Below are 252,123 nucleotides of genomic sequence, written 5' to 3'. Positions count from 1 at the left end.
TTTTCAAATAATAGTCATATCAATGTAACACATTTCCCCACATAATGCCACAATTCCTCCCCAGGGACAGCAATGTACACTCGGATATTCCTTATGGTTCAACTGTGCAAGGCGCAGGGATGCCAAGTGGGGCTCCCTCCCCACTTCCCCTCCTCCTCCAACCTCCAATATTAATAATCCATTTACCTATTTGTTCATTTCACTGTTTTCTTTAATTAATATGTACCAAAGGTTCTCTCTACAGCTTTTAATATTATTTATTTATGTTATATTAAAGTAGACCATACATGCGCTTCTCCCAGACGGTTCTGTCAGGGACTGAATTACACATACCTTGGTTCTAATGGTATGCCCCCAACTAAAAGTATAGTATTTACTTTTTTTTGTAGCCATAAAATTTGGTTTAAATATTTAAATAATTCCTGCTGTCGTGGTGACATAGGTAGGTGATCCGCTAGGCAGATAAATGACAAAGTAAGCTTCTTGCATAGATTTACTCTGGGTTCCTCACATTGAGTCTATAAAGTAATGATAGTTTAGATTTAATTTCCAATCCTTGCATTGCCTCTATAGAGGGGACAATAATAATAATATTATAAAAATAATTACACTAACAATACTATTAATGATGATGTTAAGGTTAATTATGCAAGGTAACATTCCTCTACAAGACTATATTGCCCTTATATGAAAGACATGTTAATACTAACCTATCACGGAGACAGGGAGGAAGAAAGTAATGCTGGTTATGATTATTTCAAACCCAGCAAATTCCAAAGATTACAGCCATATATTGTCTCACTTGAGCAGAGACCAGCACCATCTGCAGAGTGGACAGAGACATGAATACACTGTCAATTATTTAAAGGCTTTTTTGCTTGAAAAATTTGTTTTTCAAAAAGGTATCATACCTGCATTGATTCAGCACTGCCAAACATATCACTAGGCTGCTTACAGGCTTTAGAGTGGGGGAGAGAGAGAAACTCCAAGGTTCCACCCACCCCAGCGCGTCAATACAGACCCAGGGAAACCCTGGGCGTGAGGGCGGGGGACATCCACATCCGCCAATATCGCCGCTCGCCATGTTAAGGAGGGGGATTGCCCATATCTGAGTTACACTGCTGCAGTAGCCTGTAGGGAGGGATTTTACATGTAAGGCGTGATACAGAAATTGCTTGGAATAAAGTACAACCTATAAATTGTTAGATATTGTCACAATTTGACAATTGAGAGGGTCCCCCATATGAACCCATATATACATAACAACAGGATGGATTGTAACAGCTAAAGACACACTATATACTGAAGGAAGTCGGATCATATGATGACAGTCAAGGTAATTAGAGAAAAGATGCTAAACTAATTTCTTCATTTAGCCCTGGAGGAGTAAGGGCTTTTAGGCGATGTATCCATCTAGTTTCATGTTGTAGAACAAATTTGTCAAAGTCACCCCCTCTAGGATCCTCCCGTTCATGATCTAATGCCATAAAGCTCAAAGCTAGAGTATTGTAGTTGTGTTTTAGGCCTATATGACATCCAATTGGGGTATTTAACTTTGGTACATAATAAACATGGTCATGGACATGGATACGGAAAGGGGCATTTAGTTTTTCTCACGTAAAATGCACCACAAATGCAAGTCATGAGATAGACCACCCCAGTTGTGGAGCAATTCATGTGGTATAAGGGCTTAAATCTTTCCCCATTAGGTAATATGCATGTTTCGCATTCCCTAATGTAGGGACACTTAGGGCAATCTCCACATTTATAGGTACTCAAGGGGCCCTCCTGCGTTGATGAAAGTTGTGTGCAGTTGCTATGGACTAGTTTGCCTCTCAAGGATCTACTACGTCTGAACACTATTTCCGGATTTGGTTTGACATATTTCCCTATGATATCGTCATTACTAAGCAGATACCAGAATTTTTGAACTGTTTGCCTAATAATACTATGATGGTAGGTGTAAGTAGTAATGAATTTAACAGATTCGTTTGTTGATGAATCCTGTATTTTTCATTTAAAAAGAGGTTACGAATGTGGACGACCACATGCTTTTAGGTAGGCTTTTAAAAAATTTTTTTTTTACTGTATCCACGTGTGATCAATCTATTTCTAAGGGCCTAGGCCTCCCTCTCAAAGTCTTTTGGATTTGAGCAGTTGAGCTTGATGCGCAGATATTGTCTGTAGGGGAAACTTTTGATTAGGGTAGCGGGATGTGAGCTATTAGCTCTCAGAATGGTATTTCCCGCTGTTTCCTTCCTGAATAGTGATGAAACCACTTGGCCATCCAGTTGGATGGAAACATTAAGATCCAGAAAGGTAACGCTGTTTGGACATAACTTGTCCAAAAATGCTTGAAGTACCGGAAGTGAACCTGTCCATACCATGAGGATGTCGTTGATGCATCTGTGCATCGACAAGTCCTCCCTGGCAAAAAGGTGTCGCTCCCACCCCCAAGGTACAGGCAGGCATTGGAGGGGGCACATGAGGTCCCCATAGCCACACCCTGGACCTGGAGGTAGTGGGAGCCCTCATAAGTAAATACATTACTGTAAAGAATGTGTTCCAATAATTGCAATATAAACTGGTTCAAGGGTCACTGGTACTTGTCTATTGTCTGTAGAAATAAACAAATTATTTGTAACCCACAGTTGTGTGGGATACTGAAGTATAACGGCTCCACATCGATTGCTACAAGTATGGCTCCCTCTGGGAGAGTCGGTGTAATTCCTATTTGCCTGTGCACCCCTCCTCCGGGGTCTATTTCTCATTTTGTTGTTCCACCTGTAAGCTGACCCCTCACCAAAAGTCACTGAGTCTCTTAAAAAATGTACGTTCCTTAGCATCTATAGTTTCTGCTATTACCTTTTGCACGTATTCCTTGAGTTCTCTTATCTTTGTAAGCCATTGTTGCCCAGTAAGTCCATTGCTTGGTTGGTCCAAAATTTCCTTAATTTGTCTATCTAGTGTTTTTAATTCTTTTTGATGGTGTTCAATCATGAACCTCATCATTTCCAGTGAGCAATCTGAGAGTATTTGCTCCTATCTTTGTTTCAGAGGATCTGTAATTTGAGATATATTGGGAAAAATGTGTAATCTTAAACCTCTAGGGTAAATTTTCTCCTGGATATATCTTTCAAAGTATTGTATATGCCAAAACGTACGGACCTTTTTGACCAACAACTTACGAATTCTACCCACTGATTGGTTTAATTGTATATTTGGCAGCTCTCTGGTTTTATATGTATCCTTAGCCTGGGTCATAAGACCCGCCCATGCTGTACCACAAAATTCCATCATGCCGCCGGAACCAGGTATATCATATAATGGGTTGTCTCCAATTCAATTGTGACCAGAGAAAATGCTTACTCAATAGAATAAACAATTAGGTCAATGGGTGTCTTCCACCCCAACATAGATAATTAGAACAAAGATAAATCAATTTGTATGCCACATCCCTAAATCTGATGTACCAGGACTACAATTGTAGCAAAAAAAAAAAATGGTGGGACTTTTGAGGCACAGCGTATTTGTAAAAAAATATAACATTTTATTTCATTTCTTAACATTTTTTAGACATGTAATAACAGACTCTTCCAATCTTAATGAAACAGAAGGCTGTGGAACAGGTCACAAAGGCTGTGGAACAACTTCATTTTCCCCTTTACATGAAGGAAACTTCAACCAAAAACAACTTTAGGGGTTAAACCAATTATGCAACAATCCATCATTAGTAATTAAACCAGCCGATAAGGGTGGCAATGTAGTAGTGTTAGATAAAAATCGATATGACGAGATGTGCAAAAAATTTTTCAACAACAAGATATGGTACAAAAATAGTACCCGAGGATAGCTTTGATACGTTTCAATCAAAGTTTGCCAAACTGATTGCACAAGCTTTCAACTCGGGTATGATCGACAAGGAGACTTATGAATTCATTGCAGTAAAATATCCAAAGATACCGGTTTTTTATTCATTACCGAAAATCCACAAAAATGCTATTGACCCCCCCCCCCGGGATGCCAAATAATGTCAAGCATTGGGGTCTATTCTGAAACTGGTAGTAAACTTATAGATATTTTCTTGATGTCACATGTGACTAGCCTTCCCTCTTATGTTAAGGACACCCTGGATCTTCTGCGCACCCTAGAGGGAGTGACTCTCCCAGAGGGAGCCACACTTGTAGCAATCGATGTGGAGGCGTTATACTCCATTATCCCACACAACTGTGGGTTACAAATAATTAGTTTATTTCTACAGACAATAGAAAAGTACCAGCGACCCTTGAACCAGTTTATATTGCAATTATTGAAACACATTCTTTACAGTAAATACATGACATAAAATGTTATTTTTTTTACGAATACGCTTTGCCTTAAAAGTCCCACCATTTTTTTTGCTACAATTGTAGTCCTGGTACATCATATTTAGGGATGTGGCATACAAATAGAGACCCCTACACTTTACATCAGGGTCACGTGACTGTGACGTAACGCGTATGGGGTGAGTGGAGGATTACCAGAAGTGACGCCGCATAGGAACAAGTTTGGCACTCATGGATTTTCGCCGGTCAACGGCTTTTAAATGTGAGTTTATGCTTTTTGCAGTATTTTAAAATAAATCTTTTAAGACGTTTTCACACTACGAGTGTTCCTCTTTCTTCACCAATATCTAGGAGGCCACTGGAAAGGATCGTCCCTGTAGGAATAATAGAGACCCAGCTCCCATAACAATACACAGAGCATTGAAAAACAACTAACAGAGGACCCCTAGAGGCGAGCCCATGCCAATACACCATCTCTGGGAGATAAGTTCATATGCTGATTTAAAGCATATACAAGTTGAGAGGCCAGAGAGCACAGAGGTGACATGGAAAGAAAGGGACTAAGTCACCTAACTACATGATTTTTCATATAATGGTGAAGGGATAGATCACGCCCACCCATCCAGATCACCAAAAGACTTTTCTCAGATTAATTATACTTGTCAAGATTTGTTTACACTTCATGACTGTATGATCTCAATGTGTATAAGATACAGTGTCCAGCTTTGAGACACATGTTTACAGTCATTTATACATGCAATATTAGCACCTTATTTATTGTATAGGATTTATTGTATTGGAATTGATTAGTCAGTGACCTGTGACGTATACACACCATTAATTGTGTAGCACTACTATGACTTTTGTGTGAAGCAACTTATGTATCACGATTACAAATTTTGTTTACACCCATATGTGGATCACTTTGGAATACATGCTATATCTATAGGAGACACTTTATTTATATCTACAATCTTATGGACAGTGCAACACTACCCTTTTCTCTTTTAATATGTAAAGGTTTACAACCCCTTTAAAGCACACTGTGCACAGATGCCTGTGTCAGATTGGATTGCTGCAGCCTGAGCCTCTCTATGAGTCCCCTCACACACGGGCGCTATGTTCAGCAAGGCATCCATAAGCAGATCCCCTGATGAATTAGAGACAGTCAGTTTTGTGACATTTTTGCCCAATTCAGTTTTTATCTGTATTTTCACAGTGGACCGTGGCAGTCCCGTGATGGCTTTATGGGTGGCCAGATATAAATGGACTGGTCTGCTTGCATCAGGTTACCTCCAATTCGCCACATTTAGGTCTAGAATAACGGAAATGGAAACAATCCTTTTCCATTTTTTTCCAGACCTGAGCAGACTCAGAGGTAGGCAGATGCAAATAGACACAACTTTGTTTACATCCGCCTACCCATAAACGTGTATGAAGCCTTATATCTGGTCCACCTGAAAGACTGATAGATGGACCTGATTGGAAAGCCCTTGAGAAAGGGGTCTATCTTATTATCCCCCCCAGTTCACACTCAATCAGATTTTTATTAATATAATATTAGCCCAACATTTGTTATTCTGGATTAGCCCAACATTTGTTATTCTGGATCAGTATTCTTTAATATGTCCACATGTAAAAATATATTTTATTTATATAGTTGTCTGCAGCAGGCTTTTCACATACAGACTTGCTCTGTGAAAAGGTGATGGTAGGTAGAGGGGTAAAGGTGAGGGTAGAAGGGTGTCAATGACATTTTAATACCCCATGCAAAATGTATCCCAAATCACATTGATCATAGAGAGCTGCTGCCTATGCCACCTCTCTTATTACAAATTGTGCAGCTGTTTATATAACCTGAGTGAGTTTGTTCTGCAATACCCAGAACATATTGCTTAAGGCATAGTTCATGCCTTAACTTGATTAATGTGAGCATGTTCTGCCATCAAAACTGCCTGAAAATAACCATCGCTTTTGCGTAACAAAACAAAAACAGTTAAACAAGTTTGAAGAGTACAGACGCATGGCCGCATGATTATGTAATCACAATCTAAGGAAACTGGCCAATGAAACAACAGGCTGCTCAAGTTCATAAGTTCCCTAGTTAAAATTAATTTATTCAGAATCAATCCCATGCATATAAAAGTTGTGTAGTGATCCCATTAGCATTTTGCAATAACAGCCGTTCACTATGGCTGTTCTCTCCTACGTCCTGACAAGGATTGACTTGCTATTGTATTTTACAGTCTGCACTGTATTTTTTCTCCACTGGATTATTGGATCTAAGAAGAGCAAAGAAAAGATGCCTCCGGGCCCTAAACCTCTTCCTATTATTGGGAACCTCAATCTGGTGGACCTGAAAAAGCCACATGAATCACTAATGGAGGTAGATCTTGTTAATATTAATACATGAAAATATATTTACAATAAGGCTACTTAAGTCTCTGTCTGTCTGTCTGGCATATAGTATAAAAAGCAGATGAAGCATCCCTTTAAATTCTTTTAACCACTTCCAGATCTTGGGCATGGAGACACACCCTGTAAAACCTTGTCCCTTCTGGTTGCAGCCACTGTTTAAATAACTCTCGCAGATAGTGTCTGGCAGTGTCATTGAGAGGTGCAAATTAACAACATTATTGGTATGTTTTATTTACTGTTTCATTCATATGTAGATTAAAGTAATGACCTTTGATTTACATATGACAGTTCTACAAGTTAAAAATTGTTTTTAAATAAAGAAACATGCAGTGGCTAAGTGGTTATCACTTCTGCCTGCCAGCTCTAGGATCATCAGTTCCAATCTCAAGCATGGCACTACCTGACTGGAGTTTGCATGTTCACCCTGTGCCTGTGTGGGTTCCCTCACACACTCCAAAAACATACTGATAGGTTAATTAACTTCTGTCTAAATTAACCCTACCATATGCATGTATGTGAGTTAGGGACCTTAGATTGTAAGCTCCTTGAGGGCAGGGATCGGTGTGAATGTGTATGTAAAGCATTACATAAATTGTAGGTGTTATATACACAAGTACCTGTAATAAATAAAATATTACCAAAAGAAAGCATTGCTTGTCGCCCCCCCCCCCCAAAAAAAAAAAAATTATGCATTCATGTTTCATCTTAGAGTGATATTAAATTAAAAAGCAAACATTTAATTTGCAGCTTACCAATCCTTAAATGTGGTGGCTGCATTAATTTTTAAAATTTTTTTTTTAATTTTAGGCTTTTTTCATTATTTTTACCAGGTGACCTGTCCCGCAACACACTTCATATTTTATGGCGGCTCCTCTATCTATGGAAGAGAGGGTAGTATTAGATAGACTAGTAGACTTAGATGGACTTTACATAAGTGACTAACAAATGAAAGCCCAACTTCAGCTAACAGTTTTTAGGTAGTTACAAAACGTTTTTTTTTTCTTTTGGGATCATTTTTCTAATAAAATAAATAAAAGCTTAGCATTGTCAGCACCTATGTCAATGTTAAATGGTTTGTGTTACTGTCTCCCTTTTATATTGTAAAGCGCTGCATAAACTGATGGTGCTATATAAATCCTGTATAATAATAATAATAATAACAAGCAAATAAACTAAGGAATATTGATAAGGAAACTAAATATGGAACTAAATAATGGGACAGAAAACAAAGAGTGCTATGTTAATGCTAGTGACAGACTGCATCATGCTGTATATGTCATTTTTTATTTTAGTTATTGCCAAATAAACAGGCTCTAGTCCATAAGGGATTTGAACTCAATTGGTTAACTTCAAATGGTATTTTGTACTGTTGGCAAGCACGTAGTCACCTCGCTTGAACTCTGTTAAAATGTTATACAGCCAAATTGTAGGAAGTTCGCTTAAAGAAACATCATAATTTTTATCACCGCTATTTAGCAAAATAGTTTCTACTATAAAAAGTACACATTTATAACATTGATATTTTAATGCTTTATATTTCTTGAGGCAGCTATTTTACTTCTTTTTAGGGATTTCTTACAATCTGATATACTGTATTAAACCTGTATGTAAGTGCTTCAGATATGGGGAAATTATTGGAGAGATCTTTCAGAGATTACCAAAAACTGGAAAAAATTATATGGTTGAATTGGTAAGAATTATATTGTTTTCTGGCTAGAACAATGTTTAAAGAGAACCTTCATGCATTAAAATATGGGAACTGTTACTAATGACTTTCTCTTGAAAGTGCAAGCTTTAGTTCTGTCATTTTCATTCTTGTCTCTCTGTTATAAGTCACTGACACAGCATGTACTGTATATATGTAGCACCCTCTAGCTAGTGTGCTAGATGTAAATACTTTAGATTTGTTCATGTAGCAAAATTGGTTTGGCTGAGAGCCCGGCCTGGGTTGAATCTAGGTCAGGGTTGAGAGGCTGGATGATTCAGCAAGCAGCATCTCTGGTGCCTCTCCCTGTTTCTGGAACCTTGGAGAAGCTTCCAGATGTAGTGGGGGGAGGCTAGGAGGAGCTGCTTGGCATAATAATGAGGACCTCAACGTAATGAGGACCTCAAGTCCAAGCAAATGGGCTAGAAGGGGGCAGGCCACCTCATAAATAGGCACAAGTCATGCCAGCAGGGGCAGTCAGGTGAAATATGGTGATGGAGTGCTGAGGAGGCTGTCGGTGGCCTTTTGCGGGGTGACCTTGAGCCTGAGGCTCGGGTGCTAGAGAGACCCTCTACAACACACAGAGGAATCCTATCCTGGAGGCATGGGAGCAAGTGAGAGGACAGTAGGAGCAGGTCAGAACGTCAGGGAGATCTCCTGAGAGGGCTGGTGAGTGTTCAGTTGGGGAGGTCTGTGGAGAAGTTAGCCAGAAGAGCTAGTGAAAGGGGCAGCTGCAGCCAGGTGGGTTGGCAGTGCCTGAAGACGTGGTGCTGGGCTTAGTGACCATGGGAGGAAGTGCTTGAAATGTTAGCTGTGTTACTCCATTGTTCTACAAGTATAGGGGCTGCGAGTCCATGCCTCTAATGGACCATTGCTACAAATACTTTTTTGAGTGACACAGCTGGGAACCAAACAAGTGTGTGCTGGAGGAAGAAGCTGGAGCTGTATAGACTGTATATAGTAGAAGTGTCCCTGAAGTTCGCTCTAAAGTCAAGTGGACATCCCATAATACCCATACAGTGCCTTGCAAAATTATTCACCCACCTTGGCTTTTTACCTATTTTGTTACATTACAGCCTTTGGTTCAATGTTTTTTTTAAATCTGAATTATATGTGATGGATCAGAACACAATAGTCTAAGTTGGTGAAGTAAAATTAGAAAAATATATACATAAAACTATTTTTCAGAAATAAAAAACTGATAATTGGCATATACATATGTATTCACCCCCTTTGTTATGAAGCCCATAAAAAGCTCTGGCGCAACCAATTACCTTCAGAAGTCACATAACTAGTGAAATGATGTCCACCTGTGTGCAATCTAAGTGTGACATGATCTATCATTACATATACACACCTTTTTGAAAGGCCCCAGAGGCTGCAAAACCTAGGCAAGAGGCACCACTAACCAAACACTGCCATGAAGACCAAGGAACTCTCCAAACAAGTAAGGAACAATGTTGTTGAGAAGTGCAAGTCAGGGTTAGGTTATAAAAAAATATCCAAATCTTTGATGATCCCTAGGAGCACCATCAAATCTATCATAACCAAATAGAAAGAAAGTGGCACAACAGCAAACCTGCCAAGAGATGGTCACACACCAAAACTCACGGACGGGGCAAGGAGGGCATTAACCAGAGAGGCAGCACAGGGACCTAAGGTAACCCTGGAGGAGCTGCAGAGTTCCACAGCAGAGACTGGAGTATCTGTACATAGAAAAACAATAAGCCGTACGCTCCACAGAGTTGGGCTTTATGGCAGAGTGGCCAGAAGAAAGCCATTACTTTTAGCGAAAAACAAAATGGCACGTTTTGAGTTTGCGAAAAGGCATGTGGGAGACTCCCAGAATGTATGGAGGAAGGTGCTCTGGTCTGATGAGAAAAAAAATTGAACCTTTTGGCCATCAAAGAAACGCTATATCTGGCGCAAACCCAACACATCACCCAAAGAACACCATCCCCACAGTGAAACATGGTGGTGGCAGCATCATGCTGTGGGGATGTTTTTCAGCAGCTGGGACTGGGAAACTGGTCAGAGTTGAGGGAAAGATGGATGGTACTAAATACAGGGATATTCTTGAGCAAAACCTGTACCACTCTGTGTGTGATTTGAGGCTAGGATGGAGGTTCACCTTCCAGCAGGACAATGAACCTAAAACCCAGCTAAAGCAACACTTGAGTGGTTTAAGGGGAAACATGTAAATGTGTTGGAATGGCTTAGTCAAAGCCCAGACCTCAATCCAATAGAAAATCTGTGGTCAGACTAAAAGATTGCTGTTCACAAGCACAAACCATAGCAGCTTTTCTGATTAACAGGAAAGTGACATTGTTTAGCTAGGAAGATAGCTGGGTCAGAGCAACTCCAAAATTGCAGCCCTTGTGTGATGTTTCCAGTCTGCAGTGTTCAGGACCTAACTGGTGATAAGGCCAAGACTAATTGATGCAGGTGGGGAGCAAAGGCTGGCCCATATAGTCTAATCCAATAGAACAGCTACTGTCGCTCAAATTGCTGAAAAAGTTAAAGTGGATGTAAACCCTCACATACACCCAGTGAAGTGAACAGCCTCAGATGATAAACGGGGATGAAACAAATCTCCCTACACAAGTATTACATGCATATCTGCTGTCTTCAGATTTATATATTCTTTCGAAAGTTTAGATCGTGTTAGGAGATTTTCTCTTTCTGTTCAGCACTGCAGTGAAGCCTGGACATACAGCCAAGACAGCTGATTGGCGGGAAGGCACACATCCCCTCTCCTCATAGGTAGACTTTCAGAACTGTTTGTTGAATAGTTCAGCACTTTGCTAATCTATTTATAGCATCCTCCCTAACACAAAACTCTGGCTACTTTTTTCTCAGTTGACAGAGAACTTGTCAGAAGTCATCAGGCTGATAACAGAAGAACGTAGTAGGAGAAAGCCACGGGACTGCAGATATATGTGCCAAGTTCAATTCATTCATTCATGAATCGGGTTTACATCCACTTTAATGATTGTTCTGATAGAGAGGTGTCAGACCACACAGTACATAACAGTTTGTTGTGTATGGGGCTGTATGGTTGCAGACTGGTCAGGGTGCCCATGCTGACCCGTGTTCACAGCCAAAAATGCCTACAGTGGACACGTGAGCATCATAACTGGACCACAGGACAATGGAAGAAGGTGGCCTGGTCTGATGCACTACATTTTCTTTTGCATTATGTGGATGGCTGGTTGCATGTCTGTTGCTAACCTAGGTGAAGAGATGGGACCAGGATGCTCTATGGGAAAAAGACAAGCCGATGGAGGCAGTGTTATGCTTTGACTAGTGGAGTTCATGTCTTGATGGGTCAGGTTTGTTTAGACATGTTTTATGTATGATCAGTGTAAATGTCTATGGTAGAAGCAGGCACCCGCTGTAAATTCTTTTTATTTGGAAGAAATCTTCAAATAAAGGTTTTAAAATGTTGTCCAAACACTACTGTCTCAAAACCACCACCCTTGATAAGCAGTGCTAGGAGCATCAGTCAGTTCCCCTTATCTCCTTTGGCATTATATTATTATATTTGGCATCTACTTTGGTATTGGTATTATATTTATTATATGTGTCATCAAACAAGAGAGTGGTGCCCAGGCCATACACCTGCTATATCTATAGGCATCTCAAGCCTGACAAGTGTTCTAAATAAAATGTTAAAAATATATATATACCAAAATCATAAAACATTTTATTCCATTTTTTATGATTTTTCAAAATTTTTTATATTATATATTATATATATTATATATATATATAGATCTATTTTATATTATATATTATATTTTTTATTTTATTCAATTTTTATTCCATATTATTATTAGGTGTTTATGTTGGTAGCCAACAAAATGGCAAGTGTTATGCCCCTATTAACAGGTAGGGTATGATCATACAGTTCTGCTATTACTTTGGCAGGTTAGTATAGAGGTGGGAAATATTGCCACCCTCCTCTTTTATAATACGTTACAGTTGAGGTGGGATTAATGATTTAATTATTAGCGACTGCTTATATTACCTCAGGATATTTTTTGTGTGCTATAAACCAAGAAAATAGTGACTGAGACCTCCCATGCTTCAGGTGGGTCTGCGGTCATTTGGTTGCATATTAGGTAAGTGTGGAGTAATATTTATCACTGGTCCACTTCCAATTTATAATTTATTAATCTTGCATAGTATTGATACCCAACAAAATCACAGATGCAAGTATATCATAAAATTGATAGGAAAGGTGGGATGTAACCAGTGTATATTTACTGTTATTTGGCAGCACACAAAATAGCTCAGGTAGTCAGTAACATGGCCATCGTTCTACTCATGCAATTAACTCTATTGTGGACAAGATATATAAGACAAGAAGGTGGTACTGTTTTCCCTCGGAAGAAGTGACAGGATGTGACGAAATGTGTCAGGGCGGAGCTTAGTGCAATCATCACGCCAACCGGAAGGAGCTGCCTGGATACAAACCACTGGTGATGCTGTGGTCTTACCCTTAAAGGAACATGTAGCTAGTGTAGTTTATGTTCCTTTTGAGTGGTATTGATGGTGAATTGCTTGCTTGAGAGATTTCACATCATTGACAATATTGGAGAAATCCAGAGGAAATACCTGGATACCTGGAGTGGCCAAAAAGACCCCTTACCCCTACAAATTCTGGAACCCTCTGCACACTGCTATACACCCTTTCCAGCAAACTATGCCATGAAAAACAGGGACTTTTAGTTCACACATATTGCAATACATGTTTAAGCTGGCCAACTGCATCAAAGTACGGCCAGTCCTACACTGCTCTGCCACTGCAAATACTATAAAGAACCAAAAGGGAAAATACTGCACTCAAAAAATAAGTATACAGAGCATAACAAAACATATAAAAGCAGCGGCATGCAGTGGGATATACACACAGGAAACAGTAGGGATTGAGTCCAATCAAAACCATCAATGATAAAAAAGAGTCCATATGGAACACTTGTAATCTTGACATCACCACAGTGTATACACTTCCTCTCCACCTATGGTATTCATCTTGTGTGTATTTTCTTTTTGGTCAGTGTTAGCAATCTTCCTTTGTACAGTACTTTGACATCAGGCCTCCCTAGTGATTTTTCACAATATTGTCCTGGACCCTCCTTCTGATAATGATAGACCATGCATGCTCAATGTTCATTGGTATGTCAGACTGTAATCTCAACTACGAGTACATGTGATAGGGTAATAATGAAAGAGCACAAACAGAAAATGGTTGTCACGCGATAAACTGGAAATATGATGGTGGACACCATGCCAACATGGGGCATACAGACACAAGGTGAGGGAGAGCTATTAGGTTCAGGTCTGGTCACTGACCTGCATTACAACAGAGACAAAATATACCTGTGCTCAAATCCCAATAGCTTGTACATATATTTAAACTATCAGGTGCTAAAGGGGTGTGACCACATGTTAACACTACAAATTCTGTATTTTTTCATTGCATAGTCTGCTGGAAAGGGTGTATAGGGTTGCAGAGGGTTTATCCAGAATTTGTAGTGTTAAAATGTGGTCACACCCCTTTAGCACCTGATAGTTTAAATACATGTATAATCTATTGGGATTTGAGCACAGGTATATTTTATCTTGCCTCTTTGTATTGATAGTCACTGAATCGTTTTGGATTTTGTAGACTGTGCATTACATTTATAACATTACAGCGGTGGTGGAACCCTTTCACCTGCAATTTTTAGTGGTGGCCACTCCATTAGGGGGCGCAGGGGTGCTGCCCCCTACTAATCCATGTGCCTGGCCCCTAATCTACATGCAGGGCGCCGGATGCATGGATTTCAATGTCTTTTTTTTTTGTTTTTTTGAAGCATATGAATAATCGCTATTGTCTTCCTCCTGCTTCTCCTCCCGGCCAATTATGAAGACCTGATTGGCCGAGAGAAGAAGCGACCATATTGGCTGAGAGCAGAAGTAGGGGGCAATGCCGTCGAGGAGGAGACGCAGGGGGAAGCCGCCGAAGCTGCCCGCGACCTTGATGGGGTAAGTGCGGGGCTGGTGGGCGGACGGGCGAGTGATGGGGATGGGTTTGTTCGCTGATCGACTGAGCGACGGGGGGGGTGTTTGATCGATCGATCAACTGTTCAAACGGGGGTCGGGTGGTTTGTTTGCCTTCCCCCCAAAAAATGGAGCACCAGCCGCCACTGCTTGAATTACTCATTTGTGATTCCTATACTTAAATACTGCATATATTGGATATGGATTTATATGTATATATAATGTTAAAATATTGATATATATATCATGATATTGGGATATTTGAGGCATTCATCCTATTCTTTTCACACATTTACAACATGTAAATATTGCGCAGCACTTTATAAGATATTTGTTTAAAGGGGTTGTAAAGGTTTTTTTTTTTTTAAATACCAAACATGTCATACTTACCTCCTCTGTGCAAGTTTTTTGCACAGAGTGGCCCCGATCCTCCTCTTCTGAGGTCCCTCTGCGGCGCTCCTGGCTCCTCCTCTTCTCGAGTGCCCCCACGGAGAGATGCTTTCCATGGGGGCACTCGCGTGAATGCGCTCCCGAGTCCTGCTGCTGCGTCCATTGACACAAACAGCAGGACTCCGTCCCGCCCCCCGGCTCCCACGTCATTGGATTTGATTGGCTCCCGCTGCTATCAATCTATCCAATGAGGACCCGAGACAGCGGCTGGAGCAGCTGTGCTCATTCCTATCGCTGGAAAGATCGGGTTCAGGTAAGTAAAAGGGGGGGTCTGGGGGGCTGCTGCACTATAGAAGGTTTTTCATCTTAATGCATTGAATACATTAAGGTGAAAAACCTTGAGGGTTTACAACCCCTTTAAGGTTTGATATGGGAACTATAGTGATTTGCAGCAACAGCTAATGAATCTATTGGAACACTTTTAATCATTTTGGTTGTGAGGAGTTTTTACACATTGGGGGTTGCGCAGAATTTTATTTCTCATTCACTTATATTTATTAATAACTACCTTGTGTCTTGTTGCTGTGCTCAGTCTTGCCATGGTGTATGACCTGTGACATGAAACTATCTTTCAAAATCTCACCTTAGTAGCAGAGTTTGTCTGTTCCTCGCCCAGTTTTCAGTCTCCTACACAGCTGTTTCTGTTGCAGTTAATGACTGTGTTTCAACCTACATATGAGATTGATTCATTAGCACCTGCTTGATATAATTGGTAAATCATACACCTGTCTCTAATCTTACAAAATCCCTGACTTTTTGCAAGTGTACAAAGTGTGCAAGTGTAATGCCGCATACACACGGAATTTCCGACAACAAATGTTCGATGTGAGCTTGTTGTCGGAAAATCCGACCATGTGTGTGCTCCACCGGACATTTGCTGTCAGAAATTACGAGCGTGCGTACACAATTCCGGCGCACAAAATTCCACGCATGCTCGGAATCAAGCAGAAGAGCCGCACTGGCTATTGAACTTCATTTTTCTCGGCTCGTCGTATGTGTTGTACGTCACCGCGTTCTTGACGTTCGGAATTTCCGACAACATTGTTTGCTCACTTTGCATTTATTAAATTGATAAAATGAAACAAATAAAAATAAACAGTTAAAATATATATTTTTTAAAGCATACTTACTTTACAGCATTTCTTCACACCTGCCTAAAACCTTTGCACAGTACTGTACATAAGTTAATGAGAATCAATATGCTACATAAGTGGTTGCACGCTCCACCTGGAAGCTTTGCCAACCTATGTTGGCTATGCAGAAATCAGACCCCAAAAACGACTCTGTTTTTATCAAAGCTCACCATGTCTACTCCTTCTTAAATTGCATCATCTCAGCATAGACACAGGGCACCAGACTTGGCAAGGAGTAATTTTAAATAAATTATAAAAATATATACAGGTACTCTTCACTTAATGACCAGGTTCCGTTCCAACGACCAGTTAGTTAAATGAATTGGTTGTTAAATGAGGAGTCACAAGAAATCAATATTTTAAGCATTCTTAATTACTGTACTGTATTGTGAAAAGAAAGGTCTAAACATAAAACTCCAGCTCAATAACGTTTTTTTCATTTGCATAAGTACAGAACACAAATGAAAATTCTGTACTGTACTGTACAATACAATGATGTACAGCGCGTCGTTCAGGTGGGGAGAGCTGATCGTAAGTCCGAGCAGTCGTTAAACAGTTAAGTCGTTAAACGAGGAGTATCTGTATTTGTTTGAAGGAAAGCTTTGCTCTCCTATAGTTAGTTTACTACCATGTCAAGTTGGTTACTTCAGTTTTCTTTCTGTATGTTCTAATATTTTATCCTTAATAAAGAAATACTGATTTGTTAAAAAAAAAGAAGGCTTTAGACAAATATTTCCTGAAAAGAAAGCACTCAAAAAGTCCTCTTTGAAAAGACAATGGACTTCTGGGTGGTAATATTTGTCATATCAGTCCTGTAAGTAAATGGCTCATCCATTGGGTGTTTTAGGCAATCACATCATTGTAACGCCTGGGCTTAATGCTGAAACCACCAGGGTCGGCTGGGACTCGATGGAGCCCTTGAGTCCATGTGACATTTTAAAACTACACTGGGACAAATAGTTTCTGCCTCATTTAAAATGGCACTCGGGATTCAGGTGGTTAAATGGCTACTATGTGGCGTACTCATTTCAACATGATTTCATCTAGAATTCTTTGCTTGTTTTGGAGACGGTTAGTTTCCTACTTTTCCTAGCAACACTCACTCCAAGATAAATCTTTTATACTAAGTGAATTCAAAACGATACGTCCAATTTATATCAAACTGAAATTGCTAATGTATTGCAGCTCCATGAAAAGTATGGAAAAGTCTTCACTATACACTTTGGACCCAAGAAAATGGTGGTGATTGCCGGATACAGCGCTGTAAAGGATGCACTGGTCAACCAAGCTGATGATTTTGGAGAAAGAGCACAAGCCCCACTTTCTACACTAATAAGTAATGAAAAAGGTAAGCTTAGAGTTAACATTTTTTGTATGCTTTATCTTTTTTTTTAAAGATATAGATATTTCATACAGTTCATTTTGAATATTGCCTTGGCCTGATTACCACACACATTAGATTGTATTAGACCTAAGCCCTCCTTCACACCAGTGCGATTTGACAGTTCCAAATCTGATGACAAGTCGTACCCCATTGCCAGCAATGGAACCGTTCAATTAGCAGCTACTGTCACAGTGACTTTGAAAAAGGTTCCTGCACTATTTTTTTGCAATTGCATTGTGACTTGCATAGACTTCTGTTAAACGAAGTTGCAAGCCTCAATTAAATAGAAGGTGCAAATCGCTGCTGGAGCTGCTACAGTAGACAGGGGGCTGCAAGCAAATCACACGTTATTATCCTGTTTGGATGAGAGTGCTTTTACACCCACTACCTACATTCGGATCATTTCACAACCGGGTTCCAGTTCCATCCTGTCCCGTGGGAGTTCCAGAGTACAGCATTGGAGATTGGAGTTCCAGGCTCCGGTCGCCATAAGCTCGATTGACCCTATGCCGCTGGCACGTGAGTCCACCACGTCTGGTAAGAGTATTCATCTTTATTCTCCGGGTGGAGAATACACTATTCCTGGTGTTACATCGACTATTATTATTTCATCTCACTACCAAATGTACTTTTCTAAGAGTAGATCCAAAATCATTCTTATGCCGCATACACACGAGCGGAATGTCTGATAGAAAAAGTCCGACGGAGTCTTTTCATTGTCTATTCCGATCATTTGTATGCCTGATCTGACTTTTTTTTTCAAAAATTCTGACGGACCTAGAAATGGAACACATTCTAAATATTTCCGATGGAACCGCTCGTCTGTATGCTGTTCTGACGGACCAAAAATGACGCATGCTCTGAAGCAAGTACGAGACGTAAGCTATTGGCTACTGGCTATTGAACGTCCTTTTTCTAGTCCTGTCGTACGTGTTGTACGTCACCGCGTTCTGGACGGTCGGACTTTGGTCAGACTTTGGTTTGACCGTATGTAGGCAAGACCACTTGAATGGAATTCCGTTGGGGTTCCGTCGGAGAAACCTTCAGAGTTTAGTCCGCTGGCAAAACCGGTCGTGTGTATGCGGCATTATTTGGGCTATTGGCCTTTATGAACTCACTATGTAGGTAATCCTACATATCACTGGCTACAGCCACTGGACTTTGCACTTTTCTTATATACAAGCATTTTATGTATATATGTTTCTATGCACTGTATAATATGTTGCTTTTATGATGGTTTACAGCGCTACACTGTGTTTTGACAATAGTACCTGGGTAGCTATCACAGGCACTCATCAAAAGTGCTCGACCATGCCTAGCCTTTCCGCCCATTCACAGAAGCCGTAACTACAGCATCTATGAATGAAACAGGATTTATGAATGGAAGGGGCAGACCTTTCAATCATCTGCTCGTCCTTAATTCATAGATCACGTTTCATTCCTAGACTGAGGCTTTAAATAAAGGAGACAGTGTTTGACAATAACTGCTTGCTTACATTATTATTTTGTGTATTTCAGGCATTGTGTTTAGTAATGGAGAACTTTGGAAAGCCATTAGGAGGTTCGCACTTTCAACTCTTCGAGACTTTGGAATGGGAAAGAAAACAATAGAAGCCAGGATACAAGATGAATTAATTCCTCTTATAGAATCTTTCAAGTCACACAATGGTAATACATTCTGTTAAACAAAAAGTGTTAAAAATGTATGCCTATAACTTAAAGGGATTGCAATTCTTAAATGGGTTATATAGGCCCCATAAGGTGATGTGCTTAGTTGGTGCTAAGATGATCAACTAAGCACATCACCTTATGGCTACTAGATAGACTGTCTTATAGTGTCCTTACACGCCCCCTGTGAAGCTCAGTGTGCTGCTGCTTCTCCTCCCCTCTATTAGCTCTATTGCCCCGCACACACGGTCGGATTTTCCGATGGAAAATGTCCGATCGGAGCGTGTTGTCGGAAATTCCGACCGTGTGTGGGCTCCATCGGACATTTTCCATCGGATTTTCCGACACACAAAGTTGGAGAGCAGGAGATAAAATTTTCCGACAACAAAATCCGTTGTCGGAAATTCCGATCGTGTGTACACAAATCCGACGGACAAAGTGCCACGCATGCTCAGAATAAATAAAGAGATGAAAGCTATTGGCCACTGCCCCGTTTATAGTCCCGACGTACATGTTTTACGTCACCGCGTTTAGAACGATCGGATTTTCCGACAACTTTGTGTGACCGTGTGTATGCAAGACAAGTTTGAGCCAACATCCGTCGGAAAAAATCCTAGGATTTTGTTGTCGGAATGTCCGAACAAAGTCTGACCGTGTGTACGGGGCATATTAGTTAGAAATCACTCCCTAGGAGCCCACTTACCCTTTGATATCATTTATACAGTGACAGTGCATTTTTTTTAGCACTGATCACTGTATTGATGTCACTTATTGTCTGATTTTGTCCGTGCAATGTCGCAGTACCGATAAAAATCGCCGATCACCGCCACTACTAGTATAAAATAATTATAAAAAAAAAGTCCCTAGTTCTATGCCATAATTTGTAGACGCTATAACTTTTGCGCAAACCAATCAATATACACTTATTGGGATTTTTTTTACCAAAAATATGTAGCAGAATACACATTGGCCTAAATTAATGAAGAAATTCGACTTTTTACATTTTTTTATTGGATTTTTTTTTTATAGCAGATTCAAAATTGTCACACTTTTTTGTTTATAGCGCAAAAAAAAAAAAATCCGCAGACGTGATCAAATACCACCAAAAGAAAGCTCTATTTGTGGGAAAGAAAAGGACATCAATTTTATTTGGGTACAGCTGCATCACACTACCGCGCAATTCTCAGTTAAAGCAATGCAGTGCCGTATCGCAAAAAATGGTCTGGTCAGTAAGGGGGTAAAACCTTCTGGGGCTGAAGTGGTTAATAGGAAAGCAGAGGGACTGGCAGGAACACCGGGGATTTCACATAAAGGAAGCAATACAAAGAGAACAGGATACTTTCTCATACAAGTACATGGCACAGCAGGCACATATCAGGAATATGAAGTGTTGGGGTAACAAATGCATTAAGCATGAATGATAGCCCTATAATTATTGCACTCGTTCGCAGCAATATATAACATTTGTAGCTTAATTGTCTTTTTTGTATGTAGGTGTTCTCACTGCAAACATTTATGTGTATGTACTTGGGAGTAGGGGAATTTCAAGATTTTAGCTTTATTTTTTTTATAATTGACTTTATTATTATCACCTAAGAAACCAATAACACCCTATGTGATAGCATTTTGCTATGACAGGTTCAATTTACTGAGACATCAGGGGTCTATTAGACTGAAGCTAATGGAGCACAGATAGAGGTCCATTATCTACTTCCCCCCCATCACAGCAGCCAGAGTGACAGCTGATCTCGGAAATGATGTAACATATGGAAATGCTGCTTCTGTGTTTAATCGCTGATAAAAAGGACAGGGAATCAGTGAACCAATGTTCGCTGGTCTCTCTCCGTTACACCCACCATGTGTCAAGATACTTGGCGGGGGGGGGGGGGTGTTTCATTTAGCAGGCTGTGGAAGTGGGTGGGCAGCTGTAAAGAATCACTTCCACATAAAAGAGCATTGCCCGCTCTACAAATTTAAACACACTCCGGGCTGCTATGGATTGTGTTCAAGTTCCCTGTCTCCCATCCACCATTTATAAATGACACTGGTAGACAAGTGGTTAAGCTAATTGTGTTTTTGAAATGCACAAAATACAATATTCATAAGTAAATATGCTGTAGATTGATCCCGGGAATATTCGATTGTCTTAAGAGATTAGAAAGGATTTTTTTTCCTGCTGGGGAAAATTGAATCACAGTTTATAAGGGGTTTTTAAATTCTTCTGAATCAGCTGTGGATTTAGGGTTCTGTGGATGCGTGCTATGATTCCCGCAGCTGATCCCTATTGTGTCTTGTAATGGTGCAGGGATTGGTGGGAGGAACCAAAGCACGCTGTGTGGAACATGATATTATGCTTGGAAGTGTCAGATAATGGGAGTGGGTGAAGCTCTTCAAGAAAGATGGAGAGATAAGTATAAAGCTTATTCTTTTACAAGGTATTACTGTTGTGCAGTTTTCCACCTCTTGTCAGTGTTGCTTAAATAAATCACCTATTTACCAATGTGTGTAAATAAAATACCCATCGGAAATTTGCACAATGGAGGAGACTTTGGCCCAGGCATCTGACAGAGTTGAAAGATTTCATAAAACCTGGTCCTCATGGTTTGCATTACGCTTTTCGGAAGCTTACAAATCCCTGAGAATTGGTTGAAATAAAGAGAAACCCAAACCTAACCTCACCACTTTTGGGCCACTCGTTAAATGAATGTACATCTAGATGTTTCTACTAAAGGTAATTGAATCGCTAAATATAGTTCTACTTGCCAACTATAACTGAGTTCAACAACCCCCTCATTTTTATTTTATTTTTTTGTCTACTTAATCCCCTTTTCTCTTTCTTTTCTTTTTACCACCTTTCTTTGTTATAAACTATCCTATGAATAAAATGTCTTAAGAGTGATATACGGATATATGTGAGATGGTCGATGGATTTAATCTGGCACAATATTCCTCACCCCATGCTGGAAGCGTTCATCGGAGACTGGAATATTGTGCTAGATTGTGTTTACCGTTTTATAGTGAATTGTTCTGCTCCCTCTTCAGAAAGGAAAACATGAGAGGTTCCTTCTTCAATCTGTGCTGCATTTTGCAACCAATCAGTTTAGAACTTTATGTGTACAAGTGAAGGGAAGAATGTTAGTAATTGCTTGGGAAACCAATAAATGTTTCCCATATATCAAAGTATCAGCGTAGAGAACTGTCCTTTAACATAAATACTAGGGATGCACCAATACCATTTTTTTTTTACAAGTATGAATACCGATACTTTTTTTTTTTAGTACTCGCCGAAACCAATTACTGATACCTACCGCAATTGTTTTGTTTTAACTTCAGCTGTCAGCAATGGTACAAAGCATTGAAAAGTTATTTACAAATTAAATAAAAAGATTTTTTTGAATGTAGTGCTCTTTCAATATGAAATGTGTAAATATATATGTCAATATATATAGATATATATATAAGGATGACATAATCTATTACGAAACGCGTAGGGAGGAGCGACGTGTTTGTGTCGCATTATCATGGCTGACCCAGCAGGACGGGTTTGTCTGAGTGTTCGCGGCTGGAGCACCAGACAATATAGGCGCCATTTTTTCTGTTTACATGTGAGTGCAATACATGATTGTTTTTATCTTTAATGATTTGAAGGTTTTACACTATTGGAGCATGAAAGAGCTTATATTTCATGCCATATTTACCAACTATGAGCTGGGGAGATACGGTGGGTTCTGAGTTTCTATAATTCCATTTGGTGTCCTTGGATGTCTACGACCACCTACGAATCCTGTATCTGAGTTCATTTATTCAGCTCCAGAGAACTAATTTTACACAAGCTTCCCCTGATCCTCTGTAGTGGGGGGTCATGGGGCTCTGGTAATCAGCCAATTTTATCACTGGTGGTGGACTGCACGCAACATTTTCCACGTCATGACAGATTTCATATGTCTCTCATGTTGATGGACTTTTTTAATTCTGCAGTTTCCTTCATTTATTTTTTCACGGGTGCTTGACTACATGTTTGGACATTTATTACATATTTTTTTGCATTTACCAAATCTTACTTTTCATAATTTTGAGAACATACAATTTGTGGTTATTTGTTTATGTTATATTTGTTTACGGTTTATGGATAACACTATTGATTGAGTATGCATTATTGAGTCAATGCTGTAGCGCGATTCTATTATTATCTACATTTTTACACTGTTTTTGTTGTGCAGGAGAATCGCTGCTTCTTTCACATTATTTGCCAATTGTTTTAATTTTATACATTTGGGTTATAACACAATATTTTAGTACACTTTAGTGCAGTTTTTTCCCTCCTTTTTCATGTTAATGTATATGTGTAAAAATATTGACTAACAAAGCAAACAAAAGAAAAAGTTTTGTTTATCGTTTATAAAATAGACGTGAACAAAAGAAAAAAAAAAAACGGGAAAATAATAATTAAATGGAGGAGAATAGGGAGTTAATTAAGGCTGATTAGAGTAAATTAAGAGTTATTAAGGGGTTAAACAGAGGAACATTTTTTCATCCCTTTGATCTGCAGATGAAGAAACAGAAATATACAAAAAGAAACAATGTTTCTTTTTTTTTAGTGTTTCAAAGAGCCAAGCCTGAAAGTATCGGTTTCAGGTATCGGTGCATTTGCATGAGTACTACTGATACTTGTGCAAATACTCGGTATCGGCACCGATACTAGTATTAATGCAACCCTAATACCCATGAAGCAAGATTGTTTTCTGGAGACTCTTTCATACTGTATATGAAGCCATATTTAGCTTATTGCATAGTGTAGTACAAATATCAAATAAAAGTAAATTAATGCAGGATTTTTTTCCCTTTTATTTAATATGTTCCAGAGAAACCATTTGACACAGACCTCATAATGAACTGCGCAGTGTCTAATGTTATCTGCTCCATTATTTTTGGGGAACGGTTTGAATACAATGACTCGACATTTAAAAAACTTGTTCGAATATTGGGTGAAAATGAGAAACTGTTTGGCTCACCGAAGATGATGGTAAGCATTGTATTTTACTATTTAATGATCATTAGCTTAGACCTATTATTACAAATATAAACATACAGAGCCTATAAACCCTCACACTGTTATGGAGACAAGGGGTGTTTAAAAGACAGAGGGACATAGCCAGGATGCCGCATGGAGTGCTAGATGTGATTCAACATTATTATATACAGTACATAGACCAATGTTCTAAGGATTACTTTTTTGTCCCCACAGCTATTTAACTTTTTTCCTAGAATCTCATCCTTTCTTGGAACGCAGAAACAGATTGTGCAGAATTATGAATATCTCAAAGAGTTTATTTTAAAGCGCATCAAATATCAGAGACAAGCATTTGATACAAATGCCATTTCTGGATATATAGATGCATACCTTCTGAAACAAGAACAGGTATATACTTTTCTTATATAATATTCTGAATTTAGAAATGAACCTTGTGTGATTTTGTGGTTTGCTTCACATTTTTAACAATTTATTGGCAATCAATGACAAGGCACATGAATTATTCCAAATGTTGTTCTTCATATCCTCCAATTCTGTAGGGTATCGTCTGTCTGATGTGAGGTTTCTAAGGCCTTGTACACTCCTGTGCATAAAAACTGATGGAAAAATGCATAGACTTGACTTGCATAGAATAATGTGGGCTTGTTCACACCATGTGCAGAGACGTGCGTTTTTCTAACGTAGGACTCTGCAAGGACACATTGCGTTGGTGTCATGTGACATACTGCAAAAATGGGAAGAGATAGCCTGGCAGCCGCACACCTCACCCGACTTGAGTGGTTAGCAGGTAAAAGAAACCTCAGCTGTTCAGCAGTTGGTGTCATGTAAGTTTTTTTTTTTTTTCTGTGCAAGAAATATACGACATAAAGTTCTCTGCAAGGGCAGCAAAGAAAACAATTGTGTTCTATGTACCCTGTTTGCACCACGTGGTTGGTGTCATATGAGTCCTTTTTCTGCACAGAAAAATTCATACGTATTGCATATTACTGCACAAAAATACACATGTGCATTCTGCACAAAAAATACACACACCAGTGTTGTGGTGTGAACAGGGCACATAGAAAACAATTGTTTTCCTCTGCCCTTGCAGAGACAGGAGCAGAAAAATGAATAAATCTGCACATGGCATGAATGCAGGGGTGGACTGACAACTCATGGGGCCCCGGGCAATAGGAGAAGATTATGGGGCCCCCGGGCAATAGGAGATTATGGGGCCCCCAGGCAATAGATTATGGAGCCACACAGTATACACACACACATACAGTATACACACACAGACACACAATATACACACACACAGTATACACACACAGAATACACACACTGAAAAGGTACTGGAGAGGCGGGGCAGCTATAATCTTGGGATTTAAAAAAAAAACACAGATTTTTACATACTGTCCCTGGTTTTATTGAGGCTGGCAACCCTGAGGGGCTCCTTAGTGGCATGGGGCCCTCGAGCAGTGCCCGAGTACCTGAATGGTCAGTCCGCCCCTGCATGAATGAGGTCTTACATAGTGATCTGTCTCTGACAGGTCAGTCTTACAGTTGCACAATTGCATTTAGGGGCAATGATCTGTTCCTAACCACAGGTAATTGCTAGCTGTTCAATTACATCCAGCTGCTGAGGACTGTTGAGGCCACGGTTAGCCTGTCAATAATTTGTACAGACTCAGTAGCTCCAACTGTCTGCATCCACCTGTATATCCAGCTACAGGAATCCTGGATTCTTGCCACAGCTGGAACTTTTTTGCCATCTAAATGAGGCTTAAAGTGGTTCTAAAGGCAGAAGGTTTTTTTTTATCTTAATGCATTAAGATAAAAAAATTCTGTGTGCAGCAGCCCACCCTCAGCAGCCCCCTAATACTTTCCTGAGCCCATCTGGATCCAGTAATGTTGCATGAGAGACTCGGCTGTTCAGGACTCTCTCTCTCGATTGGCTGAGACACACAGCGGGTGCCATTGGCTTTTGCTGCTGTCAATCAAAGTCAGTCAGAGCCAATGAGGAGAGAGAGGGGGCAGGGACGAGCCACGGCTCCATGTCTGAATGGACACACAGAGCAGTGGCTTGGCTCAGGTGCACCAATAGCAAGCTGCTTGCTGTGGGTGCACTCAGCAGGAGGGAGGGCCAGGAGCGCCGGTGAGGGAACCGAGAAGAGGTGGATCTGGGCTGCTCTGTGTAAAACCACTGCAGAGAGCAGGTAAGTATAACCAGTGGTGGCTGGTGCTCAAAATTTTTGGGGAGGCTCAAACAAACTGAAATATACTGACCCCCCCCCTCATCAATTGCAGCCTCACTGTGCCCATCAATTGCAGCCTCACTGTGCCCATCAAATGCAGCCATTGTGCCTATCAAATGCAGCCACTGTGCCCATAATACGCATCCACTTGTGCCCATCATACGCAGCCACTTGTGCCCATCATACGCAGCCACTTGTGCCCATCATATGCAGCCACTGTGCCCCATCATATGCAGCCACTTGTGCCCCATCATATGCAGCCACTGTGCCCCATTATATGCAACCACTTGTGCCCATCATATGCAGCCACTTGTGCCCCATCATATGCAGCCACTTGTGCCATCATATGCAGCCACTTGTGCCCATCAAATGTAGCCACTTGTGTCCATCATATGCAGCCACTTGTGCCCATCATATGCTGCCACTCGTGCCAATTAAATGCAGCCACTCGTGCCCATCATATGCTGCCACTTGTGCCTGTCATATGCAACCACTTGTGCAAATCAAATGCAGCCACTTGTGCCAATCAAACGCAGCCACTTGTGCCCATCATATGCCCATCATATGCAGCCATTTGTGCCCGTCAAATGCAGCCACTTGTGCCCATCATATGCAGCCACTTGTGCTCATCATATGCAGCCACTTGTGCACGTCATATGCAGCCACTTGTGCTCATCATATGCAGCCACTTGTGCCCATCATATGCAGCCACTTGTGCTCATCATATGCAGCCACTTGTGCCCGTCATATGCAGCCACTTGTGCACGTCATATGCAGCCACTTGTGCCCATCAAATACTGCCAGACACTTCCCCCGGCTCGGCTGTCACTTCATTAACCCCCCGCTGCGGTGGCACTTACTTTTAAGCCGCGTACACACGATCGGACTTTACGGCATACTTGGTCCGGCGAACCTGAGTCCGTCGGACAATTCGATCGTGTGTGGGCTCCAGCTGACTTTTTTTTCTCAAAAGTTTGATGGACTTAGATTTGAAACATCTTTCAAATCTGTCCGACGGACTCGAGTCCGGTCGAAAAGTCTGCTCGTCTGTATGCTAGTCCGACCAACAAAAAACTACGCTAGGGCAGCTATTGGCTACTGGCTATGAACTTCCTTGTTTTAGTCCGGGCATACGTCATCACGTACGAATCCGTCAGACTTTGGTTGATCGTGTGTAGGCAAGTCCGTTCATTTGGAAAGTCCGTTGTAAAGTCCGTCGAAAAGTCCGCCAGACAAAGTATGCCATAACGTCCGCTCGTGTGTACGCGGCATTACTCTTGGTGATAATGATAAACAGGACAAACATGGAGGCTGAATCTCTCCAACAGGGGCACAGACAGCAATAAGAACCTACCAGGTGTCCTAGTTCCTCTCCCCTCCACAACCAAAAAATACAAGTTTTGCCTTTAGCTATACTTTAATTATCATAGCCAGGCAAGCAGTCTCTGTTGAGGTAAGAAAAAGTTTTTAAAGGTAATGTCCAGCTGTACTAAAAGGGACTTGTATTGAGTCTAGACTCAAGAAGCCATTGCTGCCTGCAAGGGGGCACATAGCGTCTCAACCCCTGGTTGGGCAAGTGGTGGATTACTCTTTAGCCTTCTCTTGCAAGGTTCTCCGAACCTGGCCTGCCTTCAGACCAGTTATGACTTGTTCCTTCAGTATGACAGAGTCTGAATTGCAGAGGTAGGCCTCTTACAGCTCAGGAGGTAAGGTAACAGGGAACGCCAGGGCACAAAGTGGCACGAGTGCCTGTAAAGTTTTTTGCTGACAGGTGCTGATGTGTGTTAGGGTGTGCAGAGATGACTGGCTGGCTACAAATAGGCAGAAGGACCAGAGCTGGAGGCAGGCACAGGTTAGCTGATGCAGATGCAGGTATGAGAGTCAAAGCAAGCTCAGACAGTCCAGGTCAGCAACGTTCGGGCAGATCAAGGTACAGACAGCAGGCAGCAGAGTAGTCAAGAACCAGGCCAGGGTTGGTAACAGAAAGGCAGATCATACAAAGGAGCAGGCAGAAGAATAGTCCAGAAGCAAGCTAGGGGTCAGTACAGGTGGCAGTCAAGTACAGATGAGGTTGGCAACAGAGGATCAACACAGGAACATATGCACAGATGCTCAGGAGCGTAAAAGACCAAACGGCACTGACACAGAGGACTAGTGCAGTTTAAATAGCCTGCCTGGTGCCAAAGCGCAGTAACCTAGGAAACCCTGGAGGAACTGTGTTCCTCTTGACTTCCTTTGCAGCTACAGGGCTGCTACGATTGAGCGGCACCTACAGTGGAGAAAGTGGATTGCACCTGCCTACATGCAGCGGCTGTAACATTTATTCTTTAAGCACCTATCCCCATTGAAGAAAAGATGTTGGCAAATGTGTTTTTTCTCTTCATCTGAGGAATACACGACTAACATGTCCCAATAATTAAAGTGATTATAAAGGCTTTCCTTTTTTTTTCTTTTTAAATAGACAGACATGTCATACTCACCTGCTCTGTGCAGTGGTTTTGCAAAGAGCAGCCCCAATCCTCCTTTTCTTGCGTCCCTCATTGGTGCTCTTGGTCCCTCCCTCCTGCTGAGTGCCCCCACAGCAAGCAGGTTGCAATGGGGGCACCCAAGCAGGCTCATTCCTGAGCCAGGGCTCTGTGTGTCCATTCCTACACAAAGCTGCAGCCTGGCCCCACCCCTTCTCTCTCCTTATTGGCTCACTGGCTGTGATTGACAGCAGCGGGAGCCAATGGCTTCTGCTGCTGTCTCAGACAATGAGGAGGGAGAGTCCTCAGAGAGCCGAGGCTCTCGTGCACATTGTTGGATCGAGATGGGGCTCAGGTAAGTATTAGGGGGCTACGGGGACTGCTGAGAGAGAAGGTTTTTTTGTTTTTGTTTTTTTGTAAAAAACCTTAAGTCTTTAGAACCACTTTAAGAGAACATTACCAAGTGAATGTGTTGGTAATATGCTGGTGGATCCTCATAAATATTAACCTTTCCATTTTTTTCATGACTCAAGGCTCCTCCATACAGCATATAATAAGTGGAAAAGGAAAAATAAATTATTAAAGTCTGAAGCATTTGATGTTTGTGTTTTTAGGAGTCAGCCAAAGCTGAAACATACTTTGATGATGAAAATCTGGTGTACTCAGTTGCGGATCTCTTTGGAGCTGGGACTGAGACAACATCTACAACACTGCGCTGGAGCATTTTATTGATGATAAAGTATCCAGAAATACAAAGTAATTTCATTTGTTTATAAAGTGATGCTATTTCGGGGAAACATCTGCTTTACCATTCTGCTCCACCTTTAGTCAGTATGTGGGTCTTCTTTCAGACTTTTTTTTTTAGACTTTGATAGACTTGAAAAAAGTAAATATCCGTCTGACCCCTTTGGGTAAATTTCACTGAATTTCCTGTTCCACTAACAGCTTGTAACAGCAAGAAAAAAAAATGAGAAGAGCATGAATGAATAAATAAATAATATTGTCCATAAAGCCACCACCAGAATCTTCAATCCAAGTAAAATAGAGAAGTATTCTTAATTGCTGTTTGAGGTAAATGCCGTCTTCCACCAGTATTAGGCAAACACCCTAATCACCAAACCAACATGACACCCATTACAGGTAGTCAGACAAGCATAGATATCAATAGGGATATATCCTCCGATGTAATACGACCCCCAACACGGTAATACACCAACAATGAGTTACATGAATCAAAGAGAGAGCAGGAGACTCCTCATGGGGTACTATATAAAGATTTGAATCCATAAAAAATGTAGCACTTACAGTTCAATAAACCTCAATAAGCCCAATAAAACAAACAGGGGTCGTGACCCCTGATTACGTCAGACTTTTCTGATGAAACGCGTCGGACCTGCTAGTGCGTGACACGTCACTTCCACCATCATTCTGGAGCACAGGTGGAACACAATCGGCATGCCTGTTTGTTTTGTTGGGCTCTTCTCTCTTTGATTTGATTCATGTAACTCATCATTGGTGGATTACCGTGTTGGGGGTCATATTACACCAAAGGATATATCCCTATTGATATCTATACTTGTCTGACTACCTGTAATGGGTGTCATGTTGGTTTGGTGAGTAGGATGTTTGCCTAATACCGGTGGAAGACAGCACTTACCTCACACAGCAATTAAGAATACTTCACTATTTCACTTGGATTGAAGATTCTGGTGGTGGCTTTATAGACAATATTATTTATTTGTGCATTTATTTATTGTACACATATGTTGTTTGAGCGCGGTATGAAATTTATTTATATAACAAATAATACTGCGCTAAACCTCAAATATATAATTAATAATAAACTCCAGTGAATAGGTGAATACAATAGTGACTAAATTTCAAAATTTAAATAATAATATGCAAAAAATCCACATGCATGAAAAAGTTCTTGAATGCTACCAAAACGTGAATATCAAATTATTCCATTATCCATGACACTCTATGCAGTGTATGTGTGCCGAAAATAATCACCATCACCTCAGTGTGCAATGCCTGCTTACCTCAAATGAAGACCTCTTGGGTTTATTGGCGCTTTCAGTGATAATCCAAAAAGGTCATCCAGATCAGGAAAGGATTTCAGCTATTCATTCCAGTATTAACAAAACTTCTCTTCATAAAATCAATTTCTCCAGGTTCAATTTCTCCACCTGATTCCTTTCACATGTGTGGTTTGGCTGTGCTCACCTATCAAAGGTGCACAATTGCTTCAAAGCTTAGTAAATGAGGTAAGGCTTCACTTTCCAAAGAATACCCAATCACATGCAAGGAGAATGAAAACAAAAGCATTTTTGCTTGCACATGATTGGATGATGGAAGTCAGCAGAACGTCTGCTCATTTACTAAGCTCTGGAGCAACTGCTCTTGCAAAGTGCAGTCTATTTGTCTTTATTTTTTTTTAAAGGGTATGATAAACGGTTATAAACATTACAGCGATTACAAAGACAAAAAATGTTTTTGTGCAGTAATAAGACAAAGCAAATCAAATAAAATAAACACAGCTCAATCAAATATAGACAAAAAGAAAGGGAAGAAGACATCCATTTATTTAGCATGCTAAGTAATGTCAGTGCCATAGCACAGACTATAATCGTCACATATCTTGTCAAAACAACATAAAAATTAAATGAATGAAAAAGGAACTGGACATGATATAGCATATGGTTAATACCAACTTATACCCATGAATATAATAAAACCACTGGAGCAACTGGAGCCTGCGAGTCTACCCAAGGGAACCAAATTTTGTTACATTTTTTAGGACAGCCTCTTGCTTCATAAGTTAATTTGTACATAGGGAAAGCCTTATTAACTAAAGTGAGCCAAAAGGAAAGGGAGGGAGGATTTGATGACTTCCAAGTTAAAAGTATAGCTTTTTTGGCATAAAAGAATAATAACCGTAGAAGTACTTTCCTCCCTGCAGGAAGTGTATCCTCCTCAACATATCCTAACAAACAACGTAAGGGATTACAATTATTAGGAGCTTGAAGGACAAAGTGATTGTAGAGCAGTAGGCCTGAATAGACGGACAGTCCCAGACCATATGATAAAATGAACCCACATTCCCGTTACATTTTAGTGCAGTTGGGGGATGCGAGCCTACCCACCCGAAAAAGAACATAGGGAGTGTAGTAAGAGCAATGGAGGAATTTTGTTTGCGCCACCCTATCTCTTGCAGAAATAACCATAGAGGATTGTAGGGGTAAGACTTCCTGCTACACTTCCTCAGTGATATCGGGCATATCTCGTCGTCAATCTGACACAGTCCGCTCAAGGTGTTTGGTGGTAGTGTGTATCAAGGAGTTGTAGGAAGTAGAAATCAATTTCAAGTGGTTAGACTGAGAGAGCATCTGCCCAAGTCTGGAAACGTGAAAGGAGATATTCGCCAGACCAAATTGAGCAGCCGCTGTATGCCGAATCTGCAGGTATCCGCAGTGCCAGGTACACCGTAATCGCATTGAAAATCCGCAAAAGATTTAAATGAATCCCCTCTATATAATTGCGTAACCGTCTTAACACCACATCTGGCCCAGAACAGGCCCTCTTTCCGTAAGTGGAATTCACAAAGACGTAGATTATGCCACAGAGGTGCAGTACCAGCGTCCCCAGTCAGAATTAAATGAGAGGCCTTAAAGATTCGTAATGTCATATCAAGAACCTGGGTACCCTCCCGTTTTTGCGTAGACTGTCCATGAATAAGGTTTTGTAAGGATTCATATGATGTGAGAATTGCTGCCTCTAGGGCAGTGGCTGCATTATTTGTATCTGGGTGGACAGTCTATTTGTCTTTAGTAAATTAATCCCACAGTGACGGTTTTACTGACAAGTTGGTTTGTAAACAAACCCATGTGACTACTATAATTGGCTGTCAGCGATCATATGTTTTGGCACCAACCTGTATGAATCTCAGTTGTAAGTGTGAGACCAGTGTTCAAAGCACCACAATAGTATTATATTTTTTTTCAGCACTGGGCATTCTGCTGAGGAATGATAATCTACAGTATGCACACAGGATGTGATCATTTGTAAACTATATAGCAGGTTTGAAAATTGTCATCTTATTAATAAAGTAGCTTCTGCTAAAAAGATTTTTGCCGTTTTGAAATAAAATGTAAATTTACAATGTGGAAACTCACAAGTTTGATCATTTAGTACCTTAGGCAAACCTTGCTTGAAAAAAAAAAAAGATTTTCCTATTTTTTTTTTCATTTAGAGAATGTGTTTTTTCTTTGGGTGCATTTTGGGTAATTTAATTTACTTACTTAATGCAGTATACTTTGTATTAGTGTGTTGTTGTCTTTTGTGTGTACTTGATCATTATTTGTGGACGGTCGCTATATATATATATTTTTTTAATCTTTAACTTTACTGTCTCTTTTTCTCTTTCTGTGAAAATAAAGTATAACAATGAGCATAATGAGGGCTTCCATAACCCTCAGGAGACATTTAACCACTTCAGCCCCAAAAGGATTTGCCCTCTTAATGACCAGGCCATTTTTTGCGATACGGTACTGCGTCGCTTTAACTGACAATTGCGTGGTCATGCGATGTTGCACCCAAACAAGATTGACATCCTTTTTTTCCCACAAATAGAGCTTACTTTTGGTGGTATTTTATCACCTCTGCGGTTTTTATTTTTTGCGCTATAAACAAAAAAAGAGCGACAATTTTGAAAAAAACAATATATTTTACTTTCTGCTATAATAAATATCCCCCCCAAAAATGTAAAAAAATTAATTCCTTTATCAGTTTAGGCCAATATATATTGTTCTACATATTTTTGGTAAAAAAAAATCGCAATAAGCGTATATTGATTGGTTTGCGCAAAAGTTATAGCGTCTACAAAATTGGGAATAGAGTTATGGCATTTTTATTATTATTATTTTTTACTAGTAATGGTGGCGAGCTGCGCTTTTTAGCGGGACTGTGGCGGACAGATCGGACACTTTTGATACAGTTTTGGGACCATTGACATTTATACAGCGATCAGTGCTACAAAAAATACATTGATTACTGTGTAAATGTCACTGGTAGGGAAGGGGTTAACACTAGGGGGCGATCAAGGGGTTAAATGTGTTCCCTCGTGAGTGTTTCTAACTGTGGGGGGATGTGACTGACTAGAGGATGAGCCAGATCACTGTTCCTAACTAGTAGGAACAGACGATCTGTCTCTCCTCTCCTGTCAGAACAGGGATGTGTGTGTTTACACACATCCCCGTTCTGGTTCTCTTGCCCGCGATCGCACGTGGCCAGTGGACACCATCGGGGCGCGCACCTGATATAGCTGTTTAAAGGGCTGACGTACAACTACGGCAATTTGTGGTAAAGAGCCAACCTACCTCAGTATAATGACAGTGGCTGGTCGGCTAGTGGTTAAAGGCCATTGCACCCTTTGAAACAACCAAAAAACTACCTTATCTTGGTCCTATTGTTTCCAATGCATTTTTCCTAAAATGGTGAATTTTTGCAGAATTTTTGGGGAAATTTAGATTTCATACACTTACATTCATCCCCCAACATTTTCAGTAAGCAGAACAATAGGTGTCCGTATATGCCTGGCCACACTCTGATCACCTATGGCTGGATCTAGGGGGGTGCTGGGGTGGGCTATGTTCCCCCCCAGGCAACTCATGGACATTGAGCCCAGGCATGGTTGCCAACCATCCAAGTTCTTTGAAAATTTAGGGGTAGCTGGCTGCATCTGTCAAAGTTGAGTATCTGTATTACACTCTCTCTGAACCCAGCCAGCACAGTCCCGTTGTCACCCCACACGGACGGGAGAGGAGAGAGGGACCGATCTGCTCCACCTGCTCCCTCCCATCTCCCTCTGTGTCTTCCCACCCACACCCAAATCCCCTCCCAGTGCTGTGCCTGAGGAAAGGGGATGAGTGAGCTGGAAATTTAAAGCACTGCAGCTGGAAATGACATGGTGGCTAGAAGATTGATGCCTCTGCTTGAGCCACCAGAGACCAGCCTGGAGTAAGTGAGCAGTGTACTGCGACTGAACTCACCCCATTTCCCTCCCTTCTCTCTACCGTCTGTCTTCCTCCCCCTCTCTGTTCATGTCCAGTTAACACTCAGGGACAACTTTAGTACTCTTGATTGATGACAGTGTGATAGTTGGGTAAACTGATGGGGTTTTTACTCACAAGTTTGTGATGCTTCTGTTTTAACCTATTCCTACCCAGCACTAGGATCCCTTTAGGGACTAGTTTACGTGTACTTTGGTCTCTGAATTGGGGTTGATTTACTAAAGGCAAATAGACGGAGCACTTTGCAAAGTGTAGTTGCACTCTGCAAGTTCAGCTGCTCCAGAGCTTAGTAAATTAGCAGAAGGTCTGCTGACTTTCATCATCCAATCACGTACAAGCAAAAATGCTGCTCTTTTTTAATTTTCCTTGCATGTGATTGGGTACTCTTTACAAAGTGAAGCTTTACCTCATTTACTAAGCTCTGGAGCAACTGCACTTTGCAAAGTGCACAACCTATTTGTGTAAGTAAATCAACCACATTTTATTACCACCTCACCACCTGCTTTAACCACTTCCCGACAGCCTGCCGTATATATACTGCGGCAAGGCGGCTCTATTGGGCAAAATCGTGTACCTGTACCTAGGGGGCGCGCGCACGCCTCAGGAGCCGCGATCGCACGCTGATTGGCCATGGGGGAGCCACACGCGATTGCTCCCCACAGAGACAGAACGGCGGACTGACGATGTAAACAAGCAGACCGCCGTGCTGTCAGGCATGGACACTCTGATCTAGTGTTCCTGCTAATCAAGAACATGGATCAGAGTGTCCATGCAGTGAGGCCAACCCCCCCACACACAGTTAGAAACACACTGGGAGAGCACACTTAACCCTTTGATCGCCCCTGATGTTAACCCCTTCCCTGCCCGTGTCATTAGTACAATGTCAGTGCATATTTTTAGCACTGATCACTGTAAAAATGTCACTGGTTCCCAAAAATGTGTCAAAAGTGTCAGCTAGGTGTCTGATCTGTCTGCCGCAATGTCACAGTCCTGCTAAAAAAATTGCTGATCGCCGCCATTACAGGTAAAAAATAAATCAATTAATTAAAATGTCATAAATATATCCCCTATTTTGTAGTCGCTATAACTTTTGCGCTAACCAATCAATATACTCTTACTGGGATTTTTTTTAACAAAAATATGTAGCAGAATATATATTGGCCTAAATTGATGAAGAAATTAGATTTTTTACATTTTTTTTATTGGATATGTTTTATACACGTTTTATATACAGAAAGCTAAAAAAATTTTTTTTTTTTTTTTCAAAATTGTTCTTTTTTTTTATTTATAGCGCAAAAAATAAAAACCGCAGAGTTGATCAAATACCACCAAAAGAAAGCTCTATTTTATTTGGGTACAGTGTCGCACAACCACGCATTTGTCAGTTAAAGTAACGCAGTGCCGTATCGCAAGAAAATGGCCTGGTCATTAAGGGGGTAAACTTTTGTGGCTGAAGTGGTTAATCACTAGAACCCCACACTAGCGCACGGCAGAGTAGCATCCACCACTTGAATGAGTCAAGTTCAGCAGGGGCAGTGCCCACAGAAAGAAACAGCGCATAATTCCTGCCACAGCCATGAAACAATGCATCACACTGGCAGCAGGCGTACACCCCCAGCCCTGCGTTGCCAACTGTCCGTAAATTTACAGACATTTTGTAAACAACAGGCACTTTTCTCCTGTCTGTAAATGTCTGTGGACACCCATGTGTGTTTGAACTTTGGGGTGCACACCATAATGCAAAAGGCTGCTCACTTTCAGTTTCTGATTATTTTACCCAAATTACCACATCTCAAAAACTTAACAACCAGCATAATTTGTTGTCTGTATTAAGCATGAACACAATTTGTTTTTCTAGTTTTCAATTCACCTAAATTTTCACCTAAAAATAGGAGATTTTTAAAAATGTTTGACATTTTGTGCAATTGCATTAAAATCAATGAGGAAAGCAAAATTAAAGTGACTGTCATTAAAAATTATTTGTATCCAAAAGCATGCCTTCTAAAAGAAAAATCTGTACTTACCTTTCCAGTGGCCTGTGTCTTGAAACACCAGTGCAATAATCCCCCAGCTCTTGCAAGCAGCCCGTATCCCCTGCTGTATACTGTGGTTCCTCCCACCAGCTCTTATATCCTGTAGTGATGTACGAGCCGGTGGGAGAAACTACCTTGTGTGGCTTTAGAGCAGGTATTTCTCACAATCAGATATGTGAAATACCTAAAGTGTTTGTAAACCTCAGTTTTGAAATCTGAGCAAAGCACTTACAGTACTGTATATCTGTAAGGTTTACTTATCTCTCTCCAAAGCTCAAAGTGTTGTTTCTCTCTGGTGCCTCATTCCTCTGTTATCAGCATGAGTCACTTTCCTGACACAAGAGATAAATTTGTGTCAGGAGGGGAGGGGGGCTCAGAACGGAGCTTGTCTATTCACAACACAATTCTGCTGTTTTGAGGGGGAGGGGTGTTCCTTTTCTCCAATCAGCTCTCACACACTGTAACTGAAGTCTCTCCACCCCCTCCTCTGTGCTCCTGACAGATGAAGAAAGATTTTTAAAAAGATCTGCACCTTTGAAAGGGTGTGGAGAAGGCTGCAGATAAACAAGTAAAACCTATGTAGGAGAATGTGTTTGATTTATGTGTATCATCTGAGGCTGTTCATTTCACTGGGTATATGTGAGGGTTTACAACCACTTTAAGGTAGCTGGGAAGCAGTGAAGTGGCAGAATTTTAAAAAATGGGTCACCAAAAAAAGATGAATACAGTGACTCTTTTTTTGAAAGGCATGTTATTGTATAGAAGTGATCCTGGTGGTTTGTCTGGAGGCAATAGGCTTTAAATAGCTCTTAGCTTCTCATTAGCGCCTTTATTTTACTTTTTTTTCACAGATTAAAAAATCATCTTGGAAAATGTATTAATTTGCTAAATGTTTTATTGCACAGGTAATTCGGTGCTGACTGTTATCAATTAAATTGTTCTTCACTTTCTCTGAGGACTACAAACCACACTCCCTAGTCTTATCTTGTTTATGTTGTCTTGACATAGACATTTGAGTGAGCTTTGTAACCCAAAAACATGAAGTGTGTTACTGGCAGAATCTTCAGGTTAAAATAAATGAAAAAAAAAACTGCAATATAATTATGTTTATGTTCAAATATATTGTGTGTGGAGATGCTGAGGAAATGTATTTACTCCAATGTTCTAGAAAAGGTACAAGAAGAAATACGGACAAATATTAAACAAGGTCAGATGCCTACAGTAGATGATCGGAGGAAAATGCCTTATACTGAAGCAGTGATACATGAAATTCAGAGATTCGCTAATATTGTCCCTTTGAATGTGTCACATACAACTCCAAGTGATGTGTATTTCCGAGGTTACTGCATCCCAAAGGTGAGTTCCAGAATCCAATATATGCTACAACTACTGTGTATGTCCCCGACTCCCCAGTGATGAGCTTTACCCGCTCTTGCATTTGTCTGACCAGGACACAAAGGGAGGAGAATCTCTAAATTGTGTCACAGCAACAAAGTGGGGAGGGTCCTTAAGCTCTATCAGATTTTTGTTGCTGCCTGTGTCCCTACAGGGGGCAAATCAAATAGATGCAGAAAACAATAAAAATTTGACAGAGGTTCTAAACCCCTGGTAGACAACCTGAAGCCAGCGGCTGCATTTGACTCTTTGACTCCATTTACACTTAGGGGTTTTGGGATAGTGGCAGAATCACAGCGATTCTGCCGGCGCTCCTAAAGTTCGCTACAATGGTAAAATGTAGGTTCCGGTGCCATTATTTTCAATGGTACCTAAAACGCTATGTGATCTTGCAGTGATTGTTGCGTGATTTATTGCACGGCAATTGTGGCAAATCACATCACGTAAAGCTTGCAATCCCAAATCGCCAAAGTGTGAATGGGGCCCTATTCTGTGGTCCTGGGGTTGGCCTTACAGAGAGTAATCTATGTGTTGGCGCCTAAAGTGGAACTTCACTCTCTCAATCAACATTGACTATTTTTAACCCTTAGCATTAGTAAATAGATAGGAAGGTACAGTATATTATATTTACTTGTTTTAAACATTTTTTAAATTTTATTTCTTCAGTTACTGCCTGCTTTATAGGCCTAGGCAAATGATGCCATACATCCCAGGAGTCTTCAGGGGGGTAGGAGGAGTTTTCTCAGCTAAACACACCCTCCTGTCTACCTGCCTGAGCTAAGGGCAGATGGATTCCAGGAAGTAAATGGTACATGAATATCTGCCCTTGCACAAGATGGCCACAGCCAGAAATGCTATGGGTATTTGATTTCTAAAAAATATCAAGCATGGAGTAAGTACATTTTAAGGAAGCTGTGGGAGCATTGGTTTTTTAAGCAGATGGCAATAGCAGTGATAACCTGCTGTCTAATGTAACCTTTCTTAATTCTAAAAAAAACCTTTAAAGGCTAAGTTCACCTTCTTTTTTCTTCTAAAATCCAGATCCCCTATGTAATAATATAGCATTCATGTTTAATGCATTAATGATTTTGAGGAGAAGGCCTTACCTTAGCCCTTGCTGTATTTCTTAGAATGCTTCATCACATCCTGACATTAGATGCAGAATGGAGAAACCAGTAAGACAAAGGAAGGAATTTACCAGCTGACCTCATTAGCACACCTTCAACCATCAACTATGTTTTCACAGCATCTCTGGCATTTCTCCACATGTGCATGTGCCTGGCTTCCCCAGCATCCCTTCAGACAGGCTCATGCCACATGCTAAACTCCCTGGGGCCACATGCAGCCCACAGGACACCCATGATGTAGTGCAAGGGCCTGCCTGATTGGATAGATGTTATGTCCTCCTGTTATTATATAGTTTTTATTATATAGTTTTGGTAGATCTAAATCAGATTGTACAGAGATTGTACAATCAGATTGCATAGTGTATGGCCACATTTATACACCTAAAATTACCTAGTTGCGCTTTCCTGTCATAATTTGTTAATGGCACACCAAACATAGAAGCAAACACACATTTTGCCACATGAAAAAATGGATGACAAACACAGCAGTAAAAAACATGCAACTCTCACCACAACAAAATGCCCCATGAGCTACTTTGCCACATGTAGCGCAGCCCATTGAAGTCAACGGGCTGCCCTATGCGTATCACTAGAAAAATTAGCCAAAAAACATGCATTCCCACTACTCTAGGTGTGAATGAGGCCTGAAAGTGATATTGGTGCATTTACACAAGAACAATTAGGCACTATTCACATCTGTGTGTTTCGGAACGCACAGCAAACCACACAGAAAATGCGTGTTTTGTGATGCGGTTCAGAAACGCTGTAAATATGCATCATGCTTGTGTTGTCATTACATGTTAAAGGCACCCAAAGTGTGGCAAACGCACCAAAAACTGTGGTAACGGGCTCCACTCGAAAAAAGTAATGGAGTGATTGTTGCATGTAGGGCAGCCCATTCAAGTTACTTTGTACAGTAAACGTTTATGGGGAACTGTGTCAAATGTTTTTGCAAAGTCCAGATACACCACGTCTACAGGCCTTCCTTTATCTAGATGGCAGCTCACCTCCTCATAGAAGGTTAATAGAGTGGTTTGGCAAGAAAGATTCTTCCTAAATCCATGCTGATTACTGCTAATGATACCGTTTTCATTACTAAAATCTTGTATATAGTCCCTTATCATCCCCTCCAAGACCTTGCATCCTTTTGATGTAAGGCTAATTGGTCTGTAATTCCCAGGGATGTATTTTGGCCTTTTTTTAAATATTGGTGCTACATTGGCTTTTCACCAATCAGCTGGTACCATTCCAGTCAGTAGACAGTCAGTAAAAATTAGGAACAATGGTCTGGCAATCACTTGACTGAGTTCCCTAAGTACCCTTGGGTCCAAGCCATCTGGTCTTGGTGATTTGCAGCGGAAGTAACAGCATGCACTCCAGCTGGACACCAATGCTGGTTATGCTGTCCCTCCGTATATGCCAGTTTTGCAAGGATTTTATTTTAACTGATTGTCCACTTACAGTGGCGCGGCTTCTCTGTGCTGGATCACTTATCTGATATGTGATCCAGCACTTCTGGGTAGGGGACACGAGCACCCGCCGACCCCAACTGTACTGTGATTAGTCACAGCACAAGCTGGTCAGCGGCAATGTTTGACCGCCAGCACCCGCTGATCTGCTTCCTCATTCAGAGAAAGGGAGCTCTGTTTTGTAATCAACACAGAACTCCGAACAGTGACAGGCGATCTTGCTGTTTTTTCATTCCCTGCAAAGCAGGATCGAAAAGTAAAATCACTACATAACACACACATTACACATACAGTGGATATAAAAAGTCTACACACCTCTGTTAAAATGTCAGGTTTCTGTGATGTAAAAAAATGGGACAAAGATAAATCATTTCAGAACTTTTTCCACCTTTAATGTGACCTATATACTGTACAACTCAATTGAAACACAAACTGAAATCTTTTAAGGGGCAAGTAAAAATAAAAAAACTAAAATAATGTGGTTGCATAAGTGTGCACACCCTCTTATAACTGGGTGTAGCTGTGTTCAGAATTAAGCAATCACATTCAAACTCATGTTAAACAGGAGTCAGTACACATCTGCCATCATTTTACAGTAAGTGCCTCTGATTAACCCCAAATAAAGTTCAGCACTTCTAGTAGGTATTTCCTGACATTTTCTTAGTCACATCCTACAGCAAAAGCCATGGTCCGCAGAGAGCTTCCAAAGCATCAGAGGGATCTCATTGTTAAAAGGTATCAGTCAGGAGAAGGGTACAAAGGAATATCCAAGGCATTAGATATACCATGGAATGCAGTAAAGTCAGTCATCACATGGAGAAAATATGGCACAACAGTGACATTACCAAGAACTGGACGTCCCTCCAAAATTGATGAAAATACGAGAAGAAAATTGGTCAGGGAGGCTGCCAGGAGGCCTACAGCAACCTTAAAGGAGCTACAGGAATATCTGGCAAGTACTGGCTGTGTGGCACATCACCAAAAGAACACCATACCCACAGTGAAGCATGGTGGTGGCAACATTATGCTTTGGGGCTGTTTTTCTTCAGCTGGAACAGGGGCCTTAGTCAAGTTAGAGGGAATTGTGAACAGTTCCAAATACCAGTTAATACTTGCACAAAACCTTCAGGCTTCTGTTAGAAAGCTGAACATGAAGAGGAACTTCATCTTTCAGCATGACAACGACCCAAAGCATACATCCAAATCATCAAGGAATGGCTTCACCAGAGAAAGGTTAAAGTTTTGGAATGGCCCAGCCAGAGCCCAGACCTAAATCTGATTGCAAATCTGTGGGGTGTTCTGAAGAGGGCTGTGCACAGAAGGTGCCCTCGCAATATGACAGTTTTGGAGTGTTTTTGAAAAGAAGGGTGGGCAAATATTGCCAAGTCAAAATGTGCCATGCTGATAGACTCATATCCAAAAAGACTGAGTGCTGTAATAAAATCAAAAGGTGCTTCAACAAAGTATTAGTTTAAGGGTGTGCACATTTATGCAACCATATTATTTTATTTTTTTTATTTTTACTTCCCTCCACCTAAAACAGAAAAGGGGAAGGGGAGAGAGGCGCCAGGCGACCAAAAGTGTAAAACAGTTTAAGCAGTAAATATAAAACAAAGTAACATGTTCAACTCACAGGGTAATAATGAGAGACTGTCTGTGCCCAGATGAGCTGTGTGAAGGATCCTGCACAAGATAGTGGAGTAGTCCTAGCCTTTATCTTCTATGTTCTGATGATACACGCTTTGTGAGCTGCTGAGAAGAAAAGGTTCATTGGTTGATGTTATCCTGCTGTCACGGTCAGAAGTCACACTCGGGGACCAGTAGCTATAGCAGTAGAGAGGCTCCCACCGACCAGCAGGATAGGCACACAGGCAGGTCACCCTGGCGGATGACACAGGCTCACCCAAAGTGCAGGGTCTAAGCACTAACCAGTATTCACCAGAGCTCCTGATGGTGGAGATGGGTTTTGCTGCATGTTAGTACCAGGTTGTGGTCCTCAGGATTACCCCAACAGTAGATGAGCAAGCCGTGGTCTAGTAGCAGATATAGCAGGTAGGGATCGAGCAGAAGTGCAGTCAGTAAGCAAGCCAAAGGTTGGTAACAAGTGATTACAGGTTAGGATCAAGAAAAAGTGTGGTTGGGGTACAAACCAAAGGTTGTTAACAAGTACAGTAGTTGCAGGTTGTGATCAAGCAGAAGCATAGTCAAGGAACAAGCCAAAGGTTGGTAATGAGTGTAGCAAAGATATGGATAGCAGAAGCAGTGACAAGCAAGAGATTTAGGTTGGAGAGAGCACTATAATTATGCAAACAGAAGTGCAAAGGCATGGCATAAATAAAAAGTTCATGGGAGAAGCAAAGGGTTCAAGTTCAAGAGAAACAAAACACAAGTCAAGGTTGTCTAAAGAATTAGTCAAAGCACTGTCCAGCATGTCAGGTGGCTTAGTAAAAAAGAGATACTGCCAGACAGAGCAGAGGTTGCATGGTTCAGATACGGGTCCTGACACCTGCATTACTCTGGAGATGCTGCACGTGTAGGAGCATAAGTGTCCTCAGTAGGATTGGGGTCTGCACAGTTCAGCACACTCCACCACTGTGAGGCTTGATCGCTCACAGTGCTGGAGTAAGCACACAGCATGGGATGTCAAGTGAATATTGAAAAGATTACTAACCCTCTACATTGTTTTGTTGGTATGTTTTACACCATTTTTGGGGAGTATTGATCACAAATCATGGTTGTAATTTATTATATTGATTTTGTAAATGCATGATATGTGGATTTTTGCACATTGCATTATTTGTAAGAATAATTTTTTGCACTAAAATTAATTTTGGTGTATTTTTACCTGAAAATATGCATTTGATAATAGCTGCGCAAATACCGTGCAACATATAAAAATACAATCCTTTAACCCTTTACTGAGAGAAACATAGGGGGGGGGGTGCCATTGCTGACTCCTTCTGAAAATACTAATTGCACGGCTCTTTCTCCACTGCTTTCAAATAAAGAACAATGTCAAAACTCCTGATCTGCATACTTCTGGATCAGTGACTCAGAAAATATTGAAGCCTTAGCTACATGACGGTCAGGCAACTAGCATTTTTAAAAGGAGAGGCAAGCCTACATATTACTCTCATTTTGGGTTTCTTTTAAAACAGGGTTTTGTTCAGAGTTGTTAGACCCGGTTCACACAGGGACGACTTGTCAGGCGACTTAGCCGCCTGACAAGTCGCGTTCCGTTCTGTGCTATGGAACCGTTTTAATAGGAAAGACTCAAGTAGCTCCGACTTAGAAAAAGGTTCTTGTACTACTTTTGGGGCGACTTCAGGCAACTTGCATTGACTTCTATACAGAAGTCATTTTGCAAGCCGCCGCTGAAGTCGTGTGCAGGTCGCCTAGGGCAGTCGCGCTGCAAGTCGTGCTGCCCCTGTGTGAACCGGCTCTTATTATGATTACACCATTGTGTACAGACTTTACTTGCTACAGATATATTTATTACTATGTAACTAGTCTAAACTATGTACAACAAATTATTGTCATGGGACTTTTGGTTCTACATTGGTAGTTATGTAACTAACAGTGAAATCCTCCAAAACCCAGCTTCTTATTAAGCATAACTCCAGTAAAAAAAAAAAAAAAAAAGTATAGTGATTTCAAACAAAAATAAAAAAGGGGGCTTTGGCTGCTTCAATCCAGAGCAGTCCTCAGTATTTATTTTCTGCCAATACAGTGGGGCAAAAAAGTATTTAGTCAGCAACCAATTGTGCAAGTTCTCCCACTTAAAAAGATGAGAGAGGCCTGTAATTGTCATCATAGGTATACCTCAACTATGAGAGACAAAATGTGGAAACAAATCCAAACAATCACATTGTCTGATTTTTGAAAGAATTTATTTGCAAATTATGGTGGAAAATAAGTATTTGGTCAATATCAAAACTTCATCTCAATACTTTGTTATATATCCTTTGTTGGCAATGACAGAGGTCAAACCTTTTCTGTAAGTCTTCACAAGGCTGTCACACACTGTTGCTGGTATGTTGGCCCATTCCTCCATGCAGATCTCCTCTAGAGCAGTGATGTTTTGGGGCTGTCCCTGGGCAACACGGACTTTCAACTCCCTCCAAAGGTTTTCTATGGGGTTAAGATCTGGAGACTGGCTCGGCCACTCCAGGACCTTGAAATACTTCTTACGAAGCCACTCCTTTGTTGTCCAGGCGGTGTGTTTGGGATCATTGTCATGCTGAAAGACCCAGCCACGTTTCATCTTCAATGCCCTTGCTGATGGGAGGAGGTTTGCAAAATCTCACGATACATGGCCCCATTCATTCTTTCATGTACACGGATCAGTCGTCCTGTTCCCTTTGCAGAGAAACAGCCCCAAAGCATAATGTTGCCACCCCCATGCTTCACAGTAGGTGTTCTTTGGTTGCAACTCAGCATTCTCTCTCCTCCAAACACGATGAGTTGTGTTTCTACCAAACAGTTCTACTTTGGTTTCATCTGACCATATGACATTCTCCCAATCCTCTTCTGGATCATCCAAATGCTCTCTAGCAATCCTCAGATGGGCCCGGACATGTACTGGCTTAAGCAGGGGGACATGGCTGGCACTGCAGGATCTGAGTCCCTGGTGGCGTAGTGTGTTACTGATGGTAGCCTTTGTTACGTTGGTCCCAGCTCTCTTCAAGTCATTCACTAGGTCCCCCATTGTGGTTCTGGGAATTTTGCTCACCGTTCTTGTGATCATTTTGACCCCACGGGGTGAGATCTTGCGTGGAGCCCCAGATCGAGGGAGATTATCAGTGGTCTTGTATGTCTTCCATTTTCTAATTATTGCTCCCACAGTTGATTTCTTCACACCAAGCTGCTTGCCTATTGCAGATTCAGTCTTCCCAGCCTGGTGCAGGTCTACAATTTTGTTTCTGGTGTCCTTCGACAGCTCTTTGGTCTTCACCATAGTGGAGTTTGGAGTGTGACTGTTTGAGGTTGTAGACAGGTGTCTTTTATACTGATAACAAGTTAAAACAGGTGCCATTAATACAGGTAATGAGTGGAGGACAGAGGAGCCTCTTAAAGAAGAAGATACAGGTCTGTGAGAGCCAGAAATCTTTCTTGTTTGTAGGTGACCAAATACTTATTTTCCACCATAATTTGCAAATAAATTCTTTCAAAAATCAGACAATGTGATTGTCTGGATTTATTTCCACATTTTGTTTCTCATAGTTGAGGTATACAATTACAGGCCTCTCTCATCTTTTTAAGTGGGAGAACTTGCACAATTGGTGGCTGACTAAATACTTTTTTGCCCCACTGTAGATGTCTTCAATCTTATGGTTAGATTGACTACCAGCATCATTTAACCCACTTCCTCTAGGCCCCAGTCTGTGATTGGGCACCAATGGAGAAGAAGCACAGTGATGGGGTTATCTTTGTTACTCTGCTTTCTTCTCCTATCAGCATTCTTCCTTTCAGTGTATACATTTATGCCGCTTTTTCGTTTCCTTCTCCTCTGCTGTACAACGACTGCAAGAGGCTTAAAGAGATTGTAAACCCTCAAGGTTTTTCGCCTTAATGCATTCTATGCATTAAGGTGAAAAACCTTCTGTAGTGCAGCAGCCCCCCTTTTACTTACCCGAACCCGATCTTTCCAACAGTGGGAACGAGCACAGCAGCTCCAGCCGGTGCCTCGGGTCCTCATTGGATAGATTGATAGCAGCAGGAGCAATCAAATCCAATGACGCAGGAGTCGGGGGCGGGACCAAGTCCTGCTGTCTGTGTCAATGGATGCAGCAGCAGGACACAGGAGCGTGCCCGCACGAGTGCCCTCATGGAAAGCGCTTCTCCGTGGGGGCACTCAAAAAGAGGAGGAGCCAGGAGCACCACAGAGGGACCCCAGTAGAGGAGGATCAGAACCACTCTGTGCAAAACCCTTGCACAGAGGAGGTAAGTATGACATGCTTGTTATTTAAAAAAGAAACCAAAAAAAAACCCCTTTACAACCCCATTTTATGTCTACCTAGAGTTCATCTTTAAGTATTGTACAATGTGCTTCTCCTTGTAGGGTACAGAGGTAATTCCTTTCCTCAGATCTGTTTTGTATGACAAGACTCAGTGGGAAACTCCTTATCAGTTTAATCCGAACCACTTTTTGGACTCTAATGGGAAATTTTTAAAACGAGATGCATTTATGCCTTTTTCTGCAGGTAGGTCAACATTGCTATTACATCATATTTAAATCAATAATAAACTATTCCTTCCTTATTACACTGAGAGACCACCACCACAAACTATGTCTGATCAATACAAGGGAAGTGCATTGTTCACATTCCTTAAGCTCTTTGTGTGGACAGTATTCATTGGTGTGGGGTGAATGAGTATTTGATATGGAGGACGGGTACAAACTCTGTGTAAGCCTAAGCAATATTTACTTGAAACAGAGATTTTAATACATTAGTTTTATCTCAGAGTTCATGCCTGCCCTTCTTGGCTGCATACAGAGCTCAGAGGATGTAAACACTTCAGAGGCCAAGCTCAGATCAGGTACACAGATAACACACTTTGGTCATTTATTTAGGCAGCTTAGAATCTACCTAGTATGGCTGTAATTGTTCTTAGGATTAAAATTGTTCTTACTGTGTAACATTTCCAGACACCCTGTGTCCTTATGTTCTCATGGGAAAAATCAATCAACCCCTCTGGATTTTTGTCGGTGATTATTTTTTTTCTCTTGAGTAATTCAAGCATGCATGTTTTTGAAAAAGATTTGAAAAAAAAAAAAAATTAATAGGTGTCTCTAACCTCAATGTATGGGCAGCATTAGAGTGATGACATAATCTTCCACGGAAAGTGAAGTATTAAGCATGTTATCTCTGTGCACTGGTAATCAACCCCATTCATCCCAAGATAAATATACTTTATTCCCCTAAATCACACAACGAGAGATGCAGCCCAAGTTACAACCATTCTTAAGAACAAGAAACAACTTTAACCAAGTGCCCTTGGTTTGTCTATATGTAGTGCTACACCCGCTGAGGCCACTGATTTTAACTGCATCTTTCCCAAGCAGTACAGAGGCCACCAACCATACAAGCAACAGTCCATTCACTATGGCTCCAATTAACAGCCTAGGGGTTGTCTTTTTTATTTATTGCTGATAAAACCAGTAACAGGGAAGGTGTTAGGGGCATGGGATACCCCTAAATGTTTACCCAATAACAGTTGGAGGACAATCTTTTCCCCGAGTCTGAACTCCCCGCAGCTGAAGACCATGAAGTGACTTTCTGAACAGGCTAAAACCTCATGGCTCTTTGGTACATGTGATCTTCTCTTTAGCACTTGTTGAGAAATGGGACATTCTAAGGCCTCACATCTAAAGACCAAAAGGCAAATCTCAGAGCAGTCTAAAGCCTCACAGCTGGGGACCAAAAGGCAAGTCTCTTTGGCATCGTTACCTTGCACCACTGCACAACTATTGGTACCCAGTGCAATCTCAGAAACACTGCACAGTACTGGAGGGAACTCTTCTCTAAGCTCACAGTCAAAGTCTAATGACAGGGGAATGGCTAGTATCCGAGACTGTATGTGTTATGGTGTTATTATACAAATACAGTGACTCTGATTGTTTATGGTAATATGGCATTGCTTGTACTTCCTGTTTTCTGTTCTTGCTTTTGACCTGGATGTGGTTATACAGTTCAACATGACTCCTCAGACTAACAGCTTGCAGTGTCTTCTTTTCTATACATGAAACACTATGAAAGCAGTCTCAGTCCAAGCAACCTCTGGCCCTTACTGTATATCCCAAAAGCACAGTCAACAGGAATCCATTCAGGGTCATTACTCATAAGGCCCCAGGACAGCTGCCACCTTCACGCTTCCTCCAGACATAGTCCAGTGAATGAGACAGTCCTTCTCTAGACCCGGTCCCTTTGGTGAAGTCCTGCAGTCAGTTCCAGATCACTTCCAGGTCCCATATCTGCCAGTTCTGAGACGTTACAGAACAGCAACACAGTCCACAGGCTGCCTTGAGGACAATAGTCCGCTGAGGCTCGGAACTCTCCTTACTAGGTAAAGACCCTCTCTCCAGGGCTTAAGACTTCTTATCAGTTTCCCAGACACCATCTGGCTAGGCCCTGATCAATATTCAGGTTGGTTATTTGAATTCTTCCTCCATAAGCTCCAGAAACTTATTTTAGAGCAGGGGGAAGCAATGAAACTCCCTGCCTCTGAAATCCTGAACAGACCAGACCAAACAATCACTGCTACCTTAATTGCGGAAGAAGCCAAAAATGAAATCTACCTACCATCCTGCGCTAGGAGGGTGCTACATATAATTTTTCTCTACTGTGTTCCTCCCCTCGCCTACCATAATTTGTTTCTACCAAAGTTGAAGTGCTTACCAAGAAAGAAAATTAGGTTATTGCCAAATTACACATTTTACCATAAGAAAAACTCCAACGTGTGGAGAGTGTACATGGGATAAAGGAATTTAAAGTCCCAGGAGAGATCTTTCTGAATGTAGTACTTGTTTCAGTTTCAGTTATTTTTAATTTTATAGATCAAAAAATAATATAGGACAAATACTCACATTAGTGGGGTTGCAGTACACCCAATTTGGAAGGGGTCAAACAACCCGATAGTCAGGCCTGCAGAGATGATTTCTGTCCCCATGCAGATATAGGTCACTCTTAAAGCTTATCGAGGTGTTTTTCTGATAATCCTTTGCTGGGATGGATTGTGATGCAGGACATGTGTAATGAAACAAGCCCTAAAAAATTGTTATTGATTACAGAGGCATCTGTATTCAAAAGAATGCTTAGAGAATCTTTTACATCAAGAACTGGTCTTTATTGATGGAATACATGTATACAGCATCAACATTTTTTGTGGCACTAACAATGGGCACTTCATCAGGAAGGTGTAGGTAAACACTTTAAAGCCAGCCATACATGGATCGAAATTTGGTCGGTTCAGCAGGGACTCGCCAAACTTAGATCTATGTATGGGCAGGCTAGCTGTACATAAGTTGATCTATAGAGTTGTTTTATAGGTTCTTCCTGAAAGATTAGTGCCGCCGGCTATAGCTGGCAACACTGATGATTCTATACTGACTGTGGGGAAGTCTCTCTACTGTCAGAATACAATATTACAGCAGGAGGATTTCCCCATCCAGACTGAATGTGTGGATGGGTGAATCAAGGCATTTTCTTTCTTTCAACCAACTGGTTTAAAAAAAAAAAAAAGAAAAAATGCATAGTGCAAAAGCTGCTTTAGGCTGCAGAGTGATGATCCATTCTGTAGCTTTCAGTGTGTTTTGAGCACCTGGTAGAAACCTAGTAGCAGCAGTTCACATCACACTTTCGTTGTGAGTACATCTCCGATGGGATTAGGCTTACCTCTACCACACCATTCTATCCATAGATTTAGATATAATTCTTTTATTTCTAGACTGCATAACAGTGGCTAAGTACTGTATACATTGTGTCACTTTGAGTTGACTTTGTTCCTCCAGGAAGAAGAGTTTGTGTTGGAGAAAGTTTAGCCAAAATGGAACTTTTCCTGTTTTTTACTGGCCTTCTGCAAGCCTTCACTTTCTACCCACCTCCAGGAGTCTCCAGAGAGGATATAACCCTTGAGCCTGGCACTGGATTCATTTTATTCCCTTTGCCACACTTAGTGTGTGCAAAGCTCAACTACTAATCAAGATCCACAGCTAAGAAGTGACAAGAAGAAGTCTAAAATTCCCTCAAGAATGGATGGAAGTTTTCCTTGAAGGGAATGTATAGTCTTTTCATTGTTTCTTTTTTGATAAACGTGTCCCTATGATAAATAATGTTGAAATGTTTAAAAAAAAAACTTTTTTTATGTGTATTTTAGGGTAAACATGTACAGGCGGTCCCCTAGTTACAAACATCCAACTTACAAACGACTCCTACCTACAAACAGAGGGAGACAACAGAAAGTGAGAGGAAATTTACCCCTAGAAAGGGAAATTCACTCCTGTAAGAGAAATTCACTCCTGTAAGAGTTATTATGGGGAAAAGGTACCTCCACTGATGCTTTATTACCAAGGCTTGTTTCCACAACAACCCAAAATGTTCTAAATCCAATTCTCATTGGGACAGAACGTGAGGGGAAATCTTCTGAACAGGGGCACAGACAGCAAAACAAACATTACAGGGGTGTTAACCCTTCCCTATGCTATCCAAAAAGCTTAAAAATCGTTTTTTTGGCTGGAGCTACATTTAAAAAATGTACCTGTTCCGACTTACAAACAGATTCAACTTAAGTACAAACCTACAGACCCTATCTTGTTTGTAACAACTATCTTGTTTAAAAACATAACAAAAGTCCCTCCCCAGTTTAACCCTCAGGTCTCAACAATGACATTGAATGATCTGGATGACATTTGTCGATTTCCCAAGCATCAAATGCTCATGTAAGTGAGCGCATCATTTGTCATTTAAACTTGATTGCAGTCCTGTGTAAAAATAAAATTGGCTTTGTGCTAATCTGTTGCCTCATCAACCTGACCTAATCTTATTTTAATGCTATGCTAACAATTTATGCAACTCATGTTATGCCCCGTACACACGGTCGGATTTTCCGACGGAAAATGTGTGATAGGACCTTGTTGTCGGAAATTCCGACCGTGTGTAGGCTCCATCACACATTTTCCATCGGATTTTCCGACACACAAAGTTTGAGAGCTTGCTATAAAATTTTCCGACAACAAAATCCATTGTCGGAAATTCCGATCGTGTGTACACAAATCCGACGGACAAAGTGCCACGCATGCTCAGAATAAATAAAGAGATGAAAGCTATTGGCCACTGCCCCGTTTATAGTCCCGACTTACGTGTTTTACGTCACCGCGTTTAGAACGGTCGGATTTTCCGACAACTTTGTGTGACCATGTGTATGCAAGACAAGTTTGAGCCAACATCCGTCGGAAAAATTTGCTGCTACATTAAAGTTATATCTACCCACCAAAAAACAATGCGTAGTACGTTATGGTAGACTACAAACACCAAAAGGTCTGTTGTTAAAAATGAGACCTTGCTGAAATGATTGAACAAAAAAAATGCTCTTGGACTCAAGGAGAGTAAAGCAGAACTTAAAGCGGAGCACGACCCAAAAGTGGAAGCTCCGCTTGTTCGCACCCACTCCCCCCCTTCACTGCCACATTTGGACCTTTGTGGGGGGGAGCGGAAACCTGTCAAAACCAGGTACTTGCTCCCACTTTCAGGTAAGATCGCTGAACAACAATCGTGGCGATCTACGGAATTTCCGGCCCCTCCTCCTTCCCCCCACTGCCTTTGGGAGACGCACAATCCCAGAAGACAGCAGGACCATTCAGAAAGCGCAGCGTGACTCGCGTAGTAGGAAACAGACTGTGAAGCCGCAAGGCTTCACTTCCTGTTTCCCTTAGCAAGGATGCCGGCGACTGCACCCACAGCCGATGGACCCACTGTCCTTATATTAAAAGTCAGCAGCTACAGGATTTGTAGCTGCTGACTTTTATTGTTTTTAAATACAGGCTGGAACTCCGCTTTAACTCATCTCCCCTCATTCCTTTGCTAGCACTGACATCTTCACCTGGCCTTCTTCTGAGTTTGGGATCTTCAGTTATCTTGTTTGTCCAGGCCAGAATGACATACCTTGCGTACATGCACATGGGAGTTCATTCAAATCAAAAAATTTTCGTATTTAATACAACAAAGATATGGAAGAGCTTGGATAATGTAATAGTCTTACCAAAATTACTTTAAGTTAAACGCTGCAACGATATTGCAAAATCTGCATTAACTGAAAATACACAATACATTCCTTTTAAAGTGGTTGTAAACCCTCGTTTTAAAAAAAATAAAAATAAAAAAAATGCCTATACTTACCTGCTCTGTGCAATGATTTCACACAGAGCAGCTCCGATCCTCTTCTTCTGGGATGCTCCGCTGGTGCTCCAGGCCCCTCCTCTTCATCGGGTTCCCCCACAGAGAGCCGCTTTCCATGGGGGCACCTATGTGGGTTCGCTCTCAAGTCCCACTGCTGCGTCTACTGACACAGACAGTGGAACTCGGCCCCACCCCTGCTCCCGTGTCACGGGATTACGCCTCGAGCCCACCCTTTTTTGAAGCCTATTATAGCCTCAGGCTCTAATTACGTGCTTCAAAAGAAAAAAAACCCATTGGAATCCATGCATCTGGTACCCCGCATGTAGATTAGGGGGCCCCTAATGAATGGGCCGCCACTGGATACAGGGCCAGAAGAAATTCTGAGATAACTGGGTTATACTGCTACCCACAGAAGACCTGGACACTGGCATCAAAAAAGCTGTTAGTCAGCCAGGTATAACCCCTCCCACTCCCATCATGCTTCAGTTTCTTGCTAGTGCATTAGGACAATAGATATGTATTCTCCTGAGAAAATTAAACCCATATTATTTGCCATTTGTATCAAGATAATTTTTCTTTAATCAAGATTATTCATTTGCTGCAGAGGCATGAAAGATTATCTTGCAGTGTTCTGGATAGGCTGATCTTAGGCATTCTAAAAAATCATAGATGTATAAAACGCATAAATAAATCAACTGAAAGTCCATGCATAAATGGAATTTGTGTATAGACTTAAAAAGCCCACCACCAATGCAGTAAATCCAGAATTCCACACACAGGATCTCCATGTATCCTCACTTAGCCTGTTATTGATAGCACCATGTGTCCTTTCACCCGGTATAGATAAAAGCTTACTAGAGCCTGTGTGACTCTCTATTACCGAGAAGTCAGACTGCGCTTGTGTAGGTGAAATCTCACTGCTGGAGACCGAGATATTCCCTTGGGCTTCAGCACACAGGTTTTCCACCTCTCAAGATCTCCTGGAATGAAGAGGAAACAGAGTGCCAGTCTCGCATAGTGTCAAATCCTTAGCAAGGTTTTTTTATTATAGGTAAAAAAGCTCAAAAACATATGTAAAAAAAAAAGCATTCACAGAACTCTAAATCCCATAATGCAATTCAAGATTGCACATGCATGGTGACGTCAAGACTTCCGGTTCTGCATTACGCAAGTTTTGTCATACATTATGTCATCAGGGGCCCAGAGAGGATGTCCTCTCCGGGCCCCTGATTTAATTTGTGGCTTCTACCATTTTTTTGTCTAAATAAAATTTTGACCATGGAGGACATCCCTTTGTTTAAGGACTTGGTGCACAGGAGAGTAGAAACCCTTTCCAAGCCCTTGTTCTCTCTAGCCTTGCAACCTGTCATTGCTGTCATGTCCATTTGCCAATGTTTGGGGGTATGGACTAAGGACATGAATAATGCACCTGAGTCAATTATAACTCATGCCTGTCACCCTACACTACTGTGTTAATGGGCTTGTGGATATCCTTTTTCTCATATCAAGAATGAATCTCCTATCCATACATATGTGTAAGGCTCTTTGGCTAAATTGTTGGTTTGCGATAAAAACAATGCAAAATATGCTTACTGTGTATGCCTATTGATAGGGAATGTCTCTCAACTGCAGCATGGATGTCACTAGAAGAAAGAGTACCCTCTTTTCCCAGCAGAGAAACCAGCCTCAGCTTGGAAAATCTCCTACTTCGGAAGCTAAGAAGAGTTCCTTTATTTATTTCCCAGAGTAATGCTAAGTCAAAACCTGGGGCGTAGTTGCATTTCAAACCATGGAATTCTAAACATTCCAAACCTGTGAACAAGCCCCCTTCACAATGAGAGGACACCATCCACTTCTCAGAGTGGAGGGACACCTGTTAGTCTTAATCATCACACGCAATAAGAGTGTTTCAGGTGCATGGGTTATAATGTGATGTCCAGGGGCTACAAGCTAGAATTGAAATGTCTGCCTCTGCCCTGCTTTATGCTGTCCAACCTGCCAGGCTCTCCACAAAGACTAACTGACCTCCACTCCATGCTGCTCTGGCACAACTCGTCTCTCAAGGACTCATCACTATTGTTTCAGAAAAGGAGAGGTTTCAGAGCTTCTACTCAAACCTGTTCACAGTTCTCAACACCAAACAGGGCATGCAATGGTCTGAAGGCACTCACTCAACATCTTCATACATGTTGGAATTTTTGTGCAACAACTACATCAGACAGTGGATAGCAGTGTTTATACGTTTTTAGCTGCATCTACGACTATACTCTATGTCTTTTCTCTGATAATAAAGTTTCCTGTTCCTGTCTGCAGTTAAGCAGCAAAGCCTATCTGGACTGTGCACTGTATTTCTATTCTATAGGGCTATATACATAATTTCTAACAGGTTATGGGCCCAGGCATACTGTATCCCAGTCACCCACCCAGACACCCAGCCAGAGAAAAGCAGAGAACCCAGTCATAGCCAGCTACAGCAGATACAGCATCAGAAAGAAGATGGCAAAAGAATAAAAGAAGATGGCCAGCAACACAATTGCAACAAAGCTTTCATTTGCAAATCTGACAAACCAGAACTACCAGTCTTAGAAATTCAAGATGAAAATGCTGCTGATAAGAGGCCAGTCAAGTTCCTCCACCCCAAGCGTGCTCATTCATGTCTTTATGGTCTTATGCACAAAGTCCTGACCTCAACCTGATAGACCACCTTTGGGATGAGTTAGAGACTTCGAGCCATGCTTTCTCGTCCACATCAGTGCCTGACCTCACAAATGCGCTTCTGGAAGAATTTTAAAATATTCCCATAGACACACTCCTAAACCTTGTGGACAGCCTTCCTAGAAGAGTTGAAGCTGTTATAGCTGCAAAGGGTGGGCCAACTCAATATTGAACCCTACGGACTAAGACTGGGATGCCATTAAAATTCATGTGCGAGTAAAGGCAGGTCTCCCAAAACTTTTGACAATATATTGAGTATATAGGAACATGGGAAGAAATTTAAATTTCAATAAATTAACTTTCCATATCAGGGACAGGGGAAAATTCTGCCAGGTCTGTAATCTTTTTTTAAAACGTCTGCAGCAACAGAGTTAGATTTAATGGAATAAAGTCAGAAGCTTGGCTACAAATATGAATACCCAGATAATTGACCCTGTCCACCCACTGTAATGGGCAATTTTTTGGGACTCGTAGAGTACGAGAGGGTGGCAGGATTTGCTCCAGTTAACTTACAATCCAGAATATATGGTGAAAGTATTTAAAATGGACAGGGCTGCCGATAGGGACGAGTCAGAATCCCAGAGGAAAAGGACCATACCATCCGCATATAGTGCTGTTTTTTCCACCAGGCTGCTCACCTGAATGCCCCTCCAAAGAAGCTCTTAAGGTTGTAGCCAAGGGTTCTATCATTAAAGCAAAGAGGCCAGGAGACATGGGACATCCTTGTTGGGTACCCCTACTTACTGGAAAAAAACAGAAATTAGGCCATACAACTTAATAGTAGCTACTGGGTTCTGATATAAAATGTGAATCCACTGTTTAAAATTGGGACAAAAGTCATATGCAGCTAACACTGTCTCCATATACTGCCAATCAACTGAATCAAAGGCCTTTTCTAAATCAAGGAAAATTAATACACCCCCACTCGAGATTTCTGGACCTAATTGAGTATGAGAGAAGGCCCGTCGTAATTTAATATCCGTAGCCTTGCTTGGTTCGAGGAGATAAGATTCTGCAGAACAGGCATAAGCCGAGTAGCCAGCATTTTGGTGCCCACTTTAAAGTTCACAATCAGTAAGGAAATGGGCCTATATGAGAAGCATTGAAGGGGGTCCTTATCTGGTTTGGCTAGGAGTACTACATGTGTTCAAAACAATCTTGGTATAAAAGAAGTAATTTCAGTGCAAGAGCTTCCACATGCTTATACCACTCTATCAGCAGTCCTTTAGGACCAGGCGCCTTCTTGTTAGAAAAAGAACTAATCGCAGCAGCCACCACCTCCTTCTTAATGGGGGCATCAAGGTCATCTTAAGCATCAATAGGCAAGGTAGGAAGATGTGATGGTTCTAGGACAGCTAGGTCTTTCACACTATAGGGCACTGTAGGCGAATACAAACTTCTGTAAACAGAAACAAAAGTCTGAAGAATTTCCTCCTTGACCATTATCAAGAGAGAGAGGACAGAGAGGAAATACAAGGGACCACTGTCATAGGTTTAGTCTCAGCCATATGTGGAGTGCTAGTAGTTACCCATTTTTGTCCCCTTTCTCAAAAATGCGTTCCGCCCTTTTTCGCATGGAGCAATGAGTTTCTGTATGTCTTGATAATGGAGATATAGGGGTCTTCTAGTAAACTGTAATGCCCCGTACACACGGTCGGACTTTGTTCGGACATTCCGACAACAAAATCCTAGGATTTTTTCCGACGGATGTTGGCTCAAACTTGTTTTGCCTACACACGGTCGCACAAAGTTGTCGGAATTTCTGATCGACAACCACGCGGTCACGTACACCACGTACGACGAGACTAGAAAAGGCCGGTTCAGAACCAAGCGCGGCACCCTTTGGGCTCCTTTTGCTAATCTCGTGTTAGTAAAAGTTTGGTGAGAGACGATTCGCGCTTTTTCAGACTCGTGGCTTTCAGATCGTTTTCTGCCGTTCAGTTTGTGCTTGTGGGTTTGTATCTGCTCTTCAGTGCGTGCAAGCAAGTTCCGCGTGACTTTAAGTAGTCATTGTATTCTTGTTCGTTCCTTACTGGTTTTCAGGTCGCTCTTCACAGGCCTTGCTTTTCTTCAGTGCGTTCTGTTACTTCGTTCTGAGCAGCCGACCGTTTTCTAGCCATGTTTCGTATGCGTACTCCTCGTAGAGTTCGTGCTGTGCGGGGGCTTGGTGTTGGGGTCCTGACCTTGACACAAGTCCAGTCCATGAACAGGGTGGGGAGGAGTTCATGGACCAAGAATTGGTTGCTTCAGCGTGACCAGTTCTCTCATATGCCTTTGCTCCGTGAGATCCGTGAGAATAATCCTGATGATTTCAGGAACTTTCTCAGGATGACGGACCCCGTGTTTCACCGTTTGTTGGCTTCGCTGACCCCCTATATTAGCAGGCAGGATACCTGCATGAGGCAAGCCATCACTCCGGAGCAGAGGTTGGTCGCTACCTTGCGGTATTTGGCCACAGGGAGAAGTCTGCAGGACTTGAAGTTCTCGACAGGCATCTCCCCCCAGGCTCTGGGGATCATTATCCCAGAGACCTGTTCTGCCATCATCCAGGTCCTGCAGAAGGAGTATATGAAGGTAAGATTTTTATCCTTTTATATCACATTTTATTGTATTGAATGTTTGCTAATATATTGTATTTCTTTACTCATTCCCAAATTACCATGATTGTAATATGCTGTGAATGTCCCCTTTGTCCTCATGTATGCTGGATTTTTATGTAATTATTATTTTATGTCCTTCATACATATTTCCCCTTCCATAACCTCTCCAGCATGGTGTCTCCTGCCCTATATTCACCTCATGTAGTCACTTAACAATGTATTTTATCAGCTCCATAGTAGTGCTTTACCCCAAACACCCCCTAAAATGTTTGGAAATGTTATTTTTTATTTAAATTCAGGCAGAGTGCCAGAGGCTTTTTTTTGTGGTGTCCCCAAATTTTTTGTAACCCTCCCTCCCCCAACTGCTAAGTCAGCTGATCCCAATTCTCTATGTATCCTCAATCATCTATCTGCTGACTTTGCCAAACCCATACACACTATACCCACCTCTTTACTGGTCAGATTTATGGATGAATTCCCCAAAGCATGTAGTGCAAGGGCCTGCCTGTCTACTTTCCAATGGTACTGTTTAAAATTTTTGTATCCTATTATTATCTTGATAGGTAATAGCAGAATGTTCAAATGTGCTCAAATGTGTACAGTGTGTATTTATATCTTTGTATTATGACACTTCTTACCTGTCCAGTGGTCTGCCAATAGTGTAACTAAGGAGGGGCTGTTCCAAGTAATACCCTGTATTTAGGCATTCATCTCTCAATGAAGTGAAGAGGGTTACCTGTCCAAGAGTCCCCCCCCCTATAATGTTAGAAATGGCCTATGAGAGGGGGGGAGGGGGAATATGATAGGTGTACCTTATACTTTGTTGTTGTTAAATTCCCCTTAGTAAATGCTATCTGGAGGTTGCCCCATAATGTTTGTGTATAATCTGCTTGCCATGTATCTGTGAAAAAATAGTAATGTTTATTGTTTTTTTCCTCAACAGTTTCCTTCCACGCCACAGGAATGGCAGACTGTGGCCTCCCACTTTGCCCAGCGGTGGGACTTTCCTAACTGCGGAGGGGCAATTGATGGGAAACACGTCCACATCATCCCACCACCCAACTCGGGGTCGTACTATTATAATTACAAGGGGTTTAATAGTATAGTGATGTTGGCGGTGGTGTCGGCTAAGTACGACTTCTTGTATGTGGACGTGGGGAAGAATGGCCGGATGTCCGATGGTGGAGTGATCGCCCAGACGGAGTTCTACAGGCGTCTCCAGAATGGCAGCTTGGACTTGCCACCTCCAGAGGACAATGTTGAAGGTCTCCCATTTGTGTTCGTTGCTGATGAAGCATTTGCGCTGGGGGACCACCTGATGCGGCCATTCCCGATGAGGACCCTCACCCCGGAACAGAGGGTTTTTAATTACCGGCTGGCCAGAGCCCGAAGAGTGGTGGAGAACACATTTGGAATCCTGGCCAGCCGGTTCCGATTATTTCTGACACCCATCCATATGGCGGAGTATAAACTGAACCATATAATACTTGCCTGCTGTGTTCTCCATAATTTTTTAAGAAAACATTCAGCCAACTATGCTGGCTCAGTTGGGCCTGAGGCCGGAATCCCAAATCCATCAACACTGACGGCGCTTGAAAGTGGCCGTCCTGACTTGCCCTCCCTGAATGACTGTGATGTCCGGTTAGGATACCTGGAGTTCTTTGCGGGTAGGGGGGCTATCAATATGCCAGACAATCTGTGACACCTTTTTCAAATAAAAAACAACCAAAAGAAATTCTTGGTGGACATTTACTGCTTGTGTTTGTTTTAGCTGACCCTGACAGAAATGTGTTGAGTGCAGAAAATGTCGTGATTGGTTAACCTTATAAAAAACAGTGTTGGCTAGTACTTCCTAAATGCAAAAACACATTTCACTACAAGTGCACTGAACCTGCACTTGTAGTGCAAAGTGTATTTGCCCTTAGGAAATAACCCCCATTTTTGCATAAAACAGCAATTACATCACCCCAAAAGTGTTGTAGTGTTGAGACAATAATCCACACATTCTTGAGTAAGGCACTTTTTTATACTTGCACAATCACATGTGCATTTACCAAAGGTTTTTAAAACAAACCAACATGTTTGTTGTATAACAATGTTTGCAGTAGCATTATCAAAAATCGAAATATCCATTTCAGATAAAACAGGCCTGTGTAAAACCAACAAGAAAGCCAAAAAACTTGAACTTACAAAGTTCACATATGGTAAAACCTGAAGGCTATATCAGACATCAGTATTTAGGAACTGGGTTTGATATAGCGTTCAGATGGGGGTAAATCACCCCTGGAAAAGCCAAATTTGGAAGATGCACACCAATTTACGAATGTCAACATGTGCTATCTGCCATCAGGGGGGATCAAGGGACGTGTTTTGGGGGAGCAAGCCCTTCCTCAACGCTACTTTATAATTGAGGAAGGGGATGCACCCCCAAAACGCGTCCATTGATCTCCCGTGATGGCAGATAGCACATGTTGGCACACTGTGTGCATCCTCCAAATTTGGCTTCTCTAAACATTGAAAAAATTTTTGTAAGATTGGACCACGATAAAACAGGTGATTTTGTGGGGTTTAAATTCGCCCCAAAACATCAATGATGTTATTATTTTTTTTAATAACATCACTGATTTGTTGCTGGATGTTTTGCAATTGGAGATTACACCCCATGATCTCCCCGATCAGTATCTGGGCACTTTCAGATGTAAAGCGTTCTGGATCGCGATCACCTAAAAAGAGATAAAGAACAAAAAAAAAGGTCTCAAAAATCTGCCACCATCCATCTCTTTTACCTGAGCCTGTGGTCGCAGACACTCACCTGTTGTGGTGCCAATCTCCACCACATCTTCTTCTTCCTCCTGCTCTTCTTCTTGGGTTGGTATTTCCCCTTCTTCCAGAGGTGGGGGGTCTCTGGTCTCCTGGGATGAGGGGTGTCCTCCGAGTCTTTTCTCCCCTATGTAAAACAAAAATGGTATACTTAGCACACAGATATTTGATGGCAGAACTAGAAATAGGAAACATTGCTTGGAAGTGGGGTACAATTGTCTATTTTAGCCGAGTTCCAAGATGTATATTTTTTATTGCCCTTTGTCAAGCTGCAATACTTTACCTGTTTAGTACAAGCTTCACAGATGTAGCCCCCCCTATAGTATACACTGGAGCACCTGTGTGGCCCCCCCTAATAAAAATGGTGTTCTTGTGTCCCACACTAGTGCTCCAGTGTCCAGATGTGAAAACAGCTGCTCAGTGTCCTCTCCTTACACACAATCTAGTTTGCATTTCATTCTAGTAACAAACCCATCTACACAAACAAATATTTGGCATCCAAGTAGGCCCTAAAAAATGTGTGAAAATGCATATGGCCTAAACAATGGTGTTCTAGAGGCCGAAAGAAAAATGTTTGATACGAACGAATAATGGGCCCATGAACATTAAAGTTGCCCTTTTAAACGTTACAATTAATAAAAGCTTATGGAGCAGAATGAACGGAATAAAGACAGAAAGAATAGGAACACAGCACAACTACTTACTTTTTTGCAGCACTCTCCGGATTTTTCGGTACTGCTCTGGCTCTCTCAACTTCAGGTCCGACCACTGCTTCCTGAGCTGATCTTTAGATCTTCGTACCCCGAAATTCCTCTCAAGACTCCTGACCACTTTCGCCATGATCTTGGCCTTTCGGATGTTGGGGTTGGGGTAAGGCCCATATTTTCCGTCATAGTCGGACTTCCTCATGATGTCGACCATCTTCAACATCTCCCCAAACAACATATTTGTGGCCTTAAAACGTCTCCTTCTGGATCGGGACGTGCCTGGATCCGGGCTTTCCTCCTCCTCGTTGCTAGAATTAGCACGCACCTGCTGTAACTCCGCCATCATGCTCTTCACCCACTGCGCCGAACGAAAAGGGGCGGGGAATAGACTAGAAAGAACGTCAGGGGCGGGCGGAGTTACACGCATGCGCAGTGTGTATAAAGCGTAACACGCGTGCGTATTACGTACGATCTGTGAGCGGAGGAAGGAGCATTGGACGCGCCGATCGTAAGAACGAAGGTAAGAGACAAACTTGTGCCTATACTGCTTCTAGATTGAGGCCTATATTGTAACAAGATTAGGAGAGTTTTGTGTGACATTAGGCTTTGTCTTGTGTTGTGTCTTGCAGTGAACATGGATATCTTAATGAAAGACAATGACTTCATGTCAGTATTCATAGATATGCTAAGGGAGCTGCCCTGTCTGTGGGAGATTACCCACCCCCATTTCAAGAACCAAACAAAGAGGAAGGCAGCACTGGAGCAATTGTGTGAAATTGTGAAGCAGGTGACCCCCACGGCAGACATCACCTATTTAAAGATTTTCATTGGTGGCCTGAGGAGCACATATCTAAGGGAGCGCCAGAAAGTCCTGGATTCACAGAGATCCGGAGCAGCAGATGACATCTATGTCCCCAGGATGTTGTACTACGACAGGCTGCATTTTCTGGCAGGCCAGACTGAACCCAGGTCATCACTCTCCAGTCTTCCTTCCACGCTTCCTTCCCCCCCGGCTGAGGCTTCTGACGCCCAACCTGGGCCTTCCAGGCCACATGTGGAGGAGCCCAGATTGAGCCAGGTATAGCATTCCTCTAAATATTTCTGCTTGTCCAATCAATGATGTTAACTAGATGTTAGTTGGGAGTACTAATTTAGGATTGTGATTGATGATGCAAAAACTAAAACCATGTCCCTTTTTCATACACAGGGAAGTCTCAGTCAGGAGGTGGCCGGGCCGAGCCGGCTGGCTGATATCAAGGTCCCTCCACCCCCCCCTGAAAACAGGAGTACCCTAGAGGAGGCTGCTATAGCATTCTTTTGGAGGGCTACAGAGGTCCTGGGAGCACCCCACACCATGCAGGAGAACATTGCTGCCTTCATAGCCTATAAAATGCAGAGGATGGAGGAGGGCCAAAAAGTCATGTGTGAGGCCCTCATATCGGAGGCTCTGGAGAAAGGTATGAGGGGCCAAATTACACCTCACACACATCTTTGGGATGGTCCTCCTCCTCCTCCTGCAGGTCCTCCTCCTCCTCCTCCCTCTCCTCCAGGTCCCCCCAGTCCTCCTCCAGGTCCCCCCAGTCCTCCTCCTCCTCCAGGTCCTACTCCTCCTCCTGCCACATCTCCAACTGCACAGCCACAGCCCGGAAGGAAGCGTGGAAGGAAGACCAGACAGTGATTGCCCTGGGCTCAGTCTGGTCGGCCAAAAGATGCAGCCTCTTGTGGTACCACAGCCTGGGGACACAGATGTCATCTGCTGCTATCCAGATCTCTGCGAATCCCGGACCAGACTGCCCTCCCTTACATATGGACTCCTCAGGCCACCAATTTTGATGTTGAAGAATTGATGTCTGCCGTGGGGGTCCCAGGCTTCGCTAATTTCTCATGTTGATCCAGTGTTGCCTTCCTCTTTGTTTGGTTCTGATCCCTTAATAAAGGATTTTTGTTTTGAATTATACTCTCCTATGTGTTTTACTTCAAAAATGACAGTTGGTTTGTGAGGATTCAGGTACATTTCAAAAATACAATGTGAAATGAACAAGGGACACCAACAACAAACAATCTCCTGGAGATTAAATAATAAAAGATATCAATGGTGTTGGGGTCACTTGACACACAAAACACACACAAAAATATTCTGGAGTAAAAATAAAAATAACATTGAACAAAGATCAGCCTTGGAAAAAATCCAAACATTAAAGAAAAAAAAAGGCTTAAAATCCAAAAAAAATAAAAAATAAAAAATATAAAACTGTCAGATGTGACAACTAATAACAATATATTCAGGGAATCCCACTAAAAAAACACAAATAAAAGTTTGTGAGAAATGTGTGTGAATATGAGCAGCAAAACGACTTAATTCTTGTCACATTATAAAGAAGAAGAGAGTGCGCTGTATTAAACCATTTTTAACATTGCAGCGTGACGAAAGTGCTGTATCCATTGCGAACGCTAAGTTTACCAGAACGAGCTGTCCCGTGTCGGAATTTCTTCTGAGCATGCAAGGCACTTTGTGCGTCGGAACAGGCCACACACGGTCGGAATTGACGCGATCGGATTTTGTTGTCGGAAAATTTTATCTCCTGCTCTCCAACTTTGTGTGTCGGAAAATCCGATGGAAAATGTCCGATGGCCCCACACACGGTCGGAATTTCCGACAACACGCTCCGATCGGACATTGTCCATCGGAAAATCCGACCGTGTGTACGGGGCATAAGTCTACCAGTGTCTCCGGGGAAGGTGCAGTGGAATGGGCTTGAGCACATACAGTGCCTTGAAAAAGTATTCATACCCCTTGACATTTTCTAAATTTTGTCATGTTACAACCAAAAACGTAAATGATAAATGGTTTTCAACATTTTTTAGAAATAGATATCTGAAATGTATGGCGTGCATTTGTATTTAGTCCCCTTTAATACCTCTAACTAAAATCTGGTGGAACCAATTGCATTCAGAAGTCACCTAATTAGTAAATAGAGTCCACCTGTGTGTAATTTAATCTCAGTATAAATACAGCCATTCTGTGAAGCCGTTAGAGGTTTGTTAGAGAACCTTAGTGAACAAAACACATCATGAAGGCCAAGGAACACACAAGAAAGGTCAGGAATAACATTGTAGAGAAGTTTAAAGCAGGGTTAGGTTATAGAAAATTACCCAAACTTTGAACATCTCACGAAGCACTATTCAAGCCCTCATACCAAAATGGAAAGAGTATGGCACAACTACAAACCTACCAAGACATGGCCATCCACCTAAATTGACAGGCCAGGCAAGGAGAGCATTAATCAGAGAAGCAGCCAAGAGGCCTATGGTAACTCTGGAAGAGCTGCAGAGATCCACAGCTCGTCATGCACTTCACAAATCTGGCCTTTATGGAAGAGTGGCAAGAATTAAACCATTGTTGAAAGAAAGCCATAAGAAGTCCAGTTTGCAGTCTGCGAGAAGCCATGTGAGGGATACAGCAAACATGTGGAAGAAGGGGCTTTGGTTAGATGAGACCAAAATGGAACTTTTTGGCCTAAAAGCAAAACTCTGTGTGGCAGAAGAAAGCCATTACTTTCAGCAAAAAACAAAATGGCACGTTTTGAGTTTACGAAAAGGCATGTGGGAGACTCCCAGAATGTATGGAGGAAGGTGCACTGGTCTGATGAGACTAAAATTGAACTTTTTGGCCATCAAAGAAACGCTATGTCTGGCACAAACCCAACACTTCACATGACCCTAAACACACCACCCCCACCGTGAAACATGGTGGTGGCAGCATTATGTTGTGGGGATGCTTTTCTTCAGCAGGGACAGGGAAGCTGGTCAGAGTTGATGGAAAGATGGATGGAGCCAAATGCAGGGCAATCTTAGAAGAAAACCTGTAAAGCCCCATACATATCAGATTTTCTGCTGATTTTTGTCTTCAGATTTACCAAAACCATGTAGTGCAAGGGCCTGCCTGATTGCATACAAATTGAAACTCTTATGCCCTGTACACACGGTCAGACATTGATCGGACATTCCGACAACAAAATCCATGGATTTTTTCCGACGGATGTTGGCTCAAACTTGTCTTGCATACACACGGTCACACAAAGTTGTCTCTGAACGCAGTGACGTAAAACACATACGTCGGGACTATAAACGGGGCAGTAGCCAATAGCTTTCCTCTCTTAATTTATTCTGAGCATGCGTGGCACTTTGTGCATCGGATTTGTGTACACACGATCGGAATTTCCGACAACGGATTTTGTTGTTGGAAAATTTTATAGCAAGCTCTCAAACTTTGTGTGTCGGAAATTCCTATGGAAAATGTGTGATGGAGCCCACACACGGTCGGAATTTCCGACAACAAGGTCCTATCACACATTTTCCATCGGAAAATCCTATCGTGTGTACAGGTCATTGAGGTTTGACCTCATATTATATGGTTTTGGTAAATCTGAAGACAAGAATCGGCAGAAAATCTGGTAGTGTGTATGGGGCTTTAGTCTGAAAAAGACTTGAGACTCGGGTGGAGGTTCACCTTCCAGCAGGATAACAACCCTAAACATACAGTCAGAGCTACAATGGATTTGTTTAGATCAAAGCATATTTATGTGTTAGAATGGCCCAGTCAAAGTCCAGACCTAAATCCATTTGAGAATCTGTGGCAAGACTGGAAAATTGCTGTTCACATATGCTCTCCATCCAATCTGACAGAACTTGAGCTAATTTTCAAAGAAGAATGTCACTCTCTAGATGTGCAAAGCTGGTAGAGACATACCCAAAAGACTTGCAGCTGTAACTGCAACAAAAGGTGGTTCTACAAAGTATTGACTCAGGGGGGTTGAATACAAATGCACGCCACACTTTTCACATATTTATTTGTAAAAAATATTGAAAACCATTTATCATTTTCCTTCCACTTCACAATTATGTGCCAATTTGTGTTGGTCTATCACATAAAATCCCAATAAAATACATTTAAGTTTTTGGTTGTAACATGACAAAATGTGGAAAATTTCAAGGGGTATGAATGAATACTTTTTCAAGGCACTGTACCTGTTCTCTATCCTGCAAAGTCGATACAGTGTGATTATGCTCTACCTGTGCTGCCTTAACCCTTTCACTGCCAGGTCCGTATGCACAAGTGCCTGCAGGTGGCCAGGTCCGTACAGTGTACGGACCTAATTTCTCCCCCTCCTATAAGCTCATGGTCACTTCAATGACCATAAATTTGAAGCAGGATTATTCAGCAGACTCAGGATTACAACCCGCTGATCAGAGTTATTATCCTCAAATGTGAAAAAAACAAAAACATAAGACCCAGTGGCGGCTGGTGCTAAACTTTTTTGGGGGGGCAGCAAACAGGTCCGCCTGCACTCAGCCCCTCCACGGTGATGGTCCCCCCCTCCCCCGCACTCACCCCTCCATGGCTTCCTCAGCTTCTCCTCCTGGCCAACCCGATTCATCCTGATTGGCCAGGAGAAGCCAGAAGACAAAAGCGAATATTAATTCGCTATTGTCACAAGTGGGTTGGGGGTGCAATGCTCTGCGCCCTGAGCCCAAGCTTTTTCAAGCCAATTAGAGCCTCATTAGAGTGGCACCCTGCAGGGGGGTAGCGCCCCTAATGGACCGGTTGCTCCTGGTAAGACCCCTTTCACATGGAGCGGACTCTGTCAAGCAGATCCGCCTGCTCAGCGGGGAGATCTGTCTGCTGATCCCCGCTGAGCAGGCAGGTGACAGATCCATGTCCTCTCCTCTCCGCTGATGCAAAGTGGACACAGACACAGCCCACTGTTCTCAATGGGGCGGTCGGATGGAAATGGACTGCCTATCCATTTCCATCAGATACCATCCGATCTGATCTGCTAGATGAATGGAGAATGGGATCCCCAGTCGTCTGTTTTTAGTGGACTGGACTGGATCGGATGCAGGCGGGTGTAAACGGACACATGTCCATTTACATCAGCCTCTTCATAGAGAACAATGGGTGGTCTGATTGGGCCCACCTGAAAAACGGACAGGCAGACCCGATCGGTGTGCTTGAGTGAAAGGGGCCTAAGGCCTTGTTCACACAGGGCATACACAGCATACTTTTACAGGGATGCACAGGTGCTCCGTGCATCTCTGTGTAGGCAGTCCCATTAATGTCATTTGGAATATAGCAACTGCACGAACAGAGCCATCACTCCCAATTTTACATCCATGTAGGTCCGCATGCATGTCCCTGAGCTTACACTGTCTGCGTTCGGAGTCATGTACCCACACCCACACGGATGTCAGATTGGGAACAGCAGCTATGCCTGTGCAGCCTTTGCAACACCTGTGTATCCCTTTGCGGGTAAACATGGCGCTCCGTGGGCTTACACTTTAGTATGCCACATGTGAACAATGCTTTAGGAGTAATTTAGTAGGAATGTTTTAAGCTATGTTGTGTTTATGTGCACTATTAATGATTTTTGTGTATTTTTAGTGAAAATAGCGATATGATGGACATTTGCACAATTTTTGCGTACCTTCAGTTTTCTTCATTTCACAAAAAAGGTGCAATGTACAAATATTTGTTATTTTATTAACTCAATACAGTTTTAACTTTTATATTTTCTATGAATTTAACAGGAATTTTGTACATTTTGCCATGTATGATTCCACTATTAATGATTTTAGTGTATTTTTAGCGAAAATATTGTTTTGATAAACATTTGCGCTGCCTTAAAAATCAGTAGCACCTTCTTTTTATTCTACGGACCATGTGCTTTCAGAAAGTATATGGTTTGTGGGGTCTTTAACAAACTTTGAAAGCTGTAGGTGAAAAAGAAAAACCTCCAGATTTTCAAAGAAATGTTTGCGTACGTCCGATTTTCACAATTTCTCAAAAAGGCGCAATTTAAAATTTACAAGTATTTGTTATTTATTAACTCAATACAGGTTAAGCTTTTATATTTAGCTGGGATTTAGCAGGAATTTTGTAAAATTTGCTGTGTTTGTATCTGCTAATAATGATTTTAGTGTATTTTTAGCAAAATTATTGTTTTGGTAAACATTAGTGCAAATATCGTGGGGCCTTAAAAATCAGTAGCACCTTTTAATCTACCAGTCCTATGCTTTCAGAAAATATATGGTTTGGGGGGGTCTTTAACAAACTCTGAAAGCTGTAAGGGAACAATGAAAACCTTCAGATTTTTGAAGAAATGTGGTTATTTACATTTTTGCGTACTTTCAGTTTTCACCATTTTGCAAAAAACCGTAATTTAAAAATTACAAATATTTGTTATTTATTAACTCTATACAGGTTAAGCTTTTATATTTAGTAGGAATTTAGCAGAAATTTTGTAAAATGTGCTGTGTTTACATCTGGTAAAAATGATTTTAGATTTTTTTTTGTGAATGTATTGTTTGATAAACATTTGTGTTTATATTTAGTAGGCATTTTGTGAAATGTACTGTGTTATTATCTGCTAATAATGATTTTAGTGTATTTTTTAATGAAAATATTGTTTTGATAAACATTTGCCTGGCCACCTGAGTGTAAAAATGGAGCACAGGGCCTGGCACGAAAGGGTAATGGCCGATACGGTGTGGAAAATTATTTGCTTCCCTGCAGATTTTGTAAGTTTGCCCACTTACAAAGAATTGAAGGGTCTCTAAATTTTATTATAGATGTACTTTAAATGATAGAAACATAAGAATATCAACCAAAAATCCAGACAAAATACATGATACAAATGTTATAAATTGAGTTGCAGTTCAGTGAGTAAAATAAGTATTTGATCCCCAAGCAAAACATGACTTTGTACTTGGTGGAGAAACCGTTGTTGGCAAGCACAAAGGTAAGACATATCTTGCAGTTGGTTTGCCAGGTTTTCACACATCTCTGGAGGGATTTTGGTCCACTCTTCTTTACAGATATTCTCTAAATCCTTAAGGTTTCTTGGCTGTCACTTGGCAACTCAAAGTTTCGGCTCCCTCCATAAATTTTCTATAAGATTAAGGTCTGGAGACTGGCTAGGCCACTCCATGACCTTAATGTGTTTCTTCTTGAGCCACTCCTTTGTTGCCTTGGCGGTATGTTTTGGGTCATTGTCATGCTGGAAGACCCATCCATGATTCATCTTCAGTGTTCTGGCTGAGGGAAGAAGGTTCTCATCCAAGATTTTATTATACATGGCCCCATCCATTGGCCCTTCAATGCAGCGAAGTCGGCCTGTACCTTTAGCAGAGAAACAACCCCAAAGCATAATGTTTCCACCTCCGTGCTTGACTGTAGGGATGGTGTTCTTAGGGTCATAGGCATTTTTCTTCCTCCAAACATAGCGAGTCAAGTTAATGCCAAAGAGCTCAATTTTGGTCTCATCTGACCACAGCACTTTCTACCAATTCTTCTCTGAATCATTTAGATGTTCATAGGCAAACTTCAGATGGGCCTGCACATGTCCTTTTTTGAGGAGGGGGACCTTGCGGGCGCTGCAGGATTTCAAACCATGGTGGCGTATTGTGTTAACAATGGTTTGTTTGGTGAATATGGTCCCAACTACCTTGAGATCATTCACAAGCTCCTCTCATGTAGTTCTGAGCTGATTCCTCACTTTGCTCATGATAATCCTGACCCCATGAGGCAAAATCTTGCACAGAGCTCCAAACCGAGGGTGATTGATGGTTATTTTGTATTTCTTCCATTCTCTGAAAAATTACTCCAACAGTTGTCTCCTTTTCACCAAACTTCTTGCTGATGGTCTTGTAGCCCATTCCAGCCCTGTGCAGGTCTACAATATTGTCCCTGACATCCTTTGACAGCTCTTTGGTCTTGCCCATGATAGCGAGGTTTGAATGGAAGAAAGATTCTGTGGACAGATGTCTTTATACACATAATAAGTTATTGTTAGGAGCACCTTCTTAACGTGACAGGACTAATCTGTATACCACATGAGCACATACTGTAGCCAGTCTGTGGGAGCCAGAATTATTGTTGGCTGGTAGGGGATCAAATACTTATTTTACTGAACTGTAACTCAATTTATAACATTTGTATCATGTGTTTTTTTCTGAATTTTTGGTTGATATTCTGTCTCTATCATTTAAACTACACCTATGATAACAATTATACACACTTCTTTTCTTTGTAAGTGGTCAAACTTACAAAATCTGCAGGGGATCAAATAATTAGTTTCCCCACTGTATATACATCCTTTTAGTAGTCGCTTTAAAGGCATCCCCATACAATGTGCCTCGTGGCAGACCCTTCACTTATTTGCCAAATGGACTTCAAATCTGGCTTTAGCACCTCCTCAACTGAGGACTCTGCCACCCAGCTAGGTGATAAACGCCAGGACCCTTTAAGACATGTATCTGTGAATGCGAATAAAACTCCTTTAAAAACCAGTGTATGAAAATTGTGTAATTGATCTTTCATGACTCCAATATACTTCTTTTGAAAATGAAATTAAACTCTGAGATGCATACAGGACACCCAGGTTAACTAGTCAATAGGTCAGATTTTTATCTGGGTGTTGCGGTATTGATTCAGTCCACACTAGTTCCTTTTGTCCATAATCTAGTGCTATTTTAAAAAGCTACTTCTTTCTGCCCCTCATGAATGGACAGTTTGATGCAAACAGATTCCAGAAAAGAAAAGTTCTTCACAACCACTGATGACATTTTAACCTGCTTTAGAAATTTGAATTTGTTTGGTGATATAGGAAACAGAAAAAGAGAAAGTTAAAAAAGGACAGACTTAAGGAAGCACAAGAATAGTTCCTTTCTATTGACCCTGTTGGATGGTTAGTAACAATTTTGCTATTTTAAAATTTAGTGGACTAGAGACTAGAAAAGTACAGCCCTGGCCAAAAATTTGGAGAAAGACACAAAATATTAATTTTCACAAAGTCTGCTGTCTCAGTTTTTATGATGACAATTTGCATATACTCCAGAATGTTATGAAGAGTGATCAGATGAATTGTAAGTCCCTCTTTTGCATGAAGATGAACCTAATCCCAAAAATACAATTTCCACTGCATTTCAGCCCTGCCACAAAAGGACCAGCTGAAATGTCAGTGATTCTCTCGTAACACAGGTGTCAGTGTTGACAAGGACAAGGCCGGAAATCACTTTGTAATGCTGACTGAGTTAGAATAACAGACTGGAAGCTTTAGGCCTCATGCAAACAGGGCGTTTTTCCTGCCACTTTGTAGGCGTGTCAGGTGTTTTTTTTACAGCTTAAAAATGCCTCTCCTTGCAGAGGCGTAACTAGAACCTTCAGGGCCCGGTGCAAGAAACCATGATGGGGCCCCCCTTCCATCCGAGCCCCGGGCTTCCAATTTTGGGAGGGTGTCCATGGACATCCTCCCAAAACCGTGCTTTCCGCATGACCCCTGGGATGTGCATCCAGCGCAATCACAACGGCCCTTTACCATGTGATCAGCTGATCACTTGTAAACAGACTTGCCGGTTATCCACAGCCCTTTCCTCACACGCTGTGTCTGTGTTAGGAAAGGACTGCTGTTAACTGTGAAGAATGTCAGTAAATTGTTTACACTGATAATTAGTGCCCCAATCATCAGTGCCATCTATCAGTGCCCATCAGTGCTGCCTATCAGTGCTTATCAATGCCGCCTATCAGTGCCCATCACTTTCACCTACAAGCGTTACCTATCAGTGCTCATTAATGCCACCTATTAGTGCCCATCAATTCTGCCTATCAGCACCACCTATCAGTGCTCATTAATGCCGCCTAACAGTGTCCATCAGTGCCACCTATCAGTACTCTTCAATCCTGCCCATCAAAGCCCATCAATACTGCCTCAGTTCTGCCTATCAGTGTTCCTCAGTGCCCATCAGTACCACCTATCAGTGCCCATCAGTACCACGTATCAGTGCAGCCTTTCAGTGCACATTAGTGCCTCCTATCAGTGCTGCCCATCAGTGCTCATCAATGTGGCCTATCAGTGCCCATCAATGCCTCCTATCAGTGCCCATCAGTGCCTTTTATCAGTGTCCATCAGTGCCTTCTATCAGTGACCATCAGTGCCTCCTATCAGTGCCCATTAGTGCCTTCTATCAGTGCCCATTAGTGCCTTCTATCAGTGCCTATCAGTGCCCATAAATGCCTCCCATCAGTGCCCATCAGTGCCTCTATCAGTGCCCACCAGTGCCTTCTATCAGTGCTCATCAGTGCTGTTTATCATGCTCATCAGTGCCTTCTATCAGTGCTCATGAGTGCCTTCTATCAGTGCTCATCAGTGCCTCCTATCAGTGCCTTCTATCAGTGCTCATCAGTGCCTCCTATCAGTGCCCATTAGTGCCTTCTATCAGTGTCCATCAGTGCCTTTTATCAGTGCCTCCTATCAGTGCCTATAAATGCCTCCTATCAGTTCCCATCAGTGCCTTCTATCAGTGCTCATCAGTGCCTTTTATCAGTGCCTCCTATCAGTGCCCATTAGTGCCTTCTATCAGTGCCCATCAGTGCCTTCTATCAGTGCTCATCAGTGCCGTCTATCAGCGCTCATCAGAGCCTTCTATCAGCGCTCATCAGTGCCGTCTCTCACTGCCCATCAGTGCCTTCTATCAGTGCCCATCAGTGCCTTCTATCAGTGCTCATCAGTGCCTTCTATCAGTGCCTTCTATCAGTGCTCATCAGTGCCTTCCAACAGTGCTCATCAGTGAATGCTATTCATTTCCATCAGTGCCGTCTGCCTTCGCAGGACAGCACGGCTCTGAGCAGAGATCTGTGTCATGGAACAATAGCACAGAGACACCGGCGGCATTAATGTTCTATTTGCCCGTCCATCCTCTCTGGCACGGGATGAGAGAGGACACACAGCTGATCTCACGGCTCCCCCTTCTCCCCCCTCCCCTGTGCTCCGCGGGCAGTCAAGTGTGAAGCGAAGGAGCTCACATTTCCCATGGAGCACAGGAGAAGGGAGGGAGGAGAAGGAAGAGCCGTGAGATCAGCTGTGTGTCCTCTCTCATCCCGTGCCAGAGAGGATGGACGGGCAAATAGAACATTAATACCGCTGGTGTCTCTGTGCTACTGTTCCATGACACACGATCTCCGCTCAGAGCCGTGTTTGAAGAGCAACCCCGCTGGGCCCCCCCCCCACAGTGGCGGAATGCCGGGCCCAGTCGCAAGTGCGACTGTTGTGACCCTGGTAATTCCGCCACTGTCTCCTTGTTATTCTATGTGTCCATGCACACATAGGCTTTTAGGAGCTGTAAGAGGCATAGGTGTTTTCAAGCTGTAAAAAAAACCCAGGGCAGTGCATCCTGGTGCAGCAGCATTAAGCTGTAAAAACATCTGATGCAGCTAAACGCATGTTAACACTGTATACAGCATTAAGCCGCATCAAGTGTTTTTAAGCTGTAGTAATTGAATTTGCGAGTGGAAAATATAAGAGGGCAGAGAAACGCTGCTAAACGGTAACACGGTTAAATGCGCAAAAACACCGATGCAAAATGCGCTTTTCCACAGCCGCTTTTCAATGGCGTTGGTACTGGCTTTGCAGCTTGTTTTTTGCCCTGTGTGCATGAGGCCTTAAAAAGGAGGATAGTGCTTGAAATCATTGTTTTTCCTCTGTTAACCATGGTTATCTGCAAGGAAACACGTGCAGTCATCACTGCTTTGCACAAAAAGGGATTCACAGGAAAGGATATTGCTGCTACTAAAATTGTATCTAAATAAACCATTTATCGGATCATCAAGAACTTGAGAGAGGTTCAATTGTTGTGAAGAAGGCTTCAGAGCACCCAAGAAAGTCCAGCAAGCGCCAGCACAGTTTCCTACAGTTGATTCAGCTATGGGCTTGGAGCACCACCAGTACAGAGTATGCTCAGGAATGGCAGCAGGCAGGTGCATCTGCACGCACAGTGAGGTGAAGACTTTTGGAGTATGGCCTTGTGTTAAGAAGGGCAGCAAAGAAGCCACTTCTCTCCAAGAAAAACATCAGGGACAGACTGATATTCTGCAAAAAGTACAGAGATTGGACTGCTGAGGACTGAGGTAAAGTAATTTTCTCTGATGAATCCCATTTCCGATTGTTTGGGGTATTCAGAAGAAAAAAAAAACCTTGTGAGCGCTACCATCAGTTCTGTGTCATGCCAACAGTTATGCATCCAGAGATCATTCATGTGTGGGGTTGCTTCTCTGCCAAGGAAGTGGGCTCACTCACAATTGGCCTAAGAACACAGCCATGAATAAAGAATGGTGCAAAAACATCCTCCGAGAGCAACTTCTCCCAACCATCCAAGAGCAGTTTGGTGAGAAACAATGCCTTTTCCAGCATGATGGAGCACCTTGCCAGAAGGCAAAAGTGATAACTAAGTGGCTTGGGGAACAAAACATCTAAATTTTGGGCCCATGGCCAGGAAACTTCCCAGGCCTTAATCGCATTGAGATCCATAAAGTGTCCAGCATGAAATGAGGGGACCCTTATTTCATGCTGGGCACTTTATGGATCACACATGGAAGCCATGTCACCAGCACTGGGATCACCAGATTGGAACTTTTGCAGGCATTTCTATTCAACTCACCATGGACACCTCCCATCTCTCCCCTCGATTGTGGTGTTTTTCCGCCTAGGCTGCCCGCAGTTATACGCCCCCACAGCTCCCGATAGGGATATTTCCCAGCTTTCCTCAACCATCAGGTTTTAGCATTTTATGACCAACTTTAGAGCTGATATATATGCACTCTGCACTTGCTTCTGAAGAAGTGGAACTTCATCCACGAAACGCATCAAGCTTTTAAATGCAGTTTTTTCATTCAATCATGCATCTACATCATACTCTGTTTTCTGATTTTATGTATCATGTGCAATAATGGAATTTTTATTTCATGTCTATTACATGCCCATCAGCTCATCATATCTGCTATGTACCATGTCCCATGTGCATTTATATGAATAAACTTCCTCCTTATTGTGCAATGTATCCATTTATATCTATTTTTGTCCAAACACACATCTCACTCAAAGTCCCAAATTCCCCCCCTTAACAATGAATAGGGATGGAGGTGTATGCTTGTTTGACCATATACCTCATTTAAAGTCCCAAACAATTTCCCCCTTTACCGTATAGTGGTTAGTAATTTAGACTTAATGTTGACTTTCGCGATCTGCCTTCTTAGACTTTGAAATGCAATTCTTAAGAAAGAGAAAAAAATACACTAAAATATTTATTAATCGACAATCTGTTAATCTGGACCTTGCCTATAAAACAAATTAAAACTTGCAATGTGAAGAAGTGAATTCTTGCTAAATGTTGCATACTTTGGTGTCCCAGGAGGCTATAAGAAGGCCCCTGTGATGTCACTGGCATCTAGATAAAAAACAGAGTCTAAGGTAAGTAACTTTTTATTGATAATTGTTTTTTAAGTTTAGTTTAGTTTAGTTTAGAGCTATCAATTTTATATAGGAAGGGGTGGGGTGAGCAAACAGTTTGGCAATAGTTTTGAGTGAAAGGTCAGCTTTCAGTTTTATTCTTTATTAAGTGATTTCAACATACGCATATCCCAATGCTGGTGCTTTTTAAATACAGTAGACCCTACACTTACGGTATATAGTAAGAAGACCATCAGCGTGCACTTGCCCTTATAGCAAACCTGATCTCCATCAGTTCTGTAAAAGTACCTATGTACCTGCCCTGCTCTGCTGAGATCTTTGATGTATCCCACAGGCTCTTCAGATTCTTCCAATCATGCCTTGCGCTGTGGACTCTATTCATTCTTTCCAGACAGTGTACATATTGTAGTGTTCAGTGCCATTTCACTTTTCAGCATTTTGGACAAAGGGAAATGTTTCTCGTTCTGTAGTTCAGTATAATCACGATACTTGCTTCATAAAACCAAATCTTGATGTCATAATTTTCTTCACAAATCAACAAAAGGGTTTTATTCCTCATTGTAGGATAATGGGCAGAGCAATGCAAATCAACCCCCCATGGGCCAACTGTGCAGCCAAACCTACTGGTGTATAGCATAGATGAAGTTTGAAATTACGGTAATTTATTCCATGTCACACCCAGTGGTTTCAGTTGTTTTGGCCATTGTTACTGAGATATGGAATCCACATCTATGAACTAGGGTTTGGGGAAAAACGATGCAGGACAACCAGTCAGGCATCAACTAGAATACTGAAAAATGTAGAACTTCCATTTTAAAGTAACCATGTCACGAGAAAAGTATGCGGGTTGCCATTGATAGTTTCATTTTTAACCTCCCTGGCGGTATGATTATTCCCGGATTTTAGGTGCTGAAAGCGGTACAATTATTTTGCATGGAAATTTGGCGTTTTATATTGTAGGTCTGTAATTCTTAACAATAACACACTTAAATCTGTCCAAACAAGAGTCTAGTAAATATCCCGGGTATGATAAAGTTTGAAACACAAAAACATAAATTATAATATAATAAAAATAAATAGTTAAAAAAAAAATAATAATAAAATAAATTTCCCCACTATTCACTATCGCTCAATTCTGCAAGTGTTCTAATTTACTATCGCTGTTTTCTAGCTGGTCTAAAGCCACTTTTGATGTAAAGGGACACTTTTTGGTTGCTATGGACAATCTCCAGTTTCCAGGCAGAAAGAACAGTATATATCACATAAAACTGCATGCAGGGCACTGGACAAAGCACTGGGGACAAAAGGGATGTGAAATAATTTCATACAGTACTGTAATCTGTAAGATTACAGTACTGTATGCGTTATGATTTTTACAATTTTTTGAATTTGCCACCAGGCTCCGCCCCCGTGCGTCGCAACGCTCGCAGGGAACGGAGCCTGGCACGGAGAGGCTTCGGAGGAGGACGGAGCCCTCAGACACAGCGGGGGACATCGCAGGATCCCGGGGACAAGGTAAGTAAAGCCACACCAGGATCCTGCGATGTAATCCTGAGTGTGGCTCGGGGTTACCGCTAATGGTCCTGAATTTTAACCCCGAGCCACACTCTAGAAAACCGCCAGGGAGGTTAAAAAGGTTTGTTGCCTAGTTGTGTCTAGTGTTAATACTTTTTGAGATACAGACCAGAATTATGCATGTAACCGAGAAAGAAAAATGTGAGAATTCCTGATCTCTAAACTCCTTCCAGGTCAGTATCTTAGGAAACACTGAAGCCAATGCATCTGCAAGACAACAGTTTTTAAAATGCATGGTCAGCAATGGTAGCTTCCATGATCATCTCACAACAGATTTCCTTTATAGTGGATCTAACTCATTATCTCACCCCCAACCAATACCATCTGAAAATACACCAACAGCCCTCAGATACTTATCTTTTAACAGCATAAAGCCAACTGGGCACCCACTGTCCGAATGGTTGTCATTGACTGAGCTGCCAATTACTGCCTCTGCCTTACACAGAGAGGGCTAGTATATTCAGCTAGGGAACATCTAGCAGGAGATAGGACAGCTAGCCTTAAATACTGGAATTAGCGCCTCTGAAAAACAGACGGTAGTTACCTGTCATCACTCCCACTGCTTTGATCTGTTCCCCTACATCCTGGTCAAGAAAAACATTTTCAGTGGGGCTCTGTTCTCCTATCCGTCTTTTACTGTAGCCAAATGACATGGCAATGACATTAACAGTGTTCCTTGCATGATCTGAACAGCTTGTGTAAAGCTTATTCATTCTTCCACCTGTTTGTTTTAATGGAGAATATGACAAGCTTGTAAAAAGCAGAAAGACTGTCTTGAGGCCCATACACACGATCTGAAAACCGTCCGAAAAATCCCGCTTTAGAAGCGATCGTACGATAATCGGATCGTTAGTACAGAGCTTTCGAGAGCCAATCACGACAGTTCATCCGATATTATCTGATAGGAACAAGCACAAAATTATTCTTGTGCGATACCAGATCATACGATTTTTGTTTAATCAGTACAGTTGCCATCCGAAAATACAATAGAAATACACTACAACACATGACATCACTTCCGATTTTTTTATTCTGTCGTATGAGAATTTTTGTAATTTTAGTAAACTCTCCATGTTCGATATGCGACCAGCATACAAAAAAAAAAAAAAAGACGATCTGTCGTCTGATTTTTGGATCGTGTGTACGAGGTTTAACAGTGTCTTTATTAGTAGTCCTCATGTCACATTTTTTGTTTAGGTATGTAAGTTTGAGCTATTGCTTCAAGTGACAACAGATAGTTAACATTTAACCTTACTTAGCTGCCCTATGTGCTCATAAAAGCATAAAAAAGGTATGATTAAGGTTAAAGGAAAATTCAGATTACACAGCTATATTTCATATACCCCCAAACATTTTCCATAGTCTTGATTTATTTCCCCTTGTGTACTGCAAAAATTACAGTTGAAAGCAGAATGGTTACTGGCAACGAATAAATCTTCCTGTTGGCACATTTTACATACGTGAGCCCAGGGCTTTTTTTCAGTGGGAATGCGGAGGAACGCAGTTCCAGCACCTCCAGCAATGAATGTATGTAATGGCAAGGAGTGCTGTGGTGTGCTGGAGGGTCTATTGATGCTGGCTGCTGGGGAATCTATTTTGGCTGGTGGGGATCTATTTTTGTGTGGAGGTCTATTGTTGCTGGTGGGGGCCTTATGTTGCCCGGGGGGGGGGTCAATTGTTGCTGGGAGGGATCTACTGTTGAGGGAGAGGTCTATTGTTGCTGACTCCTGGAGATTCTATTAATGCTGGCTGTTGGAAGATCTGTTGTTGCTGCCAGGTTCTGTTGCTGGGATGCTATTTTGTTGCGTGAGGGTCTATTGTTGTGTGGTGGACATATTGTTGCTAGGGTGGGGTCTATCGATTGTGTGTGTGCGCGTGTGTGCGTGTGGGGGTTTCTACTGTTGCTGGGGTCTATCAGCTGAGCGTCGCTGTACCGAAGGTATTTGATACAATTATATTACAGAAACACACACCTTTTACATTATATACTACTGTAGGAGAGTGGATTCTAGCATTTGCAACCACTTTAAACTAGGGCTTATTTTCAGGGTAGAGCTTATATTGCAGCCCTCGCCGAAAATCACAGTAGGTCTTATTTTCGGGGTAGGTCTTATTTTTGCGGAAACACAGTAGTAGGCAATACATACATGGAGGCACCATATACACACATACATATCTATATACTGTATCTAAGAGTTGTTCCACCTGCTTACAAAGATTTGTAATCATATTTTGGTCAAACTTGTGATTCATACATTTTGCTCACTCTGCACACCCACGCAGGTAAAACCCCTATTTACCATCTTTACAGCTCTGTGTCACCTTTCTGTTCACTAAACAGTGCATCTGTATCACTGATTCACTGCTCAATAAGCAGACAAGTGACATAAATATCTGCAAAGGTAGAACAGTAAATAATGGCATCACCTGTCTGGCGGTGCAGTGAGGTGTGAATTACTAGACCGCATGTGTCAAACACAAGGCCCGGGGGTCCAGGCCATTTCATGTGGCCCTCGCACCTCTCCTGCATCTGTGGCACCCCCTTTGTCTGTGCCCCCACTTTGTCTCACTAGCAGAGAGGAGGACAGAACTCCTCCATCAAATCCTGCACTTCTGTTAGGTAGCCACAGTACCCCCTCGCCTCCACCTTGCCTGGTCTCAGCATTCAGCAGACTCCGTCAGCTGACTGCAGCCCTCCTCTGGTCCTCCTCCAGACTCTGCACTTTTTGTTTTTCAGCTCTGCCCCCATCTTTTTCCGGGCAGCAGCGCAAGGTGGGGTGGGGGGTGTACACTATGATGGAAGGGATAGTGGGGGACTCTTGACTTCTGATGGTAGGGGGCTCTTGACATCTGATGTAAGGGGGAGTGGGGTACTCTGGACATCTAGTCTTACAGATACAACCAGCCTTTTGAGGGCATTCATAATATGGATACAGCTGGCAATGAAATGGCGTTTGACACCCCTGTACTACACATTTGGAAGGTAATTAGGGGTGTGAATTACAAATTTTTTGGCAGGTAAAAAAGTTCCTATGGATGAACTGCAGTAGTGTTTAGCAATTTTCCTGGAGTCCCACTTTTTTTGTTTTGTGTGATCTGCAGATTTACTCCTACATATCTACATGCTAGCTGCATTCTGAGGAATGAGCTTTATGCACTGAATAACTTCTACACCAAGCATATTCCTCGCTAGTCATTATCTGTAGAGCTGCTCCACCAAGCACAATTCTTGTAAGTCATAAAGTGAAGGATCTGCTCCCAGTTTTTTCTTCCTATGACGTAAATGGACACAAGAACATTTCTAATAAAAAGTTTTATTTATTGTCAGTAAAGCTTGAAGTATTTTAGATCATCTGATCAGACAGGTGACATTGCACACTACTATTGTCCATCACCTTCAAAATAAACCTTCTGAAAATAAAATCCAAGAACAATATGATAACCTGTACAATGACGGCCGGCAGTATATTGTGAAAGGTGGAATTTTTATCAGTACTCGATGCTTCTCATGGCTGCGATGGAGGAGGTCAGTTTCCTGGGTAAGGCCTTTGCAGCTTGCCTGAAGTCTTCAGGCTTGGTTTTCATCAGTGTGACGATGTTCTGCAAAGTGCGGGTGGGGTGTAAACCCAGTGCGTCCATCACATTAATTAGATAATCTAGATTAAAAATAATAGGTTACATTGTTTCTCCATGTAAAAGTCTTTTCTTAAAGCCCATTGAGGAGCAAAGGAAGTCATAAACCTTCAGTCATACAGCTGCCTACAGGAGGACTGGACCCTTGTAAACAAAGAAACTGTAGGCCAGCCAAGGAAAACCCCTCTTACTGCCAGCAGGACTCAGTTTTGTAGCAAAGCACTACTGTAAGCATGATTATAAATACATTCCCCCAATGGACTCGAGAAAGAAAATTTGATTTTTTTTTTCGTTCAGGAACACTCAGGAACACAGGAAGTCTTTAGCCTTCAGGACATCCAGAAGCTGTCCTACTGACATTATGCAAAACAGCAAATGCCAAAAGGAATGTTTTTGGAGTGGAAAAAATAAATGAAAACTGGGTACTGCCTTGAATTCAAAGAGTACCCTGAAAGACTTTACCCAAAACTGGCATTAAATGAGGCTGAAGCATTCACCTGTGGAACTTAGAGAAACTGTGAACAAAGGACAGCAGCCTTGTAAATCTGGGAAACAGCTGCATGATGTCTAAAAGCCCAAGAAATACTTGCAGATTAGGTAGAGCAAGTCTTAATAGAGGGAACCTGATCTTTGAGAAAATGAACTTGAATGATGGTCTGTGCCATCTAGACAGGGGTTGGATGAAGTCTGCAATGCAAATATGGGTTACCTTTTTAGATCTTTTCAAAATAATTCAATGGGAATTTCAGCACCAGAATGCAAGTCAGCATGTATAGCAACATGAGCTTCTGAGTGTATCACAGTGTGAATAAGCCCCAACTGAAATGTATTTTATTGCACCTATAAGAAAATAGCATCATTCATTTTTTTTTTAAATTAGACTTACCCTAGTTTCATAAGGTATTCCAAGTTCCTTCAGTGTCCTTGTATCACACTCAAACATATATTATGAAAGTTAAAAATGCAATGTCATGGGAAAAGTAAAAAAAAAGCCTGAGCATACATTTTCACTATTAGAGGTCGACTGATATATCGGCCGACCGATATATCGGCCGATATTTGGCATTTTTTAATTAATCGGCATTGGGCCAATTGTGCTGATAAAAAAAGGCCGATTTAAAAGTTCAGCGCGACTTGCAAATGACTTCTGTAACAGAAGTCAATGCAAGTTGTCTGAAGTCTTCCCGTGGAGCGACTATCTATCTGGGCAGCCTGCCAAGTCTGGGAAAAGAACCAAAAAGAGATACAATGGACTGAACTCCCTGTGTAGGAGTTCTCAGTTGAACCATTTAAAGACTAAATATTTTCTGACACTTATTGCTTACAAGTAAGAATCCTGTATTTTCTGCTAGAAAATCACTTCGAACCCCCAAACATTTTATATTATATATATATATATATATATATATTTTTTTTTTTTAGCAGAGACCCTAGGAAATAAAATAATAAAATAGTGGTTGTTGCAATATTTTATGTCACATGGCATTTGCGCAGTGGTCTATTAATATGCAATTTTTTGGGAAAAAATACACTAATGAATTAAAAAAAAAAATAAAACAGTAAAGTTAGCCCATTTTTTTTGTCCAAAAGTTTTGATTACCTGTTTTTGTGTATTTAATATATAAGATATAGTTTTTTTTAATCTAAATTATACATAAAAGTGAACTAATGGGAGGTTTGTTTTGTTTAATAAATGTTTAAATGTAAGAAATTTTCTGTATCATTTATTACTTAAGGCTGCTTTCACCCTGCAGCGGGCAGACGTTGACAAACAAAAAAAAAAAAAAAAACGGCATCATATATCGGCCATCGTACGCCGCGATTTCTAAATATCGGCATCGGCCAGAAAAAAAAACAATATCGGTCGACCTCTATTCACTATACATATGCACGCCACAGAACTCTCAGACTTTTTGTTCTGTAACACAAGGTTATCATTAAGCTCTGAGTCACACAGCTGACTCATCCAAGATTGATTTGTGTAGGTTCACCTATATCAGTTGCCAGCTGTTTGCTGGAGTGTGGGGTGACGGTCGGGATCTGCAGGATGACGTCACAGTAAGTCTGCATTGTGGCTCTCGCCAGTGATCCCAGCCAATAATCAGCCATGTTGTCTAGTTCTGGCGTCTCTTCTCCTGAAACACACAGATACACAAATAAGGTTTGGCAAAGGTATCATTGTTTTTACAGTATACATACATTTTTTATAAATAATTTCACCAAGATGTTTAAAGAGGAACTATATTGTTTTTTAGATAGACTTGAAAAGTTTGGCTGGCAACAAATAATTTCATCAGTGTGCATTCCATATTTTCTAATGTATGTATATGGAGGCAGTCATATTTGATCACTAGATGTAGAGAGATGTCATATTTACCATATTTCATGCAGGGAGATCTACTACTGTTGGCTATCTCAAGGTCAGACTTTGAAATTTGGCAAGTAGCAAAACTGCTTTATTGTGCTACCATGATTACAAATTAGAAATTAGTTCTTGAAACACTAATTGTTCTCATAATTTGTACATTAAAGCGGAGTTACGCTTTTTTTTCCTTAAAGTCAGCAGCTACAAATACTGCAGCTGCTGACCTTTAAAATATGGACACTTACCTGTCCAGGGCACACACGATGTCGGCACCCGAAGCTGATCTGTCACTCGGCTCTCAGGTGCTGCCGCCGCCATCTTCGGTAGGGGGATCAGGAAGTGAAGCCTTGCGACTTCACTTCCAGGTTCCCTACTGCGCATGCAAGACTCGAGCTGCGTGTTCCCACTGGTCCCTGCTGTCTCCTGGGACCTGTGTGTCTCCCAGAAGACAGTGTGGGGGGGGGGGGGGGGGAGAAGGCGCCGGAGGTGGCGTAGATACCCGCGGGTGGCTCGGGTATCTATGCCAGGAAGTGGGAGCAAAATACCTGTATTAGACAGGTACTTCCCCCTCCCCCCTGAAAGGTGCCAAATGTGACACCTTTTCGGAGGATTCCAAAAACGTTGCAAAACGTTTTATTTTTATTTTGGATAGGGTAAGGGAGGGTTACCCTGTAAGTTTTTTTTTCCATCTGTAAGCTCTAAGGAGCAGGGCCCTCTGATTCCTACTGTATCAAATTGTATTGTATTTGTACTGTTTACCCTAAAGTTGTGAAGCGCTACGTAAACTGTTGGCGCTATATAAATACTGTATAATAATAATATTAATAATAATCTGTGTCCCATTGGGGAGATTTACTTTCACTTCCTGTCCCATAGCCAAAACTGGAAGCAACCAGAAATCCCTGCAAATTAAGGTGTGCCCATTGGAATATTTCACCTCAATTACTTTTCTGAGGACAACCCAAAAATGTGGGTTTTCTTTTAACTTTCACTTTCCTGATAACAGGACAAAAAGAGAGGATGAATCTCCCTAATGGGGGCACAAACAGCAATAAAAACCTAAAAGCTGTTCCAATCCCTCTCTACAAAATGTAGAAAAAAAACTAAGTTTTTCCATTAGTTATACTTAAAATAAATTAAAAAAAAAAACCTTTGCATTGGGCTTAAACAGGAATTCCAGATATGGAAAAATTTCCAGTTACATTGGTCCAGCTTGGACAATCTACAGCCATCAGATTCCTCTAGAAACTGGAATTCACTGTAGTAGGCACTGCTACTAGAGTGATTGCCACTAGCTTCTGGGTCCTGTGCCAAGCAGCTGCCCTGCTGCATTGTGAACACAGGAAGTTGGCTTTTTCTCAATGATTTCAAAGCATTTTCTGATTGGATGAGGTAAAAAGGTGGGGTGGTGCTATCACACTCTCCACCTCATCCAATCAAAGAATGCTTTGCAAAGCATTTTCTGAATGGCACCCGTGCCAAGCGGCCGACCTTCTGTATTCACAATGCAGCAGGGCAGCCACTTGGCATGAGACCAGGAAGCTAGTGGAGAGCACTGTAGCAGAAGTCTACTACAGTGATTTCCAGCTTCCAGAGGGATCGCACACGTATGGTATATGTATAGTTACATTGGTCCAACCTGGACCAAAGTAACTATATGAAAATATCTATACCTGGAATTCTTCGTTAAAGTGGAGTTCCACCCATTTAAAAGTCAGCAGCTACAAAAAGTGTAACTGCTGACTTTTAATAATCAGACACTCACCTGTCCCATGGTCCAGCGATGCGAGTGTACGAAGCCTCGCTCCTCTCCCCCTCCTCCCCACGGCGCCGGTATTGTAACTGTGGCTGCACAGCCGGGCACACAGTGCGCATGAGCGCACCTCCCTGTAATGTGTCCCAGAAGACTGCAGGGAGGGAGGAGGTGTGAGCTGGGTGCCTGTAAAAACAGGGTACCCGCTCCCCCCCTAAAAAAATGACATGCCAAATGTCAGGGGGTCACCTGCACTTAAAGCGGAAGTTCCATTTTTGGGTGGAATTCTGCTTTAATTTACTAAGCTAAATCACATGTGCTATTGGTCATAATTGTAATTTCAGCCATGTGACATTATATTCAGTGATTCTATATTCAGCTTTTATTGGCTCTTACAGCAGAGAAGAACAATTGATATGGAAAATATTAACTGTTGTAGACGAGTGAATTGAGGGCCATTCATTCTCTTTAATGAAAACCAGTGTTCAAAATATAGGTAGGCTGCAATAGCCACGCCTTCTATAAATGCCAGTTACCTGGTTGTGATCCTGATGTCAAATTTCAATATTGGCATTCACTGACATGAACTGGCATAAAAATTAGAAATTCAATTTTCACTTTGACTTTTTTTTGCATATGTGCTGCAGGGTTTTGACTATTGACTTAGTTTGACAGTCAGGCACTTAGTGTTTCCAGCATAGTGCCTGGGCACACCCTAATCACTACGTGCAGTGACGATTCCCCTACTTCCCGGGCTTCCCCCTGTCTCCCCCCCCCCCCCCCCCCCCGACGGTGTTATTATATCATTTACCAGCCCCTTCCTTTTCTAAATGAACACTCACTGTGTTGTCAGGGCTGGGCTCAGCCCTTCCTTCTCAAAGCTGGCCGCTCAGCTGTCGGCTAAATGCCAGCTCCTTTCTCTCCACAGTGACTCACCTGTTGATGATATCCTACTCGTCAGTTCTGCCTACTTAAGCTGTCCAACCCAGATGATCTCTGCCTTCGCCTTGGTCACATCTCGAGAGACGCTCTTCTGTGTTCCTGTTAAAGACTTGCTTGGCTGACATTCCTTCTGGCTCCAGATCCTGCTTGCTGTTCTACTATGGTTTCTGACAGGTGTTCATTCATAACGAAAGCATAGTAAGCTGTATTTACTATGCTTCAGCTTGTGAATGAACAGGAAGCTGCTCAGCACAGAGCACTTCCCATTCATTCACTGAGGCTGCAGAGAAAGGCATTTGTGCTTGAACTTTGGGGTGCACACACTAATGCAATAGGCTACGCACACCTATGGTTTCCAAATCAACAATTTTAGCACCCATATTTCTCCTATCACTATAACTAAATTATTTTGGAGAGAAAAAAGTAAAAATAACAAATCTCCAGATGGGGCATTAGGTTAGTCTGAGAAGAATTGATATTTGATTAGGATGTGCCTGTGTTCTGTGTGTATGCAATATGCATACACAATCTAAAACAACTTGGCAGATGAAAGTCAAAGAAAGACTTTTTTTTTTTTTTTTTTAAAGTGTTAAAAAGGTTTTTAACTGCTACATAAATAATTTTGTACTTTAAAGTTATGAAGATTTTGGTGCATTGTTGCAGCCTGCATATTATAGTTTTAAGTAATGGGGCTTACATTCAAAGTTAAAAAAGGGCAGTCACCTTTGCTCTGACCTCACACTTTATCTAACCCTAAGTACAGGATTAAAGAAAAAAAATAAACCTACATACTCAACATGGTGGATGCAACATCCCTCTGATGCTGTGTCTGTCCCTCTCCACCTCAAAGACCGCTGACTGCTCAGTTCTCAGTCTTCAGTGAGCAGACACCGGTTCTCTCCTCTGCCCCTCCAGTGCTCACTGGAGTGCTGGGCTTTGATGGGGGTGGGGGGGGGTCAGGAGTGGCTGGCTCAGCCTCTCAGCAGTGCGCTGAGAGGCTGAGTTAACTGCTTGTCCAGGCATTTGGGTGGATCCCAACATTGAAGTTGGGATCTTCCACAGTCTGGACCGGCTAAAGTCAGCCAACAGCAGACTTTAGGCCGTTAAGTGCACTCCTGTGACCCACTGGAGAAGTGGGGCCAAAAGAGCTTTGGCCCTACTTCTCCTTTAACCTTGCCTTTCTCAAACCTCAACACTTCACCTCCTCCCTATCAATTAACCCCTAAAGTTACATTCCAGGTATGGCTTTTTTTTGTATCGTTACATTGGTCCAGCTTGGACCAATAGAAGTATTTATATGCCATCCCATAGATACCCTTTGCTTCTTACCTCAGATAAGTTGGTAACCTTCACTAGCTAGCTTAGTTCTCCGCACTAAGTGGGTGGGTCATAATGTACTGCGACTGCACACTGGCTTCTCCATAGGACCTAATGAAAAAAACTGTCTATTTGCAAGCCTGCAGGGAGTTGCTTCTCCATTGTGTCTTCTAGAGAAGCTGTCAAGCATGCACAGTACTCTTCAGTGAAGAGGATTAGAGTCACCTGAGATGGCTAGGTTGCAACGAGTGCGAGAGGTTGTTTGAGGTAAGCAGAAAAGATATCTATGGAATGGGAAAAAGGAGCAGTAGGGATTCATTCATGTACAGGTATCCTTTACCCTAAATGTTAACTCAAATGTAAGCCTTACAGATCCTGCATTTACCTTTTCATATGCCAAAAGTATTGTACACTCTTGCACCAAAATAAGCACTGAAAGGTCTCTGTTCTTAGTGAAGATCTTGATGCAGAAGACAAACAATTTGCAAAAATGATTGTATTTGGCTACTGCTATCCTCAGCAGTCTCCACAGAGCTTGAGTTTCAATAATCAGCAATGTTCTTATTTTTTCTGCACTGGGAGGGTTACCGTTGATCTTTAGTCTCTCATCATTTTCTAAAGGTTCTCTTGGTTTCCTTTACACCTGTTGTGGGCTGCTCATGCAGTTATAGTAAAGGGAGACCGTCACACAATTTTAGCAATGTTTCAGCAACTGGACTGGAGTGGCTCCTCTTAATATCTGCAAACACAGTAGAGAAAGGCAACAGCTAAATCACCTGAACCTCTGCTCCCTGATGTGGTTTTATTCAGCAATTCGTTTAATTGTCTACAATTATGCTCATTGTTAAGTGAAACATTAGGGGACAGAAGTTCAGATGATTTTGCCATTTTCCCCAGAGCGATTATTAAATATCTTCATCGGCTTTTATCTTGGAGTGTGGCTTGTCTTTCTCTACAAGGTTTGAAGATATTACGTTGAAGAGAGGATGGACTACTTGGGGAGCCAGCCCCTGTGGCAGGGCATGCACAGGCACAGAATCTGCAGCACAGCATTCGGACTACTTGTTTGCATCATCTTAAATCTACTGAACATAAAAAGCCAAGAATCTGCATTAAAATCCGTTTTATAGCTACACCCAGCTTGGTTCCAACCAAGGCTGGCCATACGTTATGAAATTTTCTTTCCTTCCACCACAGGTGAAAGGAAAGAAAATCACTCCATTCCTCTTTGGGGGAACCCTCCCGCTGTGCTACTGTATTCTGACAGCGGGAGGTTTCCCCGCTGTCAGCACACAATGGTTACTGCTGCCGACTATAGCCAGCAGCAGTGATCTTACGAAAAAAAAAAAAGGCCTGTCCATAGATAGATTAAAATTAGGCCGGTTCCTGCTGAAGCAGCTGAATTTTGATCTGTCAATGGTTGGCTTAAGGTCTAAGCTTAAAGTGGCTGTAAGTCTTAGACATGAAATACGAACAAAGCACATCCATCTATAGTGTGTACTTATCTCAATCCAGAGCATGAAGTGTCATTTCTCTCTGCTGGCCCATTCCTTTGCTATATGTACGAGTCACCTCTGACAAGTTTTCGTGACACCAAGAGCTAAAAAGGTTAAAGGGGAGGGAGCTGCAGCAGGCAGCCTGTGATTGACAGTCTCAGCTCCATTCCTGTGAGAAGTGGGGGTGGGGGGGGCACCTCCCCTTCAAGCTGCTCTCACTTAGCTCTGCTTGTAACTTCAAAGTGTAACTTCAGCTCCCCACCCCTGCTTTCTGAAAGCTCAGACAAGCTGTTTAAGTTTTGCACTTCGAATGGCTGTAGAGAAGGGAAAACTGCAGATAAACAGGTACAACTTATGTAGGAGTATTTGTTTCATCTCTGTGTATCATCTCTGATCTGTTTCATCTCTGTGTATGAAGTGAGGCTAGTCACTTTACTAGGTTTAGACTTTAACTCACATTTCTGTTATGGTCAAAGGGAAAATCCATTTAACTACATAGTTACATAGTAGGTGAGGTTGAAAAAAAGACACAAGTCCATCAAGTCCAACCTATGTGTGTGATTATGTGTCAGTATTGCACCAATCAAAATCAAAATGGCACCAATTATCAGTGAAAATAAGAGTTAGATCATTATTGCACTGATGGAAATTTTTCCTTTTAGTTTTTTGGATATAAACACATCTGCTAAAAAGCCGTGGGACTGATCTAAAGAAAGATTTTAGTGGTGCTGTTCTCCTGATAGTCTAACTCACCTTGCTCTGGAGGATAGGGCAACTTTCCAGCATGCAAAGCTAGCTCCAATGCCGAGTCTTCGGGGGTTACGAATGGCTCCAGATGCAGGGGGAGGGACATGAGGTATTGACCAATCTAAAATTACAAGGAACCAAAGTGACTAGAAGTGTTCTAATAAAGCAGAGAAACGGGTTTGACTGTAGAAATCAGTTAAATTGTTCCTTAAAAAAATATATACATTTAATATTAAAAATAAATAATAAAGTAAGATTACGGTCTACCTTTAAAAAACATCTTCTACAGCACTTTGCTGTATGTGCATCTGCACTCACGGCTTTCCCTTTAGTCCCCTTGCAAAGTATCACAAATACAAATTTCTGTAATGGGGTGACAATGCTACTGCACTAAATAAAGAGAAAATTACTGTGCTAACGATTGTGCAAAATGTGCTAGCACCACAATTGACAATTAGTGTGCAAAATACAAGACTCAAAGTGCTGCACTAGATAAGTATAGGTAAATGTGATTATATGAATAAGTATAAATCCTAATGAAACAAAAACTAGAGTGGAGACAGGAGTGAATGTCTCATACATATAATGTAAATAGTGAAAATATATCAAATTAAAAAGTCCACAGTAGGCCACCATTCATGTACCCATATGAATACAAAGTCCACACAAGTGCTTGAGATGATGTTCAAACAACAAATGACAATCCCATCACCATGAATAATGACAATGCACTAACCAGAAAATGTGGACCCAAATACCATACGGTAGTGGGTCGCACAGGCAGATGTAAAAGGACATCAACCAGGGGGCCAGATCACTCAGGTATCTCTGGATGGATAAGTCTCACAGATCTCCACAGCTGTGGTATGGATGGACTCCAACATGGATGCACCATCATCCCCTGGGTCCACTGCGCTTTGTAGAGCTGAGGGTACCTGTCTTACGAATCCCGGTTTGCTGACTGATGCTGTGATTGCAGGAATTTGTAAGACAGGTGCCCTCAGCTCTACAAAGCGCAGAGGATCCAGTGGGATGATGGTGCTTCCATGTTGGCATCCATCCATACCAGAGCTGTGGAGATCTGTGAGACTTATCCATCCAGAGATACTGTACCTGAGTGATCTGGCTCCCCTGGTTGATGTCCTTTTACCTCTGCCTGTGTGCCCACTACCGTATGGTATTTGGATACACATTTTCTGGTAAGCGCCTTGTCATTATCCATGGTGGTTGGATTGTCACATTGGTGGCTGTCATTTGTCCCTTGACCATCATCTCACACACTTGTGTGGACTTTGTAATCATATGGTTACATGATTGGTGGCCCACTGTGGACTTTTTATGTTAAATATTTACACCATTTACATTATGTGTATGAGACATTCACTCCTGTCTCCACTCTAGTTTTTTGTTTCTTTATGATTTAGATTTATTCAAATGCTACTACACTGTTCCTGAATACAGAGTAGTGTTGCCACCTTCATGTAGGCTGTGCCTCCTAGCCATACAGTGGGATGAGAAGATATTGCAAGGAGCCTTGGTATCAAATTCATCACTGCTTAATAAAGTCACATCTAGCTTCCCCAGTGTATCTTATCCAAAAAAATAAAAAGTGTCAGTTGTAATGTGGAGGCTGCATGTTTTATTTTTTCAGTTTTTCCTCTATATTTTCAGCTTTGAACCTATCTGTAACACACTTCCTGTGCAAGAGTGACAACACGTATTACCTGTACTGTATCAATGAAGGGGCAGCTTTCTCACCCTAGGACAGGAAATGTGTTGGGACTACAAAAGGCCCCCTTCTCTCCACTTCTCCGTATAATAGGAGAGGTGATCTGAGGTACACAGAGAGAACTACCAACAATTCTAACTGATAAGAGTGAAGCAAAGGCAAAGGACATAGAAGGTTATCAGGTCCCAATATTTCTGACAGAATCCACTGGTATTTCTGTGCAACTATTGCCAGATATAACAATACACCTATGGTGGTACTAAATACTAAACAGACCAAAAGTGAATGGAGAAGCTCAATATTATGGTTTACATACTGTACACCTGAACTAGGGCCTCATTGGTGTAATTATGCTTCATCTTAGAAGCTATGTAGTTTTGGATCTGGTTACTACATGAATGGGAGCAATTTTAACTGTCAGAGGCAGAGCTAATGGCCCTTCATAATCCTACTTAACTAGGACTTGACTAGGGTACCCTCACGTCCGGGTACTAGGTGTAATGATAAGAAAGAAAAAGAGCGCACCGGCCTAGTGCATTATCCTTAAGAAAATGATTTACGGAATTAAAAACAAGATTAAAAACTACTCACAAAGGTAGAAAGAAATATCGCACTGTAAGCAGTCACAAAGTGATAAATCCGCAGGTAGCAGTCTCCAGGTCCTAGGAGGAGGACGCACGAACCGCCGCTGGCTAACACGTTTCAAAAGGTGTCTCTTCTTCTTCAGAGCCTTAGCTGTGCTGATCTCTTGCTACCATTTATACATGTGTCTGACTGAAACGGTATTGGATATATTATATAACCTCATATTGTTCTACCCAAGACCACTAGATGTATTATGTGTAGTAATAGACCCAGGTCACCTTACTGTTTGCACCCCCAGTGTGCAGGCGCATGTGGAAGGAGACAAAGTTGAGCGAATTAAATAAATAAATAAAATACAACAAAACAATATATTATGAATTGATACCTATACCTACCAAAGTAATATCTTATAACAATCAGGCAGAGGCCCACAAACCCCCCTCTCCTCCCCCTTTGGAACCTCCCATCAATTAAGGGAGGAGTTCCAATACCATTTCAGTCAGACACATGTATAAATGGTAGCAAGAGATCAGCACAGCTAAGGCTCTGAAGAAGAGACACCTTTGAAACGCGTTAGCCAGCGGCGGTTCGTGCGTCCTCCTCCTAGGACCTGGAGACTGCTACCTGCGGATTTATCACTTTGTGACTGCTTACAGTGCGATATTTCTTTCTACCTTTGTGAGTAGTTTTTAATCCTGTTTTTAATAAATCATTTTCTTAAGGATAATGCACTAGGCCGGTGCGCTCTCTTTTTCTTTCTTATCATTGACTACTAGGATAATCCCATCCTGGAGAGCAGCAAGGCTGAAATTCACTGTCCCTTTTGAAACCTTGAGATCGTCTAGCCTATACACCTGTGCGCAAGAGTATTTGCTTCTGTAGTACTGTACTAGGTGTAATCCTAGACTCTGCCTTGTCATTTCAGCCCCAAGTCCAATCGCTGTCAAAAGTTTGTGGAATTCATCTCCGTAACATCTCTAAAATTCGCCCCTTTTTAACAAATGAAACCACCAAGCTCCTCATTCACTCCCTTATTATCTCTCGCCTTGACTATTGTAACTCCCTTCTCATTGGCCTGCCTCTCCATAGGCTATCCCCTCTTCAGTCTATCATGAATGCTGCTGCCAGACTTATCCACCTTACCAGTGTCTGCCAACCCTCTCCTCCAATCCCTACACTGGCTCCCAATCACCCAGCGAATTAAATTCAAAATACTAACCACAACATACAAAGCCATTCACAACTCTGCCCCGAGCTACATCACCAACTTGTCTCCAAATATCACATAATCGACCTCTCCGCTTCTCCCAAGACCTCCTACGTTCAAGCTCTCTCATCTCCTCCTCCCATGCTTGTCTCCAGGATTTCTCCAGAGCCTCTCCCATCCTCTGGAACTCGCTACCTCCACTGGTCCGGCTATCCCCTACTCTTGCTACCTTCAGGCGATCCCTGAAAACTCATCTCTTCGGAAAAGCCTATCACGTCTTCAACTATTCTTCTACCACTTCCATCAGCTCATTCCCCACAGTTACAACCTTTTGTACCACCTGCCCCACCCTATTAGATTGTAAGCTCTTCTGAGCAGGGCCCCCTCAATCCTCTTGTATTTTATTGTATTATAACTGTATTGTCTCCTTTTTATATTGTAAAGCGCTGTGTAAACTGTTGACGCTATATAAATCCTGAATAATAATAATAATAATAATAATAATAATAATAATAATAATAATAATTGGGTACACTGGCAACAAATACCACTTTTTGGTCCTTTATAACTGGGAATCCCTTGTTGAAATATCCCCACCATAGTTTTTGGCACTGTTCCCACTTACCTTGAAGTGTTGGGGAGTTCCCCACCTCCTCTTTTCATTCTTTATCATCATAAATGCATAAAAAATACTATTAAGAAGTATGAAACAACCTAGGTAAGACCAGGGCAGGCATGCAAAACTGGGATCTAAAGTGCCAAGGCTTCAACTAGTATCCATAAGAACTGAGAGTCTGCTGGTGGATTTTAAATTGCAGTATTTACTGAAAATGGAAGCATCAATTTAACATGAACAATTCCGTAAAAAATTTCTACACATCATTGAAGCCAGCCAAAGATGCATTAAACCTCAGCAGGTTCAGCAGAGACCGCCCAAGATTCATTTAATCTATGGGCAGACTGGTTGAATTGTAGTCGAACCATCGATCGACTTCAGTACAACCAGCCTGTTGGATTTTTTTCATATGCGATCACTTTAGCAGCCAGCAGTGATCGATGTATTCCACTGGTAAGGAAGGCTACCTGCCAGCAGAACACAATAGCCTTGTGGGAGGGATTCCCCAATCAAAATGGTCTTTGTTGATGGAGAATCAAGCAATTTTCTTTTCTGCAACCCATGATTGCAGGAAAGAAATTCGCATCATCTATGGCTTGCTTTAGAGAGAGACAACCCCTTCAAGTTGGCAAGTTTAATACAGCAATGTTAATTTAATCAGTGATAAATTCATCACAGTCTGGCCATTGGTAGTATATAGCACCACTTACATTACTTATATACTCGAGCGGAGTAAGGCTGAATGTGGGTAAATCTTCTGTCAGTGTTTCTCCTGACTCTTCAAATCCCCAGCTCTGAAAATTAAGAGTCACAGATGAAAGAAGTTATAGCAAAATTATATCAAAATCCTATGAATAGTTTGACTCATAGCTGTATATCTGCACTGTGAGATCATCTAAGGCACTTCTGCCTCTGACTGCCAAGTCTCTCTGAGTGAGACTTTGGTGATGTCACTACTGTGCAAGCTTATGGTTCTCCTTTCAGGAGAGGAAGCTGTAACTTAGGAAATTGCAGGCAAACACCTCACTGCTACTTTCATTCATTCTGTGGAGCTGTGCTTTGTGGTTATTTTTTCACTAGTTATTAAGGGGCGCACCTGACATGAGGAATCAAAGCCCTGCCTCTACCAAGATGGACAGACGCTGTATGGAACAAGTCATGGTATGTCAGTAATGGGGAAAAGACCAATTTCAGAGAGCCTATAGGCAATATTAGTTACTAGTCCTTTCCCTCTGCTTTTTTTTGTACACATTCTGTTCAGGTCCATTTAGTGCCGGTTCACACTATAGCAATGTCAGACATTGCGTGTGATTTGCACCGCACTGCTGTGCAGATCACATGCGATGTCTGTGCTATGCAAATTCAGCCATACAGATTGTATGGCTAAATTCGCATTGCATTCGGACCAAAATCACGCAGGACCCTTTTTTTGTCCTCACCAGAATCAGATCACATGGGCATTCACACCCATGCAATCCGATTCCTGTCCGAATTGACAGTTGGCACTTCGATATGCGAACTGATCTGGGGGTGTCATTAACTTTGTATTGACACTCCCAGCGGTTCGCATAGGGCAGTGTGAACTGTCGGCGATTCAGGTGGGATGTGGGAACCCGCACTGGGTTTGCAGGGTTTCCCGCATTGCACCAGTGTGCGTTTGTGAACCCCCCCAAAAAATGGATCCTGCTCCTTTAAAGCATGTTATATGACACAGTGCTTATCCTGTGTCATTTGGCCCCCTGTAACACCTAAAAAACCTGGATGATCCTGCCAGTTTCTCCCCACCCCTCTGTAAACTGACCACAGTGTATCATGGCTGCCGAGACCAGACATCGTGGTCAGTTTACGTGCCTCTGTCATCAGCAGCCTGCTATCTGCTTTCCTCTCTGCTCCTGTGTCCTCCTCCCCCCTCCCCTCTCTGTCTGTGTGTGAGCCGCTCCTCAAACCCCCTGCTGCTCTCATAACACAAAAAAAAAAAAAAAAATCAAGGTTCAACCCCTTCCTGTGCTCTTAAGCATTTCCTTACCAATACCTAACCATTTCCTGTGCAGCAGTACTGTGAGCCCAGAGCACTGTGATGACATCCTCCCATGGGGCACACAGGAAGTGGAGTGAGTAGCGCTGGACTCAGAAGAGCAATGCAATGTAGTGAATGAAAGAACATTTGAGGGGGCAGCACCGGAAAAACACATTTTTGACACAGAGCAGTCCCCTGCTGCAGGTTCTCATCTTGTGACTTTGTCCTGCCTGCAGCAGACTAATGACATAATTTGCCTAGGCAGAGTCACTTGACTGGCACACAATAATTGCTTTTCTTATTGATTAAAGCTAGTTTTTTTTTTCATTTTACGGTTGCTGTATTTAATGGCATTGGAGGAATTTATTCATGCAGTGCCATTTATATCCTTTTGGACTCAGCAGCTGCATGGACACAGAGGCTGCTCCCAATCTGACATCCGCAAGGATGCACGGCCCAGAGCGCACACTGTCAGCGCTCAGGGCCCTGCACCTGCACCATTGTCAGATTGGGAGCAGCGCCTATGTCCGTGACATCAATGGTACTGCAAGCAAAGAGCACCCGTGCATCCCTGTGTAGGTACACATTGCTCTCAATGGGCTTATGCTTTAGTACTCTCCATGTGAACAAGGCCAGTAAATATATTGAAATGTTCATTTAAAGCAGACTCAATAAATTAAGAATCGTAAATGCAAAAACATATTTTGTGCATTTTTTTACAAATCTGAACCAAAAAAAAAAAAGTGCGTTTAAAAAGCACAATGAACATGAATTTAAAATAAAGACTTTCATAAACCCACACAGTTACATTGGTAAGGACCATGCATTACTACATGTGTGTAGGTGCTAAAGAGCCTTCACTTAAATGCAGAGAGCATCATCTAGAACTGGGGTAAAACTTACCTCCATCTTGGGCACCAACAAGAGTTGTTTTTTTATCCTCAAGAAGACAGAATCGAAAGCCAACTGGTGAGCTACCTGATTTTGGCGAGTTAGAGCTGATCGGGCGGAGGAAAGAAGGCCGGCATTGACTGCTCCTTTCTCCTGGAAGAGGTGTATGAAAAAGAAACAAATGATCCACGCTCCATCTTACCTGTTTTTTTTTTTTTTAAACAGGTCCATGTATTAATAACATGTAAAAGCAAAAAGGTAAACAAGTTATACGGTTTTGAAAAAAGGTGTTCTTGCATGGTGGGTTTTCCCTCTATATTTCCAGTTGTCCATGTACTGCTGAAGTTCTTCTACTCAGAGAAGATTGGTGTATTGTTGTACATATGTGAGTTGTGACCTACTGTATACTTGTGACTTTTGCTGAGCAAGTAAATAAGTGCTTTTGACCTGTATGTGGAGCGTGCTAGGCTTGCTTCACCAGGGTAGAGCGGTTCTTTTAAATCTACATAATGCTAGGTTAATTGACTTCCACTTAGATCATCCCTAATGTGTGCTTGCATAATTGTGGAAAGGACATTGCACGGTTTACATCTACCGAGGGTGAGTCAGCTGTCAATGGTCTATATACGCTTCCGTACTATACTGGAACTCATAATTTAATGGCAGTGAGATCAGCTATTTGTCAATTAAAGCAGACCAATGCTTAAGATGGTTGGTAAGATTTTTTTCTCTTACTGCCCTGTGGGCTGAACAAGTGAAATCTACTGATTTCTCTAGCCATGGATGGATGAATCTTCCCTGCCCGCTATTGTTTTTTCCGACAGCCGCCATCGATGGATGCCAAAGTATCTAAACAGTGGCTGTATATGATTGGATGCAGGTGCTGTTCAGCCTGACAATTTTTCATCTGGCTCCTTCGATTTGCAGATCAAGCTGGAGGGTTGCTCCATGTATGAACAGCTTAAAGGCATATGTATAGTCAAAAGTTTTTTAAAGGAGAAGTATAGCCAAAGCTTTTTTGGCTATACTTCTCCTAGGCATCAGACGAGTGCAGTTCATTCTAATCACTTCTGTGACTTGTTTTCAGTCGACAGCAGGTTAAAGCCCACTGTCAGCAGACGTCACAGAGCCAGTCCAGGCTCTGAAGAGATCCTAACCTTATGGTCGGGATCCACCTAGATCAGTGATGGCGAACCTATGGCACGCGTGCCACAGCTATTCCCAGGGTGCCTCTCTGCTACCAAAGCCACACCTCTCATTAACCAATAGGTATTTCAAGTTACAAATGAACTCCAAATAATATATAAAAAGAATGTGCTTGCTTCATAGAAGGTTGGGTGGTTATGTGTTGTGCAGAGAGGTGTCCAGAGGTTCCAACACATTTTGGAATGTAGAGCTTCTTTAGGAGACCCTGATACAATCTACATAATAGAGCTGCACAATTAATCGTTAAAAAAAAAAAAAAAATTGATTCAACCCCTTCATGATCTTAATCCAGAATTTCCACGATTCTATGTAAACAGTGCAGAGTCGTTCTCTGCTTACCCACAGCTGAAAAAAAAAAAAAAAAAAGTACCTCCGCAAAATGTTTTTCAAAATGTCAGAGAACTTTGATCAAAGTATCTTTTGGTTCTTTTAGATCAAAAGAAAGAACTTCGGTTTGTAAATGAGAGCAGTTTAATCACTTAAAGACTAAGGCCCCTTTCACACTTATACGACTTCAAAGTCGCGCGATTTTACCGCGATTTCGCGGCCGTGATTTTACCGCGATTTGGGAGCAGTACTACTTTGTACGACTTTGCCACATTTTTGACATTAACAAATGAAAACATACAGTAGTTGGTGTTGGTATGAACCATAAGGGGGAACTCCACGCCAAGTTTTAAATAAAAAAACTGGCGTGGGTTCCCCCCCAGGGGCATACCAGGCACTTAGGTCTGGTATGGATTGTAAGGCGAACCCCCTACGGCAAAAAATCGGCGTGGGGGTCCCCCCAAAATCCATACCAGACCCTTATCCGAGCACACAGCCCGGCCGGTCAGGAATGGGGGTGGGGACGAGCGAGCGCCCCCCCCCCCCCCTCCTGGACCGTACCAGGCCGCATGCCCTCAACATGGGGGGGTGGGTGCTTTGGGGCATGGGGGGCACCCTGCGGGCCCCCCCCACCCCAAAGCACCTTGTTCCCATGTTGATGAGGACAAGGGCCTCTTCCCGACAACCCTGGCCGTTGGTTGTCGGGTCTGCGGGCGGGGGGCTTATCGGAATCCGGGAGCCCCCTTTAATAAGGGGGCCCCCAGATCCTGGCCCCCCACCCTATGTGAATGAGTATGGGGTACATCGTACCCCTACCCATTCACCTAGGGAAAAAAGTGTCAATAAAAAACACAATACACAGGTTTTTAAAGTAATTTATTAGGCAGCTCCGGGGTCTTCTTCCGACTTCGGGGGTCCTCTTCCGACTTCGGGGGTCTCTTCGGCGTCTTCTCCCGGTGTCCGCATCTTCTGCCGGCTCCACCGCTATCTACTGCTGCTCTTTTGCCAGCGGTGGCCCAGACTTCTGGATCGTCTTCTTCCCTCTTCTCTACCAGAGATGTTGACACGACGCTCTCTCCAGCTGCAATGGTCTCTGAGCTCTCCGCAACGGACTCATATAGGCGGTGACCCCGCGCCCTTATGCTGTCACAGTCCCTGGGCATGCTGGGACTGACGTTTTAGGGGGCGTGGTCACCGGGTGATGACCACTCCCCCTTATGACGGCACAGTCCCAGCATGCCCCGAGACAGTGACCTCATAAGGGGGCGGGGTCACCGCCTATATAAGTTCATTGCGGAGAGCTCAGAGACCATTGCAGCTGGAGAGAGCATCGTGTCAACATTGGAAGAAAAGAAGAAGGCAGAAGGCAGAAGTCCGGGCCACCGCTAGCAATTGAGCTGCAGAAGATAGCGGAGGAGCCGGCAGAAGATCAGGACACCGGGAGAAGACGCCGGAGAGACCCTCGAAGTCGGAAGAGAACCCCGGAAGTCAGAAGAAGACCCGTGAAGTCGGAAGAAGACCCCCGAAATTGGAAGAAGACCCCGGAGCTGTCTAATAAATTACTTTAAAAACCTGTGTAGTGTGTTTTTTATTGGCACTTTTTTCCCCTAGGTGAATGGGTAGGGGTACGATGTACCCCATACTCATTCACATAGGGTGGGGGGCCGGGATCTGGGGGCCCCCTTATTAAAGGGGGCTCCCGGATTCCGATAAGCCCCCTGCCCATAGACCCCGACAACCAACGGCCAGGGTTGTCGGGAAGAGGCCCTTGTCCTCATCAACATGGGGACAAGGTGCTTTGGGGTGGGGGGGGCCCGCAGGGTGCCCCCCATGCCCCAAAGCACCCACCCCCCATGTTGAGGGCATGCGGCCTGGTACGGTCCAGGAGGGGGGTCGCTCGCTCGTCCCCACCTCCATTCCTGACCGGCCGGCCTGTGTGCTCGGATAAGGGTATGGTATGGATTTTGGGGGGGACCCCACGCCGATTTTTCGGTTTAGGGGGTTCCCCTTAGATCCATACCAGACCTAAGGGCCTGGTATGTCCATGGGGGGGAGCCCCCCCGCTTTATCCTTTTCGCTCTGTCCACAACAAATGCATATCCATATGGATTATTGAAGAAAATTTTAAAATTCGGGCCAAATACGAACAGAGAAAATACGGCACCATAGTAGAAGTGTGACCCCAAACACCAGTGCTACAAGGACTAAGAGCATATTTGACATTGTGCTATTATATGATACCTGGCAGGGAAACAGTATGAAGAGTAGATTTCAATGAAAACTGATATGGCAGGAGAACAGATGTTGAATAAAGTGTACCATGACATTTTGTGTTATGTAAGCAAGCTCACTGAACACTAATCAGGGAACTATTGTCTGCATAAGTCAGAATTTTGTGTTCCTGCCATTGATGAGTAAACAGCGATAAGCAAAGAATGCTTTATTTGGGACAGCCCAATGGGAAGGGTATAGCTAACCTTTAGCATGTACAACGTCTCCATCAGGCTTCCATACTCTGCCGGGTTGCCCTTCTGGAGGTAATTGTACTCCTGCCAGGGGTTTTTGCTGCTCTTACGCTCTGTGCTGCTTGCCTCCTGCATGCCAGTAAGGCTGCGAGGGCTGTAGGATTCAGACAAGTGTTTTCCGGCTGTGGACAAGATCCTAGAACACATGAATAGAACATTTTTTTTAAATGTTAAAATATACATTTATTTAGCATCAAGAACACAAATGTGGACTATGTAAATGGATTTCTAGTTAAAGGGTCAGTCCTCTTAAAACTGCTATTTTAGGGTTTAGTAAAACCTGTAAATGTAAATCACATAACAGTTTCTTAAAGTAGATGTAAACCTTCACTTATACCCAGTGAAGTGAACAGCCACAGATGATACACAGAGATGAAACAAATCCTCCTACATACGTTTTACATGTATATCTGCTGTCTTCAGCTTTATATACTGTTTAGAAAGTGCACATTGTGTTAGAATTTTCACTTCCTCATTCAGCAGTAGCAGTGTAGTGTTGGATTACACTGGGAGACAGCTGATTGGAGGAAAGGCACACACCCCCGTCCATATAGGCAGAAACTTTCAGAACTGTCCTCTAAGCAGAGCAGCTTTCTGCTAATCTATTTATAGCATTCACCCTGACACAAAATTCAGGCTGGTTTTATCACATGTGTCAAAGAACTTGTCAGAAGCTGCTGATAACAGAAGAACGGAGTAGGAGAAAGCCATAGTGCTTTGAAGAGAGATAAGAAAACACTACAGATACAGTATATGTGCCTAGGTCAGATTTCATGAATCGGGTTTACATCCACTTTAAGTTTATTAAAGTAGAACAAAATAAGTTCTGCCCAGGATAGGATCTATCTCTCTTGCCACAATGATTTCAGGTTCCTCCCTGATGGATTGATGCATGCCACCACTGGCATTTTCCACTTAAATTTGGATTGGATGACCCTCCAATAGGTTGGTCCAACCTGGCAGAGACAGCCAAATCAACTGAACATTCGAGAGGTTGATCAGGAGACATTTCTCTGACAACCAAATCTCCTACACGGACAGGGTGCCCAGGACTCCTCACTAGCCTAACAGGATGGCATCGGTCAAGGAGATCTTACAAAATACAGGAAGAAATGACTTCCCCAGTTGCTGGGGGATGTCAAGAGAGTGCGGGAATCCATGGGAGTGCAGCAGGGCTAGTACTGGGGCCAGTACCCTGGTGAACACTGAGTGTGTGCAGATGAAAGGCTGAATGCCAGGGCTAAAAACTGAAACTGAAGGGGACCCACAACGAAAAAAAGGAAGTCTTCCTGGTGAAGGGAGTTGATGATAGACCTATTTGATTTCATGTGAAATTTCTGAACTTGAATGAAGACATTCGCCCCCTTGAGAATCAAGATGGGGAGATACCACCCTTGGGTTTGGGAACTGAACAGGTTGGAGTAAAACCCCCTTGATCCAGAAGACCCGAGAGGGCTAAATGGAGATCTGCTAATCTGTGCCATCGCAAAGGAAGGTTGACAGAGAAAAAATGAGGAGGGAGCTGAGAGCTTCTGAAGCATCTGAGGTGAACACTATTCAAGTGTCCACAAATGTTTCCAAACATCCCTCAGCTTTGGAAACCTTCAGCCTAGGTTCACATTGGAGCGATTTGCCATGTGATTTGATAGATCAAATCGCATGGCAAGTCGCAGGCTATTTGAGGAAATGACACTGTTCCAAGCTGAGCGACACCGATTTTGCGACGCTGCACCGATTTGCAAAAGTAGTTCCTGCACTACTTTTGCCAATTTCAGGTGCGACTTCAATATACATCTATGCATGAAGCCACAAAGATGTCTAACAAGTAGCACCTGAAATCGCACTGACCTTGCTACTTTGAAATCGCGCTACTTCGAGTGAAGTGGGCGCAATTTCAAAGTAGCATCAATGTGAGCCAGGGCTAAGTCAGAGAAGGTTTGCCAAAAGGTTTGGCAGACTGAGCATCAGGCCTTGTTGGTGGACTACAAGCCAACTTTGAGGGGGTTGAACTTGGATGTTTCTGGAGTGGTGAACAGAAAAGGACTCTTAACTGCCAGCAAGGAATGAGCCTTCCAGGTTTGTGGCTTAGGGTTCCTTCATCGAAGAAGACGACTGGTGATCTTGCTAAAAGTAGTGCCCTTGATAATGGCATCCAGAGTAGATGTGAAGAGATGTGGCCACTTGAAAGGCATGCAGATCAGATGCATTTTAGATGCAGGTTCTGCAGTTCAACACTTTAACTAAAGTGCCCTCTGCACATGTACTGACAAGAGACCCACCACAACCACAGCTTAAAGCTTCAACCATTTACTCCAAATGTTCTATGATCATGGGATCAACTACAGGATTAACAAGATGCCTCTCATTTACCTTTAAAAAGCAAAAAAACATTTTTTTTTAAGATTGCAGGTAGGTGACCAATCATTGTGTAGTATATAGAGGGTGCTATAGAGTAACTAATTAAGACAGCAATAAAAAACTGAATAATTGTACACCTGTGAACAGTGTAAAACCACACAAATAAAAAAGTTGCCACAATAGACTCAAATGATCAAAAAAAGATCATAGATGTAGTTCCAAAACAGTTCATAGTGGTCTGAATACAGCAAAAATTCTTCTGTGTGAAACAATCTTGCAACAGAGTAGTGAAAAGTCCTTTATCAACAACACCATAAATGACACCCAATGTGTGCTGGATAATGAATCTGCTTACCAGATAAATTTGAACTCTTTACTTAAAAAGAATGTCAAATAACGCTTTGGCAGGATGATGCCTGCTCGCATATGTGGACTGGAGATATACAAGAAACTTCCTTCCCGGAGTTTAGACATGGGATATGTGGAAAACACAATAGAAATCCATAGCGTAATTCTATTTATTAACCGCATGCTGACTAGCCTCCGCAGTTGTAGTGCGGCAACATGGCTCGGCTGCGCGAATCGCCGTCATGGTACGTCCGTACCATAGACGGCCACTATGGAGCGCGCACGCGCCTCATCCGCGGAGCGAGTGCCCGGCAGTCACGATCACCGTCCGGCTCCCACGATCGCTCGGGGCACAACGAGAACCGGGATCTGTGTGTGTAAACACACAATTTCCGGTTCTCTGAGGTATGAACAGGTGATCTGTCATCTCCCCTGCACAGTCCCCTCCCCCCTTTAGTTAGAACACGTACTAGGATACACTTAAAGCGGAGCTCCGCCGAAATTTTTTTTTTAAAAGTCGGCAGCTACAAATACTGCAGCTGCTGACTTTTAAAACATGGACCCTCACCTGTCCAGGGCGCCCGCGATGTCGGCACCCGAGGCCGAACCGTCTCTCGGTCCTCGGGTGCTGCTGCCTCCATCTTCGGTAAGGGAATCGGGAAGTGAAGGCTTACGCCTTCACTCCCCGGTTCCCTACTGCGCATGCGCGAGTCGCGCAGCGCAATACGGATGGTCCCTGCTGTCTCTGGGACCTGTGTGTTTCCCAGCAGACAGCGGGGGGGGGGGAACGGGAAGTGGTGTAAATACCCGCAGATTCTGTGGATATCTATGCCGGAAGTGGGTGCAGATACCTGTATTATACAGGTATCTGCACCCCCCTCCCCCCTGAAAGGTGCCAATTGTGACACCGGAGGGGGGGAGGAATCCAATGAGCGGAAGTTCCACTTTTGGGTGGAGCTCCGCTTTAACCCCTTCACTGCCCCCCTAGTGGTTAACCCCTGCACTGCCAGTAATCAATGCAATTTTATAGCATTGATCACTGTATAAATGACAATGGTCCAAAAAATGTGTCAAAATTGTCCGAAGTGTCCGCCATAATGTCGCAGTCCCGATAAAAAAAAAAAAAAAAATCGCAGATCGCCGCCATTACTAGTATAAAAAAAAATTAGAAATAAAAAAAGCCATAAAACCATCCCCTATTTTGTATACGCTATAACTTTTGCGCAAACCAATCAATATACGCTTATTGCTTTTTTTTTAATTAAAAATATGTAGAAGAATACGTATCGGCATAAATTGAGGAAAATTTGTTTTTTTTAATATATTTTTTGGGGATATTTATTATAGCAAAAAGTAAAAAATATTGCTTTTTTTCAAAATTGTTGCTCTTTTTTTGTTGATAGCGTAAAATATAAAAACCGCAGAGGCGATCAAATACCACAAAAAGAAAGCTCTATTTGTGGGAAAAAATTTGGTTTGGGTGCAACGTCGCTGGACCGCGCAATTGTCAGTTAAAGTGACACAGTGCCGATCACAAAAAGTGCTCTGGTCTTTGGCCAGCCAAATGGTCTGGGGCTTAAGTGGTTAAAAAAGGTAAAACATACAAAAAAAAGCCAAAAGACTGCTAAAATTTATAAGTGCCTAAACCTGGCACTGGGGCTGCTAGCTCGTCTGTGCTGTAAAAGTGAATGGACGCCTGGATACCACCTCCGTGGTTGGCGTGCGTTCCACCAGCCGGATGAGACAACCAAAGAGACCGGATATGACGTAGAGTAACGTGACCAGGCGGCGCTCCAACGTGTGTTTCGTAATAATGTCTTCCGGAAGCTTGCCTGGTCACTAGGTAACGGGATATTTATAGCAGTGTGTCAAAAATAGGGGGCTTGCTAAATCTGTTTGAGAAAGGGAAGATTGAATAGCGCAGCCGCGGTGCCAGTTTACATTGCTTCGCAGCCTGTAGCCGATCAACGCACAAACTGGGTATTAATATTGACAATGCGATGATAGCCATAACAATAAAATCCAAATTGTATATGTCTAAGATATATATAAATACTTATTAACCACAGTAAAAAATACATGTAGCAAAGTATGTATGCATCAACAAAGATACAAACATCTGATTATGTCACGAGTAACGAAAACGTGTCAGAGTGGAGCCACACGACGTACGTAGACACACCAGTGTACTCAGGGAAAGACAACATCTATTACCGGAGAAGGTACCTGTCGAGAGCAGTAGGAGACACTGCGTTACCTGAAGTTGCCTGATGTTTTTGCTGGTGGACACCGCTTAAATATATACTATTTCTTGTAACTATACATCCTGAAGGGGGGTTATTCTCTCCTTCTTTTTTTAAACAATAAATGATTTAAATGGGATTACGCTATGTCCGCCCCTTTTTCTTTCATTCCCTGAACCATTGAATGACCTGAGAGCTGTCTTGATCTGGACAACAGAAGGAGGATACCGTCATGAATTCCACTGTTTAACATACACGATAAAGATCAAGTTTGGATCTGGTAAGAGTTTTATTTAGAGGGGGTTCTCTTGCACACCCCCCTCTTTAATTTGAGCACGTGTGATGTGGAACTCGCTTGGGTGACAGCAACTATCTCTGAGGATCTTACTCCATGAGATTCGGTTTTTCAAAGGACTTAACTTTTCCATGTATAATCAAAATTTTTTATTATATAAGTGCACGGACTTGATTGAATGTATATATTGTTCAGATTGTTCATGGTTTACGATCAATTATTCTTATAAGCGCTGCCAGAGTCTATTAGACTCTTTTTTTTACTAAAGATACAAACATACCTGGGAGAGAGGTTATGATGTGCAATTAACATTAAAATTAGAAATAAAAATAAAATAAATTAAAATAAAAAATAAAAAAATACAAATAAAAATAGAAAATCAAAAATAAAATTAAAAAAGGAGACCCCCAAAAGGAGAAGGATAATAGAAAAGGAGATGCACACATGATAAATTAATTAGTAATCTAATCATTCGCCAAAAAACTATTCAAATCTAATTCTATGTTCATACCCAGTGGGTGCATAGTACACAATTTGTACAGCCACTGGGTTTCATTTTGTGAGATTGCTCTCTTCATGTGTGTACCCCTCCAATGTTTAGATGTTTTGTCAATGCCATAAAAAGTTAAAAGTTTTGGATCACTATTATGGAAAAGTTTAAAATGTCTTGAGACACTGTGGTTTAAAAGGCCTTTTTTGATGTTGGAAAGGTGTTCATTAATTCTGACCCTCAACTGGCGTGTAGTTCTACCCACGTACTGTAGGTAACATGGACACTCCAAAACGTAAGTTACATGATCCGAATGGCACGTAATCAAAGGTTTAAATGTTAAATTCTTGTTTGGTGACTAATGATTGGAAATTTTATTTTTTTTATTTGTGCCTGGTTTTCTGGTTGTTTTACAGGCTTTACATCTAGTGCAGTAATGAAAACTGAACCATCTAAAAAGGTAGATGTTTTTTTGGGGGGGTCTGGGACATTACGGGCAATAAGGTTTCTCAGTCCTGGTGCTTTTCTATATATAAATTTGGGCTTTAAGAGTATGGTAGATTGTAGGTCCTTGTCTTTAAGGAGGATAGGCCAAAATTTTTTGAAAATATTTTCGACTTGTTTGTACTGTCTGTGGAACCCCGATACAAACGCCACCTTCCTCTTTGTATTCTTTTTTAGGCTTAGTGGCTAGGAGTAATTGTCTATCCATTGCTGACACCTGATTCAATATATTCTCTAGTGTCCCCAATAGATAACCTTTTTCAAGAAACCTACTAGTGAGTAGCTCTGCTTGTGAGAAAAATACGTCCTCATTGTCGCAATTCCGTTTTAATCGCATATATTGTCTGTTTGGGACAGCCCCTATCCACTGAGGGTGGTGGCAACTATGTGTTGGCACAAAGCCATTTCTGTCGGTCTCTTTAAAAAAATGTCTTTGCGCCAATAGTGTTTTGATGTTTGGTGTATGTGAGATCCAAGTAATTAGCAGTAGTGGGGGCTATATTCTGCCGTAAATTTTAGAGCATAGTTATTGTTGTTCATTTGTATCAAAAAATCTGCAAGACTTGTATGGGAACACTCCCAAAGCAAGAAGACATCATCGATATACCTTCTGTAGAAAAAAAAAAGGGATGGGTTTCTACACCCCCAGTCCGGTTGTAGTAGTTATTGAGTGCCCAAAAATAGTTGTTGCCCATGGCCAAATCTAACCCTTCCACCAGGAAGTTGGTTTGCAATTTCTTTACTCTGGATTCCTTTAACAAAGCCCATTTTACTGCCTCCTTGTGTCGTATATTGGTATGTAGAGACTCGATGTCTACCGTAACCATTAAAGTGCTATCAGTTACAACAATATTTTGTAAAAGCACAATGAGTTCCCTACTATCTTTAAGGTAGGATTGGCTCTGAGTCACCAAAGGCTGGAGGAATGTGTCAAGGTATTCCCCCAATCTCGAGTAAAGAGAGCCATTCCCACCAATTATGGGTCGACCAGGGGGATTTTCTTTATTTTTATGTATCTTTGGCACTATGTATAGAACTGGGATTTTAGGAGCATGTAAAATAAGGTAATCTGCCTCTTTTTGGTCCAAAATCTTTTTGCACCCATAAAAATAAAGAAAATCCCCCTGGTTGACCCAAATTTATCTGGTAAGCAGATTCATTATCCAGCTCACATTGGGTGTCATTTATGGTGTTGTTGGTGAAGGACTTTTCACTACTCTGTTGCAAGATTGTTTCACACAGAAGAATTTTTGCTGTATTCATACCGCTATAAACTATTTTGGGACTACATCTATAATTTTCTTTGATCATTTGAGTCTATTGTGTTAATAACTTTTTTCATTTGTGTGGTTTACACTGTTCACAGGTGTACAATTATTCAGGTTTATATTGCTGTCTTAATTAGTTACTCTATAGCGCCCTTTATATACTACATAATTGCTTTTTGAGTACAATCTACCAAAATCAGGGGAGCAGTTTATATTATTATTTCACATTTTTTAAATATTTTACATTTTGTTTGGTGCGGAATATACACCTTTTTTTCACTTTTCTCAGGCGACCAAACATTATTGAGCTGTTGAGGAAATAATAATACTCGTAGTTAATTTTAAACGTGATCTCTACCCAAGATGACCTTTAAGATCCATGATGGGCAGCAACAATGACCTATATGTTTTCTGAATGACAGCTCAGAAAGAGCTGAGGCCCTACAAAGCTAAATACGGTACAAGGGACACGGCAGACACTAAATATTGAGGCGAATCAATCTACCACTATGTAATGTATATCCTAGACATAAGATCAGCACCCGATTTCTATGTATATATGAAGGCCTGAATGATGTTCCATCTCCGGGGCTCAAGTCTGTACAAAAAAAAAACCTCTAGGTATAAAGTCCCAGGAAAGATTTTTTCCAAGATTAAGTAATATGATCATGAAAGTTTTGACCAGGAAGCACAAGAAACAAAAACATATGTAAACTCATATGGATATGGTGTTTATTGGGGTCCATGTTCTACCTGACACTGAGTGTGAAGTAAAGCTTGATTCCCAAAAACACATAGAAACACATATACACATAGAACCAACTGTAAATACCTTGTGGTACATGTAGCCTGGGAGAAGTGTCATGACTGAGTTATGAATACTTTGCTTACCGACTTGCTAACTGTTGTTCGAAGTCACCGCACTGTCTTAACAACTCACCACAAGAGGCTATGATCCTGAAAAGGAAACAAAGAACAATAATCAAAAAGACAATAAAAAAAAAAAAAAAAAGGAAAAAAGAGAAACTGAGTGTTTGCTTTTTTATTAAAATGTAAACAAATAAAATAACTAAAAAGGCAAAACTTTTTAAGTTAAGATGAGGTGGCAAAAGGAAATGTGAGAGGGGAGAAGAGTGAGGGGAGCAGATGCATTAGGGGAAAGGGAAGTGGAAAGGAGATGTGCAAGAGGAGAAGAGGAGGAGAAGGGGGAGAGGTTATATAAGGGATGAGATGCGGGAGGAGAGGATAAGTGGTACACAGGCAGAGGAAAAATATGTGAAAAAAAAGAGATGAGAGACGAGAAAGAGAAGAGATACAAGGGGAGAGAAGGTATGAAGAGAGAAGAGATGTGATATGGAAAAAATAAGAGAAACAAGAGGAGTGCTGATACAAGAGTTGATAAAGTAAGATATGAGAGGACAGGTAATACAAGAGAAATGTAGAGCAGACGTGAGTGGAGAGGAGAGGCAAGGAGAAAAAAGAATAATAAGTAAAAGGAATGTCAAGCTTCTGTCCTGAGGCCTAAACAAATAGGAGGTGATCTCATTGCTAAGTGTCTCATGTCTCCTCTTCCCTTCCAATATTAGCTGTTCCACAGCATTATTTTCACATTCATTGTTTTTTGAATTTGACAACATAAGCCAGAAATAATGCAATCTTTCCACTATATACCCCATCAACCGCTTACACAAGTCTCTGCCCAAGGAACATTACCTGACTGAGTTTTGGAAGGCTGCCCAGTCTTCCAGAAATAGTGAATCAGAGGGCACACTGTCCAGTTTGTACTTCTTCCTTATTGACTGTAGTGTGTTTGTGAAATCTGACACATATCTGGGGAAACAAAGAACACAGAGAACAAATGAAATGCGTTGGAGCAAAACCATGAAGTGACGCTTCTTACACACCTGTATGTCAAGCAGCACCAAATGTAGTGGTCTTGCCAGCAATGTAAGCAAAGCTGGGTTTTGCCTTTGTTTAATAACAGATATGCCAGTAAATTCTGATGATATCCCCCAATAAGTTAACCGCACCTGATTTATTTTGGCACGACAGCTGTCCTGTAAAGAAGCCAACTGCTACACTGTCTGGGACAATGTGCTGATGTAACAGACATTGCATATGTTAACATTTTGTTTGAAGCTAAACTCCAGGTATGATCTTAATTGCACAGTAACATTGGTCCACCATGGACCATTGAAAGTATGCATATCTCATATTTGAGGGATGACTGGAGAAGCTGATATCCACTGTAGTAGGCCTTGTGCCAAGCGACTGTCTTGGTGCACACTGACCACAGAGGGTCACTCACTTTGCACTGATGCCATGCAGAGAATGCCTTGTATTTTTTCAGTGAATGCAAAAGATTCTCCATATGGAGCTCTTAAAGAGGTAGAGCCATGCAAATTGATGGTCTCCTCTTTCTAGTGGCTAAATTACAAATCACTGTGGTTGATAAGTTTTCCTTTAAAAGGAAATCATGAACCTGGGCAATTCTGAGTATACGAATGTTAAAAAAAAAACAAAAAACAAAAAAAAAAACAAAAACAAACATAAGCAGAGGTTACTTGCAGTAAAAACAACCTGCTGTTGTTTACATTTCTCATTATCATGATCTTTGCAAAATGGATTTTCTCTTACCTTAACCTCGTTAAAGCCAGCCATAGACGGTTCTAATCTCAGCTGGTTCAGCAAGGACCGGTCGAGATTCGAACCATGTATGGGCAGGCTGAATGTACCCAAGTCAATCGATCAATCAACTTGGGTACAACCAGCCTGTCGGATTTTACATGTGATTATGGCTAGCAGCTATTATAGCCACCAGCAGTAATCACTGTGTTCTCCAGTGGTGATGGCTACCCCCGCCCTAAGAACACAATGGCTCCACCTGACAAATTCCCCTATCAACACTGCCTGTAATTAAGGGGGAATCAAGTGATTTTCTTTCCTGCAACCCGTAGTAGGCTTAAAAGGAATAAAGCATGTTCTTGGAAAAAGAATATGCTATTGCACTGACTGGAACCCAACCATCATTGAATGGGGCACATAAAAGGGCCAGGAGAATGGTAGGGAACACCAGGTAAAATGGATGCAGCTCCTCTCAACTTAGGTCTTGCAATCCTAATGCACATATGAAAAACAAAACACAAGAGGGGGCCTCCATCTAGGTGTAGCGATTTATTAAAAAAGCATAAAAGACGATAAAAAAAAAATGCACTCAATAGATAAAAATGGATCAAGGCTTGTCATAGACCCATATAGACCTCCACAGGATCATCGTGAGGCTGCAGAGCTCAACAGGCATGTGGCTAGTTGAAGCAGAGTTCTTGAAGGAAGTGCAGCTGTCAGATTTCAGGCTGGAACATAAGCATCAGCAGCTTCCAGAAGTGGCAAGATGGCTGCGGCTCCAAACAGCACCTCTCTCGGCTGGGTGAAGACAGGAAGTGGAGGGGGATGTGGCTACATGTTCTTTGACTTTGCAAAGTGAATTTTTACTTAGCTTAGGTAATGAGGTAAAGGTAAGAAAAAATCAATTTTGCAAGAACAGCCAATCATGTGAAAGGAAAAAAAAAAAAAAAAAAACAGCAATTTGTTTTTACTGCAAGTGACTTCTGCTTATGTTTTTATTTTTCTATTCATATACCCAAAATTGCCCAGATTCATGAAAGATTTCCTTTAAAGCAAAACATTAATTAATAATTATTTAAACTAAAGAAGTGGCTTTTTGATATGTGCTGTAAGTTGCACAACATTGTAAATTTTATGAGGTCTGGGATACACATAGTGAGCTTCTACTCAAGAGATCAGATCATAAAATCCTTACCTGCTACCCCATACCTTTCAACACCCCAAACACCCAACTTCCCCCCACCGCTTTTTGTTTTATGTCTTTGGACTCTGAGGGTTGTGGCCAGGTGTTCAAAATAGACTTGGTAACTATGTTAATAGCTTCACTTTATGTGTGACTGGTTATAATAACTGTGATATTGTGCACAGGGCTATCTATTTTTTTTACTCCTTAATGCCTCTGAGTTCTTCTGTCACATGGTCTATGTGCATTTGATACTTTACATACAGATGTTCCAAGGAAAAGTCATACTCACTTTTTAAATAAAGCTTGCAGTGCCTGCAGAAGACCGCAGACTCCAAGACCATCTGTCAGTTTGATACAACGCTCAACAGCGCCGGAAGCCAGGCTGAAAAGCCGAGATATTGAGTGTGAGAGTTCTTGGACACAGTCTAGAACCTCCCCATGTTCCTAAAACACATAAATGTCTAGAGTAAGATCTATCTGACTGTAAAGCACCGGTTCTACTTGTAAGTCAGGATAATGGTTAAAACAGGCAGCTGTTGAATACATGAAATACACCCATTTCACACTTTGCTTCCTTGCTATGCAAAGCAGTTTGTAGCTTTGCCCCTTTTCACAAGACTCAAACAAAAGTGCCATTGTCACAAGTGGATTCCCCCGTAACATTATTTTAATGATGGGGAATCCAACAAGAGAGTGTCACACCATCAACTGGTCTTAGAATGATCATGGTAGATAAGCGGACTACAACAGCAGTCCTTTGTGATTGCTCAATTTGACCTCACTCAAGGCAAGCCAACTGCAAAGGGCTCCATTAACTTGCTGGGTTGGTAAAGTGAGATGTCGCCAGCAGGAATTGACTTATCAGGACTGTTTTTACTTGTCCAGTTAATTTTCCATCCCCAACTACACTTGACTAGCAGGTTATTGCTACCATAGAAATACAATCGTCATGTAATTTGGCTGAAAACCAGATTACAGTCATCCCATGTCCGACTTCAGAAGTAGCTGATTAAATTGATGATGACATCTAACCAGGGTTTTCGATTTATAGTGTGTGTAAGAGTGAGATTCCCAGAATCACAAGGCCAGTGGAGGGTTTCATCCCAATGGGTAAATAGTAAGCAAATAAATCCAAGGATTTTAACTACCCCTCCAATTGACACCAATACTGCACATATATTAAAAGTTAATACAATTCTTTATTTCATACAGTTAAAAGGCTCAGATAAAAACATCTACCAAGAACATCTGTCAAGAACATTCATACTACCAATCATCCCCCATTAGAGGCATGGAGATTGTTTAACAGGGTAATCTTTTGCGATAAGGTAGAAGTGGTCGATGCATTTCACGAGAGCACCCGCTCTCAGGACTATAAATTGGATATTATGTGATTCTATATGTATTTTTGCCTTTAGAACTTGTCTCTACCGTACCTTATACAAGATAGGAGGTCCTGAAGAAGCAAGTGCTCTCACGAAATGCATCGACCACTTCTACCTTATCTCAAAAGACCACCCTGTTAACCGCTAGATGACCAGCCGCTGCAGTTTTACTGCGGCAGGTTGGCTCGGCTGCACAAATCGCTGTAGCTATACGTTTCTCCTTTAAGACGTCATAGCAGGCGTGCGAGATGTCCGCCGGGCAGCCGTGATCGCTTGTGAGAGAACGAGAACGGGAAAGTGTGTGTGTTACCACACAAATCCCGGTTCTCTCAGGGGAGAGGAGACAGATCGTGTTTTCTTACTAAGTAGCAACACCGATCGGTCTCCTCTCCCAGTCAGTCCCATCCCCCCTACAGTTAGAACACACCTAGGGAACACAGTTAACCCCTTGATCGCCCCCTAATGTTAACCCCTTCCCTGCCAGTGACATTTATACAGTAATCAGTGGCTATTTTTAGTTCTGATCGCTGTATAAATGTCAATGGTCCCAAAATAGTGTCAAAAGTGTCTGATTTGTCCGCCATAATGTCACAGTCCTGATAAAAAAAAAAAAACACAACACAGATCGCCGCCATTACTAGTAAAAAAAAATAAAAAAATATAATAATAAAAATGACATAAATCTATTCCCCATTTTGTAGACGCTATAACTTTTGCGCAAAACAATCAATATGCGCTTATTGCAATTTTTTTTAGCAAAAATATGTAGAAGATTATATATTGGCCTAAACTGATAAAGAAATTTGTGTTTTATTTATTTTTTTGGACATTTATTATAGTAAAAGTACAAAATATTGTGTTTTTTTCAAAATTGTCGCTCTTTTTTTGTTTATAGTGCAAAAAATAAAAACCGCAGAGGTTTCGTATTTAGTCGACTAAATCTCCAGTACATTTTAGTCGACTAAAACTCATTTTAGTCATCTAAAATCGAATGGGTTAAATTATAATGCATTAGTTAACATTTCTCTACAATTTCCAAACTCATTATATACTGCTGGAGTGAAAAATCTAATATGTTATTATTTATGGTATTGAGGTATTAACATGCACTACAGACCAGTGTTAATTTTGAAGTCAAATTTCAATTTAGTTTTAGTATTTTGACTAAAATGGCATTTTAGATTTAGTCCCATTTTATTCTTTTGACTAAAATGCCATTTTAGTTTTAATCGTATTTTAGTCATCTCAATTGTTTTAGTCGTATTTTAGTCGACTAAAATAGTATTAATTTTGTCGACTAAATTGTTTTAGTTAACGAACATGTTGGAATGTCCAAGTACGTCCCATGCGCTGCTTCCTGGCAGATGAATACAAATATTCCTCCAGTATTTTCATTTTTTTATAACATACTGCATTCATCTTGCCATCAATTTTGACCAAAACTTCCTGTGCCTTTGTAGCTCACACATCCCCAAAACATCAGCGATCCACCTTCGTGTTTCACAGTAAGAATGGTGTACCTTCCATCAGGACTTGTTGACTCCTCTCCAGATGAGGCATTTATGGTTGTGGCCAAAAAGCTAAATTTTACTCTCATCACTCCAAATGACTTTGTACCAGAAGGTTTGAGGTTTGTCTCTGTGCTGTTTGGCGTATTGTAAGTGGGATACTTTGTGGCATTTGCGTAGTAATGGCTTTCTTCTGGCGACTCGGCCAAGCAGCCCATCTTCCTTCAACTGCCTCCTTATTGTGCATCTTGAAACAGCCACACCACATGTTTTCAGAGAGTCCTGTATTTCACCTGAAATTATTTGTGGGTTTTTCTTTCCATCCCGAACAATTTTCCTGGCAGTTATGGCTGAAAATTTAGTTGGTCTACCTGACCGTGGTTTGGTTTAACAGAACTCCTCATTTTCCACTTCTTGATTAGAGTTTGAACACTGCTGATTGGCATTCTCAATTCCTTGGATATCTTTTTATATCCCTTTCCAGTTTTTAACAGTTCAACTACTTTTACCCACAGATCCTTTGACAATTCTTTTGCTTTCCCCATGACTCAAAACCCAGAAACATCAGTGCAGCACTGAATGAAAGATGCAAGGGTCTGTCAGAAGTCCAGACACTCATTGACATTTTATACACACACACACACACCAATTACAATCAAACAGATCACAGGTGAGGACGGTTACCTTTAATAGCTATTCAAACCCCTTTGTGTCAACTTGTGTGCATGTTATCAGGCCAAAATCACCAGGGTATGTACACTTTTGATCAGGGTCATTTGGGTAGTTTCTGTTGTGATTATGATTTAAAAAGAGTAAACACAGTTGATTGATAATAAATGGCTTCAGCCAAACACTAACCATGAGTGAAAGAAAAGTTTGTGTGTGATCATTCATATTCTCTGAAAAATAGCCAAGAAAACAAATTGTGCCAGGGTATGTAAACTTATGAGCACAACTGTATAAGCCAGCATGGGATTCAGCTTAACAGTACACTTACAACCGAAATGCCATATTTTAGTTTGGCTGGCCTTTAATAATACACGCCATAACAGGAAAGGTTTTACTTACCAATGGAATGGCACTAATCTGTATAAGAAGATGAGACTCCTCCAAGTCACCATACTGCAGCTGGAAAGGTTTATAGGCTCCATATACAGCTTCTACCAGTTCTGCCAACTTCACCAAATTGTGCTCCCCTAACACAGAAACCAGGTCACAGTCAACAGATGATTAATGTCTAACATGCTCTATATATACAGCGGTAAAATAAGTACAAGTATTTTTCTAGGTAAATATATTTCTAAAGGTGCTATTGACTTGGAATTTTCACCACATGTCGGTAACAACCCATGCAATCCACACATACAAAGAAACCAGAACAAATAAGTTCAAAAATGAAGTTATGTGTAATAAATTGGAATGACACAGGGAAAAAAGTATTGAACACATGAAAAAGGGGAGGTGAAAATAGGAATGGAAAGTCAAGACACCAGCTGAAATCTGTCAGTAATACGAAAGCAATCCCGCCCCCTTGTCAGTGCAAAATTAATATCAGCTGGTTCAGTCTCAACTGATGGTCTATAAAATGGTGTTTCATTACCAAGGAGAAACATCTCATGATGGGTAAAAGGAAAGAGCTCTCCCAAGACCCTTGTAACCTTATTGTTGCAAAACATACTGATGGCATTGGTTACAGAAGGATTTTTAAACTTCCGAATATTCCAGTGAGCACTGTTGGGGCCATAATCCAGAAGTGGAAAGAACATAATTTCACCATAAACTGGCTACAACCAGGTGCTCCTCGCAAAATTTCTGACAGAGGAGTGAAAAGAATTATCAGAAGAGTTGTCCAAGAGCCAAGGACCACTTGTGGAGAGCTTCAGAATGACCTGGAATTAGTAGGTACAATTATTTCAAAGAAAATAATAAGTAATGCACTCAACCGTCATGGCAAGTATGCACGCTCACCACGCAAGACTCCATTGCTGAAGAAAAAGCATGTTGAAGTTTGTTTAAAGTTTGCTGCACAACATTTAGACATGCCTGGGAGAATATAGTCTGGTCAGATGAGACCAAAACTGAACTCTTTCAATGCCATAATGCCATAATACAAGCCATGTTTGGAGGTCAAATGGCACTGCACATCACCCCAAAAACACCATACCAACAGTCAAGCTTGGAGGTGGGAATATCATGGTCTGGGGCAGGGTCTACGGTACTGGAAAAAAAAAAAAAAAAAAACTTCATATCATTGACAGAAGGATGAATGGAAAAAAGTACCAAGACATTCTTGATAAAAATCTGTTGCCATCTACCAGGATGATGAAGATAAAATGAAGGTGGACATTTCAGACAATGATCCCAAACACAAAGCCAAGGAAACTTTCAATTGGTTTCAAAGAAAGAAAATAAAGCTGCTAGAATGGCCCAGCCAATCCCCTGACTTGAACCCAATAGAAAATCTATGGAAAGGACTAAAGATCAAAGTTCATAGAAGAGGCCCATGGAACGTTCAAGATTTGAAGACTGTGTAGAAGAATGGGCCAAAATCACACCTGAGCAATGCATGTGACTAGTTTCTCCATACAGGAGGCATCTTGAAGCTGTCATTACCAAAAAAGTATTTTGTACGAAGTATTAAATAGATTTCAGTTAGCGTGTTCAATACATTTTCCCTGTGTCATTCCATTTGGTTACACATAACTTCATTTTTGAACGTATTTGTTTTGGATTCTTTGTATGTATGGATTGCATTGGTTGTCACCGACATGTGGTGATAATGTATTGTCAATAGCAACTTTTAGAAATATATTTACCTAGAAAAATGATGACGTGTTCAATACTTATTTTACCCACTGTATTTGTATACTAATTTAAAACAGTTTATAGATAAAATGTATTTTTACTCTGTATTCCAAATGCTGTTTTTTAACACGTGACCAGCAGCAGATGACTAGAAGCTCCTCCTGCTTATGTTTCCCTGCAGACAGGCTAGGAAAGAGTTGGGTCATGTGACTGCTGCATATCGATTAGTAAAAAGGTACTTCAATGTTTTAATTACAGTGCCATCATCCGTATACAGCAAGAGCAGGGATTATGTAAATAAACAGTGTGCGTTTAGTATCACTAAGAGGTATGAGAAAAAAATACTGAAGTCCAACCCCAAATTTGATAAATCAACTGTTCCAGGATTCCAGTGCTCATCATGTGATAACTGTCCAGTTGGCAGACATGACAATTTACACACTCCCTAGATATGTGTAATGCCGCATACACACAGTCGGAATTTCCGTCAGAAAAAGTCTGATGAGAGCTTTTCATCGTATATTCCGACCGTGTGTATGCCCCAGTGGACTTTTTCCGTCGAAAATTCAGACGGACTTAGATAGAGAACATGTTCTATATTTTTCAGACGGAACAATTACTAATCGGAAAAAACGCTCGTCTGTATGCTGTTCCGACGAGATCAGCAGAAGGAGCCCAATGGGTGGCGCACTGGATATTGAACTTCCTTTTTTTAGTGCTGCCGTACGTCACCGCGTTGACAGCTTGAGCGGAATTACGTCGGAAAAGCCTTCAGAGTTTATTCCGACGGCAAAACCAGTTGTGTGTACAGGGCATTAGAGTGGGAAGCTTTTCTACATTATTCTTTACTTTATCATCTAATATATTAAGATTAAGCTTTACAGCAAAATAAGTTTGGGATCTTCATCACTAGTCATTAGACCAAATAAGAGGTGCCCATTGTTCAGAGCTTTCCGCTACAAAGAAAGTATCTATAGATGGCTCAGCACAGGGTCAGACATTGTCCAAAATGGAAGTGGATTTATTGAGCAGTGATATCTGGGCCTGTGCTGAGCTGCACTGTGATTGAAAGACAATTCCATTCATTCACAGAGATGAACCATTTTATGCACAGAACGAAGACCTTTTCTCTGCAGTGGGAGCTCAGAGTAATGCCCCGTACACACAATCCGACAACAAAATCCATGGATTTTTTCCGACGGATGTTGGCTCAAACTTGTCTTGCATACACACGGTCACACAAATCTTGTCGTAAATTCCGAACGTCAAGAACGCAGTGACATACAACACGTACGACGAGCCGAGAAAAATGAAGTTCAATAACCAGTGCGGCTCTTCTGCTTGATTCCGAGCATGTGTGGAACTTTGTGCGTCGGAATTGTGTACACACGATACAACAAACGGATTTTGTTGTCGGAAAATTTGAGATCCAGATCTCAAATTCTGCGTGACGGAAATGTCCGATGGAGCCTACAAACGGTTGGAATTTCCGACAACAAGCTCCCATCGAACATTTTCCATCGGAAAATGCGACCGTGCGTACAGGGCATAACAGTGCAGCTTGTTGCATGTACATATGGACATTAAGATGACAATATCACAATCCACAAGTATTTTTGGAATACCCAAAAGAGCAGACCACACAGCCAAGGCTCAATGGGGAGAATAGAAAAATCACATAAATTAGAAAACTTCCTTTTGTAACCCTTTATAAACCCATGCTGGAGGTGTGTGAATAGTGCAGAGCTTTTTGAAGACCTAATCAACAATGGTAACCGATGCATGGGCCAACACAGGTGTCAGGGGACAGCGACAGATTAAGGCAGAATGGGGCACTAGGCAAGGAACAGCTTTACCCTCCATCCCTTTGATTGATATTGATAAGGAATGCAATAGGCACAAAGAGTCACACCATTTCCACTGTCCGAACTGGTATGCCCCCCCAAATCAAACACCAAGTGTATTCTCCCTTGTGAATTGACAGTCAGGTTCACTTTTTATCCACCAGGTTTACTGCATAAGAATGAGGTTGCATCTCCACCCCCTTTTCATGCTTGAATGCCTGCAGTCCTTATAGCTGTGTTATCTAAAACATTGCTTTCCTGTATAGCACATGAAACTTTTCCTTTGCCGCTGTTTTAGTTAATTATATCTTTCTAAACTGCTACTGCTAATATAAATCTGCTTAAAATGTGACTCATGCACACCCATTCACTTACTGCAGACATATGTTGTAATTCAGGCAACACAGCATTCAGTAAAAGCCTTGTGTAAATTGCTAATGTCAGCAAAAAAGATAAGGTGGAGGCAAAGAATGTCAGCATAGAAGGAAGCTTGAATTAAAAGAAAATAGGGCTGCTTCCGGTGGCAACCAACTGAGCATTTCCATTTGCTTGATTACCTAGTAGATTTATGTCAACCAAGCCTGTCATGAGTTTACAACTTGAGGTAGCCAAAAACGGCCAGATTGGGTGATGTATCATGTTTTTTTGAACTACTATGCTCTACTTTAACTGCACATTCAGTCCAATCTGTTTTTTGAGGTCAGGCACTGATGTGGACAAGAAGGCCTGGCTCGCAGGCTCAGCTCTAATTTATCCCAAAGGTGTTCTATTGGGTTGAGGTCAGGACTCTGTGCAGGCCGGTCAAGTTCCTCCACTCTAAACTCTCTCATCCATATCTTTATGGCCTTGCGTGGTGGCGAGTGCCGGCTTCAGGCTGGCAACACTTGTTTCCCAAGCTCTCTTTAGGATAATGTCGCACCTCTTATCCATGCAATCTTTAAGATGCCCCATATCTTCAAAGGCCAATTAAGTTTTTTTTGGAAACTTTGGATAGTGGCGCATCCAATTTAGGATTTTTATTCCACACTTCCCGTGGATCATCACTGAAAGGGAACAGTTTCTTTTGACTAGCCGCAAAGAAGGGCTTCTTTTCTGGGTCTGCCCACTCATTCCTCACGACGTCCGACATCACCTGGTGGACCGGGAATACTTTCGACTTTTTCTTCCTAAGACCTTGATACATCAGGTCGTTTTGATGGAAGTTATTTTTCTTTCTCAGTCTCCAAAGTCTCATATATGGCCCCAAGCAAGTCCTCTACGTCTTCTAGGGACAATTTGTACTTGGGCCCCTTCTTTTCTTCTCCCCCATCCTTCTGCTCTGAATCTGAGCTGTCGGTGGCTATTGCGCTAACCACGCTGCTACCCGCTCATTCCCTCGCCGTCTCCTGTGATCCTGAGGCGACTGATCTTGGTGAGGCTATGGGAGAGGAACTTCCAGAGGGAGCTGTTGGAGGTTTTACCTCTGCAATGGATTTTTTAAGATCCCTAAAAGGTGGTAGCCATGTCATCCCTCACGGATCCAAAAATCTTTGTGTAAATTGTATCAGTTTTTCAACTAGTCTGTCAATGCAAACTTGACATAGTGGTTCTGTGTATCCCAAGGGCATCTCGGTAGCACATTTTGCACACCACTTCCTGGGAGTGGGCTTTGGGTCTTTAGAGGGCTTTGCTTGCGAAAACATAAAACACAGGGGCCCATGGCGGTGAGAAAAAGGCATCAGCATTTACTCAGCCAGTGTGCACTCCCAGTGACACCTGAACCACCTGTAGTGCCCCAGCCTGCTAGAGACCACCACCAACTAGCCTGCTGTTCCCTATATGGACAAAATAAGGTCAGTCACTGGTGCCTATCTGTGTCCCGCTGGTCCCTGCATCCATGGAAGCCTGGGCAGATGAGAGTTCATCTTCCTCCTGCATCCTGGAACCTTCGTGACAAATTGCTGACTCTGCTGACACAAATCGCTGACACTGCAGCCACGTCCATGCCAAAAGCGACACCAGCCGGCCATTCCTGCTTTCCGCGCCTTTAAGGGGGCTGGACCAGCTTCCCCGGCGCACGCCAATGACGCCGTCTGCCCCCGGAAGTGACGCCCCGCGTCTTCCGGGTCAAACAGCCTCTGGCCGCGGGTACACGCCCCCCCCCACCAGAGCCAGTCAAGGGGACAATGTATCGGTGCCTATCTCCGTGCCTGGGCTCAGAGAGAGCTGAAATCCGGGACACCACCTGCCCGCTGCTAAGGAGGGTTGCCCGTGGCCGCATACCCGTCCTCCTCCACGCCAGTACAATGTCTCCAGTAAGGTCCACTGACCCCCTGCCGCTCAGAGGCTCCACTCCAGTCCACGCTACCTGTGCTATGGCTGCTGCACCTGCAGGATCTCTGTCCTGGTCAGCCCTTGGGAGATGGAGCCCCTCAGGTCCTTTGGCACCATGTCTCCCCCCGGACAGAGGAAACACTAAGACTGACCAGGGACCGCCTTTTAAAGAAATTAATGGCAATGTGTTTCCTGTGTGTGAGGAGGAGCTCCATCTCTCAAGGCCCGACCTGGAAGACAACTGGGGGAAAAGCTATCCATATAAAACAAGAAAAGAATGACAAATGCCAATTTTTAACAAAGATCTTGCTTCAGGATCACTGAAGTAGGGAGATATACCTTATTGATGTGTCTACTTACTGAGGAGAGGCGAGGGAGCTAGATATCTACCACAAAGGGGACCTTACCCTTTGTACAAGAAATCATTAGTTCCTTGCTAATTTTAATATACTGTAGCTATTGGCTCAAATGACACAATTGTTACGGACACGGCAGCTCCATATGTAGTACCTTACACATGGGGGGGGGGTAGAGTCAAGTGCCTACAAAGTAAACAAAGACCGATACCTTATACAGTGGACTTCAGCCAACACTACAGACCAACTTCCTATGCTAATATTGGAGAGCCAAGAACAAGGTGCTTAAAGAAGAAACGGAGCACGAAGTAAATGGAACAAAAAGGACTAATTGCACCAATGCAATAAACAAACAAGCATAAAAATATGAAAATAAGTATAGAGTTTACTTTATTAGGGATATACGAGTCATTCCTAATAACCATCAACATGCATGGCATTACTAAACATTTCCAGTTGGTGTTTGCCAATGTTCTTAAACAGGGTCTGTACTGTGGAAGCTGTGCCCCAAAAAAAAAAAAAAAAAAAAAAAAAAGGCAAGCTGAGGGCAAAGGACTAGTCACCAGCATTGTTTCTAGTCACCATTCCTTGTACTGTGTTCTGTCTCTGTGGTGGTCACACTCATCTTAGAAGAGGTGCAAGACTTTGCTGCCTCATTTGAGATCTACCCCCTCAATGACTAGTGATCTAATTATCCGATAATAAATACATTTATGACCGCTAGGGAGCATGATTAATAAGGCCAGCAATAGAATATGCAACTTTCTTTCCTTCCACCATAGGTGGAAGGAAAGAAAATTGCTAGATTCCCTTAATCAGCACAGTCAGTGTTGATGGGGGAATCCCTCCCACAGGGCTATTGTTTTTTTGCCGGCGCCAAGCTATCTCTGCTGGCAGAACACAATTAGTGTTGCTGGCTATATTCAGCAGCACTAATTGTTGTGTTAAAAACCCAACAGAGTGCCCATACATGCAGTATATATTTACCTTACCTTTCCTTCCTTCCCCCCGCCTCTCCTTGGAGTGCTTCCAGCCGAAGGTAAAAAGACTCACCCATGTGTCAGCATTAGGTCAATCAAAGCAGAGGAGTCCACAGTCCTATGCGAGCTATAGTATGGAGATTACCTACAGCTTTGCTTTCACGAATGGTGGTTGAAAGGAACATAACAGAAGTGAAAAAGTATCTACCAGTCAGGTAGGAAGGAGAACTTACCTATGCTAGGCAGCATGGCCACCTCCAGAGCTTTAGCAAAGTGACCCGTGGCCTCATACAATTCTAACAAATTGCTGAGCTTGTGCTCCGGGTTGGCCCGCTCCATGGCTGTACTGAGACACACAGGAATAGATGGTACCATGGCAGCCAGGGTCTGGATCAACAGAACCGTCACAACCTCATGAGGTTTCTTAAATACCTGTGACAACAATAAAATCATCTGATGTGATAGATGATACACACAAACAACACTTGAATGACAGCAAGACTCCAAACATTGTTATATGTTGTGGTTATGATTGTACAAAATGGCACAAACTGTGCAAATTTTAGGTAAGTTTCTCTCAAACTGAAGAGAGATAATTACCTAATAGTTTGTTACATGTTAAAGGATATTGGTTAATTTCCTTCTACAGTATCCTTGAACACTGTTGCATATGGAAAGAACCATTAGACCAGCTTTCTCAAATTTTTATAACACGGAGGAACCCTTGAAATAATTTTCTAGGCTCAGGGAACCCCTGCTAATAATTGCTATATCTACAGCTCACAGCACATTGATGTGATGGTCACTGGGAAGAATGCACATTACATCTGTGGTCAGTGGGAAAAATCTCCCCCTTACAGATAGCTAAGAAGATAATCGCCAGTGGTTACTCAGCAGAAGCTGCTCATTGCTCAAGGAACCCCTCTAGTAACCTCTTGAAGAACCCTAGGGTTCCACTGAATGAGGTGTCAGAAAGGGAGAGTTAGAACCTTGGTTAAGAAAGGATAGTTATAATACATAATGGTAAAGACACAGATTATGATTAAACTTTTAAAAAAGGTACCTCATTTAGATTCCACATGTTTATCTAAATGTGTTGTGGAGCAAGTGGAATCTAACTGGGGAGGATCTTATATTATGAAAAGGGAGGTTTCAAGGAACAAAATTACCAAATCCTTTAGAAAATTTGACTCCTAAAGTCATCAAAGCATTTTTTTTTAAAGCAAGAACAAACAAAAAGAGATGATTGGTAGAGATAAGAATAAAAAAAATGCAGCTTTTAAAGCAATACTCACCTGTGATCCGACACTGTGGTCCACTGATCTGCTAGATGGTGCTCCTCTTCCAGGTTTACAACAAGTGGAAGTGGGGGGTAGGGTAGGGTTCCCAGCGTGAAGCCGTAATGCTACACTGCCGGGTTCCCTTACCCGCAATGGTGGCAGCAGCAGCACCCGACAACTGATGGAAACATCAGCTGTGGTGCCGACATCGCTGGACTCCATGACATGCAAGTGTCCTGTCCCATTATTAAAAGTCAGTAGCAGAGGTATTTGTAGCTGCTGTAGTGATCCATAAAGCTAAAGCAGCGCTCTTGAGTGTGTTACACCCAAAAATTATGATGATACACTCTGTGACAAGTGAGTCCAGCTAAAAAAAACATGCTCTGCTGAATGTTTGTTGGGGGATTATTGGATGTGTAGTAATAAAACCTTCACTGCACCGTGTGATTCCACTCCCCTCAGAGTTTACACTCACCAGATCAATATAGGATAAAACGCTTGTTCGGTATGTCTTTCCCATTTAGCAGTCAAAATCCAGAGAGGCAACACCATCGATATTTCAGTCAGGTCACCTGAACAGTTGATTCATATCCTTCGTTAAGCTGTTCATTCAGACTCTGGTACCGCCGCCAATCTTAAATGGCTCATAACATAAGAGAAAAAAACAGTCCTTATAGTGTGAACCTGTTTGAGTATTTATTCCCATAAAATAGCCCCCCTTTCCATATTGCACTTACAAGAACAAAAATAAAAATTTGCAGCCAATGGTATAACCAAAATTACTGTACAGCATGACACGATACTCGCTCACCGATCCTAGGATTCTCGTCCGCAGTGATACCCAGGCGGAGATCGGGGCAATAGATTCACAAGCTGTATGGTCACGTCTAGATGTGTTTCGTCATTACGTCTTTATCAATAGGCGTGGCCATACGGATTGGACGTGTAACTTTATAGCCCTAGTCACTGCACAATATTAACCCCTTCAGTAACCGCGCCGGACTCCTCACTGATTCTCACCGTGGGTCACACAAAGTTCCACTCTCAAAATACTCGACCCATGCAAAGATATAATATGTAAACCCAGCAACACTGCCAGGGGTCACAATATTCATCTAATGCAATCATCTAATACTACTACAATCATTGTTAATTACATTATTATTTTCACATGACAAATAGATACACGATACATAAAATGAAAAGCATTAATCATAAAACATCTCAATAAATAAAAATACAGCAAACTGTTAAAAAGATTAAAACTCCACACGAGAGTACCTATACCATATCTAATCTTCCCATTTATTACTTGATGCATAGGTAGGATTCAAATATTAAGCATCTCAATAAGTGGTTGTTCAAACAAACAGAGGATTACAGCATGCCTTTTAGGCTACAACTTCCAGACAGCTAATGAATTTAACTTCAATAGGATGCCCAGGCTAATATAGCCATTGCGTATATGGAAAACATATCCTTAGTTAACCTAATCATACCACAATGTTAAGTGCGGATGTTTTGTTGCTATAATCTTTACGTGGAAGTGAACGAACACTCATCGTCATGACATATGTACATATATTCAGATGAGTATAAACTCTATATATACACCAAATTAGTCATATATTAGACTTAAATATAAAAGGAATTACAAAAACACCTCTTTTAACCTGATCCGTTTGTAATACACTAAAACGGAAAAATAAGCCAAAAGACATATAGAAACCAAAACAAATATTGGTTGGCTCAATATGCCTGAATAAAAAAAGTTGGAGTAATGTTGGATATAGAATATATATATATATATATATATATATATATATATATATATATATATATATATATATATATACCAACATGGTAAGGGAGATATCAAAGAGTGAGACCAGATGGATCTGTCTCATGGATACCCTCCAACCGAGGCGGATGATTAGGTTAAATAAGGATATGTTTTCCATATACGCAATGGCTATATTAGCCTGGGCATCCTATTGAAGTTAAATTCATTAGCTGTCTGAAAGTTGTAGCCTAAAAGGCATGCTGTAATCCTCAGTTTGTTTACGCAAACATTTATTGAGATGTTTAAGATTTGAATCCTACCTATGCATCAAGTAATAAATGGTAAGATTAGATATGGTATAGGTACTCTGTGGCATTTTAATCTTTTTAACAGTTTGCTGCATTATGATTCATTGAGACGTTTTATGATTTTTATTTTATGGATCATGTATCTGCCATGTAAAAATGATAATGTAATAAACAAGGATTGTAGTACTATTAGACGATTGCATTAGATGAATATTGTGACCCTTGCCAGTGTTGCTGGGTTTACATATTATATTATTGCATGGGTCCAGTATTTTGTGCCCAACTGTCTGTGCAACCCCAGTGACCTGCGGTGAGAATCGGTGAGGAGTCCGGCGCGGCTACTGAAGGGATTAATATTGTTTCATATTGCCACGCCTATTAAAAAAGTTGTAATGACGAAACACGTCTAGGCATGACCACAAGGCTTGTGAATCTGTCAGCTGCCCCAATCTCCACCCGGGTATCACCACGGACGAGAATCCTAGGATCGGTGAGCGAGTATCGTGTCATGCTGTACAGTCTTTTTGGTAATACCATTGGCTGCAAATTTTAATTTTTGTTCTTGTAAGTGCAATATGGAAAGGGGGGCTATTTTATGGGAATAAATACTCAAACAGGTTCACACTATGAGGACTGTTTTTTTCCCTATGTTATGAGCCATTTAAGATTGGCGGCGGTACCAGAGTTTGAATGAACAGCTTATTGAAGGATATGAATCAACTGTTCAGGTAACTTGTCTGAAATATCGATGGTGTTGCCTCTCTGGATTTTGACTGCTAAATGGGAAAGACATACCGAACAAGCATTTTACCCTATATTGATCTGGTGAGTGTAAACTCTGAGGGGAGTGGAATCACGCTGTGTGCTGAAGGTTTTATTACTACACATCCAATAATCCCCCAACGAACATTCAGCAGAGCATAATTTTCAGCTGGACTCATTTGTCACAGAGTGTATCATCATAATTTTTGGGTGTAACATACTCAAGAGCGCTGCTTTAGCTTTATGGATCACTGGAGATGAACTTTTAAGGCTTATGTTTTATGATTTGATTGATATTATAGCAGCAGCCTGTTCTTTTACATTGTATATAATTTACCTGGATGAGTAATAGTGTTTGCTTTAAGTGTTAGTGCATTTGTAGCTGCTGACTTTTAATTTTTGCAGGGGTGGGCGGACCTTCTCTTTAAGCAACTTTCAACCTGTATTAGAGGTACGGGCAGACAATGTACTGAGAGTCTGCAGGATCCTGGCATTGCACCCATGATCTGCTGACCATGCAATGCTTTACAATGCTTTTCAGGCTCCAGTGTAGAAAAATAATAAATGTACATTTTTTTACCTGCAAAAAGATGTGCATTATTTATTTTTTTTTTTTTAAGTGAACTTAACCCCACATAGCCAGTACCTCATATCAGCTTTATCATCGGTTACTTCTGAAGGAAAAGAATACATATTTTTTCAGGTATAAAGTGCTTTCACTTTGCAAGCAACGAGAGGGCCACTTTGTCATAATAAGTATATTCAACTGCCTGCATTCTGCCACATGACTTTCATGAGTAACTCAGAATGAGCTCTCTGTCTATTAGCCAACAGATGTAGAATACATCCAGCATTCGAGGTAAAGGAAAACACTTGTAATAAATATATGGCTCTAGAAGCTGAAGTGTGAAGGGCAAAAGAGATGTATATCTCTCTTACATTCCTGCAATGCAGACTGCAATCTTCTAGACCTAACCTCCTAAAAAGGGAAAAGGCAAAATATGAAAGAACAATGCAGTAAACATAAAGAGTGTTACTGTCTAAAAAGTTAACCTTCCCTGCCCCTCTCCATCAGCACTGGAGTCATATTAGCCGAGTGAGGGAGAAGAGAAACATTGGAATACTAGTCAGTGCCAGTGTGCTTTGGAAGGATAAATTACCTCTAATGTTGGGTGTGTGAATGTTGCTGGGTTATGTAAAAACTTTTTAGTTTAGTTGTGTTTAAATTTTAGAATGGGGTGCCCAAAGAAAATAATGCATAATTTTAAAGGGTGACTTGGCTGTAAAAAGTTTGAGAAACACTGCACTAGGTTATATAAAGCTCACATTTAAAAAAAATGGAGCAATTCACATCGTCTTACTTGTTGTACTAGAGCAGCTCTTTAATTCCCATCACTGTTGCTAAAATGCTGATTCAAAATGCTTTTAAGCATAGTGCTACTCCTTAAAGACACTGCACATTCTCTGATAGTAATATTTACGGTATATATTCTTCAGTGAAGGCAAGTCAGGTGTACTGGGCATACCTGGGAGACCCACTGGAGCTGTGTGTGCCATGCACTTATCAAGGTATCATAGAAATCCATCAGCTGTCGATCCAAGGACATCTCACTCTGACACAACTCTTGCCACACAGACACCAGCTTTACCTAATCATAAAATAAAAAAAAGAAAAGAAAAAAGTTTAGAGTCATACTTAGGTAAACTCTACATTCAAACCTCTAGCACAATGGTGGCCGTCTTTCATGATATGGGGGGTCTCAAGTTGCGGCTTTTGATATCAACAAAGGGCTGTAGCTACCATTAAGCATCAAAGACAGCAGACACACAATAGGGTATAGTAAAAGACTATCTGCATGATACAAGTTATGGCAACAGCTAGGTGGAACCTGACCCTAACAAATATGATTCTTTGGTTCCCACGAGACACAGAGAGAAGCCAGCTCTCATAAAAGGTAAATATGTGGCTGCTATTGTTACACATACAGTGGTGGTAGTAAAAGGGTGTAGCAGGGGGACCCCGTGCTACTCTGTATGATGGTGGTTTACATCATATTTTGAGAGAAGCAAGCACACTGATTATTCAGGTGTGTGCTGGCTTCATAATAGGGCCAGAGTTAGAGCTCAGGGCCCACCCTCCTGAGGGAGGTCAGTGTGTCTAAGGGGAGCCATGTGGGATGCTTCCGTGAATCAAGGTCAGGTTGGGACAGAAGAAGGCCCAAGCCTGAGAGGATGTCCAGGAGGGACAAGCGCAGCTAGGGAGCTGCAAGGAAAGACACAGAGCTAAAAGGTCAATGTCTACGCATACCACTGCGATGTCTTTGATGGTCAGGAAGACCAAAAAGGTGTTTGATGGTCAGGAACCATCACCAGTTCGATGACTGACCATCAGGAGGGTCTAGAAGACCCCAGCAATGTGCTGATGTCCTGATGAGAGGCAGCAACAGGTCAATAGAGGGCTCAGACTTTCGCAGTGAATGACCAGTCTTTACCAGAAGCAGAAGAGGAGCTGCAGTGGCTCATGCAACAAGTGACTAAAGGTGGCCATAGATGAAGAGATTGTCTTTCCTGCAACAGTTTGCAGGAAAGAAAATCGCTCGACTCCCCTATCAACACAGTCAGTGAGGGAATCCCTCCCATGGAGCTATTGTGAATGCACAGTGATTACTGCTAGCGGCTATAGTTACTGGCAATAATCGCATGCAAAATCCGACAGACCGGTTGTGCCCAACTTGGGTACACTGGGCCTGACCGTACATGGTTTCCAATCTCGTCCGGTTCCTGCTGAATATGGCGAGATCCAAACAGTCTATGGCTGGCTTTAGGCGAGTACAAAAAAGGTATTAGGTGTTTTTTTTAAGCTTGTGAGAATAGGTTAGGGTGTTTGCAGTGGGGGGGAGTTTTCCAGCAGATTGGCTTTAAAGAGGAAGTAAACCCTGATGGGTTTACTTCCTCTTTGTTTCCCTGCAAAGGTAAAGCATAATGGGCTACTATGCATCGCTTACCTGACACAGGAGCCTGCGATGTCACAGCTGTCCCCTCTGCTACGGAGCGCCCATCTTCTTTCTGGGTATCGTGGCTCCGGCGCTGTGAGTGGCCGGAGCCGCGATGACGTCACTCCCACGCATGTGCACGGGAGCCGCCACTAACGGCATATCGCCGTTAGCAGCGGCATGCTCAGCGCGCCTGCATGCCGCTGTCTACCGCGCAGGCGCGGTAGACAGCGGTGCCTGTCTTTTTGCAAATATCTCCTAAACCGTGTAGGTTTAGGAGATCTTTCTTGGACCTACAGGTAAGCCTTAAATCTAGGCTTACCTGTAGGTCAAAGTGGTCTGTAAGGGTTTACAACCACTTTAATGAGTCAGGAAAACCTGTCAGATTGAAGGCTGGAGACATAGCAAAGGGAAGACTTCCACAACATAAACACCATTTAATTTCTACACATTAGAGGGGAGAAAGAATTTCTAGTAGATGAAAACATGAACAGTAACACTAGGCCATAAAGAGAAGAGTACATACCTTGTGGCATTTATAATAGTAGGCCAGCAATTGTGGCATCCTGTCAATTTCACTGAATACCTTCACAAACATCTTGGCCTGGTCTGTAAGAAGGGTTAAGAAACATTGCTTACATCCTTAAACAGCCACATAATCTAAAAAACTTCACACAAAAAACAAAAAAACAAAACAGCACAAATATTATAAAACTGCCCTAGTGTCTCAGCCATTTTCTGCAGCTTTCAAAGTATTAAAAAAAAAAAAAAGTAGAAGAAGAAAAAGAAAAGGATTTTGTACTCATTGTAAAATCCTTTGCTTGAAATTCATTGAGAGACACAGGAAGTCTTCAACCTTTGAGTTATACTGCTGCCTATGGGAGGATTGGACAATGGCAAATAAAAGCTGTAGGCCAGTCCAGGATAACCTCTTCTACTACCAGCATGTCTCAATTTTATATCAAAGTAGAGCATAGTGCATGATCAGAAACACAGAGTGTGAGATATGTGTCCTTCAATAGACTACAAGATAATAATTTTCTTTTTCGTACTTCGAAGAACACAGAAAGTCTTTAACCTTTGGGATGTCCAAAAGAAGTAGTGGCTGTGAGATAATAACTCGACTAACATTTACAGTAAATTTTTTTTTTTGGTGAACTAGAGTGGAACTGAAGGACAGAAGAGCAATGTCCTGGTTGAGGCGAAAGGAAGGAACTACCCTAGACAAGAAAGGATTCCTGAGCCTCAACACCACCTTGTTCCTATGCAAAACCAGAAAGGGTTCCTTGTAGAATAAGGCCGACAGTTCAGAGACTGACCTTGCAGAGATGATGGCTACAGGGAATGCCACATTGTGGGTAAAGAGTAGAGAGAAAAATGTCTCTAATAGGTACAAAAAGACGGTCTCTTAAGTGCAGAGAAAACAAAATTCATATCCTATAGAATCACATGGGAAGTGACAGGGAGGATGTACATGGGAGAGAAACCCCTTTACAAAAAGGTGCTAATCAAAGAGAGAGATAAACAGTCTCTGAAACAAAATAGAAAGGGTAAAAACCTGACCCTTGATAGTGCGGATTGCAAAACCCTGTTCTAAAACTCTTTGGATGGACAGCCCAAGACTCACACTGAGTAAGAGCCCATTCACACAGGGACGACCTAGTCGCCTGACAAGTCGCCTCCCGTTCTGTGCTATGGAACCGTTCTAAGGGGAGCGACGCAAGTCGCTCCGACTTAGAAAAAGGTTCCTGTACGACTTCGGGGGCGACTTGGGGCGACTTGCATAGACTTCTATACAGAAGTCGTTTTGTAAATCGCCTGGGCAGTCGTTTGCAGGTCGCCTCGCTGAGGCGACCTGCAAGTCGTGTTGCCCCTGTGTGAATGGGGTCTAAAGTACACTTTCCAGTTCTGATAACAGACTTTGCAAGAAGTAGACTTTGTTGCTTTCAGCATCGTAGGAACTAAAGACTCAGATGCCTCTCTCCTTCAGAACTAGCCATGCTGTTAAAGCCAGTGGCATAAGAGAGGAATGGAAACCACCCTTTGGGATAGAAGATCTTTGAAAATTAGTCCATGAAATGTCTGCCAGGAGTTTTATCAGGTCAGTAGACCACATTCATCTGGGCCAATCCACCGACAAAGTGCCCAGAACTCCTCCCCAGACCCATTCCTCAGTCACAGTTGAATCCGTCTGTCCAAAGACTAAACCAACTTCCTTGATGACAGAACATTCCCCTGTATCGCTGTCATCCTGTCCCAGTGTACAACTGGGTAGGAATATACAGTTTTGTTTTTTTTTGGATATTTGTTTTGTTATATGCTTTTATAAATAAATTGACTTTTTTTTACGCTATTACACTATGGAAGCCCTTTTCTTATGTTTTTGATGTATGAGGGCACTGCAGCACCTCCATCAGCCAGGATACACCCGAGGCATCCACCACAAACAACAGGGAGCAACAATCTCCATTTAAAGCATTACATGCCCATTACCCCTGCAGGGGTACCAGGAGTTGGTGAGTAGAAAACCAGAAGGGGGAGCACAAAAGTCACCTGGCAACATTTTAAGCACTAAAGTCACCCCTGGGAGATCCTGACCTGATGCAGACATAAGCTTATGGGACTATTGTACACCATTTTGATTTAATTACTGCAGCATATGCTGGGTCCAAGCTTCACTATATGAGTTGTAATGTACCTATATGGCTTACACTTTATGCTTGATTTATGTAAACATATGGATGTGGTTGATGCAGATATAAGCCTATGGGACTATTATACATCACTCTGATATATTCACTGTAGCATACGCTGTGTTCCAGCCTTACTGTATGACTTATATTGCACCTGTGTGGTTGATATAATTTAGAGTGTACCTAACTGGTTGATTGCTTGCATTTGTTCTATATAGTTGGCACAGTGTATATTAATACATACAGAGTGGGACATCTCTGTCAATACACTGCACCAACTTAGGCAATCTACATATATATCACTCTACTTTATATTATTAAGTTTATTTATACATTTTTTCATTATATATATATATATATATATATATATATATATATATATTTATATTACACACACATACATACACACACACACAATAAAAATACTCAACCATATTTATTGTTTAGGGATCCTAGGATTCCTCTTACCCATTCCTTACCAGTCACCGGGGTATTCCTCTTACCTACTGACTGTGATGATATGAGCATTAGTGTGTAATTCTATAACTGTACTATTATAAAACTATCTTTTGTGGTTTTCCCTAATATGCATTAGCATTTAGGTTTTCTAGGTAGCGCCAATCAACCCATCTCTCTTGATAGTTTACAACTACAGCTGTGCAATCAGCAAGAAGTGTAAGCTTTGCTGTCTGTAGAACTATTGGTCTGACTTGGAAGAAATCAAACCAAGAAGGTGGCAGCTCCCTCACAGAGCCCAGTGGCCCTTCTCTGAAGCCTTGTACTTTGGGCTAGGACTGGGGAAAAATTTAACTACATACTATATGCTCTTTTCTCACTCTTGCATGCATCTACCTTTTATTTAATAAGCTTTAATAGGGTTTTAAAACATTTTGAATGTTTTACAAAAGGTACTGTATGCAGGTATATGTTTATAAATTAAGTAAAGTAAATAAACTCAGGAGAACCCAAGCAGGCACAATCAAGGGTCGATTGTACGGGGAACCTATGACCTCACGCAAAAACGTTATTTGCTTCCAGTAAGCTGGTATCTGTGGGCAGAACCAGAGCAGAAAAAGGAGCCAGTGGTCTTTTATCGCTCAGGGAAAAATGGCTTATAAGATGGTTTAAATCCTGCTAACCAAAATGGCTTAAAATAAGCAACGAAGTAAAAATAGATGGGTGAGCTTATCAGTAAGTTTTAGGGAGACTGCTTGGGGGCTGCTAATTTGATTTTTAAAGAGTTTATTTTTTTTTAGATTTTTTTTTTTTTTTTATGACCCAAGACTGCTGACTTATTTTTTTTTCTCAAAGCCTAACTCCACGCAAAACTCCCCCCCCCCTCCCGCCTGTACTGCTTGGGTTAATTGCTCATTTTTGTTTAGGGCAGTGGTCTCCAAACTGCAGCTCTTTGTTTACTTTTATCTGGCCCTTGGGGCATTATTACCCCCACTGTCAGTGACAGTGGGGCATGGTATCTGCTAGAGAGACCAATGATGGGACACTAACCTTTCCACTGACATCATTGATGGGACACTTTTCCTCCCACTGACACCAATGACGTGGAACAATTTTTCCAGTGACGCCAACAAAGGGGCACTATTCCTCCCGCTGACACCAATGATGTGTCACTTTTCCTCCCACTGACACCAATGATGTGGCACTATTCCTCCCGCTGACACCAATGATGTGTCACTTTTCCTCCCACTGACACCAATGATGTGGCACTTTTCCTCCCACTGACACCAACAGAGGGGCAGTATTCCTCACATTGATACCAATGATGAGGCACTATTACTCCCATTGACACTAGGGATGGGGCACTATTACTCCCAATGATACCAACAATGGGACACTATTCCTCCCACTGATACCAATGAGGGGGCCATTGTGTACTCCCACTGACACCAGGACATTTTCTACTTCCACTGGCCACAGTCTGGCCCCCCTGAAGTTTGAAGGACAGTTAACCGACCCTTTGTTAAGAAAGTTTAGAGACGCCTGGTCTGGGGGATTGGGGAAGGCAGATTTATTTACCTAATACTCCAATCCTCCCTCGCACAAGACCAGTCCCTGTGGCTCCCCCCCCCCCCCACGGTCTATCAGTCTTGTGCGGTGGACTGTTCCTGCCGTCATCACACCCATAGACCTGCTCTAGACATGAGGATGTCAGGACCAGTCAACCACTGGATCGTGGGGCAGCACGGTTTACCGGTGGAGCGGAGAACCAGGTAAGCATACAGTTTTCTTTTCCCCCTGGACAAAATGAGCAGCTGACTCGAGTAGTGCGGGCAAATCCCCAATGCACAGGAAAATAACTTTTTGGCCTGGAGTTGGGATTTAACAAACATAGTGATTAGTTGGTGGGGGCAAAGGGTTTGTGGTGTGGAAAGCCATAGGTGGTTTTATAAAACAGGAAGTTCCTGTACAGGTGGGAAAGTCTGTGAACAGAGCTGCCACATGGCTGAATTCCCAAAGCTGTCCTAGTGTTAAATATACATCTGTGGGGGAAAACTCTGCTGTTCTGCTTTACTGGGGAATAAAGGGGTGCAAAAAGACCTCTAAAAGACTTTTTGAATAGACTATGTGCTGCTCTCGGTTTGGCTTTTTTTTTTTTTTTTTTTTTTTTTTTTACCTCTTTACATTTTTATTAAAAAAAGTTTCACAGTACAAAGGAGAAAATGACACCATATTAGAGGTCGACCGATATGGGTTTTTCTCTGGCCGATGGCGATATTTAGAAATCGCGGTGGCCGATTCTGATATGTGATGCCGATTTTTTTTGGGCCGATATATTTGGCCGATTTTTTTTTTTTTCCCCTTCATCTCATAAAATCTAACAGTTAGACCCCTTTCACACTGGGGCGTTTTTCAGGCGCTTTTGGGCTAAAAAGAGCGCCTGTAAAGTGCCTGTAAAACGGCTCCCCTGCAGTCTCAGTGTGATATCCCGAGTGCTTTCACACTGAGGCGATGCGCTGGCAGGATGTAAAAAAAAGTCCTGCAAACGGCATCTTTGGAGCGGTGTATACCACCACTCCTGCCCATTGAAATGAATGCGCACCGCTGCCGAAGCGCCTGCAAAGCGTTTTGGCAGCGGCGCTTCAGGGGCGCATTTAACCCCTTCCTCGGCCGCTAGCTGGGTTATAAGCGCCCCGCTAGCAGCCGAATAGTGCCTCTAAAATGACGGTAAAGCGCCGCTAAAACTAGCAGCGTTTTACCATCAACGCATGCCCGCTGCAGTGTGAAAGCAACCTTAAGTGATAAGTGATACAGAAAATTTTTTACATTTAAACATTAAACAAAACAAACCTCCAATCAGTTCACTTGTATGTATAATTTAGAAAAAAAAAAAAAAAAAAAAAAAAAACCTATCTTAAATATTAAATACACAAAAACAGGTAATCAAAACTTTTGGACGAAAAAAAAATGGGCTAACTTTACTGCTTAGTTTTTTTTTTAATTCATTACTGTATTTTTTTTTTTTTTAAATTGCGTTTGAAAGACCGCTGCGCAAATACCGCGTGACATAAAATATTGCAACAACCGCTATTTTATTCCCTAGGGTCTCTGCTAAAAAAAAATATATATAATGTTTGGGGGTTCTAAGTGATTTTCTAGCAGAAAATACTGGATTTTTACCTGTAAGCAACAAGTGTCAGAAAAGATTTAGTCTTTAAATGGTTAAACTGAGAATTCCTACAGGGAGTTCAGTCTATTGATAAAAAAGAACCTGAAGAGATACAATGTATCTTCTTATCAGACTTGGCAGGCTGCCCCCAGAGGAGGAGAGAAGATAACTTTCAGACAACTTGCATTGACTCTATTACAGAAGTCATTTGCAAGTCACAGCTGAAGTTACAATCGGCCTTTTTTATCAGCACAATCGGCCGATGCCGATTAAGTAAAAAACGCCAAATATCGGCCGATATATCGGCCGGCCGATATATCGGCCGACCGATATATCGGTCGACCTCTACACCATATGACAGCGAAGTACAAAGAAAGGGAAAAAAAGCCTCTTACAGAGTGATAAAGAATAGTGTATAATCAAAATTTACAAATTATACCAGCACAGTGCAGATTAGGGTATTGTAGGCAACAACAATTACATCCTGTACCATTTTACCCATATTCGCCATGAAGTAGTTAATTTAACAAAAGTAGTGGAGCGTAGTGAGAGCAGTCTTTCAAGAGTGTAGTTCTGCTGTACCAAAGCTACCACCTCCGACTGGTTTGGGGCCAAGTTAGCTTTCCAGTACCTTGCTATGAAGGCGCGTGCTGCCAATAAAATATGTGAGACTACTGAACTATAAATGGGGGGAAATCTATTAATTCCTAAACTTAAGATTGCCAAGGCTGGATTAGGAGCGGCTAGAATTCCTGTCACCTCCACTATCACAGAGAAGATTTTACACCAGAAGCTTGTGATATTGGGGCATGAGCATAGCAGAAGGTTACCCAATTGCCTGCAATCACGCCAACATAATGGGGAATGGTAAGGGGAGAATTTAGCAGTCCTGTGAGGGGTAAGATACCATCTGCTAATAAGTTTGAAAGCTAGTTCTCAGTGATTGAGGCAATGAGTAGATTTCTGAATAGAACAAAAAGCTACTGACCATTGCGAAGGGAGGAACTGAGTTTTAAAGTCTGCCTCCTACTTCTGCATGGAGGATGATCTAGTGAACGACGTTTTGGCCTGTAGAAGGCCGTAGAACAGTTTTATGCCTTTAACAGCAGATCTGTCACTGTTATAAAAATGCCATGCTTTGGGATGAATATTGACCTTGGGTACAGGGTAACTTCTCAGGAAATTCAGAATACAAGTACATGTGAAACGGGCAGACACTGGTAATATGAACTATTTTATTTGAGGTGACCACCTTGGAAGAAATCTCCCAGTGATCGTAGGCCACGTCGAATCAAGAGGCCAACAGAAAGCACTGGTATCAAGGCATCAAGGACTGAAATAGGAATTGACACTTCAGTATTGTATGAATCACGAAAAAATGGGCTGATGAGGTTCTTCTGGCGGTTTGGCTTTAATACTTGATCTGGTACAACTTTGCACATCAAGAGTTAGGACTCCACCTCAGCCTTCATATCTGTATGATTTTTCTATTTCATGGACTCAAAATATTGAAGCCAGAGAGTCAGGCAGATAGTATTTTAAAGCGAGACCAGGCTGGGGTTCATGAGCTTGCCTTTAAAACACTGAATGCTACTTAGAAGGTTGGAACGTGCTTTTTATTTAATAGAAATATTGGTCAAGAAACCCCTATTTTGGCTATACAGCTGTATTTCTTACCCACAGACTGGCTGTTAAAAGCTGCAACTATCTGAGGACTGCACATAGCTTCCAGACGATTCTTCAATGCCTCTAGGTACACACATTTCTCTGAATAATCTGGAGTGTCCACCAGCATTGCCAGGCTCACCTGCATACTGGTCAGCTTTTCAGAGATAACTGTAACGTTCTGTAAGAGAGACAAGCATTGTACTGATCAGCTGAAGCCAAGCCTTAGGCTGGCATGTTCATCAAAACAAAAGTGCCATTAAATATAAAAATATAAAAACCTTAGCTCAGTTATGAAGTCATCCAGTCATTATAAATAAGAGCTCTATAAATGACCAAAATCCATTTTTTTTATAACATCTCTTCATAACCCTCTATACACCAGGCTGGGAGTTGGACTGTCCTGCTCGGTATACCAATCAAAAATCAAATCAAATCAAAAGGGCAGAGTACATTTTACTGTGCCGTCTGCCTAATATGTTCAGCAGATAGTCACAGGAAAATAAGCGTTGCCACCCACCTAATTATAAAGGCATTAGAGGAAAATGCAACTTCAAACTCTAAAAATGATGCAAGCCATTTTTATTAATATTGCATAGAAAGCAATCAGCTTCCAGGTCTTTTTTTTTTTTTTGTCAAAGCTTAATTGAACAAGTTGAAGTTAAAAGCTGATTGGCTACCATGCACAGCTGCACCAGATGTTGCTTTCTCCAGTTTTAGTAAATCAACCCCATTACATTTTTGTTTTTAAGTTATACTGCAAGAGGATTGTTGAGGCTGCTGCTTCTGAAGTTGACCATACATGGCTCCGATTTTTTTCATTCAGCCACTGGGCTGAACAAAAAAAAAAAAATAATAATAACCTGAACTGATTCCCCTATCCACACATTTGAGGTGAATGGGGGATTCCTCTCTGTTGCGCTATTGTATTCTGACAACAGGGAGACTCCCCTACTGTCAGAATACACATATAAGCAATGCAGCCCTAACCAAGCAGCTTTTATCCAGCAAGGCGGCTGAACAGAAATCGATCAGTAGATCGACTTCTGTTCAACTGCAGTGGCCACACATGGATTAAAATTTGGCTGGTCCCTGATGAAATGGCTGATTTTCGATCCATGTATGGCCACCTTTACTAAGACTGATCAGTTGGGGATAATGAATACATATCCTACCACTTAGCAGTCACTTAGCTAGCCCTGCATCAATATCAAAGCTTCAAGTAGAAATCTGTTATAAAGATTACAGGAGTGGAAAGCGTAGCAAAGGGTGCAACAAGAGTGGCCAAACTGACAAGTACTGTATTTATCGGCGTATAACACGCGCCAGCATATAGCACGAACCCCAAATTAACCACTTGCTTACCGGGCACTTAAACCCCCCTCCTATCCAGACCAATTTTCAGCTTTGGGCGCTGACGCACTTTGAATGACAATTGCGCGGTCATACAACACTGTACCCAAATGAAATTTTTATCATTTTTTCACCACAAATAGAGCTTTCTTTTGGTGGTATTTGATCACCTCTGCGGTTTTTACTTTTTATTAAAAAAATGTAAAAAACTGAATTTTTTTTAAAAAAAAAGTTTATTTTTTTATATTTTGTTTTAAAAAATTTTAAACGGGTAATTTTTTTCCTTCATTGATGTACGCTGATGAGGCGGCAGTGATGGGCACTGATAGGCGGCAGTGATGGGCACTGATGGGTGGCAGTGATGGGCACTGATGGGTGGCAGTGATGGGCAGCACTGGCAGGTGGCACTGATTGGCACTACAGGTGGGCATTGATAGGTGGTACTTGTGGGCACTGATAGGTGGTACTTGTGGGCACTGTTAGGTGGCACTGTGGGCACTGTTAGGTGGCACTGTGGGCACTGTTAGGTGGCACTGTGGGCACTATTAGGTGGCACTGTGGGCACTATTAGGTGGCACTTTTATTGGGCACTGATGAGGCAGATGTGCCTCTTCCACTTGGGGACCGATGTCCCTCACATCCGATCCGGTGATCGGCTTTTTTTTCTACTCGCGCTGTCAGCGTGAGTAAAAAAAAAAACCGATTACCGATCTTTTGTTTACATCATGTGATCAGCTGTCATTGGCTGACAGCTGATCACATGGTAAGGGGCCGGGACCAGCCCCTTACATAGATCGGTGATCAGCCGAGTCTCAGTGACTCGGTAATCACAACGCGCCCGGCGCGCGCCCTGCAGGGCGCGCGCAGGGAGCGTGCACAGGGGAGGACGTCATATGACGTCCTCCCGGGAATGTAGGTCCGCGCTGTAGCCGTCATTCGGCTATAGCGCGGATGCCAAGCGGTTAAAAGGGAAGTTTCAGGGAAAAAAAACAATTTTTTTTTTAAATAAACCACTTTGGAGCAAAATAGTGGTCAGTGAGCATCAATGCAGCCTGATTAGTGCCCATTTGCAGCTTCAGTGCAGCCTGATCTGTGCCCACTTGCAGCATTGCTCAGTGTCCATCTGCAGCCTTGCCGTTATATATGTTGCCATTGAGGGATAGGTGGGGACGAGTACTGCCGAAATAGAGCCGGATCTCCTGTGTACTCGGTTCCGCGTCACGCCCAGTCCCGCCTCTTGGCCCAATTCCTATGATAGACAAAACGCCGGTCCAATGCCAGGACGTCCATGCTAGGAGCTGTCCAGGGGGCGGGCCTGAGCGTGACTGCGAGCCGAGCCAAGTACACAGGAGATCCGGCTCTATTTTGGCAGCGCTCGTCCCCTCCTTCCCCTCGGTGGCAGCCTATATCAGAGATTAAGGGGGAAAAAGTGCATGTTATACGCCAATAAATATGGTAATTTTGACATGATACACAGTTCACATATAAATATATATTGTTTCAAATTGTAAATCGTAAATGTATTTTATTGGGATTTTATGTGATAGACCAACACAAAGTGGCACAAAATTGTGAAGTGGAAGGAAAATTATAAATTGTTTTCAATTTTTTTTTACAAATAAATATCTGAAAAGTGTGGCGTGTATTTGTATTTAGACCCTTTTACTCGAATACACCTAACTAAAATCTAGTGGAACCAATTGCCTTCAGAAGTCACCCAATTAGTAAATAGAGTCAACCTGTATGTAAGTTAATCTTAGTATAATTACTGCTGTTATGTGAAGCCCTCAGGAGGATTGTTAGAGACCCTTAGTGAACAAACAGCATCATGAAGCCCAAGGAACACACCAGACAGGTCAGGGATAAAGTTGTGGAGAAGTTTAAAGCAGGGTTAGGTAAAAAAAAAAATAAATAAAAATAAATTATATATATATATATATATATATATATATATCACAAGCTTTGAACATCTCACATAACACTGTTCAATCCATCATCTAAAAATGGAAAGAGTATGGCACAACTGCAAACCTACCAAGACATGGCCGTCCACCTAAACTGACAGGCCGGGCAAGGAGAGCATTAATTAGAGAAGCAGCCAAGAGGCCCATGGTAACTCTGGAGGTGCTGCAGAGATCCACAGCTCAGGTGGGAGAATCTGTCCACAGGACAACTATTAGTGCACTCCACAAAGCTGACCTTTATGGAAGAGTGGCAAGAAGAAAGCCATTGTTGAAATAAGAATGCCCGCTTGCAGTTTGCTAGAAGTCATGTGGGAGAGTTGATGGGAAGATGGATGGAGCCAAATACAGGGCAATCTTAGAAGAAAACCAGTTAGAGTCTGCAAAAAGCTTGAGACTGGGGCAGAGGTTCACCTTCCAGCAGGACAACGATCCTAAACATACAGCCAGAGCTACAATTGGATGGTTTAGATCAAAGCATATTCATGCGTTAGAATGGCCTAGTCAAAGTCCAGACCTGAATCCAATGGAGAATCTGTGGCAAGACTTTAAAATTCACAAGACGCTCACAGACGCTCTCCATGCAATCTGACAGAGCTTGAGCTATTTTGCAAAGAAGAATGGGCAAAAATGTCACTCTCTAGATGTGCAAAGCTGGTAGAGAATCCCCAAAAAGACTTGCAGCTGCAATTGCAGTGAAAGGTGGTTCTACAAAGTATTGACTCAGGGGAGCTGAATACAAATGCACGCCACACTTTTCACATATTTTTTTGTAAAAAATTTTTAAAACTATTTATCATTTTCCTTCCACTTCACAATTTTGTGCCACTTTGTGTTGGTCTATCACATAATATCCCAATAAAATAGATTTACATTTTTGGTTTTAACATGACAAAATGTGGAAAATTTCAAGGGGTATGAATAATTTTTTAAGGCACAGGAGCTTTGTTGAGGTGAACTCTGTTAGCTTTCCCTGGCACTGCCCCAACCTAAAAACCAAGTAAATAATCTAATGCATTCTGAATATACACTGATCAGCCATAACATTATGACCACTGACAGGTAAAGTGAAGAACATTGCTTATCTCATTACAATGGCATCTAAAAGTAGGTGGGATATACAAGGCAGCAAGTGAACATGTTGTCCCTGAAGTTAATGTGCTGAATGCAGAAAAAAAATGGGCAAGTGTAAGGATTTGAGCAAAGCAATAGAAAAAGGTCTCCTGTTCTAATTCATTCAAGAATGGTTTAAGGAACACAATGGGTTTGATTTACTAAAACTAGAGAGAGCAAAATCTGGTGCAGCTCTGCATAGAAACCATTCAGCTTTCAGTTTTTTTTGTCAAAGCTTAACTAAACAAGCTGAAGTAAAAAGCTGATTGGCTACCAGATTTTGTACTCTCCAGGTTTAGTAAATCAACCCCAATGAGTTTGAGGTGTTGATTTCGCCTCCACACTCCCCAGGTTTCAGTCCAGCTGAGCATCTGCGGGATGTGCTGGAAAAACAAGATTGTTCCATGGAAGCCCCACCTCGCAACTTACAGGACTTAAAGGATCTGCTACCGATGGCTTGGTGCCAGATACCACAACATACCTTCAGAGGTCAGGTGGAGTCCATGCCTCTACTGGTTGTGGTAGTGGCCATAATGTTATGGCTGACCGGTGTAAAATGAGCAAACAGAAGATCTAAATGCGAGTGTGACATGCCCTTATTGAATCTGTATATACTTCCTGAATCAGGTGCTTGGGGTCCATCTTCAGCAACACTGGCCAAAATTTTGTTTCCCCTGTCTGTGCCTGCACAGAAGAACCTCAAAAGAAGTCTGTGGAGGTTCTAATGAACAGCCACAGCAAAAGGAAAGAAGACATTACCTAGAGGCTCTCAAGATTCCTGTAGGCCTTGGTCCTCCGATTCAAGTAATAATACATTTAGTGTGGAAAGGGGTTCGTTTAAGTCATAATCATTTCCAAGACTGGACCGGCTCTGTGACTTCAGTCCACTGTCTGCTGAAAAATGGGTCACAGGATCACAGGAGTACTGTACGTTCTGCACTCCTGTGATCCACAGGAGAAGTACAGTCAAATGACCTTTGGCTGTACATCTCCTTTAAGACAGACCTAAGCCTTGTTATAAACTTAACCTAGTCTAAACAAACTAATTTTCTAGAATGATTGCCATCTCATACTAACCCATCAACAGCTTTGGGTTCCCAATCACATCCGAAGCAACAAGACATGTGGACCCTGACAACAGGAAGGATCTGTGTTTGAAATCACTGGTTGGTTGACCCTTCCTGAACGTCACCCTTTGACAGTGCCCATGAGACCTGCCTTACTCAGGAACCAACAGCTAGAAGCAGCTGCTGCCAGGTAAGTATGATAAAACATTTAAAAGAATAGTTCCGGCCTGTTTTAAAGCAGAACTTCACCCAAAAGGGGAAGTTCTGCTCTTCCTACTGCCCCCCGCCATTTTTGGAACATATTGGGGGGCCCCCACTTCCACTCAGATTGCATAGGTGATCCAAGTGGAAGTTCTCCTACCGTTCTTCCTGTCCACAGCCTTCTGGGACATGTCACAGGTCCCAGAAGGCTGCAGGACAATAAAAGCGCAGCCCATTTTGTGCATGTGCAACCGGCTGTGAAGACACAAGGAGTCACAGCTGGATGCCTACAATTAACATGCCGGCACCAGGGACCTGAAGACTGGTGAAGAACAGGACTGGGTGAGGATGGTGCTCGATCCTTGGACCAGCAGGACCAAGACAGCAGCTGCTGACTTTTAATCTTTGCAAAACTGACCAAAGAAACACTTTTATCCTTGTGAAAAAACACACATTAGCAGAAGTGAGATAGTACAATAAATAAAAATAATGATGTGTTCAAGCATATACCACAGGGAACTCACCTGAGTTTTAAAGGTTTCCTCAATGTCTGCACTAAGCGTACTCCACTTATCAGCTTCCTGCAGGGACTCCTCCGCTAACTGCATGCGTGACTTTACTTTATCCATCTCCACTAGGACCTGCACAGAGAACAGTCATGTCAGCAGATAATAAATGCATTTTATAAATCCCAGACTGAATTAAAAAAAAAAAAATAGCTAAACCTATGAACAAAGCGTGTTTTGACTCAGTGCAGCAGCTGGGTCACACGCTCTGAGGTGAGCACATTAACCTAAGGGGGCCACTGAAGTGCACCGGAGTTTTGCAGCACCAAGGATTTCATAAGCATGTTGGATGACACTATCTATGGACACTGTTTTTACACACCTATTTAATGTTGAATTATAGGACTTTTCACCAATCACTTTATGATCATCTATCAGGATTGTTTATTATATTAATAGGGAGCACTAAGCACTTTTGTATCTTAAAATATTAGCACTTAAAATATTTGACAGTATTTCTTATGCACATTGCACTTTAAATTGTCTGGTTTACATGAACTTTTTTTTTTTTTTAATATACATATATATATATATATATATATATATATATATATATATATATATATATATATATATATATATATATATACATACACATACACACGCTTTGATTTTCTATCACTTATTGAATGATGCAGAGAGGGTTAATTTGCACATATCTTAAAGTCAAGAGTTAACAGATTAATATAGTTTACTCTAGCGCAGCATGTATTTTTCGACATATGAAGAATAGCTTAGTTAACAGTTTCTATACAGGAAAAAACACAAAGGGACCCTTGCAAGCAAAAGAAGCACATCTGCAGAGAATTTAGTGGAAAAAAAAAATTTACTATCCAAAGTTAAAACAAGAGCAGAGGATTTAATAGATGGAAAGTTGAAAAAATGACTGAAGGTGTGCTTTAAGCTTTGTCAAAAAAACAAAAAACCTGGAAGCTGATTGGTTTCTAAGCAGAGCTGCACCAGATTTTGCACTCTCCAGTTTTAGTAAATCAACCCCAATGCCTATCTTGGTGAAGGATGTATGATAATGTTTATTCAATTAGAATTGACGAATTATTGATTATAATCAACACACTGAAAAACTGACAGGCAGACCTGATCGTATCGCCCCTGTAAAAGAGGGCTAAATGGAATCAAGCGATTTTCTCTTGTCTCTAGCAAGCTGAGCGGCTGAAATTTGTGAAGTCCAGAAATAATAAAGGAGAGCCTCTCAATGCTGACCTGCATAGACTGGGCGGTGTCCTGCTCAAACTTCTTTATGTCTTCTTTAACGAGAATCATTTGTTCCTTTAGGAAGGCAGCCTCCTGTCTGAGGGCCTCTATATCACGAAGGACTCTTGGCATGTTCTGCAGGGCCTGATGGCTACTTTCTATAGGAAAAAAGAAACCACAGTCATTAGCTCTCCCATAAATTAACACTACAACTTAAAAAAAAAACAAACAAAAAAAACTCTATTATAATACCTTCAACTGAGTTGTTCACCTCCTGGATGAAGAGCTGTAGTTTCATAACTAAGGTTGCAGCGTGTGCATCTACCTTTCCGGGAGCATCTTTCTGTACCGACTTAAAGGCGGCGTTCACCCAATCCTTCACCTCAAAGTCATCTGCTAGAAATCGGGAGAAATCCATTGCACAGGACACACCTGGGGGGCTACAAAAGAACCAAAAACAAGAAATAACAGATCATTTAGAAATGAATGGCCAAGTGGTTAACACTTCCATCTAGCATCATTAGGGTCGTTGGTTTGAATCCCCACCATGGCACTACCTGCCTGGAGGTTGCATGTTCTTCCTGGGCCTGCGTGGATTCTCCCTTCCTAATTGGATCCTGTCTAAATTAGCTCTAGTATGTATATGTATGAATTTGAGTTGGGGACCTTAAATTGTAAGCTCCTTGAGGGTAGGGACTGATGTGAATGTACAATATATATGTAAAGCGCTGCATAAATTGATGGCGCTATATAAGTACCTTAAACAAATAAATAAAAACTACATATTACTGTAAAAGTAAAGCCCAATTAAAAGGTACTTTCTCCTTCATCCTGCTCACCCTGTGTATAAAAGATCTGTATACACACTGCCCCTGCCCAGACATGCCCATAAGACTCCCTTAGTCATTGTTCTTTGGTTGTTGTATAACCCCTCCTGTTTGAAGGAATGCCTGTGCTTGATTGGTCGATTGTGAAACCATCAGGCTCTATTGTTATATGAATAAAGATTGCTCCCAAGAGTATAGTGGAATTTCCACAACAACTCGGACATGATGCCTCTCTAATCATCCCTCATCCCTACACTTGGGACATGACACCTCTGATCATCCCTCATCCCTACACTCGGGACATGACACCTCTGATCATCCCTACAATTGGGACATGACACCTCTCTGATCATCCCTCATCCCTACACTCAGACATGATACCTCTCTGATCATCCCTCATCCCAACACTCGGACATGACAGCTCTGATCATCCCTCATCCCTACACTCGGACATGACACCTCTGATCGTCCCTCATCCCTACACTCGGACGTGACACCTCTGATCATCCCTTATCCCTACACTCGGACACGACACCTCTGATCATCCCTATACTCGGACATGACACCTCTGATCATCCCCCATCCCTACACTCGGACATGACACCTCTGATCATCCCTCATCCCTACACTCGGGACATGAAACCTCTGATCATCCCTACAATTGGGACATGACACCTCTCTGATCATCCCTCATCCCTACACTCAGACATGATACCTCTCTGATCATCCCTCATCCCAACACTCGGACATGACAGCTCTGATCATCCCTCATCCCTACACTCGGACATGACACCTCTGATCGTCCTTCATCCCTACACTCGGACGTGACACCTCTGATCATCCCTTATCCCTACACTCGGACACGACACCTCTGATCATCCCTACACTCGGACATGACACCTCTGATCATCCCCCATCCCTACACTCGGACATGACACCTCTGATCATCCCTACACTCGGACATGACACCTCTGATCATCCCTCACCCCTACACTCGGACATGACACCTCTGATCATCCCTACACTCGGACATGACACCTCTGATCATCCCTCATCCCTACACTCAGACATGACATCTCTGATCATCCCTCATCCCTACACTCGGACATGACACCTCTGATCATCCCTACACTCGGACATGACACCTCTGATCATCCCTACACTCGGACATGACACCTCTGATCATCCCTCATCCCTACACTCGGACATGACACCTCTGATCGTCCCTCATCCCTACACTCGGACATGACACCTCTGATCGTCCCTCATCCCTACAATCGGACATGACACCTCTGATCATCCCTCATCCCTACACTCGGACATGACACCTCTGATCATCCCTACACTCGGACATAACAGCTCTGATCATACCTCATCCCTACACTCGGACATGACACCTCTGATCATCCCTCATCCCTACACTCGGACATGACACCTCTGATCATCCCTACACTCGGACATAACAGCTCTGATCATACCTCATCCCTACACTCGGACATGACACCTCTGATCATCCCTCATCCCTACATTCGGACATGACACCTCTGATCATCCCTACACTCGGGACATGACAGCTCTGATCATCCCTCATCCCTATACTTGGACATGACAGCTCTGATCATCCCTCATCCCTACACTCAGACATGACACCTCTGATCATCCCTCATCCCTACACTCGGACATGACACCTCTGATCATCCCTACACTCGGACATGACACCTCTTATCATCCCTCATCCCTACACTCAGACATGACACCTCTGATCATCCCTCATCCCTACACTCGGACATGACACCTCTGATCATCCCTACACTCGGACATGACAGCTCTGATCATCCCTCATCCCTACACTCGGACATGACACCTCTGATCGTCCCTCATCCCTACACTCGGACGTGACACCTCTGATCATCCCTTATCCCTACACTCGGACACGACACCTCTGATCATCCCTACACTCGGACATGACACCTCTGATCATCCCCCATCCCTACACTCGGACATGACACCTCTGATCATCCCTACACTCGGACATGACACCTCTGATCATCCCTACACTCGGACATGACACCTCTGATCATCCCTCACCCCTACACTCGGACATGACACCTCTGATCATCCCTACACTCGGACATGACACCTCTGATCATCCCTCATCCCTACACTCGGACATGACACCTCTGATCATCCCTACACTCGGACATGACACCTCTGATCATCCCTACACTCGGACATGACACCTCTGATCATCCCTACACTCGGACATGACACCTCTGATCATCCCTACACTCGGACATGACACCTCTGATCATCCCTCATCCCTACACTCGGACATGACACCTCTGATCATCCCTACACTCGGACATGACACCTCTGATCATCCCTCATCCCTACACTCGGACATGACACCTCTGATCGTCCCTCATCCCTACACTCGGACATGACACCTCTGATCGTCCCTCATCCCTACACTCGGACATGACACCTCTGATCGTCCCTCATCCCTACACTCGGACATGACACCTCTGATCATCCCTCATCCTTACACTCGGACATGACACCTCTGATCATCCCTACACTCGGACATAACAGCTCTGATCATACCTCATCCCTACACTCGGACATGACACCTCTGATCATCCCTCATCCCTACACTCGGACATGACACCTCTGATCATCCCTACACTCGGACATAACAGCTCTGATCATACCTCATCCCTACACTCGGACATGACACCTCTGATCATCCCTCATCCCTACATTCGGACATGACACCTCTGATCATCCCTACACTCGGGACATGACAGCTCTGATCATCCCTCATCCCAACACTTGGACATGACAGCTCTGATCATCCCTCATCCCTACACTCGGACATGACACCTCTGATCATCCCTCATCCCTACACTCGGACATGACACCTCTGATCATCCCTCATCCCTACACTCGGACATGACACCTCTGATCATCCCTCATCCCTACACTCAGACATGACACCTCTGATCATCCCTACACTCGGGACATGACACCTCTGATCATCCCTCATCCCTACACTCGGGACATGACACCTCTGATCGTCCCTCATCCCTACACTCGGACATGACACCTCTGATCATCCCTACACTCGGACATAACAGCTCTGATCATCCATCATCCCTACACTCGGACATGACAGTTCTGATCATCCCTCATCCCTACACTCAGACATGACACCTCTGATCATCCCTCATCCCTACACTCGGACATGACACCTCTGATCATCCCTCATCCCTACACTCGGACATGACACCTCTGATCATCCCTCATCCCTACACTCGGACATGACAGCTCTGATCATCCCTACACTCGGACATGACACCTCTGATCATCCCTCATCCCTACACTCAGACATGACAGCTCTGATCATCCCTCATCCCTACACTCGGACATGACAGCTCTGATCATCCCTCATCCCTACACTCGGACATGACACCTCTGATCATCCCTCATCCCTACACTCGGACGTGACACCTCTGATCATCCCTTATCCCTACACTCGGACACGACACCTCTGATCATCCCTACACTCGGACATGACACCTCTGATCATCCCCCATCCCTACACTCGGACATGACACCTCTGATCATCCCTACACTCGGACATGACACCTCTGATCATCCCTACACTCGGACATGACACCTCTGATCATCCCTCACCCCTACACTCAGACATGACACCTCTGATCATCCCTACACTCGGACATGACACCTCTGATCATCCCTCATCCCTACACTCGGACATGACACCTCTGATCATCCCTACACTCGGACATGACACCTCTGATCATCCCTACACTCGGACATGACATCTCTGATCATCCCTCATCCCTACACTCGGACATGACACCTCTGATCATCCCTACACTCGGACATGACACCTCTGATCATCCCTCATCCCTACACTCGGACATAACAGCTCTGATCATACCTCATCCCTACACTCGGACATGACACCTCTGATCATCCCTCATCCCTACACTCGGACATGACACCTCTGATCATCCCTACACTCGGACATAACAGCTCTGATCATACCTCATCCCTACACTCGGACATGACACCTCTGATCATCCCTCATCCCTACATTCGGACATGACACCTCTGATCATCCCTACACTCGGGACATGACAGCTCTGATCATCCCTCATCCCTACACTTGGACATGACAGCTCTGATCATCCCTCATCCCTACACTCGGACATGACACCTCTGATCATCCCTCATCCCTACACTCGGACATGACACCTTTGATCATCCCTACACTCGGACATGACACCTCTGATCATCCCTACACTCGGACATGACACCTCTGATCATCCCTCATCCCTACACTCGGACATGACACCTCTGATCATCCCTACACTCGGACATGACACCTCTGATCATCCCTCATCCCTACACTCGGACATGACACCTCTGATCGTCCCTCATCCCTACACTCGGACATGACACCTCTGATCGTCCCTCATCCCTACACTCGGACATGACACCTCTGATCATCCCTCATCCCTACACTCGGACATGACACCTCTGATCATCCCTACACTCAGACATAACAGCTCTGATCATACCTCATCCCTACACTCGGACATGACACCTCTGATCATCCCTCATCCCTACACTCGGACATGACACCTCTGATCATCCCTACACTCGGACATGACACCTCTGATCATCCCTCATCCCTACACTCGGACATGACACCTCTGATCGTCCCTCATCCCTACACTCGGACATGACACCTCTGATCATCCCTCATCCCTACACTCGGACATGACACCTCTGATCATCCCTCATCCCTACACTCGGACATGACACCTCTGATCATCCCTCATCCCTACATTCGGACATGACACCTCTGATCATCCCTACACTCGGGACATGACAGCTCTGATCATCCCTCATCCCTACACTTGGACATGACAGCTCTGATCATCCCTCATCCCTACACTCGGACATGACACCTCTGATCATCCCTCATACCTACACTCGGACATGACACCTCTGATCATCCCTCATCCCTACACTCGGACATGACACCTCTGATCATCCCTACACTCGGACATGACACCTCTGATCATCCCTCATCCCTACACTCAGACATGACACCTCTGATCATCCCTACACTCGGACATGACACCTCTGATCATCCCTCATCCCTACACTCGGACATGACACCTCTGATCATCCCTTATCCCTACACTCGGACATGACACCTCTGATCATCCCTCATCCCTACACTCGGACATGACACCTCTGATCATCCCTCATCCCTACACTCGGACATGACACCTCTGATCATCCCTCATCTCTACACTCGGACATGACAGCTCTGATCATCCCTACACTCGGACATGACACCTCTGATCATCCCTCATCCCTACACTCGGACATGACACCTCTGATCATCCCTCATCCCTACACTCGGACATGACACCTCTGATCATCCCTCATCCCTACACTCGGACATGACACCTCTGATCATCCCTCATCCCTACACTCGGACATGACACCTCTGATCATCCCTCATCCCTACACTCGGACATGACACCTCTGATCATCCCTACACTCGGACATGACACCTCTGATCATCCCTCATCCCTACACTCGGACATGACACCTCTGATCATCCCTCATCTCTACACTCGGACATGACAGCTCTGATCATCCCTACACTCGGACATGACACCTCTGATCATCCCTCATCCCTACACTCAGACATGACACCTCTGATCATCCCTCATCCCTACACTCGGACATGACACCTGTGATCATCCCTCATCCCTACACTCAGACATGACATCTCTGATCATCCCTCATCCCTACACTCGGACATGACACCTCTGATCATCCCTCATCTCTACACTCGGACATGACACCTCTGATCATCCCTACACTCGGACATGACACCTCTGATCATCCCTACACTCGGACATGACACCTCTGATCATCCCTCATCCCTACACTCAGACATGACATCTCTGATCATCCCTCATCCCTACACTCGGACATGACACCTCTGATCATCCCTCATCCCTACACTCGGACATGACACCTCTGATCATCCCTCATCCCTACACTCGGACATGACAGCTCTGATCATCCCTACACTCGGACATGACACCTCTGATCATCCCTCATCCCTACACTCAGACATGACAGCTCTGATCATCCCTCATCCCTACACTCGGACATGACAGCTCTGATCATCCCTCATCCCTACACTCAGACATGACATCTCTGATCATCCCTCATCCCTACACTCGGACATGACAGCTCTGATCATCCCTCATCCCTACACTCAGACATGACATCTCTGATCATCCCTCATCCCTCCACTCGGACATGACAGCTCTGATCATCCCTCATCCCTACACTCGGACATGACACCTCTGATCATCCCTCATCCCTACACTCGGACATGACAGCTCTGATCATCCCTCATCCCTACACTCGGGATATGACACCTCTGATCATCCCTCATCCCTACACTCAGACATGACACCTCTGTACCTCCTCAGCAGATAACATGAGCCCCGTGTATAACAAGCCACTCTGCAGATCTACATACCGGTGACACTCGGCCCCTCACCCACTTCTCCGGCTCCCGGGGATTCCTGTCTCCGCTACACTTCCTGGATGGCCACGGGAGCCATGGTGACACGACGCGTGACATCAGTTCCTGTCCATCCAACTTTATTGGTAGTTGTAAGAAGTCACAATGTGCCATGTAGAAGGGGCGGGGCGCGATGTATGAGGAGTGAGGAAAGATAGAAGAATAGAAGAGAGTGTGATTGGCGGAAACCTAATTCATTCTCTCAGTTCACACTCAATCAGACTTTTATTAATGTAATATTAGAACAAGATTTGTTTTTATCCTGGATCAGTACACTTTTAAAATGTTCACTTGTAAAATATATATTGTAGTTATATAAATGTTTGCATCAGGCTTTTCACATAATGAACTATCTTTCTCTGACAGGCAATAGCATTCTGCATTGTGACAAAGTTATGGGGGGTGAGGGTAGTGGGGTGCCAGTGATAGATCACCGCCCCAGGCAAGGTGGGTGTGTCATTTTATAAATGTATCCAAAATGACATTCAGCATAGACAGCTGTTCACTTTGCCTCCTCTTTTATTAGAAGTTGTGTAGCTTATTTTATAATCAAAGTGACTTTGTTCTGTAATGCTCAGAACATATTGTATTCATAGTTCACACCCTAGAGCGATTAATGTAAACATAGCGAGATTAATGTAAACATAGCGCGATTAATGTAAACATAGTGCGATTAATGTGAACATAGCGCGATTAATGTAAACATAGCACGATTAATGTGAACATAGCGCGATTAATGTAAACATAGCACGATTAATGTGAACATAGCACGATTAATGTGAACATAGCACGATTAATGTAAACATAGCACGATTAATGTGAACATAGCGCGATTAATGTAAACATAGCACGATTAATGTGAACATAGCACGATTAATGTGAACATAGCACGATTAATGTAAACATAGCGCGATTAATGTGAACATTAGGTTCTGGCATCAAAACTACCCCCCAAAAAATAACCACCATTTAACATAGGGAAACTGATTATACAGGTTGAGGAGTACAAATCCAAGATTATGAAATCACAAATAGGGATTTTTTTTTTTGGTCTGAATATAATTATTTTATCTCATCTGCAATGAAATTTTGCTGTGCAGTCTATGATCGTACCACTAGATGTCAGTATTTTTCATTGTGGCTGTGGCTCCAATTGTTACATTTCTTCTGTTTCCGGTTTCAGATTATTTGTTTTGACTCAAAACATTTAAGATTTATTTATATCTACTAGATCAGTGAGAGGTGCTGGTTATTTAAACGTTGTTTACATCTAAACACCAGTTATTAACTATATCAATGTTGCATTTGTTTAAAAACTCCATGTGTACCATCCTTAACATGCCGATCGCTTTGCTGTTTAGGCTTGCGATCAATATGAATATGCATCTTTTTACCAGCAACCTCCTTGACATATACATGGAAGGTCCTTTTTGCAATATAAAGGTCTTCATGAATAGTTTGAGTTCGATGTAGTTTATTAGCACTCGATACCTTTGGTTGAACCCTTACCTTTATTTAAATTTTTTGTTTATCCATGTCTCATCTTGGTGGGATATATGGAACACCAGAGCGACATTAGACATTTGGCTCCTTTTTATATCACTCTATTTTATTATAAGTCTTATCGTTATTAGTAACATCTTTTAATACCCATTGGCCATTCGCTTCTGACCTTGCGGTCCATTTCAGGCATTATGGATGCCCATTGGTGGATCGTGGTTCAGAGCGAGGCTTGGCTATGAGGTTTCCGGTACTTAGGGAGGTGACGCAGCGCACCGCCCGTGCCCCTGGATGACGTGACCTATCACGAAACGCGTAAAGGGCGTCACCTCCATCTCTGTGTTTACTTCCAGCAAGACGGGTCTGTCCGTGTGTGTTCGGCCGACACAACGGACTTTAGGCTTGATTACCAAACTACGTTTGTAAGTGTGCATTTGTCCCTTTTTATACTAAATAAATTGTTAAAGGTTTTACAGGATCTGAGTTTCTTCTATTTCTGTTACATGCCATACTTTCCATCTGAAGATTTGATTAATGTGACGATCTGAGGTACAACGGCACTCTAGCATGGGAGATACTTGCTATCACAGTTGACATGCCTTCTATGATCCTCTGTAATGGGGGATCATCTCTGTCTGGTAAGGAGTAACCCCTTCTACACTGGTGGTGGATCACACAACTTTTTGCTATACAACAGTTGAAGATTCCTCTTTGTGTGGACTTTTATGCTGTTCCATTTTGCACGGGTGGACAATTTTTATCACCTATTTTAGAGACTTTATTTGTTAATCTATTGAGTTGCAGATCACATTGATAACCATCACTGAGTTCTATGTTATGTAATACAGTTCATGTACCCATATGACTCTATGCAGTCCAGCAATCTAGTCTTGGATATATGGTATTTACAATTTGGGTTGAGATTCAATATTTTATAGCGCGATTCAGGTGTTTTTTCTTTTTCTTAATATTTGGTATATGGGTGTCATATATTTTGAATTGCTGCTTTAACAATCACTAGTTTTTGTTAATTTTGAATCACCTATTCACCTACTTAGCGCAGTTTTATTTTCTTTTTTTCTTGAGGAGTACAAATCCAAGATTATGAAATCACAAACTAGAGAAACTGGCCAACGAACGAAAAAGGTACTATCGTTTGCAGGTTCCCTGATAAATATGTTGATAATTAATCCCCTGAGTATAAATGCTGTGTAGTGATGCTATTAGCAGATTACTATAACAGCCGTTCACTATGACTGTTCTCTCCTATGCCCTGACAAGGATTGACCTGCTATTGTATTTTACAATATGCATTTTATTATTTTTCTTCTGGTTTAATAGATCTAAGAAGAGCAAAGAAAAGATGCCTCCAGGCCCTAAACCTCTTCCTATTATTGGGAACCTCAATCTGGTGAACCTGAAAAAGCCACATGAGTCACTAATGGAGGTAGATCCAGTTAATAATAATACATGAAAAAATGTTTACAATAAGGGTGCTTCTATCTATCTATCTATCTATCTATCTATCTATCTATCTATCTATCTATCTATCTATCTATCTATCTATCTATCTATCTATCTGTAAATGTGTAAATGTGCGTGTGTGTATTACATATATAGGTATTTTGCAATATAGTATATATAGCAGATTCAATATTTACTTCTATGATTATAAACCTTTTATCCACTTCCAGATATAACATAGGTGATACACAATATAAAATGTTCCTAGGCTGTATCCCTGCACCCTGACCCTGCTTTCTGGCTCCAGCCACTTCTGTGTAAATGACACTCACAGATAGTATCCACAAGTGTCATTGAGAAATGTCATTTAACTCCTTCCAGCCCTTTTCTGACATTTGTTGCTTACAAGTTAAAATCCATATTTTCTGCTAGAAAATTACTTAGAACCAGGGCTTTTTTTTCTGCCGGAACGTGGCGGAACGGTGTTCCGCCACCTCTGGCAGCCATGTACTCTCCATCCAGTAACTGAACACAGAAGGCGGTAGAGGAGGTTTTTGCACTGTTCACTTCCTCCACCGGCTTCTGTGTCCTAGTGTCAGGACAGCGACCGCTGCATTTTATTTTACATTTCCTGAGCTAGGGGAGTTGTTGTTCCTGTCCCTCCCAGTGGCTCCCATCCCGTCCCTCCCAGCGGCTCCCATCCCATCCCTCCCAGCGGCTCCCGTTCTGCCCAGCCCAGCGGCATCACGTCCTGCCCAGCGGCTTCGTCCCGCCCAGTGGCTCCGTCCTGCCCAGCGGCTCCTGTCCTGCCCAGCGGCTCCCATCCCGCCCTGACCAGCGGCTTCCGTCCTGGTCAGCCCTACCTCCCTGTCAGACTTTTACAGCTCTGAGCCGAGTGAAGTGTTCGGCCAGAACTGCAGTGTGGAAAAAAGCCTGGAGAGGAGGTGGGTGCACTGGAAACTATGGAGGGGAGGGAAGGGGGGCGGGGAGAGTGGCAGCTGCAGGGGTAAGTGACAGCTGTGGACTGCAGTGGGGGTGAATTTGTTAGAGCTAGAAAGGGGGAGAGTTTGTGCAAAGTGCTAAGTTGGGGGGGGGGGGCAGGTGGTACAGTGGCAAGAGCTGGTAAGGGGGGGTTGGCAGGTTATTTGAAGGTGACAGGGGGTGAAGAGGTGAAAGTTGTAGAGCTGAAGAGATGAAAGCTGTGGATTGGGGTAATCTGTAGATGGGGGTGAAATGTGGAAGAGGGGTAGAGGCAAGCTGTAGTTGTGGACTGGGAGTGTAAGCTGTAGATGTGGGGGCTGCAGAGTTGAGTTGTTGACAGGGGGTACAAAGGTGAGTTGTGGGGGGTGCTAAGATGACATGTAGACAGGGGTGCAGAATTGAGGAGGGACAGGGGAAAGAAGAGGCGTGTTGCGGACAGGAAGAAGTGGTGAGTAGCAAATGGGGGGAAGAAGTGGTGACCCGTGGACTGAGGGAAGAAGAGGTGAGCTGTGGACAGGAGGGAAGAAGAGGTGAGCCGTGGACAGGAGGGAAGAAGTGGTGAGCCGTGGACAGGAGGGAAGAAAAGGTGAGCTGTGGACAGGAGGGAAGAAAAGGTGAGCTGTGGACAGGAGGGAAGAAGAGGTGAGCCGTGGACAGGAGGGAAGAAAAGGTGAGCTGTGGACAGGAGGGAAGAAGAGGTGAGCCGTGGATAGGAGGGAAAAAGTGGTGAGCCATGGACAGGAGGGAAGAAGAGGTGAGCCTTGGACAGGAGGGAAGAAGAGGTGAACCGTGGACAAGAGGGAAGAAGAGGTGAGCCGTGGACAGGAGGGAAGAAGAGGTGAGCCGTGGACAAGAGGGAAGAAGAGGTGAGCTGTAGACAGGAGGTAATAAGAGGTTAGCTGTGGACAGGAGGGAAGAAGTGAGCTGTGGACAGGGGAAAAAAGAAGTGAGCTGCGGATGGGGGAAAGTAGAGGTGAGCTGTTGATGGGGGGAAAAAGAAGTTAGCTGCAGACGGGTGGAAGAAGAGGCAAGCTGTGGAAGGGGGCATAGGTCAGCTGTGGACAAGGTGAGGTTTGAATGGGGGTCACAGAGGTGAGCAATAGATGGTTACATTGGGGGAGGTATGTAAGTGCTGTCCGCCGATTTTTTTTTTCTGTGCCCTGTGTGAAACACACACCTCATCACTACAGAGTACACTTTCCTGAGCCCTGTGTGTTATGCGCTTCTAAGTGCCGCACACTGTGCCTTTTGGGCCTACGCGGATTTGGCGCCGCTTTACTTCTCTCCCCGTGGAATGACAGAATTGAGGGTGGAGAGTTGGCTGGGGAGGGTGAGTTCCTGCACCTATTTTCTGAGAAAAAAAGCCCTGCTTAGAACCCCCAAACATTATGTATATATTTTTTAGCAGAGACCCTAGAGAATAAAATGGCTATCGTTGCAATATTTTATGTCACACAGTATTTGCACAGCGGTCTTTCAAATGCAATTTTTTGGAAAAAATACACTTTTATTAATAAAAAATAAAAATAAAAAAAATAGTAAAGTTAGCCCAATTTCTTTGTATAATGTGAAAAATGATGTTACGCCGAGTAAATAGATACCTAACATTTATTAGATCTAAGAAAAGAAAAGATGCCTCCAGGCCCTAAACCTCTTCCTATTATTGGGAACCTCAATGTGGTGGATCTGAAAAAGCCACACAAGTCACTAATGGAGGTAGATCCAGTTAATAATAATAATACATGAAAAAATGTTTACAATAAAGGCACTTGGCTCTATCTATCGATCTATCTATCTGTGTGTAAATGTGCGTATGTGTATTACATATACAGGTATTTTGCAATATAGTATATATAGCAGATTAAATATTTAGTTCTATGATTATAAACCTTTTATCCACTTCCAGACATGGACAGCTGATGCACAATATAAAATGTTCCTAGGCTGTATCTCTACACCCTGCACCCTGACCCTGCTTCCTGGCTCCAGCCACTTCTGTGTAAATGACACTCACAGATAGTGTCCAAGTGTCATTGAGAAATGTCATTTAACCCCTTCCAGCCCTTTTCTGACATTTGTTGCTTACAAGTTAAAATCCCATATTTTTTGCTAGAAAATTACTTAGAACCCCCAAGCATTATGTATATATTTTTTAGCAGAGACCCTAGAGAATAAAATGGCAATCGCTAATATTTTATGTCACACAGTATTTGCGCAGCGGCCTTTCAAATGCAATTTTTTTGAAAAAATACACTTTAATTAATAATAAAAATAAATAAAGAAATAGTAAAGTTTGCTCATTTTTTTTGTATAATGTGAAAGATGATGTTACGTGGAGTAAAAAGATACCTAACATGCCATACATTAAAATTGTGCACACTCATGGAATGGCGACAAACTATGGTACTTAAAAATCTCCATAGGAGATGCCTTAAAAATTTCTACAGGTTACCAGTTTACAGTCACAGAGGAGGTTAGAATTATTGCTCTTGCTCTAATGATCGCGGCAATACCTCACATGTGTGGTTTGAACACTGTTTACATACATTTGTGGATGCAACTAACATATGAGTTCACTTCTGCGTGCGAGCATGGAGGGATGGGGCGCTTAAAATTTTTATTTTTTTTTACACTGTCCCTTTGAAAAGAAACATTATGATCACTTTTATTGCTGTCAGAAGGAATGTTAACATCCCTTGTGACAGTAATAGGCAGTGACAGGTACTCTTTATGGAGGGACCCCAAATCCCTCCTTTGCACCTTTAAGTCTTCTGTTAAACCGGAAGAGATGTCATGACTTCACTTCCGGGTTACTAGATCCAAGACCCAACCAAACCCGATTCCGGCTTAGTTTGGGTCTCCGGCCAGCTAGCAGACATGCAGGCTGGTCGCTCTGATCTCCCGGTGGGACAGGAGAGCCCAGGCGAGCTGCGGAAGGCTGCGGGAGAAGAGATAACATCCGAGCGCATCGGTTGTTATCCCAAGAAAGGCAACTGCCGGTGTTCTGCCGAGAAAGTTCCGCTCGGCGGATAAGGACCCCCCTCTACTGCGCAGGCGCTGCGCCTGCGCAGTAGGATCCGGCGGAAATAGCCGAAGGTGAAAAGGGGAAAATCAGCTGTACACAGCGCCTGTAAGAGGGCCCCTCGCGGGCTCGCTTCGCTCGCCATGCTTCGGGCACGGCCTCGCTTTGCTCGGCTCTTTTTTATTCCCCCTCTAGGTCCACTTGGATGGTGGGGAAGGAACCTGGACCCAGGGCGCAGGCGTCATGTACAGCTGATTGAACATTTTGAGCTTCGGCTATCTCCGGCAGCTGATAGTAGTTCGTACTGCGCAGGCGCTGCACCTGCGCAGTACAGGGGGGGGTTCTTATCCGCCGAGGGAACTTTCTCGGCAAGACACCGGCTCTAAAAAAACGGTACCGGGGTGAGGCTTGCAGCTGCAGTCTTCACCCCGGTACAACCCCTTCAAGCCGAGGCCACATATTTGCGTACGGTCAGTGTGAAGGGGTTAACAACATTATTGTATTTACTGTTTCATTCATTTGTAGATTGAAGGGTAACTCTACTTTTGTGGGAAAAAAATAATTACCGTATAATAAAGTGTATACAATTGCTAATTGAATGTTATTAAAATTACCTTTCCTTCTCAATCTACAGCACTGTCACTTTCTGTAATATACAATGCAATATATCTACCTGGAAGCGTTATGTACACAGATGGTGTACAACCTCCCCCCACCTCCAGATATGTAATTTCCTGCTTGTGTGATTGGCACTAGGATGCAGGTGAGATTTTGGGACTCCTCTGCAACAAAAATATAATTTTTGGTGAGATGCTCCCAATGGGAAAGCAGTTCTAAAGGGATGCTGACCCTGCCACTTTCCTCATTAAAGCCCTGCATGTGCAGCAGCTGATTGATAAATATAAATATAAAATCACTCCCATGTAGATTCACCTTGCAGATGAACACAGACAAACAAACAGATGTTTCTTCAGAATAACAAAAGGTAGGCACCTGCAACAAAGCTTGTTAAAATCCTTGCAATGTACATAGATTACTCAGAGGGGAATGTTTTTTTCTTTCAATAAAAGTGGAGTTACTCTTTAACCATTTGCCGACCGCCTAACGCAGATATACTGCGGCAGAATAGTACCTGGTACGTGATTTGCCTCCCGCGGCCATCGTTAGGGGAGCGATCCGTGCTGAGGGGGAGGACATTCATTCGTGGCCACCCCCTCGCGATTGCTCCCAACGAATGACAATCTTCCTCTGCCTCTGTAATGTAAACAGTGGCAGAGGAAGTGATGTCATCTCTCCTCGAGTCGGTCTTTTCGTTCCGGCGCAGAGGAGAGAAGACATCCAAGTAAGTGCACCAACACTACATTTACAGTAGCACACTCTAGGCACACATTTCACCCCCCAGTCACCCCCCGATCACCCACCTGTACCCTCTGTCACAGTGACAACAATAGCAGTTTTTTTTTTCTCTGATTATTGCATTGGTGTCATTTGTGACAGTTATAAGTAGTAGGACAGTTAGTGTTAGGCCCCTTTAGGTCTGGTATCCCTGTACTCAGGAGAATCAGCAGAATGTATTTTGGGGTGCAATTCCACATATGCCCATGGCCTGTGTGAGCAATATATCATTTAGTGACAACTTTGTGCAAAAAAAAGAAGTTTGTCATTTCCTGCAACTTGTGGCAAAATATAAAATATTCCATGGACTCAACATGCCTCTCAGCAAATAGCTTGGGGCGTCTACTTTCCAAAATGGGGTCATTTGGGGGGGTTTTGTGCCATCTTGGCATTTTATGGCCTTCAAAACTGTGATAGGTAGTGAGGAGTGAAATAAAAAATTTACGCCCTAATGCCCTGTACACACGGTCGGATTTTCCAACGGAAAATGTGTGATAGGACCTTGTTGTCAGAAATTCCGACCGTGTGTAGGCTCCATCACACATTTTCCATCGGAATTTCCAACACAAAGTTTGAGAGCTTGCTATAAAAATTCCGATCTTGTGTACACAAATCCGACGCACAAAGTGCCACGCATGCTCAGAATAAATTAAGAGACGAAAGCTATTGGCTACTGCCCCGTTTATAGTCCCGACGTACATGTTTTACGTCACCACGTTGAGAATGATTGGATTTTCCGAAAACTTTGTGTGACCGTGTGTATGCAAGACAAGTTTGAGCCAACATCTGTTGGAAATCCATGGATTTTGTTGTCGGAATGTCCAATCAATGTCCAACCGTGTGTACGGGGCATTAGAAATCCTGAAGGCGGTTCTTGGTTTTCGGGGCCCCGTACACGGATAGGCTCCCAAAAAGTCCCACACATGTGGTACACATGTGGTATCTCCATACTCAGGAGAAGCAGCTAAATGTATTTTGGGGCACAATTTCACATATAACCATGGCGTGTGTGAGCAATATATCATTTAGTGACAACTTTTTGTAAATTTTTTTTTTATTTTTTTATCATTATTCAATCACTTGGGACAAAAAAATGTAATATTTAAAGTGGTGTTCCGGCCAAATATATAGTTTTTAAATAAAAATACCCCTATAATACACAAGCTTAAAGTATTCTAGTAAAGTTAGTCTGTAAACTAAGATCTGTTTTGTTAGTTTATAGCAGTAGTTTTTTATTTTATAAATTTACAGCAGGCCGTGGCCATCTTAAGTGTGGGCATCTGAAGCTAGACTGTGTTTCTTCCTAGATCTCATCCTTGCAGATCTCGCACATGCTCAGCACAGCACAAGCAGTGCAATAGGTTTCAGGTCAGGTTTCCATAGCAACGGCAGTTTCAGAGGAAGTTGCCGCCCTTTCCCAGAAGGCATTGCAAACAGGAAATGATGCGATGGGCCGCGGCCAGGGAGGTGGAAGTGAAAAATGAATACAGCAGATATACAGTAGGTGCTGAGAAAAAAAATAAAAAAATATCTAATTTGTTTACAGTGCACAGTTTAGTAAGGATGCTGAAGAGTTGTAAAAGTGGGTGGAACTCCACTTTAATGGGCTCAACATGCCTCTCAGCAATTTCCTTGGGGTGTCTACTTTCCAAAATGGGGTCATTTGGGGGGGTTTTGTACCGCCCTGCCATTTTAGCACCTCAAGAAATGACATAGGCAGTCATAAACTAAAAGCTGTGTAAATTCCAGAAAATGTACCCTAGTTTGTAGACGCTATAACTTTTGCGCAAACCAATAAATATACGCTTATTGACATTTTTTTTACCAAAGACATGTGGCTGAATACATTTTGGCCTAAATGTATGACTAAAATTGGGTTTATTGGATTTTTTTTATAACAAAAAGTAAAAAATATCATTTTTTTTCCAAATTTTCGGTCTTTTTCCGTTTATAGTGCAAAAAACAAAACAAAACGCAGAGGTGATCAAATACCATCAAAAGAAAGCTCTATTTGTGGGAAAAAAAGGATGCAAATTTCGTTTGGGTACAGCATTGCATGATCGCGCAATTAGCAGTTAAAGCGACTCAGTGCCAAAAAAAGTGCTCTGGTCAGGAAGGGGTAAATCCTTCCAGGGCTGAAGTGGTTAAAGGAATTACTTTTTGATCTGCATATGACAGTTCTAAAAGGTAAACTGTTTTTAAATAAAATAAATGTGGTAAATAAAATATTTTTTTGCAAGACAATATTGCCAAAAGAAAACCTTGCTCCCCCCCCCCCCCCCCCCCAAAAAAAATATATATACAGTAAAACCTTGGTTTGAGAGTAACTTGGTTTCAGAGCGTTTTACAAGACAAGAAAAATTTTTAAACAAATTTTGACTTGATATACAAGTAGCGTCATGTCACAACTGAGTATAAAATAGAGGAGAGGCGCCTCTAAGTGTAGCAATACGGATACATTTAATGAATGTACAACATTTAGCAACATATTGCTACACTTAGAGGCGTCTCTCTTCTTATTAATACTCTGTAGCTCCTGCTGGATTTTGCTTCTAATCCCCTTGTGGAGGCTTCCATTTGTGGATGGACATTTTATGGTTGCACAACCTGGTCACATTGCTATAATCTTTTTATATGGACTATAAACTGAAGGACCTATGAATAAATGGTTGTGGAACGAATCATTTGAGTTTCCATTAGTTCTTATAGGGAAATTTGTTTTAAGATACTTTTTTGAGTTTTACTGTTTTAAGTGCTTTGGATTACAATCATGTTTCTGGAACGAATTACGCTTGCAATCCAAGGTTTTACTGTAATACTTTGTTATCTTAAAGCAGTATTAAACTCAAAAGCAACACGTATTTTATTGCAGCTTACCAGTTCTTTAGATGTAATGGCTGCATTAATTTTCTTTTTTAGGCTTTCTTTTCTTTATTTTCACCTGGTGATCCTGCCAGCAACTCTGTTGTTTTTTTAAAAGCTCAAGCTTTCCAACAGACTGTATCAGTTTAAATGGATCAGACAAACCATTTAAAGTGTTTGTTAACCTAAAAAAAAAAGAAAGATCCTGTTTCCTTAAAGCATGTTATACCTCACAGTGCTTGTGCTGTGTAATTTGACCCCCTGTATCACCTGAAATACCTGGCGATTCCTGCCTGGTTCTGCCCTCCCCCCTGTAAACTGACTGCGGTTTATCATGGCTGCTGAGCCCTGACATTGTGGTCAGTTTACGTGCCTCCATCATCCGCAGCTCTCCTGTCCTCCTCTCCCCCCTCCCCTCCCTGCCTGTCAGCTCATGACAGTGCCACTCCTGCTGCTCTAAAACTATCGTATTATCATGGCATCCCCTCTGTTAAATAAGGACATGTGCCGCACAGTATGTGTTTTATAAAAAAAAACGCCAGTTTTTACCTTCTTTCAGAGCATCTCCCAGCACTCACGTGACTCCTCCGCTGATGTCAGTGGAAGTTCTCGGTCCCGCCCGCTGGAGCTGTCTGCCCAGGAGAGGAGAGAGCCAAGGAGTCACATGAGCACTGGGAGACGTCCTGAAAGAAGGTAAAAATCTGCATCTTTTTTATAAAACACATGGTGTAGGGCACATGTCCTTATTTAACAGAGGGAATGGCATGATAGTACGATAGTGACTTTACAACCACTTTAACACTGGCAGGTGTGGTTAAAACGATAAACTTTTATTTATTCAAGTAAAACATTTATCCTTAAAGAAAATGTATTTTTTTGCTGTAACTGATTATAAAACTTTAGCTGGAGTTTGGCTTCAATTAGTGTATTGAAATCTGCTAATACATTTAACAATGTCCTCCCCCTGCTGTCCACTGTTCCCCCTGCGCTCCTTCATCCAGAGTGGCGTCTCACTGTGTCCTGATTATCAGTGCAGCCCCAACAGGGTCCATCAGTACTGCCTATCATTGACAATGAGTGCCCATCAGTGCCTCCCCATCAGTGCTGCCTATCAGTGCCACCTATCAGTACCCATCAGTGCTGCCTGTCAGTGCCCATCATTTCAGCCTCATCAGTGCCTTCTCACCAGTGCCACTTATCAGTGCCCATCAGTGCTGCCTGTCAGTGCCCATTAGTGCAGCCTCATCAGCGCACATAAGTGAAGGAAAAAATTATCTGTTCGCAAAACAGAAACTTTATTTTTATATTTGTATTTTTTATATCTTTATATTTATTTTTTTCAAAATCTGGTCTTTTTTAGTTTGTTTAGTAAAAAGTAAAAACCCAGTGGTGATTAAATACCACCAAAAGAAAGCTCTATTTGTGTGAGAAAAAAAAATGATAAAAATTTTATATGGGTACAGTGCTGCATGACGGCACAATTGCAGTGGCGGATGGTGCTCAAAATTTTTGTTGGGGAGCAAACAAACTGAAAAATTCTGAAAAATAAACCCCATCAATTGCAGCCTCACTGTGCCATCAATTGCAGCCACTGTGCCATCAAATGCAGCCACTGTGCTCATCAATTGCCGCCACTGTGCCATCAAACACAGCCACTGTGCCCATCAAACGCAGCCACTGTGCCCATCAATTGCCGCCACTGTACCATCAAATGCAGCCACTGTGCCATCAAACGCAGCCACTGTGCCGATCAAACGCAGCCACTGTGCCCATCAAACGCAGCCACTGTGCCCATCAATTGCCACCACTGTACCATCAAATGCAGCCACTGTACCATCAAATGCAGCCACTGTGCCATCAAACGCAGCCACTGTGCCCATCAATTGGCACCACTGTAAATCAAACGCAGCCACTGTACCCAACAAACGCAGCCACTGTGCCCATCAAACGCAGCCACTGTGCCATAAAACGCAGCCACTGTGCCATCAAATGCTGCCACTTTGCCCCCTCAAATACAGCCACTGTGCCCATCTTATGCAGTGACTGTCCCCATCCTATGCAGCCACTGTGCTCCATCAAATGCAGCCACTGTGCAGCATCGAATGCAGCCACTGTGCCCATCATATGCAACCTCACTGTGCCCCATCAAATGCAGCCTCACTGTGCTCCATCAAATGCAGCATCACTGTGTCCCATCATATGAAGCCTCACTGTGTCCCATCATATGAAGCCTCACTGTGTCCTATCATATGCAGCCTCACTGTGTCCCATCATATGCAGCCTCACTGTGTCCCACCATATGAAGCCTCACTGTGCCCCATCATATGCAGCCTCACTGTGTCCCATCATTTGCAGCCTCACTGTGTCCCATCATATGCAGCCTCACTGTGCCCCATCATATGCAGCCTCACTGTGCCCCATCAAATGCAGCCTCACTGTGTCCCACCATATGAAGCCTCACTGTGCCCCATCATATGCAGCCTCACTGTGTCCCATCATTTGCAGCCTCACTGTGTCCCATCATATGCAGCCTCACTGTGCCCCATCATATGCAGCCTCACTGTGCCCCATCAAATGCAGCCTCACTGTGCCCCATCAAATGCAGCCTCACTTACTTACCTCTGCTCGGGCCGTGCATTCCACGGAGCTACTGACGTCACTTCCAGTTTCCCTGTGAAACAGGGAAACCGGAAGTAACCTCTTAACTTGAACAACAAAGCTCCCGCCCGAAGTAATACTACGGGCGGAGGCTGCTCGGCGCTTTGGATTGTGCCGCAAAGCAGGTCAGAATCCTGCAAATGAAGTGCCTTGCCTCATTGACGTGGCGCTTCCCATAGTGAACTGTGTCCGGTGCCCGAACACAGTGGACTTAAAGAACATTTTTTTTTTATTTATTTTTTTTTTTTAAAGGGGCCTTTTTAAAAAAAAAATTATTTATTTATTTTTTTGTGACTGCTGGGTTGGGGTGGGGGGGTGGGGGGGTTGGGCATGGTGGCGCCCTTGCATCCCCTATGGATGGGCCACCACTGCACAATTGTCATTCAAAGTGCGCCAGTGCAGAAAGCTGAAAATTGGCCTGGGCGGGAATGGTGTAAAAGTGTCCAGTAGGCAAGTGGTTAATACCAGATTCATTTATGACTAAGTTATCGCTAAACAAACAGGCTGTTGTCCATAAGGGTATACAGGGGCAAGAGCTGAACTGGTTATCAAATAGTATTTTGTACTGTTGGCAAGCATGTAGTCACCTTGCTTGAACTCTGTTAAAATGTTGTACTGCCACATTGTGTAGGAAAATGCAAAAGTTTGCTTTAATGTGATTGTAAGGTCTCGTTTTAAAAAAACAAACAAAAAACAAAAACGTTATACTAACCTGCTCTGTGCAGTTGGTTTTGCACAAAGCAGCCCCGACCCTCTTCTTTTTGGGTCCACCATCCGTGGTCCTGGCTCTTCTCACCTGCCGTGTGCCCCCAATAGCAAACCGCTTGCTATGGGGGCACTCCAGCAGGCTTGCTGCTGAGCCATGCACCTGTGAATGGACATTGTCCATTCACATACAGAGCGTGGCTTGGTCCTGCCCCCCGCTGTCTTTTCATTGGCCCAGCACGGAGCTGCCGTTTAGCCCCGCCCCCTCTCCCTCCTGAATGGCTAACTGACTTTGACAGCAGCAGGAGCCAATGGCGCCATTGCTGTGTCTCAGCCAATCAGGAGGGAGAGTCCCGGATGGCCGAGGGATTCGATGACATTGCTGGATAAAGGTGAGGCTCAGGTAAGTATTAGGGGTTGCTGGGGAGGCTGCTACACACTGAAGGTTTGTTATCTTAATGCATAGAATGCATTAAGATAACAAACCTTCTGTCGTTACAACTCCTTTAGACCCCTTTCACACTATGGCCACCCATGCATTAGCGGCGCTTTACCACTGTTTAAGCAGTGCTTTTTGGCCACTAGTAGGACCATTTTAACCCCCACTAGCAGATGAAAAAGGGATTAAAAACGCCAGTGTTGCGGTGCATTCAAAGCACGTTTCAGGCGATTTGGAAGCGCTGCCCGTTCTTTGCAATGGGTAGGGGCAGGGGCGTTGCTAGGGGGTGGCTATTGGGGCTATAGCCCCGAATCTGGGGCCCATAGCCCTGAGTCTCTTGCTGCAGGGTCCCTGCCTAACCAGCCGGTTGCGGCTGCTGTGGCGGGCAGGCTGGCTGCATGAGAGAGGCTGGAGGAGAAAAGAGAAAAGAAGCGAGCGGGCGGCCGAGCAGAGATGACATCTCTCTCCGCCTGCTCCACATCAGCGCTCTTCACAGCCAGGCCTCTTTAATTTGGGAGCAAGGTGCAGCAAGCAGCAGAGAGATGACATCATCTCTCACTGCCTGTCACACATCAGTGCTCTTCCACCCTCACAGCACGGTGGAGTGGAGGTCACGTGCTTCCTGTCATTGTGGAGCTCCACTTTGCAGCCAGACCCCCTTGCTTCAATGTCAGAGGTGCAGCGGGGAGCAGCGAGATGACATCATCTCTCACTGCCCGCCCTGCATCACCGCTCTCCTGCTCTCACTAAATGGACCAGTGCTGTCAGCCTGCCACCAATGCAGCGTCAATGCACATTTGGTGGCACTGGCTGGCATGGCAAGTTACAATCCACATCAGGTGGCAAGTGACAATCTGCAAATGGTGGCAGGAAATGTGGCAATCTGCAAATTGAGCCAGGAGACATGGCAATCGACAATCTGCAAATGGTGGCAGGTGATGTGGCAAGTGACAATCTGCAAATGGTGGCAGGAGACGTGGCAAGTGACAATCTGCAAATGGTGGCAGGAGACGTGGCAAGTGACAATCTGCAAATGGTGGCAGGAGACGTGGCAAGTGACAATCCACATCTAGTGGCAGGTGACGGTGGCAAGTAACACGCTGCATCTGGTGGCAGGAGATGTGGTAAGTGACACGCTCAGGGCTCCCACGGATTCTGCAGTATGGTGAGTTGAACCACTTCATTATATATTAGAATGTAACAATAGAAATAATGCACTTTAATCACCCTGACACCATATCAACCATGGTGCCATGATGATTGAAGCGCCAACACCAGCCATCGCCCGTGAAAAATTGCTTAGGTCTCCCCCCAACCCCCCCCCCCCCCTGCGGGCATGTAAAAAGGTTGGTGACCGCTGCTATTGGCTCTAGCCCCAGATCTTTTGCAGATCTAGCAACGCCCCTGGGTAGGGGCATTTTGGGAGCTCTGTATAAAGCGCTCCCAAACCACCCCAAAGAAGCTGCTTACAGGACTTTTTCTAACGTACCGCAAGCGCACCGCCCCAGTGTGAAAGCACTTGGGCTTTCACATTCTGGCGGCATGGGAGGCAGTTTTCAGGTGCTTTACAGGAGCTATTTCTAAAACGCCTGAAAACTGCCTCAGTGTGAAAGGGGGCTTATAATAACTATAAATATAAAGTACACATTTATAAAGTTGATATTTTAATGATTTATATTTCTGGAGGCAGCTATTCTAATTCTTTTTAGGAGACTAAACAATGTTTCTTACAATCTGTAATATTAATCTAAGTACAATATCTGTACAAGTCCTTGATGTATTGCTTGTAGTGAACTTAACCACTTCAGCCACGGAAGATTTTACCCCCTTCCTGACCAGAGCACTTTTTACAACTTGGCACTGCGTTGCTTTAACTGACAATTGCACGGTCGTGTGTCACTACCCAAACAAAATTTTAGTCCTTTTTTTTACCACAAATAGAGCTTTTTGGTGGTATTTGATCACCTCTGCGGTTTTTATTTTTTGCGCTATAAACAAAAAAATACCGACAATTTTGAAAAAAAAAAATTATTTCTGCTATAAGCAATTTAGGCCGATATGTATTCTTCTACATATTTTTGGTAAAAAAAATCGCAATAAGTGTATATTGATTGGTTTGCGCAAAAGTTATAGTGTCTACAAAATAGGGGCTAGATTGATGGCATTTTTATTATTATTATTTTTTTTTTTAATGGCGGTGATCTGCGATTTCTATCGAGACTGCATCATTGCGGCAGACAGATCGGACACTTTTGACATTATTTTGGGACCATTGACATACACAGCGATCAGAGCTAAAAATAGCCACTGATTACTGTATAAATGCCACTGGCAGGGAAGGGGTTGAACACTAGGGGGCAATCATGGGGTTAAGTGTGTTCCCTCAGCGTGTTCTAACTGTAGGGGGGATGGGCTTACCACTGACATGACAGAGATCGATGTTCCCGATGACAGGTTACTAGGCAGAACAGGGAAATGCCTTGTTTACATAGGCAGTTCCCTGTTCTGCCTCTCCTCGCTGTGATCCCAGGCCACCGACGGACATCGAGTTCACGGGACTCCAAAAAGACCTCAGATCTCATATTTACACTAAAATGCAATAATAAAAAAAAGAAGCTAGCTGCTGCCATAACAACAATATTCCTCTTCAAAGTACCAAGGTAAAACTGCGGCGGGCGGTCCGTAAGTGGTGGATGTAAACCCTCACATATACCCAGTGAAGTGAGCAGCCTCAGATGATACACAGAGATAAAACAAATCTACCTACATAAGTTTTACATGTATGCCTGCTGTCTTCAGCTTTATATACTGTTTAGAAAGTGCACGTCCTGTTATAATTTTCTCTTCCTGTTCCAGCAGGGGGAGGGGAGTCTTGCCATACACTGTGAGAAAGCTGATTGGAGGAAAGGCACACACCCCCCCCTCCACTTAGGCAGAGACTTGCAGAGCTGTGCTGTGAATTGACCAGCTGTCTGCTAATCTATTTATAGCACCCGCCCTGACACAAATTTTAGGCTGGTTTTATTACATATGTCAGAGAACATGTCAGAAGTTATCAGGCTGATAACAGAGGAATGGAGCAGGAGAAAGCCACGGGACTTAGGGCTTTGGAGTGAGATAAGAAAACACTGCAGATATGTGCCCAGCTGAAATTTCATGAATCCACTTTAAGGCATCATGCACACTGGATGTTTTTGCACGTTTTTACAGCTGCTGTTTTTGGCTTCAGATGTTTTTTTCTACAGTAAATAAACTCTCCAGCATATTATCCTATGTGTCCATATACACATAGGCTGTTATCAACTGTTTTTGGCTAGGGCATTTTTTGGCTGTTAAAAAAAAAAAACACAAAACTAGTGGGTTCTGAGAAGAGTTTTTCAGCTGTAAAAACGCTCTAACGTCTAAAAACACAGATAAATGCTCAAAAACGTGGCTCACCAGCGTTTTTTAATGTTTTTGATCCATTGAAAAAAAAACGCTAACGCTGAAAAGCGATAATGCAAAAACGTTGAAAAACTCACTGCAAAGCTACTGGCATTTTTATAACGTTAATATAACGTCCAATGTGCATGAGGCCTAATAGCCAATTTTTTTTGCACAAAATAAAAGATGCGGTAGTGTATAGTAAATGGATATGGAATATGTCAGGCCTCAAAGCTGTGTGCTAAACAAAGCTGGCAACAACCCCAATTTTTTACTAGCTATTAGAATATGGTACAAATGGAAGGGCTTTGCACAGAGTACACAAACCAAGATGTATTTCCCAGGATACTTACCAGCTAGCCAGAAAACTCTCTAACATTTTAAGATAAAAACAGAGATTTTAGTTGAAGAATATTTGCAGATATATGTGAAAGCCAAACTGCCTTGTCAAGGCTCCCCTGCATAGTGCCGTTTTAGCTCTAGGACTATACAGAGGCGCCTTGATGAGACGGCTTCCACATGTATTTGCAAATATGCATCTAAAACCTCTGTTTTTAACTCGGGTTGTTAGACAGTGTATTTTTTTATTTATGTTTTAACTGGCTTGCTTGTAAGTGTGCTGGGAGATATAATTTGTTTTTCTGCTCTCAAAGCTATGTGGACTAACAAAGTGGCAAAAAATTACAGCACTCAAAATAATGTTTGATATATAATTTACAGTTAACTATACAGTAAATGAGGGACCTAGAATTATTGCTCTCACACTGGGTACACAATGATATATAACGTGTGGCACAATCTTTTACATACAAGTGTGTTCTCTATTCATGAGTTTGTATTCATATGTGTGTGCATGGGTTTACCACTTCAACCCCGGAAGGATTTACCCCCTTCCTGACCAGAGCACATTTTGTGATACGGCACTGCGTCGCTTTAACTGACAATTGCGCGGTCGTGCGATGTTGCACCCAAACAAAATTGACGTCCTTTTTTCACACAAATAGAGCTTTCTTTTGGTGGTATTTGATCACCTCTGCGTTTTTTTTTTTTTGAGCTATAAACAAAAAAAGCGGCAATGTTGAAAAAAAGCAATACTTTTTGCTATAATAAATATCCCCCAAAAATATATAAAAAAACAAATTTCTTTCTCAGTTTAGGCCGATATGTATTCTTCTTCATATTTTTGGTAAAAAAAAAAAAAAAATCGCAATAAGCGTATATTGATTGGTTGGTGTAAAAGTTATAGCGTATACAAAATAGGGGATAGTTTTATGGCATTTTATCATTATTTTTTTTTTTATTAGTAATGGCAGCGATCTACAATTTTTATCGTTACTGCGACATTATGGCGGACACATCGGACACTTTTGATACTATTTTGGGACCATTGTCATTTATACAGCGATCAGTGCTATAAAAATGCACCGATTACTGTGTAAATTACACTGGCAGGGAAGGGGTTAAACATTAGGGCGCGATCAAGGGGTTAAGTGTGTCCTAGGGAGTGATTCTAACTGTATAAAATAGGAACCTCATATGGTTGGGATTTTTAAGGCAACAAAAGATGGAAATATTTAAAAATTGAATAAATTTTATTTATACAAAAATGGTTAAAAAATAGTTAGACACATGAAAATATACATTTATAGAGAATAAATAAATATGATACACTACAGAACTGGCAAAAAAATCATATAATCCGACGCGTTTCAAAATGATTAGATTTCTTCTTCAGGGATAAGTTTTTGCCATTGTCTAAAAGGCACAAGAATAAACATAAATATACAAACATATATATTTGGAATACCAATACAGAATATGTGTGAAAAGGCTTACAGTAATCATGATACACCCAGCGAATTCTCAGCGTGTCACTCCAAAAGCTCCCATCCAGTCAGTAACGGTCTTTTTAATCGTGCAAAGGAGCCCCCAGATATTGAGATCCAAAAAGAGACGCCAAATTACCCCAAGCAACAAGAAGACGCTAGGGGGAAGGGGGATGTGGAATCTGAAAAAACACATATATCATCCGTAAGGGGGTGCGGGGCGGAGTGCCGGCCCATCTCTCTCTCCCCCCATGTCCTGACATATGGGCGTTCTATCGGTGTCAGCAATGTATGTCTCTCTCTGCGTCCTTCCGGTCTTTGGCGTTGGAGGGGGCGGGTCGGGATGCCGGCCTGTCTCTTCCTATGTCCTGACATACGGGCGCCGGGTTTGACATATAAGATGGGCGGGGGAGATGACGTCGCCTCCGTCTCTCGAGGCGGCGTCGTCTCCCCATGCGCGTTCAATTAACTCATTAGCACTGACTCATAAGGAGAACGCCGGGAGCCCCTGAGCCGCCAGCGTCATTTCCCTGTTGTTTGTTGCTGGGATTGGACAGTCGTGGGTTTGTGCTTGGGCTCGGGGCGGATTTTTGTCCCTCCTGGACCCGGTTTGGACTCTGGACTTGCTTGTGCTCATCTGTGGGAGATATGCTTTAAAACTGTGGTAAGTTTTAATCACTATTTTTTGACTGATCGATATATTCTATCTTCAATTGCCCTTCCTCTCTAGACTTATCCTTATTTGTGGACATTGTCTGGGGAGTGAGATATTTTTCAGTTACATTTATCATTTTATGGAGTTTCTTCTATATGGCTGCTTCTTGGCCATGAACGCATGGCCAATAGGTTTTTTGTCACTTATTACATACTTTTTTTTTTTTTCTCTCCCACAGAGGTTATATCTCCCTTACGGATGATATATGTGTTTTTTCAGATTCCACATCCCCCTTCCCCCTAGCGTCTTCTTGTTGCTTGGGGTAATTTGGCGTCTCTTTTTGGACCTCAATATCTGGGGGCTCCTTTGCACGATTAAAAAGACCGTTACTGACTGGATGGGAGCTTTTGGAGTGACACGCTGAGAATTCGCTGGGTGTATCATGATTACTGTAAGCCTTTTCACACATATTCTGTATTGTTATTCCAAATATATATGTTTGTATATTTATGTTTATTCTTGTGCCTTTTAGACAATGGCAAAAACTTATCCCTGAAGAAGAAATCTAATCATTTTGAAACGCGTCGGATTATATGATTTTTTTGCCACTTCTGTAGTGTATCATATTTATTTATTCTCTATAAATGTATATTTTCATGTGTCTAACTATTTTTTAACCATTTTTGTATAAATAAAATTTATTCAATTTTTAAATATTTCCATCTTTTGTTGCCTTAAAAATCCCAACCATATGAGGTTCCTATTTTTTACTGTTGAGGGATGATGGCAACCTTTTCACACTAATCCTTGAGAAGTCTACACCTATTCTATACTTTAGGGGTGGAGAATACACCCATATCCTCATGTTTCAGACTTTCTCTTTTAGTTGTGAACCCCGTACTTAGACCACTATACACTTGTTTGTTTTGAGACTCCAGGGATGGCCCTCCATTAAGGGAGTTACCTCCGTTTTCTGGTTTTTCTTGTTTGGTCCGTAGTTGTTTTTTGACCAAACTTTTTAATTGTTTATCTTTCACTGTTTTTCCTTGTGGCTATTCAGGATGGGTGATCTTTTGGGTGAGAATTGGGAGGACTTTATGTCTACCATTAAGAGTAATTACCAAGAAAAAGAACAAGTTAAAACTGATTTGACCTCACTTTTCCATATTCTTACTAAAGCTTTGGAAAAAAAATGTGCATTACATTGGCACATACAATCTCTAGATCGGTACATTCAAGAAAACATTAACCCAATAGGTCTAAGGATTCAAATCTTCCCTATTTTAGACCATATTTCTGATAATTTGAAGAAAAATTGGGAGTCCAAACTCAATGACTGCTCTAGAAATCTTATGATGTTATTGCAGGATGAATATAGATTACAATTAAATAATCTTGATGCTGAAATTGATGCTCTTTATGTTCGCTTGACTCCCCTGAAAACACACGAGGACTATTCAATCCTCGAAGAAAAATTGAGGGAACACCTCAAAACCTCCAGTAAAGCTATTCTTCAAAAAAAAGATAAGAAATTTTGGAGGGATAAAAATGCGTTTAGGGAGAATAGAGCATATAGATGGCATCAAAATAAAGATTTCAGGAATAAAACAACTAAAAAATCTCCCAAGAATAAGGGGGAGAAAAATGACTATAGTTCAGACACTAATTCTAATGCCTCTTCCTCAGCCTCCTCCCTCACAGACCGCTTCGTGAGGAAAAGAAAGGGTCCTTTTGCCAAAACACAAGAAATGGATGGTGAATTACAACAAATCCATAAAAAACGTACTGCAGAGACCCCCCATACATCACGGGGTGGTAAAGGTGAGAATACACCAAGACCCATGGAAGGCAGTAAGGGAGCTACTTCCGGTAAAGGTAAAACAACTAAAACCACTAAAGATCTGGGAGCTATCCCAAAGAATCAAACTCAGCTAGATACTTTTTTAGACAAAATGACCTTAACTCAAGCCCTAACCACACAAAAGAAGCAGGATTCGATACCGACCCCAATGGTGTAGATGATAGGTTGAATATCATTAACCTATCTTCATACACTTTGACTGAGGCTGAGAAGGAGGTTCTTTCTCTGGGACTCTCCTTTTGTCCCAGTAAAAGTCTTGACAATTTTGAGGTAGTCAAAGATATTTTCCTGTTTGCAAGAAAACTACTTTTCAAGAGCATGTATACTAAAACTAAGAAAGGTGAAGAAACAATTGCACCAAATCTCAAAGCAGCGGACTTTAGGGCCCTTCGGGACCTAAACCTACTGCTACAGGAGAATGAGGGAATTGAGTCGAGTTGGCTGGATGCTTGGGAAAGTGACGATAGTGAAGAGGAGAAAATAGATGATTCAAAACACTACAAACAATTCAAGAGGAAATCACATAGATTTCCAGCACTTAGTCAAAATCCAGCCTTGGCATTGTTTGTTAAACAAACTGCCAAGGAAATTGAATCTTTAAACAAAGATAAATCAATCAGAAATCTGACCCCTGAACAACAAAGTGCTCTACACTCCCTCAAAAACAATCTAGATATAACAATCAAGGGATCTGATAAGGGCGGCAACATTGTGTTGATGGATAACTCCAAATACGAGGAGATGTGTCTAAAGATCCTTAATAATCGAAAGTGTTATCGAAAAATTTCAGCATCCTTGGTTGAGGGATTTAATCAGGAATTCTATCGACTAGTTGATGAAGCTTTTGTAATGGGAGCCATCACGGGTGAGCTATTGGAATTCATACGTACCAAACATCCTCGTATCCCTACTATGTACGCACTTCCCAAGGTGCATAAAGATTTACACAATCCTCCGGGCCGCCCTATCATATCCGGCAATGGTAGTATATCTGAAGGCATTAGTCAGGTCATCGACCAACACCTCAGACCCCATGTCCTAGAGTTGGCATCCTTCACTAAGGACACCATTCATTTATTACAGGTTTTGGAGGATCTTGTGATTCCTGAGTCATCTATTCTAGTGACTATAGATGTCGAGTCACTTTATAATAGCATACCACATGATTTGGGGGTAGCTGCGGTTGGTCGCGTTTTACATCAAAAGGCGACGACTGAATGGAAATTTAATAAATTTATCCTTGATATGCTTGACTTTATCCTTCGACACAATGTGTTTTTATTCAGGGGTTCCCACTACCTCCAGGTACAAGGTGTTGCTATGGGGACGTGCTGCGCCCCCTCTTATGCAAACCTGTACCTGGGGGAGTGGGAAAGGGGATTTCTGACTAATGACGATTTAACTATGTATACTGAACATGTCATCTTATGGCAAAGGTACATAGACGACATTTTCTTGATATGGAATGGCCCAGAGGATACCTTAAAAAGCTGCCTCAAAGCAATGAATCACAATGCTATGAATCTTTTCTTCACTATGTCCTATGACCACCAACAAATTAATTTTTTAGACGTTACCATCTATAAGGACAAGAATGGTCAAGTTGCCAGCAAATTGTACAGGAAGGAAACTGCCGGCAATACCCTTTTGCATGCTGACAGTTTCCACCCGGAACCTTTGAAAAAATCTATACCCTTTAGTCAGTTCTTAAGATTAAAATGCAATTGTACCACTATGGAAACTTTCCAGTGTGAGGCGGATAAACTCAGTAAAAGATTACTTATAAGGGGATACACTAAATCCTCCTTGAAAAAAGCGTTTAATCGTGTCAAAAATCAAGATAGACATGCTCTAATTTTTGGGACCAAAACTCGTAAATCCGACGATACAATCAGGATTATTCTACGCTATTCCAATGAGCATAGTACTATAAGAAGAATTCTTACAAAACACTGGTCAATTTTGACCGATGACCCAGTCTTGGGAAGTCTGTTAACCTCAAAACCACAGATTACCTTCCGGAAGGCAGGCTCCCTAGCTGATTTACTTACCCAAAGCGAATATAAGGGGAACCAAAGAGGAGACCCTTGTAAAACATGGGGGACCTTCCCCTGTGGTACTTGTTCCTTTTGCAACGTGATTGGGAAGAGGACCTCATTCCTATTACCCAATGGGGAACGTTTTCAATTAAAGCATTTCGCCAATTGCCAAACCCGAGGGGTAGTATACTTGGTGCAATGCCAATGCGGGGCCTTTTACATTGGCAAAACTCGCCAAGAATTCAGACAACGCGTCAGCAAACACCTGCTGAGTATGCAGATTGGCAACTTGTATCTCCCCCTCGGCAGACATGTAGCCAGGGGACATGGATACAGGATGCCATCTGTGAATTTCACGGTGGTTGATTGTATCCATGTCCCCTTGCGAGGGGGTGATTGGAACAAAACCCTTCTACAACGCGAAATGCGTTGGATAAGATATCTGGATGCCACCACCCCGCCAGGCCTAAATGAGGCAGAAAGCTTTAGACCTTTTCTTGAAGGTTTTAGTTCTGGTAAAACAGACTGAATATAATCTCCTATGCCTTTCATTCACATTTAGGGTCTAAATTTCTTTCCTTTTTCTCCCCTCCTCTCTTCCCCTTTCTGTTTATTCTTTTACATTGTATATAGCCTATGGATCAGCATTTGGAATGATAATGTCTATTGGGGTATATTTCTGTTTACATATGACCTATGAAAAAAAATTTTTTTGCTTTATATAATGATAGTTCATGGGCTGGTTGAGAGAACTCTGTGTTCTCTCTGTCCTGTCCATGACATTTTTCATGATTTGTTTATTTATTTATCTATTTGTATTTTTAGGTATTTTTTTGTTTCAGTTTTCGTGATATGATTGTTTCCCGGACGGTCCTCCAATCACCCTCATTTGGATCTGTGGTCATATCGTGCACCCGACCCAGGGGGGGCCCGAACTTCAGTTTGGAGGCCCCTTTTTTCCATTGCCATTCGAGGCGTTTATATGACGCCATGCTCTGGCATATGATGGATTTTCCTGTGTCGGGGGCTTTTTGTTCTCCCTCTGAGGATTTATCCTTTTTTGGATTTTTTCCTCTAAATGAGTCTCTGCTTGAATACTGGATATGGGGTACTTTCTTTTTCCCACTTGTCCAGTTATTTATGGTGATTTTTGAGTGATTTGTCAAATTTTATTTCTAGTAGAGACCTTGCGGCACACCGTATTTTGAATCTTTAATTCACAGGGGTGGTAACTGTTTTTGGACGTGCCCCCTTGCATGTGTGGATCTGGTGGGGGGGTTTTTTTTTTTGCCTCCTCCAAGATCTGGCCTTGGACGTTTTTTCAGTAGCGCTAGCAGACTATGTCCTCTTTTTTTGCGTCCTTTTTATCATGGACGACTTTGGGGGGGCGGGGCGGAGTGCCGGCCTATCTCTCTCTCCCCCCATGTCCTGACATATGGGCGTTCTATCGGTGTCAGCAATGTATGTCTCTCTCTGCGTCCTTCCGGTCTTTGGCGTTGGAGGGGGCGGGTCGGGATGCCGGCCTGTCTCTCCCTACGTCCTGACATACGGGCGCCGGGTTTGACATATAAGATGGGCGGGGGAGATGACGTCGCCTCCGTCTCTCGAGGCGGCGTCGTCTCCCCATGCGCGTTCAATTAACTCATTAGCACTGACTCATAAGGAGAACGCCGGGAGCCCCTGAGCCGCCAGCGTCATTTCCCTGTTGTTTGTTGCTGGGATTGGACAGTCGTGGGTTTGTGCTTGGGCTCGGGGCGGATTTTTGTCCCTCCTGGACCCGGTTTGGACTCTGGACTTGCTTGTGCTCATCTGTGGGAGATATGCTTTAAAACTGTGGTAAGTTTTAATCACTATTTTTTGACTGATCGATATATTCTATCTTCAATTGCCCTTCCTCTCTAGACTTATCCTTATTTGTGGACATTGTCTGGGGAGTGAGATATTTTTCAGTTACATTTATCATTTTATGGAGTTTCTTCTATATGGCTGCTTCTTGGCCATGAACGCATGGCCAATAGGTTTTTTGTCACTTATTACATACTATTTTTTTTTTTTTCTCTCCCACAGAGGTTATATCTCCCTTACGGATGATATATGTGTTTTTTCAGATTCCACATCCCCCTTCCCCCTAGCGTCTTCTTGTTGCTTGGGGTAATTTGGCGTCTCTTTTTGGATCTCAATATCTGGGGGCTCCTTTGCACGATTAAAAAGACCGTTACTGACTGGATGGGAGCTTTTGGAGTGACACGCTGAGAATTCGCTGGGTGTATCATGATTACTGTAAGCCTTTTCACACATATTCTGTATTGGTATTCCAAATATATATGTTTGTATATTTATGTTTATTCTTGTGCCTTTTAGACAATGGCAAAAACTTATCCCTGAAGAAGAAATCTAATCATTTTGAAACGCGTCGGATTATATGATTTTTTTGCCACTTCTGTAGTGTATCATATTTATTTATTCTCCATAAATGTATATTTTCATGTGTCTAACTATTTTTTAACCATTTTTGTATAAATAAAATGTATTCAATTTTTAAATATTTCCATCTTTTGTTGCCTTAAAAATCCCAACCATATGAGGTTCCTATTTTATACTGTTGAGGGATGATGGCAACCTTTTCACACTAATCCTTGAGAAGTCTACACCTATTCTGTGATTCTAACTGTAGGGAGTATTTTCTCACTGGAACATGACAGAGATCATTGCTCCTGATGACAGGGAGCAGTAGATCTGTCATGTTGCTAAGGAAGAACAGGGAAATGCCTTGTTTACATAGGCATCTCCCCGTTCTGCTGCTCCGTGGCACAATCGCGGGCCCCCCGGCGGACATCGAGCCTGCGGGACCGCAATTTAAAGGGGATGTACCTGTACGCCCATTTTCCCAGCCGTGCCATTGTGCCGCCGTATATCGTCGTGCACTGGTCAGCAAGGGGTTAAAGAAGGTGCCCTCTGTGATATAATTGGACTTGTTCTCTTTATGGAAACACCAGGGGATTTTTAGGCCTCTAATGTCTGCCCTACCCTCTGCTCCATCCAACTGAACAAAGCTGAGTGCTTCCTGATTCACACTGTAAAGAGGAGATTTATGGTATGCAATGCTTTAGCAAACTAAATGTCATCCAGCTATAGTTTAGATCTACTTTAGTCTAAAACTGACCCAGATCTAGTTTCCCTTCCATGAACCAAACAAGTTTCCCTAATTTCTCTTCCTTAACCCAAATTTTTTTTTCCCCTCAAGGTCTTGTATCTTCAGAATGGCAACATGAGCTTTTTTTTTTTTTTTTTTTTTTTTTTTTCTACACATCTATTTATATATTTCTTATCTAATTTTTGTATCCTCAGCATTTTCACATTGAGGGTTGTGGACACCCTCTATCTTTTATACACATTTTTTATATATATTTTATATATATATGTATATTTCATATATATATTTTCACATATATCACTTTGCACTTTTTGTCCTTCACTATAGAGGATTGTGGACACTTTCTATCTTCATTTAATATTTGCAGTTTATTTTTTACTATCCAGCAAGTGCTGGAACATTGTTGATTGTATTGTATCTGACACCCTTGCACTTATCACTTTATCATTTACGTCATACTACACTATTAGTGGTCACCAATATTAATAATAATTTTGCATATGAGATAACAGCTGCACTTTCTATATTTATTGGCACTAATTAATTTATTTATGAATTAGCACTTAATTTATTTTATTTTTATGTGGGATATATAGTATTGCATTTATAGCGATTACTATTTATTGTTGTTCCCTATAATATGTCACATTGATACATCTATTACTACCATTAGATAAGCATTTTACACTAATACATCCTTTACGCACAGCGCCATTCCCTATCTCGTTATATTTATTTCATTTAGGGTACACATAGTGTCCCTTGCCTATATAGGGGGGCTGCAGTTGCGAATACATCCTATAGCGCGGATCCATTGACAAAACATGAGCTGTGTAGTCATACCCAAATCCACAGCTTAGCTTAAGACACCTTTACATGGACAATTTGGGTGCCGGACACTGAAGTCCGTCTCCAGTCCCCTTTAGAAATGTGAAAAAATGTGTCAGCCATACTCCATTCTTAGCTCCTCTTGCCTTATTTATTAGTTGTCAACAAAATTACTGAATACAGCAATGCAGAGACATGCAGTCAGGTGAGGCAGGGCCATGAACATTAAAACAATAAAAAAAATCAAGCTTCGGGGGTCATAGTTTGGTGACTTGGGGGGTAGGTAGCCTAAGTCCTCTTTTGGGGCTCTTACAACCTATTGTTCCAGAGATACGAGGCTCCTTGTGCAGCATGTCAGAAGCTACATACAGAGCATCCAGTTTAAATACAAACTGGCACACTCTGCAGCAGACTGAGAGGTTGAGCTCACAGTGCCTCTCCTCACTTCTTGTCAGAGGCACTGAGCTCAATGGACAGCTTTGAGTCTTGGACCAATGGTAAAGTGCCATTAGCCCCAACTGTCCAATAAAAATGCTGCAGTAGAGGCACGCCTCTCACTGTAGTGTCATAGAAGGGGCATGTGTCTAAAAGACAAATGCTCCCTTTCAGCCCAGCCCTCTTAGCTACAAGGAAATACATGGGTTTATGAGTATAAGATTTACCCACAATCCCATGTTTTTCTCACATAGTTAAGGGGGAGAATGAGAATAATCCTTTGAGTATACTATAAAAAAAAATTCAAATTTTTAGACAATCATTATGGTTTTTCTCCTGATGAGTGGCTGTAAGGCCCTGAAACGCGTTGAGCTAATTACCGTATACAGTAACTATTATGGGCTGTCAAGATTTCCCTATAAATGCATATATGTTTATATTCATCAATTTTTTTATGGACGTTCTTTTAACCTTTTTTCACCCTTTTTCATCTCCATATAGACATACACTAGTAGGTTAATAGTCTGCATAGGTATCAACTGCTATGTATGTAAATATGTATCAACTACTCCATGTATCTGTAAATAAATGAATTTTTTGTTGGAATGTCAATCTTTGTGTAATATCAGGTTTGAATGAAATGTAAAAAATTATTAATATATAGTAATATGCAAACAATTTAGATATGAAATTATATGACATATGAACCTATTAAAGGTTGTTTTTTATATATCCAACTTATTCATCTGCTCCCGTGTGCTTCATATAAAGTCGCACATCTTGTCTCTTTTTAACTAGTTTAACCACTTCAGCCCCGGAAGATTTGGCTGCTCAATGACCAGAGCATTTTTTGCGATACTCCACTGCGTCGTTTTAACTGACAATTGCGGTTTCATACGACTCTGTCTTTCTTTTGGTGGTATTTGATCATCTCTGCGGTTTTTAGTTTTTGCACTACAAACAAAAAAAGCGACAATTTTGAAAAAAAAAACACAGTATTTTGTGCTTTTTGCTATAATAAATATCCCCAATTTTTTTTTTTTAAAAAGCAAATTTTTTTCAGTTTAGACCGATATGTATTCTTCTACATATTTTTGGTAATAAAAATCGCAATAAACATATATTGATTGGTTTGCGCAAAAGTTATAGTGTCTACAGAATAGGGGATAGAGTTATGGCATTTTTATTATTATTTTTTTACTAGTAATGGCGGCGATCTGCGATTTTTATCGTGATTGCGACATTATGGTGGACACATTGGACACTTCTGACACATTTTTGGGATGATTGACAATTATACAGCTATCAGTGCTATAAAAATGCACTGATTACTGTATAAATGTCACTAGCAGGGAAGGGTTTAACACTAGGAGGTGATCAAGGGGTTAACTGTGTTCCCTGACTGTGTGTTCTAACTGTAGGGGGAGGGGACTGACTAGAGGGGATAACAGATCGTGGTTCCTAGCTATTAGGAACTCACGATCTGTCTCTCCTCACAGAACAGGGATTTGTGTGTTTACACACACACACACACACATACGTCCCTGTTCTGTCTCTCGTGCCCGCCACAAGCATTGGCACCCCTGCAGTGCAGCGTGTGCGTGCGCGCACCTGTTATCCCGCTTAAAGGAGCTGATGTATAGCTATGACGGCTCGCGGGAACGTGCCAACCTGCCGCAGTATAATCACGGCAGCTGGTCGGCAAGCGGTTAATGTTGTTTTTGAAGTTTGAAAGTTTGCATGTGGCCCCCATGGGATATGAAAACTTGCCCTGTGGCCCTCGGGTCATTTTGAGTTTGAGACCCCTGCTTTAAGGCCATCACAATGCAACATTTCAGCTCCTGGGCTTAATGTCAAGGCCTCCTGGGACTCGATGGAGCCCTTGAATCCATGTACCATTTTAAAACTGCACTGAAACAAATAGCTCCTGCCTTATTTAAAACACCCAGGATTCAAGTAGTTAAATGGCTACTAGGTGGGGGTACTCATTTCAAGTTTGTTATTTAAACATAATTTAACCTAGAATTCTTTGCTTGTTTTGGAGACATTTAGTTTCCTACTTTGCCTAATAGATACACTCACTCTAGGATAAATCTTCTATACTAAGTATATGCACATTGACAAGTGAAGCACATTTGGTGTGCCATGTTTGAGAGAAAAAGGTCTAGTTTTTGTGGCAGAATACTATTTGATAGTTGGGAAAGAAGTAGAGTTATGTGTCCAATTTACAATTAAACTGAAATTGCTCTGGTATTGCAGCTCCATGAAAAGTATGGAGAAATCTTCACTATGCATTTTGGACCCAAGAAGACTGTGGTGATTGCTGGATACAGGGCTGTGAAGGATGCTCTTGTCAGCCAAGCTGATGATTTTGGAGAGAGAGCAGATACTCCGCTCTTCAAACTAATAAGTGAAGGAAAAGGTAAGCTTCGTAAGTAAGTTATCATTTTCTGAATGGAATAACCTTTTTCTTGGCCTGATTACTGCACACAGTAGGTTGATTTTGACCTAATCCAACAATTTTTGGAACATGTATGGGCCAAAGATATCTTAAGCCAAGTTTTGAACTCAGTTGGCCAGTGTGGCAGTTTTTGCACAATTTCGAATCCAAATCAGTTCTTATTTTGTCCACAATTTTGAAGTTCAAACTTTACATGCACAAGGTTTGAGTGTGCATGTCTGCCCTAACACAGCAATGTTATACAAAGGTTGCAGGTGCAAAATTATTACTGTCTAGGCTTTTATTTTCTTCTTAATTTACCCAACCAACTGGATTTCCCCATTGAGAGGTGAATGATGTTTGCTAATTATTTACTGTGTGCTTATACCTTTTTAAAGTTTACTTTAGAAAATAAAATACAGAGAATAAACACGAGGGGCATTACTTACCTTTGGTGAAATGTGTCCTTTGTGCTGCCGTATCCTTGTTGAGTAGAAATCTTCTTCCTCTGACACCCTCCCCAGTAATTGTCCTGTGAGGTGGGGGTTAATAGAACGAAGTCACAGACATTTATCAAATGTGTCCACAATTTCTGCCCACCTCAGAGACAGTAATTACAGCTTCTATGTATAAAACTGGATCTTTGAATAGAGGGGGCAGACCTTCCAATCATCATCTGCTCATCCTCCATTCATAGATAACGTTTCATTCATAGACTTGAGGCTTTAAATGAAGGCCACAGTGTATGATAATAAACACTTGCTTACATGGTATTATGTGTATTTCAGGCATTGTATTTAGTAATGGAGAACTTTGGAAAGCCATTAGGAGGTTCACACTCTCAACTCTTCGAGACTTTGGAATGGGAAAGAAAACAATAGAAGCCAGGATACAAGATGAATTAATTCCTCTTATAGAAAATTTCAAGTCACACAATGGTAACACATTCTATTAAACATAAAACTGTTCAAAAAGTATGCATGTTATTTACATGGGAATATGGCAATTCTTAGATGGCTCCTGAACTGTGAAAGTTTTGCTATAAAAGGCAAGCAGAGGGCAAAGGTTTAATCCCAAGTATTGCCTTTGGTCTCCCTGCAGCTGATTATGTTCCCAATACTGATGTGCCATTTCTTGTCCTGCACTGTGTTTTTGTGTAGAGACGGCCATCTTGGAGGAACAGGGCTGGGTTTCACCATATCAGAGCTACCTCCCCTGATGATTGGTGTTGTGTTGACTGGTGGGTAATATTCAAGAATGAGTCTAGGTGCAGAAATCACAGATCCACAAAATGAATGAAGCAAAACAGGGATTTCCTGACACCACATATCCTCAGTTATAGCTTATTCATATTTATTTTTGGTTTTATGCACTCAGGTTTTTTTTTACTGTTTATTTAAACATGGCACTTGATACTGTTGATTTATATACATGGTCACTCATGTGTTTATATAGCTTACCAACACTTTTTCATTTTTAGCGCTACATTTTTCCACTTCCACCCTTATTTGAATTTTTGTCACATTTGTGTGTAGCAGTTCTCTTTTTTTCTTTTCACACAGGTTAGCGCAATAATTTTTTACACCTTATTCAGCTTATTCACCACCAAGGAGAACAGTGAAGCACAGCAGTGGCATCACCAAATCTCGTTACTATTCACGTGATTATTGTGGTCACAGGTACAGTGCTTTAAATCTCATACAGCTGTACAACTCAAGGCACAGCAAGTTTAAGGGGAACCCCACACCAAAAAAAGCCACACCCATACTTCTCTTTTAATTCGAATTGTTCCAAAAATTTGTAATTCATTAGAAAATGAATAAACAAAACAAATTTTAATGAAGTGAAACGAATTCTGAAACGAATCATCGAAATTACATTTGTAACAAAACAAATCTATCTGAAATGAACCATTACAAATTTTTACGTTCTGCACATGTCTACAACTGAATTTATTTTTCCCTGAGAAGAGATTGTGTTTAATTACTTCTGGACCAAGCCTATTTTTGACAGTTGCTGTTCACAAGTTAAAGTCATTTTTTTTTTTTTGCTAGAAAATTACTTAGAACCCCCAAACATTATATATTTTCTTTTCAGACACCCTAGGGAATAAAAGAAGATCGTTGCAATACTTTATGTCACCCGGTATTTGCGCAGCCGTCTTACAAACACAATATTTTTTAAAAAAATACACTTTTTTGAATTAAAAGATAAGAAAACAGTAAAGTTAGTTCAATTTTTTTCTATATTGTAAAAGACAATGTTATGGCGAGTAAATTGATACCTAACAAGTCATGTTTAAAATTGTGCTCGCTTGTGGAATAGTGACAAACTTTGGCACTTAAAAATCTCCAAAGGCAACGGTTAAAATTTTCTGCAGGTTACCAGTTTAGAGTAACAGAGGAGGCCCGGCACTAGAATTATTGCTCTTTCTCCAACGATAACAGCGATACCTCACATGTGTGGTTTTAACACCGTTTACATATGTGGGTGCGACTTGCGTATGCAATTGCCTCTGCGCGCAAGCTCAGAGGAACTGGGCGCTTTACTTTTTTTTTTTTTTATTTCACTTTTCATTTTTATTTTTCCCTAAAAAAATTGTAATAGAAATAAGCAGGACAGGTCCTCTTTAATGTGAGATCTGGGGTCAAAAAGACCTCAGATCTCACATCTACACTTAAAGCGGTAATAAACCCGCTGAATTTTTTTTTTCCCCCTACACCTGTAAGGGAAAAGGCATAATGAGCTAGTATACACTGCATACTAGCTCATTATGAGCTACTTGCCTTAGAACGAGGCGCCGGCCGAGGGAGCTGACATTTCCCCTCGGCGTGTCTTCCGGGTATCGCGGCTCCGGCCACTCACAGCGTGCGGGAGACTTCTTTCAGGCAAGGTCCGGAGTTTGCCGGGCTTTCAGACGAGAATCCCCTGTGCGCATGCGCCGCTTCAGTCAGCAGCTCATTGCGAGGGGAATATCTCCTAAACCGTAGAGGTTTAGGAGATATTTTTTTTACCTACAGGTAAGCCTTATTAACTTGTAGGTAAAAGTTTAAAAAATAAGTATACAACCACTTTAAAAGCAATAAAAATAAGGCCGGAGGGTGGAAGTGACATTTGACTTTGCTCCGGTCCTCCAAGGGCATAGAGTCGAGTGGGGGCCATCTTGCCCTCACTCGACTTCCTGCCCATCCATCACAACAATCGAATCGCGGAGATGACTGGGGGGAGGGGGGCAGGGGAGCAGTGAATCGCCACTGAGACTACTTTTATGTGAAAGTGGACCGCCCGCTGTTTAAAAAGAGACAGGGGTTATGCATAGCTCCCAACTGTCCCTGATTTTGAGGGACTGTCCCTGATTTGGAGCAATGTTCCTCTGTCCCTCATTCCTCCTTATTTGTCCCTCATTTTGGTCTGATCTATATAGATGTATATAGAATGCACTTTTTATCTATCAAAAAGTGTTTTCCAGCACTAAACCTTAGATCTAATTTCTAAATTTCTGCATTTGTAAATTCCAAAAGCCAATATAAAGGAATGATAGTGGTAAAAAAAAAACACTTGTTGGTTTAACAAATCTTTTTTTTTTTGTACAATTCCCTTTTAAGGGGGCGTGGCCAGGGGTGTGTCCTATGCCTGCATACTTTTGCTGATAGGTGTCCCTCATTCCCATCTCAAAAAGTTGGGAGGTATGGGTTATGGCAGCTATCTGCTGCCATAATAACGGTATTTAACGTTGAAGTAATGACGTACAGTCAGGGCCATCTTTAATATTGATTTGGGCCCTGGGCAAAAATTTTCTTGGGGCCCCTGCCAGCCCCCCCGCCCCCATGCAGTTTCACTCTCCACCTGCTCTAAGACATACAATAAATAGCAGCTAGACTCAAAATCAGTTTACTGTATCAGATCAGGCAGCGATTGCGATTGGTTGCCAGAGGTTACAGCATATCATTATCACTTACTGACTGGTTGCTAGAGGTTACAGCACACATTGCGGCTCACTGATTAGTTGCTAGAGGTTGCAGCACATGATTTCTGCTTGTTAATTGGTTGCTAGAGATTACTGTACAGTAATACTGCTCACTGATTGGTTGCTAGAGGTTACAGCACATAATCTCCTCACTGCCTGCACACCATGAACTGGGGAGGTAAGCGGACCCATCAATAGACAAAAAACTCCTAGGGATCCTAAAACTCCTGAAATCAGTGGCAGTGCTGGGGGGAGGGGAGGGTGTGATCAATGGCAATGCTGATTTTTTTACCGACTACCAATATAAAGAGGAGTTTCAACACTGGCCACCAATATAATATTGGTTTACACTGACCACTAATGTAATAGAAGCATTCACAGTAACCACCAATGTAAGAAGGGACTTACATTGACCACCAATGTAAGGGGAACATTCACACTGGCCACTAGTGTGAATGAAAGGATTCTACACCAAGCACCAATGTAATGAAGAGATTTACACTGACCACCAATGTAACTGAGACATTTAGCCTGCGTTCACACTTGTGTGTGTCAGGAACGCTTGCAAAATCACTTTTCTAACACCGCAGAAACATGCTGCCCTTTAGCAGATACACAGCAATGCCATTAATTGTTAATGACACCCTCACACATCTGCTGACATGTGCCTTGGCACTGTGTAATTTTGAAAAAGGGTTAGGGACTTTCTTCCGCATTTCTAGGGCATAGAGCAGCCCATTGAAATGCATGGGCTGCCCTTCACGTGACATACATCTTTATCCACCCTGTCAGTACACCTTTGCATCCTAAAACCCCTGCTAACCTCTGCACCCCAAACCTCCCCCATCCTCTCCACTCCAACCCTCCACCCCTTTAACTCTACCTGCCTCCTCTGCTAATCTTTGGACCCACCTTCCTTACTTCCATACAACCCCTCCTTGCTCACCTGTGCACCCCAAACTGTAATTCCTTCTCTGCCTACCTCTGCACATCCCACACTACTTTCCCCCCCACCAATTTGCTTGCCTTTGCAGAACAGGCAGATGTTAAGCTTAATGACCACAGTTGTAGGCAGGACTTTCAAGCATGCCCCTTTACCTCCCCAGTGGGCAGTATTCAGCAGAAGTGATGGTGGATTTGACCTGGGGGGGGGGGCATGATATACATATGAATGCTGCCACTATTTACATATTAATGCTGGTTATTTACATATAAACACAGGGTCTGCAGGTGAGTCATCCGTACACAACAAAAGGGCAGAGCTGGGCATCATTAGTAGCAGCACTTCACACTGAGATATTGGGACACAGCACAGGACTAAAACTTCAAGGAACAAGGGAGTTTAAACCAGGATAGTTGCCAAGTATGAGGCAGCTGCTTTGGGCCCCACAACAATGACAGGGCCCAGGGCAGCTGCCCCTTTTGCCCTGCCTTAAAAACGGCCCTACGTACAGTATGTATACAGTGGGTAGTCCAGAATTGGTTAAGGAGGGGTATGATCGCCTTGTCTAAATGCACAAATGGTCCATATAGTAAACTTGGAGGAAGAGAAGTTTAACCTCTGCATATGAAAAGGTTTCTTAAAAGTAAGCTGTGAAAATTTGGAATACATTTCCACAGGAGCCATTTCCACAATACTAAATAGATTGTTATTTTTTTAGCCACGTATCCATAGGGACTATTGTTTCCATTTTTGTGCACATATTAAAATTGATATTTTAGGGCCTGGAGAATAGGTAAACCACACTAACAGTGTATATTTCCTGAAAGCAAACACTGTGAAGAATAAAATGCTCGTAGTTTCAGTTTTGTATGTCACATGATATTGAGTGCACATGTTTATCAAATGCAAATTTAGAATAAATTTAATTTTTTTGCACAAAAATACAACATATTTTATATATCTACAAACCGGCAAAATAGCGACAAACTTTGGTACCCAAAATTGTCAATAGACATTGCTTTACAAACTTTTACAGGTTTATCAGTTTTATAGCTAACCATAAATAGTGGTCCTATATTAATTGCTCTCACTCCCTCATTTGCAGCAATATGCTAAATGAGTAGAGCAGTGGTCGTGTTTGTACGCATGCGTGTGTACTTGGGAATGTGGGATTTTAAAGATTTTAACAATTAACTTTATTGCTGTCACCTTGGGGGCTAATAACACTCTTTGTGGTGGCATTTTGCTGTGACAGGTTATCTTTACTGAGATACCAGAGTTTTATTAGACCCCTGATGTCTCACCTGCCCTCCACTGAAGTTAATGAAGCACAGATTGTGCAGTAAGGCCCCTTTCACAGTGGGGCGGTGCTGGCGCTGGCAGTAAAACGGCGCTATTTTTAGAGCGGATTTACTGTCGTTTTAGCGGTGGTATTCGGCCGCTAGCGTTGGCGGTTTTACCCCCCTGCTAGTGGCCGAGAAAGGGTTAAAACCACCGCAAAGCGCTATGCCGGCAGTATAGCCGCGCTGCCCCATTGATTTCAATGGGCAGGAGCAGTGTATACACCGCACCTTCACCGTTCCAAAGATGCTGCCAGCAGGACTTTTTTTACCGTCCTGCCAGCACACCGCTCCAGTGTGAAAACCCTTGGGGCTTTCACATTGGAGACACAGCAGCCAGGGGCAGACTGACCATTCGGGCACTCGGGCACTGCCCGAGGGCTCCATGCCACTAAGGGGCCCCATCAGGGTTGCCAGCCTCAATAAAACCAGGTACAGTATGTAAAAATCTGTGTTTTTTTAAAAATCCCAAGATTATAGCTACTCCGCCTCTCCAGTACCTTTTCAGTGTGTGTATGTGTATTCTGTGTGTGTATACTGTGTGTGTATATTGTGTGTCTGTGTGTGTATACTGTATGTGTGTGTGTGTGTATACTGTGTGGCTCTATAATCTATTGCCTGGGGGGCCCATAATCTCCTATTGCCTGGGGGCCCCATAATCTCCTATTGCCTGGGGTCCCCTAATCTTCTCCTATTGCCCGCAGGGCCCATAATCTCCTATTGCCCGGGGGCCCCATGAGTTGTCGGTCCGCTCCTGACAGCAGCGGCTCTTTCAGGGCGCTTTGCAGGCACTATTTTTAGCACTGTAGCGCCTGCAAAGCGCCCCAGTGTGAAAGGGGTCTAAGTTCAGCAGGTTGTGGAAGTAATCAGATGGCTGTAGAGAATTAGTTCCACATGAAAGACCAGCACCCGCACTACCACAATAAACACTCTACCACAATAAACACACTCCGGGCTGCTGTAGAGTGTGTTTGAGTTCCCTGTCTACCAGCTGCCATTTATCGGATTGTAACTGGTTGTCTTAAAAAGGAAGTAAACTTCCTCTGCTGACATTTACCTATAGGTAGGCCTATAGAAAGGCTTACCTATAGGTAGTGTAAATATCTCCTAAACATGTACCGTTTAGGAGATATTTACATTACATGCAGCCAGTGACATCACCAGTGCATGCACTCTGAAGGAATGACCACCGGTGCCGTTCCTTCTGAGCCCTGTGCTGCGAACAGTGGCTCTTGTGATCGTCATCGCTGCTCCGTCCAATTAAAGAGCAGGAGCCCGCAAACCTGGAAGCAAGACAGGTGAAAATGGAAGCGGCTGCAGCGCGGACGTCATGGTGCTGGAACAGTTTATTTTTAAGGTAAGTTTCACATAGTGTGCTAGAGGAGAGAGCAGAGAGCCACTGATTGACAGTCACGGCTCTCTGCTCAGAGTGGAGGGGAGAGCTGAGTGATCAGCCTTTTTTGATCGCTCAGTTCTCACTACAGAGCCGGTGGGGGACAGATGCAGAACCGAATCCATGCTGCGTCCACCTAGGTGAGTATAAATGTTTGTTTTTTTAAAACCCTTGTCTCTTTTTTTAAGAAAACTGAAGAGATGAGCATAAAGCTTGCTCTTTTACTGGGTGTTGCTCTTGCACAGTTTTTTCAGTTTTCAGCCACTTATGAGTGTGGCTTTAATAAATCACGTATTATCAAGGTGCCTAAAAAAATACCTATCTGGGTTGCTTATATCAACCAATAAGTTCAGAAGTTTCTATACAGGTTTAAATTGAAGGGAAGAATCTGAGTTATTGCTTTAGGCCCCTCGCACACGAGAGATCTGATCGGGTCCACTTGTCTGTTTTTCAGGCGGACCCAATCAAACCCTTCATTCTCCTCCTATGGGCAGTCCGTTGTAACTGGACTTGTGTCTGTTTACAAATGGCTACCGCCGATCCAATTCAAGCGTGCAAAAACGAACAGAAGGGGATCAATTTTCCTCTGCCTGGCCGGATTAGATCAGAAGGCAGTCGGTCCATTTACATCCGACTGCCCATACAGCAGAGCTGGCCGTGTCCACTCTGCATAAGTGGAGCAGACACGGATGCTCCACTGGGAACCACATAGCACTATGCATATCCCCTGTGGCTGGAATTTTGGAAGAGATGCAACGACCTTTTCCCTGTGTTTTCTGTAGGTTTGCCCGTACAAATGCAGCCCTCTGGAAACCAACATACTATGAACCTAACCAATCCAAGACACAACATTGTTTCCTGGAGACTCTTTAAGATTAAATTAATGCAGGGTTTTCTTTTCCATTTCTTTAACATGTTCCAGAGAAGCCATTTGACACAGACATCATAATGAACTGCGCGGTGTCTAATGTTATCTGCTCTATCATTTTTGGGGAAAGGTTTGAATACAAAGACACGAGGTTTAAAAAACTTATTCGATTAATGGGTGTAAATGAAAAACTGGCTGGTTCACCTAAGATGGTGGTAAGCATCGCATTTTAATATTTTATGGTCATTAGCTTAGACCTATTATTACAAATGTTAACATAAACAAAGTCCATAAAAAGTATTTGTCCCTTTGGAAGTTTTCATGTTTTACAATTATAGAACACTGAATCATAGTGGATTTAGGTTGTTTTCTAATAATAAAGAGAAATAGTGTCTGTTCATGTCACAATGACAGTATATCTGTGCAAAATTATTGATTTGCTTCATTTTGGTCTGTTAGAAAAACCAGTGAAAGCAGTGGCGGCTGGTGCTCAAAATTTTTGGGGGGACGCAAACAAACTAAAAATTTCTAAAAAAAAACCCATTAATTGCAGCCTCACTGTGCCCATCAAATGCTGCCACTGTGCCCATCAAACGCTGCCACTGTGCCAATCAAACTCTGCCACTGTGCCCATCAAACGCTCCCACTGTGCCCTCAAATGCAGCCACTGTGCCCATCGAATGCTGTCACTGTGACCCCCCCGCCTGCTTGCCGCCTGCCCGGCACTTACCCTGTCTCGGTGGGGCAGAGGGTGACGGCGACGAGCAGTGTCCTCCATGTCTTCTCCCATCCTCTCCTATAGGCGATTGGATGCCAATCACAGTGCCTGTGGTTTCAGCCAATCAGGTGATGGGTAACAGACCTGAACACCTGATTGGCGGAGAGACGGTTCAGTGTTAGGAAAGCGAATATTAATTCGCTTTTCTAACACACCTGGTGAGCTGCGAGTGCCAAGCATGGCACTCGCAGGTCACCTATTAGAGCCTATGGCTCTAATCAGGTGCTTCAAAAATATCCCCCGCTGCTGTAATTCAGATGCCCGGAAAGGGGCCGGGCGCCTGAATAGAGGGTGGCAGCGGCGGCCATGGATAGATTCATGCAATGTATGAATCTATCCATTGGTCATAGAGGGGTGGCTGGATAGAGGCACCCCTGTGCTGTGCTGCACTCATCAGTTATATTGCTCCTAGCACCCCCACAATGCTATGGAGACAATGAGTGAGTGTGTGCGTGTGTGTGTGTGTGTGGGGGGGGGGTGCCTTTCCATAGATACAATATTATATTCACATTCACAACCCTTGCAGCTCTTCCCACAATTGTGTGCTAAATGCACTTAGATGTTAAACTTCAAGGTTACCACCTATGGCTGAGCACTAGATATCGATATATGCCCCTAAACATCCAACTTCACACAAACATAAACCGCAAACAAGAAACGTGTTATGATACCAAATTAAGTTATACTAATTCTCATGTTCAAAAAATATAAATTGCCATGAGAAAATAATTCAATCAATGTGCCCTTAACATTGTGCTTGAAGCCTGTTAAACATGCTCCATACAATTCATGGAGACAAAAGTGCTCTCCAAATGGTTCTCATCAGTGATTACACTCCGTCCCCCTTATACACTGAGACTCACCAGACTTTTGGATCCAGGGTTTAAGTGGGTCTATACAGTATGTGCTTGTGTTGTTTGCCGGATCAGGATATCTGGATACCCACCTCCCTTATAGTCCCCTTCCCTGTCTTTGCAACTCAGTGTTGGAAAACCAAACACAGGATCATTGTGGAACCAGTTTATTAGAATGAGTGAAGCTTTAAGAAAGGTAAAAACATCCACTCACATGCTCCAGTGCCAGAGCCGGCACCCAGCATATTCCAGCAGTGTAATCTATCCAAAAAATTCTAACCGCCACTGTCCCAATATGGCATAGCGGTGTGTGTTCCACCCTCGCCACCGGAAGTGATGTCAGCAGCTACATAACCCCCTCTACGCGTTTTTTGTTTGCGGTTTGTTTTCACGTGGCGTTGAATGTATAGGGACATATATTGATAACTAGCGCTCATCCATTGTGGTAACCTTAATAGATACGATATGCTGAATGAGCATTTTCACCCTAGGACAGGAAGTATGTTACTTCATCTGGTGAAAATAAAGGAAAGCTGGAATCTGCAACATATTGAACTGTTCTTGGGTTTAGGTACGTTTTAAATTACAAAAAAAAAAAAAATTGACTGCACAAATATACACACCATTCATTAGAATGTAGTAGATGCATGTTTGGTAGCAATTATAGCCTTGAATCTGTGTCATTAGGTCTATATATGCTTTGCAAATCTGGACACTGCATGTGTTTCTCCAATCCCCTTTTCTCAAGTCTTGTCCACTTGTATGTGGATTGTAAGTAAACAAGCCTTTTCATGTTCATCCACAATTTGTATACTATATCAGGGTGTGGACAGTGGTGTTTTTGCAATTCTTGTGTCGTTATTATTATTATACAGCATTTATATAGCGCCAACAGTTTGCGTAGCACTTTAAAACATGAGGGCAGACAGTACAGTTACAATACAATTCAATACAGGAGGAATCAGAAGGTCCTGCTCATTAGAGGTTTCAATCTAGTTTTAGCTTTATACTCGGGATCATCATCTCGCTGGAAGACACTGGATCCCAGGACTAGGCTTAGGTTTCCTGCAGGCTGCATCCGATTCTCCCTCAGGATTTCCAGTATTTTACATTTTTTTTTTTTTTTTTTTTTTTAACCATCTACCTATGCAAACCTTCCCAAAGCACAATGCTACCACCACCACCATGCTTCTTGGTGGGGTTGGTGGGTTTAGAATAATCTGCAGTGTTTATCTCCTATGTGACTTCTGACAAACTGTGTTTACCAGTGGCTTTCTTTTTGCCCTGCTACCATAAATGTATAACTGGTGAAGCCCCCAGGCAACAATTGACCGGTAATGACATAAGGGCTCATGGATAGAACCAAAGGCATAGCAGGAAACACAGACATCTGACATACTGTACCTGTGAACATGAGAGTAATTTGGATGACTTTGCTCTACAAGAGAGCAAAGATTCCTGTAAGTATACATTGCCTTCTTTTGCAGTTTTTTTTTTAAAAAGAGTGTTTGAAAGTCAGGGGGGCAAGGCCTGGATGCCACATATGGTGCTAGGTGTGATTCAACATTATTATGTACATAGACCAATGTTATAAGAATTACTGGTTTGTTTCCACAGCTGTTTAACTTTTTTCCTCGAATCTCATCCTTTCTTGGAGCCCACAAACAGCTCATGCAGAATTTTGATGAGGTCAAAGAGTTTGTTTTAAAGCGCATCAAACATCAGAGACAAATGCTTGATACAAATGCCATTTCTGGATATATAGATGCATACCTTTTAAAACAAGAACAGGTATATGTTTTTCTAATATAATATGCTGGATTTTTTAAACAAACCTTGTGTGATTTTGTAGTTTCCTTCACATTTATGAGAATTTATTGGCACTCAGTGACAAGGCAAGTAAATCATTCCAAATGTTCTTCCAGTTTCTGTAGGGCATAGTCTAATGCGAAGTCTAATGTAAAGTCTCTTACATAGTAGTCTGTTTCTGACAGATCTGGGGCTTCATTCACACATCTGCAAGATTGCGTTTAGGGGTGATCATCTGTCCCCAGCCACAGGTAACCACTGGCTCTGTGATTACATCCAAGCATCAGCATACAGCTGATACCATGTTCGGCATATCATAGCTTGGTCCAGCAGCCCTGTGTGCATCCACCTGTACATCCAGGATTCCTGCCATGGCTGGAATTTTTACAATGTAAATGAGGCTTAATAGTGGTGTTCATTTTTAACGTGGCAAACTCTCGCTCTAGAAAGAACTCTTTGACAGTCTGTCAGTCCCTCTCATTCTTACCTGGCATCTCTTTCATGACAGTCTCTCTCTTAAAGTGCAGATTCATATTCTCCCTCTCCAAATATTTTCGTGTATGCTCATGAGCGCACATAACCCCACCCTCTGTATTTTATCACTTGTAGATGTATTTTATCACCTGTAAAGGTAGATTTTTTTTTCATTTTGGATAGAGTAAGGGAGGATTATAAACCCTGTCAGTTTTTGCAATATGTGTTCCATTTGGGAGATTTCACTTCATGTCACAAATTTCACTTCATGTGCCAAAACAGGACGTAAGAGGAAATCCCTTCAAAGTGAGGGAATTTTTGGTTGTCACCAGGGTCACCAGAACTAGCGTATCCAAGATTTTAATATGGTTTAGAGGTTTTCTTGTTATGTTGGCCACATCCCTATATTGCAGTCTTTACCAAGAATTATAATTCCCCCAAGGGTGGGACTTTAACCTTTTCGCTGCCAGGCCCTGTGCTCCATTTTGTACACTCAAGTGGGCAGACCATTTTTGCAATTTTTCCTTTTCGTTTTTATTTTTCACTTATAGCTTTCAAAGTTTGTAAAAGACCCCCCAAACCATATATTTTCTGAAAGCACATGACCAGTAGATAAAAAAGAAGGTGCTACTGATTTCTAAGGTCCCACGATATTTGCGGAAATGTTTATCAAAACAATATTTTTGCTAAAAATCCACTAAGTTCATGATTAGCAGATAAATATACAGCACATTTTACAAAATTCCTACTAAATACAAAAGCTTAACCTATATTGAGTTTATAAATAACAAATATTTGTAACTTTTAAATTGCACCTTTTTGCGAAATGGTGAAAACTGAACAGACACAAAAGTGTAAATATCCAAATCTCTCTAAAAATCTGAAGGTTTTCATTTTTCCTTTACAGCTTTCAGAATTTGTGGAAGACCCCAAATATCATATATTTTCTGAAAGCATATGACCTCTAGAATAAAAAGAAGGTGCTACCGATTTTTTAGACCCCCATGGTATTTGTAGCAGATAAAAGCACAGCAAATTTTACAAAACTCCTGCTAAATCCATACTAAATATAAAAGCTTAACCTGTATGGAGTTAATAAATAACAAATATTTGTAAATTGTAAATTGTGCCTTTTTGCAAAATGGTGAGAATCAAATGTACCCAAAAATCTCTCTAAAAAGCAGGAGGTTTTCATATTTCACTTACAGCTTTCAGCGTTTGTAAAAGACCCCCCAAACCATATATTTTATAAAAGCATATGACCTCTGGAAAAAAAAGAAGGTGCTACTAATTTTTTAGGCCCTGCAGCATTTGCACAAACGTTTATCAAAACAATATTTTTGCTAAAGATACACTAAAACCATTATTAGGAGATAAAAACACAGATAATTTTACAAAATTCCTGCTAAATTCCAACTAAATATAAAAGCTTAACCTGTATGGAGTTAATACATAACAGATATTTGTAGTTTTTAGATTGTGCCTTTTTGCAAAATGCTTAAAATTAAACGTACACAAAAATGTAAATATACAAATTTCTCTAAAAATCTGAAGGTTTTCATTTTTCTCTTACAGTATTCAGAATTTGTGAAAGACCCCCAAACCATATATTTTCTGAAAGCATAGGACCAGTAGAATAAAAAGAAGGTGCTACTGATTTTTAAGGCAGCGCAATATTTGCGCAAATGTTTATCAAAACAATATTTTTGCTAAAAATACACTAAAATCATTAATAGAGCACATAAACACAACATAACTTACAAAATTCCTGCTAAATTGCTACTAAAGCATCATTCACATGTGGCATACTAAAGCATACAGCAATGGAGGGCCATGTTTACCTGTACATGAATGCACAGGTTTTCCGTGTATCCCCCTATACAGGCAGCCCCATTTATGTCAATTGGGATGCAATGGCTGCACAGGCATAGCTGCTGTTCCCAATCTGACATCCGTGTGGGTGTGGGTACATGACCTCAAAAGCAGACAGTGTAAGCTCAGGGACATGCATGCGGACCAACAAGGATATAAAATTGGGAGCAATGGCTCTGTTTGTGCAGTTGTTGCATCCCAAATTACATCAATGGAACTGCCTGCACAGAGATGCACGGAACACCTGTGCATCCCTGTAAAGGTACGCTGTGTATGCCCTATGTGAACAAGGCCTTAGGCCCCTTTCACATAAGCAGAACGATCGGGCCTGCCTGTCCGTTTTTCAGGCGTGCCCAATCGGACCAGCCATTGTTCTCTATGGAGAGACTGATGTAAATGGACATGTGCACCCATGTCCCGCCTGCATTCAATCCAGTCCAGTCCGTTAAAAACAGACGGATGGGGATTCCATTCCCCGTCCATCCAGCAGATCGGATCCAATGAAACTGGACAGGCGGTCCATTTCCATCCGGGGCATCTGGGCTGTGTTCGCGTCCTCTCTGCATCAGCAGAGCGGACACAGACCTGTCATCCACCTGCTCAGCGGGGATCAGCAGACAGATCCCCTGCTGAGCAGGCGGATCTGCTTGACAAAGTCCGCTCCATGTGAAAGGGGTCTTACCAGGAGTGGCAGGTCCATTAGGGGCGCCGGTCTCATATGTTTGTATGAGTTTTTTTTCAAGCCACATGATTAGAGCCTGAGGTTCTTATTGGCTTGAAAAAGGTTGGGCTTGGGGCGCAGAGCATTGCACCCTGAACCCACCCATTTGTGTCAATAGCGAATTAATATTGGCTATTGTCTTTCAGCTTCTCCTCCTGGCCAATCAGGACAGATCGGGTTGAGGTCTGGAGTTGAGGGAGTGTGGAGGGGGAGGGGGACTGTCACCGTGGAGAGGCTGAGTGCGGGGGGACCCCGGGGGGTTTGTTTGCCGTCCCCAAAAAAAAGTTTAACACCAGTCGCCACTGGGTCTTACTATGTTTTCGTTTTTTTTTTTTTTAATTTGAGCTGGCGGATATGCTTGACAGAGTCTGTTCCATTTGAAAGGGGTCCTCCAGGGGGACGGACTCATACGTTTGTATGAGTTTTTTTTTTTTTCAAGCCACATGATTAGAGCCTGAGGCTCTAATTGGCCTGAAAAAGGTTGGCCTCGGGGCGCAGAGCATTGCACCCTGAACCCACCCACTTGTGGCGCCCTGCACCTTCCTAGTTCTTCACTCTTTCCCTGATTGTCTTTAATGTCTATGGTGATTTGTACTTTCTAATGGTGTTTATTGTATATCTCCTATATGACTTCCACTTCCCCTCATGATGTGTTATTCAACATCACCATCACATTTGCACACTTTTTTTACTTTTTTCACGTTTTCTTTTGGGCACTCAGTCTCATCTCACTTTCACTTCTGTTACGCAATCTTAATGGATTTATTTATCCACTACAAATTCCATTTATTAGTCATGACTTGTGTCCATCATTTGGATACACTATGGAGATTGGCAACCTGTGTTCTGGGGATGATGCGCATGCGCCCTCTTTGGTGCGGGGCTCTAGACTACCTCAGCTCCCAGAATGGACAACCCTTTTGCCCCAGGCCCCACATACACTACAATTTGTGTATCATGTAAATACCCAGGACTGACAATCTTGTTCTTTCTGGTTGTGCTTAGTCAAACATTTGACTTTATTATACTCTGTTTTTTCAGATACCCCATAGCATCCTCCCCTGAGGAAGTGTTTTCACACAAAATGCGTCGGACATTCAGGATGTAGTTATATGCCTCAATAGGAGTCTATCTAGGATTTTATACCCATTTTATAACAAGTTGTTATGTGCTGCCTAGTTTACATGTGTACATACATGATTTTATACCTTTTCGACTACAATATTTTATTGCTACGTGTTACGAAGTTGACATTATGTGTGTGTGTGTATATATATATATATATATATATATATATATATATATATATGAACTGATGTTGGTTATGCCATGTGCGCATGTATATGTTACTATTTTATACATGCAATGTATTATTGTAATACACTTATGCAATAAAACTTTTCTACTTACCACTCAATCCCAACTAGTCAACAGCCTCATTCAAAGTCCCAAATCCCCCCTCTTTTGTAAACTTGAACCCGGTATGGAGGCACATATACCATGTACTTCATTTAAAGTCCCAAAACTCCCCATATTTGATATGGTAAGAATTACATCATAGTAGCATACATATAAGATGGCATCATCAGAGAAATGCAAGATATATACAGTATATTATACTTACAAAGTAGTGTTAAACAAGTGGAAATGAAAAGCAATCATATAAAAACATGTCAAACCACACATTTGCCACTGTACTCATAGACCAACTGCCACTCCCCAAGCCAGTATGGACATAGGTAGGTGGGGAGGAAGAAAGAGGAAATTCTGTTCCTCGGCCAGAGCAAGCCAGCCAGATGTACACTGCGACCACCTAGCACTGACATAAAAGGAGAAGATTTAAGAAATATATAAGAAAAACAAATAAAGTGTTTCAAATAAGCCAGAAAAGTATGTCTATGAGGATCTCATACCTCAAATTGAAGCATAAAGCTCCCAAGTAGTTTTTTTGAAAAGGAGAAGTAGCTTTTGTAGGTAGGCATTATACATACAATGAAAAAGGTATCTGTAAATGGATGAATAATTATACGGCAGCAGATTGAGTTGCATTCGTTTAATGTTTCAGTAAAAAACAAAGCAGCTAAGACTGCAATACAGATAGTAAGGAGCAAGAAAGGCTGTCTTTGCAATAGAAGTGACAGGGACCCCATTGCATTTCATATACAAGACCAGTATAGGTTTGTATTATCTGTTATGCCCCGTACACACGGTCGGATTTTCCGACGGAAAATGTGTGATAGGACCTTGTTGTCGGAAATTCCGACCGTGTGTGGGCTCCATCTCACATTTTGCATCGGATTTTCCGACACACAAAGTTTGAGAGCAGGCTATAAAATTTTCCGACAACAAAATCCGTTGTCGGAAATTCCGATCGTGTGTACACAAATCCGACGGACAAAGTGCTATGCATGCTCAGAATAAATAAAGAGATGAAAGCTATTGGCCACTGCCCCGTTTATAGTCCCGACGTACGTGTTTTACGTCACCGTGTTCAGAACGATTGGATTTTCCGACAACTTTGTGTGACCGTGTGTATGCAAGACAAGTTTGAGCCAACATCCGTCGGAAAAAATCCTAGGATTTTGTTGTCGGAATGTCCGAACAAAGTCCGACCGTGTGTACGGGGCATTACAGTGTATTCCACCAGTTCCAGTCTCTCGTCTAGGTGAGAGGTCGTCTGTTGGAGAGAAGCAATGTGTTCTCTGAAATAATGTTCCACTCGCTCAGCAAAAGCATCAAAGTCCCCTTTGGTTGGTAGGTGTTTCAGGGGTTTTCAGAGCTCCGCAGGAAGGTTGAGAGGATTGGCTGGTACAGAACTGCCAGCTGTGTCAGGCTTAAACAATTCCTCCTCATCTAACATCAGCGCAGGCGATGGAGAGTCCAGTGAGCATGCGTTTTCTGGTTGGAAAGGACTGTAAGGCACTATGTTGGAAAGAGATACGGCCGGCAAGTCAGAGGCTTGAAAGGCAAAATAGTGGTGGAGGTCTGGTTTGGAGGCCTCTCTCCTATGTTCCCAGGATTGCTTCTGCTTGGGCATGTGTCTTGAGGCATTGCTATAAGGTGTTTTCATGCCAGGTATGATGAAAATTAGGCCGACAGCACACAAACTTCATTCATGTGCAGCTCACTCCACCATGCTCCTGACACGCCCCCTGCACTATTTTTTTCAAATTTAGCTATGCTTTAATTATAGGCTGGTGAAATTTTATTTAAAATGTGACCTAGAAATGTGCAGGGGTTACACTCACCCTTTAATAAATAGAGTGAAAGGTCTATTAAGCACCCTTCCCCACTAAAGTACAGATGCTGGTGAATGTCAGGAATTTTTTTCTTTTCATCTGTTAAATGTACAACTAGTAAGTTCCATAAATTAAGAGAGCATTACCAAACAAATGTGCTGTTTATTATGCTGGAGGCCCTTTGCATTTTTCTCTTTTACTAATGGGACAAGGCTCCTCCATAGAAGAGAATATGAAAATATTTATAAAAAAGTAAGATGATGATAAAAGAATTAGTTTCTGAATCATTTGATATTTGTGTTTTTAGGAGTCAACCAAAGCTGAAACGCATTTTGATGATGAAAATTTGGTGTACTCAGTTCTAGATCTCTTTGGAGCAGGGACAGGGACAACATCTACAACACTGCGCTGGGGCATATTATTGATGATGAAGTATCCAGAAATACAAAGTAATTGTTTGTGTTTACAAATAATGCCATTTTGGGGAAACGTCTGCTTGACCATTCTGCTCCACCTTTATTTAGCATGTGGGTCTTTAGCCAAACTTTTATTTTTAGGTTTTGATAGTTTGGAAAAAGTAAATATCCCTGTCTGACACCTTGGGGAAATTTCACCTAATTTCCTGAACCACTTGATAGCATGCGAGCTTGTGACTCATCATGGCAGAAGGCAATATTACCATCCTGGGGCCCCTTAAATGGAAAAACAACGTGTTCTTACTTTTCCTGTACGTGACACCTGTCCCAGCCGATATCTTGCTTCTTTGCATACCTGCAGCTGTCTTTATTTCCACTACAACTTGTTACCAACCTTTGGCTTGTTTACTGACTACACTTCTGGTTGATCTCTAACTGCTGTATCTGCTACTGGACCCCCACTCCTGGTGTGGTGATCGTGAGGACCATGACCAGCTGCTAACACGCAGGAAAACCCATCTCCACCACCTGTCACTTTGGTTAACTTTGTTTGGTGCTTAGATCCTGCACCTCAAGTGAGCCAGTGTCATCCGCAAGTAGAGAGGAGCCGAACACCCCCCGTTTCAATTCGCACTAGAACACGCGAACAGGCAAAAAATGTGTGCGAACATGCGAACACCATTAAAGACTATGGGACATGAACACGAAAAATCAAAAGTGCTCATTTTCAAGGCTTATATGCAAGTTATTGCCATAAAAAGTGTATGGGGACCCGGGTACTGCCCCAGGGGACATGTATCAATGCAAAAAAGTTTTAAAAACAGTTGTCGTGCCTGGGGGTCCCCTTGATCTGCATGTAAAGTAGCGCATCTTTCCAATGTTTATTACAGTCCCGCGACAAAATTTATTTCCAAAGGAAAACTTGCTCACGGCTGTAATGTTTTGTCGGCTCTCGGTAATATAGATGAAAAACCATTGAAAAAAACGGCATGCGGTCCCCCCCAGTCCATACCAGGCCCTTCAGGTCTGGTATGGATTTTAAGGGAAAGCCCACGCCAAAATCTAAGAAAAAATGGCGTGGTGTCCCCCCCAAAATCCATACCAGACCCTTATCTGAGCAGGCAGGCCAGGATAGGGGGGACGAACCGTAATGGGCCACATGCCCTCAACATGGGGAGGGTGCTTTGGTGTCCCCCCCAAAGCACCTTGTCCCGAAGTTGATGGGGACAAGGGCCTCATCCCCACAACCCTTGCCTGGTGGTTGTGGGGGTCTGCAGGTGGGGGCTTATCGGAATCTGGAAGCCCCCTTTAACAAGGGGGCCCCCAGATTTCAGCCCCCCTATGTGAATGGGTATGGGGTACATTATACCCCTACCCATTGACCAAAAAAAGTGTAAAAAAAAAAGTAAAAACGACAGTAGACAGTTTTTGACAATTCCTTTATTAAAAAAAAAGTGTCCTGCGATGTCCATTAATCTTCAATCACAGCGCCGACGGACCTGAAAAATAGAAAAAAAAAAAAAAGCTCTGCCTCGATGGGAGGCATCTCGCTGACTGCTGTCTCTTGGTTGTGACAGCTGTTATATAGGCAAGGGTGGGGCCACGCGGTGATGTAAACAGTTGACCCTTTCCCCCCTCTGATGTCACAGCTTCCAGGTTTTTTTGCCAAAGCTTAATGGAACAAACTGAGGTTAGAAGCTGATTGCGAGACCAATGCTGCAGGTTCAAATGGAGCATAATGTTTCTCAACATTGGGGGGGTCCTGCTCAGGCATGACAATCTATAGATGGCACACAGTATGTGATTGAACCCTATTATTTGTGAACTATTTAGCAGATTTGAAAAAGGCTATTATCCATTAAAATGATTTCTGCTAAATAAATGTTGCCATTTTGAAATAAAATTTAGTTTACGTAACCGGGTGACCCCGCCCCCCTCTGACAACAGGGGGAAAGCAACAGGGAAGTCCCTGTGCGTCAGAGGAGGGCAGGGTCACCGGGTGGCCCCACCCTCCATTATGTAAAAAGTGTCAGAAGAACCGAAGCGTCACGCGGCAGAAGACTCCCACTGAGGCGTATCGTGCGGACGGAGCGGAGAAGAAGCCGGAGGAAGATGCGGGACGAGAAGAGCGGTGGAAGAAGAAGATGGTGAAGAAGAAGATGGAGGAGGAAGAAGAAGAACACCGAAGGAAGACCAGAAGAAAGAAGATGGAAGAAGAAGAAATTAAAGGACTTGTCAAAAACCATCTCTTGTGTTTTTTAACCTTTTTGACACTTTTTTGTGAAATGATAGGGGTACATTTGTACCCCATTACCAATTCACACAGGGGGGCTGGGATCTGGGGGTCCCCTTGTTAAAGGGGGCTTCCAGATTCCGATAAGCCCCCCGCCCGCAGACCCCCACAACCACCAGGCAAGGCCCTTCTCCCCATCAACATGGGGACAAGGTGCTTTGGGGGCTACCCCAAAGCACCCTCCCACTGTTGAGGGCATGTGGCCTGGTACGGTTCAAGAGGGGGGGCGCTCTCTCCCCCCCCTCTTTTCCTGCAGCCTGCCAGGTTGCGTGCTCGGATAAGGGTCTGGTATGGATTTCTGTTTTTTTAAGAAAAATTTGGCGTGGGGGTCCCCTTAAAATCCATACCAGACCTGAAGGGCCTGGTATGGAATTGAGGGGGACCCCCATGCATTTTTTTTTTTAATTTTGGTTCAGGGTTTTTATCAATGAACTTTTATGTGTATTGCCGGACCGACAATTCATTATAGCCGGCGCTAGCAATAGTAGTTTTACATGACTTTTTTTCCTTTAGAAATTTCATTTTGCTGTCAGACTGGAAACACAGGAAACATGCGCCCCTTTACAGGCATACTATAGACACCCCCCAGGTACGAAATTTAAAGGAATATTACACTTTTATTGTTTCACTTTAAGCATTAATAAAATCACTGCTCCCGAAAAAACGTCCGTTTTTAAAACTTCTTTTTGCATTGATACATGTCCCCTGGGGCAGGACCCGGGTCCCCAAACACTTTTTATGATAATAACTTGCATATAAGCCTTTAAAATTAGCACTTTTGATTATTCATGTTCGTGTCCCATAGACTTTAACGGTGTTCGCGTGTTCGAACAAATTTTTTGCCTGTTTGCATGTTCTGGATGCGAACCGAACCGGAAGGTGTTCGGCTCATCCCTACTGTAGGTGCATTTTGGGAGTTTAGTTAATTCAATTGTGTGTTGTCTTTTTTGTGTATTTGATCATTATTTGAGCACTGTAAAATGCTTAATGAGGACTTCCATAACCTCCATGAGACAATTAAAGACAGTTGTACCCTTGGAAACCACCAAAAACCACCTTAATTTAGCTTTCCCCATTGTTTTCAATACATTTTACAAAAATAACATTTTGCTGAAACTCTCAATGTCATGCATCCCCAGTGTTTTTTATAAGCAGAACTATCTTTGTTTCTGAAGTTTGAACGCAAATGACCAAATCTAAAGAACATAATCACTAGGCATGAGCGTAATTCATTTTTTGAGTTTTCCTATCACCCAAATTTTGGCCAAAAAAGGAGATTTTTCAAAATTTTGAGATTTTGGCAAATTATATTGGAATGAATGGGGAAGGCAAACATTTAAAGTGACCTAGTAAGTACAGGGTCATTGGTATCCAAAAGCATGCCTGCTAAATGAAGTGGCAATATACTTACCTTGCCAGCAGCCCATCCCGTGAACTTAGCATAGATGCTTTACTAATCCTTAGCTGCTGCAAGTATTCAAATAATGGGTCAAATACCTGTTTCCCCTGCTGTATATTGTTCTTCCTCCCACCTGCTCATTCATCCTGTAGTGATGTACAACTACATTGTGCAGCTTGAGAGCAGGTATTCCATGCACTCGTGAATGTGAAATACATACAGTGGCTGGGAAGCACTGAAGTGGCAGAATTTTATAACATGGGTCACCAAAAAAAGGTAAGTATAGTAACTCTTTTTCTAGATGGTATGTCACTTGTATAAAAGTGCTGACAGAGTCACTTTAAGGTTCTTTTTTGTGCTTTGTCATGGTGCAATAGACTTTAGTTCTTGGAAGCTCCTTTCAACTTTCCTAGACTGTTTCTTGTGCCAAAAAACAGCCCCTCAGTAGCCCCATTATTTTAGTTATTTTTCACAGATTGAAAAGTTTTTCTTTTTACTAGATGTTTTATTTCACAGATTAGATAAATTCACTGTGTGCTCATATTATCAGTTTTTGTGTGCTGACTGTTTCAGTTACAATCAATTGAATCAATTACATTGTTCTTCGCTTTCTATGTTATGAAGAAAGAGAGAGGGGTGGGGGTCCTTAGCCTTGGTTCACATATATTGATGCATGGGTGCAGTTTACGTATGTTCTCACATATGGTGTGTAGGCTAGCCCATTCATTTCAATAAAACATGGAGAAAGAAGTCCCTGACCCTTTTGTAAAATTGTGCCGCACCGAAGCACCATGTGATTTGCATGCAAAAATGCACAATGGTTGCTGATGCATGGGGGTGCCAATAAGAATTAATGGCACACTCATATGTCTGCAGAAGAACAGCGCGTCTGTGCATGTCATGCATAACTGTGAACTTAGTCCTGTCTTATGTTGTCTAAACACAGAAGGGTCAGTAAGTGTTGTCACCCAAGGACAGGAAGTATGTTACTGGTAGAATCACCAGGTTAACCACTTCAGCCCCGACTGCTCAATGACCAGGCCATTTTTTGTGATTCGGCACTGCGTCGCTTTAACTGACAATTGTGCGTACCCAAACAAAATTGACGTCCTTTTTTTCCAACAAATAGAGCTTTCTTTTGGTGGTATTTGATCATCTCTGCGTTTTTTATTTTTTGTGCTATAAACAAAAAAAATAGCGACAATTATAAAAAAAAAAAAACCACAATATTTGGTACTTTTTGCTATAATAAAAATCCCCATTTAAAAAAAAAAAAAAAGCCAATTTTTTCCTCAGTTTAGGCCGATATGTATTCTTCTACATATTTTTGGTAATAAAAATGACAATTAGCGTATATTGATTGGTTTGCACAAAAGTTATAGCATCTACAAAATAGGGGATAGATTTATGGCATTATTATTATTATAGTAATGGCAGCGATCTGCGATTTTTATCGGGACTGCGACTTTATGGCGGACACATCGGACACTTTTGACACTATTTTGAAAAGATTGACATTCATACAGCGATCAATGCTATAAAAATGCATTGATTACTGTGTAAATGTCACTGGCAGGGAAGGGGTTAACACTAGGGGGCGATCAAGGGGTTAACTGTGTTCCCTGACTGTGTGTTCTAACTGTGGGGGGAGGGGACTGACTATAGAAGATGACAGATTGTGGTTCCTAACTATTAGGAACTCGCAATCTGCCTCTCCTCTCTTCACAGAACAGGGATTTGTGTACTTACACACACACACATCCCTGTTCTGCCTCTCGTGCCTGCGATGCACGCACGTGCGCCTGCTATCCCGCTTAAAGGAGCCAATGTACAGCTACGATGGTTCGTGAAATCGTGCCGACCTGATGCAGTATAATGACGGCGGCTGGTCGGCAAGTGGTTAAAGTAAAAAAAAAAATTCAGTCACTATATCTAAGGACTGGTAAGCTGCAATTTATTATAATTATGTTCACATATTATGGACATGCTGATGTAATTTATTTACTTTTATTTTCTAGAAAAGATACAAGAGGAAATCCGGACACAAATTAAACAAGGCCAGATGCCCAGAGCTGATGATCGCCGGAATATGCCTTATACTGAAGCAGTAATACATGAGGTTCAGAGGTTTGCTAACATCATTCCTTTGAATTTGTCACACACAACTCCAAATGATGTGTATTTCCGAGGTTACTGCATCCCAAAGGTGAGATCAGAAAACTCTTCATTTGTCAGTAAAATCACACATTAAATGAACAGATTCAAACTAAAGAACAATTTCTAAGAGTGTAGATCTGTACAGTTAAAGGTAATTGCCACGTAACCACTTCAGCCCCGGAAGGATTTACCCCCTTCCGGACCAGAGCATTTTTTGCAATTCTGTACTGCGTTGCTTTAGCTGACAATTGTGCGGTCGTGTGACATTGTACCCAAACATAATTGACGTCCTTTTTTCCCCACAAATAGAGCTTTCTTTTGGTGGTATTTGATCACCTCTGCGATTTTTAGTTTTTGCGCTATAAACAAAAAAAGAGCGACAATTTTGAAAAAAAAGCAATAGTTTTTTTTTACTTTTTGCTATAATATCCCCAAAAAATATATAAAAAAACAAACGTCTTCCACAGTTTAGGCCGATATGTATTCTTCTACATATTTTTGGTAAAAAAAAATCACAATAAGTATATATTGATTGGTTTGCGCAAAAGTTATAGCTTCTACAAAATAGAGGATAGATTTATGGCATTTTTATTATTAATATTATAGTAATGGCGGCGATCTGCAATTTTTATCGGGACTGCAACATTATGGCGGACACATCGGACACTTTTGACACTATTTTGGGACCATTGTCATTTATACAGCGATCAGAGCTACAAATAGTCACTGATTACTGTATAAATGACACTGGCAGGGAAGGGGTTAAACACTAGGGGGCAATCAAGGGGTTAAGTGTGTCCTAGGGAGTGATTCTAACTGTGGGGGGGATGGGCTCACTACAACATGACAGAGATCACTGCTCCCGATGACAGGGAGCAGTATATCCCTATCATGCTCGGCGAACACCGAGTTTGGGGGACCCGCAGGCACGCTCCTGCCGCGGCCAATAGGTGGCAGATTCAAAGGGACGTACAGGTACGCCCATTTGCCAGCCTGTGCCATTCTGCTGATGTATATGTATGTGCGGCGGTCGTCAAAAATTAGTTTTAGTTTTTCATGGTTGTTAGCTGAGCAGTTCCAGTGGTGAAATATCACTACTACAAATTCCAGTTCTGCTCATATGCGAATACCATTTTGAAGTCAAATGATCGTGTTATGCTGTCTTAATAGATGCTTCATAATGTAGAATGAACAAATTTGGTTTAGTACAGTTATGATAGAGTAACCCCTTTATTATTGGCCTTGTGTAAGGGATCAGAAGAATATACTACTGCATATCATTTCACTTTCAAGAAGTATGAGAAGACATAGGATGAATCAACCATTTAATGCGCACCCCAAAAAGAGCAGTTCTCTAAAGGATGAGATCCTTATAAGGTGGGCCATGCACATTACAAAATTTACCAAAACAATGTTAAGTGTGGGTATATCTAAACAATTCATCTATTGTGCATCCAACCAGGTCAGCCTGTGCTCTGAATAGCTTTTGGCATGGGCGTCTGCAGCATAGGGCAAGGGGGGGCAATTGCCCCCCTTTAAATCGTAAGAAGGTAGAGGTCGACCGATATATCAGAGGAGGGTGGAGGAAGGTGGGGTTCCTCCTCCCTTCTCCACCCGCTATTGGCAGAGCAGCGCCACAGTGTGTGAAACTGTATGGAGAGAGAGAAGAGCTGTCAAAATTGAGGTTGCATGTTGGGGGTGGGTGGGACCAGGGGTGGGCGGGACCCAGCTATCCAACACCAGCCAATGGGATGGGATCTGGGCGAGCCACTACGTGTATGTGACCCCGCCCCTTTTTTAAACAGCCCAATCATTGGCTGGATAGCTGCTGGGTCCCGCCCACCCCAGGTCCCGCCCACTCCAGGTCCCACCCACCTCCATCATGCTGAATTTGTCAGCTCCCTTCTCTCCATACAGTTTCACACAGTTACACTATCGGCTGTGAAACCTGCCATTGCCATCCAGTGCCACCTGCAAGTGCCATCTGCCAATGCCAACCAGTGCCTGCCAGTGCCACCTGCCAACCAGTGCCACCTGCCAGTGCCATCTGCCAGTGCCATCCAGTGCCACCTGCCAGTGGGATCTGCCAATGCCAACCAGTGCCTGCAAGTGCCACCTGGCAGTGCCACCTGCCAACCAGTGCCACGTGCCAGTGCCAAGCAAGTGCCATCTGCCAGTGCCACCTGCCAGTGCCATCTGCCAGTGCCATCCAGTGCCACCTGCCAGTGCCATCTGCCAATGCCAACCAGTGCCTGACAGTGCCACCTGCCAAACAGTGCCACCTGCCAGTGCCAATCAGTGCCATTTGCCAGTGCCACCTGCAAGTGCCATCTGCCAGTGCCACCTGCCAGTGCCATCCAGTGCCACCTGCCAGTGCCATCTGCCAGTGCCATCCAGTGCCACCTGCCAGTGCCAATCAGTGCCACCTGCCAGTGCCAATCAGTGCCTGCCAGTGCCAATTAGTGCCATCCAGTGCCACCTGCCAGTGCCAATTAGTGCCACCTGCCAGTGCCAATTAGTGCCACCTGCCAATCAGTGCCAACCAGTGCCACTTGCCAGTGCCACCTGTCAGTGCCACCTGCCAATCAGTGCCACCTGCCAGTGCCAACCAGTGCCACTTGCCAGTGTCACCTGTCAGTGCCACCTGCCAGTGCGAGTCAGTGCCATCTGCCAGCGCCAACCAGTGCCACCTGTCAGTGCCTGCCAGTGCCACCTGCCAAAAAAAAATCGGCCTAAAATATCAGCCGCAAAAATCGTCATCATTTATCGGCCATCGGCCGCCTCAATTTCTAAATATCGGCATCGGCCAGAGAAAAACCCATATCGGTCGACCTCTATAAGAAGGTGTTGAAGAGTGAAGACAGTTGCTCTGTGTAACGCAATGGCCGCCGCAGCCGCCTCCGCGGCAGCCATGGACTTTTTTTCTACGTCTGCTGCCTGGAGCTGCTCTCAGTCTGTTCCGACTTATCACAGATTGATACAGACATCCGTCCCTCCCTCCCTCACCCCCGGCCTGATCATCGGATTGGCTCTGACTGCTGCTCGGGCCTCTGCTCGACATCTCGGCTGTTCCAGAACGTGATTGGCTGCCTCAGCCTGCCTGTGTAACATCGCTATGCCGATCCGGCCGGCGTGGCGCCGGCTCCTCCCACAGGTGCATGCAGTGGCCGAGAGAGAATATGCTGCCAGTGCTATCGCATCACTGAAGAACCACAGGTAACAGCACTGCAATGCCACTGTGCCAGTTAGGAGGAGAATATATATATATGTATTGCTTGGAAAGTTGGACAGCTGAGCTATTGCTGGAAAAAAATATTTGTGTTGTGTGTTATAATATCTTCTTCACTTTGTATGGAAGTTACTCGGTCTCTCAGGCATACCAGTCCATGATGCCCATATAAATATAGCCTAGAGAATGTACATCTTCCTATATTGCAATTTATTGCAATACATCTGTTGTGGCCGTATTTTGATCTTGATGAAAACAACCTAGACAGTATAGGCTGTTTTCATAAAGATCAAAATATGGCCACAACAGATGTATTGCAATTCATTGCAAATAGAAAGATGTACATTCTCTAGGCTTTATTAATATGGGCATGGAGTGAAGCTGAATTATCTCAAGAGCTATTTCACACTGCCATCTGGCCGTGTTATCGGTAAAGCGCCACTAGTTTTAGCGGCGCTTTACCATCACTTTAGTGGTGCTATTGGGCCGGTAGCGGGGCACTTTTAACCCCCGCTAGCGATCCAAGAAAAGGTTAAATGCGACTGTGTATCGCCGCTGCCGAAGCCCCCCCCCCCCGAAAAAAGTTCTGCAGACGACTATGGCTGTTGGTACCTCTAAAGAAAGAGGGTCAGCTGTAGCCATATTTGCTCACTTTCAGCGCATACATGGAGCCCATATCCCACCCAAGTTACAAATCTAGTAACCCACATATTACACAGGAAGCTATGAAGGAAGGTAATTATATGCTGCTTGAGGGTAGGGGGGAGGCATTTGACCTAAACCTTTGTGGGTCACTTGAAAAATTTAAGACAGTGGTCCTTTATGCAGCGCTACCCCCTGAGGAGCCGCTTAATGTATGTTTGGTTCTGCACACTGCCTCTCAACCCCAAGAACAGTCTCAACCCCTCTGGCACACTTGCTTGATAATATTAGCAACAGAGAGAAAACACAGTAATGATAAACCATGAAGTATATTTACCAAAGCCCTGGTTCTGTCACATCACCAGCTGTGGTAGTAAATAGAGACTCGCACACAATATCAGTGAACCACTCAGAAAGTTTACTAAAGTGGATATTAAACACAATGAACAATATGATTAAAAGGAAAAAATAAAAGACAGTCAGTATAGATATGAAAGCAGTGGATTCAATAATCACAGTAGGGAGCATATGGAGACAGGTGTACAATGGGACAAGTGTTCAATATGCTCCAAAACCTATAATAAACACCTTCCCAACTGACAATACAATGCAATATTTAAAGGTAAACAAAAATATAACTGCGCTATCCCAGTGAGAGAGAATAAAGCTGCTACACAAAAATGTGACAAATATTTCAAAAATAGAATAGTGTAAAAATGTAGCGCTAAAATGTGTAAAAAACATGTATTAAAATAAATGTGATACAATAATCTGTGGGTGGCCCCCACCATAATGTGAGTATAGTCAATGACAAAGTCCAACAATATAATAAAAAGTGAAATCCGGTAATGTGGAAAGGTCTCCTAGTGTGTGATTCATCAACATGGAAATCTTGAGATGGAGAGAGATTAAACACTCTTACCGGAACCGGTGGATTCGGATGTCGGTGACACCGAATCAAACAGGCTTAGAGATCCAAATGGATGGCTGTCCTGGAAGGAAATGGAGGTTCCGGATCTCGAAACACATCTCCTCTGGTTGGGAACAGCTACCACGATATCCACCGCCCAGAAGAAGTCCTACGTCCAGCCAGGGGATCCAAATCTCACATCACATGAAAATGTGGAAAGAAAACAATGAAGTGCTCCAATCGTGCAGATCAAAAGGGTAGGTTTATTTGGACAAACCAGTATACAAGAATAAAATTGTGATCACATGGATAATAAAAATGGAAATAAAACAAAGTGTAGGGAATGATATGCCTAGCCCGACGCGTTTCGTCCAATTGGACTTCTACAGGGGTATTAAACCATTCTCCTACACTGCATAAATATATATAAACTTTGCAATAATAGTGCAACCAATCAGAATCAATCAGGAAATCTAGAAATGACCTGACTGGGGATAGGACGGAAGAGGGTCAGCTGGTGTTCCACATTTTAAATAACCAATGAGGAGGGAGCATGAAAGGTTTTTTACCAATGACCTGATCTTTTATTCAAAACGTACAATACCTCTCATATATTGCGGCAAACGCCGCGTGAAAAAGCCAGCGAAAATGGGGGTATGGTGATGTAATGAATGGCCCCCGCCAATCAGGGATCTGCAAGTCCCACACGTGAATAGCGTGATGGTGCGCCACGTCAAAACATAAACAAAGAGCACATGATCGCGCCCGCAGGCTCTGATCATGTGACTAGGATCACGCCGGTGACGTAACCCAACAGGACGCAGCGGTGCACACGAGACGCCGCAAGCATCCACTCTATGAGACACGCGACCACGTTGCAACCAAAGCAATGCCAGTGACGTAATCTCGCAGGACATCAGGGCGCTGAACACGCCGCAAACGTCCACTGTGGGGGGAACGTGACCGCGCTGTGAGTTCGGATTGGGTGACACCGAAGATCATAGATAAGTTTGTCCCTAACTGGAGAGGAGAATCTCGTATCCGTGGAGTGTCTCCTATATTGGTAACACTCCAACTTCTTGCCATCGGCAGGACGGAGTATAATAAGAGAATTACCATGGACTATATGTTAATTTTCATTATTTTCACTTTTTTTGGGATTCCATATATGTTTGCTGCCCACTTTTTGGTTAGATGGCGCGGCGCACTTAGTCCTTTTGAGATTTTTTTGTCTGACCTATGGCCACGCATCCTTGTAGATTGTGTGGCAAATTCATAGTAATGTTCGTTCGGGTGACACCGGTTATTTTGATCTTCGGTGTCACCCAATCCGAGCTCACAGTGCGGTCATGTTCCCCCACAGTGGACGTTTGCGGCGTGTTCAGCGCCCTGACGTCCTGCGAGATTACGTCACTGGCATTGCCTTGGTTGCAATGCGGTCGCGTGTCTCATAGAGTGGATGCTTGCGGCGTCTCGTGTGCGCCGCTGCGTCCTGTTGGGTTACGTCACCGGTGTGATCCTAGTCACATGATCGGAGCCTGCGGGTGCAATCATGTGCTCTTTGTTTATGTTTTGACGTGGTGCGCCATCATGCTATTCATGTGTGGGACTTGCAGATCCCTGATTAGCGGGGGCCATTCATTAAATCACCATACCCCCATTTTCGCTGTTTTTTCACGCGGCATTTACCGCAACATATGAGAGGTATTATTGTACGTTTTGAATAAAAGATCAGGTCATTGGTAAAAAACCTTTCATGCTCCCTCCTCATTGGTTATTTAAAATGTGGAACACCAGCTGACCCTCTTTCGTCCTATCCCCAGTCAGGTCATTTCTAGATTTCCTGATTGATTCTGATTGGTTGCACTATTATTGTAGTTTATATATATTTATGCAGTGTAGGAGAATGGTTTACTGCCCCTGTAGAAGTTCAATTGGCTAGGCATATCATTCCCTACACTTTGTTTTATTTCCATTTATATTATCCATGTGATCACAATTTTATTCTTGTATACTGGTTTGTCCAAATAAACCTACCCTTTTGATCTGCACGATTGGAGCACTGCATTGATTTCTTTCCACATTTTCATGTGATGTGAGATCTGGATACCCTGGCTGGATGTAGGACTCCTTCCGGGCGGTGGATATTGTGGTAGCTGTTCCCAACCAGTGGAGATGTGTTTCGAGATCCGGCACCTCCATTTCCTTCCAGGACAGCCATCCATTTGGATCACCGACATCCGAATCCACCGGTTCCGGTAAGAGTGTTTAATCTCTCTCCATCTCAAGATTTCTATGTTGATGAATCACACACTAGGAGACCTTTCCACATTACTGGATTTCACTTTTTATTACCCTGTTTCCCCCGAAAATAAGACCTAGCGTGATTGTCAGTGATGGCTGCAATATAAGCCCTACCCCCCAAATAAGCCCTACCCTGTTTCCCCGAAAATAAGCCCTACCCTGAAAATAAGACCTACAAGGACTTTAACTAGGGCTTATTTGGTGGGTAGGGCTTATATTGCAGCCATCACCGACAATCACGCTAGGTCTTATTTTCAGGGAAACAGGGTATATTGTTGGACTTTGTCATTGACTTTATTAACGCAATATTTAACCTGTACTCAAGGGCTCCCCCTAGGTTGTAATTCAGTGTTCAACTACAAAATAGAATCATGATGCTTTGCAGAAGATGATAAAAGTTCCTTGACTCCAGATATCTTCAGCTAGCCTGTAGACAGTATTTGTAATCCAACATGGCAAAAGAGAGAAAGCAAACTGTAGAATAAATGGTACATTGATAACTGTGTAACTGAAGAAATATGGCACTTCCACCTTATGTGTGAGTGTAATACAGTACTGACCCTACAGGACAGGGAAACAACAAACCCCAGGGTTCAGCTGCATGTAGCCTGTGAACAAGTAAAATCACCTCTGTGGAACTACAAGTCTCACCAACAGTCTGTAAAATAACTCACTCAGCAAACAGTGCATTCTACTGAAATGGGCAGGAGCCCTCTTAATCACAATAGACTCAGAGGCTGTGAGGCTCCATCCAGACTCCCCTCATGATGTCTCAGTCTGATGAAAAGATGACGCTGCCATGCTGTACCGCTCCTCCGGATGGCTGAGATGCAGGAAACTTCCAGATGTCCTGACACTGCACACCGATCTGCTTGCTAAGCTGGCAGGGCTGTACTCTGAAGTCCCTCAGAGGCTGGCGATCCTGCTCCGCGCTGTATAGGCTGGAGTCTCCTGGTCACAAACACACAGACCTCCTGCTGGCGGGTATTGAATGGCATCCAGAGAGGCTGAAAGATGGCCGCGCTGTTCCTTTTATCTTTGCTCCCAGCATGCAGTGCTGCGCGCTTTGCATTGTGGGTCTCTGACTTGCCATTGTGGATTCTGTAGTCCCCAGACTGATTTAAACAACATGAGTCACTTCCTCATCAAACTACATATCCCACAATGCATAATTGTTTGCTTCTTAACAGAAGGAAAAATCCTGACCAAGTTTCAGCGGTCACTAGAGGGAGCCAAACCCTTACTTAACCACTTGACCACTGGGCACTTAAACCCCCTTCCTAACCAGACCAATTTTCAGCTTTCAGTGCTCTCACACTTTGAATGACAATTACTCAGTCATGCAACACTGTACCCATTTGAAATGTTTGTCCTTTTTTCACACAAATAGAGCTTTCTTTTGGTGGTATTTAATCACCACTGGGTTTTTTATTTTTTGCGCTATAAATCAAAAGAGACTGAAATATTGGTTAAAAAAAAAAAAAAATTCTTTGTTTCTGTAAAAATTTATTGCAGAGTATTGGCGAGTATTGGCGAGTATTGGCGAATATTGGCAGAGTATTGCATAGTATTGCAGAGTATTGGCAGAGTATTACAGAGTATTGCATAGTATTGCAGAGTATTGCATAGTATTGCATAGTATTGCATAGTATTGCAGAGTATTGCATAGTAGGGATGGGCTTTATGTTCGGGTCGAACATGAGTTTGACTCGAACATTGGCTGTTCGTCCGTTCGCCGAATAGCAAACAATTTGGGGTGTTTGCGGCAAATTTGAAAGCCGCGGAACACCCTTTAGAAGTCTATAGGAGAAATCAAAAGTGCTCATTTTAAAGGCTTATATGCAAGTTATTGTCATAAAAAGTGTTTGGGGACCTGGGTCCTGCCCCAGGGGACATGTATCAATGCAAAAAAAAGTTTTAAAAACGACCGTTTTTTCGGGAGCAGTGATTTTAATAAAGCTTAAAGTGAAACAATAAAAGTGAAATATTCCTTTAAATTTCGTACATGGGGGGTATCTATAGTATGCCTGTAAAGTGGCGCATATTTCCCATGCTTAGAATAGTCTGACAGCAAAATGACATTTCTAAAGGGGAAAAAAAGTCATGAAGTAATAGCGGCTATAGTGAATTGTCAGCTATAGTGAATTGTCTATGGGAGAAATCAAAAGTGCAAATTTTAAGGGTTAATATGTTGTCAGAGGGGGGCGGAGTCACAGACGGGTGACCCCGCCCCTTCTGACAACACAGGGAAATCCAGAGGGAAGTCCCCGTGCGTCAGAGGGGGCGGGGTCACCGGGTGGCCCTGCCCTCCGTTATATAAGAACTGTCACCTGAACAGAAGCGTCACACAGCGGAAGACTCCCACTGAGGCGGATCGTGTGGAGGACGAAGCGGTGAAGAAGCTGGAGGAAGATGCTGGAACGAGAAGACCGGAGGAAGAAGCGGAGGAAGAAGCGAGGGAAGAAGAAGATGGAGGAAGAAGAAGAACACCAAAGGAAGACCAGAAGAAAAAAGATGGAAGAAGCGGGGAAAGAAGAAGAAATTAATAAAGGAATTGTCAAAAACCGTCTCTTGTCTTTTTTAACCTTTTTGACACTTTTTTGTGAAATGGTAGGGGTACACGTGTACCCCATTACCAATTCACACGGGGGGTGTGATCTGGGGGTCCCCTTGTTAAAGACCTGAAGGGCCTGGTATGGAATTTGGGGGGACCCCTACGCATATTTTTTTAAATTTTGGTAAGGGGTTCCCCTGTGGGGAAATCCCATGCCGTTTTTATCAATGAACTTTTATGTGTATTGTCGGACCGACAATTCATTATAGCCGGCGCTAGCGCTAGTACTTTTAAATGACTTTTTTCCTTTAGAAATGTCATTTTGCACTCGGACTGTTCTAAACACGGGAAACATGCGCCACTTTACAGGCATACTATAGACACCCCCCAGGTATGAAATTTAACGGAATATTTCACTTTTATTGTTTCACCCTAAGCTTTATTAAAATCACTGCTCCCGAAAAAACGGTTGTTTTTAAAACTTTTTTTTGCACTGATACATGTCCTCTGGGGCAGGACCCGGATCCCCAAACACTTTTCATGACAATAACTTGCATATAAGCCTTAAAAAATTAGCACTTTTGATTTTTCATGTTCGTGTCCCAAAGACTTTAACGGTGTTCGCGTGTTCGAACGTAGTTTTTGCCTGTTCGCATGTTCTGGATGCGAACCGAACAGGGGGGGGTGTTCGGCCCATCCCTATTGCAGAGTATTGCAGAGTATTGCATAGTATTGCAGAGTATTGCATAGTATGGCAGAGTATAGTCACTGAGCAGCACTGTGGGCTGGATCTGTAGTGCCCACAACGCTGCAAACGATCTCTCCCTCTCTCCTCTCACACTGTACCGATTGGTACAGAGAGGGGAGGGAGGAACCGTCATGACATGACGCCGGTTTGTTTACAAGTGATGCTTCGTCATTTGACGGAGCGATCACGTGGTAAACGGCCACTATCAACGGCCATTTACTGTGATCCGTGATGCGCCGGGTCCCTCGGACCCGGCGGTCACGGATGTTCCTGGGTGCTGCGATTCTGTGAAGACGTCCATGGACGCCCACCCAGAATAAGCCAACCTCGCTGTAGCCATCTTTCGGCTATGGCCCGGTCGGCATGTGGTTAAGAAACAATACATTACTTAACATGATCACTTTGGTAGCAAACCCCCGTGCTAAATATAGAACTAATGTTATGCCCTGAATAGTCTGTCAACTGTGCCATGTCCCAAAATTCCTGCTGCATTTCAGAGAAATAATTGGCTTTTTGGAGCTTTTACTGTGCTCTTAAGTGTCGCTCCACCTACTGCAGGAGTGTCACATGGGAGTGCCTATTTAAGGTGGGTGGGGCTTAATCTCAGGGACTTGTAATAGTCGGGAGCACTAGAGAGGAAAGGAGCTTTCATGGGTGCTGTTGCCCTTCTGGGAGGTGCTACAAAAAGGATCCCCTTCACTACTCTCTAATAGAAAGTTGGTGTTTCCCCTTGTTCTTTCTTCTGGGAAGAAGTTGTCAGCTTTTTGTGAGGAGCTTATTATAATGGATTAAGAGGAGAAGTGGATGAATATAAGCATAAAACAGACAGCATTATTGCTGATGGTGCTTCTGTCGCAGTCTGCTTTAAAGACAAAAAATAGAAATAAAAACAGTAACATGCAAGAAGAAACAAGGTAATTTAAAAGCAGACTTAAGAATCTGGAAGGCTAGAATGCAAAAACAAAAAAAAACTACAAAAGGCCAAAAGTGTGAAGGAAGAAACTGACTTTTCTTTATATATGTTTGTTTTTCAATCCACAAGTTGCACCTCATCTTTGCATGCATGGTGTGTTGATTCAGGAGCTACGAGTCAAATAACAGACATTTCTTTATTCACCTTGGCCAGAGCAAAACAGAAAAAATCACCACAGCTAATAAACAAATAATGGAATCAGAAGTAATAGGAGACGGTTTTCTTTACTGTCCTATTTCCCAGAGTTTCACCAGAAAGATAGCTGTGAAAATGTCCTCCATGTCCCTGCTCTTGAGACTAATCTTTTGTCAGTGAAGAAGCTCACAAAACAAGGCAATTTAGTGACCTTCCAAGATGACAGATCACTTTTATAGATGAGTACTCCAGGTAGACTGCCCTAAACTCTTACACAACAAAAGTGAAGTAACAGAGAAACTTGAACAGTATTTGGCTCAAGTAAGCAACAAATTTGGCAAAATGCTAAGTGTATTGCACACAGACAATAGAACTGAATATACAGGTCATAACACACATGCTATCTCAACAATCGACTACCAGGAAAACTCCATATGAACTGTGGAATGGAAAAGCTCTGAATTTGAACCATTTAAAAACTTTTGGAAGCAAAGCCTATGTGCACATCCCTAAAGAAAAGCGTACAAAATGGAATGCTTGCCCAAAGGAAGATGTACATGTGGAGTACAGTAAATCAAAAAAGAGCTACAGAAGACACAAGGTAACCACCAGTAGAAGTGTAATTGTCGATGAAACTTCAGTGTGTTCAAAATTTCCTGAACGAACACAAACATTTCAACCTGAGGGAAATTCAACATCAGTGTCGCAAGCAGATAAGCAACAAAGTGACACAGAAAAAGAAATTAATGCAGACAATCCAAATGTTGTAAAATAAGAAACCAATCCACAAGACGCTTCAATCATTAACTCCACCAGAAGCAATAAAGGCATCACAGTCAAACGTCTGTGCTACATTGCTTCAATAACTTTAAAACCAAAGCCAGATTCATGGGATGAGATGCAAAGACTTTCAACTTATGAGAAACAAAAGTGGATAAGATGTTTTGACGAAACCGCTTACAAGAAATTGATTTATAGAACTGAGAACTGAAATGGGATTAACATAAGGAGCAGGTGTTGAGTGGTGGTGTTGGAATACAGAATTGTATTTTGTGCAACAACTACTGTACATTGGAAATAGAAGAGAGTTTAGGACTTTGTATGAATTGTGCAACCAAGGAGATACCACGACAGATTGTGTCTGGTGGGTAATAGATAATCAATAAGGACCACATATGTTACATAATAGCATGTATAGCAAATAGATAAATAAAGTACATGTAATTTATTGCATACAGAATGATACCATGATAATAACATAACATAATAACATATAAGTTCATATTATAAGCATTGATAAAAAACACCAAACTCATTAACGTGTGTCTCCAAGATAATAGATAAAAATATTCTTGGTTGAATTGGTACACTCCAATACTGTACATTGGAAATAGAAGAGAGTTTAGGACTTTGTATGAATTGTGCAACCAAGGAGATACCACGACAGATTGTGTCTGGTGGGTAATAGATAATCAATAAGGACCACATATGTTACATAATAGCCCAATGTATAGCAAATAGATAAATAAAGTACATGTAATTTATTGCATACAAAATGATACCATGATAATAACATAACATAATAACATATAAGTTCATATTATAAGCATTGATAAAAAACACCAAACTCATTAACGTGTGTCTCCAAGATAATAGATAAAAATATTCTTGGTTGAATTGGTACACTCCAATAGGCTTAGCATATGTAGTATTAATAATAATCCTGAAATGTAATCAAGAGGGGTATCTATTACCCACCAGACACACTCTGTCGTGGTATCTGCTTGGTTGCACGATTCATACAAAGTCCCAAAATCTCTTCTATTTCCATATTACAGGGATGGGGGCATTTGTTCTACCTTGTTCAAAGCCTCATATAAAGTCCCAACCCTCTACTTTTCCTTATTAATTACTGTACATTGGTATTTAGTAGATAAATATTCTACAACCAGTAGATGGCAGTGTTTTTAGGTTTGTAGCTGCATCTTAGGTATGCTGTAATAAAGGGTTAGCTCAGTGGTTCTCAACCTTTCTGGTGCCGTGACCCCTTGATAACATTTCCCAAGTTGTGGAGACCCCTAACAGTAAAATTATTTTCGTAGCATGGGTTGTCAGTACCCAAGGCAAGACAAGTAATTTGCACCCTTAATGGACATTTAGCGCTCCCTGGGTCCCTTCCACTCCTACAATATTAAACCCCTTATGGTACATTTTTAGATGTATCACTCTTTCTCTTTGTTCTCCTTTCTTTCTCTTTTATCCCTCTCTATCCTAATTTCTTATTTTTTCCCCCATCCCTCTCTCTAGCCGTCTTTCTTGTTCTTTCTCTTATTCTTTCTCTCCCTTTTTCTTTGTTCCTTCCCCTCTTTTGCTCTCCCTTCCATGTATTCTCTATTTTTATTCCTTCTCTTACTACTTGGTGGGTGGGGGGAATGGGATGAGTCGCAGTGCTGGTGGGGAGTTGGGATGAGTGGCAGTGCTGGTGGGGGGTGGGATGAGTGGCAGTGCTGGTGGGGGGTGGGATGAGTGGCAGTGCTGGTGGGGGGTGGGATGAGTGGCAGTGCTGGGAGGAGTTCTGATCAGCCAACTTAGGTGCTCTTAATCAAGGTCATCTGCTGATCTGATAACTGTAGAGGGGACTTTTAATGGCAACTCTAATCACAGGTAGTGTTACTCACTGTGTTTCCACTTCACTGTGTCTCCGACTTTGTGTTGTCTCGCAGCAGCAACACCTATGCCGAAATCAGGAGAGAGGGTCTCCTCCAGCCCCTCCCACTTCACATTCCTCACCAGTCAACTGACCTCTAGTCTCTGCCCCCCAGCCATGCTGTGAACTGAATGGGTGGCTGCGAAAAGGCTAGGAGGGCGGGCTTCAGGAACAGCCCAAGACCCCTGGAAAATCAACATTCAACCCCCGAGGGGGTCCCGACCCCCAGGTTGAGAACCACTGGGTTAGCTTTATTATTTAAAGCGGAGTTCCACCCTAAAGTGGAACTTCCGCTCATCGGATTCCTCCCCCCTCCGGTGCCTCAATTTACACCTTTCAGGGGGGAGGGGGTGCAGATACCTGTATAATACAGGTATCTGCACCCACTTCCGGGAATAGCTAGCAGCAGCTAGCCGCAAATGCCTGCCCCCCCCGTTGTGTTGTTGGAAACACACAGTTCCCACAACACAACAGGGACCAGTGTAGACGCGCAGCGCGACTCGCGCATGCGCAGTAGGGAACCGGGCAGTGAAGCCGCAACGCTTCACTTCTTGATTCCCTGACCGAGGATGGCGGTGGGGGCAGCCGAGAAACGAGCGATCGATCGGCTTCGGCTGCCGACATCGCTGAACACTGGGACAGGTAAGTGTCCATTTATTAAAAGTCAGCAGCTGCAGTATTTGTAGCTGCTGGCTTTTAATATTTTTTGTTTAAGGTGGAGCTAGTCTTTAAAAGTTTCTATGTTTAACCTTTCAGATATGATGATGTAATGCAATAATTTCAGACAACTCCAAAGAATAGTAATAAAAGGAATTTACTTAGCTTTGTTTAAAGATGTATTACAGAGGATAAAATAGATAAATATGGCATTCAATCCAGGGGAGTTCACAACCTCCTTTGAAGTTCCTGGAGGCGATAGTCCTTGATTCAGGACGTCTCTTCTTCAGTACTGAATCTAACTCCATTGGCTCTTTGTCTTCCAGCTATATATATACTGTATATAGCAGCCCCAAAACTAGTTCAAACCAGTTTAAGCCTCATTCCCAACTTTTCACAGAATAGATTAGATGTTCCCAACTTCCCACAGAACAATAACTCAGATCAGAGGTCTCATATATTAAACATGTTGCATATAGATAGAAGTGATTACTTTTATACATAATTGATAACATAAAAACTATTACTAAGTTTCTTGTAAATCAATAACTATTGATCATCACTTTCTAAATAATGTCCATCTCCCATATATTCCACCCCTTGGGTATAATTTACGCATGTAAATTTTTTTTTTTTAAATCTCCCTGTACTGATATACAAGTTTGTTCTCTCCCTATACTGAGATACAAGTCATCTCTGTCCCTATCGCTTTGCCGATATATCAATCAAGAATTTCCCTACAAGCAGCTTCAATGCCCCCTCCCCCACACAGCACAGCACACCTCCCTCTCCCAACACACAAATGGCTGACTGTTTCTCCTCTGAACCCAGATCACTTCCACATGTAAATTAATGCATACAAAATTTTACATCCTTCCACCCTAATCTTATCTTTCTAGATTTCTATCTCTTGATCCACTATCTCTGTCTGATATACTGTCCAGGAAATCTCATTTGGTTAGGGCTGAAGAATATAAAAATATCCAAACTTCCAAAAAACATTAAAAAAAAAATGTTGTACTAACATAAGAGCATCAAACTTTCTGTTTTGTGGAATTAGAAAGCACAAGAGCAGATATGAAGATCAAACTTTCCTTTTCAAGAGTTTGGAAGCCTAGAAACTTGTCAAAGTCCTCCATAACTGGCGATGGACAGCAGATAAGGCATCAGATCGCAACTGCAGCACAGCAGTTGCAACGCTATAGAACTCAAAGAACTGTAATGTACAAAGTCCATTTTATCCTCTGGATTATTGCAGTTCACAAGTCATAGATGTGCAGGTAATTTGTGGAACTTTAGCTTATTTGTACAGACAGTTCAGGTACTTGACCATCAGAGCAGATGGAACAGTTCAAGTACTTGACCATCATAGCAAGTGGAACTTGGAACCTGCACAAACAGTTCATCTGCTAATAAGTGCCAAGGTCTTTATAGATGGTTGTAGCTGACAAAAGTGTTTGTCTCCTTCTCCAACATGCTTCTGGTTGATGTCAAGGCAGGCAAAACTGTCAGTCCAACATTCATAATTAACAACAATGCCCATATACCCAATTATAGATTTCTGAACAGGCAAATCAATGATCACTAGTGGCCTGGCCTAACACTAAAGGAAAAACTCAGCTTTCTACGTTAAACATGAAATATTATTGCAGGTATGTTATTCATCTCCCACCTGAACTCTGCACTACTCTAGATTATCGAAAGTATCTAATTTAAACTGTCTCAAACTTTAGTCCCAACTTCAAAATACTTAATGTGTGTTCCCTCTGTGTACCCCGGTCTCCTCCCACACTCGAATGACATTCTGGCAGGCTAACTAGCTCTTGTCTACACTGACTCCAGTATGTGTGTACAAATTGCCCATGCATGTGTGTCGCCGTACTCTACATGCCAGTCCCACACCCAAGCAAGCGGGGTGAATTGAGGAAAAACAAACCTGGGAAACTATTTTGTTATGATTTACCAAGAAAATACTATGAAAACGCAATCAAGTATCAATTGTAGTGGCCAATGGATCGTTGAGTGTGTCAGATATAATTGACTGTATATACAGTATACTACTAGAACACCTCATCTTGAAAGACTTACTTTTAAAAATTGTTCCCATTGAAATAACTTAATTATCTTTGATTGGGATTATGATAAAAACCAAAATGCACACTCAGTTATGTAGGAAAATGTACTTCAAATGTAAAACCCCAAGTTAAACCTTTAAATATATACATATAAATAAATAAATCATGTGCTGCGCTATCCCCTTAATGATGTGCTGAACCTGCAGTAAAAACCTAAAAAACAAAATTGTTAATTAAAGTGATGTGCCTATAAATCAAAACCAAGAATATAATAATAATATATAAGCAACTAAAATCGTCATTCAGCTTACAACATCATATAACGTAAATATACATACATTTCATAAAATATAAATATTGATACAAAAGTGATCCACAAAGTGCTCAAGTGCATATAAGTCCGTGATACTCTGACCACCCAGGATCAGTTTTCAGTGTCCTTAATACCGCAATAATAAACGTGACTTGATAGGTGAATGTGAATATAGTGATCTGCAGCAGTGATTACACTCAGATGCTCCCCACCCCAAGGTAATGGCCGCTCACCTCAGAGCGTGTGACCTGGCAATCAAGTTTCGTCAATACACGCTTTTCAATCATCAAAACGGATTCCAGGTCAGGTTGCAAGGTCCAAATACTGCTCAAAGATGTAGCCTCCTCACATATAAATATCAAAAAGAAACTCCATTGTGTGATACCGTTTTAAAGATTTTATTTACTGCAAACAAAGCCCTATTATAGGCTACTCACATGGGTCTGGTGCGTTAGTGCACCGCTCTATAGCATGCCTTACTAGCGCCAAGCCGTGGATGAGATCGTGTGCTCCTACTCCGTAAGGTAGACCAGCTGTCTCCTGCGCCGTCCAGTCGCCTCCCCTACGCGTGTCGATACAAGAGAAATATTGTATATTCATCAGGGGGATGCACTTGTGAACAGCAATCTTTAAGTCTGACCACAGATTTTCTATTGGATTGAGGTCTGGGCTTTGACTAGGCAATTCCAACACATTTACATACACATTTCCCCTTAAACCACTCAAGTGTTGCTTTAGCAGTGTCTTTGGGGTCACTGTCCTGCTGGAAGGTGAACCTCCGTCCTAGCCTCAAATCACACACAGAGTGGTACAGGTTTTGCTCAAGAATATCCCTGTATTTAGCACCATCCATCTTTCCCTCAACTCTGACCAGTTTCCCAGTCCCGACTGCTGCAAAATGGGATGGTGTTCTTTGGGTGATGTGATGTGTTGGGTTTGCGCCAGACATAGCGTTTTCTTTGATGGCCAAAAAGTTCAATTTTAGTCTCATCAGACCAGGACACCTTCCTCCATACATACAACTCGAAAGTATAGTAGCAAAAGGAATTTACTTGGTTTAACTACTTGCCCACTGGGCACTTAAACCCCCTTCCTAACCAGACCAATTTTAAGCTTTCAGTGCTCTCACATTTTGAATGACAATTACTCCGTCATGCAAACTGTACCCATATAAAATTCTTGTCCTTTTTTCACACAAATAGAGCTTTCTTTTGGTAGTATTTAACCACTACTGGGTTTTTTATTTTTTGTGCTATAAATGAAAAAAGACCGAAAATTTTGTTAAAAAAATGCATTTTTCTTAGTTTCTGTTATAAAATTTTGCAAATTAGTAATTTTTCTTCATACATTTTGGCCAAAATGTATACTGCTACATATCTTTGGTAAAATAACCCACATAAGTGCATATTATTTGGTCTTTGTTAAAGTAGAGTCTACAAGCTATGGTGCCAATCGTTGAAAATTGATCACACCTGATGTAAAAATTACACACCAAAATATATTCTGTAACTCGTCCTGAGTATGGCGATACCACATGTGTGAGACTTTTACACAGCCTGGCCACATGCAGAGGCCCAACATTCGGGGAGCACCATCAGGTGTTCTAGGGACATGCGTTTCAAATCTAATTTGACTACCTATTACACTTTTGTGAGGCACTGATGGACACTGTAGTAACATGGATGTGGCACAGATGAGAGCTGATGTGGCATGGATGAGCACTGATGTGACACTGATGAGAACTAATGTGGCACGGATGAGCACTGATGTTGCATGTATAAGCACTGACGTGGCACAAAATGAGCACTGATGTGGCATGGATAAGCAATGATGTGGCACGGATGATCACTGATGTTGCATGGGTGTGGCACAGATGATCACTGATGTGGCATAGATGTGGCACGGATAAGCACTGATGTGGCATTGATGTGGTATGGATGATCATTGATGTGGCACAAATAATCACTGATGTAGCATGAATGAGCACTGATGTGGTACAGAAAATCACTGATGTGGCACGGATAAGCGATGATGTGGAATGGATGTGGCATGGATGATCACTGATGTGGCATGGATGTGGCACGGATGATCACAGTTGTGGCATGGATTATCACTGATGTTGCATGAATCACTACTTATGTGGTACAGATGAGCCATGGATGAGCCATAGATGGGGATGGATGAACATGGATGAGCCAGGGATGGAGCATGGATGTGCATGAATGTGGATGGATGAGCCAGGGATGGAGCATGAATGTGGATGGATGAGCCAGGGATGGAGCATGAATGTGGATGGATGAGCCAGGGAGGGAGCATTAATGTGGATGGATGAGCCAGGGAGGGAGCATGAATGAGGATAGATGAGCCAGGGATGGAGCATGGATGAGCCAGGAATGGAGCATGAATGTGGATGGATGAGCCAGGGATGGAGCATGAATGAGGATGGATGAGCAAGGGATGGAGCATGGATGAGCATAAATATGGATGGATGGGCCAGGGATGGAGCATGATGTGAATGGATGAGCCAGGGATGGAGCATGGATGTGGATGGATGAGCCAGCGATGAGCATTCATGAGGATGGATGAGCCAGGGATGGATCATGAATGAGGATGGATGAGCCAGGGATGGAGCATGGATTAGCATGGATGTGGATGGATGAGTCAGGGATTGAGCATGGCTGAACAGTAATGTGGATGGATGAGCCAGGGATGGATGGATGAGCTAGGGGTGGAGCATGGCTGAGTATGAATGTGGATGGATGAGCCAGGGATGGAGCATGAATGTGGATGGATGAGCCAGGGATGGAGCATGGCTGAGTATGAATGTGGATGGATGAGCCAGGGATTGAGTATGAATGCGGATGGATGAGCCTGGGATGGAGCATGAATGTGGATGGATGAGCCAGGGATGGAGCATGAATGTGGATGGATGAGCCAGGGATGGAGCATGGCTGAGCATGAATATGGATGGATGAGCCAGAGATGGGCACAGATCAGCGCTGTGGGTACTTCAGATCCAGCCCACACTGCTACTGCACCGGCTCCCTCCTCTCCTCACACAGAGATCGGTACAGCAAGTGAGGAGAGGGAAGGAGCTGAACTGGACATGCTTCGGTTTGTTTACAAGTGATCACGCTGTCATTGGATCATGTGATCATGTGTTAAAGGGCCGCTGTCATTGGCCCTTTACCCCGATCCGTGACATGCTGGGTCTGGGAGACCCGACGGTCACGGACATTTCCAGGTGCGTGCCCCAGGGGGCGCACGGGAGCATGATTCTGGAAAGAACAGCCGAGTACGCCCTCCCAGAGTTATCCGGCCATTTTTTGGCTATGGCCGGTCAATAAGTTAACAAACAGTTAAAAGATCTCGCGCATACAATCTAATCACACACGTAGTGAAATTACTAGTATGGTGAATACTAAAATTCCTATGAAAAAATAAATTAATATACTGACCATAAAATATAAAAGTGAATCCAAAAAAAAGTGCTGGGTGTAAAAGTATCAAAAATACAGTTCATATAGTGAATGAATGAATGGCTGGATATAGACTATAAAGCTTCATAAGCTGGCTAGAGTCCAATTCATTAGTGGGTGGATAAAAGTTCATATGGGTTTTCATGAAATATGCTTGTACCGGTGGCATTAGGCTCTCAGAACTCTCACCTTAAAACCAATCAGATCAGGCATCACAAAGTGTCTTGTGTTGGGATTGTATATTCCATCCTAGTGATGTTCAGACGTTTCCATCTGTTGATGGTGGCTTGCTTCTTCGCCGTTCCGCTCCTCATATGATAAGCACACCTATTGGAGCAAATTCCACCAAGGCTCAATTGGCCCGGTGGAAAAGAAAGGGAGAAAAAGAGCCACCAATGGTGTAGTTGTCCGACGGACTCCGGTTCGCCGGACCAAGTATGCCGTAATGTCCGGTCGTGTGTACACGGCAATAGGTCTCTTTATCTTCCAGCATTATATTGTATATAGCAGCCCCAAAACTATTTAAAACTGGTTTAAGCCACATTCCCATCTTCTCACAATAGATCCCAGCATCCCACAGAACAATAGATCAGAGTCTCATACATTAAACATTTTGACATTTTGCATATAGATAGAAGTGATTATTTATACACTAACATACAGTCAGGTCCATAAATATTGGGACATCGACACAATTCTAATCTTTTTGGCTCTACACCACCACAATGGATTTGAAATGAAATGAACAAGATGTCCTTTAACTGCAGACTTTCAGCTTTAATTTGAGGGTATTTACATCCAAATCAGGTGAACGGTGTAGGAATTACAACAGTTTGTATATGCGCCTCCCACTTTTTAAGGGACCAAATGTAATGGGACAGTTGGCTGCTCAGCTGTTCCATGGCCAGGTGTGTGTTATTCCCTCATTATCCCATTTACAAGGAGCAGATAAAAGGTCCAGAGTTCATTTCAAGTGTGCTATTTGCATTTGGAATCTGTTGCTGTCAACTCTCAATATGAGATCCAAAGAGCTGTCACTATCAGTGAAGCAAGCCATCATTAGGCTGAAAAAACAAAACAAACCCATCAGAGAGATAGCAAAAACATTAGGTGTGGCCAAATCAACTGCTTGGAACATCCTTAAAAAGAAAACGCATCCGTTGAGCTCAGCAACACCAAAAGACCCGGAAGACCACGGAAAACAACTGTGGTGGATGACCGAAGAATTCTTTCCCTGGTGAAGAAAACAGCCTTCACAACAGTTGGCCAGATCAAGAACACTCTCCAGGAGGTAGGTGTATGTGTGTCAAAATCAACAATCAAGAGAAGACTTCACCAGAGTGAATACAGAGGGTTCAGATGTAAACCATTGGTGAGCCTCAAAAACAGGAAGGCCAGATTAGAGTTTGCCAAACAACATCTAAAAAAGCCTTCACAGTTCTGGAACAACATCCTATGGAAGATCAACTTGTACCAGAGTGATGGGAAGAGAAGAATATGGAGAAGGAAAGGAACTGCTCATGATCCAAAGCATACCACCTCATCAGTGAAGCATGGTGGTGGTTGTGTCATGGCATGGGCATGGGCATGTATGGCTGCCAATGGAACTGGTTCTCTTGTATTTATTGATGATGTGACTGCTGACAAAAGCAGCAGGATGAATTCTGAAGTGTTTCAGGCAATATTATCTGCTCATATTCAGCAAAATGCTTCAGAACTCATTGGACGGTGCTTCACAGTGCAGATGGACAATGACCCAAAGCATACTGCGAAAGCAACCAAAGAGTTTTTTAAGGGAAAGAACGGGAATGTTATGCAATGGCCAAGTCAATCACCTGACCTGAATGCGATTGAGCATGCATTTCACTTGCTGAAGACAAAGCTGAAGGGAAAATGCCCCAAGAACAAGCAGGAACTGAAGACAGTTGCAGTAGAAGCCTGGCAGAGCATCACCATGGATGAAACCCAGCGTCTGGTGATGTCTATGCATTCCAGACTTCAGGCTGTAATTGACTGCAAAGGATTTGCAACCAAGTATTAAAAAGTGAAAGTTTTATGGATGATTGTTAATCTGTCCCATTACTTTTGCTCCCTTAAAAAGTGGGGGGGCACATATACAAACATTTGTAATTTCTACACCGTTCACATGATTTGGATGTAAATACCCTCAAATTAAAGCTGAAAGTCTGCAGTTAAAGCACATCTGGTTCGTTTCATTTCAAATTCATTGTGGCAGTGTAGAGCCAAAAAGATTAGAATTGTGTCGATGTCCCAATACTTATGGACCTGACTGTAATTGATAACATAGAAACTATTACTAAGTTTCTTGTAAATCAATAACTATTAAAAACCTACACTGCATATGCCCTGTCTTTTTCCAGAATAAAGTTTCCTGTTTACTGTCTGAAAAGCACATGTGGACTGTGCACTCTCTGCTCTGTAGGGCTATATACAGAATTTCTTTTTTTTATATTCTTTATTTAGTAGAAAGAATTTAATATTTTAGATTAGAACATACAGATAATATATATAATAATATCATTATTACTATTAAAAACCTGTTTAAACTATGTACAGAAATTGTTCTCATTATACTTTGGGCTGTACTTTGGTAGCTGGTAATAATTAATTGCTTCAAACCCAGATTTTTATTAAAGCAGAACTCCAGTAAAAAATGTATAGCCAATTCAAACATAGAAAAAATTAGCTTGGCTGCTTCAATCCGGAGCTGTCCCTTGCAATATTTATTTTCTGACAGTAGATGTACTCAATTTTTAGTTTGACTTCCAACATCATTCAACGCACTTCCTCTGGCCCTAGCCTGTGACTGAACAGTGAAGGAGAAGCAGCACAGTGATGAGGTTATCTTTGTTACACTGCTTTCTTATTCTTTCAGAATGCCCCTTTCTGGCACCAACATTTATGCTGCTGCTTCTTCTTCTCCAACTTTGAGCTCTGCTGTAAAAGGACTGAATTAAATTCAGGAACTGGCACAACTTGCATAAAAAAAAATGTAATTATCTATTAGTAGACTGTATATAGAACTGCATTCACTTGTATATTTTATGTCTGCCTAGAGTTCAGCTTTAAGTTTTGTACAATGTGCTTCACCTTGTAGGGTACAGAGGTCATTCCTTTCCTCACATCTGTTTTGCATGACAAGACTCAGTGGGAAACTCCTTATGAGTTTAACCCAAATCACTTTTTGGATGCTAAAGGGAAATTTCTAAAACGAGATGCATTTATGCCCTTTTCTGCAGGTAGGTCACTATTATTATTGCATCTAATTTAAAGCTATATAAAACTATTGCTATGTTATTACATCGAAAGACCTCCACCCTAAACTATGTCTGATTTGTATGAGGGCAGTGCATTAATCATCTTTTTCAAGCTCTTTGTGTGGACAACAAACACAGGTGTGGGGTGGGTGCATAACCTTAAATGGAGAACGGGTGCAAACTCTGTGTCAGCCTAGGCAATATTTACTCGAAACACGGACTTTACCCTTCAGTTTAATTTCAGAGTTCATGCCTGCCCTTCTTGGGTACATACAGAGCTCACAGGATGTAAACTGCACCCTGGCTAGGTTCAGATCAGGCAACACAAACTGCATACTTTGCCCTTTCATTTTGGCAGCGTAAAATCCAAACGTATGTTTTTGAAAAAGATTCCTCCTAAAAAATATATTAGATAGCTGAACCATACACAGCTTGCATCAAACCACCATCCATTAGTGTGATGAGATCCTCTTCCATGGAAGGTGGGGATTTTATATATTAGCTCTCTGCACTGGTAGTATTCTGAGCAGTCCCTTTATACCAATATAACTATACTTTATTTTCTAAATCACACATTGGGAGATGCAGCTCAGAACAGCCATTTTTAAGAAAAAATAAATGACTTTACCCAAGTGCCCTTGCGTTTCCTATAATTTTTTCTACTATGTTCCTCCCCTTGTCTGCCATGCTGTTGTTTCTCCTAACGTTGAAGTGCATAGCAAGAAAGCATATTAGGTTATTGCCAAATTATGCATTTTACTATAAAAAAACTCTGAAGTGTGAAGAGTGAACAAGAGAAAAAATGGCATAAACTCCCAGGTGAGCATTTCAAAATGTAGTATTTGGGTTTCAGTCGTACTGATTTGTATACATCAAAAAAGTAATATAGGACTAATACTGGTATGGTTGCAGGACATACAATTAGGAAGGGGTCAAACAACCGGATAGTCAGGCCTGCAGAGAATTTCATATCCAAAGGTTGTCTTTGGGAAATAGACGTATGAGTGCTGCCTGCATTGCTGCAGAGGTTGAAGGGGTGGGTGGTCAGCCTGTCAGTGCTCAGACCATACGCCGCACACTGCATCAAATTGATCTGCATAGCTGTCTTCACAGAAGGAAGCCTCTTCAAAAAATGATGCCCAAGAAAGCCCGCAAACAGTTTGCTGAAGAAAAGCAGACTAAGGACGTGGATTACTGGAACCATGTCCTGTGGTCTAATGAGACTAGGGTTGTACCGATAACGCTTTTCAAAGACCGAGTACAATACCGATACTTTTTTCAAGTACTCGTTGATACCGATTACCAATACTTTTTTTCAATGTCATGTGACAGTGGACTGTGTCGGTAGTTTTTTCTTTTTTTTTTTTTTACAATTTTATTTTTTACAAATATTTTTTTTTATTATTATTATTTTTTTTACAATGTTTTATTTATTTTTGAATCTTTTTTGGGGGGAAGGGATGGGGGGGGTAGACGGTGTCAGTTTTTTTTTATTATTCATCTTTATAATATATATTTATTCCAATTTTTTTTATTATTATCTTTTTTTCATCAGCCCTGTTGGGGGGGGGGGGTGGCTTTGGTGAGAGATCTCCCCTTTGAGACAATGAAAGGGACTGAGGACGCAAATTTCCCTGTCCCTTTCTCTGCAGCCTCAGCTGCAGTGAAAATTAATGGACAGTAGACAGCGGCTCCTGTTCATTCATAAACTGAGAAATTTTACTCTGAGTGGACAGAGTCAGTGATCATGTGCATTCAGAAAAGGAAGGAGCCGGTAAATGACAGATTCACCAGCTCCTTCCTCTGCTCTCTATCCTGAGAGATCCAGAGGGGGGCCAGAGGAGAACAGAGGGGGACCAGAGGAGCACAGAGGACACAAAGGGGGACCGGAAGAGCACTGAAGACACAGAGGGGGACCAGGGGAGCATGGAGGGGGACGGAAGGAGCATGGAGGTGGACTGGAGACCAGAAGAGCACAGAGAGGGGGACTGGAGGAGCACACAGAGGAGGACACGGAGAAGCACACACAGAACAGTCAGGAGTGATCGGTGTGGCAGTGGGGGGAGTTCCAAGCACCGATCTCCTTGTATAGATTTTAAAGCCTGAAAGCCACGAGGGGGAGAAGTGGCTGATACAGGGAGATCAGTGCTTGGAACTCCCCCCACCGCCGCATCAATCACCCCTGACTGCCCAGGTATCGAGTCAAGTATCGGAGCATTTGCACAAGTACAAGTACTCGTGCAAATGCTCGGTATCGGCACTGATACCGATACTGGTATCGGTAGCGGTGCAACCCTAGATGAGACCAAGATAAACTTATTTGGTTTAGATGGTGTCAAGTGTGTGTGGCGGCAACCAGCTGAGGAGTACAAAAACAAGTGTGTCTTGCCTACAGTCAAGCATGGTGGTGGGAGTGTCATGGTCTGGGGCTACATGAGTGCTGCCGGCACTGGGGAGCTACATTTCCTTGAGGGAACCATGAATGCCAACATGTACTGTGACATACTGAAGCAGAGCATGATCCCCTTCCTTCGAAGACTGGGCCACAGGGCAGTATTCCAACATGATGAAGACCACTGCCTTGCTAAAGAAGCTGAGGGTAAAGGTGATGGACTGGCCAAGCATGTCTCCAGACCTAAACCTTTGAAGCATCTGTGGGGCATCCTCAAATGGAAGGTGGAGGAGCGCAAGTTCTCTAACATCCACCAGCTCAGTGATGTCATCATGGAGAAGTGGAAGAGGACTCCAGTGGCAACCTGTGAAGCTCTTGTGAACTCCATGCCCAAGAGGGTTAAGGCAGTGCTGTAAAATAATGGTGGCCACAAAAAATATTGACACTTTGGGCCCAATTTGGACATTTTCACTTAGGGGTGTACTCTCTTTTGTTACCAGCAGTTTAAACATTATGGCTGTTTGTTGAGTTATTTTTAGGGGACAGAAAATGTACACTGTTATACAAGCTGTACACTCAGTACTTTACACTGTAGAAAATTGCAATTTCTTCAATGTTACACATGAAAAGATATAGTAAAATATTTACAAAAATGTGAGGGGTGAATACACTTTTGTGAGATACTATAGGTCACTTTCAATGCTCATTGAGGTGGTTTTTCAGGTAATCTTGTGCTGGGAAAGCAGTTTTACCCCAGTGAAGGATATGTGTGAGGAAACAAGCCCCCAAAAATGGGTATTGCAGAGGCACCTGTGTGGAAGGGCATGCTTGAGTGAATCTTTTACATCAAGGACTGGTGTTAATTGATTATGAAATGCATGTATACACCATCAACCTATTTTGTGGCACTAACAAAGGCCACTTCTTTGGGAAGGTGTGGATAAATAATTTAAGGCTGAAGTGATGACCCATTTTGTAGCTTTCAGTGTGTTTTTGCACACCTACTAGGTATCTAGTAGCAGTCCACATCACAGTTTGGTTGTTGGAGTACATATACTATGGCATCAGGCTTATCTCTATCACACTATTCCATCTATAGATTTAGTTCTAAAATTAGACCGCAAAACAGTGGCTAAGTATACATTTTGTCACACTGAGCTGACTTTGTTTCTCCAGGAAGAAGAGCTTGTGTTGGCGAAAGTTTAGCCAAAATGGAACTTTTCCTGTTTTTTACTGGCCTTCTGCAAATCTTCACTTTCTACCCACCTCCAGGAGTCTCCAGAGAGGATATAAGCCTTGAGCCTGGCACTGGATTCCTTTTATTCCCTTTGCCACACTTAGTATGTGCAAAACTCAACTACTAGTCAAGAGCCACAACCAAGAAGTGACAAGAAGTCATCTTAAATTTTCCCAAAGAATGGATGAATAGTTTCCCTAAAGGGAACATGTAAAAGCCTTGTTATAATGTGTAATTACTAAGTATGTATATGAAAGCAACTAAATTTGATCAGTATACAGTATATGTAGGCTCTGTTTCATGTTTTTCAAATCTATACCCACTGAAAACAATGCAGTATGTCATTTTATAATTTTTTTCCCCTAAAAATAAAAATCAATCCTCACCCAGATTATCTGGATGACATGTGCATAACGCACAAGCATCAAAAGCCCATGTAAGTGAATGCAATGTGTTTCAAATTTTTTTTGATCAAAAACCTGTGAAAAGGTCAACAATTTGTGCCCTCATCAACCTGACTTAAAGTGATTGAAAATCCTCACATATACCCAATGACATGACTATCCTCACATATACACAGTGGGGTTGATTTACTAAAACTGGAGAGTGCAAGTCTGTTTGCATAAAAACCAATCAGCTTCTAGTTTTTTTTTTTGTCAAAGCTTAATTGAACAAACTGAAGTTAGAAGCTGATTGGCTACCATACACAGCTGGACCAGATTTTGTACTCTCTGGTTTTTGTAAATCAGCCCCACTGACTCTGTGTATCAGGTGATACACAGAGATGAAACAAATCCTTCTACATAAGTTGCACCTGTTTATCTGCAGCCATCTGTCCTCTATAATCTTTTCAAAGTACAGCATTTACACAGAATCGCTCAGTTCTGAGCCCTGATTGGAGGGAAGAAACACATACCCCTGCTCATAACAGATAGAGAACACGCAAAGTTGAGGATATGAATCACAAGCTGTGTGCTGGGGCTCTCCTCCCTTCACCTTTTTATCTCTTGTGTTGGGAAACCTGTAAGAAGTGACTAATGCTGATAGCAGAGGAAGGAGGCAACAAACAGAAACTGCACTCAGTGCTTTGGATAGAGATGACCACACAGCAAAAAAGGATGTGCCTTGTTTATATTTCATGCCTGAATTTTACAACCACTTTTATCCTATTGTTATACATGTTCTACGAAAAATCTGTGCTGCCCTAAGTTGAGCTATATGTGTAAAAGTCCTAAAAAAATCAACAGAATAACTATGAATGATAATCAGTGTAAAATTATAAAGAAAAATATCTATGAAGAATATTTAAAAAATATATAATTATTGCCTTAATTTAACTTAATACATTTTAAATGAATTACATTATATTTATATATTAATATTTACACATTTAAATTAATATTCTGGCCAGTAGAATGAGTTTACCCTCAATGCCATATGCCTGTAAATGCTCATAAACACCCCCCGGTTCCGTTCGCAGCAGAACATGCGAACAGGCAAAAAATTTGTACGAACAAGCGAACACTGTTAACCACTTCAGCCCCGGACCATTTGGCTGGCCAAAGACCAGAGCGTTTTTTGTGATTCTGCAATGCGGCTTTAACTGACAATTGCGCGGTCGTGCGACCTGGCTCCCAAACAAAATTGACGTCCTTTTTTCCCCACAAATAGAGATTTCTTTTGGTGGTATTTGATCACCTCTGCAGTTTTTATTTTTTGCGCTATAAACAAAAAAAGAGCGACAATTTTGAAAAAACGCATTATTTTTTACTTTTTGCTATAATAAATATCCCCAAAAAATATTAAAAAAAACATTTTTTTTCCTCAGTTTAGGCCAATACGTATTCTTCTACATATTTTTGGTAAAAAAAAATCGCAATAGGCGTTTATTGATTGGTTTGTGCAAAAGTTATAGCATCTACAAAATAGGGGATAGTTTTATGGCATTTTTATTAATAATTTTTTTTTTTACTACTAATTATCGTGACTGCGACATTATGGCAGACAGATCGGACACTTTTGGCGCTATTTTGGGACCATTCACATTTATACAGCAATCAGTGCGATTAAAAATGCACTGATTACTGTGTAAATGTGACTGGCAGTCAAGGGGTTGACCAGTAGGGGGTGCTACAGGGGTTAAGTGTGTCCTAGGGATGTGTTCTAAGTGTAGGGGGGATGGGCTACGTGTGACACGACTCTGATCACCGTTTCCGATCACAGGGAGCTGTGATCAGTGTCCTGTCACTAGGAAGAATGGGGAAATGCTTGTTTACATCAGCATTTCCCCATTCTTCCTCTCCGTGAGACGATTGCGGATATCCCCGCGGACATAGAGTCCGCAGGACCCGTGATGACACTCATGGAGCTTGCGGCGGGTGCGCGCGCCCAAAATGCTGCGTCTTAAAGGGCTATGTACAGATACGTTAATATGCCTGTACGTGCCCTTCTGCCGACGTATATCAGCATGAGTCGGTCGGCAAGGGGTACAGAGTCTATGGTACACGAACATGAAATATCAAAAGTGCTCATTTTAAAGGCTTATATGCAAGCTATTGCCATAAAAAGTGTATAAGGATCCAGGTCCTGCCCCAGGGGACATGTATCAATGCAAAAAGTTTTAAAAATGGACGTTTTTTCAGGAGCAGTGATTTTAACAATGCTTAAAGTGAAACAATAAAAAATAAATATTCCTTTAAATATTGTGCCTGGTGGGTCTCCTTAGTATGCCTGTAAAGTAGCGCATTTTTCCCGTGTTTAGAACTATACCACAGAAAAATGACATTTCTTCCAATGATTGCTGCATATATTACACAACATTTGTAATACAATAAACTGTGAAGGCATATAGTATAAAACTAATTTAAACCTTGATGGCCTAGTCCAGCCTACCCCAGATGGGTTCAAGCTGTAGGTCTGGAAGGTCACCTCTTTAACTATGCTTCATTCAATACAAACTTTAAGTATGAAAATAAAATTGGGAAAGTGGAAATTAAAAATAACGAATAACCAAAAAAAAAAGGAATATCAGAGATAGTGCTCTACACCGGTACATTGCTTAGTTGAATGATCAAAGTATTTCAGACTGTAGGGTAAACTTAAATTTTACATTCTTTTAGGTAATTGGAGGCTCTAGGGTGGGATAACCAAATTTTCCATTTTCTACTTAAAGTGGTGATGGAGTGTGATGGAGTGGTTTTTATAAGCAAGCAATAGTTCAAATTGTGCCTGGGTATTCAGTCTGGTTATGACAGTAGATAGATTGGGTGCTTCCGTAGATTTCCAGAGGTAAGCTACTGTAAGTCTTGAGGCTATTAAAATGTGGACCACAATTGTTCTATATATAGTGTATCATATATAACCAAGTGTAGCGCTAAAAAATGAGAAAGAAAATATTGCTATACCACATATAATAGCAAAATGAATTGTGAAAAGATAGTGTTTTGTATACTTTGTGAACATTCATACATATAGAACACTTATGTTATAAAGCCTTAGGGTCACCAAAAGTGATAACAGGATGTAAAAATGGCAATAAAGTCCAAAACTGAATGTGCAGATACGGTGAACATAAATTTTGCAATGGTGATAAATTCCAAAACATATACTCGTGAGAGATTTCTGTATGTGATCCAACATGTGCTGACAGACCCTTGTGCGAAACCGCCACCTAGGATGACTGGAGGCTTACCAGAAAGTTGGGACCCACCTAGCATACGCTATATGGGTCAAACAGGCTTGGATTGCTCACTGGCAATGAAGGTAGGGAACCAAGGGTTGGTGAATGGTGAAGTTGTAACGTTGCTATCCCAAAGAGGTCTTCTTCATATGGAAGCTCGGACACCAACGGACATTACCCACATGTAATGAAGAAGGGGCTCATAGCGTAATTCCGTAAACCATAAAAAATTTATTAAAAGGAAAAACACTTACATTTCAGAATAAAAAGCGCTTGCAAGTAAAATGGCAGCAGTGGAGTCCTCCCGACGCGTTTCGTCATACAAGACTTCGTCTGGGGTACTTGCCCACTGCAGCCAGACTCCTTTATATAAGGACAAAGACCCCTCTGATGAGAATCCAGCTCCCAGGCTTGTTTGCATTGGCACTTCCGGGGTCATCCAAAATGGCGGACCCGAGTGCTATCCAAGCCTCTCTTTCATGTAATTCAATTCCCATAGGTCTAATGGTGTCATGTGTTTCAAGAGAAGACGTGGTGCTGAGTGCCTTCCAAGCCTCTCTTTCACATGATTCCATTCCCATAGGTCTAATGGTGTCATGTGCTTCAGGAGGAGACATGATGCTGAATGCCTTCCAAACCTCTCTTTCAAATAATTCCATTCCCATAGGTCTAATGGTGTCATGTGCTTCAGGAGGAGACATGATGCTGAATGCCTTCCAAACCTCTCTTTCAAATGATTCCATTCCCATAGGTCTAATGGTGTCATGTGCTTCAGGAGGAGACATGATGCAAAGTCCATTCCCATAGGTCTAATGGTGTCATGTGCTTCAGGAGAAGACATGATGCTGAGTGCCCTCCAAGCCTCTCTTTCAAATGATTCCATTCCCATAGGTCTAATGGTGTCATGTGTTTCAAGAGAAGACGTGGTGCTGAGTGCCTTCCAAGCCTCTCTTTCACATGATTCCATTCCCATAGGTCTAATGGTGTCATGTGCTTCAGGAGGAGACATGATGCTGAATGCCTTTCCAAACCTCTCTTTCAAATGATTCCATTCCCATAGGTCTAATGGTGTCATGTGCTTCAGGAGGAGACATGATGCTGAATGCCTTCCAAACCTCTCTTTCAAATGATTCCATTCCCATAGGTCTAATGGTGTCATGTGCTTCAGGAGGAGACATGATGCAAAGTCCATTCCCATAGGTCTAATGGTGTCATGTGCTTCAGGAGAAGACATGATGCTGAGTGCCTTCCAAGTCTCTCTTTCAAATGATTCCATTCCCATAGGTCTAATGGTGTCATGTGCTTCAGGAGGAGACATGATGCTGAGTGCCTTCCAAGCCTCTCTTTCAAATGATTCCATTCCCATAGGTCTAATGGTGTCATGTGCTTCAGGAGGAGACATGATGCAGAGTCCCGGCATCCAGAACCTCCCACTTCCACTTGTTACTACCTCTTATGACCTCTTAGTGGGTGTATGGAGGGGGAGGCCGTGACTCTGCATCACCACATCAGTGACATCCCCCCTAACGTATATTACGATAAAAAACCACGCTCGCGCATGCGCGCGGCGTAGTTCAGCGCGGTGACATCAATGAAGGGCGAGGCCGCAACTGTGCGTCTCAACCTCAATCACATCCCCCACAGTCTAATAGAGACCGCGCTCGCGCATGCGCGCGGCGTGGTCCAGCGCGGTAACGTCATCAAAAAACGACGCATGCGTACATCACCTCCGGTCTCCGTTTGATCACACCAGGAAGTGACCTGCAGAGAGGGGAAAAGGGCCGGAAATGATGTTATAATCCCCAGACCGGCCTTCAAAGTGTACGCAATGAGTGTGCATTAATGGGTGACCTAAACACGATCAGGACTTCATTCAAAGATGATAGATGAGTCCATGAAAACAAAAAAAAAAAAAAATGAAAAAAATATGAAGAAGATGGATTCTCAGGAGGAGAGAGAAGAGATGGACAATTAATTATTCCATCCCTTGACTCACTCTATGTCCCCATATAGCTCATATTGTATTACTTCAAAAACGACAATACTTTAATAATAACTACCCAATTGTCAAAATAAAGTAAATATAATCATAATAATAATAAAATAATGTGTAACAGATGGAAAGGCACATGCATGTAAAAAGTATCAGACATAATATACACCCTAGGTATTAGTACTCCTAAACGGAAGTTGATGTTTCTTATCTCATGATAAATCTGTCAAGACTCGTTTATATATATAATGGGATATTTCTCAAGGTCTATACCTAATAAGGCTGAAGCGGGAGTAAGCGTGGAAAGGTTTCCTGTAATATCTGCTATGAATGATGAAACTGAGTTCCAAAAGCTTTTCAGGGTTTTGCAACTCCAGAGAGTGTGTATAAGATTTCCAGTTTGCTCATCACACCTTCAACAAATGTTGGGTGTGGATGGATAGATTTTGGATAATTTATACGGGGTTAAATACCACCTGTTAATAATTAATAATTTTTTGAGCATTGTCCCAGTGTTCTATACATGATGATGATTTGTTGATTATTTGGAATGATTTTTTCACTGGTCCCAGGAGAAGTTTTGAGCTAAATCTCTCTCCCATTTTAACATGTGAAAATTTTTATTATCTGGTTGGGAGGAGTGTATCTCATAGAAAAAGGAAATGCCTTTCTTAATATGGTCCTTATGGTGAGAAAAATATTCCCATATTATCGATGGAATTTCTATCGAGTTATTAGGATTGAAATCCTTTAATCGTTTACACTTTCCAAGCTTACTCATAATAACATCCCTAAAGTTCGAGGGTAGATTTTTATATAATCTGATTCCCTGTTTGATCCATTCGTCTACTGATAAATGGATTCTGCAGTAATTAAAAACTTCTGTACGAAGACATATTTTGGATTTTTTTTTAACATGTCTAGTTTTAGAAAGTATATGTTTCCAAGCAAATATTGTAGCTTTAATACTCAGTAGATTTGGAGTGATTACTTTAGGGAGAATGGCAGTGGCTATTGCTAGGGCATATAAGTCAGAATTTTTAGTAGATTCTTGTTCTATGTTTAGCCATAGCTTATCTTTTTCAGGGTAGAACCAGTATTTCATCTGGTCTAAAATGAATGCGTAATAATAGTTCTTGACATCTGGTAGATTCATTCCTCCATAAGTTTTAGTGGTGGTTAGAATTGAAAATGCGACTCTGGGTTTCTTTTTATTCCATATAAATTGTTTAAGCTTAGTGTGCAATTGCGTGAAGAATTTGGCGGGTATTGGGATAGGGAGGCATCTAAAATAGTAAAGAATTTTTGGTAAGGTTTCCAAATGCACCTATTTTACCAACCCAGGATAAATGTTTTTTCTGTATATTAATTAGGTCTTGGTTAATTTGTTCTAAGAGGGAAGGGAAGTTTACGTCATATATTTTAGTTGGTGGGGAGGCGAGTTGTATCCCTAAATATGTTGTTGAGGTATTGTCCCAAATAAATCCATGTTTTGTACTTAGGTTGTTAATTGTTGTAGCAGGTATATTCATAGGTAGGATGTGACATTTGTTTTGATTGATATTGTAGTATGACACCTCTTTGAATTTTCTAGTGCTGTAATTACTTATGGTAAAGATATCTCAGGCTTGGTTAATGTCAGTATGATGTCATCGGCAAATAAGCCTAATTTATGTACATCTTGGCCAATGGTAATACCTTTGATCTCCGGGGAAGAGCGTATATATTCCGCTAAAGGTTCTATCGCTAGGGAAAATATTAGTGGGGATAAGGGGCATCCCTGTCTGGTCCCTTTGGTTAAGGAGAAATTTCTGGATAGCATACCTGCCGAAAAAATCTTTGCAGTGGGATGAGTATATAATGCCATAATGGCAGAATGTATAAATCCTTGGAAACCAAATTTGGTTAGAGTTTTTGAAATATATTCCCAATGCATTCTATCAAATGCTTTTTTCAGCATCAAATGTAGTAGAGAGGGTGTTTTGTTATTATGTATTAGATTGATAATGTTTAACATCCTTCTGGTGCTATCCGGTGCTTGCCTACCTTTGACAAAGCCTACTTGATCAGGTTTAATTAATAAGGGGGTTATGTTGACTAGTCAATTGTCCAATATTTTTGCATATATTTTAAGATCAGAATTTAATAAAGATATGGGTCTATAAATTAAGGGGGACGTAGGGTCTTTTCCTGATTTTGGTAATGTTATTATTATGGCCTCTAGAAGTTCTTTTGAGAAGCTGTTTGAGTTTGCCGCTTGGTTAAACAATTTGGACAGGTATGGGATTAAGGTGTCTTTTAAGGCTGAGTAATATTCTCCTGATAGGCCATCAGCTCCTGGTGCTTTATTTTTTGGCAGTTCATTTATGGCTTTTAAAATTTCTTCATTGGAAATTGGTTTATTAAGCTGATCTAGAGACATAGGGTTAATGGAGGGAAGAGTTGTATAGCCTAATAATATTGTGCAAATGTGTCTATAATTTCTTGGGGATTGAGTATTACTTTGTTTGAGTTGTGGTGGAATAATTTAAGAATTTTATTTTTTTGTTGATGTTGCCGCAGTTGAGAAGCTAGCAGTTTACCTGCTCTGTTTCCTTGAGAGTAATATTTTAAATTCAATTTTTTAAAATATTTATCATGATCAGCAATTAGGGCAGATCTGAGTTCAGCTCTTAAATTACTAAATTGGCGTTCTAGATTTATGTCTTGGGGCTTTTTTTTATGTAGCACTTCCAAATTGGATATATCTTTTAGAAATGTATTTATTTTATTGTTTCTACTTTTTTTTTTTTCCCTGGCTGTTTGTATTAGAAGGCCTCAGGCATAGGCCTTGTGAGAGCACCACAGTGTAGAGTCATTAACAGAATTATTATCATTCAATACAAAAAGTTCCTCAAGGCTTTTTTTCATCACAGACCGATGTTTCTCCTGGGAGAGAATAAATGTGTTTTTTCTCCATAAATAATTATTGGGGCAAATTTGGTTTGAATTGATTTTGAGTGTAATTAGTGCGTGATCTGACCACGTTAAGTTGTGAATGTTAGCATTTGTTATTTTTGGGAGGAGATATTTGTCTGTGATGAAATAGTCTATTCTGGAATATGACTTGTGAACATTAGAAAAAAAAGTGAAGTCCTCTTCTGTGGTGTGTAAACATCTCCAGGGATCATAAATATCTTCGGCTGAGAACATGTTGGCCAGTCCTCTTCTAGGAGTCTTTCCTTTCTTGGATGTGTCCATGTCCGGATCCATTGGAGCATTAAATTCTCCACAAATATTGAGGTGTCCCTTCTGCATTTTTTTTTTGTTTTCTTGACCACTTTCTTAATAAACTGGTGAGGGTTTTCGTTGGGGGCATATATGTTGACGATTGTGTATATCGTATTGTCAATTGAAGCTACCAGAATTATGAATCTTCCTTGGGCATCTGTTTTGATATCTATTTGTTTAAAGGAAACAGTGTCTTTAATAGCTGTAATCACTCCTTTTTTTTTATATTGCTGGAAATGAAAATTTGTGGAAATTTATGGTGTTTAAATTTTGGTGGGTTATCCTTTGGAAAAGGGCGATTCTTAAGAGTCATTCATGGTATAAGGATGGATGTTGAGGTGTAGTATCATACTTGTATATTAGTTGATTGCTGAAATGTGAAAAAAGCAATGGTGACAGTGTAGTTATACTTTTCCTCCAGTAAATGGAGGTGTTGTACTAAATAAAGTATACAGATTAAAAAAACACAGGGAAAGTCATTCAACAAAAACAGAGTAAAAACATGAAAAAAGAAGAGGAGTTGTGATGCAACTCCAGTGTACAGTAACATGTACTCCTAGTCAAGGTGTTATCGGGAACAATACAGAATTTCCCGAGATTCGGCTTCCCTGAGCTTCATTTAAATCCTGAGGATTAAACTTGGAAGGAACTTGCAGGGGTACAAATTATGTAAAAGAGTTGAACTTTCTTTTTTGTAGATCTTGCCCTTTTAGGATTTTTTATTCCAGTCTTGAGATATTGGTCCAGGTGCATTAGTATCCATTTTGTTATTCTCCATGTTGGGGATAAACCCCCATGAGCGAAGGATTTTCAAGCCTTGTTCCAGACTGTTGATTGAGTAAGAGGTTCCTTTGTAGAAGTAATTTTGTGGGGAATCCCCATTTGTAAATCATACTATGGTTACGCAGGATCTTTGTAATCGAATTTAGGTTTTTACGAGCTAAAATTGTTGCTTGAGATAGGTCCGAGTACAGGATTATACCTGCGTAAGGGTCAGGGAGAGGTGAATGGCGGCGTGTGTATTGCATAAGTTGGTCTTTTACTCCAAAAAAATGAATTTGGCTATGACATCTCTCGGTAGCTTCTCTGCAATATGATGCGGTTTAGGCAGTCTGGGGGCTCTATCAATTTCCAGTTCTTGTTGTGGAATTGAGGGAATTAGCTCTGAGATAATTTTTTTAATGAAGCATTTCAGATCTGACGGTTTCACATTTTCCGGAATTCCTCTGAATTTTACATTATTTCTTCTACTTCTGTCTTCAATATCTCCGACTTTAATTCTAAGCTGTCTCAACTTCTTCTAGTTCAAAGTGGGAGTCCACTAGATCGTTGTGTGCTGAAGTAAAGTCGCACATTTTATTCTCCATATAGTCCACTCTTTCTCCCAGTGTATTAATCTCTATCTTTGATTTATGCATATAGTTTATCATATCATGCTGTAGAGCACCTCTGAGGGACATTATCATATCTTTGATTGTTGTGTCGAGTATGGGTTGCCCTGCTGTTGGTATGGCATTTAATTTATCGTCATATGGGTTGCTTTCTGGAGTGAAAGTGTAGTCAGGAGTGGCTGTATTAAATTTACCTTTAGTAGAAGAGATCCTTCTCTTCTATTTCACTGGGCTCAGAATGTCACCCTGGAATTCACTGTTAATCTTGCTTTGTGAGGCATATTGCTTTTCCTCATCCTGCTCTGAGTGAGCAGCTTGTCTTTCAGTGTTGTAGTGAGGGGTGGGGTTAGTGCCATCTTGGTCTCTCTGAGTCCCAGCCGGGTTGCATAAAGCACTCAGAGGGGCCCCTCTCTGGTTTTACGTTTGTCCGACATTCTCCTTCCGTTCCCGCTGATCTCTGGTGCAGGTAGGTGTCACTCAGGGCTCACAGGTCGCTTTGTAGTTAGCTCAAGGAAGTCCGTGATAGCGGAGCCTCCTTATAATGCGGCCATACACTTCCGCGGCTGACCACGCCCCAGCAAAATGAAATTTCTAGAGGATATATAGATATATATATATATAGATGAAATTTCAGTATAGATGAAAATCATTGAAAAAAATGGATGGGTTCCCCCCCAGTCCATTACCAGGCCCTTTGGGTCTGGTATGAATGTTAAGGGGAACCCCGCACCAAAATTGAAAAAAAAGGGCGTAGGGGTACCCCCCAAAATCCATACCAGGCTCTTCAGGTCTGGTATGGATTTTAAGGGTAACCCTGTGCCAAAATGAAAAAAAAATGGCGTAGGGGTACCCCCCAAAATCCATACCAGACCCTTATACGAGCATGCAACCTAGCAGGCCGCAGGAAAAGGGGGGGACGAGAGAGCACCCCCCCCTTCTGAACTGTACCAGGCCACATGCCCTCAACATAGGGGGGATGCTTTCGGGCCTCCCAAAACAACTTGTCCCCATGTTGATGGGGACAATGGCCTCATCCCCACAACCCTTGCCCAGTGGTTGTGGGGGTCTGCGGGCGGAGGCTTATCGGAATCTGGAAGCCCCCTTTAACAAGAGGGTCCCCAGATTCCGCCTCCCTATGTGAATGGGTACATTGTACCCCTACTCATTCACCAAAAAAGTGTCAAAATGTTAAAAATGACAGTAGACAATTTGGGACAAGTCCTTTATTAAAAAACAAAAACAAAAAACTGTCCATCCATCCTTGATCACAGCGCCGACGGACCGAGAAAAAAAAACAAAAAACGCAACAACTGCCTCCATTGAAGGCTCCCGCTAACTCAATCCTCTTCGCGATGACAGCTGTTATATAGCTGAGGGCGGGGCCACCCGGTGACGTAAACGGGTGACCTCGCCCCATTCTCACATCACGTGGCGGAGTTGTTGCGTTTTTTTTTTTTCTCGGGTCATCGGACGCTGTGATCGAGGATGAATGGACATCGCGGGGCAGTTTATTTATTTATTTTTTTTTAATAAAGGACTTGTCCCAAATTGTCTACTGTCAATTTTAACATTTTGACACTTTTGACAATTTTTTGGTGAATGAGTAGGGGTACAATGTAATTGTTGTGGGGATGAGGCACCTGTGGGGGGGACCTGAAAGCATCCTCCCCATGTTGAGGGCATGTGGCCTGGTATGGTTCAGGAGGGGGGGCACTCTCATCCCCCCTTTTCCTGCGCGCTGCCAGGTTGCGTGCTCGGATAAGGGTCTGGTATGGATATTGTGGCGACCCCTACATCATTTTTTTTTTGGCGCAGGGTTCCCCTTAATATCCATACCAGACCTGAAGGGCCTGGTATTGATTTTTGGGGGACACCATGCATTTTTTAAAAAAATGTTGGTGCGGGATTCCCCTTAACATTCATACCAGACCCAAAGGGGCCTGGTAATAGACTGAGGGGGGGGGGGAACCCATGCGGTTTTCTTCAATGATTTTTATCTATATTGCACTACTTTACAGGCATACTAAGGATGCCCCCCCCCCCAGGCACAATATTTAAAAGAATATTTCATTTTTATTGTTTCACTTTAAGCATTATTAAAATCACTGCTCCCGAAAAAACTGCCATTTTTAAAACTTTTTTTTGCATTGATACATGTGCCCTGGGGCAGGACCCGGGTCCCCATATACTTATTTTCGCAATAACTTGCATATAAGCCTTTAAAATGAGCACTTTTGAATTTTAATGTTCGTGTCCCATAGACTTTAATGGTGTTCGCTTGTTCCCACAAATTTTTTGCCTGTTCGCATGTTCTGGTGCGAACTGAACTGGGGGGTGTTCGGCTCATCCCTAGTCACCAAGACTTACACGTAGTCCGCTTTGCAACTTTTACCTACAGGTGAGCTTATAATAAAACTTACCAGTAGGTAAAATTAATATCTCCTGCACAGTTTAGGAAATATTCACTTGTTTTGCAGCTGGTGGCGTCACCAGCATGTGCGCACAGCACTGTGAATGTATGGCATACTGAGTATACAGTCCCTTCATGGCTCTCGTACACATGTGGGCAGGGCCACTCACCCTACATATGGGAGGACCTTTTGCACGGAGCGTGCTCATCCATGCCCGGGACCAGGCGGGGGCTGCAGTCACGTAAAAATCAAACATTATAGCGTTTCCCGCAACTCATATATGAGCCGTACACTGTGTGCAGTAGTTAATTACACAGAGTCCCTCTGTAGAATGCTGTCCTGTGTCACTACACACACTTCTCCTCTGTATATTGCATGTAGGAGGGACACCGCTGAGCCTATGCCCACTCCACCAGTCCAACGTACCTCTGCCACCTCACTTCCAGTAATAGAATGGGGTCCCGCAGTGCACCTAGCACAGACTTCATGCGTGCACACGTTTTCCTCCTTCTCTCCTGTACCATGCGGCCAAGCTTGTGGGTTTCCGTGCCGCAGGTTCGGTTCTGATACTTTCAGAAAACTGGGGTAGGAGCTAAATCACCCCCCCCTCATTACCGGAGGACCTTTCACCATGCCAAGTACCACACATTACCCCATAAAGATGGACTGCGACGAGGAAAAAATAAGAAAGGGGAGAGTGGGTGGGGAAGCAGGTCAAAAGATCCAAAAGGAAGGCTGAAGATAATCCAGAGGTGAGTCCAGAGGACTGACCTGAAGTAATTGCTAACATCTGTTAGCTATGGTGACTGGTGTACATGTCTCTTTGGGGACCTATAATACCATAACAACATACTTACATATTAAGTAAGCACACAACAAGGAATGTGGGAGAATTTAGTCTGCAGATGCTTTATTGGGTTTAAATTAATTTTAATTATGAAGTAAACATTAACCTTTAATATCAAGCAGAACAGCTGTTAACCATTATGCTTAGTCGATATTAACCAAAATGCTTAGTCGATATGACTCAAGCAGCAATATCTTATACCAAATAACAGTTTACGCACCACTGTCCACCCACAAAGTAACACTCACATTAAGCAAGGTGAGACAAAGTATAACATCCACAAACGCTGAGCTCGCCTCCCGTGTCACTGAGACGAGCTCGGCGCTCGTGAATGTTATACTGTGTCTCATCTTGCTAAATGTGAGTGTTACCTTGTGTTGGTTTTAATAATACATTTTTATACGACATACTACACTATTGGGCATTCCCCTTCTTCCCTTTGCATCCCTTGCATCCAGTGTGGAAGTTCAGTACAGAGAAGCCACCATCCATGACCTAATACCAATTCTTGGATTAGTGGAAGGAGAACCCCCAAAGGTTATAGAAGCCACCAGTGATTTATGCAAGGACCTACAGAGGATATCTTATTTATTGGTTGTTTTCCCAGCAGTAAGGTGAGAGGCCACTTCACATATAGGTGTCACTGCATGGAATGAAGAGACACCGGTCACTTACTTCATAGTTTGCACGGTTAAGATTGGAGCACCACCTTTCCTCAGGATTATTCTAGAGACTTTATATTAGTTTCACTAAATGTATTGACATGTTGGTGTTTATTTATGAGCACTGATTGATTTATCACTGTTCTTTTTGTTGCATAAGATTTATATTTGTATTGGATATCTTTTTTCACAGTTTCACCTTGGTTTCAACTTTTTGTATTTGACGTTTTGGTTCTACTGGCTCTCAGTTTTAGTATTAGAAAACCCGCAGAGCTTCACTTTATTCACAAAACTAAGGAAAAAAGTCCTTGCAAAGTGAGGAGCCAAATGACCTTGATTAAATCAACCCCACTGGCTAACTATTTTTCTGCTGAAGGATCTGTCACCAATCCAGTGTTCATCTGACTGAAGATCTGCTCATCAAATTAGGTTAATCTCCCTAGCAACAGCAGGCTGCTTACAACCTGAAGCACATGTGCAGGCAGCCCATGTAAGTCTGAACACAGACAGTATAGCTTTGAGGTCTCT

At 42.2% G+C, this 252,123-nt stretch overlaps 3 protein-coding genes across 6 annotated transcripts; 2 read left to right on the top strand and 1 right to left on the bottom strand.

Annotated features, from left to right (window-relative positions):
* The first annotated feature begins 6,437 nt into the window (after positions 1-6,437).
* LOC141148934 (cytochrome P450 2K4-like) lies at positions 6,438-50,968 on the top strand. Its single transcript, XM_073636829.1, has 9 exons — positions 6,438-6,711; positions 17,265-17,427; positions 18,982-19,131; positions 23,994-24,154; positions 24,377-24,550; positions 29,480-29,621; positions 38,138-38,325; positions 47,022-47,163; positions 50,472-50,968. Exons 1-9 carry the CDS (start codon positions 6,517-6,519, stop codon positions 50,657-50,659), a joined length of 1,503 nt encoding a protein of 500 aa, XP_073492930.1. The 5' UTR covers positions 6,438-6,516; the 3' UTR covers positions 50,660-50,968.
* A 29,901-nt stretch (positions 50,969-80,869) lies between these two features.
* On the bottom strand, positions 80,870-153,603 carry LOC141148931 (conserved oligomeric Golgi complex subunit 7-like). Its single transcript, XM_073636823.1, has 18 exons — positions 153,455-153,603; positions 146,270-146,457; positions 146,027-146,175; positions 144,764-144,880; positions 138,557-138,725; positions 131,088-131,170; positions 129,095-129,217; positions 123,669-123,867; positions 116,206-116,333; positions 112,534-112,688; positions 110,147-110,263; positions 109,325-109,390; positions 100,880-101,063; positions 96,882-97,022; positions 94,672-94,755; positions 89,831-89,945; positions 83,196-83,339; positions 80,870-81,227 (listed from the first exon to the last, which is right to left on the bottom strand). Exons 2-18 carry the CDS (start codon positions 146,433-146,435, stop codon positions 81,061-81,063), a joined length of 2,307 nt encoding a protein of 768 aa, XP_073492924.1. The 5' UTR covers positions 146,436-146,457; positions 153,455-153,603; the 3' UTR covers positions 80,870-81,060.
* Positions 153,604-156,203: 2,600 nt separating this feature from the next.
* Positions 156,204-240,008, top strand: LOC141148933 (cytochrome P450 2K1-like). 4 transcript variants are annotated; one of them, XM_073636824.1, is made up of 10 exons: positions 156,205-156,446; positions 185,006-185,168; positions 185,975-186,124; positions 193,752-193,912; positions 196,947-197,120; positions 203,752-203,893; positions 209,571-209,758; positions 233,332-233,448; positions 233,554-233,695; positions 237,282-240,006. In XM_073636824.1, exons 1-10 carry the CDS (start codon positions 156,252-156,254, stop codon positions 237,467-237,469), a joined length of 1,620 nt encoding a protein of 539 aa, XP_073492925.1. In that variant the 5' UTR covers positions 156,205-156,251; the 3' UTR covers positions 237,470-240,006. The 4 variants fall into 4 exon arrangements, with proteins under 4 accessions (XP_073492928.1, XP_073492925.1, XP_073492927.1 ...); XM_073636825.1 differs by lacking the exon at positions 156,205-156,446 and adding an exon at positions 159,054-159,160 and having other exon boundaries at positions 237,282-240,007; XM_073636827.1 differs by lacking the exon at positions 196,947-197,120 and having other exon boundaries at positions 156,204-156,446; positions 237,282-240,008.
* The last annotated feature ends 12,115 nt before the right edge of the window (positions 240,009-252,123 follow it).

The sequence above is a fragment of the Aquarana catesbeiana genome, linkage group LG06, assembly GCF_042186555.1.
Source record: "Aquarana catesbeiana isolate 2022-GZ linkage group LG06, ASM4218655v1, whole genome shotgun sequence".
In the NCBI taxonomy this organism is placed as follows: domain Eukaryota; kingdom Metazoa; phylum Chordata; class Amphibia; order Anura; family Ranidae; genus Aquarana; species Aquarana catesbeiana.
The sequence above is the reverse complement of the archived record's forward strand: the minus strand, read 5'-3'. Positions and strand labels throughout refer to the sequence as shown.

Bases quoted from the DNA above. Each gene is read 5' to 3' on its own strand.
- LOC141148934 (XM_073636829.1), top strand. From the start codon at position 6,517: ATGGCTGTTCTCTCCTACGTCCTGACAAGGATTGACTTGCTATTGTAT. The intron at 19,132-23,993 runs GTAATACATTCT...AATATGTTCCAG, and splicing joins ATCTTTCAAGTCACACAATG to AGAAACCATTTGACACAGAC. The intron at 24,155-24,376 runs GTAAGCATTGTA...TTGTCCCCACAG, and splicing joins TTGGCTCACCGAAGATGATG to CTATTTAACTTTTTTCCTAG.
- LOC141148931 (XM_073636823.1), bottom strand. From the start codon at position 146,435: ATGGATTTCTCCCGATTTCTAGCAGATGACTTTGAGGTGAAGGATTGG. The intron at 101,064-109,324 runs GTAAGCAAAGTA...CATGTGTTCTAG, and splicing joins GAACAACAGTTAGCAAGTCG to GATCTTGTCCACAGCCGGAA. The intron at 83,340-89,830 runs GTGAGTTAGACT...TGTGTGTTTCAG, and splicing joins GCCCTATCCTCCAGAGCAAG to GAGAAGAGACGCCAGAACTA.
- LOC141148933 (XM_073636824.1), top strand. From the start codon at position 156,252: ATGACTGTTCTCTCCTATGCCCTGACAAGGATTGACCTGCTATTGTAT. The intron at 209,759-233,331 runs GTGAGATCAGAA...TTATTCTTTCAG, and splicing joins GAGGTTACTGCATCCCAAAG to AATGCCCCTTTCTGGCACCA. The intron at 233,696-237,281 runs GTAGGTCACTAT...TTGTTTCTCCAG, and splicing joins ATTTATGCCCTTTTCTGCAG to GAAGAAGAGCTTGTGTTGGC.